Source organism: Manis javanica, chromosome 10 (genome assembly GCF_040802235.1).
Source record: "Manis javanica isolate MJ-LG chromosome 10, MJ_LKY, whole genome shotgun sequence".
Lineage (NCBI taxonomy): Eukaryota > Metazoa > Chordata > Mammalia > Pholidota > Manidae > Manis > Manis javanica.
Genome location: NC_133165.1, coordinates 62064356 through 62349530, shown reverse-complemented (window position 1 = coordinate 62349530; position 285175 = coordinate 62064356). Strand labels below are relative to the sequence as shown.

General features: G+C 40.0%; 3 protein-coding genes and 1 long non-coding RNA gene across 8 annotated transcripts; 2 read left to right on the top strand and 2 right to left on the bottom strand.

Moving 5' to 3' along the window:
- Positions 1 to 66263: 66263 nt before the first annotated feature.
- Positions 66264 to 102620, bottom strand: TBK1 (TANK binding kinase 1). The gene is made up of 21 exons (XM_017663936.3): positions 102528 to 102620; positions 100507 to 100621; positions 95304 to 95444; positions 92231 to 92360; positions 90226 to 90407; positions 85491 to 85651; positions 82598 to 82708; positions 80972 to 81151; positions 79080 to 79276; positions 78299 to 78357; positions 77806 to 77897; positions 75681 to 75782; positions 74793 to 74871; positions 71752 to 71873; positions 71581 to 71657; positions 70970 to 71009; positions 70386 to 70487; positions 70169 to 70265; positions 69675 to 69781; positions 69225 to 69296; positions 66264 to 66477 (listed from the first exon to the last, which is right to left on the bottom strand). Exons 2-21 carry the CDS (start codon positions 100591 to 100593, stop codon positions 66426 to 66428), a joined length of 2190 nt encoding a protein of 729 aa, XP_017519425.1. The 5' UTR covers positions 100594 to 100621; positions 102528 to 102620; the 3' UTR covers positions 66264 to 66425.
- A 66-nt stretch (positions 102621 to 102686) lies between these two features.
- LOC140844103 (uncharacterized) lies at positions 102687 to 109861 on the top strand. The gene is made up of 3 exons (XR_012122328.1): positions 102687 to 103261; positions 106746 to 106950; positions 109736 to 109861. It is a non-coding gene; the product is annotated as an uncharacterized lncRNA (long non-coding RNA).
- XPOT (exportin for tRNA) lies at positions 105214 to 136836 on the bottom strand. Of its 5 annotated transcripts, XR_012122327.1 has the most exons (26): positions 136463 to 136836; positions 133326 to 133459; positions 130733 to 130815; positions 128793 to 128849; positions 128027 to 128096; positions 127120 to 127338; positions 126075 to 126259; positions 125598 to 125766; positions 124168 to 124404; positions 123153 to 123191; positions 122955 to 123017; positions 121925 to 122049; positions 121403 to 121547; positions 121119 to 121238; positions 120677 to 120771; positions 119381 to 119450; positions 116514 to 116752; positions 115307 to 115592; positions 114192 to 114381; positions 113512 to 113628; positions 113234 to 113349; positions 112527 to 112574; positions 110053 to 110124; positions 108663 to 108712; positions 108024 to 108080; positions 105214 to 105807 (listed from the first exon to the last, which is right to left on the bottom strand). XR_012122327.1 is itself a non-coding variant. In XM_073215567.1 (25 exons), exons 2-25 carry the CDS (start codon positions 133383 to 133385, stop codon positions 105781 to 105783), a joined length of 2889 nt encoding a protein of 962 aa, XP_073071668.1. In that variant the 5' UTR covers positions 133386 to 133459; positions 136463 to 136835; the 3' UTR covers positions 105214 to 105780. The 5 variants fall into 5 exon arrangements, 4 of the variants coding, with proteins under 4 accessions (XP_073071668.1, XP_073071670.1, XP_073071669.1 ...); XM_073215567.1 differs by lacking the exon at positions 108663 to 108712 and having other exon boundaries at positions 136463 to 136835; XM_073215569.1 differs by lacking the exons at positions 108663 to 108712; positions 121119 to 121238.
- An 18216-nt stretch (positions 136837 to 155052) lies between these two features.
- Positions 155053 to 278794, top strand: C10H12orf56 (chromosome 10 C12orf56 homolog). The gene is given in 17 exon segments (XM_073214273.1): positions 155053 to 155097; positions 155155 to 155565; positions 187412 to 187494; positions 187496 to 187572; positions 203066 to 203138; positions 227024 to 227097; positions 227100 to 227422; positions 230372 to 230445; positions 239527 to 239671; positions 256635 to 256693; positions 263947 to 263994; positions 264605 to 264691; positions 268890 to 269013; positions 271037 to 271114; positions 271420 to 271494; positions 274369 to 274547; positions 277282 to 278794. Coding segments are annotated over 17 exon segments (2082 nt in total). The 3' UTR covers positions 277409 to 278794.
- The last annotated feature ends 6381 nt before the right edge of the window (positions 278795 to 285175 follow it).

The following is a 285175-nucleotide window of genomic DNA, read 5'->3' as shown; positions in this document are numbered from 1 at the left end:
CCCACTGGGCAATAACCTGGCTAGACAGCATAGCAGTCCTGTAGAGAAAAGAGCCACATTAGGTGTTTCTCAAGCAGTCAACCAGAGTTGATGGGGAATTTTCACTTTCCAATTTCTTTTTTTCAGAGAGTGAAAATGCCTATTTCAGCAGGGTCTAAAGAGGCTCAAGTGTTTGTAGATATGAATGTTGTCTCCTCAGCCTGGTTCAAGTCAGTGAAAGAAATCTTTGGGGTCTTGGATTTTTCAGTGGTCACCCAAGAAATTGCCATTGGTGCCCCTAGGCTGAAGGTGGCAGCCTCCATCCCACAGCAGATCCTGACTTCAAAAACTGCTAGCGTGTTTCTCCAGCGTGCTCCTGTAGTGATACTGCCATGAGCAGAGGTTGACTTGCTGTGCTCCAGTCAGCCAAACCTCCTGTCCCTCCCAGGGATTCACTAAGACGTGATGCTTTATATTAGAAATCTATTCTCTGCAAGGACCTCTCCTTACCCCTTCTCACCTCCAGTCCCAAGGGTCATGGTTTGTCCTTTATAGACACTTTGGCTGTGTGTATTTATTGTATGCATTTCCTCTGGAATACACAGAAAAGGTCACAGTTATCAAGATGTGGGAATTTTGAGGAGAGATAAAGGAGGTAAGAAATGCAACATTAAATTTCTTTTCCTTATTTCTGGTTTGTTTATTTAAACCTTTTTAATAGAAGGCAGCAAGACTTCTGAAGGTCTTGCTGGAATGCAGGCAAGTGAAGCTGACAGGGAGAGGTGAAAATCAAGGGAGACGTGGGCTCTCCAGGACAAAACTTTTTCCCTCTGGGCAAAAGAAAGAATCAGAATAATTAAGGGTTCAGTGTTTGTTAGATATTAAGTATGCATTTCAGCTGAGAAGAGCTGTTACATAAACTGGACATTTCTCTGCTTAGAATTTTCCCCGCAGAAATCTCTCTGAGTTTTGTTGCAATCCATAAGGTGAAATCAGAGGAAGGAAATGCCTGAGAAATATGAAGGTTTTAATTGTTATTGAGTGCAGAAGGCTTGGATTACTGCACCACAATGTTTCTCAAGGTCAGTGTCTCTGCTGGAGTCCAGGTCTGAAAGCACGAGTTTAGCTGGACGCCACCATCTCTGGGCAAGAGCTGCGCAGCTACATTTAAGCAAGGTTATAGCCAGGAACATCAGAGGACAGGAATGAAAATGTAAATTTATCAGAAATGGGCAGCACAAATCAAGACACCACATTTTTCATGGAAAAGAAAGCCTCGCCAGTGAGCTTCAAAAGAAAACAGGAAGTGGACAGGATTGGGGGTTAAGAAGTCAAGAAAACTCCACCTCCAGGATCCTTGATGTCCTCTAGTCTGGTACAGTGAGGACTGACAGGACGGAAATCCTGGAGGGAAGAGAAAGTGGAGAGGTGTAAATGTGTGCCTCATGCCAGCAAAAATCTGCGATGACCGAAACACAAATCTGACTTCCCTTACCTGCCACAGAATACTTGAGCTTTTCACCCTGATAACAGTAAATTTAAAAAGGGATTCTTCTTAATTTCAGAAAGAGCCCACTCAAAGCGGCTGCGTGAACTGTGGGAGAGGGCGGTGATCGTTTTATTCTACTATGGGACAGACTCAGTACTTTATGCCATGTATATATTCTCCAAGGACCTCCCACTGTCTTGGGTAGAGAGTAGGCTGGAGGTGGGGCAAAGCAGTCTCCAGAGGGGTAAGAACTACTTGTTTCTCAAGCTAACAAAAGGTGAAGGGCTCTTTTAGAAATGAGTAGAGGCCACGAGGCACCAGTATTACTCAAGCACTTCAAAATGAGCAGCGTTCAGCCTTCCCAGGCGAGAGGTGAGAAAATAAATAAAAGACATGAAAGCTGGTCAAAATCATAGGAAAATCACTTGCAACATCAAATCAGAACTCTGGCTCAACCCTCAGTGTCTGGAGGGGGCTCAAGATGGTGGCGTGAGTAGGGCGGCGGAAATCTCCTCCCAAAACCATGTATGTTTTTTAAAATATGACAAATACAACTATTCCTAAATGAGAGACAAGAAGATACAGTACCACAGCCAGGCTACATCTACATCTGCGAGAAATCAGCATCTCACGAAAAGGGTAAGATACAAGCCGTGGCCCAGCAGGACCCAAGGCCCCCCCACTCCAGCACACCAGTGGAAGGAAAAGAATCAGAGTGGGGAGGGAGTGGAAGGACAGGACTACTAAATAACCAGCCCTAGTAATCTGCACCAGGAGCACAGACACACATTGCATGGTATACAGGATATTAGAGAAATGGAAAAGTAAAATCCGAGATGGAGACTGCAAGCAGGTGCCCACAGCTGGCTCCCCTGGGACAAAAGAAAAGCAGGTGCTTTTTAAGTCTTAAAGAGACAAGGGCTCAACAACTGACCAAAATCGTCCCATCACACTCAGCCCAACAGGCTGGGAATCTTTTATTTTTTTATTTTTTATTAAGGTATGATTGATATACAGTCTTATGAAGGTTTCACATGAAAAAAAAATGTGGTTACTACATTTACCCATATTATCAAGTCCCCATCTATACCCCAGTGCAGTCACTGTCCATCAGTGCAGCAAGATGCCACAGATCCACTATGTCAGCAGGCTGGGAATCTTGAGGAACTTCAGACCCCCTAACCCTCTGGGGGGTAAAGCAGCCCCAAAGCCCATCACGGCAATAAGCAGACTGCCATTCATTCCCCCTGGCCGGTGCTGCAAGCAAACCGGCTGACCTGCCACAGCTGCGAAGTAGCCGGAGAACAGCCCCGCCCACAGCAACCACACAGTCTCCTCCCAGCGTGCAGCTAACCAGGACAGACAGAGGAATCCAGAGCAAGGTCCGGAAGGCACAAAGGGGTGCCATTCTCTCAGGAGAACACACCTGGTGTGTCTGCCACCCCCTGCAGTGTGCTAGGCTATGATGAGGGATGCTCCACCACGGCAACTCAGGGATTATCTCAGAGACTGCTCCCGGTGTGTGGGTAGACAGCACAGGCAGTGGAAGCCGAAGCAAGGTCTGGAAGGCACAAAGGGGCGCCATTCTCACAGGAGAACCCATGGCACCTCTGCGACCCCCTGCAATGTGCTAGGCTATCCCGAGGGCCGCCCCACCCATGGCAGCTCAGGAGATTATCCCAAAGACTGTGCCCTGTGTGCAGGTAATGGGCACAGGCAGCGGAGAAGGGCAAGGCGACCAACAAGCCCTTTGTTCTCCCAGCTGACACATACGCCACCTGCCTGCAACCACTTCTATCACCATGAAAAGGCAGAAGAATCTGGTCCAGTCAAAAATCACTCAGACAACCCCAGAGAGAGGGCCTGGTGAGATAGATATAACCAGTCTTCCTGAACAACAATTCAATGTAAAAGTCATAACCATGCTGATGGACCTGCAGAGAAATATGCAAGAGCTAAGGGATGAAGTCCAGAGGGAGATAACAGAAATGAAACAATCAATAGAATGTCTTAAGAGCAGACTGGACAAGGTGCAAGAGACTGTTAATGGAATAGAAATCAGAGAACAGGAATACACAGAAGCTGAGGCAGAGATAAAAGCATCTCCAGGAATGAAAGAATATTAAGAGAACTGTGTGACAAATCCAAACAGAACAATATTCACATTATATGGGTACCAGAAGAAGAGGAAGAAAAAGGGATAGAAAGTGTCATTGAAGAAATAATTGCTGGAAACTTCCCCAAGCTAGGGAGGAAATAGTCTCTCAGACAACAGAAGCCCACAGATCTCCCAACACAAGGGACTCAAGGAGGATAACACCAAGACACATAATAATTAAAATGGCAAAGATCAAAGACAAGGACAGAGTATTAAAGGTAGCCAGAGAGAGAAAAAAGATCCCCAGAAAGGAAAACCCATCAGGCTATCATCAGACTTCTCAACAGAAACCTTACAGGCCAGAAGAGAATGGCATGATATATTTAATGCAATGAAACAGAAGGGCCTTAAACCACAAATACTGTATCCAGCACAATTATCATTTAAATTTGAAGGAGGGATTAAACAATTTCCTGGTAAGCAAAAGTTGAGGGAATTTGCCTCCCACAAACCACCTCTACAGGGTATTTTAAAGGGACTGCTCTAGATGGAAGCACTCCTAAGGCTAAATAGATGTCACCAGAGAAAATAAAATCACAGCAAAGAAAGCAGACCAACAAAATACTAACTAAAGGCAGGAAGTAAAATCAACTATCCACAAAAGCAGTCAAAAGAAACACAAAAGAGTACAGAATAAAACAGCTAACATATAAAGAATGGAGGAGGAGGAATAAGAAGGGAGAGAAATAAAGAATCATCAGACTGTGTTTATAATAGCATAATAAGTGAGTTAAAGTTAGACAGTTAGATAGTAAAGAAGCTACTTTACTATCTAAAGTAAAGAGGAAAGTATATTGCAATCTAGGCCTATTTAAATAAGGTAGAACAATCCCAAATGAATAGTCTAAAGTCACAATTATTGAAACTGGAAAAAGAAGAACAAATGAGGCTCAAAGTCAGCAGAAGGAGGGTCATAATAAAGATCAGAGAAGAAATAAATAAAATTGAGTCAAATAAAACAATAGAAAAAATCAATGAAACCAAGAACTGGTTCTTTGAGAAAATAAACAAAATAGATAAACCCCTAGCCAGACTTAAGAGAAAAAGAGAGTCTACACACATAAACAGAATCAGACATGAGAAAGGAAACATCATGACAGACCCAACAGAAATACAAAGAATTATTAGAGAATACTATGAAAATCTATATGCCAACAAGCTAGATAACCTAGAAGAAATGGATAACTTCCTAGAAAAATACAACCTTCCAAGAGTGACCAAGGAAGAAACAGAAAATCTAAACAGACCAAGTAACGGCAACGAAATTGAATCGGTAATCAAAAAACTACCCAAGAACAAAACCCCCGGGCCAGACGGATTCAATGCTGAATTATATCAGACATATAGAGAAGACATAATACCCATTCTCCTTAAAGTTTTCCAAAAAATAGAAGAGGAGGGAATACTTCCAAACTCATCCTATGAAGCCGCCATCACTCTAATACCAAAACCAGGCAAAGACACCACCAAAAAAAGAAAATTACAGACCAATATCCCTGATGAACATAGATGCAAAAATACTCAACAAAATATTAGCAAACCGAATTCAACCCTCAGTGTCTTTCACATAGTGTGAAGCCCCAGACACAGCCAGGAGCCCCCAAGGGTCAAATTTCACACTTTCTCTCCTTTCATTCTAAGAGGTATCCCTTTGCCTCCCCGCAAAATCCCACCCCTTGGAGACTCTCAACTGGGTGATTGGATGTCACTGGGAGACTGTTTCCAACATGGATGTCTCAGAGACAAAACAGGATTCGGTTACAGAAGATGTCCTTCAAGCTATACAAATTCTCCTCTATGACTAAAGTAGTGAAGCTTTTCAATGTGAAAACAGGCATAATGATTTATTTAGAAATTACCTAAGGAAAGATCAGTCTAGGCCACCTTTTTTTGGGAAAGAAGCATTTTTCACTAGGGGGCTGGCAGCAAAGTTTCTGAGGAAACTTGTGACAAATATCAGAGCTGGGCAGAGTGGTGGCAGCATGCTGAGAGAGCTAGAGAGGTTAAGACTTGACCATTTTAGTTAGACCCCTGTATGGGTTGGGGCGTCTTTGACCTCTTTCATTTCTCTTTTACAAAAAAAAAAAATGTCTTGAGCTCTTTTGAAAGACTTTTAGTCTTTCATCAAAGACGGTGTATCCTTCTGCAGGTTTTGGTGATGGAACCTTCCTTCTGTGTAACATTTACAATTTGCCTTTAAAACTGATGTTTAAAAAAGCCTCATCCTGCCTAGTAAACATAATGTTCCTCATGTAATTGTAGATTAATGATACCAAAATTTAAAAAAAAAAAGCCTCATCCTATTCATCACCAAGTGTGTTACTTTCAAGTTATATTACACTTTGTTTCAAAAGAACACTTTGCCTGTAACCACTGCAACTAAAAACCTAACCTGATGGTATACGGTGCTCCATTAGGTCTCTTGTGAGCTTTGTGTACAGTCCCGGCAAGTCCTCCCTGGTAAAAGACCAACAGTCTGAATGGTTCATAGGCCCCCAGAGTGCCTACTAAGTCAGCCACGTGGTGGTGGGCTCAGGGTAGACCCAGCTACTATGGGCGTTATTATACAAAGGTCAGTAATTGGATGTTGGTTCCATTAGTTTTTATCAAGTTTTTAAAAAAAATCACAACTAATATTAAACACACTTTACATTGTGACTCAGTATACAAGTTTTGCATATACACAATTGTTATGGATTGAACTTTGTCCCTCTCCCTGCCCCCAATATGTTCATGTCCTAATCCCTGGTGCTTGTGAAATGTGACTTTGTTTGGAAATAAGGTTTTTGCAGATGTAATCAAATTGAGATGAGGCCTCTGGGATGGGCTCTAATCCAGTGTGACTGGTGTCCTCATGAGAAGGGGGAAATGTGAACACAGTCACATGCACAGAGTGTAAGGCCAAGTGACAACAGGGGCAGAGGTGGGAGTGGTGCAGCTGTGCACCGAGGAGTGCTGGCCTCCATCGTTCTACCCTGAGTTTCAGAGGGAGCACGACCTGACTGAGATCTTGATTTTGGACTTCACACTTCTGGAACTGTGAGAGAAGCCACCCAATTTGTGGTACTTTGTAATGGCAGCCCTATGAAACTAAAACAATAATTAGAACAAAAGTTTTGCTAAATGAATCTGACCTTAACCATATATGATTTTATTCTACTGTTATGTTTTGAAAAGGCTTGTCATAACCCAGTCCATTGATTTTACAAACCACCAATAAGTTGTATCCACAGTGTGAAAAATACTGGACTAGAAATGCCTTTTTTCTTTCCAAACATAAATGGGATGTAGATCAGAAGAACCAGAACACAAAAAGACCTAGTTTTGTATTTTTTCCTCAGCATAACCAATCTTTACCCTATAATCCCTGATAGATTCTGGAAAAAGATAAATATTTTGATATTAGACAGCACAGTTATAACATTAAGATTGTTCATTAATGACATTGGCTAATGCTCTTAGTTTCCTTCCCCCAAATAACAGATACAAAAACACCTAGTTGTAGCCTAAATGTGATGACTTTTATCCCAAAATTCTAGGCTAACTGCCGATCCCAGAGGTGTTGGTCAAGGGATACAAACTTGCAGTTAGAAGGTGAGTTCTGGGGAGCTAATGCACAGTATGGTGACTATGGTTAACAGCACTGTATTATAAGCTTGAAAGTTGCTAGTTTAGATCTTAAATGTCTTCACCACCAAAAAGAAATGATAAATATGTGATGTGATGGAGATATTAGTTAATACCTCAGTGGTAATCATATAGTAGTATGTAAGTGTATCAAATCAACATGCTATACAACTTTTAAACTTACACAATGCTGTACGTCAATTACATCTCAGCTTTAAAGAAAGGACAAGTTCAGTCCTATTAGAAATGCCTCTGCAGCTGAGTAGTGGTACACAATTTCTGACCTAGTTATTTGGTTAGTAGATTGACTAGACCTCCATCAAAGAGGCGTTATTTTGTAGATCAGAACCTACCTGCAGGGGTGATTGAATGCAAGGTGGCCGAGGGAGGCAGTAATGCTAATAATGCTTGGGTGACAGTAGAGGAAAGTGAGTGATAAAGAGCATCATCAGCTTCTCTGTTGGGGAGTCTTGTCAGTGTCAGGTCGATTTACATTTATGACTGTGAGTTCTTAGACTCTCTCAGCTTCAATTTACTTATCTCTTAAAATGATGATAATATCTCCACCTCCCTGGGATGTTGCTGGAATTAAATAAATTCATTGCATATTGATTAATACATGTTAATGATAAACAACACATAATTAATTGGGGCAGAATTAATGCCCATAAAGCAAAGTGCCTGTTACATTGTAAATCCTTACTAACTATAAGATATTTTTGTCATTATAAGACTATAAGCCCCTTGAAGGCAAAAAATGCAATTAAAACATCTTCATATACACCTCATAACTGTGAACACAGTGCCTTGCACATGGGAGTTGTACAATAACGTTGGATGAAGGAATTTGCTTCTAACAATGCAACAGCCCTTCTACTGGTTCTTTCTGCCTCACAAATCACACTGATTTCTCAAAAGAAGGCTATAATCTGAAAGGCCACAATTAACTTCATGGGCATTAAATGTACCTCATCAATCTAAATGCCGCAACAAGTGGAACTGTTCTCAGCTTCTAAAGATGGGAATAGCTTAAAGGACATGCGTGAGGTCCATCATCAGTCTGTCGGCAGGGCTGGAAATAGAAGCCAGAATTCCTGGCAGCTGGACCCCTATGGGATGGGCTAGTCCTTTTTAAAGAACCTCATTACTGTAAAGCTTGACAAACTGCTGTACATTTCTGGGGAAAATAAGATTTTTCACAGAGAAGAAAGGCTTTCCCTTCTTCTTTAGTCTGTCCTTGATGGGAAGATTATGCCACAGTTTTATGGATCCTTTGGAGTAATGAAAAAATCATGACTACCGTTTTTGTTTTTGCAAAACACACTGTGGTCCTTGGTCAGAGGCACTTACATTTTACATACTCGCCCTTGCAGTCTGCGTGCCTCTGTGCATCCTGCATCCCTTACTTTGCTATCACAGATCCTTTTCCATGTTCTTACCCTTCATCATAAATATAATTTTTAGTGGCTAAATTTTTAGACCACTGTGTGAGTAAGTACCATTTACTAAACCATTCCCTCATTTTTAGTCCTTTAAATTCGTTTGCAGGAGTTAAGCGTACATTCACAAAAGCATATGTGTCAAATTAACTCTCTTCTTTGTGTGAGCAGAGGCAAGCTTATGGACATTTTAGATATTAGATTAAGATATTATGGACTAACTTGCTTAGGAAAAGCCTAAAAGTTCACCGGTTATTTTTCATATACCTACTTTTTCACACTCAAAGCAATTAAGTCAGTATTGTCAGAAACTGAACACACTACCCCTCTCATAATATTGAATTTCCTCCTTGAATTAAAGAAAGGCAACAAAGAAGACAGAAAGGGGTGACTGGTGTTTTGGTCCCAGTTTTTCAACACCTGATGTGTATTGGCCTACATGGTCTTTCTCCCCAAGGCCATTCTCTTCTTTTTTATTATGTATCAGCCTGTGGCTTTGGTGGGTGTGGGTAAAATTGTAATTTATCCAGAATATCTTGCCTGGCTTTAGTACTTATGCATATCAACAGGAGCTCAGGGGTGGAGAGAAGTGTGGCTTTAGTTGATTTGCATAATTCCTCAGCAGTGGAGAGAAGTGCATCTCCATATCAATGGGTAATTACCTGGGCAATGGAGGGCTTATCTGTACCTGAGAGGTGAGGTGGAGGGCCGATTTTGCTTCTGCTGGAGCAGGAAAGAGAGACGGCCCAGGACTGCAGTTTGTGAGCAATAAACAGATTTTAAACTTTGTTTCTCCCTTTGACTGATTTTGGTTTTAGAGGTATTTTGCCCAGGGATTTCCTTTCCCCGGACTTACCGTGGGATATATTCTGCCTCCAAAAGTTAGCCCTGATTAATCTAAAGGGACTGTTTTCAAACAAAGTAGAATGTGCCCCCCACCCCGATGCCAATTGGGAAATTGGGGTGTTGTTGAAGTGTCTAGTTAGTGTTTGGGGGACCAGGGATGCTGTGGGACAGTCATGTACCATGAAGGACTAAATTCCCCAACGGCACCCTTATTCAAAGATACTTGTCTACGCTCAGTCAAGATACTCTCATCACCCTGCACAGTGATTGGTTGAGGTGTCCAGTCTTCAGCCAACCAGACCTCGGTGTTCTTCTGTGCTCGCTCATACCAGCAACTCAAAACTGAAGACTTAACTGAAGGATAATTTACATATGTAGAAATGTGCAACTCTGGGAAGTACAGCTCAATGAGTCATCACAAAATAAATACACCCAGGTAACTACAACCTAGACTAAAAATTAGAACACTGGCAGCATCAAGCCCCTCAAGCCCCTCCCTATCACAGTCCCTTCCCTCTTTTCCAAAGGAAACAATTTGCTAGAGTTCTGATACCACAGATTTCCCTGATTTTTAGCTAATATAAGTGGAATCATATAGCTATTTTTTTTCTTTCAGTCTGGCTTCTGTGATTCAACACTAAGTTTGTGAGATATATCCATAGTGTTGACAAATCTGTAGTAGCAGTTAATTAATTTTTATTATTGAATAGTATTCCATGGCATGACTATTACAATTCATTTAACTACCGATGGACATTTGGATTGTTACAAGTTTTCAGCTATTATAAATAACATTGCTATCAACATCTTATACATGATTTTTGATTAACATATGTTTACCTGTTCAGTAGCTAGGAATGGAGATAATGGGTTATGGTACATGCATATGTTCACCTTTAGTAAATATCACCAAATAGTTTTTCAAAGTATGTGCTAATTTACTCTCCCACCAGGAGCATATGGGAGTTCCATTTGTGTCATTAGCAATTTATTCATCTGAATTTCCTGACTTATGCTGTTGAGCATATTTTAATATGGCCACTCCTCTTTTGTGAGGTTAGTACCTATTTATCTCTTTTCCCCATTTTCCTATTGCTTTTTTTTCTTATTAATTTAGAGGGGCTCATTATTTATTCTAGATAGGAGACCCTTATCAGTCACATATGCTTTTTTTCCATTTCAATACTTGCCTTTTTACTCTCTTAAAGGTGCCATTTGGAGACCTGAAATTCCTAATTTTAATTTAGTCTAATTCAGACCTGGTGAACTTTCTGAAAAGGTCAAATAGTAAATATTTTAGATTTTGAGAGCCATAACATCTCTGACACAGCTACTGAAGTTTGCTTTTGTATTGTGAAAGCAGCCATAAATAATATGTAAATGAATGGGCATGGCTACCTTCCAGTAAGACTTTATTTACAAAAACAACTGGCCAGATTTACCTATGGGGTATACTTTGCCAATCCCTAGTCTATTTGTCAATCATTTACTTTATGGTTAATGCTTTTTTCAACCTACTTTAATAAATATTTTTCTACCCCAAGATCATGGAGACATCCTCTGTTATCTTCTAGAATCTTTATTGTTTTACTTTTCACATTTAGATTGATAATATAACTGGAATTTATTTTTTTGTGTATAGGAATCCAGTTTGTTTTTCTTTTTTCTATCCAATCTATACAGAAGCATTTATTTCAAAGATAGTTCAGGAGCATCACATTTGTCCTAAATTGAGTGTCCATAAATGCATGAGTCTGTTTCTGGGATCTGTGGGTTCCTTGATTTATTTGCTTATCCTTGAGCCAAAAATCACATGGCCTTAATTGTATTCATTTAATTTTTCTGACAAAAAAGATATTTCCATATTGTTTTCCTCAAGATTGCCTTAGCTATTCTTGGCCCTTTGCATTTCCAAATGTATTTGGATATTTGAATCAATATATAAGTTTTCACAAAAGACTTATTGGGAAGTTAACTGGGATTTCACTGAAGAGATCAATTTGGGAATAACTGATATGTTTATAATATATAGTCTCCCAAACCATGAACACAATTATAATTCTCCTTTTTTTGTATTTCTAAATGTACCTTCTTTAGTTTCTCTCAATAGTCTTTTGTGCAGAGATTTTGAAAATCTTTTGTTTGCTGTATTCCTAGGCATCTGCTTATTTTTCATACCATTATAAATGTTATTTTTTTGGTATCATTAATCTACAATTACATGAGGAACATTATGTTTACTAGACTCCCCCCATCACCAAGCCCCCCCCACACACCCCATACAGTCACTGTCCATCAGCGTAGTAAGATGCTGAAAAATCACTACTTGTCTTCTCTGTGTTGCACAGCCCTCCCCCCCGACATTATACATGCTATTCATAATGCCCCCTTTCTTCCCCCCCCCATCCCTCCCTTCCCACCCATCCTCCCCAGTCCCTTTTCCTTTGGTAACTGTTAGTCCATTCTTGGGTTCTGTGAGTCTGCTGCTGTTTTGTTCCTTCAGCTTTTTCTTTCGTCTTATACTCCACAGATGTGTGAAATCATTTGGTACTTGTCTTTCTCCGCCTGGCTTATTTCACTGAGCATAAGAGCCTCTAGGTCCATCCATGTTGTTGCAAATGGTAGGATTTGTTTTCTTCTTATGGCTGAATAATATTCCATTGTGTATATGTACCACATCTTCTCTATCCATTCATCTACTGATGGACATTTAGGTTGCTTCTATATAAATGTTATATTTTTTAGATTTTATTTTATGATATTTTTTCTTTCTGGCATATAGAAATACAATTGCTTTTATATATTGTATTTGAATCCACTGACCTAGAGAAATTCACTTCTTAATTCTGATAATTGATCTGAAGTTTCTTCAGAATTTTTATGTACATAGTCATGTCTTCTGCAAATTATAACCATTTCATTTCTTTCTTTCCATATTTATCTTTTATTTCTTTTTTCTTGCCTTATTGCACTGGCTAAGGTGTCCAGAACAAAGGTAAATAGAAGCTCATCAACAAAACAAAAAGGCATCCTACTGAATGGAAGAAGATATTTGCAAATGATATCTCCAATAGGGGATAATATTCAAAATATACAAAGAACTCATACAACTCAACACCAAAGAACCCTAAATAATCTGATTAAAACATGGGCAGTGGACCTAAATAGACATTTTTCTGAATAAGATATACAACTGGCCAATAGACACGTGAGAAGATGCACAATATCACTAAGCATCAGGGAAATGTAAATTAAAGCCACAATAAGATGTCACCTCACACCAGAGTGGCTAGTATCAACAAGAAAAGAAATAGCAAGTGTTGGTGAAGATGTGGAGAAAAGGGAAACCTCATTGATTGCTGGTTGGATTGCAAATTGGTGCACTCACTATAGAAAGCAATGTGGCGGTTTCTCAAAAAATGAAAAATAGCAATACCCATATGACACAGCAATTCCATTTTTGGAGGATTTACCAAAAAAACAAAAAAAATCGCTAATCAGAAAAGTTATATGTACTACTACACATTTATCACAGCATTATTTACAAGACCTGAAATATGGAAACAACCTAAATGTCCATCGATAGATGAATTGATAAAAAAATTGCAGTACATAGTTACAATGGAATATTACCCAGCCATAAAAAAGAATATCTAGTACTATTAGCTCTGAGCTTTCCTTTCCATATCTGTTAAGTGGGAACAATAAGACCTATTTCATAAGAATGTTGTGAGCATTAAATGAAGTAATGTTTTAGTAAACACTTAATGAACAGTCACTATTGTTATCCTCACAATTTAATTGCTATTTTTAAGGTAGTAATTGAACTTTATTCACCTTTGAATTCTCTAATACTTACAACAAAATAGGTGTTCAATTAATATTTCAGAATTTTCAAATTCAACTTGTCTTCATATATGTAAAGAAAAAAACACAGCTTCATAGACTTGGACAGATCATTTAACTTCTGTATTTTTGTAACAATACTAGACTTAGTCTCTATGGTTTCTTCAAGCTCTATTTATTCATTCATTCACTTATTCATTCATTCAGTAAGTATTTGTTGGACCCCAACCATATGCCAGTCTCTGTGTTTGTTGCTAGGATTCAATCATGAGCTGAACAGATGTGGCTCATGCTCTCACAGAGTTTACAGTCTAATGGGAGGAAGACATAAAATACATAATCACACACACAAATTTATAATTACAAGCTGTGATATGAGCCATGCAAGAAAGGTTCAGGGAGCCATTGGAGAAATTAAAAGGGGAAACCAAGCCTAATCCAGGGCAAGAGGAAGCTTACTAACATCATAATCTATGAATTCTGAGCTTGGTTGAAGGACCTTTGCCCTCAAGCTATCAGAAGGAACAGGTTAAAATAAATGACAGCACCAGCAGAATCTCAGAGATCACTCTGCATGCCCCCACTGTTGTCACCAGGATACCTTGGTTTGCGTACACCGCCATTTACAGCCGGGCATGGCCAAGCACTCGGGAACCTGGGCAGAGGAGGCAACGCACCATTTGAACAAAATCCATCTCCCAATTTTAAGGTGAGCATTGGAACTGCACAAAGAAGGTGCCACAAATCTCTCGACAGAACAGCTCTGTTAGGGAGATAATTGCTGGAAATGACTGGTGTGATGCATTACCACCAGCTCAGGGGAGACTGCAAGAGCTTGGCTTTTTCCCCTACATGGCAGCCAAAAAACACAGGTGTCTTAAAGAAAATAAAGTGCAGAGTGCTGAAAGATAAGGAAGCATATTAGCGTTGAAGCCTCAGCCCAGCCTGGTGGATCTCCAAACAGTTTGCTGGGGGCACTTTCTCTCCTGTTGCCAGGAAATAGTGAGGCATCATCCTGGCCTTCAGGTCTGAGGGCAGTGTTCTCACTTCCTGTTGCCAGGTTGCCTCACAGTCCTCCAAAGCCCTTGTCTGGGAAACCTGACCACCTCTCTTCTCTGTTCAGGAGCTTCAGGGCCCCAGCATCTATCACACGGCATTATAAAGCCAAGAACAGGACAAACTCAGAAATGAACTGTCATTTGTAAGGACATTTCCTGAAGCACCTCTTCCTCAAGCAAGCGAGGTAACATCTAGAAGCCTGACTTCCAGGTACTGCCTATTTCACACCTACCCTGCTTCTCTGTTCCCTTAGACTTTTCTTATTATGGGTTATTCCTATCGCTGGAATTCAAAATTCTCTTGTAAGTTATGTATAATTTGGTCTCCCTTCAGAGTGTCCCATGAGTTACATGTTACCTCCACAGAGTGCATGCCGGCGTAAGCCTTTCTGGAGTCAGAGTCCCCTGAGGTACAAAGATTTACGTGCTTCAGGAAAATGCTTCCAAATGGTTACTGACAATTCCTTGAAGCCATCCTGACTAGCTTCTAAGGAACTGGGAAGCAGGCAGAGTTAAAAGGACATAACCTTGAGCAAGGTTTCTAGATAATTCTAGAAACTTCCGGCTTGCAGATGACTTGAGATCCCCTCAAGAGCCTCCTCTGTGGCAGAATGTCCCCTTTACCAGGCTGTAATGAACCACTCTGCGGTGGCAGAACCCTCAAGGCTTCTATACTAAGCAAACCCAGTGGGAAATGCCACGACTGACAGTAACACAAAAGCAGCTTAGATTCTTGTGGGGGATGTTCGTATGGCTGGCAGGGTGTTGGGAGGTGGGAAATGCAGGCAGCTCAATGGCCCTTTAAACAGACAATTTTTCCCTTTGTTTCTGGCTGCAGGCTAAAAGTATGTTTCAATTTTCTAGTCAGCAAGTTAAGCCAAATGCACATATGGTGGCTGACAAAGAAAGAGACCAGTATGAAAAGATATTAAAATTCAAAACGCACTTCAGGGACGGCCTTCTCCTCAAATTGCATGGTCATGTGGAGAATTCATAAATCAGAAATGAGATCAAGTGATGGTGTTGAGTTTAGCTTTGTTTGTCCCTTGATATTAGGATGCTCAGATGAAAAATATCAGGAAGAAAAGGCCCAGGTAAACATCTGTCCTCCTGACCCATCCGCCATTGAACATCAATTTTAGGATGGCACCAAAATAAGTATTCTGAGAGGAGAAAGGCATATAATCAGAATCTGTCCACTTTTTAATTAAATCAGTCATTTACAAAGACACAGACTCTGCTGCGGGTTCAAGTTTCAAAGAAAATATACTATCCAAAGCTTGTGCAACTTGCAGGGCAAAGTCTGAGAAGCAAGATCAAATTGGAGCCAGCTAAGGCCAGAGTTAGAGTGAGCCACGTTCACAGGCCTAAGGAAGAGAAGAAAGCCAAATGCACTATAGGCAGGTTCTGTGTTTTTAAGGTGTAGATTGACCCCCTAAAGAGTTATTTTTAAGTGGGTCTTTAAAAAAAACCCAGGAATACATTCCTCTATAGGAACGATGAGATTAACATAGTCGTGTTCTCAGATTAGTCCCCAGAATGCTACCTGGCACAGTGGAACTAGAATCACCGTCATCATCTGCAGATCCCATGCCTGTGCCTTTGAGCCCCTAGGGTGACGGTGGTGAGCCGGAGGCAGGAGGGTCTGGCTTCACCCATGGCAACGTTGTGGGGAAGATGTCAGCAGGCAGGTGGAAGGGTGTGTGGTCTGTCCACTGCACAAAGCGCCGGGCTGGCGTCCAGGCGGAGTCAAGCTGGGGCTCAGGAGGAACCTTTTTGTCATTGTGCTAGAAAGCTATGCCCCAAAGGAGCTCTGGCAGCACTAACAGCCACAGTGGAAGATGGCTTTTCTTGAGTGGGGTATCCAGAGCAGGGACTAATTTTGGTAAAAGAGGCATCAGTGGGAGAGAGGCAGGAGAAAAGCTGCTGTCCACATACATTTCTATTTCTGAATCAGAGAACACTGGAGAGAATATAAACATGTCCAGACCAAAACCTCTCCTGAAAGCAAAGTGCGGTCCTCACCTACTGTTCTCATGTTCCACTTTGAGACCTGCTCCAACTGACCTGGCTGCTTCAGTGAGGGGACAGCCGCTAACTCAGAAAAGGCTCATTACACTTCACAATTGGTGTCTGTGGGTTAATGAAAATGACATACTTTCTGTAGAATGGGACTTCCCCCCTCCACCTGCCCAACCAAGTGGGTGAGCAAGGGCCCACCTACAGCTCCTGCTCTGGTGGAGTCCAAAGACTGTTCTGGAAACAGAAAAGGAGCAAGAAGGTATGGCCACTGTGTACTGTATTGGGACGTGCATACACACACTCCAGGGTGTGGAGGGACAGGCAGGGGAGTCCATCCCTATTCTCTTCGAGCATGCAACTCAAAACAGAGGAACAGCAGCCTGGTGGGAGAGGCTGTGCCTGCCTGGGTGCAGGCCCGGGAGGCAGGCCCAGAGTGGAGGGCGGGAAGCCTGCAGGTTGGCACCAGGAGAGGAGGCTCTGGTGTGTGGAGCCACATCTCCCAGGCCAGCAGCTCTGTCAGTGAGACTTTGAGAGACTCGTTCACGGTTTGGGTTCCGAGCAGTTGGAGCTCCAGAAGGGTGTCATTCAGGGGGAGAGTCCCTGTTACAGGCAATCCCCTGTCCTAGTCCCCCTGCTGCAGGCGATGCAGGTGAGCAGTCATTCAGGGCCCTGGCTCCTCCCAGCCCCGGCTCATCCCCATCTCTCACTTCCCAAGCTGTCTCCGCTCAGCCAGTGGATGAGGAAAGTGACTGGCGGCTGCACAGGGGAGGTTCTGGGGCCAGGCCTGAGAGTGGCCTACAGTCCTTCCAGTCCAGTTTCATTGGCAGGAACCATCTCCATCTGGAGAAAATACTGGCTTGCGGCTTGCATGGAGGGGATTCCTTCCACTTCTGTACTCGCCCTAGTTCGGGCAGGAGGGCTGCGGCATAGCTGTGACTGATGAAGGCAGGACCGAGAGCCGGTGTGTGACTACCACCTCCTCGGAGGTAGGTACGCTGCAAAATCAGGTTCTTTCCACGGGAATCACCAGGGACCCCATGCTTTTCCAGCACCTGCGACCGGCTGCTTCTAACCAGGCCCCTTTGGAAACTGATCTACCACAACAGTTGCAAACCCCAGCTGCTCCTTTACTCCTTGGCCCTGAACAAGAGAATCAATTACCCCTGCGCTCCGTGAATGGCAGCATCTGCTCATCTGCCAAACGATAGGATTCAGGATCTCGGCCCCCACTGTAAAGCTGTACTTAATCTGGACCGATTCCCTGGAACAACTGCTTTGTATCCTTGGTCCCCAGCCGGCAACAATGAAAACATCACCTCAGACTTTAGAGTCCAGAATCCCTACCCGTTAGGGGAGATGGGGGCGGGCATACACAGTGAGTCCTATTTTTACAGATCTCCTGGGCACAGAATTGTTCGCAAAGTGGATGTCTTGTTTATCTGCCACAAACCTGCCCACCATCTCTCTGCTTAGGTCTCCTGTGGGCTCCTAACCGTGACAACCTGTGGTCTATTGGTCTCTACTGGGAAAGTTCTTGAGGGTCTACCTGTGGAACCCCCAATTCACGTTTGCTTTAGAGTTCTGTGTTGCTGTTTTAGGACTCATCTACTACCATTGCAGCCTTCTTCTTTTTCATCTACTCTCTTGGTCATTTTGGCAACAAACCTTATGACTAAGCCATTGAGAACTGGGGCTTTTCTCCTTTCAGGACCCTTTCAGGTCTTCCAGGTCTGGTTAACATACTTACCAAGTGCCCACCAGTTGCAAGGCAGGCTGGACACTGAATTCTGAGGCCAATGGCCTTCCTTCCAGTGAATTCTGCTCTGGAATGTGTTCTTCAAATGCTTTGCAACAGTGCCCATGCAAATGGATTAAATGATAACACAAAAAATGTAGAACAAGATAGTTCACATTCCTTAGGGAAAATAAAGCAGAGATGTCTAGGATGGTGAGCATTCTTAGAAAGGTTTCCCTACTCTCTTATTCTGGATAGAGTTCCATCAGCCAGACTCTTCGTGCTTTGGGCATGGGTGATGGATACAAAGAGATGCTCCCCACAGGGCCCTCCTAACACACACCCCAAGTTGAAGCAAAAAATTTTCTCTGTGCTTAGACCGGACTTTTGCATCTTGCTCCCAGTATAATTGGTAGTTACCTTCTTCTACTTATGTATGCAGAATTTACTTCTGAGGTTGTTAAAAATTTATGCAACAGTGTTGAGACACAACCGATTGTTTTCTCAAAGAACATTAATTGTTTCTGCATTAGAGATGGCAGTTTGTGGAAATGTGATGGGAGAGAGGAGGTATTTATTGAATTTAGGGGCTAATAAAGAATTATCAGCCCCCAATCCAATAAAATTAGGGTAGTAGTTATCAGGGGGCAGGGGACCCTCACTTGTTTTATAAAACATGCTCTTTTGAAATTACACATGTTCGACTGTCAATTAACGATCATTGTGTATCAGTTGAGAGAGGAAGTTAATGCTAACAGTGTTTGGGATAATAACTCCACATTTGGGCTGCTGCACATTGAAAACCAAAAGATCTAAGTCGGTGGTCAAAATCTGCACCATTAGGTGTACAGAGGCCGTGCACGTTGGAGGTACTCCTCATTCATTCAGCACATATTTTTGAGACCCCAATCTGTGCCGAACTGGGACAGATGCTCTTGGGGTGCAGTCATGAACAAAACAGATACACCCCTTCTCTGATGAAACTTACATTCTACCCAGAGGAGACAAATAAATATAAGCTAGAGGGTGGTAAGTTAAATGAGGAAGATTGAACAGGGTAACGCGTTAGAAGATTACGGAGGGGCTACTGTCATTTGGGTGGTCAGGGAAGGCCTCATCAAGAAGGTGATATTTGAGCTTAGACCTGAAGCAAGGAGGGAATCCAGGCACAGAGAACAGCAAAGGAGCTCAGCACTGAGCCTGGCCTGTGTAAGGGCCGGAGCCAGTCCAGTCATCACAGCTGGAGTCTAACGACTGAATGGGGCATGCAGTGGTATGAGCCAAGATCAGCAACACAGGCAGGGACCAGGTCATGAAGGGCCTTGTAAGGCACGGTAAAGAGGCAGATTTTATTTTAAGGGCAGTAGGCATTTAAACAGGCATATCATGTAATCTGATTTCTCTTTTAAAATATTCTGCTGCTGTGTTTCAAAGAAGCGAGAAGCATGATAGGAGGTTGTCCTAGGTGGTGCCAGTGAGAGATGCTGGTGGCTTGGACAAGGGTGATACAGGGGACATGGAGGCATATATACACAGTAGGTATACGCTGGTTATTTTTTGGAGAGAGAGCCAACTGAATCTGCTCGTTGGATGTAGGGAGAAAGAGAAAGGGAGGAGCCGAGGAAGATTTCCAGGTTTTTAGCTCGATGAACTAGCTGCACGGAGGTGTCATTTATTTGGAAGGGAAAGAAGGGGCAGAGGTGGGGAGGACTGGCATGTGGGAAAAAGATGGAAAAGCACCAGTTTGGTTTTAGGTACTTTTTCTCTTGCTAAGAGGGCAAATTGAACTGTCACAGAATTATTTAGGATGGTCCTCCTCACTGGGATGCTCTAAGGAGCTTCTATATGCAAAATAAATGCATCACAATGGAGACTGCTCCCTGAGGCAGGGGAGAGGGACTCCCTGGGGCATTTTTTTTGTATGGTGTTATGTTTTTGTTGCAGGAAGTTATGCAAGTGCATGGTCCTGGGGTCATATCTGCATAATAATTCTGATTCTGTAATCAGTGACTTTATGTGCCTTCAAGAAGCTTTTAGAAAGGAAGGGGGCAGTTTTGCTTGTCACCATGCAGGGTTGGGGGGACCACTGGCATCTAATCCCTGGGAATAGGAATGTGAGATGTGCTGCAAGGTATGGAATAGTCTTCACAGAAGAACAAAGGCCCTGTCCAAAATTCCTGTACCTTGGGAAAGTTTATCTAACATTTCTGAGTCTCTCTTTCTTCATCTTTACAATGAAGACATTAGGTGAAATCATCTCTGAGGACTGAGCCTCCTTAATCTATGACTCACAAGATATATGAACAATAGTGATAGAAGTAGTTTTGAGGGGAGCTGGTGGGGGTTGTGGTGGCCACGAGAATTCACCACTCCCATCTCCTGTGAAGGAGCATGCATGAGTTATGGCGGCAGCCGCTGACCTTCTGGATCCACCCTGGCACTTGCTTGGAGACCATGCTTCCTGCAGGCTGCTCCCAGCCTCTGACTGACCAGGGAAGGGGGCTAATGCAGGTCCATTCCTGCAAGATGCAGGACCCCTTTCATGAGTGACTCTGGCTCAAGGACTCCACATCAGCCTGGCGCAACTGTTCTTGTGATTGTAGCCCAAGACTCTCCCGCCCAAACCTCCTTCCTTCCCCACCTCCCTCCCAGGGGTCAGACCTGCACAGCTGTCTGAAGGCTCTCTCTGCCTATTCCAGCTCTGTCCCCTTTAGCCTTAACAATTGTTCCCTCAGTAAATCTCCTGCACTTCTAATCCCATATTGCCTTCTGCTCCTCAGAGAACCCAGACTAAAGTGGGGCTGGCTGTAGTTTGAGAAAACAAAAGGGTAAGACGGTTGGAGAGAACTACGGGTTTGGAGAAAACAAAGCGCTGGGAGACTGGCCTCCTCACTGCCCAGCAGGCTCAGACAAGGCTATCCTGAGTGGTAGGGGGGTCGGGAGAGTCCCTGGCACAAGGTCGTAGCACAACTGCTGAAGACTGGCCGTGCCCAGGGACCAGCAGGTGGGAAGCATCCACTGTTGTGGCAGGAGCAACTGGCCCTGGTCGGGTCCTGGAATCGCAGCAGGAGGAGGTCGGGCTACGCATACCTGTGGGCGCAGGGAGAGGTATGTGGAACCTGGTGACCCAGTTGGGCACCTCCTGGTACTCCGGCTAACTGCACATGGACACACAGCAACCCCCGGTATCAAAAGAGGATGATTGCCAAGAACTCAAGCCCTAGGGAATGGTGGTCTGGGTCACACCACACAGTAAGCCACTGAAGCCAGCCAGGGTGGGGAGTTTGTGGTGAGGGGAATCAGATGGACAGGGAGGGCAGGGGAGACTGTGTACCGGTTGTGCCCCACAGACCATGGGCAGCTACAGGGAGTGTAGTTTGTCCCACTAACCTTCCTCTGTTGAGTCTCTTCTCAGGAAGAGAGGTCTGTGTGCCATGCAGGAGCCGCTCCCCGGCATGGAGACGTACATATGTGTGATGCAAAGGTGGACTATGGCAGCCCCCAAAATTCGCAGCTCACACCTCCTGTGTGGCAAGGGAGCTGAGGGCCCAGCTGCAGACCCCTGTGTCCACCCCACATGCACCCAGAGCCACATTTCCTGTGGCTGCTTCCCCCCAGTGACTGAGAAAGGAGGCGCTCATGCAGGCCCATTCCCACAAGACCTGGACCCCTTTAACGAACAGCTTTTATTTTTAAGTTTCCATCCTTTTAATTTAAAAGAAACCATTTTATTAATATGCAATTGATGTAAACAAAGACATACATATGTAACATGGCCAACTTGATGGGTTTGGAGGTAAAGTACACATCCATGAAAGCGTCACCACCATCTATGCCATGAACTTGCCCATCACCTCCGGATTGCCCTCCCAGCCTCCTGATTTATTATTTTGTGATAAGCGCATTTAATGGAGATCTACCCTCTTAGCAAGTGTCTAAGTATACACCACGGTATTGTTAACTGCAGACACTGTATTGTACACTAGGTCTCTAGGATGTATTCATCTTGCAAAACTGAAACTTTACACCCTTTAGCTCATACCTACCCCCTTCCACCTCCACCCAGCCACCATTTTCCTTCCTGCTTCTCAGTCTATTTTTTATTCCTTGTATAAATGTTACCATGCAGTTTTTGTCCTGTATCTGGCTTATTTCACTTAGCATAATGTCATCCAGTTTCACCCATGTTGTCACAAAGGGCAGAAATTTTTTAGTCCACATTTTAGTGGACTCAAAGACTCCACCTCAAGAATTTCTCAGAACTGTGCAGCAGCCTCCGGCTCTTCTATGCAAGCTCTTCCCATCCGCTTCTCCTTCCTGCTCAGGTGCCAGGTCTGGTCATTGCATGAGCTCCCTCCCCCTTTTCTCTGGCTCTCTCTCCTTCCCAGAGGATCCCAGTCAGTTTCCTGGCTGTCTAATCCCATCCTGACTTCTGCTTCTTTGAGCATCCAAACAACGCAGAGTGTCTCACGAATTCTTGTTAATCTACTTTAAGATGGAGATTTGACTGTATAACAGATGCAGACCCATCAGAGAGTTTCTTAAGAGGTATAAATCTCTTGTTTAATGCTTTATGAGCCAGACTCTTCCAGTTTTCAATTATGGTCATATTATCAAAATTCACTATTTATTCACCGAAAAAATATTAAATTGTAATGGAGTGCAGAGAGCATCAAGTCAGGAAAAAGAACTAATGACACTTAACCTGACTGCCTAGAGCGAGAGCCACCCAGTCTTTTCTTGTGTAAATTACCCGAGGCTTCTGAGAAATGCGCCTACCCTAAGTTAGATAACTAGAAGTGGGCAACAGCCTGGGAACGCCTGGGGATGTAACCCGTGATAAGTCACATAGACATGCTTGGGTAAGCAAGAGATAACAGTTGAAGCGGGCAGGCAACTGGCGCGTTCCCTAAAAAGGTTACAATGTTTCCCATTGGTTACAATATAGATTGTGTTTTAAACCTATTAGTTGTAGAACTGTGCGGGCTTTGGTGTAACTGCTGTGAAGATCCTATATAATCAGTACCCAAAGTTGCTTCGGGGTCAGCAGCTTGGACTCGGCCTGCATGTCAGGGGAGGTGCTGTCGACCCCAGCTTGCTAGCTGAATAAAGACTTTGCTTGGATTTTCATCTCCGTGTCCATGTGTCTTGTTCTCTGGGAAACCCCGGAGTCCTAGACCCTAACATTTGGGGGCTCGTCCGGGATCCGTGCGGCTTCCCTGAGAACAAAGGACGGCTGGAGGCAAGGTCTAATTGTCCGGACGGGGCAGTGTAATTCGAGGGTCACCCCCTCGTGTCTGCATAAATCCATTATAAAGCGGGAGTTGCCATCCCGTGTATGGTCTTGGGTTAGTGACCCTGAGTGAGAGAGTCCAGGTTGGTAGTCCCGGCCCCCGGGTTAGTGACCCTAGGTGAAGTCCAGGTGACTAATCCTGGCCCTAGGGTCTGAGTGACTCGGCCTTAGGAAAGCAAGTCTGATCGGCAGGAACCTGGCACCCGAGGAGGAAAGGATCAAGCTCGTCACCCTGCAGCAGTCCGAGTGGACGCCTTTTGGGAGAATCACGAGAGTTTTTGAGGATCCTGAAAGTGGTGAGGGTGGTGCGCACCAGAGTGAAAGAAGGACCGGTCCGAACGAGTGTGATCAGATGTGGTGTGTGTGCTTGGTGTTATCATTGATTGTTTTATTGTGTTTTGGTTTCGGTTTATATTTTTTTTTGCACTTCTCATTTTAAGTTTCCTTGTTCTAAGGTTCTCCTGCTCTCTCCGTTCCTCCTTTCTGCCACTACATCATTCCCCGCGGGCACGGGTCAGGCAATTAAGAGCCATTAGGGCGCCCGCCGCTAGAAGACTCCCGTGACAGGATAAGGGGGTCACAGCCGCGAATCCCAGATAAACTTGTGTCCCCCGCAGAAGAAAAACTGTGCAACGATAAGCACCCGTTCACAAGCACATACAACAGTCATCTTGTTTGAAGTGGCATCTTCATCCTTCGCCTTTGTCTCCCTCATATTCTTTTTTCTTTTTCACTATGGGTCAGACTCAGGCTACTCCTAAGAGTCTGATCCTTTCCCATTTCCTGAAGGTCAAGGAACAGGCCTTAAATATGAGCCTTGGCATCAAGAAGGGTAAGCTCGACACCTTTTGCTCAGTCGAGTAGCCTTCCTTTGGAGTAGGCTGGCCGACCCAGGGGTCTCTTTCCCTGGACCTTATCAGCAAAGTCAAAACCATTATCTCCCGACCAGACCCTGAGGGCCACCCTGACCAACTCCCCTATATCTTGGTCTGGGAAAATCTAGCCGAGAATCCTCCATCCTGGCTGAGGCCCTTTTTGGTGGGGAAACCTCATACTGACCCACTAAAGACCTCCGTCCTAGTTGCTCAGGAAAAATTAAAGCCCTCTGATCGCAGGGCCAGAAATCCTGTGTGCCCGAGTGTGCCGCCTGTCCTCCCCAACAGTTCTCCTCTCTACCCCCTTCTGCCGATTGAGCAGCCACCCCCATATGCGGAGGAGAGGGGTGAAGCTGCCGGGAGGATGGAAAACGAGGCTGGGGAACCCAGCGGGAACCAGGCAGCCACAGCTTCCCCAGACTCATCAGCAGAGGGAGGCAGGAGGCCAGAAAGAGCTTCCCCACACTCCCCCGCCCTGGCCCCACGCTGGGCGCCAGGTAGAACAGGAGGAATGCAGTTAAGGCCTCGGGGGGCCAGGGAACAAGAAGGGGAGGCTCCCTCCTCCACCTCAGAAGGAGCAGTGCCGGTTCTGCCTGTGCGTGCCATCGGTACAGGCATCACACAACAATATCAATACTGGCCCTTTTCATCTAGTGACCTCTATAATTGGAGGACTCAGAACCCTCCCTTCTCAGAGGACCCCAAGTGTCTTATAGGTCTGGTGGAGTCCATTATCTTTACCCATCACCCCACATGGGACGACTGCCAGCAATTGCTCCGCACTCTCTTCACGATGGAAGAGCGAGAGCGTATCCTCAATGAGGCCAGGAGAAATGTCCTCGGAGAGAATGGAAGACCCACTACCCTCCAGCCCATCATCGACGAGGCGTTCCCACTTACGTGCCCGTATTGGGACTTCGGGACTGCAGAAAGTAGGGAGCGTCTCCAGGTCTACCGCCAGACTCTGATGACCGGTCTCCGGGCAGCCGCCAGACGGCCCACTAACCTAGCTAAGGTAAAAACTATTATTCAGGGGGAAATGGAAAGCCCAGCCGTGTATCTGGAAAGGCTGTTTGATGCTTACAGGCAGTATACCCCCATAAACCCGGAAGCAGAGGAACATAGATCAGCTGTAGTCCTCTCATTCATCAACCAGGCAGCCCCCGATATCCGGAGAAAACTCTACAAGCAGGAGGACCTTGGGGAGATCTCTATTAGGGAACTGCTGCAGCAGGCGGAGAAGGTCTTCAATGCTAGGGAAACTCCGGAGGATAGAGAAGAAAGGCTGAGGAAAGAGAAATGGGTAATGCAGGAGAAAAATAGGAAGGAAGACAGAGAATTTCAGAAGAGGGAGAACAAGAAGCAGAGGGAGGAGATGGCCAGGCCTGGCCAGGGTGAAGGAGGGCCCTAGGCCACCTTGAAGAACAGGACCCCTCCAATCCCGACTAGGATGAGATCAATGCGCCCTGTGTAAGAGATTTGGACATTGGAAGAGGGAGTGCCCCCAAAGGAGGGAACAAGGAAGAGGGAACCCTGTTAAGACCCTGCACCTAGGAGAGGAGGATTGACGGGGACGGGGCTCGGCACCCCTCCCCGAGTCCTGGGTAACCCTGTGCGTGGAGGGGACTCCCATTGGGTTCATGGTAGATACTGGGGCACAATATTCAGTTCTTAACCAGGCCCACGGTCCCCTGAACCCAGGACGCACAAGTATAGTCCAGGGAGCGACAGGGTCCAAGAAATGTGCCTAGACCACTAGCAGAAAAGTGGACCTAGGAAGGCATCAAGTCTCTCACTCATTTCTGGTCATACCTGAGAGCCCCACACCGTTGTTAGGTAGAGACTAACCAAGTTTGGAGCGCGTATTCATTTTGAACCCGAAGGGATAAAAATCATAGACAAAGAAGAGCAGCCCCTACAACCGGCGCATGTGTTAACTCTGTCCCTGGCCGACGAACATCGTCTGTTTCAGGCGGATCAAGAAAAGGGGGACCGGGGAGAAATGTACTCTTGGTTACAGAGGTTCCCTTCCGCATGGGCCGAGACCAGACGAATTGGTCTCGCTAAACACCTATCCCCGGTCGTTGTTCAACTCAAAGCCTCGGCTCTACCCATCCAGGTCCGCCAATATCCAATGCCAGAAGAGGCTAGGAAAGGGATAGCACCCCATATCCATAGACTGTTGGAGACAGGAATCCTTAAAACCTGCCAATCTGCATGGAATACGCCCCTGCTTCCAGTGAGGAAGCCTGGAAGTAGAGATTACAGACCAGTGCAGGACTTGCAGAAAGTCAATGAGAGGGTAGAAGACATCCATCCTATAGTGCCCAACCCTTACACCCTACTCAGCCACCTGCCACCCACGCATGTGTGGTATACTACTCTGGACCTGAAAGACGCCTTCTTTAGTATCCCACTCTCTGAAGTCAGTCAGCCTTTGTTTGCCTTTGAGTGGCAAGAGCCGGGGGGGTGGAAGAAAGGGCAGCTTACCTGGACTAGACTACCACAGGGCTTCATGAACTCTCCCACCTTATTCAATGAAGCCTTAAGCCAGGACCTGGAGCCCTTTCGCAGGAGCCACCCCCGTGTGACACTGCTGCAGTATGTGGATGACCTGTTGCTGGCCAAGGAAACCCGTGAAGAGTGCGAAGAAGCCACGGGGAACTTGCTGGCTGAACTGGGTGAACTGGGATATCGAGCCAGCGCCAAGAAAGCCCACATCTGTCAGAGGTCAGTAGTCTACTTGGGGTACAAAATATCTAATGGGGCCAGGTAGCTAACGCAGGCCATAAAACAAACTATCCTGACTATCCCCATCCCTTCCTCACCCTGGGGAGTGAGAGAATTTCTTGGCTCAGTCGGGTTTTGCAGGCTCTAGATTCCAGGGTACGCAGAAATAGCCCGACCGCTATATGAAGCGACCAAAGAAGGGCCGGGCTGGCAATGGACTCAGGAACAACAAGAGGCTTTTGACAGACTAAAAGAAGGTCTCCTCCGGGCCCCCGCCCTATCTCTGCCAGACCCAGAAAAACCCTTTATCCTGTTTATAGACGAAAAGAAAGAGAGTGACTAAAGGAGTCCTGGCTCAGCAGCTGGGCCCGTGGAAAAGACCTGTGGCCTATTTGTCCAAGCAGCTAGACCCAGTGGCCTCCAGGTGGCCACTTGTCTGCGTATCCTAGCAGTTATCGCTCTACTGGTAAAGGAGGCAGACAAGCTGACTTTTGGCCAGAACCTGAGAGTAACAGCCCCACATACCATAGAGGGGATCCTCAAGCATCCTCCAGGAAAATAGATGACTCACCCACTACCAAGGGCTCCTACTAGATTCTCCACGAATCGCCTTCTCTGACCCGGTAACCCTAAATCCTGCCACCCTTCTGCCGGACCCAGATCTGACGACCCCCATCCATGACTGTAGAGACATCCTTTCCGAAATTATCCAGGTACGAGCAAACCTAAAAGACACACCGTTACCAAACTGTGAGCTAAAGTGGTATACAGATAGGAGCAGCTTTGTGTAGGAGGGGGTCAGGAGAGCAGGGGCAGCAGTAGTAACCCACAAAAGGGAAGTTGTCTGGAGCGCAGCTCTGCCTGCTGGCACCTCAGCACAGAAGGCGGAACTTATTGCTCTCGCTGAAGCCTTGGAAAGAGCAGAAGGCAAGCGGGCCAACATTTACACAGATAGCAGATATGCCTTTGGCACTGTCCATGTCCATGGTGCCATCTACCGAGAAAGAAGATTCCGTTCCGCGGAAGGGAAGGGACTGAGGAATCTGCAAGAAGTCCAAAGACTACTAGCTGCTGTCGAAAAACCCAAAGCGGTAGCAGTTATACATGTACCGGGCCACCAATCAAAGAAGACACCTGAGGCCATCGGCAACAGCCATGCTAAGAGGGCAGCCCTCTCAGACTCCCTTGTACTTGCAGCCCTCGAAATACCCATACCTGAACTGCCCGCCTTGCCACCCAAACCTGAGTATTCCCCCCAGGATCTTGAGTAGATTAAGAAACAAGTTTCGGGGAAAGTGTTTGGGGAGGGAAATTGGAGTAGGGACCAAGAAGGTAAGTTGATCCTGCCAGAAGCATTGGGGCAGTACATGCTTGCTAATCTGCATAAGTCCACCCATCTAGGCTGGAAAAAGCTGCTCAGCCTTTTCCAGTCCGCGCAGTTGGTGTTTCCCCACCAGAATGAGGCAGCTTGTCAGATCACGAAAGAATGCAGTAGCTGTGCAATGATAAGACCAGCCCCAAGAGGGCTGCACCCAGCAGGTACCCAGGAAAAGGGGAGGGCTCCAGGGAGGAATTGGGAAATAGACTTCACCAAAATAAAACCAGGGAAGTATGGATACAAGTATTTGCTGGTTATGGTAGATACTTTCTCTGGGTGGGTAGAGGCCTTTCCAACCAAGCATGAGACTAGCCAGGTAGTAGCAGAAAGATTAATTGAAGAAATCATCCCCAGATATGGAGTCCCTGAAGCAATAGGTTCCGATAACGGCCCGGCTTTCGTTAGCAAAATCCTGCAAAGACTAGCCCTAGCTTTGGGAGTAGATTGGAAGTTACATTGTGCTTATAACCCACAAAGCTCTGGGCAGGTAGAGAGAATGAATCGGACCCTGAAGGAGACCCTTTCTAAATTGGTATTGGAGACTGGCGGGGATTGGGTGACCCTCCTTCCCTTAGCCATCTTCCGCGCTCAGAACTCCCCCTATGTACATAGTGTAACTCCATTTTAGATAATGTACAGGGCCCCTCCACCCATAACCCGGTGAGTGCAGCTTCCTGGTGCAGAGGACCCGTCGTCCCCTGACTATCTGAATGTGTTGCAAGCTCTTGCTAAAGTGCAGCAGGAAATCTGGCCCCTGATCAGAGCATATTATGAGGGCAGGAAAATTCCGAGCCCGGAACATGGCATAGTCCCAGGGGATATGGTATGACACCAAGTGAGGACTCTCGAGCCCAGGTGGAAAGGACCTTACGTTGTATTGTTTACCTCCCCCACTGCTCTCAAGGTTGATGGTATCGCTCCGTGGGTGCACCACACCCACGTTCGGATCCTACCTCGTAACGATCCAAGGAACCGAAAAGAAGAGTGGAAGGTGCAGCAGCATCCTGCCAATCCCCTAAAACTACACTTAAGCCGAAGATGAAAGAGATCCTGCTAATAAGCTCCTTAGTATGCATCTTCACGGAAGCCACATCTGTGGGGATCAGAGGCACCAACCCCCATCAACCCAGGAACCTGACCTGGATGCTGATTGATAGTGACAATGAGGAAGTCATCAACTCCACACAACACAGTGCGCCAATCGGAACCTGGTGCCCTGACCTGTATTTCTGCTTTCGGCAGATCAACCCCGTTTACTGATCCATCCCTCCAAATTTGGCTCGCTCCCATGGGTTTTATGCTTGCCCAGGAACAGGTAAAGGAAGGCACTGTGGCGGGGGCATGACTTCTTTTGTGCCAGCTGGGACTGTGTAACCTCGAACGATGGGGATTGGAGATGGACAGTTACAAAAATCGATTCTGTCAAATTTACTTATGTCAACAAGGGCATCCCTCGTCACCAGCCTATGACCCTTTACAAAACCAAGGCTTGTGACAAAACGGACCAGGATTGGGTAAGAGTTCAATTCACCGAGACGGGCAAAAACACTGAGGTATCGCGCTAGATAAACGGACTAGCGTGGGGAATGGTGTATTATAAATATGGGGGGCATGCCGGCTCGACCCTCATCATTAAATTAACCATGTCAACTCCCACCGCCGCCGTAGGTCCCAACCCGGTTATAAATCCCCAGAAACCTTCAATCCAGGACAAGGGCCTGAGCAAAAAGGATGAGAAAATGCCGACCAGAACGCTTGCTCCAGAGCCCACGAGAGGACCGGGTCCATCGACCTCTGGGTTATGGGCCCAGCACACTCCCTCCGGGTTACATAATCCCATGTGGGAAATAGTGCAGGCAGTAGTAGAGACTCTTAACCACACCACTTCCTCCCCCACCGATCCCTGTTGTCTATGCTACCCAGGTTCACCCCCCTTCTATGAGGCAATCGGGATAAATGGCTCCTACACTATCAACAACTCCCATCCCACTTACTGGAACGGGAGACTGTGGGGACTTACAATCGCTCAAGTCTCAGTCGTTGGTACGTGGGTAGGCACAGTCCCGACGACCCAGAGCCACTTATGCTCCTCCTATAATAACACTACGTGGGAGCAAGGAAAGTAGATTATACCCTCCTCGGGCTGGTGGCTCTGCTCGAAGACAGGTCTCACTCCAGCCCTATCCACCTCTGTGTTCAATGCTAACAAGTGAGTTTTGTGTGCTGGTGGCCATTCTACCTCGCCTAATGTATCATTCTCATGAATCTCTCCTTTCTTATTGGGAAGAAAGGCTGAGCCCCCACCGGAGCAAGAGAGAGGTTGTTACCGCCCTGACCATTGGGACCCTCTTCTCCCTAGGGATAGCAAGGGCAGGCACTGGGGTCGCAGCCCTTGTGATGCGGGAAAAAGGGCTCACAGCCCTGAGGCTGGCAGTCGACAGGGACCTAGAACAACTCCCGACAGTCAATATCAGACCTGGAGCAATCCCTCACCTCCTTGTCAGAGGTGGTCCTACAGAACCCAAGAGGCCTGGACCTCTTGTTCTTAAAAGAAGGTGGGCTATGCGCAGCCCTAAAAGAAGAATGCTGTTTCTATGTAGATAAGACATGTGCAGTCAGAGATTCCTTAGCCAAACTAAAAAAAGATCTTGACAGGCGGCGTAAAGAATATGAAAGCAGCAGCAGCGAAGGCTGGTTTGAGTCTTGGTTCAAGCACAAGCCATGGTTTGCTACCCTCCTCTCGGCCGTTGCAGGGCCACTGGTCATCCTGCTGTTTTTGCTTACCATCGGCCCGTGTATAATAAACAGGCTGCTTAAGTTTGTGCAGGAGAGGTTTGACACCGTCCAACTCCTGGTCCTTCGCCAAAAATATCAGGCCCTAGACACCGCTGTGGAAGATTCCTTAGTCTGATCAAGAAAAGGGGGGAAATGTACTGGAGTGCAGAGAGCATCAAGTCAGGAAAAAGAACTAATGACACTTAACCTGACTGCCTAGAGCGAGAGCTACCCAGTCTTTTCTTGTGTAAATTACCCGAGGCTTCTGAGAAATGCGCCTACCCTAAGTTAGATAACTAGAAGTGGGCAACAGCCTGGGAATGCCTGGGGATGTAACCCGTGATAAGTCACATAGACATGCTTGGGTAAGCAAGAGATAACAGTTGAAGCGGGCAGGCAACTGGCGCGTTCCCTAAAAAGGTTACAATGTTTCCCATTGGTTACAATATAGAGTGTGTTTTAAACCTATTGGATGTAGAACTGCGCGGGCTTTGGTGTAACTGCTGTGAAAATCCTATATAATCAATACCCAAAGTTGCTTCGGGGTCGGCAGCTCGGACTCGGCCTGCGTGTCAGGGGAGGTGCTGTCGACCCCAGCTTGCTGGCTGAATAAAGACTTTGCTTTTCATCTCCGTGTCCGTGTGTCTTGTTCTCTGGGAAACCCTGGAGTACTAGACCCTAACAAAATGAGCCTCTATTATGTGTCATGTGCTATGAATATAGTGGTGAAGATAAAGTCCTGCTGTCAGAGCTTATATTCTAGTAGGAGGAGACAGATTCTTGCATTCAAATGTTTATATCTCACTGGTGTGTACTAGTAAACATTTCAAGCTCAACATGTGCAAAACTGTTCTCATCCTCCCCCACCAAATCTGCTTTACTCTTAGCCTCCCCGCTTCAACAGGTGGAAACTCTTTCTTTCCAGTTGCTCATCAGTGCCAGCTGGATCTTCAAAAGACACCCACCCCCAACTACATCTCCCCTCCCCTACTGCTACCACACTGCTCTGAGACCCCACAATCTCCTGCTTGGGTTTCTACAGCAACCACTTAATAGGTGCCCTTGATGCCGCCCCTGCCTCCCTGTGGTGCCTTCTCAACCCTATAACCCCTGTGATCCTCTCAAAAGAGAAGTCAGAACACATCCCTCTATTCAAAAGGATGTGATGGCTCTCCACGTTACTCCGAAAAAAAGTCGAAATATGTTTAGTGGGCTACATGATCACCCCGTCATCACCTGTCCTTATTCTCTCTCCTTCACTCACTCTGCTCCAGCCACCTGGCTTCGAACATGCCAGCCATACCTGCCAGAGCCTCTGTACCATCTGGTCCCTCTGCCGGGGACACTCCTGCCTGTTAACTGGATGGCTCACCCTCACCTAGTCAGGCCTTTCTCAGATGTCACCTGCTCAGTGAGACCTACCTCAACCACACTAAAAATTCTCAAAACCCCTACCCCTTGGCATTCCATTTCTATTTTTTTCCTTTTCCAAAGCAATTAACATTATACTATGTAATTTAATTCTATATTTTGTTTATTGTTCGTGGCCTGCTTCTCTCCAACCAGAACTTAAGCTCCACAAAGGCAGGGGTTTTTGTCTATTCTGATCACGTGGTTGACATGCAAAGAATACTTTTAGAATGCAGTGCAGGCCTACTTCAGGGAAGACTGCTCCCTAGAACTCCTGGAAGGCAGGGCTGGGCTGGTCACCAGCGCCCCACGCAGAGTGGACATGAGGGGAGCACTTGGAATCTCGGTGGTTGCAAGGAGCCAGAAGCCAGAGCAGGCATCTCCCTGGGATGCTGCTAAAAGGGGTGGCAGCTTACCTGCTACTCTTGACACTCACTTGGCCACAATACCTCCTGGACCCTGCTCACTTCCGTTTTTGTGTTTGCTGGAACTCTGGGCTTAAGAAAGACTTTGTACCAGATTCCTCTGCAATCCTGACAGCATTAACCCTTAACCTCTGCTTTTTGTCACATTGTAAGAGGAACAATGATCCAGAGACAGGGAGATGGTCAGGAGTCGGAAAAGAGAAGGGTTTATCCTGTTTTGTTCCCAGGATCATAGGTTGGGCCAGTGGGCTAAAACTGCAGGGAGACAACTGTCTATCCAGTTATCGAGTCGTCCGTGTCTCTAGCCATGTCAAAGACTCCTCCTTAAATTGATAAGTTCCCCATCAGGGGAAATGTTTAAGTGGAGACTGGATGGTCACCTGTCAGGTTGTAAAAGCCTGACTAGGAAGGGGTCAGGCCTACTGACACCCAAGATCCTATCTCCCTCTGAGATGTGGCCATTCTGTAGCCTTGATAGGGAATCAAATGGTTTTTTACCCCAAATGGTATATTTCTTCTTATGAAGGCTATATTACCTGAAGCATTATCTATTTCATTATAATTCTTTGAGAAATTCTAAATTTCTTAGCAGTAATCACCAGCACTGCATTTTCACAAATTCTGCCCTTTCACCCCTCTGGGTCCCAAGGTCAGGGACGTTTAACCCCCTGGGGCCACCCTCGGTGCCCTGGAGTGCTGCACCCTAGAAGCACTTAGACACATTTGCTCCCTGTTTATGGCTCCATCAGTTTTAATTTACAGAAAGACTTTGCCTCTTCTCTTCAGTGATTGAACCTAGTGAAATTCCTGAGCCAGCCTTTTAATAGTAGTTCATAAAGGCACTGGACAGGAGAAGCTGAGAACACGAAGTGCTGGGTGAGAACTAAAAGAGAAGGGGACTGATCAGCCAGATGGCGGTGGAAAGAAAACAGGCAATCACAGCATTAGAAGTGGAATCCAAGCTACTCATTTCAGGAAAAAGGACAATGACACCCTGAGGTCCAATCTCTTGCCCTGGACCTCCTGGGCCTGGGTTCTGGTGTTCCCACCACACTTGATCTCTGTCTCCCTCCCCCTTCTGGCCACATCCGCCAACCCCTGGAATTACAGTCTCCCATAGCTTTTTTAAAAAAACAAATCACAAAGAAGGTGTTAACTCTTCCGAGATACCACATTTAAATTAAATCAGCTTTAAGGCTCCCCTAAATGTGGGGTGGGGGTTCACAGCCTTGTTAGCTCCTGGTCTAACCACCCCCAGGCCTTTTCAGAAGGCTGTTAGGTCTTTGGTGCTTGTGTAAGGTGGGCTTACAGTGCTGTGTGCATTTTGTAATCTATTTGAACATCTTATCTCTCAGTTCTTCTACTGAAATATGAAACCTTTTTGAAGACATTTTGTAGTTCTCAAACTAGCCGTGGACCTTTGCTGAGTCACTTGGCCTCATGGGAACTCAGATTTCCCCTTCCGCTAACCACCAGCAGCACATCGTGGTCCTAAACCAGGTCTTCTGCTAAATGTCTACATAGGGTTGTTGGGAGAATTAAAGAAATAGTACTGTTAGCACATTAATTGAATAATTTCCTGCCTAGCGCTAGGCTAAGTACTTTTCTACACATTCTCTAATTAAACCTCCATAAAAGCCTTAAGAACAAGATAGTGCTACACTTGTTGCTTACATTTGAGGGATGCTTACAAAAACAATTTGATTCCCTATCAAGGCTACAGAATGGCCACATCTCAGAGGGAGATAGGATCTTGGGTGTCAGTAGGCCTGACCCCTTCCTAGTCAGGCTTTTACAACCTGACAGGTGACCATACGCTACACAGCTGGACCAAGGGCCACCCAGCTAGGAGCAGTTGTATGCCTTGTACCTCCGGCTCTTCCTCACAGTGCACACACTGTGAAGTGCTGGAGAAGAAAGCAGATAGCTGTCATCTTTAAGGGGTTCTGGAGATCCCTCACATGCCCCTCTTCTCTGCCCTTCCCCGCTCTGAATCTGAATAAGGTTGAAACCAAGATCAAAGTCATTTACGGCAAGCTTGAGTCAGTAGAAACATCTGGCTGCGAAATGTGTGGGAGCAGGGCTGGGGTGCGGGAGGCTGTACTGCCTAAGCAGTGGGCAGACAGGACCGGAAAGTTCACCGACCTCATGGACATGAGCTTCAGCTTTTCCTTTTCTTTTTAAGCAGGACGCAACTCCTCTGGGTTCCCAGTAGGAAAAGAGAAAGAAGAGGGAGGGAAGGAAATGGAGTTTTAATGGAAGGCTGGGTCTGTAGATAAAAATCTGTTATATTTCTCTCATTTGTAAAGTCGTTTAACCTCTGTAAAACCTCAATCTCCTGATCTGTAAAAATAAAAAGAGCATCTTGCTGATTGAATTATGGTGAGCCTGAAAATAAAACATGACAAGCACATATAAGTTTAATTAATGCTAACAACAAAAAATTATTATGATATGAGTATGTCTAAACCTCAGTTATGTCATCATTTCTCAGTAAGTACTAGCAATCTTAATATATTTACTGTCTTTTCACTGGAATCGGGCAAACGCGCCAACATACGGTAATCAGTGCTAGAGCGCCCTCTGGTGGCCCTGTCGCCGCAAACAAAACCAGCGATCCCGACCTGGGTCTCGGGACCGGGAAATGACATGCACCGAGAGGAGAGCAGCGCCGGGGAGGCCATGCTACAGGTGTTCTCAGCAGAAAACGGTACCAACTCGTAAAGATTAAGCACGATCATCTACGTATGTTGGAGTTTGAGACTTATGAAACTAGCTGCTATTCAGCCATTTCGGCCTACAAAAAGCGATTTCATATGGTTGGACTCAATAAATGCCGCTCTATGGGAAATAATTAAAATTCTGAACGTGTAAAGCATTAAAATAAAGGAAACAAAACACAACACACTACGACTTTATGAATGACTTGACGGCCTGTGGGAGCTAGAGCGGAAAGAGGAACCGACTACCTCTCAAACCCCTCTGGGGCTATTTTCCTAAGGTCCTAGCTCTCTCACACCTTTCATTCTTAAATCCCTGCTCTCACCTCAATTAGAGGCACAGGTGGTGGCCGGCTTTTGCGCCTCCTTTTCTGCTAGTTCACTCAGACCTGCCTCTTCCTTCTCTGCTTTTGAAAAAGAGCCCCTCTCAGCACCTCGGGAGGACAATTGATGGTGAAGCCCCATACTCTGCCTAGCCCTTCGGGGCAAGACCAGGTTGTGGGGGTCGTTGTGGGAGTCACATAACCACCAACTTCTCCGAGTCCTAAGTTTACTAGTTACAATTTTAAAAAATGAGACCTGGGAATCCCACTCCTTGGAATTTACCCAAAGAATACAAGGTCTCAGATTCAAAAAGACATATGCACCCCTATGTTTATCGCAGCACGTTTTACAATAGCCAATAAATGGAAGCAACCTAAGCGTCCATCAGTAGATGAATGGATAAAGAAGATGTGGTACATATACACAATGGAATATTATTCAGCCATAAGAAGAAAACAAATCCTACCATTTGCAACAACATGGATGGGGCTAGAGGGTATTATGCTCAGTGAAATAAGCCAGGCGCAGAAAGACAAATGCCAAATGATTTCCCTCATTTGTGGAGTATAACAACCAAGCAAAACTGAAGGAACAAAATAGCAGCAAACTCACAGACTCCAAGAAGGGACTAGTGGTTACCAAAGGGGAGGGGTGTGGGAGGGCAGGTGGGGAGGGAGGGAAAAGGGTCTGAGAGGTATTATGTTTAGTACACATGGTGTGGGGGGGGATCATGGGGAGAACAGTTTTCATGTGAAACGTTCGTAGGAGTGTGTATCGATCATACCTTAATAAAAAAATTTAAAAAAAAGAAACCAAATTGCTCTATCATTTCCCCACCTCACCCACCAAATCTTAAGGCACTTACTTAAGCCTTTAAAACAATTTTTTTTGATGGACTACATTATGCAGGAGACTGCAGGTGAATTTATAGTGAGATAAGCCTGCTTAGTAACTGCTGGTGGGGGTGTAAACTGGTACAGACTTTCTGTTGAAAAAAATCGGCAATATTTTCAAGAGCCATAAAAGCTCTTGACCAAATAATTCTCCTTTGGCAATCTGTCTTGAGGAAAGAAGCAGAAATGTGGGAAAAGACTCTTACAAAGATGTTGTCATGGCCTTATTTATAACAGTAAGAAACAAAAGAAACCAAAAGAAACAGAATTGTTTAATACTGTGAAGATTACAAAACTCAAATTTGACTGACTTCACAAATGAAATTGCTTTTATATTGCATATATTTTGGGGATTATGAAAGTAATGCATGATTATTATAGAAATTTTATAGGAAATGTCCATAATTTTGAGCTGTATGTTAAACTACACACTCAGATTTATAATTACTTGCCATACAACAGTGAAATTACTTTTTTTGTAGGTCAGAAATAGCTGAATACCAGCTAATTTCATAAGAAATACTATACTTTAGAAATTGTGTTTTCAAAGACTATACAGTGACTAGGAAAATGGTGACACTGTAATGAAGAGTTAAGATATACCTATATGTATATTTATCTAATTATTCCAAGTACACAAAGAAATACATATGGACAATAGACCCTAAACAAAAAGAGGAAAGAACTAATAGAAAGAGAAATCAGGAAAACAATTCCATTCACAATTGCATCAAAAAGAATAAAATACCTAGGAATAAACCTAACCAAGGAAGTGAAAGACCTATACCCTGAAAACTATAAGACTCTCTTAAGAGAAACTAAAGAGGTCACTAACAAATGGAAACTCATCCCATGCTCCTGGCTAGGAAGAATTAATATCGTCAAAATGGCTATCCTGCCCAAAGAAATATACAGATTCGATGCAATCCCTATCAAATTACCAACAGCATTCTTCAACGAACTGGAACAAATAGTTCAAAAATTCATATGGAACCGCCAAAGACCCCAAATAGCCAAAGCAATCCTGAGAAGACGAATAAAGTGGGAGGGGATCTCGCTCCCCAACTTCAAGCTCTACTACAAAGCCACAGTAAACAAGACAATTTGGTACTGGCACAAGAACAGAGCCACAGACCAGTGGAACAGAATAGAGACTCCAAACATTAACCCAAACATATATGGCCAATTAATCTATGATAAAGGAGCCATGGACATACAATGGGGAAATGACAGTCTCTTCAACAGATGGTGCTGGCAAAACTGGACAGCTACATGTAAGAGAATGAAACTGGATCACTGTCTAACCCCATATACAAAAGTAAATTCGAAATGGATCAAAGACCTGAATGTAAGTCATGAAACCATAAAACTCTCAGAAAAAAACATAGGCAAAAATCTCATGGACATAAACATGAATGACTTCTTCATGAACATACCTCCCCGGGCAAAGGAAACAAAAGCAAAAATGAACAAGTGGGACTATATAAAGCTGAAAAGCTTCTGTACAGCAAAGGACACCATGAATAGAACAAAAAGGTACCCTACAGTATGGGAGAATATATTCATAAATGACAGATCCGATAAAGGGTTGACATCCAAAATATATAAAGAGCTCACACACCTCAACAAACAAAAAGCTAATAATCCAATTAAAAAATGGGCAGAGGAGCTGAATAGACAGTTCTCTAAAGAAGAAATTCAGATGGCCAACAGACACATGAAAAGATGCTCCACATCGCTTGTCATCAGAGAAATGCAAATTAAAACCACAATGAGATATCACCTCACACCAGTAAGGATCGCCATCATCGAAAAGACAAACAACCACAAATGTTGGGGAGGTTGTGCAGAAAGGGGACCCTCCTACACTGCTGGTGGGAATGTAAACTAGTTCAACCATTGTGGAAAGCAGTATGGAGGTTCCTCAAAATGCTCAAAATAGAAATACCATTTGACCCAGGAATTCCACTTTTAGGAATTTACCCTAAGAATGCAGCACTCCAGTTTGAAAAAGACAGATGCACCCCTGTGTTTATTGCTGCACTATTTACAATAGCCAAGATATGGAAGCAACCTAATGTCCATCAGTAGATGAATGAATAAAGAAGATGTGGTACATATACACAATGGAATATTACTCAGCCATAAGAAAAAAACAGATCCTATCATTTGCAACAACATGGATGGAGCTAGAGGGTATTATGCTCACTGAAATAAGCCAGGCGGAGAAAGACAAGTACCAAATGATTTCACTCATATGTGGAGTATAAGAACAAAGGAAAACTGAAGGAACAAAATAGCAGCAGAATCACAGAACCCAAGAATGGACTAACAGTTAACAAAGGGAAAGGGACTTGGGAGAATGGGTAGGAAGGGAGGGACAAGGATGGGGAAAAAGAAAGGGGGCATTACGATTAGCATATATAGTGTCGGGGGGTGCATGGGGAGGGCTGTGCAACACAGAGAAGACAAGTAGTGATTTTTCAGCATCTTACTACGCTGATGGACAGTGACTGTGAAGGGGTATGTGGGGGAGACCTGGTGAAGGGGGGAGCCTAGTAAACATAATGTCCTTCATGTAATTGTAGATTAATGATACCAAAATAAAAGTAATAAATTAATTTTAAAAAAGAGGAAAGAAAAACACTAAAATACTAAGAGTGATTATCTCTGGGTGGTGGGATTACAGGCAATTTTAATACTTTTCTTAAACCTTTTTACATTCTCCAAAATTTCCACAATAACTATGAACTACTTTCAGAATCACAAAAATATATGCAATTTGATCTGCAAAGTCAGTGAGATGTCATTTTCATAATCTTTATGGTATTGAAGTAGACACTGAATGCAGGTTTTACCAGATCAAAGTTGATAAGTAATGAAGCATGCTTTAAAATGTGGCTTGTAGTTGAAAAGGATTTTCAAGAACCCTTCGAAGTCCCCACCATATCAAAAAGCAGCAGAAAAATTAAAGTGAAAGAATTATTTTCTTGGGGTTTTTTTTGGTGCAGCGGCTACAGCCTCTAGGAGATTCTGCTTGAACTCTTCTTTTTAAGGGTCTCCACTGAACTGAAGCCATTCTGAAGTCTGCCCTTCTTCAGTCAGTGGTCAAAGCCAACAGCATCACAGATTATAACTAGACTGGCAGATGTTGCAACACACCAGCTAATACACACTTTCAAAAGGATAACATGCTGAGTCTTGAGATATTGCCAAGACTCAGAATCCTGCTAGTGATTTTGGAACCATGCACTTATCACTGTGCACCTTTAAAGCCAATAATAGAGAAGTTAAGCACGGTATCAAATCCCACTTCCCAAGAGTAGATAGATAAGGTAGAATATTAAAACAATGGATATGTAGTTCCACATTTTGGGTATGCCACATGGAAAGAAAATATTCAAGATCTAATTTAATTCTCATCACTCCTTGGGAGGAACATATTATCCCCTAGATGTACACACAGGAAATTATATGCTAGAGTGGCATTCCCCAATGAGGGAATTCTTATACTAACATAGAGGAATTTTATGCTCAGTCTGTTGGAAAGGCTTTTTTTTTACATGCTCTGTGTGCCATGCCTAGCAAACCAGATCTGCGGCTCCCCAAAACACCTACTTCTAAATCTTAAATGCCACAATTAAAAAATCAATTAAATATCAAATTACTTGATCACTTTCTAAAACTTTTAGAGCCACACAGGAGAGCTTAGTAGGCCTTTACAAAAATCTGTGTAAGAAAATAATGCAAATTATTCAAGCCTTGATAATTTGGGTACCTTTTGAGAAACTTCCCAAAGCATTTGTTTAAACCTTACACTTGAACTCTACATTTTTTTCAAGTCAAACAAGCATATATCTGTTCTCCCTAGAGCTTCTCATAATACCTCTATTATCCTCTCTGCTTGCCCCAAAGTCATCCTATTAAATTACAGACTGTATCCCTAATACAGGCTTTTCTTCTTGAGATGAAGGCATTTTCTGAAGTTAGTTCTTAGGCTGGTACAACTTTGCAGGAACTCCAAAAGGCTCCAGTCATAAAATTCACATTAGTCATTACTTAAAATGAAGCCATCAGTTTGCCAGAAGACCTATTATTTGTGCCCTTTACGGCGTCCCATTTGTTTCCCATGGCCCTGCCAAGTCTAATTAAGTTGAAAGGGGATTTAGCAGATGTGAACCACACACGCTGAACACACTCTTCACAGCAGCTATTACTGTTCTGATCAAGAGTTCACTTTGTTAGAGGGGAAAACCAGTGGCAAACCAAAAACAAGTGGATTCAGTCTTTTGTGCTCAGCACTGGTCAGGGGGTGATGGGGAATTGGCCTCTTGGCCCCAAATTCAAATACTTTTTATCCACATGTGAAAGAAAGATGAATATTGCTGCCTAACTTCAGTAATCCTAGTCAGACACACCAGTGAACTTCTGGAAATGGACACAACACTCAAAGATCATTTAAGGCAAGGGTCCTCAACCTTCTGGGGAAAAAGAGCTGATTTTTTAAGAAAAGTCTTGATGTGTCCAGAAAGAAGATGCTAGACATAGTCGAGTTTGCAGAGGAGTGGGCACCACAGCCGGTCGTACCCCTTCCTTGGGGGAGTCTCAGCAAGCCAGGGAGAATAGTGAGGACCAAGGTGCTGGCAGACAGCACGCTGAGATCATCAGAGAGCAGATTACTACCTACTGGCTGGAGATCCTTGCTTCAGTGGGATCCATAAAACCTGGTGGACACCCCACCAGGGTGTTCATGCTGAGGTTCTTTGCTGGATGTAAAAACAACCAACATGAACTTTCAGATTTCATGTCAACAATTACACTTGGCAACAAAACCACACGCAGAACATGGGTGAGTGAGTCATTGTGCTGATGAAAGTCTGGTATCTACCCCAAACCTGTTGGCTACACCATCCGTGCATTCTACCGTGTAATTTCTAAAATCACAACCCACAGTTGAGCACAAATAAAAAATAAAATCTGATACTGCATTCTTCTGATGCGACAGGCCCTGAGGAAAGGAGTAAATAATGGCAAAGAGGGAGCCTCAGCTAGACCCAGGGAAGATCACAGGCAAGCTGGGGGTAAAAACACCGTCCTACCGGCATACGAGGAGACCCACGTCATGCAGCACGGAGCACTGCCTACCTGGGTGCCCTTTTTGCTTGACTGTCGCCCTTCACAAGTGGGCATGCGGCCTGGAGATTTCCCATTTGGTGGATAATACAGATGGACCAGGTCTCGGCAGTAAGCATGACATATGTATTTGCCGTCTGAAAGAGAACACACGTAAGGCTCCGGTTAGTGGGATGTGACACAGGAAACCTGAAGCCCCGAACCGAAGGACAGCCTCTGACCTGGAGTAATAAAAATGTGTCTGTGTGAGGCCCATTTGTTCACAATAACATGTGAAGCCCATTTAGACCCTGGCCTTCCTTGAAATCCAAATGAAATATCTGTGAGTATATTTCATAAAGACAAGAGATTAAGCTATGATAAAAAATTTTCCAATATTAAAATTGAGATTAAAATTCACATAAAACAAAATTCACCATTTTGAAGAGTAAAATCCCCTGGTTTTTCATATATTTATGATACTGTACAGCCATCACCACTCATTCCAGAACTTTCCCATCACCCCCAGAACAAATCCCTTGCCTGTCAGCAGTCACTCCTCATTACCTTCTTCTAGCCCTGGGACCACTAATCTACTTTCTGTTTCTAGGGATTTGCCTAGCCTAGACATTTCGTAGACATGGAATCATACCATCCATGGGCTTTTGTGTCTGGCTTCTCTCACTCAGCATCATGTTTCTAAGGTTCTCCAGGGTTGTAGCATGTATCGGAATCTCACTCCTCTTATTGTTGAATAATATCCCATTGCTTGGAAGTGCTACATTTTGTTTACCTGCACCAGCTGATGGATCTTAACCTGTTTTCATTCCTACCAGTGAAATTGCTGGTTCATATGGGAACTCTTTAATTTTTTTGAGGAACTGCCTAACTCTTTCCCATTGTAACTGTCTGTAAAGGTGCTCTTTCAGTCACATTACTGCACACAAATGAGAACTTCTACGACTCTATAAACAGCAAATAGAATCCGCTAAATGCTAGTCTACTAATGGAACCCAGTCAAGAAGGATCTTACATGATGAAATACTTATGGGACCTTACTATGAAAAACCTTACCTATTAATGTGGTGTCTGGGCAAGAAGGACCAACCCTGGAAGAAAATTTAGAGTTGGGGCTCTCCCTGCAGTTTTACTCTGGCCAAGGATAAAGCAGTCTACATTATCACCATTGTAAAAACATTCTGTGTGCCGATTACAGGATTAACCCTACAGGACAGTAACAGGGACCTTACAAAACAGCACCCAGGGTGACCTAGAAACCACAGTATCTAGCGTCAAATTCAGGTAGTTTGCAGGGACACGCATGTGTACATTCTTAAATCCTTGCAAAAAATACCAGTGCTGACTTCATCCCAGAGCTTATTAGACAGTTCCGGATGCAGTGGTAGAAGCCTCCGTCTCTGCCCTCAGTGGGAGAAATGGGACAGAAAAGCAACTCTCACAATACAGTGTGGCAAAGGCTGGAACAGTATGGTGGGGACAAAGAACAGACATTTAAGTCGGGCTGGGAAGGTCCAGGAGGCTTCTAGAGGAGATTACACTGGGATGAAGTGGTCTAGGAATAGCCTGTTGGATTGGGGTTGCGGAGGGAAGGGCAGTCCATGGAGACGAAGCAACATACACAAGTTATGCAGGCTGGACAGAGACAGGCTGCAGGCTGGAGACTGGCCTTGGGGGTCTGTTAGGTGGGGAGGGTTACATGAAGTGTGTGCTGGGCAGGACATCCTGAAAAGGCAAACAAGCTGAAACCAGAGGGCAATGGAAAACAATGGAAATACTTTAAGCATAAGGATGATAAAAACTAGGTCTATATGGTAAAATAAAAAACTCCCTCTGTTAGCAGTGTGGAGAGAAGGTGGATGGGGGAACTGGCAGGTGAAGGAAATGAATTAAACACTGGTTTTATCCACTTCACTAATCGATCTAGTAGGTAAGTTAGCAAGTCCAATTATATTTGCTTATTGAGATTGAGGGATTTTATTTTTTATTTGTGCTTTTTTGTGTTTTCTACAGAGTTCACGTATTTCTTTTATAATCAGAAAAAATTACTTATAAAACATTAGATTCATAATAGTGAGAGTATCACAGCAGTGAGAAATGGCATGGTCCTCAACAAAAAGGCTGGCGATCGGGATGAAGATGCAAAGTCAAATTTGAGAGATGCCTTAAATTTAGTGTTACGGGGTAAATTTTGTCTCCTGAAGATTTCAGTGTTGAAGTCCCAGCCCTCAGGAGCTCAGAATGTGACTGTATTTGGAGATACTGCCTTTGAAGAGGTGATTAAATTGAAATGAGGTCATGTGGTGGACCCGAATCCATTATGACTGGTGTTCTCACAAGATGTCAGGACACAGCACACAGACCGAGGAACATCTGCGTGAGGACACCTGTCTACGAGGCCAGAAGGGAGGCCTCGGAGAGCCGAACCTCACACCGTGACCTTGAAATGCTTTGATCTTTTGCCTTCTGGAACTGAAGAATATATTTAAGAAAATCTGTTTTCCGTTTAAGCCTCCCAGTCTGTGGCGTCTGTTTGGCAGCCCCAGCGGACTAATGCAGCTAGTATCGCCAGGATTCCGATGTGGGGAGAGACTCTAAGGGGACTCCCAGGATATGCTTTGCACGAGGTATGCACTCTGGCAGAGAAGATGGCCAATTGAGCCCTGGGCAGTCTGAGAACCAGGTTCCAGTGGAACTATGAGGGAAGCTGTCCAGTAAGGAGCTGAGGGGGTGAGCTGAGATGGGGCTGGAGATGGAGTCATGAGCTTACTAGCCTATGGGAAACCCTGGGTGTGACTGAGAGCAGTCTGAGAATAGCCTATGGGAAAGAGCAGAGTTTGTTGGTTAGACAGACTGGATTTGAATTCTGCTTCCACCTCTTACTAGCTGTGAGACTTTGCACAAGTTGCTAGCCTATTCTGAACTTGAAGTTACCATCTGTGAACAGAGGGAAAAATGGAGCCTCACCAGCTCCTGCAAGCCCTCAGTGGTGTCACATAATAACTCCTGGAATGCTCTAGAGTTAGGAGCTCACCCAAAGGGGCAGCTGTCCCTATTATAGTAAGAACTAGATGGTCGTACAGCACAGGGAATATAGCCAATGATTCGGTACCATCTTCCTATGTTGACAGATAGTAACTGCACGGTAGGGGTGAGGAGTTATTAACAGTGACTCTTGAACCACTGTGTTGAATACTTGAAACTAAAATAAGATTGTATATCAATGATACTTCATTAAAATAAAAGCATAGTTGAAGAAAAGGGAAAACAAAATCCAGGCACTGGGCAAGTTTTGTCCCATTACTATAATAAGCAAATACTTATTCCTTATTATAAATGAGGAATTTTAATAGAATGGGAATACTTTTCTGAGGAAGCACTGATTTATAAGACTTAAAGGATTTTGGAAGGCTATCTACTGAATTTCATCTATACCAAAAGGCACTTCTTATTTTTAACATGTAACAGGCATACATCTTAGAATGAGTGGCATTTCATGGTTTAATAGACAGCATTTTCCTTCTTAACGGTGCATAAAATGATGTCACAATTGATAGTGTCTTAGATATGATGAAATATGATAACACTTTGCCTTTATTACCAAGTAAGCTATTCTAGAAATACAACTACTTATTAGTTTTGTAAGAACCTTTAGATAATAATACTAAGATGGTCGTGTGGCAGACGTACAGCCCTGTCAACAGTTTCCGTGGCTTAACATGAGGCAGGCGTCTGATTGCCCACACTGAGAAACTAGACAGGCCATGGCTTAACACCAGGTAGAATTCCTCTGAGTCTATTCCAGCCCCTCCCAGTCTAAACACCCCCCAACCCTCTCACTCCCAACCTAGCAGAGGTCTTTACTAGCCTTGGGATGGGTTACTATCAGCCACTGACAAGAGAAAAGAGAAAGACTCCCCTGTTTTGCTTAGTATTAAATTTTTGTTAAATCTTCACTTAGATTTTGTTGATAATAAAAATATAGCCCCCTTTTGGAGCTATGGGAACCTGCAGGCTCTCATACGCATCTCGGCCTGTGTGTGCCGCTGTACCCAGACTCCTGCCCTGTTCTTCCAGCACTTAAAGCCTGAATGCGCTTTCCGCTGCCTCTCAAGAAAGACTTGGGAGTCACAGACCAGAGCCCTAAGTCCTTTAGTCCTTTCAGGAAGAATCTGAACTGTAAACACATGTCTTTGGTATTTATAACTGGTCAAAATCACGCTGGAGTTAGTGTTCCATCTGTTATGGAAAATTAACCCTACTGAGCTGTCCTGTAATAGAATCTGCACAGCTCTGTGTCTCCAGTCTTTGTTTAACTCATTCAAAATCTAAAAGCACATTTGCCTACGAGAAATTGAGCTTCCTTGTGAACCGGCTTACAAATGAACTCAGATGATGGGAGACCAAAACAGCAGGCTCTGAGAGGCAGTCATCCCCAACTCTGAAGGCCGGCTGGGTCTTTCTGTAACATCAAAGGCACGAACACTGACCCATTTCCCCCAGCAGCCCAGGTGCCATCTGATTCCAAGCAAAGGTAACCTACCCGGGATGTGAGTTTTCTTCGCCTGGAAGTTGATCTTGCTTGAGAGCTTATAAATCGCAGTTCCCATCTCTGAGCCCCGGCTCTGCTGTGCAGCACGGGGACAGCTGAGGGTGACAGGCTGGGCGGGCCAGCCCCGCTGACCTGTGTGACTCTGAGCCCTCCAGGAGGCCTGGCCTCCCTCTGCTCCCTGGCTTCAGATGTTTTTCGGACAGGCCACAAGCATGCCCAGCAGCGCTGTTCATCAGGGCTGTCAGCTTTCACAACCACATCCATAAATCACGTTAGAAGAGGCTGAGGAAGCATCTCCCAGTGCACGGCATTGAGTGGAGACACCTGTCATATAGTTGTTAAGTCCTCACAGACGTCTAGGTGAGCTGCATGACCTTTGGCAAGTTATTTAACCTCTCTGTGTCTCCATTTCATCTGTACAATGAGGGAAATAACAGTTCCCATCTCACTGAGTTCTGGTAAGTGTGCAAAGTGCTTAGAATGGGGCCTGGCATCATAGTAAGTATTCTACAAGGGCTGACCATTGACATGATTGCTGTCCAGAGAAACCTTGTGCTTCAGAAAAGCTCTCGGTGCTTCAGAAAATTTACATTTGTGAGCAGGGTTGGTGACTGATGGGAGAAGTGGCCTCTAACTGCTTCCAAGAATACTAGGAGGCACCATTTCAGATATAAATCAAATCAGGATTTCCAGGGTTTGGGGTAAGGGACCACTGTGAGAAGAGCCAGGAAGAGGAGAAGATGCGAGGCTGCCCACCAGCACTCTTCAACCCGAAACGGGACGGCTTTCTATTCGTACCCCAGACCTCAGTCCATCCTGAGAGCGGGAACTGCGCCTGGTGCTGTCCATGTCTAGAACTCTAAGCGTTCTCTGCCCAAGGGCCGCCTTTCTGGAGGTAAGAAATCCTACAGGAAGCCATGCTTTGCTGTCCCTGATCGCCCCTTTTTGTTGACTTCAAGGCATTTTTTATTCCTTGGTTTAACTCTCAGGTCAGTGGTCTGAGGAAGGTGCATGGCTTCACCTTTCTGGTGTCCAGGGACAGTGAGGAGCATTGATTTCACCCAAGTGGGATCTCTTTGGAGGAGGCACCAGGATCCAGCGCAACCCCAGGAGCACAAAAATAGCATTTTTTCCTTCTCAGCTGGCTCCGTCATTCACCAGGGTGGGATCTGGGGGTTCGTTTTTCCCATCTGTAAAGGAAGGGCTGCCTCTAGGTGACCACTACGGTCTGTGTGTAGATGCTGATTTCCGCTGAGGCTCTCACACGGGAGGTCGCCTGGAGAGGGGAGGGAGGGAAGCCACGCGGCCCACACAAAGCTACTGGCAACATCTGGCTCATCTTTCTGGACCACCAGACATTATTTTCTATATGAAAATGAAACTGAGAGTGTGATGGAATGCAATTTGAAATTCTCAAGCATTTTTTTAAGAAAAAAGCAAGATTACAAAAATGCTCATTTTGGAAAAAATTGTAATGATAATTGAACACCATTGTGAATATGATTAATGTCACTGAATCGTGTAGTTAAATAGCAAATTTTCTGTTATACGTATTTTTACCACTCTAAAAAAATGTTAAAAGCAATGTTTAGGTAGAGTAGAGAGTCCAGAAATAAACCCACACATATCTGGTCAATGGATTTTTGACAAGGCACACAAGCAGTTCAGTGGAGAAAGGATCGTCTTTTTGACAAACGGTGCTGGGACTTCCAGATATTCATCTGCTTTTTATGTATTTTAAAATAAACTTCAATTCATACCTTTCACCATACATGAGAATTAACTCAAAATGGATCATAGATATAAATGTAAAACCTAAAGCCATTATGTGCGGTTTAATTTTATTTCCTGAATATTTGAGTTTTGGAAAGTAATTGCATTTTTGCATCAGTGATACATAAAATTATGGACTCACAGGATCAGAAGGGACGTAGCTTAAAAGCTAACTATTCCATTGCCTGTGACCATTCAGTCTAGGGAGTTGAACAACAGAGTAAAAATAAAGGCCACCCTGCTGTTGTAAGCATTTTCTCTAGATAGCACTTCATTTCTCCAGCAGCCCTGTGAGGGGCCTGGGTTCAGAAAGGCTAAGGCACCGGTCCCAGGTTACATCTGTGAGTGGTGAGGGAGGCTAGACTCCAGGCTCGCCTGACCCTACCGCCTGTGCTCTTATCTCACGAGGCAGAGCCCCGTGGCAGCATCCCGGGCACCAGGAGTTCACAGCGGGCTCAGCCCCTCAGCCTGCCGGCCCTGTGCTCTCATTGGTGCCCGCGGGATGGCTGAGAGGGATGAAAGGAGGTGAGTCTACATTTTCAACTTCCTCTTCTGCTTGATGTCCAAACAACGTTTCCTTTGTAGCCAACTTAGTATGTGAGGGTTATTTCCATCTGCTAACATCAGGCTACCAGGGGACTGCTCCCCTTTCTTACATTTCAGTGCATCTTTTAAGAACCCTGAAAGAGCAGTAGGTTGATGTGGAGTCAAGAACACTGCCCTACAAAGGAGACCTGAATTCCTTTATTTCTGGCTTTTCCAACAACTCCCTGCGGGGTCTTTGAAAATCCCCTTAACACCTCTGAGTCTTAGTTTCCTGAATTGGGGTTTGATTAGTTTAGTGTTCCCTGCTGATGACAGATGGTCCATGGTGGTACTAATACAGTGCCTTACATTTTCAGTAGTTAGGCACCAATTTTAACATGTAAAAAATCAGTTATTTCCCAGGTATCACTTCTTAGGATGATGCTAAGTAAAAAGGGCAAGTTATTTAGTAGCAAATATGAAGTCAGTTCTAGTATAGGGTTTTCTAAGTCTGGCAAAAACTGTGACAATGGCCTGTGAATGACCTACCTTTGGGAGACACTGGGCTGGAAAATGACAGCTGGCTGCCATTATTGGGCATTTACTGTGTGCCAGGAACCTTGCACTTTATATACATACATTAACTTATTTAATTCTTAAAACAACCCTAGAAAGCAGTATGGAGGTTCCTCAAAAAACTCAAAATAGAAATACCATTTGAACCCGGAATTCCACTCCAAGGAATTTACCCTAAGAATGCAAAAGCCCAGTTTGAAAAAGACAGATGCATCCCTATGTTTATCGCTGCACTTTTTACAATAGCCAAGGAATGGAAGCGACCTAAGTGTCCATCAGAAGATGAATGGATAAAGAAGATGTGGTACATATACACAATGGAATATTACTCAGCCATAAGAAAACAAATCTACCATTTGCAACAACATGGATGGAGCTAGAGGGTATTATGCTCAGTGAAATAAGCCAGGCAGAAAAAGACAAGTATCAAATGATTTCACTCATATGTGGAGTATAAGAACAAAAAAAACTGAAGGAAGAAAACAGCAGCAAACTCACAGAACTCAAGAATGGACTAACAGTTACCAAAGGAAAAGGGACTGGGGAGGATGGGTGGGAAGGGAAGGACAAGGGGTAAAAAGGGGCATTATGATTAGCAGACATAATGTAGGGGGTGGGCACAGGGAGGGCTGTCCAACACAGAGAAGACAAGTAGTGATTCTACAGCATCTTACTACGCTGATGGACAGTGACTGTAATGGGGTATGTGGTTGGGACTTGATGATAGGGGGAGTCTAGTAACCATAATGTTGCTCATGTAATTGTAGATTAATGATACCAAAAAAAAAGAAAACAAAAAAAACATACCATCATTACCATCTTTATTTTACAGAAAAGGACACTGGGGCACAGAGAGGTTAAGTGTCTTTCTTACTGTCACCTGCCAATATGTGGCAGAGCCAGGGTCTTACCTCAAGTCTCGTTCTTAGTCCTTGTGCTCTGCTGGCAACCTCAGTGAAGGGCAAGGGATGCACTGAGCCCCAACGCCAGGATTCCATAGTTCAGCAGGTCTTGGACAAGGACAGTACAAGCGTCATCAGGGGAGCTTGTAAACACTGCAGAGTGACAGCCCCTTCTACAGAAGTCCTGGCCCTTAGATTGGAGGGGTGTGAGGGTGCAGTTTAACCAGCACCCCAAGTGGTTCTAAAGCAGGTGCACCTGTGGTCTCATTGCTGCGAAATGGCTGTGTAATTAGAACAATGAGTAGCTGGTGGGAGATGAGACTTTTCTCCCTGTTGCCCTAGCCTGTCACTCACACTCGAGGCTCTCTGTAGCCTGTGGGATGGAAGTAATGAGCTGACATCATGTCTCTTTCAACTGTTCCTTTTACGCACATCACAGTGGCAGTGAGGAGTCCACTGACTTCCACCCTCAGGTCAGTTCTGACAGCAGGTGCCTATGTCCCTGACCACCCCACCAGTCACAAAAGACACTCCAAAGCAGAGAAAGTGGGAAAGTAGACTTTGAAAAACTTTGGTGTGGAGCCAAACGTATTCTGGTCTGCAGAATATCACCCACACTCACCACTGCCACCTGCCAGCCCATTTTCCCTGTCAGCAGCCAAGGCTCATTATGATCACAAGTAGACTGAGTGTATGGATGGGGCTTAAAAAGGCTGAAGCAGAAGAGCAAGAAGGTATTGGACTCTCCCGAAGAGGCAGTGAGGAAAAGAGATGCTCTTGCCCAGGCAGGGCTTTGCTCCACAGGCCTGCCAACAAGCAAGCAGGGAGAAGGGAGGGAGTGATGGCGCTTCCAGAGCTTCTGAAAAGAAGGAAGCCACCTTCTGGTTATATTCCCCCCAGACACACAATCTAGACAACAGATCAGAAATGTACATAAATAACTGCATTCAAAGTACAAGATAGCAAAAAGTGCCATAAGAAGAGCACAAATATTTTCAAACAGTGATGGAGTAAGTTTGGAGAGCAAATGAATGAACATATTTTCAAAATTCTAAGACCCGATGCTCAGCAGTTGCATGAAGAGGCTGGAGCTGGAACACGAGCTGTTCAGCTTGCATGGCCCCCACCATTTCCTGTTTTTATCTTACCCTTGACCGTTCCGTGCAGTTAACACGCCTGGATTCCTACAGGTGTGTGAATTGGCATGTCGGCTGAGGTTGCTATTGCAGAGGATGCAGTGCAGGAGGGTGTGGGGATGAGAATGGCCATGTGGCTGGACTGGCGCACGCCTTGAATGCCTGACAAAGAGTTTGTGAGATAAAAATCAGTGGCGCTCAGCTGGAGCGTGGGTGCCTTCTTTCGACCCTGCAGCTTGACATCACTCCGTGTAATGAGAGGTGCTCTGGTGCATGAGAATGGCCTGAAGTAGAACAGCTGCCATGAGCCAGGAGCACACTTGGACTTCAGGAACGTCACTCTGGGGGGAGCTTGGAGCACGAAGGAAGGATGACGGAGAGCTACAACAACAGCGAGTGGCAGTCATCCTGATGGGGCCTGGGGCCCCCTCCTCACCACCAGCGCTCCCATTAGTTCCTGACTGGTCACCTGATCGGCTCGGGGCAGGAGAGCAGCCTGAGGCCACTTTATTAAAAACCTCAGTTCATGCAGCAGTTTTTTTCCTTCCTCAAGCCGCCCCAGAGTTCAGGGTCTTTGCTCTTAGTCTACAAGTGGCTCTGGATCCTATGCACATTTGGGAGCTGGTCTTCCCAGAGTGCTCCTGCTGCAGGCTGGCGGACCTGAGGGGTCAAGAGGGAGCTTTTTGGAACTTTGGGGGACATTTTTGTCCACAAGGCAATGACTGTACATGGAAGTCTTTTTTTTTTTTTTTGAGCTTCTGAACAGGGAGGAACTTCAGAAAAAGAGCAGAGCAGCAGTTTTAAAAATGTGAGCATCTTGCTTTGCCCTGGAATGAATCAGCTGTCCCCCCTTCTCCATGCCCTCCCTGCTCCCCCTCCCCAGTGCTTGATACCCTAGATTTGGGGAATGTGGCAGGTCCAGAAGCTTCTGGATTCCCAGAGGGCTCCACAGCCCAGAGCAGGGGAATGGAAGTAAAGACATCCTTTCCCCACCTTTTTTTCCCAAGGAGCCAGATTACCAGGATTAATTCTCTATAGATTTTGCTGCATTTTCAACCCCTACTGGGACAGAGAAATTTGTATATCCCCAACCTCTTAAGCTGAAACACAAAGGGTAGTTAGCTCCAGAAACCAGAGCCAAGAAGACAATACTGGGGGTGGGAGTGGGGGAAACTTCCAGTTGCTTAATTACACAGGTGGGCACTCCTGGGACTCAGCCTTCAGCCATTCTCATCAATGAGTTCTCAATTCTCCTGGCCAAATATCTTAGAAAGCAAATCATCCAAACCATGTGATGGTAGCCAGTCCTAAAATGGCTCTTGACAAGAGACTTGGTTAGATGCTGTGTGTACATGTGCATACACGTTTCTGTTCTTTTGTGTGCACACTGGGCTGGGTGGGAGGAAGGGGTAGGGTGGGATGAAGGATTAAAAAATTTTAACCACGTTTTTCATCAACAGCACTGAGCACAAACCTACTGCTGTGCTGGTGCTTCAGTGACTAAAAGAAGCTGAAGACGGCTCCCTGCCAATCCCCTGTGTCCCCCAGGAAGAGCTGAGATGAAAATAATACACTTGACATCTGGAGAACAGACGTTCCATTTCAATTCTGTTTTTATTTTATATGCTCTCAAAAAAAAAAAGAATAGTTTTGAGCCTGGAGAAGATGCATCTTGTGACACAGAGTTTTTGATATTTTTAAAGGTGTTCTACTTTGAACTTCCCAGATCTGTGTGGAAAACCATGTCATGGGAAGCACAATGCATTTCCAAAGGCATTTGCTTTCATGCCTCCTGGTGTTCCAAAGGAGTTTGTTGTTCGTGAAGAATTTATAGGTGTGAAATTAAAATTTGAAGCTTCATAAATTGAGCTCTGCATAATTTCAGACTCCTCCTCTCTTCTAGAGATGAATCAACCCAGCCAGTAGAACAGCTGTGTTCCCAGTGTTTTGGGGAATAGACCCAAGACGGTGGGCAGAGAGCTCAAACCCCAGCACAGCTGAGGCTAAAATTCACTTCCCCTGACTCTGCTGCTTGGCAGCTGTGTGACCTGGGAAAGTCAGTAAGCCCCTTTGAGCCTCTTCGATTCCTTCTTCGGTCAAAATAAAGAGGAGTGGGGAGTAACAACACTGGTAGTGTTGAAGTATGGGTTGCAGACACATAGTTGTCATCCGATAAATGGTAATAGCCATGAGGAAACTTTGGAAACCAGAAACACAGACTCATGGAAGGAAGAAAAATATTACCTACAATCCTGACATCTGTGGACACTATTCTTTCTTCCTTTGTGTGTTAGATGTCACATGTAACTGCATTAGATTATCAGGTTAGGAATTTCGAAACTAATAGAATTCTCTGCCTTTAATTTTGGCCTCGGCAGATTTACCTATTTTCAGGATCTTTGTTTTATCAGGACACCTTAGACATACTCAAGGTAGGACGTGGGCCAGAGTGGCGGTGAGGTGGGAATAGAAATGCCATGAGCTGGTTAGGATCCCAGTATCAGCCTCTGTCTCCTGTCACTGTCCAAGGATTGGGGGACAATTAATTAATTCTCTTGAGTTTTCCTGATACACAAAAGCTCATTGGGAGTATATAATAATAGTGGTGACTTTTCTTTTCTGAAATTTTAGATTGTATTATGTTCTCTTCAGGTTTTTTTTTCACATTTTATTGTATATTCAGAACAATATTATAGAATAGTGGAGATAATGGAAATCTTCATCTTATTTCTGACTTTAAAGATAATATATCAGACATTGATGTTGGGTGTTAGTTTGAGGGAGGGATGCATAAAAATTATGTCTAGAAAATGTATCTCCACCTATTTTTATTTTACTAAGATTTATTTATTTTTATTGAAGTATAGTTGATACAGAATATTATATTGGTTTCAGGTATACAACACAGTAGTTCAACAGTTACCCATATTAAGCCTCACCCCCACTAGTGCAGCTACTCTCTGTCAACATAGGAAGATGTTACAGAAACACTGGCTATATTCTCCATTTTGCCATCTCCATGACCAACTTACATTATAACTGAGAAATTTTGTGCCCTTTTATCCCCCTCACCCTCCCCAGCCACCCACCCTAATGCGTCCCCCATGGTAATCACCAGTCACTTCTCAGTGTCTATGAGTCTACTGCTGTTTTGTTCATTTTGTTTTGTTTTTTTACTCCACAAATAAGTGAGAACATATGATATTTATCTTTCTCTGCCTGGCTTATTTCACTGAGCTTAATACCCTCTAGGTCCATCCTTGTTGTGACAAATGGTAGGATTTGTTTTCTTTTTATGGCTGAATAATAGTCCATTATGTATATATACCACATCTTCTTTATCCATTCATCTACTGATGGACACTTAGGTTGCTTCCATATCTTGGTTATTGTAAATAACACAGAAATAAACACATGGTTGCATATATCTTTTTGAACCAGGGATTTTGTTTTCTTTGGGTAAATTCCAAGAAGTGCAGTTACTGGGTCCTAAGATTTATTTTTTAAAAACCAGGAATAGATGTGAATTTTATTATATGCCTTTGAGTCATATATTGAAAAGATTATAGGCTTTGTCCATTTTTCAAACCTACTGATATGGTGAATCACATTAATAGTTTCTTTATAGTAAACCACATTTAGACTCCTGGTATAAACATTGAGGATGATTTATATAACCTAAATCTTTACTGACGCAGTTAGGTAGATTAGGAAAACATGAGTCTAAATAAATAAAAAGTCTGAATTATTTAATAATAAGTCTAGTTTAATAAGTTTTGTTCTCATTTTTACATACATTTACATCCAAATTAGAACTCATTTTCTGATGGTCAGCTTTATGAAATAGGTATGTCAGTCCCCTTTAAGGAAATTGATGAGCATTATTTTTATAATCAGCAATGGTCCTAATTAAATATAATGTAATGAAGTATTTAGAACAAGGTGGCTGTTCTAATCGGCTTAACATCCCCACTACATTCTCCTCAAATAGTGTTTATCCATCTGTCTTCACAGCATGTACAAAAGCACACAACAGCCTGGCGTAGACACTAAGTATGAGTCAGAAGAGGTTACAGTGAATGTTGTAATGTTCATTACTTTTCAGTCCTTTCATTTATTTCCTGAAGTTTGTTTTTCTTAAATGTACAAATTTCTGAAACAGAAAAGAAATAATCCTGGTCTCTCTAGAGTTTGTTAGGTTCATAGATAATTGCCCAAGAATTCTTTGGTCCTGGGGAAGAGACTAGAGATAAGGAATCAAGCAGGTTTCTGTTCTCCTGGAGCCCACAGTCAGTTGCTGGGGTATAATGCAGGATGAAAAGACAACGAGGTGCCTATGGGGAAAGAAGAGGTTAGAGGATCAATCCAAGAGGTCTGATACCTTCAGAGAGAACAGAAGGACCAGAGGGTAAGGGATTAGCAGAGAAATAATGCCAGAAACTTTCCCAGAGCTGAAAGATTTACATTCCCAGTTTGAAAGGGCACAGTGAGAGCCTAGTTAAATAATTTTTAAAGGGCTCACTCCAAACCACTTCATTGGGAAATGTATGAATACAAGACATGAAATGCCTTCCATGAACCCTTCCTATCAAAAGCTACTAGATGTTCTCCACTCAAGTGAGGGAGTAAACAAAGAGAAAAGAAGATGTGGGACTTGAAGTAGGCGATCCAGCTCAAGGAAGAGGTAAAAGAAATTCCCAGAAAAAAAGACTCGGCCAGGTCTAGAAAGCAACATATGCACATTGGACAGAGAGTGCTCTGGGGTCAGGGTGAAGGTGGGGATGTGGAAATGATCATTACATATAAAGTTGTATTGAGAGGCTATTGAAACATGTGGAAAGAATTAGAGATAGGAACAAAGAAAACAAGTAAGTTTAAAGAACCCCAGCAATTACTAATGAGATAGTACAAATTAGCTTGGACCGAGAAAGTTAAATTCTCTCCTACTATTCACCAGTCTGGGAAGATATGCTGATAATATTAATGTTTCTCTCACACTGCAGCTGTCAAGTGTCACATGACCCCTGAGAATTCTCCAAAACTAGACACTATGAGAAATTTTCCTGACAGAAATAAAATCATTAAGAATGAAACATCACATTCTTGCCTAAAGGATCTAAGTCACTTTGACACAAAAAGGCAGCTTTTGATTTTTAATCCACGTGCACAACCTCAGATAAAGATTTTCTGAACATGACGTCTCACATTCATTGTAACTGTGATTCCCCAGCTAACAGGAGCCTGGGTTCACTGTGAAGTCCAGACCTCATGTGCGTCCCTTTATATGTATCCCCACTTTGCACCTGTCAAAATGCTGCTTCATTTACATTTTACCAAACCTCAAACTCTCTCCCCAGGCCTACACTATTTCTTTGGCGAGACCCTGCAACTGCTGCTGGGGCCTGGTCTCCAGTGCCGTACGGTCTACAGGTTTGTCTCCCGGATACCGAAGCTGCTGGCACTATGGCAGTTTGCAGGTTCTTCAGATTTGGCTCAGACCCTTACCTCGGTTTTAATGTGCATATGTGAGACCTCAGGGTCTCCCATGCTCAAAGCCTCCATCTCTGACTGCATAGGTTTGGCACTGGACCTGGACTCTGGTCATCTCAGGCCTTACAGCGTTAGGCTTGTTATGTGTCTCCTGAGATTTGAAGGTTCTCCTCAGACTTTTATACCTTCCGCTGAAACCTGGCTTTTAATACCCTCTCCACTCTTCTGTCTGCTTGTCCAATATCTTGCATGTTGTGTGTCTCTAAGGACACTCCTCAGCCTTGTCTGCGTATGAGAAATTTGCTTTGGGAGAGAGCTTTTCATGACACATTCCACCTGCCAGGAGGCCACTGGTATTCAGGTCAGTGGTTGGACAGCTTTAGAGTTGGGGGCTGCGATACTTAGAAGTAACATCTTTACTTTTGACCAACCATCAGCCAATTTCTCATGGGCTTTTCTTTCAGTAAACTTACACTACCTCCTGACATAAATAACTTCACTGAGAACAATTTGGAACTGTGGTGGCTACTTGGGAGAAACTGGGCATGAATAAGATTGCTAATTTAAGAGGCCTTAGGAAAAGATATTGTCTTATCTGTCTAAAGGAGAGAGAATTTTATTGAATATGAGGCACCTATCCTTTACTTCCATATTTGAGGGATTAATAAATACTGATTTCTTGTTAGTATGGCTTAATGCTACTGCTAAGGGCCTGGGTTACTGTTTAAGCCATCTGTAAGAACTCTTCTTTTGGGTGTGAGAAGACATTTTTTTCTGCATCTAAATTTTCTCCTCTCTCCTTGCAGAGGGAAGATGACCAGCCTTTAACAGTGATAGTTTCATATTTGTCAAGCTTGCTCCCTCTCACTTGGAGTTAGAGTTTTCTTTTTATAGGCTACTAACTATAGGACAGGCCTGTATTTTGTGAAGTCATCGCATCCATTAGCCCACCCATTGCCCCATTGATGGAGCAAAATCTGCTAGGAGGTCACACACTGCTCTGTTGTCTCACCTCCAAGGGGGGTTGTCCTCCTCAGGACCCCCCCTCTACAGGGGCATCCTAAAGAGAGCTACACAGTACTGGGAACAAATGGGGTGCCGCCTGCTGAGCAGCTCTCCCCTTGGTCTTCTTCCCCAGGGAGGGAGGGGCTTTTTGTGTTCACATTTGCCTCCTTAGAGAAGCAAGAGCCTTTCATCAGTCATCAAATCTCATTGAGCAAGCTAAAACCTGAGGTAAAGAGGGAGAACTGGAGATCTTTAGTGTTAAGAGTCCCACCCCGGAATTTCTCCTCCCCTGAGGCCCTGAAAGTGATGGCCTTGCCATCAAAATTAAAGCAGGATGATGAGCCGACACTCCAGAGTGCCCCTGAGCAAGTTACACAAAAAACAAGGCCAATTTCAACATGTAGGAGCCTGAAGTTTAGAGCTCGCCCCTACATATGGAGAGTCTGGATCTCTTGTTTTTAAAAAGAGCACGTATGCATTTGGTATGTAAGCTCCTAAACTGGATTTAACATAAGGTCTCAAACATAGTGACAATTGACAATGCCCATCCTGTTTCTGTGGATGAATAACCTGGCGAAATGCTACTTGACCTCCCTTTTGCTCTCTTCCAGGAACTATGCAGCTGCCTTGTGTTTAGTACTATGTATGGCAGTGTCACGGCATTGATAAGCTGGAAAGAATCTTTATGGTCAAGTCCAATACCTATGTTTTCCAGATGAGAAAGCTCTGGTCCAGGATTGTTAAGTGACTCACCCAGTCACGCAGCTCTCAGCAGCAGGAACAAGGTCTGGCGCTGAAGTACCCCACCTTTCCACTGGACTACAGTGCTCTCGAGCTCTGAATTTTTCATATATAGCTTGAGGTTCCTCAGCTCTCAACTTAGAAATGGCTCCAGGCCATCAAATGAGGATTTTTTTCATACACCTCTCTCCATTCTTTTCCTTTAAGATCATAGATTAGTGAGGTGGTTAAAATACTTGAACTCAGATTTGTTGACTTTCTATATTTCTTCCTAATTCATGCTTGTTGCCTTCAAAGGTGGAGATGGGGACACAGAGAAGGAATGGGGGAGAGTGAGGTAAAGTTGTGTTAAGTTACATGGTGAGAAAGCCATCTGGGAGCCTTCACTTAATCAGTACTAAAATATCAATCACTGGTCTCACTCTGAGACCATTTACCTTTTCAAGTGCAGTTGACTGGGTACTTAGGGACCCCTGGTATATTCCATGGCCACCTTCAGATGACTCTAAGGTACTGATGAGTGGCAGAAAGAGTTTAATCCTGAAGAGGTCTTTTGTAGGTGGTCATATCCATCCATCTGCACAGAAGGCTGGCGCAAGGATCCCTGGGATTGACATTCTAAGAATCAATTCGTTCTTTTAACTCATCCAACCCAAATCCTACATGGCTGTCTTTGTAAATCAATTCAGTGGGACAAATAGTTATTGTCAACTATACCAAACACTGTTAGACATTGGAGATAGGATAAAAGATAGTTCTTGCTCTTGAAGGGAAATAATTCTGTAAGGCATGTATTTAAATAATCTTATTAGAATGGGGTAATATCTCAACAAAAGATTTTACTTAATCTGATTCTAAGTAAAAAGATTGCTGCCAAACTAATGAGAATACTAGTAAGCTTTGCTTAGGAAAAATTAATGGCCAACTCTCTACATGTATAACTTATCCACTGAAGAGGTGCTCTGTAAATTACTCTGTGAGGGTTTATCAGCTCCCATTCTCTGATGTTTACCAACCATAGCACAGTGGTGTGGCGAAAAAGAGCATTGGGTCAAAATGAGAAAATCTAGCATAAGGTTCTGGTTCTTTCCAGGCAATAGTTTTGGAAGGTTAAGATAGTTAACATTTCTGAAGAGGATTACTCATCTTTAAAATGAAAGGAGTGAAGAAGATGATTTTTCTAAATTCTTTTGGGGCTCAAATCCCAAACCATGCTGTTCCGTATCTGAAGGGTAACATGTAAACAGAGGGACTTCTAAACTACTAAGTTAGAGTACCCGTACTTTGATAATTGAAAAAGAATGAAAGAAAATATTAATCCAAGGAGAAGTAGATGGTTGAAATGCACGAGGCCTTGCATTTCACAAATATCTTAATCAGATACCTTCCTTAGAAACTGTAGATCACAGTCATTTATGTTTTAATTAAATGAGGGTCTGGTGCTGGATCACCTATCCTGTCATCAGATTGTTTGCTAATCTATATATATATCTTTCATACCTAGTTGAGGTTCCTCAATTCCCAACTTAGTTAGAAATGGCTCCAGGTCATTAAATGAGGATTTTTTCTCAGACAAGTGATATGTAAGCATTTATGTAAGATACAGAACTGCATGGGTGTCAAAGAAACCATAACTATAATCCTGATCCAGTTGCAAGATGAAACATGATAAAGACAGTCTGCTTACCTCAGTGGAGGCGGTAGGTCTGCCTGGAGCCATGCTACTCAAGCTGTGTAGCAAAGCTCAGGCTGGAGGAACCCCCACAAAGCAGGGGCCTTCACAGTTGGCTCGCTCTATTACCCACCTTGATTTTGTTTTTCTCCATTATACTACTGGCTTTGCTTTTGCTTGCATTTTTGCCAAAGACTAAGCTAACCTTTGATAAGCAGCATGGAAAGGAGGAGAACATAACTTCTCAGAAGCTTTTCAGGACAGTGCTCCTGAAGAACGGAACACGCAGAGGCCAGATGGCGATCTTGGCATAGAATACCAAAACCTGCAGTCAGTTAGTCAAACATTGACTATCCCATCTCCACCTAAGTAGGAATGCCCCCCTTGTTTGCAATGCTAGTGAAATTAGTGATGAAGAGTTTTATAGGAAAATTAGAGAAATAGAGTTATTGGGGAATACTGAATGGAATACCTGTCTGACACTTAATCCATCTTCTCATGTTTCCTTCTATCTGCTACTTCTATAGCTTTTCTTCTTCTTTCCTAATTACAGCCTTTTACTAGAACCTGTGCCTCATATTTGGAATTACCGAGTACCATAATTTTTCCAAGAGGTAAAGATGACTCAAGACAAGTGCTGGGCCTGGAAGCCACAGGGCATAAATCTGCAAAGAAGTAAAAAGCTAACATTTTCAAAGAACATTACTTCTCTCTCACCAGCTTTACATCTCCCTGTATAGCCCTGAAAGATGGCTGGTTAGCCAGAGACGGGTAAGATTCCTCACGGGAGGAACAACCTAAGACAGGCACAGTCGCAGGGGGGCCATCAGTTGGGAAATTGGGGATCAACAGAGGTGAGGCTTAGAACCTCACCCCGCCAGTGTTGAGAGAAATTGTCCACACCCAGGGATGTTTTGTTGTCCTTGTCTAGCTTGGATAAATACCTGGTCTATAGGCACAGACCTGATCATCTAAACTTGCCTTCTAACAGCACTAAATCATGCTTTCTATCTTTATCTTGCATCTACCTATGATAGAATAAATATTATGAGGGGATAAAATGTACCCACTGCATTAGAAATATAGATGATGATACCTGCCTACCTAACTGTAGCAGTGAGTGACCTGTATTTCACTCTGAGCTGGTAAGACTCTATAGTCACTGCTACATGCTGCACGTTTCTGTGGTCACATGCATTACTCAGAAACCACTTTGCATAGAAACAAGAGACACAATAGAGTACATGTTGCTAGGAAAAGTTTAGGTCAAGGAACAGAAAAAAGATCACCTGTCTAACACTTGGCTAACCATGTATAGATTAGAAAGAAACAGAAAGAAAAAAGCTTGCCTATGCTTGTTAATCAAAAGAATAAAAAATAATCATATCCTTGTGCAAAATGGTATAAATAAAGCTGTCATCGGCACTTTGTCAAGAGACCTCCTCCAACTGACTCCATGTGCTGTCTCTCCATACACTGACTCCATCCTGCACCTTCGGGCATCCCACCCCTAGGCTGCAGCTGGACTCCCGCAAGGTCCACACCCTTCCCACCTGCACAGCATGAAGGAGAAAGCTAAGATCTGCAGACGGTGCTCCAGAGAGGTCACTTACCACTTTATGCCCCTCTCTTTGACCCTTTTCCATTCCAGTCAGGCAGGACTGGACAGAAAATGCAGAGCTTTAAGCAGTAATGTATTTAAGAAGCCTAAATTCTTTCAGTTACACTATGCTTTATAAACTGACCCAAAAAAAAAGAAATACAACATCCACTGTCCTTGCTTAGGTTTCTAAGGAGGAGGAACCTACTGTGATTATTCTTGTGTATTCTTAAGTATTTAATTTTACATGCCAATTAAGGCCATTGAAAATAAGAGCTGTTTGACTCATAGACACTGAGAAGTGACTGGTGGTTATCATTTGAGGAGGGTTTGGAGTGAGTGCTTGAGGAGTGTGAGGGGGAGAAAGGGGCACAAAGATCTCAATCACAATAGAAGCTGGTTAAGGGGATGGTAGTACAGCATGGAGAAAATAGCCAGTGATACTGTAACATCCTCCTCTGGTGACAGTAACTGCATAATTGCGGTGAGGATTTAATAATACAGGTAATTGTTGTATCACTGGGTTATACTTGAAACCAATATTGTCTATCAAGTATACTTTGATTTTTAAAAATTTAAGAAAAGAGCTGTTTTTGTTGTCTTTTAAAGCTAAATGTTCTTCATCTCTATCTAGAAAACTTCTCTGAACCTAAATGCCTAAAAAGCATAAAATTGGATTATAAAAATGTTCATGGCTTTTAATACCTCACCTTCAAATTTTTTTTCTTCATTTTCTCTCAATTTCCCCTCAGATAGCCATGTTAAACAATGCCTTAGGAGCTGCTTCCACCCCTCTACTTAAGGGAGGCTCTATTTTAGTAACAGAAACAGTATTATCTGAAGTGAAACATTAGCCTGAGATAACTTACCTCCACCTTGGCTCCACAGCAACTTGGATTTCCAATTCTTCAAGCAGGTCAGTGATTTGGGGAACCACTGAAAGAGCTGCACTATTCTTCTGAAGGTCTTGTTAAAGTCACTTCTTATGGCCATGGCGAGAACTCCGAGTGTTCCAGAACGACTCTCTACAGAAATCATGGATGAGGAAAACACAGTAACACCCACATGTGACACTTTAGCTGTGAACTCTCTTCCAGCCAATGTGTCTGGGGACCACCTGTTAGCCCTAAATCCCCTTCCTCTGTCATTCCTTTGGTTTATCCTTTAGACCTTAGCCCTCATAAAGAGAAACTGTATTAATAGATGTTCTTTCTAAAGAAAGAGTTTTAATCTTCAGAAACTCTAACTTAATGCAACACTTGATAATTTTTAAGCACAGACCCTACCCCCATCCCACCCTGCCCCACTGCCTTCATAAAACACAATTACTTTCATAGGGGAGCAAAGTAACCAAATATCCCCTCATTCTGCATCCCAGAGAATTGTCCATGGCAATTTAGAGGACTTAGTGGTGATTAACAAGCTACTGCCTATAGCCATAGTATTGATCCCATTTGTTATGTACATTTTTCACTGGAAAAAATGTATTTTAAACCTTGGCAGGAATTTATTCCAGAAAAAAAAATTTCATTCTTACAAGTCAAGAAATGTGTAAAAGCGCAAGATTTTCCCTAGGGTCCTGTTTTGAACTTTAACTTGTTGAATATTTCTCTAGACTGTTCTTCCACAGTATCCTGTATTTGCCTACTAGGCAACCAGGTCTGAGTGTCTCATCACCACTCCTGAAATTCTAACAGTTGGTCCTTGTGCTTTCTGCTTCTGTCAAAGGAAACATATCTCAGCTTGCTTAGTCCCTAAACATACTGATGCAATATTTGGGCTCTGCTTTTACATGTCACACTGAATTTTTGGTGCTGATTTATACTCTTAAAAAATAATAATAACCCAAGGATATTATTACATTATCAGTTTTTATTTCCATATCAGATGTCTTAGTTTTCTATTCCATTTCTACCATTTCTTAGGAATTTGGACTTTGAGTCTCTTATAAGTGACAAGTGGGGAGAAGTCCAACTGAAACAACAGTGTAAGACTTTTTCAGATACTTTGGTCTTCCTAAGAACGGGCTTTGGGGTGGTAGAGCCAGCTGAAGCAACAGTCTTAAGACTTATGTTTTCCTTTCAGCACTATCTGCTTCAACACTTCCTCAGTTTGAAAGAACTGTTTGAAATCAAGTATAAAAATCAAACGAATATTCATATTTGACCTGATTGTTTATAGTTCATAATGCGTGATCAAAACCGAAAGTTTCTGTGATGACTGCCCTTGCACTGTTCACCATGTAAAAACTTATTCACTATGTAAGAATTTGTTCACCATGTAAGAACTTGTTCGTTATGCTTCAGAAGATTGGAGACTGTTGAGAACTAGGCTTGGGGTTGATTAATGATTGTGCATTGAGTCCCCTATACAGAATTTTATTGTTCTTAACAACCATTTGATCAATAAATATGAGAGATGCCCTCTCAAAAAAAAAAAAGAATTGTTTGAGCAAATTTTCTGTAGCACTTCCTCAGAGACAAAGCACAATGTGTAATATGCACTTCTGAGATAAAAGACTAGGTCTGGTTGTGGCTGAGAATTTTTGACATTTTGGATGATTGCGTATTCCTACTAAAAGTCCCCTTCTTAATTTCAAACATCTTATGTTAGCATAGACGTAAGTGAACTTCATAGCTTAAAAAAATAACAGGAAAACAAAAAAATCCAGGATTACTATAATTTTTTTCTGTAATTTACAGATAAATAAATTGTATTTTCAAAGAAATATTTTGAGGAGAACATCTTTTATAATTTCACTTAAACAGTCACTCTGAAAATCAGATTAGCCAACTGGTATTACCTTATATTTATTAACTTATATTTTCAATGAAGATGTATTTTTGAGGGTGAAACACTGAAAGCAAGAATGCTTGGTTCCATGTTGCTATAGTGGGGAACAAAACATTAAGTTTTAACAATTAAGACATACAAGTTAGATGCACAATTAAAGACGTACATGTTAGATGGACAAATGGAAAACAAAAATCAAGAGGGACTGAACACCCTCTCATCTCACTTTCAGAACAAACAGGTATTTGACAGGGGATAACTATTTTTAAAAGTAAAGTCATTTTCCCATGCATTTACAGCTATAATGTGTACACATGACAGCTAAAACTCACCACTAAAATAATACATCCATTTGGGAGTTCATAAAAGTCTTACTCCATTTTTAGTTCCCCAATGTTCATGGTAGTCAAATTTATTTACTCTTCAGGACATGATGTCTTTTTGATACACAGGTTGTGCAAAATCACATTTAATACTGTGATAAATCAGAAGCCAAAACCAAAACCAAAACCAAACCTTACTGAATGAATTAATTTCTTGCTGAGTTTACTCTAGGACTCTGGATGGGTTTTTAAAGAGAAACAGATTTTTAAAGAGAACCTTCCTCGATTTGTATACCATAAATTTATGAAAGAATTTCTATTAAACAGAATCAGGAGGTTTAGAAAAGACAAAATTGTCCCTACATCCAATATTCTGAAAATAATTTACCATCATCACCCATTACCCATATTATTTCTTTCAAAAGATAACTTGTTTCTCAAGCTGTTGTACACAGAAAAATATAAACTCTTTACATTAAAATTCAGAAATTTATTGATATTTTTTCACCAAGTACTAAGCAGAATTTAAGATATTTACGGCTTAGAACAGTTGAAATGATCCTAAAATTTTTATGAATGCAACACATATATAACTAAAATAAAAATGAATAGTATTTAATAATTAAATCACTTGAAAAAATTTGCTCAATAATTTATCTGAAATTAAACAGATACAAAGATAACTGGGATCTGGGCACCTTGTAAAATGAGAGTACCACTTTATCTTTCTCATAAAACTGTGATCCTAGTAAAACAGTGGTTCAGTTCTATTCCCCACCCACAGAAGCCACAATGTGTCAACTCTCAAGTTTTTTTTGATTTGTAAGAATGACAATTTTGGCTCCACTTATAAATGTTTCCAGGAGGCTGTCAGAGATGCGTGACTTAGTCTCACTCAGAAGAGGAGAGGATCAGCATCTCAGCCTATCGGTCATGGCTTTCTTTCTTCTGTGCTCACTGAGGTCAAATGTCCTCATGTAATTATAAATGTTGAAAGGTAAAATTACATCTTAACAGCAGCCAAAAATTTATATATTTTTAATATATTTACAATATTGTACATATTTACATGACCACATCAAATACTGAATTGTAGAAACAGGAGACCATCTATACAGGCATTTATTTAATACCTCAGCATTATTTCCTGTGCAAACTGAAACCTTTCTCAAATTTCTTAGAAAGCTAAAGACAGTCAACACTGCGAAGGCCACCATCCATGGTTAAAGAGCCAAACCTAAAACAGAAAAGAAAAAAGGCATCTCAAAAGATTTATTTATTTGGCTCCCAACATTTTTTTTTTTTTTTCAGGCCCGGCCACTGGCTCCCAACATTTTAAGGAAGAATACAGTATACTTTTCAGAGGAATAAACTGTTATTTTTAAAGGTTTTTTAAAACCATGATATGCTCCATTTTCACTGAAACAGTGGTATTATCATAAGTATGTGAAAAAATACAGTTCAGTAGCTTGAGAAGACTTCTTAAGAGAAAATGGAAAGTGAGAAAATCTAGAAAATATTGGGAAGAACTGGATAATTTCATTTTGGTGGGATGTGATTTATAGGCAAAGATGTAGAGTTGGGAGTGTGACATACTCAAGGACACTAAGGAATGGAACCTGCTAGAACAGAATGTTATTTGGGGAAGTAGTGGGTAAAAAAGGTGAGAGAACAGGTAGGGGGCCAGAGTATTATATTCTTTGAATTCTAGTATGAATTGAGACTTGCCCTTTTAGGTAACAGGAATGACTAGGAATTTCTGAGCCAAGGGAACAGCATGGCATGATTAGTCTGGTGTTCGGGAAGATGGTTTTGGCTGTAATACCTATGGCAGATGGGAAGAGCCTGGGGTTAAGGTAACAGGTGGTAAGTTATTAGCATAGCTTATATGGAAGAGTAAAGGGACCTGAATGAGTGTGATGGGGGGAAATACGGAACATTTTGAAGGAAGACTACCAAACCTGATGAAAGGGAGTAAAGAGTAAGTGTCTAAAATAACATGTTCAAGGAAGTAGGAGAAAGGTGGTTCCACTGAAGAGGATGAGGAAATCAGAGTAGAAAATGAGTTGGGAAGAGTGATACTGATTTTTAGGTAGAAAAAAATGTGAAGTGACTGTGAGTTGTGCATATAGAGACAGTGCTCAAGACCTGGCTCCTATTAGTTCTGGCACAAATCCTTCAGCAGTCACTTAACATTTAAGTTATGACGATGCTGTATTTCATCACCCACATATTGCAAGTGAACTGTAATATAAACACAGGGGGGACTGACTGATTGGACATGCCTATGTTGGGAAGTGGGGATTTTATTCCACAAGGCATTAAGTGATTCAATGTAACAGTTTGTTAAAGTGTATTTTAATAGTCTCTTCTATTGCAGATTCTTTAGCCTTATAGGATAAATTCAGGATTTAGCTGAAGTTGTAAAGAAACTATAAATTAGATACTAAAAAAGTTAGATAATTACTATGTAATTGCTATAAACCAATAGGAAAAAGATTTAAAAACCCAATAGGCAATTGGCCAAAAAAGTTGAATGAAAGTAAAAAGATGCTTGACATCAGTATTAACCAAAGAAATGCAAATTAAAACAAAGTATCCGTTTTTCTAAACAAATCAACAAACGTTTAAAAACCTGATGACAGTATTGACAAAAGCATGGCTTTGTCTGTTTGGGACTATAACATATAAGCCTTTTAAAGAGCAAATCAGTAATACCTATCAAAGTTGAAGTGTGCATCATCCTTTGACCTAGCAATTTCACATCTAGAAATTGATCCCTCAAAAATTCTTATACAATTACATGAAGCTCTGTATACAAGTATGTTCACTGACGCATGGTTTATAACTGTGAGAAATTATGCCCAACAAATAGGAATGTGTTATAAATAGTTATGGTAGAATCACACACTGGAGTATTGGGAAGCTGTTAACAATGAAAAAAACATAGAGTTTTATGTATGGACATGACAAAGTACCCATGACACATAACCTTCAGTGAAAAAGACTGAACAGAATTATCCCATTCTTATAAAACACACATGTACAATAAATTATTAATACTGATTATATCTGCAGGAGCAGAGGGGACATGAGAAAGGGCAGGTGGAGTCTTTTCCAAATTTTTACCATTAACATGTATGAAATTTTTACAATAGAATGTATTCTAAAAATTAATTCATTAAAAAAAATTGGTAACACTACAGAAGCATCTAGTAACTTTCTGCACATAGGTCAAAAATTATGTGACTTTCTGATAATCTTTCTAAGTTTTAGGAACTTTTATTTGGTCTTTTTATTTGAAAGAATAGGTGTAGTGGGCAAAGGATTATTTGAGGATATAGGAGGCTGAGTTCTAGCTCTAGCTCATCTTCTTAGGTATGAACTTCACTACCAACAGAACATGGATAAAGGCTATCTGCTCTGCTACTGTATAAGGTTGGAATGCATGTTAAGTAAGATAATGCAGTACAAATATGCCCTTCAAGTGTACAAGATACCATATAAATGTGAAATATTTCTATTAGAATTTTAGGGCTTACAGAACCCATGGATGAGCACTTAAGGGTACAACAGAACCTAAGGGTTCTATTAGCCAAATATGACTTATGTAGCACCATTTAGAGTGCTGGCATCTTATAAGCTTTCTTATTCCAAAACTGAAAATTATGATTCTAATGAGAAAATATTATGAAAATAATGTGTAAGAGAGTTTTGTTTTCACAAAGTGGTTCAAACAAGCAAATAATTCTACTAACCAGTGCTTCTATAAAATGTATCAATCACAGTTGACTTGTCTTTATCCAAATAACCCTAAACATATTAAGAGGCTCTATGGAAGTCATAAAATATTAGGGTTTTGATTTTTATATACCTTTCCCACTGCTTATCATATTGATACAAGCAGACAGACAGATACAAGTACAGAACTACATATACTCAATTGCATATAAAATCACAGGGCAGAATATTTGCATTACTCACCTTTCTAAAATATGGTTATTTTCAGCAAGTTCTTTAACCACACCTTCCATTTCTTCCTTTAATTTCTTCATACTATACATATAAAATAAGGATGATAAGCATCTCTGCTCGAAGAAGTATGCAAATATTTTAGAATTATATTTATATTGTTTTAGTTCTCTAGATTGAACTAGGTCATTAAATAAGATTAGCAAATATACTCACAAAAAATATAAAAAATTTCAAAATAAAAGAGTAAGATCGTTTACTACACTGATGGACAGTGACTGCAATGGGGTATGTGGGGGGGACTCGATAATATGGGTGAATGTAGTAACCACATTGTTTTCATGTGAAACCTTCATAAGAGTGTATATCAATAATACCTTAATAAAAAAAGGAAAGAATAAGATCGCATGCTGAAATAAACACACACAGAAATATCATAGTTACTAAATAATAAATTCTTACCCTAGAGTCATTTCCACTAATGTGTTAGAACATGGATAAATTGGGGTCATAGTATGTTTGATTCCACTGGTGGCTGCAAACATTTTCTGAGGCAAAGTTTCTTGTAACTAAAACATCAGAAAAACCCACATAAATCACAGAACAAAGTGCTTACCACAGATCTTCTATCAAATGTTACAGGTTTTAAAAAGCTCTTTATAGCTTTAAGTTTCAATTTAAAAACCATTAATGATAAATAGTTAAATCACATTCTTTTTAAAAAGCTTTTCTTATATATATAAAAGAATGGTCTCTCAGATGCTTTTAACTATAAAACATGTTAAGTTTTTGAAATGGCTCAAAATACATATCACAAATGGGCAAGCAGAGCTAAATAAAGGCATATTATATCCTATTTCTTCCTTCTTAATCATTATCAAATATAAATTAAGAATTTTATTTAAAAATTTCCTAATAGTACAACAACTTTTTTTTAGGTACTGTGGTAGCTATACCTCATTAGTATAGTCTTGATACTTCGATACTTCTTCCTCGATATCAAAACACTGACTCGTTAAGGATAATAACTGTTTCCTAAGATGAAGCATCTTTCTGAAAAACAAAAAGAATTAATATAAGCTGTCTAATGAAATTTTACTTAAAATATACAACATACATTAAATTGTATATTGTGCAGTCAACCACTAATCATTCCCCAAAAAGTTTACTTACCTCATCCACTCTTCTGACTTATCCAAGAATGCCTCATACTTTTTGACACATTCATCTGTAAAGTGGGTCATGGCTTTTGTTGCATGGTAATACAGTTTTTGCCTATAATTTAGAAATAATCAGAGGCTTAAACTGATGTCACTATTTCTATTCCTGGTATTACAAATGTTATATATTTGAAAGTGACCTATTCCCTGTAATGACTATTGTGGCTTTAGAATATTTACAGTAGAAAGTCAAAGTTAGTTCTAAGACTGACATTATAGCAACAAGATGAGAAAGACAAGTATCAAAAACTATTTGATGAGGTTAAGGTTAAGAAGGTGGTTAAGTCTGGCTTTGCCCATGGTCTCTATTATCTGTCCTTCTGCAATCAGAGTACCGAGGCAGAAGACTGCCACCTCATTCACTGATCTCAGCAACCTCTCAACCAAGAACCAGAGTGGCCCTCAAATATATACACACTTAGTAACAATTCTGGAAAGCCAAGATTAAAATGTACTTTTTATTGTAAATAATTTCAACTTTAAGAGGAATCATATTAATAACAAAAAATAGTTATTAAACATAATCTGGACACTTACTTATCAAATTTGTGGATCTGCTCTTCATTGTACGCTAGTCCTAAAAATAAGAAAATAAATTGATTCTGTAAATGCAGAATCATAAAACTGCACACAGTATTTTTTTCTGAGATTATCACTTCAAAGAGGCTGAGTTTAAAGCAGATGTCACAGACTCATGATGCATGGGTTAGGTTTAGCCCACAATTGTTTGTATAGTGTTAACATAAAAAACCATTAACTGCCAACATTTAAAAATCAGGATATTTCTAATAACATCTGTATTTCTAGCTTCTCCTGAGATATAGGAACAATAGGTAAGAAATCAGGTGAATGTGAGTAGTGGCTGCCCTTTAGATGCGTATTTCCTTTCCAGTTGTTCTCAGGCTCCACTAGCCAATCTCACTCCTTTTTTTGTTACCTGCCTGGCCTCTAAAGGTTTTAGAGTTCATGACCCGTGATTTAAAATATTCAAAAGGTTAGTTTTAAGAATAATTTTTAGTATATTCAACCTCTTTCCTGATAGAATCAAGTCTGAAATAAGTAGCCACTCTAACAAACCCACCAAATTACTTCGACTGAATTACAATTAGTAGGGCTGATTAGATTAACAAACGGCAAATTTTACTTACTGCGTTCTGCTTTGTCTTTTTTGAACTGGTAGTAAATTTCTGTGATGCAATTTAACAGGACTTGCAGCTTTTCTACACTAAGGAAGAAAAACCCAAATAAATTAGTTGAGTCAATGTGAAAAAGGCCATTTGATAATAAAAACAGAAACTACCAATAAAGTTATGACCTACTGTCTATCTTTTGGATGAGTGCCTTCTTGGTGGGCCCATGTATCTGCCAGCAGTCCACCTGGAGATAACCTGCTTTCGATATCCTGAAGACTGGTTTCTATTGTTCCCTGAGAACTGGAAAGCTAAATCAAACCAATGGGTTGAGATCCAGATTACCCAAAATGAGAGATGATAATTACAATGACAATGGAGTCTAAAGTCTGAATCATATTTATTGTGTAGATTCAATTCAAAGGCAGGATATTTATTTTTATCTTTAAATGCAAGGTCAGTTTCTTAGTCTGACATCCACAAGCACTATAATAAAACACAAGACCAGTTAGTATTAATATATTTTATAAAGCATCTCTTGCATTAAATACACTTTTAAAAAAATTCAAAATACTTTCAGGTTACCTTTTGTTTTTCTTTATCTGTAAAATACAGTTTAATACTTTGTATCTCATAGTTGTTATGAAAATCAAATAGGAGAACCATTAGCGTATTCCCAAGAATAAAATGTAGGTATTCAAAATTGTGCTGTCTGTTTAGAGGTCAAAGGAGAATGAAGTGAAACTTTAAGATCCTGTTCATTTTAAGCTTAGTAAATTTATCACTTATTTACCCCAGAATTCAGTACTTATAAAACTTTTGAAGGATGAAGGTTACAGGACAAATATCTAAAAATTTTAAACGTCCTGATTCTGTTGTTTTCCAAATAGTTTTAAATGGCAGTTTACACTGGTGCCCTTTTTACTATACTCTTGTCAGCACGGGTATTATGTTAAGCCTTGCTAATCTGAAAAACAAAAATAGTATCTAACTGTTATTATGACATGCAATTTTCTATTACTATTGTGCCTGAACATTGTTTTTCAAGAGTTTCACTAGATCTATTCATTTTTAAATTTCTAAATTTCTTTTGTCTATTTATTGCAGATTTAATGTTTTCCTTATCAATCTGCATGAGCTATTTTTATTAAAAAATGTCGTATCCCATTTCCTCAATCTATTTGCTTTTTAGCATTATTTTTTTAACTTACAGAGAGCTTAAATTTCTATAGTCAAATATATATCTTGCTTTTTCATGCTTTATGTCTTCTGTAACATTAATTTTAAGAATGTGTTACCTTTTACTTCCAAAATACAGAAAATAGTTTATAGACAAAATTTTTCTACAGCATGACACAGAAGTGCGAAAATAGCAAAGCCAAAGGGCCAAGGTAAAGGGGTAAGAAGTAAAACTATGAATAAACCCACTGGTGGCAATACTGTGTCTATTAAAAAAGTAGTGTCACACACATATGCAAAAAAAACCTAGAAAATACCTTTACTATAATGTCATACAAAACAGTAAAAACAACTGTATGTTCACAGGATAACACTTAATAACATATGGAAGATCATTTAATAATATATATAAATAATCACTTAGTAATATATGAAGAGATGACTAAAACAATTGTCGTCATTATTTTAGCAGCATGATGAACACCTGCAGGGCTTGCTAAAGCAGTAATTGCTGGGCCCTACCATCAGAGGTGTCTGAGTCTACAGAGGGGGCTCCCAAATTTTCATTTCTAATAAATTCCCATGTGAGGCTGAGGCTCATGGCCCAGGAACTACTTTGAGAACCACTGCTATGGGACACTGAACAGTGCTAAGAGCAGAGCCTAGAGAAGACAGCAAGCGAGCAGGAGACAGGAGAGCAGAGGCTGGAGGCAAGGGCAGAGCCTGCAGCAGAGGCTGACTGGGAGGCAGAGATGGAGACGTGGCATTCTAACATTTGACCTACTGCCCTGAGAATAAATAACACATGGTATGAGCCCCTTTTTACCCTCACATTCTGTTGTTCTTACCCCATCTCACAGAATCCAGAGTGAACTTGTCCCGGGCTGAAACCCTCAAGTGAGACAAGTAGCCAAGCAGAAAAGCTAGGTAAATAGGGACAGATCTGGCATTAGTAATCAACTCTCATATGGTACATAATTTCATGCTCTGGTAGGGACCAAGGGTAGGCTGCCTCAAGATCTGCCATGTTGACATGCAGATTTCAGAGTTGAGAACAATCGAGGCACAAAGAGACACAGAAAGAAACTCTGACCTCCCCACAGCTGCAGAGAAAGAATTCAGATAGAGGACCTGCTCTAGGAGGAGAGCAGTCACCTTAGATGTCTGTATTATAATGTAAACTAAAGGTGGTGGACAGGGAAGGATGGGGCTAAATCTGTTAAAATTCCTTTTTGTGCTCCCTTATTGTTTCTGTGTGGCCCATCAAGTATTTTGTTTATCAAACATTTACTCTTCATATTCCTGAGAATTGCTTCCCCTTCCTTTGAAGTCTTAGACGCCTATCAGCTTCAGGATGACATATATATACCTCATTCTCCCTGTCTTTGGAACCCATGTGTGTGGCTTTCCCATAGGCATGTAATTAGACTGTTTTTTTGCCTTCCTGTTAATCTGTCTCATGTTAATTTGATTCTTAGACCAGCTAGGAGAACCTCGAGGGATAGAGGAAATTGTTTCCTCCCCAACATTCTTCCATAATACATTTTAACAAGACATCCAGACACTATCTGAAATGCTATTGTATTTTTCAGCAGAGTGCAGACTGTTGTCCTAATTTCCTTTTTTAGTTATAGAAATGATTCACTGCCAGGAGGAACTCAAATCTTTCTTTCCTTAGTTTTTATTTTAGAGAAGATCTGATGTTTTCCTACCTTGTATCTATTTCTAAACAAGTTTAAGCATTCTGCATGTCAAATCATACTTATGAACTTGTTTTCATTGCCAGATCAGCAACACAAGAGCATGATGGATTATAAAGGACATTGGGAGAGAGGCAGAGAGACAGGGGCTTAAGCAGACATCTGGAAACATCATCAAGAATTCCATGGCAATAAGGATACTTAAATACTATAAATAGTTGAAGAAAAGGCTACTACTCTCTCTCATGAGATCTTTGGGTACATCATCTCTCTACGAAAATTTAGATCTAATATTGCCAGCAAAGGAATAGACTATGAGCCTATTATTGTCATGATTTTGTAAATACTTACCCTCAACAATTTGGTGTTTATGTCTGAAATTTTGCCTAACTCTGCTGCTTCTAGGTTGATCTTCATCAACTTTTCATATCTATATGAAAAACAAGTATGGAAAAATTAAATGAACATAATGAATACATTGATTTTAAAATATGTTCTATAAATATTTGTTATCATAACCATTTAAGAATGAAATATTGAGTTCAAAACCTAAAATCAATAGATTCCAAGAAAACTCAATGTCTGTGTAAAGAAGGAATTTTATATATTTCTATTTATAAATTTTCAGATAAGAGACAAAATATAAAGGACAATTTCAAATAGTCTTAACAGGATAATAATCAAAATACTAGATTTCAGAATTAATGGAAGTCAACAGGAAATACTGGTTTCATTTATTATATTTCCCTCTGCAGTACAAATAGTTTGTTTAGTCTAGGAAGAGGGCAATTTTAAGTACCATTCTGTTTCAAAAGACATTCTAGAAATAAGATTAATGAAGAGTAAACTACAAGTAATCTCAAAATTCTAAAAATACTATCAAAATACAGTTATAGAATACATCTTTCTATTTCCTTCGTTGATTACAGGTTTTATATTTTCCTATTCAGAGTGTAAGGTATTTGCAAGGTAAAAAATGAGATATTTCTATTTCAGATTACCTTTTCCTTTGCAAAGGAAATGAGAAAGTACAACTGAACAGATGGTATTCATCTTTTACTGAGACAACTGGATATTTTTGCCTTTGTGAGGAAGTAACTTAATCTAAGGCTGTGCTTAATACAAACACCTGCATAGCATGCTGTATTATGCTAAAGACATAACTAAATAAATTATACAGAAATGTAACAGTATTTAACATTTTAACCACAATTAGTAAGGAAGTAATAATCTACTTACACTTTCACAGTTTTTTCAATGCTTCTGATGCAGAAATCCAATGTGATCACAACTTCTGTCTTTTTGTGAACAGTTTCATTATAATCATCTTTAATTAATTCTCTAAAAAATAATATTCTGATTAGTTGATCTAAGGACTTATTTGTTTTCTCTTGTTATCACTAATTACACTGCAGTACTGCTGTTCAGAAATTTAATGGTCTTGCTATACTATGAATGCCAATTAACATTTATTATTAAAGCATCTCTGTGACCTTTATACATATCTAGGGCATAAACCATTACTACTTATTAACAGTTTAGAAATCTAAAGCATTAAATTATATTAAGGAAAAAAAACACTAATCTACAATCACAAAAATAAGCTGAATAGCATTTCATTTTATACCACCAGGATTAATTTTTACTCATAGTAGACAGCTACCTGATTTATATTTTAAATCAGTTACTATGATCTCTGAAGAAGCAGGATGACACAGTAAATAATATAACAGAAGGGTCTACATGAAGGGTCAACAAACTAACACCTGACACTTATTTTTGCTAAGAATGGTATTTAAAAAACAAAAACAAATACAAAATAATAAGACACCTATGAAGCCCGTAAAACCTAAAATATTTACTAACTGAAAAGGAAGAAGCTTGCCAACAGTGGTCTGCATTAAAAATTATCTTCTTGTGACTTACTAAACTAAAAGCTAATAAATAGATAAAAGAAATAGAAGCTTCATGGAACAGTGATGATGGTAGGTAAAAAAGGCAAGGGAAATCTAGAATTCTTAGTAACAATACTACGAAAATAAATGGAATCAACACTTAGATTTTTCTAGAAACTACTTAGTAAAAACACAGAGTCTTCTTAATGGAAAGATAAAAACAAATGCTTACAAGCTGGACACGATGTGAACACACACAATAAATATTATAAGCATAAATTTATGGTTTAACATAAAGGTGACCAGAAAAAAAGAGGCTTATTCTTTTTTCCTTAGAAGCAGCAGCAGAACAAGAATGATGAGATGCTTCGTACATGCTTTTTGCAGGAAGGGAAGGACAGTGTGAAGTGGGTCTACATAGGCTGGCACAAGCATTAAAGCCGAAGAGCTTACTAGCCCAGGCAAATGTGAGGTCCTTACTGCATGCATATAAATTCAAAAGCCTCAAGGGAGGTTGCACAGAACAAGAGGCATGAGTCTCAAGAGAGACTATTTATTATCTGCTCCTATCAGATGGAAAGATGACATCTACAATCATGAAAAGGAAGAAAAAGTGAAATCATATCTATCCACAGACATTTTTTAGGGTCACTTTTGGGGAGAAAATACTTAACAAGAAAATCAATATTCTAATCTAAAATAACTATATGAAGTGATTTAGTAAAAAAAAATTAGCTCCTCAATTGCTTGTCAAGATGAGTGTGTACTCTTACTGTATAATCATTTCATTTATATGAAATTGCCAGAAGAGGCAAATCTAAGAAAGTACCTTAGTGGTTGTCTGGCGTTAGGAGATTATGGTGGGATGGGGAGTGACTGATAACGGGGTGCAGGGTTTCTTTTTGGGTGATAAAAATATTCTAAAATTGGTGATGATGGCTGCACAACTCTTTGAGTGTACTAAAAAAATCACTGAATTGTACACTTTAAAATTGCATGCGTTACACAGTATGTGAGTTATATATCTTGATAATGTTGCTAAAAAAAAAACATTGACTGTATACTTCATTTGGGAAAAGGCAGGGAATGATGGAAGAGTGTGAGGATATAAACCCTAGAGAGAAATACAGAGTGTACTGGATTATAACAATGCCAAAGCCTTTAAGATAGTGAACCGACAGCCAAGTCAAGGCTCTTGAAAATTCATATGCTATAACACTGAATAGTGTGGTGAAGGTTTTGAAATTTAGATACTATTTGTCCTGTCTCATATGGTAACTGTAGGAATCAAATGAAAAAACAGCTCCTAAGTTTTCTGTAAACTAAATGTGAAACAAATGTACTATAATGAAAATCATGCACTTGACCCTACCCAGTCTGAAGAGGTAAAGTATTTTATTAATGATGGGGTGGTTATGTTATTTAGTGAGGTCTATGTGACATTTTCCAAATTTCAGTCTATTACTTACATCAACCATCGTATCCCCTTTCGCATTAATTCCTGATAAAGCAGCAAGGTACTGGCAATTTTACAGGCATAACACACAACTCCTGTTACTGCCTAATGAAGAAACACAAAATGTCAGTATTTGGTGCTAATTGTGAGACAAGGTAAGAAAAACTTTCACAAAAAAATTTTCAAGCTTATGCATGTTTAATCAGTTTAATTAAAAACACAAACTACCAATTTCTAAAAGCTAAGCACAGATATAACTACAATAAATATTTCATCCTTAACATGATTGTTAAAACTTACTGTCTCAATGCAGAACATTTTCTTATGAGGTTAAGAAAGGACATAAACAAGAAAGAACATAAAAATAATTTGCAATGGGTAACGATCTAGATGAATAACCTCCTAAATCATATAGACACATATATAAAGACACCACACATTTTATTGCTTCCACTATTGATAGGAAAATCTTAATTTAGGTGTTTATAATTTAATTAAATACTAACCTTAGCCATGCTAGCATCCCCATCTAAATCATAACGTGGATGCACTTTAGGGAGGGAAACTGAAATATGAAGTAAAATAATTAAAATCAGAAATAATTTTAAATAAATTATTTAACCTTTACATAGCAATCTCTAAATTAAGCGTTAGTGGGAAAACTAATGTTCTTTTCCTGGATAAAAAAGCCATTTGAAACAATAATGCTCATTCTTCACAAATTACTAACAAATTACCTGTAATATTTCTAACAAGCTTCATTTTTTTTTCTTAAATATATTCCAACACAAGCTTAATGCTTCTCTTTAAATCTAAATCAAATTCCAAAGATCCAAGTAAAATTTAAACATCTGAGTAATTTATTTATTTTTTTCACCAGTAGGATCAGTAACTTAAAATATTCCAAAATGCAGATCTAATTTCACTTAGACTCAAAAGCCTGGCAGAATGTCCTATTCACACTGGACACAGCAAATATTTACTCAAATTTAAGATAAAAAGGGTTATTTTGAGAGGTAGTAAAATACTAAAAGCAGAGAGCTACAGAAAAACATACTTGACAGACTACTTCACCATTTTATGCAACAAAATATTTAAGGTTAAAGTATGCTGCCAACAAATCTTTTCAACTTTATTACTGGTGTCATTCAACCAGTAATTTCAATGTTTGTGAAAGTTCTACATTAATGTCATCATCAATTAACTTCATGAATATGATAATCATTTTTTACAGGTTTTTTTTTTTTTAAGTAGCAAGTAAGAACAGTAAGAAAGTTCCTGACTTACTTTTTTCATATATCAGTCCTATGGTACTCAGAGGTTCCCGACTTACTAAGAAGATGGGATTTTCCTCAGTAGTTTTAGGAAAATGCTGTGCCAGTCTTCCAGGTTCTAGAACTAAGCGACGTCCTTCATATATAAGTTCTTGATTTGAAGAAACAATTTTGGTTTGTTTATACACCAGTTCATGAAATATAGTAGCACTGTGTGAGAAAAATCCAAAAGGACAATGTAATTGGGATAAAATGAGAGGTAAATTTTTTTTTTTAATGAGTGCAACAATATCCATTTCTAAGTATACTTCAGATCATAACCAGTCCATAGAAATACTGCTGTGTTGATGTGGATACTATAAAGACTATTAAACTGAAAATTCCATGTAACCTTTCTATATAGCAATCAATTCTAAAATATTTTTATGTTTGGCCTTCTATTGGCTATATGCTACATGCAGGACTCTTAATATTGAATAACGGGTGCCGACGCAGCAGAGCGCAGAAGAGCAGTGACTCCAGAATCACAGTGCCTGAATTCAGGTAACAGATCCCACTATGTCCTGTATTGCCTCATGTTACTGAAGTCCTCTGGGCTAAGTCTCCTCATGTTTAAAGTGGGACTAACAGTACTCACCTCACAGAATTGTGGTGAGGATTAAATGACTTTATATAAAGAACTGAGAACAGTATTGGCAACATGATAAAAAGTTTGTTAAATGAATTAATAAAAACATGTATTTTCAAAATGATGTTTTAAGGAAAAAGGTAGATTCTCCCTAAAGTTAAGATCAATGAAATCAAAATAACATTTCAGCAGCAGTGTTGAGATCTGTCTCTACCTCAAGCATCTGCTGAGATCTGGCTCAGGCTTGGGTGGGCTTTTTATGTTCAAACATACTCTTACGAGGAAATAGCAGCCAACTCCTAACCATAATAAACACTTATCCAGGCTATTAAGTATCAAAATAAAGATGAGTAATGTATTTAGTCTAATGTTACATTATTTTACTTATTATATTTACATTTAATGTTTATAATTTTCATATTAGATACAGATACTAGATATTATATCTAAAATACTATTTTATTCTAATTTCACTCCTTAATAAATTACACGAAAATTTCTTTTTGGGTTTTTTAGGTATCAAAACTATTTTCTGAAACTTCTTAAAGCAGAAATTTAGGAATACAGAATGAGTGTAAGTTTTTTTCTTTTTCTTTTAAAAACATTTTACTTTGAGATCACTGTACATTTACATGTGGCTCTAAGAAATAATATGGAGAGATGCTATAAACCCTTCACCCAGTTTGCTCCAATGGTAACATCTTGCTAAATACAATATTACAACCAGGATATTGATAAAACCCACCTATCTCATTCAGATTTCCCTAGTTTACATGTAAGCATGTGTATATTTAGTTATATGCAGTTTTATCACAATGCATGTAATGTGTATTGTTTAGGTAAAACAAATCATTATTATCCAGCACCTAATAAGGGCTTTATGCAAATAATAACTACATTAACTATATTTAAAACATGCATTAGTATTTTTCAAATGATAGGATAGTCCTCTAAAAAAAACCTGGCTCATTTATTAGTAGATGATATTTGTGGTTATGTAATTATGTAATTTGAAAGAAGGTATAGAAATGAATATAGTCTTATAAAACCTGTTTAAGAACAAGCTAATTTACTCTTAATTTTAGAAAACTAGAAATCTTTTTACTCCAAAGCTAAGTGAAAAGGAATTTATTAAGCACACAAACATAATTTTCTAAGTGGGAAGTAGTTGGCTTTGGTAAAGCTGAGGCATCTTTTCTATTCCTCCTAATTTATGAAGATAATTATTATGTAATACAACATTATGATATGGGAAGAAGATACAAAGAGATACTTACGTGTTATAGCTATGAATGTAAATTTTATGAGATGTCATTTGTTGTAGTGAAAAAACATGAATTATCATTCGATGAAGTATATCACTAGTTTCTGCAAAAAACTGGTCAAAACCCCAACACTTTTCCTGATCAGCTTCAAGGATATTTGCAAGAACAGGGGTAAGCAGAACTTGAAGACCCCTAAAACAGCATTCAAAAAAGTTAGGTGAAAAATGAATGTTACATTTTGTCTAGGTATAAAATCATATTTACCAACAAATCAAAGGAAGTCCTATCAATATTATTAATTAAAAAAAATTTCTAAATCTGCCAACTTTTCAGAAAGAAAGGTAACTGATTTAATATTTGTAACTTGGTGTGCTAATGACTGATTAGCCAGATAAGGCCCATTATCCTCACAAAATATGCAATCTGTGCTTCAGATTGTCAAATTAGTGACTCTGAGTTTCAGCAATATAATTTTAAACAGCAAGTATTTGTTTCCTGAGGTCAATTTTATCAGTTTTGCCTGATATCCCCAAAATGCATATTTTCTAAATAAAAATTTAACACAAATCACTATTATAATATTAAATTTCTGCTCTTCCAATAAAATGACTTTCTCTTGGTAATTGTAGCTGCATGACACTATTTTATTTTAGAAACTTTTCTTAAATGATACACAATAATGAAACTGTCAGACAGTGGTTTTCAAAAATGATTTTAGCAGTGAACTCTTGGTTTAAATGAGTTTTCACAGAAATTAATATATAAAATGCGAGCTGATATTTCAATAGCTTGTGACATGTAATCTACTTAAATAGAATTAATACGTATTTAAATATTTAGTATTTAAATAAACAAAATTATATCTTGAAAGTTATACAGATAGCACCCACAAATTATAACAGGTGTTTAGCCAGTGAATCATAAACTATGTGAGTGTTTGCTTGGAGATCATACAATTACTACACTCAGAGAAAATGGAAGTTAATTCAGTAATCACAAATTCTAAATACTGATGAGTGTCTTAGCTTTACTTCCAAGGTAAAATCTAAAATAATTACTCTCTACTTTAAACTTATTTTACCTTAAATCTTTCTTTGTGATAACAGGATTCATATCTGACAATGTAATTTTTTCAAGTTCTGGCCGCTAAATTGAAAAAGACCCATATGAACATTTGAAATGCTGGAAAAAGTAGTAGAAACTATTAGTTCTCACCTTTTAAATAATAAGAATGCTTATTAAAAATGAGGATAGTATTAAGCTTCTTTAGTGTTTGTGTTTTAGAACTCTAGTTACTCCTAACTATACCACTATTTGTGGTCTGCCGCCCTGGAGGTCAATACAAAAGATGCAATCCTAAGCTGGATCCCCTCACTGGAAAGAACTCCAAGAGCAGTGACAAGCAATCTCAAAAATATATATGCCCTATATCCTAACAGAGATCTGGAAAAATTATTTATATAGATCATAATCAATCTTTACATTACCAGAAAAATTACAAATCAATACATATGCTTTAATAATATCTAATAAAAAAACAAAACAAAACAAAACTACACTTAAGTATCTGTGATTTTAGTCAACAAAGATTCCTAACACCAAAGTGACAAAGTTGAGAACGAGGTACCCTAATCTTACCGAGAAAGACTACAAGAAACAGGCATGTCTCCACTCCAGTCAATTGGTCCGTTTTCTGCTTTCTGTACTCCAGATATTGCACCAGAAGGCTTTCCAGTAATTATTTTATACCTTGGGAGGAATAACAGCAGAATAAAACAAGTAGTTCATTATTGCATAGACTATCAATGGGCTTTGCAAAAGTATTTCCTCAGTTACACCTACAATTATCTACTAGATGAAACTTTGTGATTGTTGTTCACAGGATCCATAAAACAATCAAAATATTTTGAATCTGACTGACTGAAGCAGAATAGTGGTTGTATGATTATTTTATATATGCCATAATTAATTTTCATGTGGGATGTCAGAGTGCCATATAACAGCATCTTGATGTTCACAACAAAAATATTAACTTTTCCATCTGAAAAAATTGAGCAAACACAAAAAAAATTATGTTACAGGATGTCTCTAGACCATGAAAAAAGCATTTAATCCCTCTTACCCATACTATTCAAAGGCACAGTCAACTGGACTATGAAATTACTTCAGAATGAACAGTGGCACTGTTTTTTTAAGAATAGATAAAACCAATCATAACACAGTATCAGAATGATTCTTTGCATAATGAAAAAATATATACACATAGAGGAATAGCTGTGTGTACCAAACTTAAAAGCCAAATTTAATTTGATTATTGATGAGGTGATAAAAATACAGATGAATTGAAGAAAGGGATGTCTAAGGAAGCAAAAGAATGATGTAAATGTAATGATGTGGCAAGTCAAGGAAAGCAACCTTTTAGGTTTCAGTATTTTCTAAACAAAACCTGAGAGTAGGAGAGAAAAATAAGAGCTCATGTCTTCAAAAATACTTTAACCCAGATGAAAATGTTAAACCTAACATAGCAGAATCTTACATAAACTTATAGACATTATTTCTGGCATTATTATTTTTTTGGTTTAATGTCTACATAAATGTGCTCTGAGCAAATCATACAATTTTTAAAAATATAGAACAAACCAGTACAACTGATTTGGACTGCTTGCTGCTTCCTCAGCAGAGACAGCCAGGATTTCTGCCTTAAGGAGATTTTTCAGAGAAGAAGGAAACTAATGTGAAAAGTAAGCTGCATTCAGGTGAGAAGGATCTGACTACGGAGGAATATATGTGAGATTAATGCAAGAAAAGAGAAGTGAATAGAATGAATGGCAGGGTTCTCAAGGGAATGCTTACAAATTCTTGAAAAAAATTAACTAATTTTGATAAGATCGTATGTAACACAATCCTAACATATAATAGAGGTGCTGAGAGATCAACATCATTGTGAAGGGAGAGGAATGCTTCATCTGTTAGTAAATAACAACAGTCACTTTTACTACTTCAAGTACCTCTGATCATTCATTTGCAGTTCAAGGAAAGTTGACTTTCTGTGCAAATAAGGAAATAAACTTTTCTAATGATGTATCTGCCCACATGGTGGTCAAAATCAACAGGTATTTCACATGCTTTATCAGGGAGAATCATACTTTAATACATTTTTAGGACAGCAGGAAATGCTGATATTGTTTAAAACATATCTATGACAATAAAAGCATGATTAACTGTTAGGTTCAATTTACATCTAATGAGAAAAACACAAACTGACTCTTGGACCTCATTAATGAATATATTTTATAACAATGGGCACTGCTGTAAAGCAGGCTCAAGAAGATGCTATCCCTAATCATCAGTGTAGTAATGGGTATCTTCTTCCCATGAATATGTACATTGTCTTTGCTGGAAAATATTTAGATACCCAGGTTTTAGCAAAAGTCATCATATCAGATGAACTGGTTTTACTTCCTCAAACCAACAAAAGAAAAAGGCTTCTCCCTCCATTTTCTAAGATTAGATAGAAGATTCTATTTTATATAGTTGTAAACATTACTTTTAAGTCATGTTTGCTTATAAAAGGCAGAGTCAAATATATAAAGGTGTGAGGAAAATGTTAAGATCTGAAGAATGTGTGATAGTGGATCTGTGGCATCTTGCTGCACTGATGGCAGTGACTGCATTGGGGTATGGGTGGGGACTTGACAATATGGATAAATGTAGTAACCACATTGTTTTTTCATGTGAAACCTTCATAAGAGTGTATATCAATAATACCTTAATAAAATAAATAAATAAATAAATAAAATAAAAGAATGTGTGGACACATTAGGCTTTCAGTGAGTCACTAACCCAAATCATTCTCTAAACACCATTCATAACCTCATAGCTTTATGTGGACATGGGCTAGCTGTTTCTCATTAAGTAAGGTCACTCACAATTTCTCTTAAAAAGATAAGTGGCAAATGTATGGATGGATTTTATAAAAAATTTCAAGCTAGAAATCCTAATGATTATGGCAGTACATAAATGTATACAATATATAGCAAAATGCATTCAGTCTTTGGACTGAAACTACAACACTAAAAAAAAATTTAGTATTACATTAAATGTTATTTTTGAAATGGTAGAAGAAATCAGATCAGTTCAGGGTAAGAATTATATTTCTTTTAGGTCTGGTAATGATTCTAGTATTTCACAGAAGTACTATTTTTTTCAGTTATATGAAGGAAAAACCCCGTTTAGAACATAAAGAGAAAAAGTGTGCCAAAATAAAATCTGGAAAGCAGTATATTTTTAATGATGGACCAAAGACTGGATGCCATTTATACCTATATATGAGGTTTTAAAATATGACATGAAAAATTATGCCTATACAACTTTTATAAGTCTGCATTTCTATTAAAAGTCAAATAGCTTAAGATACCAGAAAAGATGGCTTTATCAGTGTTTATTCATATACACCTCTAACATGATGAAACAATGTAAGACAGAAATACATTTAAAAATTATTTCTAATTTCGATGAAGAAACCACTTACATCACTTCCTTATTCCTACGTGGCCCTTCAAATGGTCTAAACGGCAGTGATCCTGTAGCTGCGTGGTAAAATGTTACCCCAATGCTCCAAAGATCAACTGTTGCTCCATATTTCTTCTGATGATCTTTTCTCAGCACTGCTCTCTCATACATATCAGGATGCTTGAAAAAAACAAAAAACTACTAACTTGTTTTCTGTAGTAATACATTACACAGAAATGGGCATTCAATTTTTAAATGCCTAGAAATTCTATCTTATTTTCCTAGTAATTCCACTTTCCCAAACTGAAAAAACTATTTTACATCTTCCTCTTTCTCCTCAAATCTCTTCCGCCACCTCCTTTGACCCTCAATTTTGATTCCTCACTTTATACGTCGGACATGGAAATGAAAGCAATCAGAGATCAACTCTCCCTTACTCTTTTTATCAAATACTAACCTCTCTGACTCTGTGTCCGAACTCCAGACCTACTTTCCAGTTACAGTGGAACTGCTCCTATCAAAGGCTAACTTTTTCATCTGTGCTATGCAGCCTGTCATACTGTCTCACTGGTTCTGGAAATCAATTCTTGCAATCACCTCTTATTTTATGCATCCAATTTCCCCCTTTATACACATGCTTTAACATCCCCCATTTTTAAAAAACGCTAAATTGACTCTATAATCTCTTCTAGCTATCATTCAATTCTCTGCTTCCCACCATAGCAAAAGTTATCAAAATAGCTGTCCACAACTTATAACTGCCTATTTTCTCATCTCCCATTCAGGCCTATGGCATTAAATATTATCTATAAACTGTAACTCCCAAAACTATCTCCTGCCCTGAGCTCCAGATTCATATATCCCACTGTTTTCTTGCATGTGTATAAGGTAGCTAAGCTTAACATACCAAAACAGATGCTTGGTCTTCTTACTGAAACCTGTTTCCTTCTAATCTTTATCCTCTAAGTAAATAGTACCACCATCTATCCAGCTGCTCATATCCCAAACCCGTCAGGCAGTCTCGATTCCTTTCACCCCTCACATGTAATCCATCAGAGCAGGTCATATGGGCTCTGAGATGAGAATTAAATGTTCTAGAATTAATTCAGAGGACTAGCCTGAGTAGGTTTATTGGGGACCTAGCAACCCAGGTAAGTAGTTGGTCTGATGTTAAACACATATCCTTAGGCACAGAGGACACTATACTACAGTTCATAGAACAGATCTTTTAAGACATGGCTTAAGAGCTTATAGATCCACAGATTCTAATGGACATTTAAGCTCTGCAGGGGTCATACACGCTTAGTTTCCTGAAATTTGCCTTTATGGAAGTTACACATTAGAACTTTCATATTCTTGCAAGATAAAGCTGGAAGAGTGTATTCTGGCCCAAAGCAGAGTTATCACCCAAATAATCAACAATGCCTTAGGACATTGTAGTGTTTGGCTATGGTGCAAGGGACTGGGAATCAATGCAGGCAACACTGCTTGGGGATGGGGGATGCTTCTAAATAATGCAGTCTGTAAACTGACTCCCAAAGGGTCACAATCCTGGATTTTTTCTGGTGGGGAAGGAGGTGTGGGACTCTTTTGGGAAATACATTTTAATAAGAAATAAGCAGGTAATAAGCATGAAGGGTTTGAAGTTTATGTCCAAACACATGCCTACCAGAAGCACAGAGTCCCAGTGGTTTTGCTGGTTTTGTGGCACAGCACATAAAGAACTGTCCCAAGAGGCACCAGTCAGACCTCTGACCTAGCAGCTGGACTTACTGTATACTTGGTACTGTGAATAGCCAAGTACCTGGACATGCCTGACATCTGGAACATGAGGCCACCAACCTGGCAAGAGGAGATACAGTGATTCTAGAAGACAAAGGGGGCACCTCCTCAAAAGGCGCAATAATATACTGCCTAACAGGTACATCTGGAAGGTTCTCCCTAGGGAGTGTCTGACATGGCCTGGCATGTGCTGGTCTGAACTATCTGGGCCCACTGGCTCTCTCCTCCATGTACTACTTGTGCCTGTGTGGGGCCTGGGCTTCCACATTTGGAATGGAGCATAAGGATGAAGCTACTGCAAAGTTCTCCCATGTTAGTAAGACATCCATCAAATTAAAAACGGTGGAAGAAAGAATGTTGGAGTTTTCTTGGGCTTTTAACACACAAATGAAAGAAGATTTAACAGGTAGCCTGGAAATTCCAAGATGAGAAAAGTTTTCATTTAAGTAAGGAAATATTTCTAGATTGCTGAGCTTCAGGCTATTACTTATCTCTTTTAAACTTCTGGTGCACTGTGTTTGAAAACAGGATTGGGCATAATCTGGAACAGGAAGTAGATTAGAGTAAAATTTCAGGTTAGTACATTATGGACTTGGAGTTCATTATTTAGTGTTATTTCCATTTAAAAAAATCTGTTAGAGGCAAAACCTAAACTGTGGTCCTGGGAGGATGTAATGAAAGAGTAATAGTTGATATTGGGGGATCAACCTCAGAAGGCTGGTGGAGGACTGCTGTTTGTTTTGGTCGGCTACTGGTATTAGTGGGTGGAGACCAGAGTAGAGAGACATTCTACCGAATATGGGACAGTTCTGAAAAATTAGCTTCTCACATCCTGCATGACTTCTGAATATCCTGCCAGAAATTTGTGCAGGCGAGGAGTCTGTTTATAATGATCTAACTCTACTTCCTATGTAAACATAACGTATGTTGTAAGCATAAGGAATTAATTGTAGCTGCAAGAATACAGCTATTGTAAATCTACTTTGTTTAGTTAGAAATTTTACCACGAATTATCCACTGCTTTGGAAAATCATGTCAGTGATTACACCACTGCTTGAGATGTGACTCACTAATACAACACCTGAGTTGCCACTGCGCCTATACGGACGTTGTATACATACGGGTGCAAACATCTGATTACATCATTGGTTTGCCAGTGAAGCTGCTCTTAAATGTTTACATATTAAATACCTATGGCTTTATTATAAATATTTCCCTTCATATTATTATATTATGCTATTCTATTAATTAGGTATGATGGTTGATGTATGATCTAAGAATTTTAAGATATTGAAGGGAATATTGCAAACATTTATTATAAAAAGGAGGTGTTGATACAGGGTTGAGAATACAAGCTTGTAGGAGCTGGTTGGCCTCTGCTTTCCAATTTCAACTCCTACCACCTGCCCCTTCACTAAATTCCAGCCAAACTGCCACCCATTTTGTTTCTCAGACATCTATGGTCATTCTTGTTTCTAGGCTTTGCAGTCGCTGTTCCTCCACTTGCAATGGTCTCCCCCTTAGACATCTGTATGGCTTCCTCTTATCATTTAAGTGTCAGTTCATTCAGAATTGAAAGGAGGCTTTCACTAGCTATGTTTCACCTGCTAATCATTCTTACTACCTTACTGTCTTCCCAACACTTCAAGTATCTGAATTAATCTTACGTACCTGTTTACTTTTTAACTATTTTCCCCACTAGAAATGTGGATTCCATAAAAGCAGGAATCATGTGCTTCTGGTTTTCCCCTGAAATCTCAGGACTTAGAACAGCCTGGTACATAGTAGGCACTCTGTAAATACTTACTGTATGAATATAATCCATCTTTAGGTACTCTCATTAAAAGATTATCAAAACATACCATGGAATTACTGTCAATTTGTGAGGTATGATAATGGCACTGTGGTTGTGTAATAAAATATCTGTAATTCTTATTGACATACTGAGTTAGTTGGGAGTGAAACTGTATGCTGAGATTTGCTGTAGGCATTTTAGCAAAAAAAAAAAAAAGAGTATATGAATAAGGTAAAACTGATTAATTGCTGGATGTACCAGATAATACATATATGGAGATTCAATATTCTATTCTCTACTTGTGTATTTTTAAAACTTCCATAAATTAAAAAAAATTATCAGAATATAACTACAGACTAATTTGTGGTTGTATATTGATGAGAGAACTATTTAATTGCCTTAATTTATGCCAGACTTAGAATAATCTGATAAGACTATAGGGGTGGCTAGACTTCATTCTTCATGTTATAAGATTACAATGGCAGAATCCAACTGGAAAGTCACAGAATCTAAGACTTTTAAGACAAAACCCAGAATCATGAACAATTACTGACAGCATATATTATACACTTAATTACATGCAATTGTACTTACTTTTAAGTATATTTTCTTCAGTGTGTTTACTAACTTCACACACAAACACATCTACATGAACTGTTTCAGCCACAGAGCTTTTTCAGCTTTCTACCATTTCAGGTTAGATCTTTTCAAAGGTTTTCATTTTTAGTGTCTCTAACAATGGTCCTTTGTCTTTCAATAACCAACCTCCCTGAATTGAATCTTCTGCTTCAGAATTATGACTTTTGCTCTACAGGTATTAGTATTTATAACCAGCTTGTAATGAATCAACTGCTTTGACCCAAAAAAAGGGACCTTTACTAGTTAGCAGCTTTTCTGGAGTATGCATAGAGCATTTTCCTTTAATATAGATCCATAGCATTAGTAAAATTATAGAATTTAAGAGTATTATACAACTTAGAAGAATTTTTAACAGAAAAACAGCAGTACCTTTAGGAACCAGTATCTAATTCCCTAGCTACAAACCATGATCATTAGATTAGAAAGTTTTTGTTATAGAAGTTACATAAAACATTTTATAGTGAATTGGCTGACCAATTACCCACATTTATGACATACCCAGCTCTTTAAACAAAATTACTCGTGATACATGACTTACCAAATATTCCTCTGTGCCATAAAGAGAAACAAACTGCTCACCATCTTCTAATTCTCTGGCCGCACCAAAGTCTGTGAGTTTGTACACAGACTGTCCATCGTCCCCTATAACGCGCATGATATTTCCTGGCTTGATATCACGGTGCACTATGCCATTCTCTCGCAAATGATTCATTCCACCCACTTCAACAATAAATATAAAACAAAGGAAATAATAATGTAGGTCTCTGTGTGTGAGCACCAAATTTATTGATACAATTCATTCATATCACTCGTGTTTTTCTGTGGGTTGGTCCAAAGTCATTTTAATCAAAGAAGTAATACATGGCATTTAGACTTTATATCTCGTGTTTGAGCAAGAGTTTTAGAATAGGATTGACAGTCTAAGAGTCCAATTTCAAATACTACCACAAAAATAGAACAGAATGGTCTTAACCACAAGACTTCCTGTTACTTTTGGTTATATACATGTGGGCAACCTGCCTAAACTTAAAGATTCCCAAGGAAGATACCAATTTTTTACCAGTTTTACATTTTTCTTATTTTGGGAAAAAAAATTTCACAGAAAAGTAAACTGGACTCAATCCATGAAATAGCAGAAAAGTAATAGAAAGAGGCAAAATGACTAACTTGTTTCCATAAAAATGTATTTCTCATATGCTTGGTGCTATTCTAAAAAGGCCGTTTTCCTTTTTTTCTTAAGGGTAAAGGTGGGCTACATTGTTGAAATTAAGCTGTGATAGTTTGAGACATTTGTTTGACAGCTGATAGATGAATGCCCAAATATAACATATGAAAGTAAGTTCAGGGGTATCAACAGTCAATTATGAAAACTCAGGGCTACCAGTATATTGGGAAGGCATCATTTATCTTAGTATCTTATTTGATTAGAAAGGCTAGAGCATATCTTCTCTCTCATTTTATCCTCACCTGAATGTTCTCCACACTATTCCAGTATGAAATTCAAGAATTTCCTCCTATTCCCCAAATACTGATTCCTTTCTTTCCAAGAAGGTATTATTCCGTTTGGCTGCCATATTCTTTTTTTTTATAAACATTTTATTGGGATAAAATTCACCTATCATAAAATTCAGCCTTTCAAAATATACAACCTCAAACTCCTCCCAACCACTAATCTGCTGTCTCACTGGTTTTGTCTATTCTGGACATTTCATATAAATGGAATCATGTAACTGTGGCCTTTCATATCTTGGCTTCTCTCACTTAGCGTAAGTGTTCAAGATACATCCATGTTATGGAATGTATCACTACTTCATTTCTTTTTATGAACAAATAATTTTATGGAAAAACCATGTTTTGCTTATCTGTTCATCAGCTAATAGACACTTAGGCTGTTTCCATTTTTTGGCTATTATGAATATTGGTGTACAAGTGTTTTGTGTGGGTGTTTTTAATTATTTTAGGTTAATACCTAGCAATGGAATTGCCAAATCATACGGTAATTCTATGTTTAACCTTTTAATTAACTGCCAGATTATTTGCCAAAGTGTCTACCATTTTACGATCCCACCAGCAGTATATGAAGGCTCCAGTTCCTCCACATCTTCACCAACATTTGTATTTGTTTTTTTGATTTTAGCCATTCTAGTGGATATGAAGCAGTATCCTCTTGGGGTTTTGACTGCATTACCCTAATAACTAAAGGTCTAGCAAATTCTTTTGTCCATTTTTAAATTGGGTTATCTGTCTTTTTATTGTTGTCAGGATAAAAATTCCTCATCCGTATACGATTTGTAAATATTTTCTCTCATTCTGTGGGTTGTCTTTTCACTTACTTGATGTTGTCCTTCGAAACACACAAAAGTTTTTAATGTTGGGGAAGTCTAACGTATCTATGTTTTTCTTTTGTACTTGTGCTTTTGGTGTCATAATAAAAAAGCATTGCACAAAGGTCTTGGGTTTTGAATGTAAGAAATTAATTTTTTAAAATTCTTATGTCATTAAATTATATATACATATACATAAAATCATGTAAACAAACATACCCACATCTCGCAAAACAATTAAGAATTCAGACTCTGGTAGTCCATAGGCATTAGATGGCTCTTCTAAAACAGTATATAAACTCCCGCATGGACAAAATTCCATAATAAGTACTTTATGTCTTGTTGTTGTCTGGAAAAAAAAAATCAATGATTGGAATTCAGTAAGTTTTATTATACACCAGTAGTTACCTGATTTAATTTAAATAATGAAGGCACTTTGAATGCTTTACCTGGGATATGTTAAATATTTAACTGTATACAAGTTAAGAATTAACATCATCTAAATTCCTATTAAAATTGTATTTGTTTTTGCAGTAGACTCACAGACACTGAGAAGTGACTAGTGGTTACCAAGGGGGAAGGTGAAGGGGATAGAGGGACACAAAAATTCACAATCACAATATACGTTGGTCACAGGGACAGTAGTACAGCATGGAAAATATTGTGATTCTGTAACATCTTTCTACGCTGACAGATAGTAACCACACTAGAGGGGGTGAGGATTTGATAATGTTGGTAACTGTTGAACCACTATGTTGTACATCTGAAATCAACGTTAAGATTGTATACCAACCATACTTAAATTAAAAAAAGATTGGATTTGTTTTTGAAGACATTCAAACCACAGTGTAAAGTGGCTAACTCTGAACTAAGAGATCATTGCTACTATATTATAATGGTTCCTTAAAAATTATCTTTAATTTCTAATGCATAATAGTAGATACTAGGACATTAGCTCTTCTAACAACTCTCTTAAAAGCTCTTGAAATTCTCCTCATGACAAGTACTTTTATTTCAAGGAAAGGGGTGCTAGCCTTAAAAACAAATACAGGTGGCAGAACAGCTGAGTGGTCCCTCTTGCAGCAAAGTTTGAGTCCATTCACTTGCATATAAGCTGATTTGTTTTAAAACCTGATTTTAATGTACCACTGATTGTAAGAAACATCACTTATAGGGATCTAATAATAGCTTTACAGGGAAAAAGAAGTAACACCAAATTACATATACACATTGATTGTAAGATGCATGCCAATTTCAGAAACTTCAAAATGTGATTATGAGATTTAAAATCCAGTATTCATCCAACTTTTTATTCTTTCTGCCTTTTATAATTCTTTCTACATATCTCCAAAACACTTTTTATTTTTAATTTCTCAACTATTCAGTACTTATAAAAGAAGAAATAACTTTAAAAGAAAACACCTCACCTCACCTGGTGAGGATTTAATAATAGGGGTAACTGTTGAACTACTGTGTTGTATACTTGAAACCAATATAAGGTTGTATATTAACAATAATTCAAAAAAATTTGAAAAAAAAATATTTTTAAGTTATGAAAAAATTATGCTGACTGTTGAAAATTTGGGAAATGCCCATAATTCCATCACCTTGAAATAATTATGTTAATACTTTGGTGTACTCCTTTCAGTGTTTTTTCTACATTTTAAGTAACATTATAGATATATAACACTATTTTATATATCTGATAAATACATAATACCGTACATTCAAGATGATACTGCATATATGTATATATATATTTAATCCTGATTTTCTCACATAGTATTATACATAAACATGTTCCTAGGTGATAAAAATTTTGGTAAATAGCTCTTTTCATCACTGCTTAAGTATTGTGTGGTAAAGAATTAATTTTACCCAGAGAGGTCTGGTGTTTGCCCTTGGCTACTAGGAGGTGATCACTAGGCCTCTGGAATGTCCTGTCTGTCAGAGGGCTTTGGCCCCATGACAGTCTAATAATGTGATTTATGATGGGGGTTTCAGAACATGCATAATCATTCCAACTTCCAGGGGAAATGGAGACTAAAGGTATAGCCCAGACCTCTGGAAGAGCTGATGACTAAAAACCTGTCATACAGACAGTATGCGATCAAGCCCCTGTAAAATCTCTGGACACCAAAGGCTCAGGTGAGCTTTCAAGGTGGACAAAGTTGGTGTACATTGTCATACATCAATGCCAGGAGGGTAATGCATCTCTGAAGACAAGGAATAGGTATTTCTGGAACCCTCCCATATTCTGCCCTATGGATTTCTTCCTTTGGATAGTTCTAACGTGTATCCTTCCGTTATAATAAAACTGTAATTTAAGTAGAGCCCTTTCCTGAGTTCTGCGAATTATTCAATATTCTAGCAAATCATCATATCTGAAGGCAATCATGGAAAGCCCCAAAAATAGCTAACTGGTCTCAAGTGAAGGTATGGCCCTGGCAACTCCTGAACTTGCAGCGAGTGTCTGAATGGGCACAGTGTCATAAGGACTGCTCTGATTGTGCGGTTTGCCAACCTCTGCCACAGCTTCTACTTCAGAAGTCTTAAGCAGACTTGGCAATCTGGGGGGTTATGCTGTTAACCACAAATGTAGCTAACTCCAGGTAACTATCCATCACACATTCTAACTTATTTAACCATTTTTTTATTGTAAATAAGGCAGCAATGAACATCTTTGTGCATAGAATTATCATTTACATTTCTGAGTACTTAAGACGTAATCACTAAAAATGAAATCACTATTATAAGGAGTATAAACTGCCAGACTGTTTTTCGAAAGGTGTGATTGCTTTTGATTGCCATGTCTAAGGGGATTAAAATGTACTTCTATCTCTATTATTTTTAGATAATTTTCCTATGACATTCTTCTTTTCACTGTTTCCCACTAAAATCAATCTATCTTTTACAAGTGGACTTTATGTATTAATCTCTTGATTTCCTGGAATTTTATTTTACAAAAAGAATTTCTCTGTATTTTCTTATTTTCTCCTTGCTATTTTTATAATTATGTCTATTTAATTTTACTTACTTTTTTTTAGTAATAATACTGTTAACCATAGTCTATACTCTTTATTTCTCACACTGCTTTTTCTGATGCCATGATATTTTATCTCCATTATCATATTTATTCAAGAATCTTTTAGAGTATTTGGTTGCATTAGCCCTAATTTTCACTGTTTTTGAAAATCTACTGTTTACAAAACAATTTTTTATTAGATTATTTTTGCTGAAGCATAATAATTACAGGAAATGTGAGAAGATTAATGGAAGTTTGATTACTTACCTCCTCTTCAATAGCAAATAATTTGACAATATTTTTATGATTGAGTTTTTTTAATACTTCAAATTCCCTCATTTGAACATCCACTGGACGAAGGAAGCTTATGTTATTAAATACTTTGATAGCAAACAAGTCACCAGTTTTCTAAAAACAAGAAAAGAAAGGTTTTAGTTATTTATAATACTATGAAGAAGATAAAAAGGTACCATTAGAACAAGCTATAGCAATTTATCTTTCTTACAGAACACCTTGAATATCTTTTTAATTAAAGTATCATTGATATACAATCTTCTGATGGTTTCACATAAACAACAAGTAGTAAGATGTTAGAGTCCTTAACTGTCTTCTCCGTGCTGTACTGCCTTCCCTGTCACCTCCCTATATTGTGATTGTAAATTACAGTGCCTATTAATCCCCTTCTTTCTCCCCATCCACCTAATCCAATCCCTACCCTTTGGTAACCACTAGTCACTTCTCAGTGTCTATGAGTCTACTGCTATTTTCTTCCCTCAGTTTTGCTTTGTTGTTATACTCTACAAATGAATAAATCATTTGGTACTTGTCTTTCTCCACCTGGCTTATTTCACTGAGCACAATACCCTCTAGATCCATCCATGTTGTTGCAAATGGGAGGACTTCTTTTATGACTGAATAAATTTCATTGCGTATATGCACCACCTCTTCTCTATCCATTCATCTATTGATGGACACTTAGGTTGCTTCCTTATCTTGGCTACTGTAAATAGCACAGTGATAAACATGGGGGTGCATATGTCTTTTTGAATCAGGGATCTTGTTTTCTTCAGGTAAATTCCTAGGAGTGGAATTCCTAGGTCAAATGGTATTTCTACTTGTAGTTTTTTGAGGAACCTCCATATTGCTTTCCACAATGGTGGCACCAATTTACATTCCCACCAACAGTGTAGGAGGGTTCCCCTTTCTCTGCATCCTCACCAGCATTTGTCGTTTCTTGCCTTTTGGATATTAGCCATCCTAACTGGTGTGAGGTGATATCTCATTGTGGTTTTAATTTGCATTTCTGTAATGATTAGAGACATGGGAGCATCTTTCATGTGCCTATTGGTCATTTGCATTTCTTCTTTGGAGAAGTGTCTGTTCTGATCCTCCACCCATTTTTTAATTGGGTTGTTTTTTGGGTGTTGCGGGGTATGAGTTCTTTATATGTTTGGATGTTAACCCCTTACTGGATAAATCACTTATGAATATATTGTCCCATACTGTAGGACGACTTTGTTCTATTGATGGTGTCCTTTGCTGTACAGAAGCTTTTTAGTTTGATGTAGTCCCACTTGTTCATTTTTTATTTTGTTTCCCTTGCCCAAGATGTGTTCAGAAAAAAATTGCTCATGTTTATATTCAAGAGATTTTTGCCTATGTTTTCTTCTAAGAGTTTTATGGTTTCATGACTTATATTCAGGTCTTCGATCCATTTCGAGTTTACTTTTTTGTGTATGGAGTTAGACAATCCAGTTTAATTCTCTTACACAGAGTTGTCCAGTTTTCCCAATATCAGCTGTTGAAGAGGTTGTCTTTTTCCCACTGTATATTCATGGCTCCTTTATCATATATTAATTGGTCATATATGTTTGAACACTGAATATTTTAAAGCACAGGTAGTTTGTACTAGGGCTTTTTTTTTAAGCTAAAAGAAAACAATCAATTGCACAATATTCTCTCAAATTGTATGCTTTGGAATGAAAAAAAGGCTACTTTCTTTCATATTATAAAGTTTCCATTAAGACATACAAGGTAAAAATAGTCATTTTCCTATCGTAAGATAAAAGCTCTAGTAGTACCAAAAGTGAAAGTATACTTTGGATAAGAAATAGAAAATGAAACTCACAAGCATTTCTTCATGCACTATGAAATTTTTTTTAAATAAACTAATCAAAACAGCAAAAGAAAGACTGAAAGCTGTACTCCACAAATGGAATTTTCCATAAGAATCTCAAAGTAATGCAATTAACTTTAAATAACTATTCCCTGGTGGAGATAATGCATGTGTGTGCATGTTTGCACATGGAAGCCAGGGCTGAGTCAGGAGAGGTTCTCCTCCTTGGACTGCACCAGTGCTGCCTGGGTAAACTCCTGCAACTCCACCTCGATGACTACGGCCAACTGCTGCAGCCCCAACCATCTCTACAAGATCAAAGGCATTTCTTTTTCTCTATGGATGTATCTGAAGCACCCCACTCTCATTATCTCATGGCACACTGAAGTAGATCACACAGATTTACAATGCACAGCTATGGCTGGGAAGGACTCTCAGAGGTACAAAACAGATGCTTAATTTCAGATAAACACCTTACTTTAAGACCTTCCCCCCTCCTTCCACTCATTCTAATTAGCAGGCCTCTCCTTGGAGGTCAGTCCAGAATTTAGTCTTATTTTTCCCATAATTTAAGGATGACCATCCCTGGAGCAAGTGGAAAGACCATTTCCTCTTTGACCTTGGAGTTTGAGCAACCCCTGCCTAAGGATATTTCACGGAGCTCCTGTCTGTCAGGGCCCCTGTTCTGTTCTGCTTTGAAGTCCTCTCTACAGCTTTCCACAAAATCACCACTTAAAGAGTCCCCCAACCCCACCCCAAAAGCCCACTTCATGTCAGAACCTCACAATCTTTTCCTTAAAACCATTTAACTGCTTCACAGTCCCCCTCTTCGAAATCACTATTTGGAGACCACCCCTGTGATCACTCTTCCCTCACTCCCCTCTCCCCCTCACACCAAATACACATCTACTCCTTCCAGAGGAAAAGGGCTATAGTATATAGAACGACGACTGAACCTCATACAGCTTAATTACAACTGCTTTTCCCTTTTGTTCCACCAGGGAAAGGACACTGCCAGACCCACACCATCCAACAGAGAGATTTTTCTTGATGATACTTACCTCAAACTTAGTCTGAAAACAGGAAAATCCAAACAGAGGAGCAAGCAATATACCCACTGTGATCAAGGAAAATAATACAATGATACCAATAATAATAACACAACAATACCCATAAGGCCAGTATTTTCCAAACTTTTGTAGCCTCCATCATACCTGTGAGACCACTGCAATACATGTGGGGTACACTGTTTTTCCTTTACTCAACTGCAGTCATTTACCATTCACTGTCCCCAAAGCATACATGAATGATATGCAGTGACCTACATGTATACATACACATGTGCAGATCAACGCATCCTTCCTATATCCTCCTTCCTTTAACTGTACCATGGTTATCACACACACGCATGCCATCCACACACATTAGTAGTTAAAGGCAACTTAATGAAAAAAGTTTTATTAAGTAGGTAATATACTTTGAAACAAACAGTAAACTAAGGGCCCTGGTCATTTGAAGCAGTTAACATAAAAGAGTTTAGCTAATACCATGGTTAGCCTTTAATGAATATTAATGGCAAGCAGTATTTTGGGGGTATAGTCCTAAACCCTTGAAACTGATGTTACTGAACATGGGTTCTCAAAACACATCCTAGGAAGACTCTTATAGATTAAATACAAAACTGGGTCTTTGCAATCTTTTAAATCAATTCTTGAACTTCTCAAATCCTTATTATAGGCTTTCAAACTATACTGGGTACACTTTTTGTTTCTTTTGAAGAACTTCAGGTTGTCTTTAGGTAGCTGCTCTGTTTCTCATTCATTCATTTATTCCATCAGTTAATAAGCATTTACAGTGCCTACTATTTGTAGGTGCTTACATGAAGGGCTGACTAAGTAAGGAAAGAGGACTAGATATATCAAGTAGTTACTAGAGTCAGGCACTTTAAATATGCCTCACCAAATCTCTATCACTGTTCACTGCTGACCACCTGTCACTCCAGCAGTTTCATATTATAGCCATTCCAATGCCAGCCTTGCTCCTAAGCCTGAAACTTGTGGGCAGGAGCCTCACACTGTCTGCAGTTACATTCACTAGATCCACCATAGTGAGTGACACATACCAAGTGATTATTAAAGGCTGTTAAGTTAATTTGGATCACAGAGAGACAAATGGTCAGATGTGTTTTCAATGGTAAATCCTATATGCCACCCATTTTCTCTTGTTCTTGGCACAGGGCCCAAAATAAGAACAATTTCTAGGACAGGAATATCCAAGGCTGATCACAAGGGACTTGATAAAGAATGCAAGACCATGAGAACTTCACCAAAGACCTAAAACCTGTGGATGGTTCTCAACCTGGAGGGGAAAAAAGCTAAAAGCTATCTGCATGGTACTTCTGATTCATTCTCTAGGAACCACAGGGGCTGTTTATAGTCATTATCTCTCCTCACAGCAAACAGCCCCTCCCCATGAAAGCTTTTCTCATTGTCACTGACAGAAGTGATCGGTAATGTGAAGGCTACAGGAAAATATGAAGAAATGCCTCCTTACTAAAATATCTGGAGAGATCCTGTTTCTGAAAAAAAGAATTTAGGCTCTAAACATCGTTTAGTTCAAAACAAACTCACAGTGCTCAAAAATTTGCATTACAAAAGGATTTTTCACCCCATTGTTTTTCTAGCTTTCTTCCCAGAACAGAAATTTTAGTGACCTTAAATTTCTTCTTTTTAAATTACTTAAATTATCTTTAACTTCATCCACCAATACGCAATCTGACACAACATCGCTTTGGTTCTTTAAGTGCGTCAGAGATGGGCCCTTTTATTCTGGCCTCACTTCCCCAGTGGTTACCTCATACCAGGTAACAGCCTTTTCAACCTAGGCTCCTTTTTGATACTCTGCTTTACTCCAGTCGACCCAGTAGGGGTCTGGGGTTGAAGCCTCAGAACAGCACATCAAAATCACCTGCCTGCAAACTACACATCTGCCTCCCTCTATGATCCTCCCACCCCAAATGAAGGCCACAGTGAACTTCTGTTAGTGAGATCACTCATTAGCACGGGATGAGGAGGCTGGGGACAAAATCAAAAGGCACAACACTCATCTGCCCCAGTGTCTTTGCAATCAACCTCCTGTTTTTCTCCACTCTCTCACACATAATGCCTGCCACCACTGGGAAGATACCACAGCCTCTGATGCAAGCTATACCTTAAATAACCACAGGAACAGGTATTCTCTTCTCTTCAGACAATATAATAAAAAACACCAAGCCTCACATTTTAGTACAAGTGTGCTTCTCAGAAGAGTACATGTACAGTGATGAAAAGCCTTCACTGTTTTCTCTGTACCAACCTTATGTCTCCCACGAAAGACATTTGCAGTAGCTCCTTGGCCTAAAATATCAGACAAAAGCCACAGATGATTGGAAGTGCTCTGCATCTCGACTTGGTCCAGAGATCTTGTTATACTAAGAGAAAAAGAAAAAATTTGCATGCTTGTTTTAAGGGAATAGCACACTTAAAAAACAAATGTTAGCTATTTTTAGTCTCAAGTAAGATCACTCATTATGTGTTTCTATATTGAAGATGTTCAATGTAAAAATCTAAGTTTCTAAGGATATAAAAGGCTAAAGTACTGTGTAGGCTCTGAAAGAACATTAACCAATGACACCTTATATTTGCAATTTAATTCACTGACCACAAGGCTGAAGAAACATCTCTTTCCTTTCTAATTTTGCCTCTGTCAGTGAGAGTAGTATTGGTTACTTCCTTCCTTCAAGTGTTTTGAAAGATTAATCAATGATAAATTATATTTTGAAGTGTCTTAAAGTAATAAGGTAAAACATAACAGACATATAGAAAAAATTACTTTGTTTCCTTTAATGGCAGGTCAACACTAATGAAAAGAACTGTTGTCGCTGTATAACACTTCGCTAACTGAAAATGTCACCTACATAGAGTGGCAATTATAATGGCGACGTGCAAAAATGACTATTTCTGAAAGGTCACTAATTCTTCTGAAATTAAGGACAGTTTCTCCAACTTCCAAGTATATAAATACTCACATACCAAGAGCATACTATCCACCATGTCTTAAAAAATAAACAAGGGGAGGCTGTGCATGTATGGGGATGGGAGATACATTGAAAATCATTGCACCTTCTGCTCAATTTTGCTGTGAACCTAAAACTGCTCTAAAAAATAAAGTCTTTTAAAAAACCCAGCATCATCCTTGTCCTTTAATACTAAAAAGCTACACAACTATAAGGATATTAAAAATATTTGTCAGCTAAGATACCTTAAGTCAGCTATCTGCTCTCCATATGCAGATGTAAAACTAGTTTCACAAGGATTACAGAAAATGTCTCTTCAAACTATCTTCCAGTTACACCATGCTAAAACATGACTCAGCATATCCACAAGGTGTTTGCTATATAAATCTTTCCAAAATTTTGACACAGTATTGGCAGGCACTCAACAAGTATGTTCCTAGTACCCTGGCTTAAATCTACTTCCTTACACTGTCCAAAACGAAAGTTACCATTCGTCCACAGATGAAAATAGATTTAGTGACACGGCATGTGGACAAAGTTTCGGATTTCCAAACTCTACCACTATGTGAATCATTTGTTAAAACAGGTATTATATTCAGCTTTCTAGAGTGAAAGTAGTCGGTCTTTGGTTATGCATTTGGAAGTTACTGGGTAAAACTTGTTTGGAGGCCACGTACTGAAAATACCTGGGAAACTGATTGGAAAATAAACTCGTAAGCCATTCCCCAAAGGACACGTTTGGTAATTTGCAATGTATGTGTGTATACTCAAAACGTCTTCAGCCTCTAGCTTCCGGTAAGTCAACCCCCGCTGTTACCGTCATTAAAACCTTAATGCAACGTCTTTTTAATTGTTTGAAAAAAAAAAATCAGTCCATTTACAAACTGCCGAACTTGTCCACACTCGGAAAGAGGGGCAGTGAGCAGCCAGTTTTAACTCCGGGGAAAGCTGCACCCCGTCCCTATGGGCGGCCAGGGCCCAGGCCCGGCAACCGACACGTACTCATTATTCGAGCCCAACGTCGCTAGACTTTGCCCCGGGAGGGCCCCGGTCGGAAGGCTGGCCTACGGCGCAGTCGCAACGGAGCGGACGGGGCCCGTGCGACCACCCCGCCCCGGCGCCCAGACACCCGGGAGGCGGGGTCCACCAGCCGGGTCGGAGGAGGGGTCGCCCGCGGGTCGCCCGCGCTCCCCCGCTCTGACTCAGCATCCCAGTTTCCCATAGGGGGCGGGAGAGCTCCGCGCGGGCCTCCCACAGGCTCGGCTGCCCGTGCCGCGAGTGACTTGGGCCCTCCGCCCGCGCCCGCCCCCGCCCCACTCACCGCGCCCGGTCTCCGCCGCGCCACCGCCAGCGGGCTCCCGCGGCCTCCTGGAGCCTCAGGACACTTCCGGCTTCGCAAGCCCCGGCCGGGGGCCACGTGATCGACGGCCGGCGCGCGCGTGCGCACGCCCGCCAACCGGCCTGAGCCGAGACGCTGAGGCGGCGGCTGAATCCGGCTCGTAACCTCTATAGCGAGAGGCAGCCGGGCTGCCGGGTGTCTGGAGTCGTACCCGGTCCACACCCTCTGCTTGTGCCCCCCTTACTCTTCGGATGAAGGTGGGGAGCACTGATTCATATTCTCTCAGCTGCAAATCTCGCCTCGTCCCTAAGTCAAAGGCAGAGTGCGGACTGCAGTCATAGTGGGGGACAGACATTGACCTCCTGACTACAAACATTCACCTCATCACAGATGTGCAGAATCCTGGACAGTGAGGGGCTGGCACTAGGGAATGTCGTAGTCCGGAAGGATAGATTTGTTTTCTATTTTAAAGACCACGTTGGCTGCAGTGATTATAGCATCAAAATGACCCAGACGTGGAATTCTCTTCTGAACGGTATCTTGGAAGTGGCAATTATTGGAAAACTTATGGCCTAAAATCAGGTCTTGCAATATGTCGCCAAGATCCCAAGCGTCTATTCCCTGGAGTGATCCCTTCAGTCCATTGACTGCACTGCAGCCTCAACAGGAGGCCAGACTCCAGCTGATCCTAGGACTAAACTTCAGAGACGGAGGAGGTAGGGCAGTTCTTCCCAGATGAGAACTACAGCAACCAGCAATGAAATGGGAAACCATGGCAGAGTGGTTAAGAGCAGAGGCTTTTGAGGGGGTATCCCCTCTCCCTACCAAATACTGACTTTAAGCAATTTTTTGTTTGTTTTGACCTCTCTCAGCCTGTTACGTCATTAAGCACAATGGAGATAACATATGTGTTACTAGACTTTTAAACAATGTTTAAATGATGGAAATCATTCTAACACATCTATTCTGTCCTTCAATTCCGATCATTTCAGTTTTCCTGGATCTAATGAGATGTAGGAAGGGGGACCTGTTTAAGTTCCCTACAACAGTAAAACTCACACAGCTCTTAAGTTGTTGTGGAAGAAAATGTGATTAGTTGAGCCACAAAGGCCTTGATTGACATACTTATGACATAATTAAGTGATGCACGTTTAAATACCACAGTATTTTACTTTCTTAAAGGTCAAGTTGCTTGTGAACCATTTACTGTTAGCACTTATTTTAAGATTTAAGTGGTTAGGCACAGAACTAGACCTGGCATCAGAAAGCCCAGTGGTTCCCTAGTCAAGTCACACAAATACCCATCTTATACCTCAATGATCACCTGTTAGATTCACCGTTGAAGCAATTACTTGGGTGCTTGTTTTTGGTAACTTTGTACAATACAATAATGTAATTCATGATGGAACAGTTTCCTAATTTCTATGGCACTGGGTACTTTGGGTAACTTAAGGGAATGAAGAAGGGAAATTATTGCACATTCTTATATAACACAAAGCTTAATTTCTATTACAGACTCTTAAATTTCCATGTTTAAGCTCTGAACACATGGAAATCTTTTGAAGGGCTTTAAGGAGCTAGGGGAAAATGAAGGTGTTACTTTTACATATATGGAATAATACAGTAACCATAGCTAATACCAAGCCTGCATGTGCAGGTACTTTAATAAGTTCTTTTCATTTAATTTATTGAATTTTTAGTTAAGAGGTAGCTACTATTTTAGAAGGGGAAACTGGGGTAGGGAGAAGTCATTTACCTTGCTCAAGTTTCTAAAACCAGTTATTGGCAGACCTGTTATTTGAAAGCACTTAATGTGGATCAGAAGCCTGGTTTAAGCACACTGCTATATGCACCTTGTTACTATACTTTGAACCATTAGTACTACTTTAATAGATGCAAAGATCTCTCCCACAGTAGAGGGGAACTTATCAACGAAACACTCAGCTTTCAATTATCTTAATTTTAAAAATGTTTTTATTAAAGTAGAATATACATTCCATTGATCTACTTTTACAATCAATTGTTTAGTACCTTTATTCTATGATGTAAGGAAAATATTTAAAATCTCTTCTGGAATTTATCCCAGAAAAAGATTTGTGTGCACAATTCACAATAAGTTCTAGGGTGTTCACAGACCACTGAAGCCTACATGAAACACCTAGGGACCACATGGGCCAGAGGTTAAAGAAAACCAAAAAAACCAGCCCTCCTCTAAATTCTTTTTAGGATTTAAACTTAACTGCAATAATCTTGTTGCTCAGTTTTGTCCCTCCTTTCTTAATTTTCTGATATTACTATTGATACTATTGATTTCCCTTTTGCATAGTCATGAATAAAAACGGGGGGAGGCAGGGGAAGGTACTTCTAGCAACTAAACAGGCAGCTACTACTTATAAGGATGATAAACACGTAAGTATATTCCAACAAAGTAATATTTAAGCAAATTAATAAAAGGAAAAAACTTGATTTTGAATTCTATCAACAGATTCACACAGGCTTTTTCTAGTGTATTTTTAAAAGATTCTGTTTAACAGAACTCACTTGTATGCACCTTTTTAGGAGCATAATAAATCATCCATATGCTTATATGTGTAATAGTTTAAATGCAAAATCAGAGAAAATGAGAATTTTCAAACACAAAGTGTAATTCCAAAGAAGACTCAGTAGATTTCACTACATAAAATTTTATTTTTATAAAAAGTGTGTAACACTGGCACCTACTCTTATATCAGTTACTTTATAAAACCATTCTCTTGTAGAATACACATTGGCATTGAAGCAGTTTAAAGAAATGTAATGGCTATCTACAAAAAGTTAGTTTTGATTTGTTGTATTCCCCCCATACTTTATAAGTCCTCACAAATAAAAGGAAATTATTTTCAAACATTTTATATTCGGCAATTAAAAAAAAGTATACTTTTCCTGCCATGGTCTTTATAAAGGACTTAAAAGTTTCAAGTTAAAAAAAAAAGGTACTAAGCTAACTGCTATATTGTTTAACAGCATTTTTATATAGAACAGTTTGAATTGGCATGCAAGCAACTTCTCTTGCTGTGATCACATACCTGTATTTAGAGAAAATTACACCATTTTACAGAAAAATTCCAATACATATATTGCAATGAGCTCAAAGCAATGTTAAAAAGACCAATGTGAATGGCACACACAAACTGCTTCTTTATAAATTATTAACTGGAATTACGGATCATGATGTAGGCACAGGGAGATCCAGTCCTTAGGGCTTTGCTCTCTGGAAGAACACCTGTAAATAACGTATTGGTACAATGAAAGTACTGATGTCAGAAGATACCACCCTTTACCTGAAGAATGGCTCCAAAGTACTGAGTACTAGTCACTCTTTCGTAAAATACAATAGATATTTTAAACATTTCACGTACTTCACAAATCAACACAATAAGAGACTAAGAACTTTCTCTGCTGGACAGTTTGATGAAGTCTGGAGATAACTTATGTTGACATTAGTTGGGAAACTAGTGAAAATATGGTATTACCTCTAATACTATGAGATTCATGTGGTCAGAAGAAAATATGCTCTTGAAACTTTTTCACTGATTGGCACTACTACCAGTTAATGTTGGGAAATTAAAATTTGAGGACGAAATAAATAAACCAAACCTAAAGATAGCAGCTGTTATCCCTTAAGGAAATATGATTATTTAAAAAATACTTCCAACTCAACATTTGAGACTATGATTAAGCTCAAGGCTGCACTGGACTCTGGTCCAATATTTCATACCCACCTCCACAGTTTGGTACATGTTAAGTGAGCACTAGAAAGCGTAAATGGGTAGGCAGTGAGCTCCCTAAGGTAAGAACTGTATTCATCCTTGTACCCCCCCAGCACCAAGATAAGGCATTCACTGAACAATCTATTGACTAAGGGAAAAGAATAATCACTGTATATGCAAAAGAGACCCTTACAAAGAAGCCATGCTTGAGTTAAGTCTAGAGGAATAGGTAGAATTCAGAGGAGGGTTGCTAACAAGGCAGAATTTTTGAAGACTACCAACACCATTCCTGCAAGAGAAACCAGAAAGGAAGTCTGTAATCAGAGTATGAAAAGAAAAAAAAACCCTGAATGCCAAACTAAGAAACATGAACTTGTTTTTAGTCAGTAACAGGTTTGTGAAGATTATGAAAGGAATGATTTTCAGAGCACTGTTCACTGTTTTCAAACAGATCAGCTTGGTGACACAATGGAGGGTGATCAAAGTGAAAATACATCTACACTAGAGCGGCAGCACAGACAGAAGGGAAGTGCGCGCGCGCGCGCGCGAGAGAGAAGGAAAGTCAGCAAGATGTAAGGGTCAACCAGGCATGAAGAGAGTGGGCACAAAAGGAGGAACCTCACTTTTCTAAATGCAAGAATGATGTTATCACTAAGGTAATCATGCTAACACCAAGAGAAGTCTGGTTTGGGAGGAAAACTCTTTATAAATGTTTTTTGGGTGGATCACTGAAGCCCCAGCCTGCTGCAATGTTCCAAGATCTGCTGTAAAGAAAGCCTCTAAGATCAAGTTACCAATTTTTGGGTCCTTTAATACAGTTTGACTGGCAGTTATTTAACAAAGGTTACCTCCATAGACACTTTGCTTTTCTGGGGAAATGGGAGTGGGGAGGGTTCCCAGTGACAAACAGTCACTCCCAATATTCTCACAAACTCTTTTGTCAGTTAAAGCTGATAAACTACTATGAAAAAAGGGAAAAAATGACAAGGGAACATGTTAGAACCTAAGTCAAAGGATGGTACACTTATTTCCCAGGAAAGCTCCCTATGAATTCTACTGTATACCCTGGGCAAAAGAACAAAGCAACCATTCAATAAGTTACCTGTTACCAAGAATTTTAGCTTTTTTGTAAAGTTCATCCCTGTGACTTATTTATTTTGTCATTGTCAAGTCTGTAACTCTGATCCCCTTCACCTATTCTGCTCATCCCTCCACCCCCTGGAGGGTTATTTTAATTCAGTGATTTTATGAATGCAAAAAGAACCTAAGGATTCTTTCTGTCTTTTTACATTTCAAGTTTCAAAATAGGAAACAATCAAGTAAATCATACCTTCTCTTTTTATATTTTTGGCTCCTTCCTTTCAACTCAAATATGGGCTCAAGTTCTTAGACATTACTTCTTCTAATCCTCTAGTTCCTATTTAACTACATATAGAACTGCAAAAGATATCTGCCATTTTCATACTATGCCTATCCATGTGCCCAGTGTGCTTATCTAACTTTTTACGATCCTTTTTTGGGTAAGAGCTCAGTTGAAAGGTGCTTTTCAGAAAACTCTTAAATATAACATCTGTAACTGCATATTCTTAGAAGCATGTTTAAGAAGGCAGGATTCCAAAATAGCTAATTGGTAAGACTACAGTATGACACAATATTCTGTACATGTACTTTGTTGGCTCTGAGACCTCACATAATCAAATGAAGACATGCAGGTTTTCCAAATACCTACCTTTAAGTAATTTTTAAAAACTTTAGCATCAGGCTGCTGAAGTGCTTGACAAAACTCCTGGGAGGAGAGGGGAGAAGAGATGAGAATCTTTTTGTACTAAATACATCATAATTCAAACCCACAGTATTCTTTTTAAACTGTAATTAAAGATAAAATTAACCATCTTGAAGATTTTAATGTACACAGTAGAGTAGTGGTAATGATACACACACCATTGTGCAACAGATGTCTAGAACTTTTTCACCTTGCAAAACTCAAACTCTATACACATTGAACAACTGCTCCCTTCCCTCTTCCACCAGCCCCTGGCCACCACCATTAGACTTTCTAAGAGTTTGACTATTTGAGATACCTCATTCAAGAGGAATCACACAGTATTTGTCTTCTGTGACTGACTTATTTCATTTAGCATAATGTCCTCAAGGTTCATCCACTTTGTAGCATATGACATGGTTTCCCTTTTTAAGACTAAATAATATTTCATTGTGTGTATATATGCTACATTTTACTTATCCATTCATCTGTCAATGGGCATTCAGGTTGCTTTAAATCTACAATATTCATATTATATTTCTCAAAATCAACTTAACAGTTCCTCACCAAAAAAGGTTTTATGACATTTTCAAATGTAATACTTGCCAGATAGGCTGCTTTCACTTTTGAGAACATGGGACAAGACTGACTCACACCTGGGAAGGCAGAGGAGGACAAAAACTACATTGTTATGGCTTGTCTCACCTGCTAAGAGCTGGTAACTGAACAGAGCCAGACCAAAAAAGAAAAGGAGGCAATTCTCTCCAGCAGAATTCTGCAAGTGTTGCCAGACGGCATATGAAAATGGGAAAACTGGGGATTCTTACCTTTTATAATCAAATTATTAGATAGAAATATAGTAATTTTGCTTTATTTTGCAAATTTGAGAGAATATTAGTTTTCAAAATCAAGTGGTATAGTTCTATTTTTCATGGGCATTAAGATCACATGAGTAATTAGTAACTTATTCATTAAAACATTAGCTTACCTATATAGCAAATTATAACTAAGAAAATTCATTAATACCTCTAAAGTTGAAGATGGTATATCAAGAAATAAGATATCATAGTCATTAAAAGTGAACTGCGATTACTCTTATGAGACCTATTCTATTTTTCTGTAAATTCTTTTGATGCCTCTTATAAAACAGCTAAAAACACACTGTTGATGAAAAAACAATTCTTAGAATCTATGTAAGCAATTCTAACTCTAGTTATAATAAAAACTTTGATATGTCATTAGATATGTGTTATTTATTACATCAGAAATCTGGATAACTATATGCCAAGAAAATAACCAAATGCCATTATAAAAATGACTTTGTAAAAACATAGCTTTCCAGCCACTTATCTCAAAATAGTTTCAGATGTACAAATTAAGCATTGATAAGCTTGGCATATTTATAGAAAATGAGCTACCTAGCACAAACCTTCAAAACCAGAGTTTTGTGTGCTGTGTTCCCCTTTGGCAGTTGTGAGGAGCCTACTGTACTCCTTTTAGAATGTTTTTAAAAATGCATTTATAGCACATGGGATTAAAAGGAAACTAATCATAATGAATTATAGTTATCAAAAATATCTCTGATGTAGAATTAAGACTTACTCAAATAACAAGGTCTAGAGTGGTATATCTTAATAACTCGTAATTTCAAAATATTGAAATGTAACCCATTTTTTTAGATCTCTGGAACTACTTATATGAGATGAAAATATCTGTGATTTCTATTTGTGATGAAGCCACAAACACTTGTGAGTACTACTGTGATGATTTGTCACCTTCATGATGGTAGGAAATTAAACTTCTGGTTAAAGATAAACTGTACAATTTTTTTTCCCCATTCAATCTCACACACCTTTTTTGTTTGGACTCCTGATATCCTACACATAGTGAAACATCAAATTGAGTACAGTCTGGCTTTCTGGAATCAAGATTTAGATTGAATCACATAGTCCTATTTAATTATATTAAAAGGAAAACCTGCTAGTGCAGCTCTTACTTGAATTATTTCTGGAGCTACTTGCAAGGAAGGCAGATATTCTTGTTGAAGATACTGAACACATTCTGGGCCCTAGAAATAACAAAGTAATAAGATAATAGCAATAAAAGCACACCTCCCTTTTTCATGTTCAACAAACTAGGGAACTGGAAGTTAGTAGCCAGGTGAAGAGACCAAGACCCAGAAACACAGAGTGATTTGTCAGGTCTGCTGTTGATTAAATCAGTACTGAAAAGCGCTAACTTCTAAAACCACTGCTTCATCGCCATCTCCAAGTATTTCTAGATGCTAAAATCTATAATAATAGTTTTCAGAGGGGAGGGTTGGGTAAACTTGGTAGAGGGAAGGGAGAATTCTACAAACTAATCCCTGACCCATACCCATCCTCAGCAGTTGCAAAGGAACTTAGGATACAATTTGAAAATGTTTTTCTTACAACAAAATGCTTCTCAGAGTGGCCTTAAGCAAATGTAATAAACTCAATATTTAAAGAAAAAAAAAACTAATTTAACTTTCAAACTTGAGTCTGATTTAAAGGTTTTAATATGTTCACGACCTCAACCTAGTCCAACAGAAAGGAAGTTATCAAAATGAAACCAATCCATCTCTCCTCCCGCCTTAACACCTGGATTGCCTGTTTAATGCTACTGGCTCCTGAATCAAAGGACTTCTTTAGGTTTCCTCCTCTACCTGAATTCCCGGCCCTCTAACCCAATGGATAACCTAATGCTCATCACCTCATAAAACCCCACTGTTAACACTCACAAATCAAGTGTAGTTTGTTTTTTTTTAAATCAGGAACAGTAAATGTGTACTTTTAAGAAGTCAATCAAGGGAATAAATGAGAAAATAAATAATGAAGCAAAACATTTCAAATAGAGTATTTCATTTGATTCATTTCTGTATGTGTCTAAATTAGAGTTTGTAGGGACAAGACAAATACTTCTGAATTGTACATTCCTTTCTCTGTTTCTTTTCATTTGTCATCTTCTGTGCTTCTGTAGCACTCAACCCATCATCTCTTCTCTTGTCTCTTTCCTTAGCTTTCATACCTTTGGTTCTACTTCTAGCTCCCTCTTGACTCTTGCTTTTTTAGTCTCCTGACTTTAGCTTGCTGAACTAGTCTTAGAAAGTCTCATGCATTCCTACCACTTCACCTTCTTTAACTACACACTGAGGACTCCGAACTCAGTATTTATTTCTAACTGCTTTAGACTCATATTCCTCACTGCTTTATGAACATCTGTTTCCACCGTGCTATCCTAAGTTACAACCCCACCACCTACTAACTTCCGAACTTTTCATATAAGGCTTTTTACTACCTAGTCCCATTTTACTATTTAGCTTTTACTTCTTTATTTAGCTAAACAGGATAATTCTATTATTTCCTACCAAATGCACTATACAAAGTCTGATACGTTTTCATACATGCTTAACTGCCCAGAACACAAGCTCCTCCCCTTGCCAGTACAATTAATCTACGTCTGTCTCAAAGCCTGTGAAGAAACAACAAAAAAAAAAACCTACCTCTTTCCTATGGCTTTCTTCAACCGCTATCATAGGCAAAACTGCTCATTCATGTTTAGTCCATTTAATTCAGATGTATTAATTTAATATATTTCTATTCAAGGACTTATTTAACCCACTGACTTATTTATGCATTGGTCTTCCCTGATTCTAAGCTCTAAAATTATTGGGGACCTTTAAAATTCATTTTTATACAGCTCCCCTTCTGCCCCCAAATACATATTCTTCACTTTAGCAAATAGCAGACATGAAGAAAATGCTGAGTGGGGGGCTCGTGCTTTTTTTGTAGGGCAAGGGGAGCTGCTGCTGTGTGGGAATGCCAGACGTGTACTGGCATCCTGGCTTTGAGTGAAGTTGGAGATAGCGATTTTGGTTAACAAACAAAAAGCCCTGATTTTTAAATGTTGGTAATCATTTCAAGTTATTTAAAAATACTGTATAAGGTAAACAACAATCATTTCAACAAGTTATTTAAACAATATCGCATAAGGCAAACAACATACCAGGTATGTTGGTATGATTGAGCCCAGAATCACTTATGATTTATGCAAATGATTAGCCTGACAAGGAGAACAGAACATTCTAAAATAGTGAGGTGCTCTAACCATTTGTACTATTAAGAAGCTGGAGAAATCTGGTTGTGAAGAGCCTACTAGACTGTGAAACTTGAATCTTGAAATTCTCGTTAAGATCTTTCACATTGTTTGTCAAACCAAAACACACACATTTTAACCTTCTTACCCAAAACATAAAAGGACAATAACAGATACTACTACTTCAAGTCCTCTCTCACATCTAAAAGTCAGAACTAAAGGTTAATTAACATTTATAAAAGATACAGCAGCAAAACAAATCACACACATTTAAAGCCTAACAAGTATACAGGTTACACTTGTTAGAGTGTAATAAGCAGCGATGAGCTGAAGGGCACAAGGGACAAAGCTTACCCGTTTCAGATGAATTGTTTTCAGTGTCACGGCACACTCAGACAAAGCCTATGAAAAACAATTTTAAGATTTCTTCATATAATCAAATCTTGATGACTGATCCAACTTTTCTATTTATTTCCCTGGCCACTGTTCATTATTACCTCCAAAGAAGGTATGGAGAAAGAAAAGGTCACAGGCAGATGGAGTAAGTGGGCTGAACAGGAAAAGAAAAATACAGATACTGTCTTAACGTAGTATAATTATGAAATCCAGCTTTTACTAGGTGGTGGGGAAGCTGGCAAAGGGCAACTGCTTGACATTAAGTATTCTGAAGATGACATCGTCAGAGAAACTACCATTCAAGGAAGACAAAGTTACTCTTCATGGTCAGAAAACCATTCAGCCCAAGTTTCAGAATTAAAGTAGTAGTAGGAAACTAGTAACTCAATCAAGTTTTAAAGACTATTTGCATCTTACATTCTTTTGTGGTCCTCCATAAAGAGTCTTGGTTGTTAAAGTTGGAGCTGGATTTTACATATTTAACTTCAGTATTGGGATTCAATAAGAATCCACAAAAGATCCAGAAGACATATTGGCCTTTTAAAAATGAATCCCAATTTGAAATTATTTAATGAAACCTAATATAATCAACTTGGCATTAAAGAAAGTGTTGAGTTAGAGCCCATGAGATCTATACAGGTAAACAAAAATTCCTAGGTACTTACCAATACTGTTTGTGCATCTGCCAGGTCAAAGGTTTGTTTCAGAGGTGCTAGGAAACATGCAGGGACAATGTGCTTATAAACAAAATCAGCAAATCCCACTGGTCCATCTTTACCTCCTGCCAAGAGAATGCAAATTTTCGTCTTGTGTAAAAAAAAAGTTAATTACTACTGGGGAAAATCAACTCTGAGTGCCTGTCTGTATTACAGCTGGGTTCCATTTTCATGTCTAAGAGTCTTACGAAACAGGCTGGGGAATGAAGTCCAAAAAAAAATCTTACCCCAGAGTTCTACCAACTTAGAGAGGATGATAAAACATGTTTTCTGTGCAATTGGATCTGGATATTCAGCCGCTCCTTGGATAACAGTAACTAGCACTCGTTCTACATTCTCAGCACCTCAAGAGAGAAAAAAACTTAAGTATAACTTCAAAAAGAATTAGAATGGCAACCTAAAGTATTCATTTTATATACAGTAACAAGGCAAAAGCATTTATAGAGTTGATAAGATCTCTCACTTTTTATTAACTCAGCTCCTAAATTTTAGGCATATTAACATTGAAAAATCACTACTCCCTTGTTACCTCACCTTCAGGATTTCTTATATAACAAAACTATGTGGATCTAAACAGTCTTATTTATTCTAAATTTCAAAATGGCAAACAGGCTAGTAACACTCCATTGTCAGGTCAGTTCTGGCAAGCAGCCATATGCTTTTTGCACTACTAAAGAACCAATTAGAGAATGCTGCCTTAGGAACAAAGGGGATTGAATACAAATTAATAGTAAGGTCCTCTACAGGAAACTCACTCCTACCCTGATAACAGTAACTGTCAATCCTTGGGGTCAACACACAACCACTTGGAAACCTTAGTGTTTGCTGCAGCTAGCTCTTGCTCATAGCAACATATAACGGTGGTAGGGACTGAGGCACACAATTTAGACTTCATGTGCAGCCCTACCTTGATTTGCTATGACTTCGCTCATTCCACTGCCTGTGACTGTTTGCAGGAAAGCAAAGTAACTCCTCCGCAACATCTGCTTCTCCAAAGCAGCAGATTGGTCGTTTTCCTCTGCTGGTCGGAGCAACACTTCAAAAATTGCATGAAGCAAAGGCATGAACATCTGCTGTAAGAACGGGGATACCTGTATCTGAACATAAGAAACAACTATTACTACTTCAGAAATGAGTAGGAAAATTATTAGTATGGAACTTAGAAAAACCAGGTTTAACATAAAGCCTATCTCCAGAGTGTCTATGTAAGATATAGTTTTACATACATTATTAAGTTAGCAAATACCAATGTTAAGACAAAATCCACATAGTATGAACATTATTGGAAGTCTCAAGACCATGAAGTTCGACAGTTTAAAGTAACAGGGAGTCAGACATTTCACAATTAAGTACTGCCATGAGTATTTTCAAATTTAAATTCTCAAGAAATGGATTACATTGCTAAATTATAAATGACCTTATATGATTGGGCTCTAAGATTTTACTTGCCCTTAGGCAAACAGCTTAACTTCTCTGGGTCTCAGTTTCCTCATCTATAAAATACAATTCTTATCTCCTACGGTTGTTAACAAGGTTCAAATCAATTAATGTACAAAGAAATGCTCAGAACAGATTTTGAACACAGAAAGCAAGCACTGTATAAATGTTAGCTATTTTTATTAGCTTATTTGGGCTTAAATTTCCTTGTACATAAAACTGACTTTAGTACACTGAATTACTTTCAAACTTCTGTGTGAGCACCCAAATTACAATGCTTTTTATTTACTTCTTTGGACATTCAGTACTCAATGTTGTTTTTATTTGCTTTCTTAAAACAGCAGACTAATAGTTTTTCTGCACAGAGCAGATAAGGTTTGTTTTTACTGAACATCTATTAAGCATGTCCTATGTGTCAGCCAGTGTATTAGATACTGGGGATGATAAAAATAGATATGATCCATGTCCTCAAGTAACTCCTATCTAAAACTACAAACCAAGGGGCAAATGCCAAAACGTATCTGAAGATAAATACACCCCATCTTTCAGTCAGGAGATTCTCTGAGCTCTGAAAGTCTGTGGTACCTTAAATTTGGCTGTAATCTGGTTGATAAGAGGAATGAATTCCTGGAGGTCTTTTGCTTCACAATCTTTGAGCATATGTTCTGAGGCAGATGGAATGAATGGAAGAACTTCCTCCTCCAGGCAAATAATCATTCGATGAAGAAAAGTGCGAACTCCACTTCTGAGAATATCCTTTTGTAAGGGACAACTGAGGGCTGGCAAGAATGTCTGTAAACAGTCCAGATAAACTTCGGAACAGCCACATTGTTTCACAGTCTGCTTGTTGCTGAAAGCTTTGCTTGTTCGACTACATAAGCAAAAGTCAGGCAACTAGTTAAAACCTTAACCTTTGCAAGTTTTATGGAACAATAAAAAATAATACAGAGCAAATTACGAAACTGACAAGACTAAAAAGTCAATTCTTTATTTTCCATGTCACAACTACTTTCATATTTAGCTAATATGGTTATTTGTACACTATTGCTTCCAGTTACCCTTCCAGAAAGGGCTCAAATTAAATTAACAATATGTAATTGATAAAATCCTTCTAATGTGAGTCAACCTAAATGTTTTACTAAAATCCTGATAAAGTATGCAGAAAATAAAAGAAAAAAGCCATTTACTGTGACTTGGCTATGCTAGATAACATGCAAACTACCCATTTAAATTTAAAGTCTTTAGAAATCAAGTTATTTATACAACCTCTCTAATATTAGCTTTTGCACTGAAGTACTTTGTAGAGTGATTTCTCTATATAGCGTCTAGTTAACAATCACTACAATTTTCATGCTTTCATTGTTTACCAATAAAAGTGATGGGTAGAGAGAAAGAACTGGCAGTTGGGGTGGTCTTCAGGACATAATGCAACAGCTAAACAGAAGCCTTAGCACTTTCTCTTTAAGGTGCTAAGACAGATCCAATATCATTGGTATATAGTAAGGCACTTATATTAATCCCTTTAAATACATGATCAATTTATGCCAAAGATGTCACAAGGGATAAGGATTTTGATAGCTGTCAAGCCAGAAATGCAGAATGTTATGTGATCTGTTCCCTTCTTCAGTTAAATTTTCTAATTCACTCAGTTTAGAGAAGAAACCTTTAGACAATTCCCCAGGCAATCCAGTTCTGGAAACCTGGATATGTGTGCCCCACTCTAAAAGAGCCAAGTAAATAGTTCTGTGGGTGCAGACACTCACTTTACAATTTTAACTGCAATCACACTCACCTGGCAAATCCAACAGCATGGTTCAGACAGTCTGCTAGAGATGCCTGTCTTTCTTCGTCTTGTGCCAGCATCAATTTTTCTAACAGAATTTTAAACTTCTCCATTAGTGGAGTTAACAGATTCCTCATTAATGCTTGCTTCCGTTCGGCTGGATATTCACTATTAACAATCAGCACTCCAGCTGTCTCATAAATAAAGAGTTGATCATCGCTGCTCAACAAAGACTGGTAACCATTTTCCTAGAATGAAACTTAGTTTTATCAATGTTACTCTTTGTTCTGTTCCTCATTTAAGTAGAATAAGTGCAACAGAGACAAGAGATATAAGCTATCACACATCAACACATTATTAAAGGGTAGATCAAGTACTTATAAAAAAAAACTTTCTCCCAGCACAATATAATAGAAAGAAGATTGAATCAGGTATCAAAAAATCATGGGTCTAGGACAAAGGGGCATAGGAATTCACAATCACAATATAAGTTGGTCACAGGAATGGTAGTACAGCATGGAGAATATAGTAGATTCTATAACATCTTTCGACAGTAACTGTACTCGAGGGGGTGAAGATTTAATAAAACGGGTAACTGTTGAACCAAATTACATCTGAAACCAAATTAAAGAGTCTATCAACGATACTTCAATTAAAAAAAATGGGTTTAAGTCTACCCCTGATGACTTTGCAAACAGTCATACAATTGTTAGTCTTCTAACTTGTTTTCTTTTATGAAAATCTTATTAGTAAGATTATGATGCTATGGATGGAGCTAGAGGGTATTATGCTCAGTGAAATAAGCCAGGCAGAGAAAGACAAGTATCAAATGATTTCACTTATCTGTGGGGTATAAGAACAAAGAAAAAAGTGAAGGAACAAAACGGCAGCAGACTCACAGAACCCAAGAATAAAATAACAATTACCAATGGGAAAGGGACCGGGGAGGGTGGGTGGAAAGGGAGGGATAAGGGAGAAAATGGGGCATTACGATTAGCACACATAATGTAGCAGTGGGGGGACAAGGGAAAGGCAGTATATACAGAGAAGACAAGTAATGATTCTATAGATGGACAGTGACTGTAATGGGGCATGTGGGGGGCACTTGATAATGGGGGGAGTCTAGTAACCATAATGTTGTTCAAGTAATTGTACATTAATGGTATCAAAATAAAAAAAATTAAAAAAAAGATTATGATGCTAAAAACAAAGTGTACAAAAGTGATTTGAATGTGGGTACAAAGGCTATACCGTTAATATTTTGAAGAGTTGAGTAACAACAAAAGCATACATCATACACGTTTTTTTTAATTAAGGCTATCATTGATATACAATCTCATGAAGGTTTCACATGAGCAACATTGCAGTTTCAACATCCACCCACATCATCAAGTCTCCCCCAACACCACACTGCAGTCACTATCCATCAGCGTAGTGAGATGCTATAGTTATTACTTGTCTTCTCTGTGCTGTACTGCCTTCCCCACGACTCACCTATACTGAGTGCTAATTATAATGCCGCTTAATCCCCTTTTCCCTCTCTCCCCACCCACCCTTCCCAACCCTTTCCCTTCATACACAATAGTTCGTCCCATATACTGGTCAGTTTTTATTGAGTTTTTTTCTTTTTTTACATTTATGCATTAAACAGAGGTCAAGAGGTGGGGGGAAATATCAGAGCCCTATCTAGGTCCAACACTAAAGCTCCCTGTTAAAAATCATAAAAAAACCTAGTCTTAACACACAAAAATTATATGGTCATTTTATTATAAAAGAATTCTTCATCCCTTAAAAGACAAATGTCCTTACTTAAAAGTTAACTAAAGCATTTATTTAGTATTGCTAGGACTAATCATACTCTAGGAGTTGAGAACACAAAGGTAAAATAGCTATATAAATACAAGGTACTTCAAAAAATGAATACTCATAACCCTATTTAGCAGCCAACATTTGGTAAAATCAACTTGAATATACTAAAGGTATTTATTTAGTTTTTTTAATACACCAAAAAAAGGACTGCAGGTATAGTACAAGTTCTTGTTCATATGAACTATATGAAAAACTTCCAATATCTATAAGGTAATAATAATTATGGCTAAATTGGGCTCTCTGAATGCCTAAGTCTTACAGGTCAGTGTGAACTGCCAAGGAAAACTGGCATTAGATGAGTGAAGTACTTAAATATAAAGGTTTTTGTAATAGGTAGGCAAAGATAATTTAACCATATAAACCACCAGTAATCATTTATTCAGTGAAATTACATAACATTTATACTGTAAATATTGACATTTATTTAGAAGAAACAAAGTATTATTTTAGGTTTCATACTTTAAGTGGTAGCTCTTATAATAACTTATCAAAATAGAAAAAAAATGAGTCAATGTCAATACTCTACACAAAACTACATATAAATCAAAATACACTTACAAAGTATCTTATCCTGTCTTTTCAGTGAAATGGACACCAAAATATTCAGATCAACCAGCATTTACTTTTATCCCAAGGCTGAAGTTACAGAAAAACTTCAATCTAATACTAGCAGTGACTGAGAATGGCTAATATGATCATAGTATTAAGTAGAGAAGAATTTAGAAAATGATTTTTTCCTTGTCCATAAAATAACATTAAGAAACAAAGCAGACCATCTCACACTGCCAAATTTGTCAACTTGTTCCCATTCTATTTCTGTTACTATACTTTGTTTACTGTATTTCAACAGAGTTTTGGTAAGAGAATAAACTAATAACTCTTACACACGTTGCACTGCCCCAGTTGAAAAAAGAAAAGTTCACAAAGGCAGTAGCACTAACAGCTAAAGGCAGGGGCCGCCTTACTGACATCTGGGGATAACCTGTAACTTGGGGATAAATACTTACAGGTGGAGAAAGCTCTAATAAATCTTGTATTCTATTCAGAATATCCTCAATGAAAGGATTCATTTGTTTGCTGAAAACGGAAAAAGGAAAACCACAATTATATAAATAATAATGCTTGATAAACTTTGGAGTCAGACTATCAGGGTCTGTCAGTTATGGGAATGTGACAGTGGGCAAAGTATTTAGCATCTCCATGCTTAAGTTTATCTAAAAAATGTAGAATAACTGTCTACTTCCTTAGTAGTTACATCACTTGTTAACCTATTAGAGTGCATTTATTTGTATTGCAGGTTTAATTCATTATTATTTGTACTCTGGACTAAAGATTTACCTGCTATTTCTGTTCAATTGAGAAGTATTTAGAGCCCGCAGTGCAAGCTACTTTAAAAAGTTACCACTTGTAACTCCTTATCTGCGACAATCAGACTTTTCTGTGTATTATGTAATTAAAAAAATAAATGAACTTAATTTTAGAGCTGAAGTAAGACTAAGGTGTATTACCAGCAATTGTATAATTGTAGGTACCTATGCTTTGGAGTAGGACAGTTGGGTTTATAGGTAAGCGCTAACATTTTGCCATCTGTGACCTTGGACATGTTTTAAAATTTCCTTGAGATTCAATTTCTTTATCTGTAAAAGGAAGATAGAAATAGTACTATCTCAAAAATTTTATTCTAAAGTTCTTGCTCATTAGAACAGCTCCATTATTTTTTCACTGTTTAATGTTATAAGTAAATATTGTAAGAATAAAATTTTTGTTAGTAAAGTAAAATAAATAACTAAAAACAATGCTTGAAAAATTGCTAAAATATCAAACTCTCTTTAAGGCAGAACTAAAAAAAAGCTCAGTTCTAAAATAGTCACATGTGACTAATACTAGCTATGATTTCAAAAGTCACACAACCTTATAAGCCTAAAAACAAGTAATTTTCATACCAAAAATTGTGCTAGTAAAGAATACAAAACAGATTAGATTAAAAATGTATTTCTTAGGAATGTATTTAGAATTTCAAAGTATCCATATAGTGATCCACAGCAATGAAATTACTGGTTAAATAAATAATGTCATTAGAGATGACAGGCATTACATATAAAAGTATGCAAACTACTTTTCAGTGATGAATAAAAGTACCCAGGCTAATGAGCAGGAAAAGAAATCATAAAACAATGATACAAAAAAATGACAGGGCAAAAAGACCCAAATCTACCACAGGCTCTTAGAAAATAATTTATATATCTTATTTAGTAATCTTAAAAAACAAGAATTAAATACAATAGGTGATATTTTGTACTTACTTGAGAGATTTGACAAATCTAGAAAACAGGTAAGCGGTTCTGCTCCGTACTTTTGCGCTAGAATGCCGCAGACCCCTGTGATCTAAGAAGGCCATCTAATAAAAAGAGACACCTTTACCATTTTTGCACTTATTCAAGGCTTTAAAAACTCCTATTGTTACAATACACTTCTGTTTATATACATTTTACTTCTTAGCTCCTATATGGCAGGAACAGAGAACATATGACAAGTAATCCTGAATGACATACAACAGGCCCTTAGGATTTGTTTTCAATTAGATTAGACAGAAACTGTCCATTTTAAAGAAATGTGTTGAAGAGTTTTTGAGAGCTTCTGGATCTGGAAAAAGTTACACAAGATAGGAAGATAGAATACTATCTGCTCTTAGTGGAAAAAATACTTGGGAAAAAACAAAAATTGAGAATAAAAATGGACACTTACTAGTACACAAGGAATGTGCTGAGGTTCAACTGTGAAAAACTTTTCGTATCTAACAACAGTTTCAAAAAACTCCAATGTCACAGATGTATGCTGGTAAGAACTCACTCCTGATGTTACCAACTGGAGCAGGAAAAAGGTAAGACATCTATCCTTATTTATTGTAACAATCAAAATGCCCCAGTATTAAGAGATACTAAGTTCTAACAATTAAGGAACTCCCACTATACAGTTTATAGTGAAAATAAAAAATTATGTTCAAAATAAATTATCTTCAGTATACTTACAGTTCGCATCATATCCTGCAAAGCACTAGCTTTTGAAACATCACCTGAGAAGTGAGCACCATGAGATACTGGAAGAGCTTCTGCCAACATATACAGCAATCTTATTGCTACTTCAACTTCCATAAACCGTGTAGTCTGCCAGTTCCTGCCAAGGTATACTTGTGTCAGTGAGCTCTGAACATCAACTTTTTATACAACTAGTGATAGATACACAGGATACCAAGACACCAACAAAAACTTCAGTTATTAGAAAGTTAATAGCAACTGTTAATTTTGCCAGGCAACAAAATCTGTATCACAAAAGTAAAATTGATGCAATCCATTTTATTGTTTATGTTTCCAAGATCAGTGCTTTCCTGAATCAAGATAAATGAAGGAGACAATGTAAGTGCATTGTTTGAAAGACACAAAGAGTATCTTAATAAGTAACACAAATTAATAACTTGTGTCTAAATCACTTATCCTAGACAATCATCAGGGAGAAAAGAGGTGGAGTTGTTACAAAAACATTAACAAACTTACTGTAGTGTAGAGCTAAAAACTCTGCGAACAGAAGCCAGCAGTAACTCTGGTGAGACTTGAGCAAGCCTGTCCAACAATAACTTCAGTTGTTTTCTGTATTCTACAAACATGGCTTCATCTTCACCCTAAAATATATTTCAAAATTCTCATTTAAAGACCTTAAAGTTCATGTAAATGGTTAGCTCTCATAGAGTTTTCTGCATTTACAAGTTTAGTACATTTTCACTGATTTTTATTTATATGGAAAAACTTACTATGTTTTGTAGGCTTTCCTCTCCTGCACACAAAAAGTTATTTCTGAACATAGTTCTGGAACTCAAAAGCCCAGAGCCAGAAAAAGATAGGGAGGAAGTTAAGGACAAGAGTCTAGAGGCAGAATGGATTCATATTGGGCTTTTATAAGACTATCAACACCTTCTTTATACTCCTCGTATCTTGTAATAATAACCTATGTTTTAAGATATTCTATATAATGAGCCTAGCACTCCCTAAAGCATGCAGTATGTTGGTTGTCACCTTATAGTCTGTTTTTTTATGCCCGAGGTGGGAACAAAACACTTCAGCACACAGCTCAATAGTACATGCCATAACTGAATTGCTAGAAAGCACCTGATGACCCTTGTGTTTAATGGAAGATGATCACTGGCAACTAGGGGTGAGACTTCCACTAGAACAAGCCCAGACGGTTAGGACCTCATTCTACTTCCCCACATACACCTGTGATCTAAGGTCTATGGACTGAACCTCAACTCATCATCTGTATTAAATACAAAGTGAACTATGATTACCAATAATTATGTCAGTATTTTATGATGTTCAATGTTACCTAGTGTTTTAAAAAGGGACAAAATCACCAAAAATGAATTATAAAGCTTCCATTAATTTCACCTAAGGACAAACAAGGTCAATATAAACAAGACTGATTGTTTAAGTACTTTATGTCTCAAAGCACTCTAAAATCTTTAAAACTTGATTAATTTGATGTAAGTAAACAATTAAAACTGATTTCTCCTCAACACAAAATTCTTACCTCATTTTCAAAGTTATATTCTTCATCGTAAGTTAGTTTTTTCATAACGGCCAACATGATTGCCTAAAATTAAGAATAAAGTACTGATTGTCAGTCTCTTTTAAATTGACACCTGAAGTTAAGAAAGCTATATTTCAAGGCAAACTGCAGACACAGATTCTACTATTGGTTTAAAAGAAGCAGAAAGAAATCAGTTACCTCCACATTAGCTTTCTGCTGATCCGAGAGCACTGTGAGCTGTTAAAAAGTAAGCAATAATTTATCAGATTTCCTGAAGTTATACTTGCTTATCAGAATATTCTTTAAATCGATCAAGATCTTTTAAAACACGCATACAACTTTCTGGGGGGCAGTTTGGTAGCACCTTTCTATATTTAAAATGTACTTAATCTAAAACCTAGCAATTCCCCTCTCCTAAATAACTTACATGTAGGCAAAGACATGTAGATGAATTTGATTTTTAAATATACTTGTAATGTATTCAGCAAAGAAGTAGGTTGTAGGACAGTGAAGTATGATTCACTGTATTTTTAAATAAGGCAAAAAAAGCCTAGAAATTCATTAATAGTTTATACACAGTGGGATCACCAATAGTGAGTTTAACTTTCTTCATTACTTTCCACATTGTCTAAAATTTTTTTCAAGTATGCATGCAGATGTGTTATGTTTATAACAATACAGAAGCTAAATTTAGTGTGGAATGAAATTACTTTAAGCTTGACTTCATTCCACTAATCCAACGTGAACAAAATAGGAATGGCTCTTTTATCTAATATCACATTGAGCCTACTAATTCTTTTAAAAGGCTACTTGCTATAAAATGCAGAATAATACCATCTACATTTAAGTTCTTATTAGAAGCAACTCTCTAGGGTGAAATCTTTAATTGTAAAAATTATTTATAAGAAATGATTATAATTAAAATAAAGAACTTTATTTAGCAAAATTTCTACTGTATGTAGAAATAAACAGATTGAAAATGACAAAATAACCTAAAGCTAAAGAAATTCTGAAACTACTGAATTTTAGAACCTGGCCATTCCTGTTTTCTGGCTAAGTTTAAAGGGGAAAAAAAAAGAAATACATTGTTTAACAGTAAATACTGTTAGGTACTAAAATTTGGGTATTTTCTCATTTTCATTTTTCCTGTATTTTCCAATTCTCTATGGCTCTTCTATATCTTCTGGGTAAAAAGAATAAAATGATGACTCACCTGCTTCAAGATATGAAGATAATCATAACAAAATCCAATAATGTTAGAAGAGATGTCATCATCCTCATGAATTAGTAGCTGTAACATCAGTGCCACTTTCGTTTCAATAGCTTGTAGTGCCTCCTGAGCATTCTTGATATCACCATTCTTAATTAATTTAGTCCAGCTAACTATCAATGACTGTCCCATTCCATTTACCAGTTTAGAAAATCTGGCCAGGAAGTCTACATCTTCTTCCTATAAACCAGGACAGACCTCAATTTAAAACCACCCACTGAGGAATCAGAGGGAAAACTCTAACTTCAGTTGGAATTCAAGTGCCAGTTATAGGATTCAGTTTCAAACTAACATTAGACATTTAACAATTCACCATCTTGACTAAGACATTTTTAGAATTTGTAATTCTTCTACTATTATTATCCACTCATCCTCTATAAAGCCAACTGTTTGTAATTATTATACTACTGTAGGTAGACATGGCCAACTCCATAAAAACATAAACAAAGAGATCTGTGGTTTTAGAACCTTCTCTATCAGCTGCTGAGTTTAGTAAATATGCTGTACTAAAGTTAATGCTGTCATATTACAATATGTGTAACAATCTACAGTATTCCTTTCTGAACCTATTTAATTTGAGTCTTAACTATGCTGCAAAGAGACAGAACTGCTACTACAATTACCTGCCTATGGTTTTATTAGTGTTAGAAACACTCAAACTTAGATTATTTTCATCAATTATCCTTATGATACTCTATTAAAAAAAAAATGTTAGCTTCAACATTTTAGGTCTTTTACCAGACTAAGTAAGATAATTATTAGCAATGTAAGAAAACTACTAATTGTCTAACAGCAAGGAAAACACTAGAGCTGTATTACTGATGTATCAGCAAAATGAAGATTTCTCAGGAATTTCTTATCTCTATCACTGGTAAAATTAAAATAGAAACCTTCAAAGTCTGTTTCTAAATTAATGATTTACCACACTCAGAGCCCTCACTCTGTTGCGGGTAAGCTCTAACTCAAATTAGTAATGATTCAAAAATAAAATGGAAATGTAACATTTACAATTGAGTCTAATTTTGGCCAAAATGCACTACCATGTAAATAGTATCGTCCCATGATACTTAAAGTATGGCTTGTGGTCCAGCACTACAGCATCACCTAGGAGCTTATCAGAAATGCCTAATTGCAGGCACCCCAGATCCTCAAGTTTAAAAACTGGTATAATCTACTGTCTAAGGCAAATGCTAGAAGTAACACTGTAGCTTTCTGGATACAGCATTTCACTATTTAAATTTCAAAGACAGCTTCCAACATTAAAAGGACCCCTCACACCCAAAAAACATAAAGAAAAAGAAAGCCTATTTAAATCACTACCTATCCTAGTTTGTTCTAACAACTTTCAAAACTTTATACATAAATTTACTGACCTGGTCAATGCTGAAAAACCCAGCAGACTGTAATACTTGACACAAAGATTCTACTAATTTCATTTTATCAACAGGATCCATTCCTTTATTTACAATTTCAAATAAACAGTCACATGCTTCTTCCCGTAGAACTTCTATTGACATATGACCTAGCAGCATATTTATAAACCTGATAATGAGGGAATAAAACTGTTATAACACTACCAAATTCATGAGTTTTACATACTGTATTTTGAGGGTTATATATTTTTACTTACTCATTTTTATTAAGGTATTGATACACACACTTACGAATACTTCACATGAAAAACAATGTGGTTACTACATTCACCCATATTATCAAGTCCCCACCCATACCCCATTGCAGTCAGTCCATTAGTGTAGTAAGATGCCACAGATCCACTATTTGCCTTCTCTGTGCTACACTGTCTTCCCATGACCTTGAGGGTTATACTTAAAATATATAGGGGTACTTACCTATCATTGGCTATAAGGGATAAGTCTATCCAAGAGACATAAGCTCCAACTACTTCAAGGCACTGACACGTCACTTCTGAATTAGTATACTGATAATTTTGTAAGATTTGGTACCATGATTCCACCAAGTTTGGAATGCACTGCTCCCTCATGGTATCTTTTATTAGAGTATTCCTTCGAGCCTCCTAAAAACCAAAAACCTTAATTGCAATCAAAGTATATTTCCTCACAAAAAGACTGACATCTGAATAGTTGCACATAGTAATTTCTCCTCCACTAAACTTCCAGATTTGTTCCCACACTCCCTGCTAAGATTTCCTCTTTATCAGTTCTAAAGTCATATCCTGTGGTTCTGTTTCCTTTCTCCATTCTGTTCCTCGATGATGGATTTAATATATTTTTAAACACAAATTAAACACAACCATTGTTTAGAAATCTTAAGCAAGTGATAAAAGTTATTTCTTAATATTATGCAAATATGATAGATCACTTACGAGAACAATAATTTACATGCGTGATAATAACCTTTAAAGTTATAAGCATGTTTGACATACACTGACCTTAATTATATACATTTGAATTAAATAATTTCTATTGTGTTCCTTAAGACTAAGGAAAAAGTCAGTTCAGGTAATGAAGAAATAGACTAAGGTGATGGGCTGTATGACTGAGAATATATAAAAACCTAGCATGGATTCATAAACAATGCTTCTTACTCACTAACTATATAGTGGTAGTAGTGAATAACCACATTTCTCTACAAAGGTATAGGAGAGAAATCAGTTTGTATATTCACTGGAGAAAGTGCTTATATAATTTTTAAAAATCTAAAGTAATACTCTCATTTTAACATATACCTGGAAAAATACCTACAGTTTAAGTTCCTTTGTAAAGTAAAATTCAAAATGTTGGGTAAATTTATAAAGTGTTCTTAAGAAAATTTACCTCAAAAAAAGATATAGGACTTTCTGCTCCTTTTATTACATGCCCATCATGTCCTACAAAATCTACATTCAAAACCAAAAATCAGTGGAAAGTTACTTGCCTCTGATGTGTGCACCACATCTCGATCCACCAACTCTGAATCAATAGCCATGAGAATTCGGAGGTACAGATCTACTCCCCTTGGATTTAGGTCCACTACTGAGAGAATGTCAAAAAAAAACTTGGGCCATTTAGTGAGATATTCTGTAACAAAAAGCAAGGCGAAGACTTGGGCTGCTTTATTTCGTATAAAGGTCTTCTCTGGTTGGGGATTCAGCATCTAATAAACAGAGAGACAGTCCATGAAATTTAACCCACCAAACTTCAACATAGACTAGATTAGCTATGTAACAAATATGCTTGAGAATTATCAGTCTTTAATTGTGACTGGCCAGATGGAATACATTCAAACAAGCAAAGGTGCCAATGATTACTTCTCATTCTCACACTTGCAGAGATGTTTCATGTGTAGAATTTTACTAGGTTCTATAATTTTTTCTAAAAAGAAAAAAACTCATTTGTTTTTCTAGATGTTTGCTCTCTAAGAAAAATTAAAATTCTAGTTACACAACTGATTTATATGTTAAAATTAATGAAAAAGAACATCCTGCCAATAAAGAACTCTACTGGCCCCTCTGTAAAGGGCTCTTTGTGAAGAGGCTATCCAGGAGGGCTCACCTTTAAGAGTGAAGAGAAAAATCCACTTTTGTCAAGTAGTTAAAAACAAAAAAATTATTTTAAAATCGGTTTCCATGATGTGTCATGGAAAGCATAAGAGTTTGTTACTGATATAATTTTAAATTACAGTTTTCATCTACCCGTGATCTTCAAAACTAGCACTTTCTAAAAAGGCTATGGGATCAAATGGAGGATAAATAATCCACATTTTTGAGGTAAAGTTGCAAACTCTTACAGAAATAAAAATTTAAGTATCTGGTCATTTGAGGTGCTGAATGAAATTATTTTACCTGAGCTTGAAGCCAAGATATGAGCGTCTCCCTAATTAGTTGTTGTTGAACAGTAGTTAGTTCTGAATATCTGTTCAAAACAAAGAAGAAAAATAATAATGGCTATATATTTGGTGTCTGTGGTTTCAAAAACAATAGCCTCAAATAACTGAAAGGGGAAACTTGTGTAACATTCAATTATCGAGGATTTCCTAAAATAAGTCGATAATGCCTTTTCTAACTGCATTTAAAAAAAATTCGGGGGTGGGAGTGGCAGGTGGGTTATCAAAATTAATAACAGTTTGATTCATGATTCAGTTCATGTTGAAAACAAATGGCAGCTGCATATATTTTCAAATGGAAATATGTTCACGTTCTGAAGTGTGTGGTTTGCAGAATATATCAATAGACAAACTAAGGGTTCTGTGAGCAACGATTCATGGTTTTTGCTTAATTAAGGCAGAGGTTCTGAATACAAGTGCCCACCCATGCTGCCATGAAACTAACAGTCATGTAGAAAAACAGGATTGGTGTTGCTAGATCTTCTGACTTTTCCAGAAATGTTAGAAATCTAACCTTTTCTGTGAAATGTCTGGATTTTTATATGTAACCAACTGAGTATTTTTGAAATACTCTGGAATAAATCAAAACACATCTATAAACTAGATGTGACTTATACACTCTCAATTTACAGCTTGTATTATGGTTTTCCCGAGTAGGGAAAAACTAATATAAAAATGGCCTCTCCCCGCAAATCTCAGAGTCAAAACAGTAAGAAAAACCTTACTTGTATTTAACTTGATGTTCTAGTACTTGAAAGCAGAAAAACTTTATGTGATCATCACTGAAAAAGAAAGGAAAATAGATAAGCTATGAAATGGAAAAACAAAGGAAAATATTGAGTAATACAGATGAAAAGTTCCTCAAACCAGACTTATGGCTTGCTTTCTACTTATTAATCTCATTTATTACGTTCATATCCATTTGTTTAAAAAGCTAAGAGAAATTTAAGTATTATATAATATTCAGTATTTCCATCAAATATGGTGAGCAAAAAAACAGAAAAACTAAGATGCACAGTAATCTTAGTGCTTTGCAAACAGAAGGCATTCCCCCTAAATTCTAGATAGGATCCCTACATTTTACAACAGAAAGGCTGTGTGTAAAATGACAAAGGTCTAACAGCCAGAGACTGAGTTAAATCAGAGATGCCAAATTAAGTCACATTTAAAATTCAACCCTAGACAGTTGTATTGCTGTCAACTCCAGAATGAGCAGGTCACTGGGAGTGCTGGTGCAGCTTCAACACACATACAGAAAACTGAGTGGCAAATACACACCCTTACGAGATGTGAGCAAAAGTTAACATCTACCAATTATCCACTTTCAACTGTTTCCAGGGGTGATGCAGAGCTGCAGTGAGCCAGCTACAACCTCTGAAAAAGCCTCTAGTGAGCAACAATCTGTCTCTCCAAAACAGCAGGTTTGAGCCAGGCTTAGCCATGGAACAATTTCTTATATATAAAGCTAAAACTGTTCAATACAAGTATAGAGACTTAAATTAAACTACATGAGTTAGCCAAAGTATTAATTTCACACACAATAAGATCAAAACTTAACCTTTCAAGTTTTTTTTAATGGTAGGCTTAATTAGCATCTCTTCTAAGATGAGGGTTTGTTTTTTAATCATGGATGACACTGAAGCCTTACCTGAATCATACAAGACTTGAACTTTCCACTCAAAAATAAACTATAGGAATCCTTTAATTAAAAGCCAGCTCTTATTTACTCTCAGACATACAGCAGTTGTTCTCAAACCAGTTTTCACTAGAGCACCTGGTTTCGACTATGAAACGCAGCAGTGATACCCACAGCATGCCAAGAACTCCAGCTAGGAGACATCACTAACTGCCATTAACTTCTACTCCAGCCAGTAAACTTGTCTGCTCACTAATAATCAATTGCGCTTCCCCAAATCTCACTATGGCAGTGGCACATCTTTTGTAATTAAGTAACTTAATTGCCTATCACATAACTAATGAAATGAATAGGAGATTTCCTGTTTTCATAAAAATTAAGCTGAATACTTTAGAAAGACTTCACAGAAAGTTACAAGGTGGGGAGGGGAGGAACCTTGTACATATCTGATATGGGTCAGATAACCAGAACACTTGCAAAGGTGAGAGCAAATCAACAAAAGGTCAAGAATCTGCCTTCATTGTTCCTCAATCCACTACAAAACCAAAGTGGAAACTGGAGGATGGATTATGGATGTGATCAATGTAAAAGAAACAAAGTGAGTGCTAGTGGCATATACACAAAGGAAAGACCTTGATCCAATATCAAAAAAGTTCATCATTAAATGTTTATATATTTTAAATTAAAATAAAAATTTAAGATACAAGTAATTTATGATTACATCCTTTCTTAATTTTTCATAAAACCACTACTCCCCATCATGAAGAGATAAGGAAGTTTTTACTGTACTATATTCGAGCTGGGACTTGCTGCCAGGTACACAGGCAAAGGATAGCTTTATGAAAAGCCAATCCTAGAATGAACCAATTATTAGTATACTATTTTTCTCATTCCTATACTGATTTTCTAAAACACAACTCATAAAATGTTTTTATGAAAATGTTCCCAAATACAGGTGAATTTAACAGTTCTATCAAGTTTACAGAAATTTAAATTCCTCTCTGAGTCATACAAATTTTTTTTTGTTACCTGTATGTCCTTTGGGCTAGAGCTTCTGCACACACTTGCCAGGCATCTGGGGAAATCTTTAACTGCTCAAAATAGGCCAGGGCCTGTTAAGATTGCAAAGCAGAAAATGCATTTAAGCTGAACACTTTAGAAAGACTTCACAGAAAGTCACAAGGTGGGGCGGGAGGGAACCTTGTACATATCTGACATGAGTTAGATAACCAGAACATAGTGATTAGAGGAACCTAAAACTGTGGTTTGTGCCCCATTGGTGATGAAATCAACTGTCTTGGTCTCAATCAGCAATTAAAAAAAATCAAACACAATAGAGAATATCAGAGTGCACTGCACATAAGAATAACTATTATTTTGTGTAACTTGTTTCAGTTGTGTGTGTGTGTATTTACTGGGTTGAGATGTGAAATGTTCCTTTGGTTAGAGGTTTTTTTAAAAAAAAAAACAAAGCCACTGTAATTAGGTGATAGTTGTCTATAACTGCATGAATGAAGGTATAGGTTTTCATATATGGTCTAAGTACTGTTTCCACCCAGAGGACCAGGTAAACAAAGGGAAGGAGGTGAAGGCCATTGAGTACTATCTGAAGCATAAGTAATGGCTGTCTTCAGAAATTAACACAAAAAGCCAGACAGCTGCAAAATAATCTAGTTCATTTGTTGTCTAACCACATTCCATGAAGTCTAGGTTTCCCTTAGGAATACCTCAGGGGCCAGAGCAGGAGACAAGACGGAAATCAATCATGTATGCTGTATCACCACCTAATATTTTCCTTACCTCTCCCAAAAAGAGGGGGGATCCAGCTGCTAGAATTGTCATGACATACCATTGTCTTTAAATAAAAATCAAGTTTTAAGCCAAAAACAGATAGTGAAAATAAATTGAAAGTTTTCAGTTTTTAGTCTGCACTTTGAATCCACGTGTTACTAGCATTTTTTACAAAGGTTTGTGGCACTGATAAACAAGTCAAAGCTTTTTTTGACTTCTAGTTCTACTTCATACCTTCTTTCTAAGACGCTACTGTCTCTACATGGCAAGAGGCACTTCTACTTTTTCTGCCCATGTGGAAAAAGGAACTACAGACAGACAACTGAGAATTGAAGTTGGCAGCTTACCACCAGAGTGAATTAAGTTCCCAGTACTCCCAAACTCCAGTATCAGAACTATTAGAATTCACTTCTCCTTAGGATTCTTTTTTTTCCATCCTAAATAATTATGTTACTCAGGCTGGCTTAATGGGGTATCAAAGTAAGCCTAAACCTGGGTACTTCATAAATATCCGTGACTAACAAATAAAAACAAAACATGTAATAAATGTTTAACTTATTAAAAAACAAACTCTTGCTGATGGAAAGTCTAACTTCTGCATTAAAACCACTAACATTACTGGAGTTACTCTTCTGAAAAACAAAATAACAGCTCGTTTAAAAAAAATTTGTCAGATGGTGCACATTAATTAAAAAACACAAGAAACCAAAAAAGGAACATAAAAAAGTAACAGAGAGGTCAACTAATAACTAAACAAATAGCCAAAGGCTTTTGGTTTTAATAACCGTGCAATACAAAGCCAGACTACACGTAAAGATCTATGATGCTTCAACTGCCGTCACTACGGCCTTCAAAGTAGGTAGCTTAACTCCTATGAAAGTATTTGCCTACACACAGGAGACAGGGACTTTAGTGTCTTTTGATGTCCTAACTAGTTTGAGAGGTATCTTGTAAGTAGCCACATATTTAAATCTCAATTCCTGTTATTTCCCTCTATCTGGAGGCTGGGAACTTTTGTTAACAGCAGAGTCATGCACATGGTACTGTCTTAGAAACTACTCCAGACATTTTTTTTGCCACTTTAAGGAATTCCTGCGTAAATGCAGAACAAAAACTGCTGTAATATTTATTGAGATTGTTAACTTCATTTAGGTCATTTATAAAAAAAATCCTAGGCTATGAGAAGTAGAAAGAAGGAAAAGAAAATGCTTCTCCTTCCACTTCTACTTCAAAGCACCAACATCTTTAAAAAATTTAATTATGGGCTTGTTCTTCAGCTTCTTCTTTTATAGTCATGATTACAGGTATAGGTTACATTATGTTCAATTGTTTATATTTACCCAAATATCCCAGCTCCTCAAAATGGATTCCTTGTCTTGTACATAATCTAAGACACAGCATATCGTAACTGCTTATTACCTGTCTGCCTGGACTAAATAAGTATGTCAAGTATCACTAACAGGAGGGTTAAACAACTTGTTTAGACCAAGTCAGGCAATGGGAAAAGGAAATGTCTCCTGCTATAGAAAGTTCCTGAATAATTCTTTGTATTACAACTTTTAGATAATTAAAAATGATGATTGATGTGACAAAAACCTGCCCTGAATCACATGTGATTTTAATACTTTTGTCGGGCCAACAAGAAAATAAATCACAACGCTCTTATTTCTGTATTCAGAATACATTCATACACCTGAAATTTGCTCATCTCTGTTCAGTTCTACCCAAATGAAACCTTTATCACACAGTATTTTTAAAATTCAAATCCTCTGATGAGTTACTGTGGTAATTTGTAATTTGTTTTAAAAATGATTAAGCCGACTTAACTTACCCTTTGTCTGAAGTCTGAATCAGCATTTGGATTTAGCCCTAAAAGAGCCTGTTCATCCATCCCTGCTTCTATACTTGGAGTTTTCTGATTACAATAGGCGTGCCCTCTGATCCCACAGAGGAATCTACAAACATCTGCATACACACACACACAAACATGAAACAATTCTTAATAAACAAAATAGATGCTTACCCAGAATACAGCAACAGGATAACATTATGCAAGTTTAAGTGTTAAAAGAACTTCTTTTGAAACTATCCAAATTACGACTAACAGAGCCTTAATTTCAGAAGAATGGTCCTGCTAAACACTCCACAAGTAATGTAATTTCTAAAAATCCAACAAATGCCGTTAATGTTGTCAAATTTTCTATCAACATATTCTTTTCTACTTTAAATAACAGAATCATCTAATTTATTATTACTTCTTGTCTCCAGTACTTAAAAGTACAATTACACAACTACATTAAGTTGACAAATGAAGATTTTATTATACTAATTTGCCAATTCCCATTTACCAATATCACAAACATTAAAAAAAACCACAACTATAGAGTGGCTGACTAAATCGTGACCTCAGAGCTCAATATCCTTATTGGAGTGTCTACTACCTACTTCAAGAAAGTCAAATGAAAAAGGAGGGGGAAAAAACCAGTCATTTAGCTTTTGAAGAAAAGGCTTTCTTGCCAGCCAGCTCTAGAAACATGTATCAAAAAGTGTTTTTTAATAGTAGATTTAAAAACTGACAACTTAATACTGACTACTCTTACTTAAGAACTTGTTTTTAGTCTCTGCAAAGTATAATGTGCTTTTCCACAGCACAGAGTCTATGTAACATTCTCAAATAAGAACATAAGCCCCAAAATGCACCATGGGTTTTGACTGAATGCATATATGAGGAACAAGGAACAAACTCTAAATATCACATTTATTCTCTGAAGCCCTGAGTAGGGAGACCAGGCCTGCTACTCCTAGTAAGAATGGGGGCTTTTTTTTGTTTGTTTTGATTATTGTAACCAAGGGGAAGATGAGAGCCTAAAGAGGCAAAGACACTAAGGTGGGCAGGGAAGAGGGGATCACAGCCTTTTTAGAATGCTGAGGCAAGGCTCAAATGCAGGTTAGAGAATCCTTACTACAATGCACTGCTCGGTCTTCCCCTTGGCCTGCTTGAACCTAATGACGAAAGCTCAGCCCCTTCTCTTAGTTACTATCATACTTGCAGACTACCGTAAGGCTGGGTTAGTAGCTCTCACTGCCCTCAGGATTAAGATCCAAACACTTCTGACTGACTCCGCCATTCTGCACCCTAACCCATCAAGGCCAGTGGCATTCTGCTTTTCATCTTTGTGCACAATGCTCTTTGTTACTTGGGTAACCTCTGTCCGTCCTTCAAAATTCAGTTGAGATCATCGCTTTCAAGAACGCTTCTTTGACCCCTGTTGTCCAACTCTCCCAAACTGGATTAAATGCCCCTTTTACATGCTGATATATTATCACTGCCTATTTACTAGCATTTTTTCCGCATTAACCTTAAAGGGAAAGGTCTGATGGTCTTGGACATTCGCCACTATATCCCCAGGACACAGTATATAAAATTTAGATTTACATATGTCACAGTTTGTACTTCAATTTTGTCAAACTGAGGCCACATGGACAACTAAGAAACCCCAGTCCTTTCTGTGAAACAGGAAGACCATTCTGCCTCGTAAAGTTGAAAAGATTCAGGTGAGACAAGATGTATAAAGCATGCCTAGCACACAGTGGGCCCTAGTAGGTTATTTATAATTCAGACCTAGGCACGTGGGGGATGAGAACTATTCAGGGCATTCTAGACTTAATTTTGAACAGATGGGGAAGACAGTGGGTTTCTCTCTCCCACCTTTGTGCCAAAAATGATGAGAATTTGATGAGGATTACCCCCAAAAAGTGCACATAAGGAAGAGAAAAAGACAATTTGCGTTTCTATGAATCCCAAATTGAGAAGTTTTATAAAAGATTCCTTGAATTTGGCATGGCTTCAGGGAGAACTGCTTAAGCTTGGTCAAGTCAGTTTGATTCCATCAAAGGAAATAGCATATGGTCTAAAGAAAAAACACGGCCAAAAAAACCACCTATTGAAACAAACTTGTTACAGTGTTGTCACTACAGAAAGAATCCTCCAGAAAAGGAACTTGGCTAATCAGTATTACAATGGAACATGGTCAATTACCTACATGTGAGCAAACTTAAAAGTAACAACCTGTGGAAAAGGCGCCAATTCCCCCAGTTAAAGGTTGTGAATGAACACAATGTTCTAATAGTGCATAAACCGTGCAGGCTTAACTTAAACATGTTACCACGCGAAATTTTAATTACGCATCTAGCAAATATTCTGAAGGAGGCAAGCAACATACATACTTAAAATACTAAGCTGTAACTTTTCCTGGACCGCATCAACACATTTGGACAGATTCCTCCACACCCACTATAGACTTTTCAAAGACAGGAATTAATCTTCCCAGCTTTTTTAATACCACGCTGACAAGTCGCTTTAATAAAACCTAACTTCCCCCAATAACAAGTAATTAGGACTTTCAGAAAGTACTCAATTTTTTTTTCAGGCCACAGGGAGACTTCACGATTCTATACTCCCGCAGAACTGTAGGGGAAGAGAATAAATGGCGTGTCCGTGCTGGCAAATTACTACACAGAAATAACACTTTTCTCCTCTCTGTCCTGGGGGGATAGGGGGCGATTCAAATTTGAGGTCTCTGCAGTTGAAACTAGCCCACGCTACAACTATTACAAATGTGCTTGGCCACTTCTTTACACTCGGGGGCCACAGCCGGTCGTCCTCTACTGGGTCGGCCTTGCCCCTCTTCCTTCCCCCAGATCCTCCGCTAAAAGAAGCCTCGTGGTAATCCGGGTGATGAAACACCCGACAGCAGGCGGCCACGCACTCGGACGCGCTCCGCGGCGACGGCCGCGTCTCGTACCGACCCCCACCAGGGCGCCCAGCCTCGGGCGCACAGCCACGGAGGCCCCGGCCGCACCCCTCCCCGGCGTGGGGGCTCCCTGGGCCAGCGCGCCGCCAACTTCCCCGCCGCCTCGCAAGGATCGAGCCGGGCCCGAGCCCCGCCGCCCCCGAGCCCGAGTCACCTTCCCTATCACTCCATCCCGCCTCCCCGCCTGCACTCTGGAGGGCCGGCCAGCGGAGCGGCGCCGCACACAGGGGGCGGTGAGCGGCCCTCGTCCTTGTCGCTGTCGTCCTCCGCCACGGCCACAGCGCTAACGCCGGAGACGGTGCTGGCCGGGGCCGCGCGCCTCTCCTCGCTCCGCGTCCCCTGGCTCCTTCTCCTGCGTGGCGCGGGGCTGGCCAGCCAGCGAGTAGGCGGGCGGGGTCGCCGCCCGAGGAAGGGAAGGAGCTCAAGGGCCGACTAATGCCCCCGCCGTCGTCGCCGCTGAGTCAGCGCGAAGCGCGCTCCCCGCGTCGGCACCGCGCGAGCCAGCGGCAGCAGCCTCATGGAGTGTGGACCACAGCCCGCGGGCCGGGCGGCCGGAGCCTACAGTTCCCAGCATGCAACGTGTGGGCGGTGCTTCCGGGCCCTCACCGGGCCGATGATGCATGCCGGGAAGGGGGTTTGGTCTACATCCTCTCCCGGCGGCTGAATTCCCTGGTATTTCTGCACGGGTCTGAGCGTCTGTTCGATTTCCTCAGCCGTACCATTAAGGCTTCATCAGCTGTTTGGTAGATAGAGTACCCGATCTACGGAGATTTGGACAACGTGGTACAAACCACGTGTGAGTCAGTTGTTTAATTGATCTTCTATGGCCCCATATGTTCCAAGTCATAGGCTCCACCTATGAGCCCTAAAACTTTTAAAATTTCAGCTTAAACGTACAAATATTATGTCGTAATGAAAAGGAGGAGAGCGTTTTTAGGAAGTTTTACTCAGGTTCCTTTGTTTATTCATCTGCCGATTGATTTATTAATATTGCGTTACAGGCAGTATTGGCTCAAGCTGCATATATTTGAATCTCAGTCCCCGAACCCCTCAACCTCAGTTTCAGACAAGTTGCATAATCTCTCTGTACTTTAGTTTACTCATTTGTAAAATGGGGATAATGATAGTACTGACCTCAAAGGGTCCTGAGGTTTATGTTAATACCCGAGTTTCACACAGTGCTCAATATTTAGATTTCATTTGCTTTTTCACTACTACTGAATACAGACAAGGTTGCAGTCACTGACACTAAGATGAAGAGCAAACGAAACTTGGGAGGGAGAAATGGGAAGAGAAGTAGGATAAAACTAATATAACAATTTAACAGCTACATTTATTTACTGACCTAGCACGTGGAAAACACTGCACCAGGCATTTCATATATAAAATATTTTGAATCACTTTTGTTTCATGTTTGTAATTTACTTGTTCAAAATGTCAGGCTACGATTCCTGTCCTATCTATTTCAGTGTAACCCAGGAGTCTATCTAGCACAGTGCCAACTTGTAGTTACAACTCAGTAAGTGAATAACTGCATGGATTCTTAGATTACGTTAGCTGTGTTGGTCGACTATGTCCAGTACTAACCCTGGTCTGAGTGACTCCAAAGTCTTAATTAATGTTCAGTATATTCCACTTACCTAGTACCTGCAGCTCTTCTACAATTTATCTAGTAAGGTTGGCCCTTCAGATACTTAAGACTGTAAAAATCTTTCAATCTTGGAAACTCATATCATTTTGGAACAAATATGCATGTGGTGGAATCCAACTGAAGAGGGCCTGAGAGGAGTGTTAAATGTGTCCATTCCATATTCTGGCCACCCAAAACTCCTGGCCACCAAAACATCTCAGACTAATATAAAATGTCAATCATCAAAAGGTTGATAAATAACACTCATTATCTTTAACTTAGAGCACATATGCTTGCATATGGCAATGCTTTTACATATTAATTCTCAACATTTTTGAGCATTTATTATGTGCCAGAAACAGTTTTAAGTAGTGATACTGAAAGGAAAGGAGCGACACACAGCAGCAATTCACCGGAGAATTCCGCTTTATTAGGGAAAGGTGCTGGGTTATATAGGAAGGGGCATGGGGTGATTGTGGTGTTACTTCTACGGAGCTGGTGGCTATTGGCTAGGTGCTGGGATTGGGAGGGGGGCGAGAGGTGATTGGGCTTCAGGTGGTGCCAGCGGGAACTGAGGACCCCCCACCCCCCCAAGAGAAGCCGGAAGTTCGCCATCTTACTGGTGGGGGCCCTTCATTCCCCCCTTTCTCCTCTATGGGGTTGTGGACGTTGCTTTCTCTCTGACTGCTTCTTGCTGAACAGGGGTGGAGAAGGGAGTGAGGGTTTGAGGATTGGGAGGAAAGGGTTGATAGGACTCCCCACAGTAAGGATGAGTAGATGTGGACTTCTTCAGGTTGGAAATCAATGAAGGTTCCCTGTAACCATAGGTCGAGGACCTGTTGATTCCAATGGTGCCAAGAGGATATGGGTGTCAGGAGCCAGGCATCTGCAGCCATTGTTTCCAGGAACAGTTTCCAGCGGAGAGAGGGGTCCATCTCAGCATGTGGTAAGGAGATCACATGAGGGTGAGGGATCTTCTGTGGCCAGAAGCTGGTAGTTCCTGAGTAAAAGCTGGTTGAAAGCTTGATTAGAGATTTTTCCGACTTGGGATTTGATGAACTTTATTATACAGGGTAAGATGAGACAGGCGAGAAGAATGATTATTATGGGGCCTGCAATGGGCCAGACCCAGGTAAGGAGGGGGTTTGTTAGTATTGAAGAGAATGGGTTGGAATTGGAAGTAGAGTGGAGGCTGGAGGCAAGGTCGGAGAGTTTGGTAATGTCAGTTTCTACAATGCCGGATTCATTGATGTAACAGCAGCACTCTTCCCGGAGGAAGACGCAGGTGCCGACCTTCTCGGCTGTAAGCAGATCTAAGGCCCGCCGGTTTTGAAGGGTGAGCTTAGCTAGCGAAGTGACCTGTCTTTGGAGAGAGGCCAGGGAATCGGCAGTGGATGTCAGGGCTCCCTCACGTTTGGCGTTGAGAGCTCTAATTGCCCATAGAGAGTGACTCAAGGCTCCCCCAGAAAATCCTGCCTCAATGGCTGAGGTGGTCAAAGAGATACTGACCATGATGGGAAGGAAAGCAGCCCTTTTTGTGCGCGAGGGCAAGGGAGGTTGGAGCTCAAGGAATTCCGCCATGCTGTAAAGTGTAAACTGTGGGATTAGGGTGACGAGAATGCAGGGTGTGCTGGAGTTGGGAGGCAGTGAAGTGCGCTGGAGGGGGGTGGAGTCGGGCCTACACAGTGGTGGATGGTGAGATTATCTGCGTATTCTGGTTCTCATAGGGGTATGTCTGCCAGGGGGCAGAGGGGTTGTCTTTCTGCATGGAAGGAGTAGTTGGAAATATTAAGGGGCACGGCGGCCAGCAGTGGGCGCTGTAGTGATGCACACAAGAAACAATTGGCGGTGTTGAGGGTGTGGTTGAGAAAGATGGTGGTGTCCTGAATGAGCTGTAACAAAGAGTAGGAGAAATTGGAAGAGGGGCGGGGATAAGAAGATGAAGAGGCGCCGTGAAGAGTTTGGATAATGAATGTCTGATATCTGATGCAACTTGAGAGATCTGGGAATGAGAGGGAACATACCGTGGGGGTCAAGGACCCCCCGTAGTAAACTGAGGCTGTGACTCTGGCAGCTCATCGAGAGTCCCAGGGATCTGGGATTGATAAGGAGAATGAGCCGTTGGGATATTTCATGAAACGTTTGGAGGAGTAATACTGTGGGTACCGGGAGTTACCCATGTAGTGAATGGCACAAGACCAGTAGGGACATCTCCCGTAGGTGTCTGGCCATTGCCTGCAATAGGCTTGTTTTTGGTCATAGAGGAAGCAGAGGTAGGGAGAATAAGGGTAGCTGCTAGTGAACACTTCAGTGGAGGGAGGAAAGTGGAGGTATAAAGGCTCAGAGCAGCTTTTCAGAGGGCAATCTGATGTGGCAATGAGGGCAGTAACTTTTGTTTGATGCTGTGTGTAAGTTTGTCTGACTTTGAATCGCCATACAAAGGAGGCTGGGGTGGCGGGGAAGACAATAGGAATGAGGAAAAAAAGCGAGAGAGCAGTAAAGGAGGAAAAAGTCATGATTTGGGTATGGATGGCAAAGGGGGTGAAAGGGATTTTGGCGGAAAGAGGACAGTAAGGTCAGGAGTCTGGAGGGATGGAGAGTCTGTAAACTTTTGTAGGTCAAGAGATCTTTTAGGTGATGTGGGGACAGAATGGTAAGGGGTGCCCCGAATGTTAGTTTATGAGCTTCTTTCTGCAAGAGCTGCCCAGCGGCTAATGCCCGTAGGCAGGGGGCCCATCCCCAAACTGTGGGGTCTAATTGCTTGGAGAGATAAGCTACTGGGGCAAAGGATGGGCCATAATATTGGCCTAGGACTTCTAGAGCTTGACTGGACCTCTCATGAATGTATAATGAGAAGGGTTTCGACAAATCAGGGAGATGGAGAGCTGGAGCTTCCACAAGGGCTTGACGGAGCTTAATGAAGGAGTGTCGGGGTGAGGATGATAATGGTTCTTCAGGGGGGCTCTTGCTGAGGTCGTATAGGGGTCTTGCCAACAGGGAGAAGTTAGGGATCCACGCTCTAAAATACCCAGCCAGGTCTAGAAAGGAATGGATTTCTGTCTTGGTTTTGGGAACGGGCAGGTCAGAGAGGAGCCGTTTTCTGTCTAAGGTAATGGACTTTCTTTGTTGAGATAGGAGGAATCCGAGGTAAGTGACAGAAGGGGAAGAGATTTGAGCTTTGACGGGGGATACCTGGTAGCCTATGGAAGCTAGAAGGTTAAGTAGAGAGGCAGTGTCAAGTTGAGACTGTTCCCACGAGGGACTGCAGAGTAGAAGATCGTCTACATATTGTAATAAAGTGGACTCGGAGTGATCATGATGAAACTGTTTGAGGTCCTGAGCTAGGACTTGTCCAAAAATATGGGGACTATCTCGGAAGCTTTGTGGCAAAACTGTCCAAGTGAGTTGTTCAGAATGTCTTGTGTATGGGTTCGTCCAGGTGAAGGCGAAAAAATCTTGGGAGGAGGGGTCCAGAGGGATAGATAAAATGCGTCCTTGAGATGTAGGACTGAGAAGTGGGATGCCAAGGCAGGGATCTGTGATTAAAGGGTGTATGGATTTGGAACTAAGGGATGGATAAGGACAATGGCCATGTTGATGAGGCGAAGGTTTTGGACAAGGCAGAAAGATCTGTTGGGGTTTTTTAAACAGCTAATATGGGTGTATTAAACGGGGAGTGAGTGGGTCTGAGGTAATTTTTGTTTAAGAGATCTTGAATGATGGGTTGGAGGCCTATGAGGGCTGAAGTGGTTAGGGGGTATTGGGCCTTACAGATATACTGAGAGGGGTCATGTAATTTGATAGAGGCAGGGGGACATAGGGCCACCGAGGGGCTTGTAATGTCCCAAACTTTGGGATTTACAGGGTGTATGAGGGTGGAACCGGAGCTTTCATTATGTAGAGGGGGGTTGTCGGCTATGAGGGCTATCAGAAAGGGAGTACTGGGCGCTGTGGGAGTGGGTATATTTATGGAAACATGGAGGAGAGAAAGGATGTCCCATCCTAGTAAAGGGATGGGACACTGGGGCATAACCAGGAAGGAGTGGGATAAAGGTATGGGATTGTCTTGGATTGTACATAAAAGGGGGGGTGGTTTTAATGGGAAAATCTGTTTACCTCCTACCCCGACTGACTTTAGGAGTAGCAGGCGTGGTAGGGCCCCGGTATTCTCACAAGACTGAGAAAGTGGCTCCTGTATCTAGGAGGAAGGAGATGGGGTGACCGTCTACTGTTAAAGTAACCCTGGGCTCCTGTTTGGTGATGGAAATGGTCGGGCGAGAAGCCCCTGGGCCCCGTCAATCTTCTTCTGCCAGCCCCACTACGGCAGGCTTAGGATGGGGGTTGTTCATCCAGCCTCCCCTTTGGGTGGTTGGGCAATCAGACCCCCAGTGGCCCTTTTTGTGGCATCTGGGGCATGGGCTGGTAGGAGATCTGGGGGAGGGGCACACCCTTGACCAATGTCATTTTTGTCCGCACTTGAAACAAGCTCCTGGGGGGGGCTTGTTTGTAGAAGGGCGCCCAGGTTGTGGTTTTATCAGCTGGGCCAACATTTGGAAATTGGCCTGATCGCCTTTTGTTTATGGCGTTCTTTCTCCTCCTCCCGGTTATGGAAGACTTTAAAGGCCACTGTTAGGATCTCAGTCTGTGGGGTAGCCGGGCCCTGTTCTAACTTTTTGAGTTTAGCTTTAATGTCAGGGTAGCTTTGAGCTAGGAAGTATGTCATAAGGACATTTCTTCCATCAGGCATTTCTGGGTCAAGGCTGGTATACTGTAATAGGGCTTGAGTGAGTCTGTCTAAGCTACATCCTGGAGGGGGCAATAATTTTGGGAGGCCCTCGGGACCGAGTCTGAGGGGAACTGAAGGGTTCTGGCTCAGTCTGCGGGGGAGTGACGTGGTCTAGCCACGCCTAGTCGAGCAGGTCCTGAAGTGCGGAAGGGGGACAAAGAAAATAAAGAAAGATAGAACCGTACCGAGAGGGCTGACGCTCCCACGCATCACCAGCCAGCAGCCCAGCTGCTTGCCTCTGCCGCTCTAGTTGGGCTTGAACTCACGACTCTGAGGTTAAGAGTCCCATGCTCTACCAAGTGAGCTACAGCAGAGCTCCAGTTAGTTGCTTATGGAATGCGTAAACAGAATGTTCTTTGTTCTCCATTCCTGCCACATCGGCAAGTGGGGGAAGGGCATAGCTAGAAGCAGGGGCAGTGTTTCTACACATCCTCAAGGTCTCCCTATTTTCAGAGTGAGGAGTCTTGGCTTGTCTTCGAGGACAAGATATGTTTTTGTGGACAGATAACTTCCAAGGACTGCACCGGTTGTTCTAAAGCTTGTGCTTTCCCATGCTGCGTTCAGACATGGGGGAAGGTGCTTTCCCATTCTGCCTACAAACGTGAGAAGACAAAGGCGGTCCCCAACAGGGGAGAAACAGGTGATGAGGGCAAAGACGGAGGAGGCCCCCGGGACCTAGTTAAAGGGGGGGCTGAAAGGCTCAGGCTTAATCCACGGGGGATTAAGGCGGAGGATATGGTGGGGGAGGAAGGGAGAAAGGCTGTTGTAGGAGAAGAAGGGGAAGGGAGTGAACGGGAGGCTTCTGCGGGGGCGGCGGCTTGCAGGCTAAGAGAACTTGGAGGGGGGCGGAAAGCTTCAATATAGGCAATCTCCTTCCATTTTTTCAGGCGCTGGCAGTAGTTAAACAGATTGCGAGTGATGTTAGGATCAAGAGTTCCCCGTGCAGGCCATTGGTTGTTATTGTCTAGGGGGTATGTCGGCCAATCTTGGGAGCAGTATTTACGGAGAAGTTTTGGTTTTATATTAGGCGTCAGGGAGAGGGTAGCCAGATGCTTAAGCAGGCATTCAAGAGGTGAACTTTCAGGGAGGATGAGGAGGCTCCCATGGCTAAAGAACAGAGAAGGAGACAAACAGGGGAAGACGAACGGAGATCCTCGGACTGGAAGCAGACCGCAAGGAGACAAAGGGCGTCACCAATGATCCTTGGTGGTCTGTGGAAACTTGTATACGAGTCGGAATTTCTTAGGAAGTGTGGGTCGTCACCCAGACTTCCCTAAGAAGGCAGAGTGCCAGAGTCACGAGGTACCTAGTACTAGGAATTTTTGGCAGACAGAACAGAAGGAGGAGGGGGGAAAAGGGAGCGTTCTCATCCGCAAAGGAGTCACCTCGTTTATGGCTGTTGGAGGAGGTGCCTGAGGGTCCGCCGCAGCTGTGAAGGCCTGAGTGGGGAGAGTTCCCTCCTCATCCTTGAGTGTCAGGGCCTTGCCGGACGATCATGGTCAATGGCACTGCGATAGCTCGGGGAAGAGTGGCCCACTCTGGGGGGGAAAACTGACCTAATGGCCAGAGAGGAGTGGTGAGTGTGATGAGCCAGCGCTGGAAAAAGAGGATGAGGGCAAGCTGCTGCTGGTGTCGGGGGGAAGACGGGGCCCAGTTGGGGTGTCCTGTCTCCCGGGTGTCGGCAGCAATGAAAGGAAAGGAGCGACACACAGCAGCAATTCACCGGAGAATTCCGCTTTATTAGGGAAAGGTGCTAGGTTATATAGGAAGGGGCATGGGGTGATTGTGGTGTTACTTCTATGGGGCTGGTGGCTATTGGCTAGGTGCTGGGATTGGGAGGGGGGCAAGAGGTGATTGGGCTTTAGGTGGCGCTGGCAGGAACCGAGGACCCCGAAGAAAAGCCAGAAATTTGCCATCTTACTGGTGGGGGCCCTTCACATACATTAATCCTAACTCTGTGAGGTGGGTACTATCATAATCCCCATTTTAGATGAGGAAACTGAAGTGCATAAAAGTAGTAGTGCTGGGATTCAAACCCACTTCATATGTATTTGAAGGTAATCTCTAGGTGGTATGATTGCAGATGATTTTTGCTTTCTTCCTTGTACCTTTTTGGATTTAAAAAAATTCTCCAGTGACCTTTTAGTACTTTCATAATCAGAAAGAAAGAAAAAGAAGAAGAAACTAAAAAAAACCAGGCTCTAATAAAAGGAAAAAATAAATGTTTCATTCACTCTTTGAACATTTATTTGATGCTACCTCCCGCCTTCAAGAGTTCCATTATTTCCTCAACCTGGGTGGTTTCAACATTTCTTTGGTGTTGCTTGTTTTTGTTTTTGAACTCATGTCATTAATATATTTTAATATGTTTTTGTTTTGTATTACATTTGTGTGGTCATCAAACCTACTAATCAATTCTCGAAGACTGAAATAAGTCTTATTCTGATTCAGTTTATAGATAATTTCTCAGTAAATATTTGTGAAATATGTTGAACCAAAAATAATGTAATGTAAGCTGATAACCATAAGTTCTGTGTCAGATTCTCTCCTTCATATGCTTCATCTCGGTGCTTGTTAGCCTAGTGCCATTGTCACCAAAAGCTCAGTCATTCATGTTGGGATCCTTCACAAACAAAAAGGTTGGAAAATAGGTCAGGTAAAATGACTGTATTAGTCCTTGTCCAATCATTGGGTTTCCCTTAGAGGAAGAGGGTGTGAAGCAGGAAACTTGAAACACAATAGAGCATTGGTGCATTACTTACTAAAAGAATTTTTTTTTGATGTTTAAATTTAAAGCATTTGCATGGTTCCTTTGACTTCATTATAATAATGACATCTCACCTCCATTTATCAGTTGATTCCTAATTGTTGTAGGTATTTGAGTTGCCAGTATACATTAATACTAAGTGGAAATATAAAGAGATTCTTAAATTAGCTACCTTTAAAAATTCAGGTTCTATTTACCTAATAAAGATTTCAAGTATCTTTCTATGCATGTTGTCTGTCTTTAGTTCAGGCTGGGAGATGGGAACCCCTGGGATCCTGTGGATAAAATTGCAGTATTTCCAGAATCTCCCTCCTGGCTTTAGGGCATCTACATATCAATAGGTGGTTCCAAGGGGTGGAGAGAATCAGTCCATCTCCATATCAATAGGTAATTACATGGGCGAGCAGCGTTTATCTCGATGGGAGAGGTTAGGTGGAGCTCTCTCTTCTGTTAAAGCCAGGCCAAGAGAGAGGTGGGATGACTGCTTGTAAGAATTAAATGGGTTTCTTAAACTATATTTCTCCCTTTGACTGATTTTGGTTTCAAAGATATTTTGCCCTGGGATTTTTTTCCCCCTGGAGTTACATTTGGCGGTAGTCCTCTGAACCCAAAGTCTGTCTAAATGGGTGCGACCCTTGGGCGGGCTGCCTCTAGGGATGATGGGGAGGCCCCAATGGCTGCAGTGGTAGAGAGTGCAGCTTCACTCAGGAACCACCTATATGTGGGGCTTCCAAATGGGGAACCCCTAGAGGGGAATTGTTCCAGGGTAAAGAACCTCCCAGAGAGGTGGGGCCTTCCCCAGAATTGGGGAAGAGTGGAGGCAGGAGAAGCTGCAGCATTAGCCCTCCATCAGATAGAGGACTGCTTTAGAGGCCCTGAGTGCAGCAGCTGGCATTGTAGGATCTCTTTTGAGATAGTGGAAACTGTTACTGAGAAGAGAGAGAGGATTATGGAGGAGAGAGACACTTCATCACTTGGAGGAACTGGGTGATGACCTATGGGATTCCCTTAAGGAAGAGAGACAAGTTATTGAGAAGACAGGTCATACTCTTGGAAAATTCCTTGGCAGCAGTGAGGGGGAGGCAACAGGAGAGTCCACATTGCAGAAGGTCTTGGGGGAGGGGGAAGAAAGAGCTGTGCCTTACCTCCGGAGACAGTGAGGATGAGAGGGTGAAGCTGAGGGCTGATGTGTTGCTGAGGCCACCGCCCAAGGCGCCAGCCTCCTGTATTTAAGAAAGTAAAAACAACTGCAGGCTGCTGAGGGGGGAGGAGCCGCCCCCTCCCCAGGTTGTGGAGCACTCCTCCCCTATTCACAGGGCGAGCTGGTGGACATGAGTGTCCGGTATTAGCAGAAGCCATCGGAACCTCTGCCTACATGGCTTCTGGGTTTCTGGGATATGGCTGTGGAAAACTTTGTTACGTTGGGTTCTGAAATGAGTAGACTGGCTTCCCTGACAACTCACCCTTCTCTCTAGCAGTGGTTGCAAAGTGCCTGTCACACCTCAGGGAATCGGGTGTTTCTGGATTGGCTGACAGCAGCCATCAGGGCAGTGTGGCCTAATCGGTGATTTACTACACTTACCCACTAGCTGGAAAATATATGCAGAGCCCCAGCAGATGTTGTAGGAACTGGGCATGAAAAATATCATCTATAATATGGACCCCCAGGGCCCTGATGAGAAGTTGTTCACCGTAGGAATGAGAAATCTGGTGCTGCATACAGCTCCCACGTCTCTCTTTGGGTCCCTAGTGAATACTCTTGCCCCCACCTAGGGAAATCCATAGGTGAGGCTACTTGTACTTTAGCAGATCTGGGGTAGTTTGAAACAACAAGGGCATGGAGGAAAGTATGGGCCATGACTGAAACGAGAAGTGGAAAAGTCCCCATGAAGGTCTCGAGGACCCAGATATGGGTTGATTTGATAAAGACCAGGTTAGTGAAAGAAAACTTGATGGGCAGCCTAATAAAATATTGTTAGAACTGTGGCACCAATTAAAGCCAGAGCAGCAGTTCCAGCCGCTGAGGTCCAGGACACGGAAACCAGAGTCAAGGCCTCATGCCTGGCCTGTGTCCCTGCAAAACTTCATGGGAGACAGTACTCAGGATTCTCCGGAGCCCTCACCCCCACAGGAGGACGATTGGGCATCGCAGTTTGACAGGTGGAGGGAGGGGTCAAATTCCCACCTTGGGGGACATGGTGGGGACCAGATGCCACATGTAGAATTAGAAATTCATTGGTCCCCTGTGAATGTACAATGTGCAACATGTCCTGGTGCTGGTGGACACAGGAGATGAATGTTCTGATTCCTGGCAACCCTGAGCATTTTCCTGGGACCCCTGCTATGATAGATGGCTATGGGGGTAAGGCAATTACAGTGAAGAAAGCCCAAATCTCATTGGGGATAGGGCATTTACCCCCAAAGGAGTATACTGTGTACATTTCTCCCATCCCTGAATATATTTTGGGGGTAGATATCCTGAAAGACCTGTGGTTACAGACCACTGCAGGTGAATTCAAACTAAGGGTACGTGTGGTAAAGACAATTCTGAAGGGACATACTAAGCACCCACCTGTAGCTCTGCCTGTACCTCAGTGGGTGACAAATACTAAGCAGTATAAATTACCTTGGGGGCACAAGAAAATTGGAGAAACTCTAAATTGAAGAGGGTGGGCATCATAAAGTCCCGTCATAGTCTTTTACTTCCCCAGTGTGGCCAGTGAGAAAGCCAGATGGCTCCTGGCGTGTGACGGTGGACTACAGGGAATTGAATAAAGTCACACCCCCTTTGCTTGCTGCTGTCCCTCTATAGCATACATTCTGGACACCCTCAGCCATGAACTGGGAACGTATCATTATGTAGTAGACCTTGCTAATGCTTTCTTCTCTATTGACATAGCACAGGAAAGTCAGGAACAGTTTGCTTTCACATGGGAAGGCTGGCAGTGGACATTCACTGTCCTTCCCCAGAGATATCTCCACAGTCCCACCATCTGTCATGGACTTGTAGCCCAGGACTTGGCCACATGGAAGAAACCACAAACAGTGCAGTTGTATCACTACATTGATGATATTACGCTCACATCTGATTCTCTTTCAGATTTAGAAGGGGCAGTTCCTAGACTGTTGGAACATCTACAGGAAAAAAGACGGGCTGTGAACAGCACCAAGGTTCAGGGACCTGGTTTGTTTGTGAAATTCTTGGGGGTTGTCTGGTCGGGTAAAACTGAAGTTGTTCCCAAAGCAGGTATAGACAAGGTTCAGGCTTTCTCCACCCCTACCACTGTGGCAGTATTACAAGAGTTTTGGGGTCTTTTCAGCTACTGGAGAGTGTTTATCCCGCACTTGGCACAAATTCTGAAGCCCTTATACTGGTTGGTACAAAAGGGCATCAGGTGGGACTGGGATGAGACATGTGCAGCTGCTTTAACTGCTGCCAAGCAGGCAGTCAAGGCCATACAGGCCTTGAATGTAATGGACTCATCAAGGCCCTGTGAACTAGTTGTTCATGTAACCGAAGATGGTTATGGGTACAGTCTTTGGCAGCAGCTTGAACAGACATGCCAAACTATTGGATGCTGGTCACAACTATGGAAAGGAGCAGAGGTCCAATACACCTTGATCTCTTATCAACTGGCTGCTGAGTACCACGCCTTCCTGGCTATGGAGCCCATTGTTGGAACAGCTCTAACCAAGGTAATAACCACCTATTCCATTGTGGGGTGGGTGCGAGACTGGATCCATAGGCCACGGAATGGCACGGCACAGACACCTACACTGGCCAAATGGGGCACATATTTACAGCAGTGAAGTGCTCTCTCTACTAGCTCTGTAAGTAGAGAACTCCAACGCTTACTGGGGCCAGTGACCTACACCAGTGGAAAGCAGGAAGAACTTGCTTTTCAGCCTTTGGTAGCTGAGACTCCTTATCAGGAGGAAAAAGCCCCTATACCTGAAAATGCTTGGGACACTGACGGCTCCAGTCGTGGGCAGCCCCTGAAGTGGAGGGCTGTGGCTTTCCATCCTAAGACTGAGACAATATGGATGGAGGATGGAGAGGGAAAGAGCAATCAGTGGGCTGAGTTGTGGGCAGTATGGCTCGTGATCACCCAGGAGCCTTCCCCCATAGTCGTCTGCACTGACAGCTGGGCCGTCCATTGGGGCTTGACTCTGTGGCTACTGACATGGTATCATGCCAACTGGATGGTTGGTCACTGGCCCCTTTGGGGGCAAGAGTTGAGGCAAGACCTATGGGTCTCTGGTCAGACTAAGACTGTTACTGTATATCATGTGACTGGCCATTTGCCTTTGGCATCCCCAGGGAATGATGAAGCAGACACATTGGCCCAGGTGCGCTGGCTAGAAGGAAATCCTGCCTCTGATGTGGCCCAGTGGCTGCACCAGAGTTTGTTGCACGTGGGGCAAAAAGCTATGTGGGCTGTAGCCCATTGGTGGGGGCTTGCCATTGACCTTTGAAGAAGTCAGCAAAGCCCAGAAGGAGTGCTTTGTGTGCTCTAAGAGGGACTTACACTGAGTCCTACAACAACATGGGACAATAGTAAGGGGGCCAATACCCCTTGTCAGGTGGCAAAAGACTATATTGGCCTCTGCCCATATCAGAAGGATATCGGTATGCCATGACTTGTGTGGACACGGCTACTGGACTACTGGTTGCTTTTCCTGCACGTCATGCAGATCAGCAAACCACCATGAGGGACCTGGAGCATCTTTTTGCAGCCTAAGGCCAGCCACAGTTTATTGAGAGCAATCAAGGCACCCATTTTACTGGACATGGCAGCAATTAGGAATAAAGTGGAAATTTCATGTACCATATAATCCTACTAGGACAGGCATGATAGAGAGGTACAACGGTTTGTTGAAATCTGGCCTGAAGTCAGACACCAATAGTCTATGGGTTGGTCAGTTCACCTATGGATGGTGCTGCAGCGTTTGAATGAGAAGCCACATAAAGGAGCTTTGAGCCCTGTGGATATGCTCACACACCTTGCTGCCTCTCCTATACATTGTACGTCCAAACCAAAGAAGAGCTATTGAAGCCAGGAAATGGCCAGCAGAGCAACATCCTGCTGTCAGCCCTTACTGCATTAAGCCCTGGAGACACTGGTGAATGGACCTGACCCTGGACATTTCAACACAAGGACCAGCAATGGCTGGCCCTTCTGGCACCTTGGGGGAAAGGCCTGGAAGCTGGCCTCATGTGTATTCTGGGAATAACAGCTAAATGGCCCCCAAAGGTCACGGTAGTGTACACGAAACGTCCAGGAGGTAAGAGCATCTTGCAGGGAAGTTTTGTTTTATCTTTATGGCCAGTGCATGTACCTCCCATAGCCCTATGTATCAACCCATTTGTAACTCCCACAGGGAGGAGGGTGAAAGTCTGGTATACTAGACCAGGACGAGATCCCATTCCTGCCACTGTTTTATCACAAGATCACTCTCTTGCATGTATCCTACATGATGGACAAGATTTGCCTATGCTGGTGTCATTAAAACTTCTATCTTATCTCCCTCAAGATTATTTTCTCCTACAGTCCTTGTGGCCTGAATGCACCCCCTGGCTGCCTGCCTATGGAATGGATGAGCTATGGACTTAATCTGCATAAGACTTTGAACCTAGCTGGATCCTCAGGCTTGAGGATTGTCATAATTTTATTGCTGTTGCTATTGTTATGTCATTAGTCTGGTCACAATGCTCCAGTTTTCTTGCCCAGGAACCATTGCGGAAGAAGGGGAACGAGTAGATTGTAAGGTGAGATTTTTGGAGGGGTTGCCTGTGGGCAAAATTGTAACATTTCCAGAGTATCTCACCTGGCTTTAGTGCATTTGCATATCCTCAGGGGTGGAGAGAAGTTCATCTCCATGTCAATGGGTAATTACTTGGGCAACCAAGGATGTGTCTGAACCTGAGAATTTAAGGGGAGAGGCTGGCTTGCCTGCTGTTTTGCTTCTTCAGGAGCAGAGGGCCCTAGACTAGTTTGTAAGCAGTGAATGAGTTTTAAACTTTATTTCTCCCTTTGACTGATTTCGGTTTTTAGAGTTATTTTGCGCTGGGACTTTCTCTCCCCCGATTTACAGCTAGCAACACAGCCTCCCTCCAGCAGAAGACAATGTAGGCTGTAGCCTGTTAGTGGGGCCTGCCTTTGACGTTTGAAGAGGTCAGCAGAGCCCTGTCAGAAGTGCACTGTGTGACTGAGTCCCACAGCAACCTGGAGACTACATGGCCTTGGACATTTCAACACATGGACCAATGATGGCTGGCTCTTCTGGCACCTTGGGGACAATGCCTGGAAGCTGGCCTCTTGTGTGTACCTGGAGTAACAGCAGACTGGCCTCCAAAGATGACGGTAGTGTAACCAAAAAGACTGGAAGTCCTTGTGGCCTGGATGCGCCCCGTGGCTCCAGCTGCTGTGTGATGATTGCTCTGAATTCCCCACCTGTTTAGCTACTGCCTGCCTGTGGAATAGGCGAGCTAGGCACTTAATCTGCCTAGGACTTTGAACCTAGCTGAAGCCTGCAGCTTGATGATTATCATGATTTTATTGCTGTTGCTATTTATATTATTAGCCTGGTTACAATGCTCCGGTTTTCTTGCATGGGGCCATTGCAGAAGATGGGGAATTGAGGCGAGATTTCTGGAGGGGTGGCCTGTGGGTAAAATTACAATATTTCCAGAATTTCTTGCCTGGTTTAGTTCATCTACATATCAATAGGTGTTTCTGAGGGGTGGAGAAAATTAGTCCATCTCCATATCAATAGGTAATTACTTGGGTGAGCAAGGGTTTATCTGGGCTGGAGAGGTTGGGTGGAGCTTTCTCTTCTGCTGCAGCCTGGTCGAGAGAGATGGGACTTCTGCTTGTAAGAAATAAATGGGTTTCTTAAACTTTATTTCTCCCTTTGACTGATTTCGGTTTTAAAGGTATTTTGTCCCAGGATTTTTTCCCCCTATAGTTACAGATCCTTAGACCCATTGATGGGTAATTCTAGTTTGAAATCTTTCTCCACCAAAAATGCAGTGAAAAAAGTAAAAATGCTGTTCTTTTGTTTCTCTGTGTGTGTGTGTGTGTGTAGATTAGATTTTTGTCTTGAGCCTTTAAAGATTAAAAAGGCTAGCATCCAATGAAGAAGAATCTGATATTATTTTGTATATAGGAAACCAAATGATCATATATGTACCAGGAATCATATACTTCTTCAATTTTATCTTCAAAACAGTTTTATAGTGTTTATCCTGTTCCAGGTAATGGTTCTAAGTACTTTAGAAACAATGCTAATCCTCACAGTAACAGTAGGAGTTGGTCCTATTAACCCATTACACAGATGGAGAAACTCAGGCACCAAGAGATTAATTTGTCCAAAGTGTGAGATCTGAAATTTGAAACGAGGTAATGTGGCTCTAGAGTCCTATGCTCATTAACTACTGTCTTTTCAAACTAATTGAATTGACCATCCCTAATCCTAAAGCTATTCTGCTCTTCTGGTGAAAGTTCTTCTGGTTAAGGAGAGGCCTTTGGGGATTAGTTCCTCCATTCTTTTTTGATAGTTTCATCTATCAAGTACTCGATGGCATGGGCTCTATACCAAATACTTGAGTTCGGGTGGCCTATCTCAGGTTTTTCTATGTTAATTATCCACATAAAAATTACCAAAAGATAAGGAAATATGACTACTTTACATGTGTTTAGTGCTTTTAGAAATCATAATTAGTTGCATTTGATCTTCACACCAACTCTTTGGTTGGCAGGGCAAATAGTAGTACTTTCATTTCACAGGTGATAAAACAAGTTCAAAATGGTTAAGTGATTTCCCCCAAATCTCAGATGTTGAGCAACAGGATTAGCATTCTAATCCAGTTCTCCTGACTCCAAATCCAGTGATCTTCCCTTTCTGTTAAACTCCTTTCCTGCAATCTGAATGTTGCTGTTACCTTGGCAGCAGTATAGAACATTAAGTGCCTGGAAACCATGGTACTGCCTTCTCTGTAGGCCCCAAAGTGGCAAGGTTCACATAGGTCTCACTAACTGCTAATCACTTTGTCAGATACCCTGCTTGCTGTGCTTCATCCTAACATTTGTCAAGCCTAGTGTCCTTGTCACCAAAAGTTCATGTATGAAGGGGTTCTTGGCAGATGGACAGGTATGATGTCTTTTCTGGTCCTGGTCCAGTCATTCTGTTTCTTTTAGTCCCAGGTATGGAGCAGGAAGCCTTAGAGACATGGAATGGCAGTTTGGAGTGAGGCTTTTCCTCCGCTTGGCACTATGACGTAGCCATTTGCCTCTGAGTGGCTCTTAGGAGGTGGATATTTGGCAGAGATGAAGGGCTTTTGCCTTCTGTTGGTTTGAAACAACAAACTGTGTTTACTGTGGTTTAGATAGGGAATAGTGTTTATTTTAGAGGAAATAGTCATGCCTCTGGGGCTTCCTTTTCATCCGGTTCTGAAGTTCTGAAGAGTCAGTTGTATAAAATTCTAAATAAACTTTAAATGCAAGGTCATTTAAGATTTTGTCAGCAGGTGGCACTTCTCTCCTTGGTCTCTCCAGGAAAAATGCTGTTCCTATTTCTTTGCTACTATCGAGTTCCTCAGACTTGTTTGGTTACCCAAACATTTCTCCTCAGTTCCCTTTTGCAGCTATTTAGTCTACAGTATCTGTTTGTGCACTCTGATTTATACCCTCTTTACACAAAGGATTTGAAATTGCTTACAACATACAGTATACAACAGTAAAATAGGAGAATATAAACTGCAATAAAGACTGTATAATTTGATTCTGAGTTGCAGGTAGCTGGAGCAAAACAAAAAACATAGATAGACAGATGTGAATAGGTATCCATACATACGTGGGTTTCATTACCAGACCTTTGGATGAATGGATAGGGATAGAGAATGACTTTTTTAGGATTTGAAATGAAAATGAATGTTGTCATCTAGTGTTAGTGGAGGCAAGTTTCTGTTGTGATCTCACCTGTCTAACCTAATTTATAAACTATTCCTAGTCTGTAAAAAGTAAGGAGTACTTCTGTCACCCTGCAGCTTGCCAAGGCTGCACAATCAGCATTCCTCAGTTTCTAAGCTTCATTTTTTCAAGATGCAGGCCTCACCCTTTCCATTCATCCTACACAGATTGAGCTCCCACTGTCTACAGGGCCTTCTAGGCATTGGGAACACAAGCATATTTATTAGGTAGGCTTGGGTGGTACTCAAATTGATTTATAATAAAATTCCCTTTTCTCAGTTTTTAAACTAGCTGGAGAAAGAAGACCTACTTTATACTCAATAAAAAATTAGAGAATTATGCCAGGCAATGTTATGATCAAATGCTAAATCTGTGGTTGTGTTGTTCTAGTGTTCTGCTTACTTAAAAACAAATCAGTAAACTCCACCAAACACAGTTTTCTAACAAAACCATCTCAAAACCGCGGCTTCCTTTGTCAGTTGGCAAGGAATGGCGTAGTCCTCAATAGCTGGGGTAGGCGGGGCGGGAGCCGGTGTGAGCGCAGGGCGGGGAGAGCCCCCGAATGTCCTCCCCACGGGCGAGGGGCTGCATGACGGAGCTGAACCTGCAGGACCAGCATCCCGCCCCGCCCATTGTCTGCGGCTCGGGCCGGGACTGGCGCGGCGGGGCGTAGGGGGCTCCAGGGAGCTAGGCCCTGGAGTGGGGTTCGGAAGTTGGGGCCCCGCTCCCTGCGCCCGCGGGCGACGCCGGCTTTGTGGCGCGAGCGGGTTCCACCACGGGCAGCGCGGCGGCGGGGACCGGCCGAGGCGTCCGTCGTCCCCGGCATTCTGCCCAGCAGCGGGCGCCTCTCCTGGCCTGCCCCGCGCGGTCGGGGTTCCCCGCGCGCACTAACAGCCGGCTGGACGCTTTCCTGCGGAAGCATCTGCCGCCCGAGGTCTACGACGCCGTTCGTGCCTACGAGTCATGCATCGTGGAGTCCGACACGGAGAGGCACTCCTTGAAGTACGTGGTACTGAGCGACCAGCTCATCTACCTAACCGAGAACCCTCCCAAGTCCATCCGGCGAGTCGCGGCGCTGCAGGACATTGTGGCCATCGACCTGGTAAGGAGCGAGGGCGGGCAGGTGGGCTCGAGAGAACCCCCTTCTTGGGCCCTCCAATCCTAGCTTTCCTGTGCGCGGGGAAGAGGAGTGCCCCTCCAGCTCTCCCCGAACTCCCAGACTCTCTAAGCTTAGTGCTAGCAGCCACATAAAAAAGCTGGATTGTTGTTTGCACTCCGAATAAAGATGCCGTGCCGGTTCTCATCGTGTGTATCGGTCACCCCCCCACCTCCCGTCCACTCAAATAGGACTGTAGGTTTGAAAACATAGACCCCTATCAAAAATACGTTTTAAAGTTATTCCTTAGCTCATTAAACACCTAGCCTGTGGTAGGCACTGAGGAGGCAAAAATGAACTAAGGGCCCCTTTCTAGAAGCCGCTGTGGCAGAGACAGAGCCAGCACGAATGCAAATACATGCCATGTGATAGGTACTATGACTTTTTTTTTATCTCCAGTGTTTAGAGCATGTTAAGTGCTCAATATAAGTGAGTGCAAGAATGAATGCATTAATGCACTGTGCACAGGATACCTGGCAGTCTCAGACAGGTCACTTGATCCAAACTGGCTCAGGCCATGCTGGGAAAACTTCTTGCAGGAGATAGAATCTGGCACTGCCGCACCTTGTCCCAGTTCCTAGCATGCTGCTACTGTATCCCTTTCCTTTAGGAATAGATTTACTGTATAAATCAGCAACTGATTGGACACAGTCTCCTCTCCAATTACTGTTTATCCCCTCTTGGGCTCCCTTTGTCGGAGCTGCTCTCCAGGTGTGTTGTTCCTTTTTCCACTGGGGACAGGTGTCTAGCCTTGTTTTTTTTTTTTTCCCTTGTCTGAGTCTCTGTGTCCCCCAGGGGAGAGTTTGGGGAGACTCTTGATGGGGCTGTTTTGCCAAGAGAGTCATAGCTTGTTTGAAACACGTATGTAAGAAAATAATAAAATTAAATGAAAAAATAAATGCTTTTTCTACTTAAAACACCTCTGTGGGCTAGTGTCACTGCATATTTACTTCTTTGAGTAAAAGTTGGAAGCAAAATTGCCTTTTTCCTTACTACCACTATTTATATTCTTGAATAAAAAAATTTGATTTTCTTTACCAAATGTTTTTAACCAAACACTACATACTCAGCTTTTTCTAATGTCTGCAGTATAAACATTTATTTTGATGAAATGTAATGATTTTAGGATATTGTTACTCTTCTTAAGAGGTAGTATGTTTCAGTAGTTGTTTTATATCTTTTTTTTTTTGAGCTGTAAGAATCTGAAAAGTACAGTAAACCTTCCTAGGTTCTTAGGCCAAGAATCCTACAGAAAGTCATACCAGTTTATTTAGTCATGTCTTACATACAAAATTTACCTTTCAGACATATAGAAGAATGTGTAATGTCTGTAAAAGTGCTGAACAAATCTAAGATTTTGGCATTGTTGATAGACTGAATGTCCCTCTTGCACCATATAGTTTAACTTTGGTTCAAATTGTGGTAGGCAGAATAATAGCCCCCAAAAGAAATCCCTGGAACCTGTGAATATGTTGCATTACATGACAAAGGGTAATTAAAGTTGCAGATGGAATTAAGGTTGCTTACTAATCAAATGACTTTAAAATGAGATTATTTAGATTATCTTCATGTGCTCAATGTAATCACAAAATCTTTAACTGTGGAAAAGGCAGGCAGAAGAGAGTGACTGAACTGGAGAAAGACTACTTGTTTTGATGGTGGAAAGGAGTCCCAAGCCAGAGGATGTGGGCAGCCTCTAAAATCTGGAAAACACATGGAACCAAGTTTTCCACAAGAGTCTCCAGAAGGAATGCAGTCCTGATTCCATGATTTTAGCCCAGTGTGACACATTTTGGATTTTAAACCTCCACAATGTAAGAGGATCACTTTGTGCTGTTTAATGCCACCAAGTTTGTGGTAATGTGTCACAACAGCAAATGAATACAGAGGTTATGGTGGGTAATCATTTTAGTTTCAGTGAGAGATAATCATGCCAAACAAATGACTTAATCTCTTATTTCTGAGTTTTTATAAAAGAATTCTAGAGTTATAGTTCAGTGGCTTATACTAAGCTCCTTCCGGTGTATGAAAACCGGGTGTCAAAGAATTGCTTTACCTCATACCAATTAATAGCCACAGACGTAGCTGACTAATCATCCCTCTGTGGACACTATGTCCTTACTTAAAATTACCACAATGTAGATAATCTTCCTGATTTCTGTGTTGTATCTCAAAGTCATCCTCCTATCCACTTCAATTACATGATTTCAGGGCGAGACAGCTTTGCTTTTTAGAACTGATTCCTTCTTCCTTGAAAGGTAAACTGTCTCCTTTTCTACTAGGTGTCGTCTTTTTAAGGCCAACTCTTCAGACATCCTTTTCCATTCTCATTTTCTTATTTTACTGCACAGGTCTCTCTGCTTGTTAGTTAACATACAGTTGTCTCTGGTCACCATTCTGCCTTTGTTCTTGCTGCCATGTCAATAAAGCCCCTAAGCAGACCAGTCCTTTATGCCTATGGGCCCCAGCCCTCCATGTTGCATGTCCGGCCACATTCCTCTACATAGTTCTAGTTACACAAAAAAAATTTCTCGAAAAAATTTGCAGATAGACAGGTAAAATTGCATTTTCTGTCCTAAAGAAAAAAATTGAAGGTAATAGCAACAAGAAGTTTGACCAGAACTTGGATTGGATCTGAATGAGATTTCTCTTCTAGCAAAGATAAGCTTAAAGTGCACGCAGAGGTCTCTGTAGGTGCTTGAGATGGTCATCTTCTCAAATACTTGCTAAGGTTTCTTGGGCAGAGCTTTTATAAAAGGATGGCAGTTTCGTTAAAAGTTACTTTTGAAAGAATTCTCTAGAGTTCTGCTCTTGGGTGCATCAAAACACTACTCCTTTAGCCCACCTAAGATTAGATACATAATTTTTAAGTGTGAGAACCAGCTACTCAGGACTGTAAATTTCCTAGGATTCACTTTCCTTCAGTGCCATCCCCTCACAGAAAAAAAATAAGCCATCAACTATAGCAGCCTTTGCCTCTGCCTCTTCCCCTCTGTCCTTGTCCTTTCACCACCCCTTGCAGTGAATATCTGCTCCCCAGCCATTCCAGGCTCCATACGGCTTCTTGACCAGGCAAAGAATGCCCCTTTTACAGCCTGGCCCGTTTGCTGGCCATGTACACTTCCTCCTCTTTCAAGGCTGTTCAGATCATCATACTTATAATTCTCCTCCTCCTCTTTCTATGTGTCCTTTTGAAAACAAAAACCGTTCTTACTTTGAACAGAAACAGGTCACAGGTTGTATGAGGGGGCTGCTGTAGCTTGTCAGCTGATCCCTATTTTCCTCCTTATGTATTCAGATCCTACACATTTTCTAGGCTAAGCCCAAGTAGTTCTTTCTCCAAATGCTTTCCCTTGACTAAGCCATGAAGGTGGGTCTTTGGTCCCTCTTGTTCATTGCCTTATCTCTGGTTCCTAGAATACTGCCTGGCACAGAGATGGTCAATAGATATTTGTTAAATCTTTAACAAAGTCTGTCTCTTCTGTTTCTGAATTTATTATCTGCAGTGTACATTGGGGAATTTCATAATATGTTTTTGCTTTTGCTTTTTACTTGTGTGGACTTGGTCAAGTTATTTAACCTCTACTCTGTGTCCATTTCCTTATCTGTGAAATGGAGGTGAACAGCACCATCCTTACAGAGAGTTCTTGGGAGGATTAAATTCATTAATAGATGTAACACACTTAAAATAGTACTTGGCACATGGGAAGAGTTACATACATGTTATTATTAATAGCCTCTATTCATTTAAAAATTTTTTAAAGTTTTATCAAATGTACATCACAGTGGTTCAAAAGTCCCTCCCCCCTTCCCCACTCCCCTCCCCCTTGGTAACCAGTAGTCACTTCTCAGTGTCCAAGAGTCTAATGTTTTGTTCCTTTTGTTTTGCTTTGTTTTTATATTCCACAAATAAGTGAAATCATATGATATTTGTGTTTCTCCACCTGGCTTATTTCACTGAGCATAATAGCCTCCAGGATCCATCCATGTTGTTGCAAATAGCAGGATTTCTTTTCTTTTTATGGCTGAGAGTCACATATATTAAGTCAACTAAGGCTAACTGTGAATCTGTCAGATCCATATTATTATCTCCTCTTCAAAATTAGGGTACTTGGCTTTAGGACATTCAGTGATTTGCAAAGAAAATAACTTTTTTAAGCATTTATTATGTATTAGGTTTGTCATGTTTAATATGGTCAAAAACAGAATTCCCGCTCTCCACTCCCAAACCTGTTCTTCCCTTAGTTTTCCCTGTTTGAGGAAATATATTATTTTCTGTCATCCCTAATTCTGTCTTTCTTTCACTCCCCACATTCCAACACATCAGTAGATCCTCTTGACTTGTATGAAGAAGAAAAGTTTTCCTCAACCCTCTTAGGGTCCCTGGCTGGGTCTGAAATTAAACTGACAAAGACAGATTATCAGGAGAAAAGCATATGAGGTTATTTAAATTTTACATGTCATGGGAGCCGTTAAGAGAAATGAAGACCCAAAGAAACAGTTAAGGAGGTGGAGCCAACGTGGCGGCATGAGTAGGACAGTGGGAATCTCCTCCCAAAAACATACATATATTTTTGAAAATACAACAAATACAACTATCTCTAAAAGAGAGATCAGAAGATACAGGAAAACAGCCAGACTACATCCACACCTGCGAGAACCCAGCGCCTCATGAAGGGGGTAAGATACAAGCCGTGGTCTGGCGGGACCTGAGCGCCCCTTACCCCAGCTCCAGGGGAGAGGAGAGGAGTCAGAGCAGGGAGGGAGAGGGAGCCCAGGACTGCTAAATGGCCAGTCCGAGCCATCCACACCGAGCACAGACACACAGTGCATGCATGGGGTGCTGGAAACTAGGGAAACAGGACAGTAAGACCTGTGAGTGGGTCCCCACAGCTGGCGCCCCTGGGACAAAGAAAAGCGAGTGCTTTTTGAAAGTCTTAAAGGGACAGGGACCCCACAGCTGGACAGAAGTGGCCCAGGACACTTAGGCCAGCAGCTGGGAATACTGGGGAACTCTGGTTGCCCTAAACCTCTGGGCAGCAGTGCAGCTCTGAGACCCCTCATGGCAATAAGCAGCCCCCTGCGCATTCCCCCTCTGGTGCTGCCCCGCCATAGCAGAGCAGCAGCCTGAGACTGGCCAGACCCACAGCAAGGGAGCATCCTCCATAGGGGCCGGGCAAGAAACAGAGACCCAGTCTACATGCAACTGCCCAACACAAGCCACTAGGGGTCGCCATAGTCCCAGTAAAGAAAGGCCAGGAGCAAGTGGAAAGGGTCTTGGTTCTCCCAGCTGACAGATGAGTCAACAGCATACCACTGTATCTATCAACATGAAAAACCAGAAAAGTTTGATCCAGACCAGATAACCCAGACATCCTCCACATCCTCCCCGGAGAAGGAATCTGGGGAGATAGATTTAACCAATCTTCCTGAAAAAGAATTCAAAACAAAAGTCATAACCATACTGATGGACTTGCAGAGAAATATGCAAGAACTAAGGAGGAAGAATACAGAAATAAAACAAGCTCTGGAAGGACTTCAAAGCAGAATGGACGAGATGCAAGAGACCATTAATGGACTAGAGATCAGAGAATAGGAACACAGAGAAGCTGACGCAAAGAGAGATAAAAGGATCTCCATGAATGAAAGAATACTAAGACAACTGTGTGACCAATCAAAATGGAACAATATTCACATTATAGGAGTGCCAGAAGAAGAAGAGAGAGAAAAAGGGATAGAAAGTGTCTTTGAAGAAATAATTGCTGAAAACTTCCTGAAACTGGAGGAAATGGCCTCTCAGACCACAGAAGCACACAGAACTCCCATGACAAGGGACCCAAGGAGGGCAACACCAAGACACATAATAACTAAAATGGCAAAGATCAGAGACAAAGACAGAGGATTAAAGGCAGCCAGAGAGAAAAAAAAGGTCACCTACAAAGAAAAACCCATGAGGCTATCATCAGACTTCTCAAAAGAAAACTTACAGGCCAGAAGAGAATGGCATGATATATTTAATGCAATGAAACAGAAGGGCCTTGAACCAAGAATACTGTATCCAGCACGATTATCATTTAAATATGAAGGAGGGATTAAACAATTCCCAGACAAGCAAAAGTTGAGGGAATTTGTCTCCCACAAACCACCTCTACAGGGTATTTTAGAGGGACTGTTGTAGATGGGAGCACTCCTAAAAAGAGCACAGAACAAAACACCCAATATATGAAGAATGGAGGAGGAGGAATAAGAAGGGAAAGAAATAAAGAACCATCAGACAGTGTTTATAATAGATCAATAAGTGAGTTAAGTTAGACAGTAAGATAGCAAAGAAGCTAACCTTGAACCTTTGGTAACCACAAACTTAAAGTCTGCAATGGCAATAAGTACATATCTTTCAATAATCACCCTAAATGTAAATGGACTGAATGCAACAATCAAAAGACACAGAGTAATAGAATGGATAAAAAAGCAAGACCCACCTATATGCTGCTTGCAAGAGACTCACCTCAAACCCAAAGACATGTACAGATTAAAAGTCAAGGGATGGAAAAAGATATTTCATGCAAACAACAGGGAGAAAAAAGCAGGTGTTGCAATACTAGTTTCAGACAAAATAGACTTCAAAACAAAGAAAGTAACAAGAGATAAAGAAGGTCATTACATAATGATAAAGGGCTCAGTCCAACAAGAGGATATAACAATTATAAATATATATGCACCCAACACAGGAGCACCAACATATGTGAAACAAATACTAACAGAATTAAAGGAGGAAATAGAATGCAATGCATTCATTTTGGGAGACCAACACACCATTCACTCCAAAGGACAGATCCACCAGACAGAAAATAAGTAAGGACACAGAGGCACTGAACAACACACTAGAACAGATGGACCTAATAGACATCTACAGAACTCTACATCCAAAAGCAACAGGATACACATTCTTCTCAAGTGCACGTGGAACATTCTCCAGAATAGACTCCATACTAGGCCACAAAAGGAGCCTCAGTAAATTCAAAAATATTGAAATCCTACCAACCAACTTTTCAGACCACAAAGGTATAAAAGTAGAAATAAATTCTACAAAGAAAACAAAAAGGCTCACAAACACATGGAGGCTTAACAACATGCTCCTAAATAATCAATGGATCAATGAACAAATTAAAATGGAGATCCAGCAATATATGGAAACAAATGACAACAACAACACAAAGCCCCAACTTCTGTGGGACGCAGTGAAAGCAGTCTTAAGAGGAAAGTATATAGCAATCCAGGCACACTTGAAGGAGGAAGAACAATCCCAAATGAATAGTCTAACATCACAATTATCGAACCTGGAAAAAGAAGAACAAATGAGGCCTAAAGTCAGCAGAAGGAGGGACATAATAAAGATCAGAGAAGAAATAAACAAAATTGAGAAGAATAAAACAATAGCAAAAATCAATGAAACCAAGAGCTGGTTCAGCAAGAGAATAAACAAAATAGATAAGCCTCTAGCCAGACTTATTAAGAGGAAAAGAGAGTCAACACAAATCAACAGAATCAGAAACGAGAAAGGAAAAGTCACGACGGACCCCACAGAAATACAAAGAATTATTAGAGAATACTATGAAAACCTATATGCTAACAAGCTGGGAAACCTAGGAGAAATGGTCAACTTCCTAGAAAAATACAACCTTCCAAGATTGACCCAGAAAGAAACAGAAAATCTAAACAGACCAATTACCAGCAACAAAATTGAAGCAGTAATCAAAAAACTACCCAAGAAAAAAAACCCCAGGCCAGATGGATTTATCTCAGAATTTTATCAGACATACAGAGAAGACATAATACCCATTCTCCTTAAAGTTTTCCAAAAAATAGAAGAGGAGGGAATACTCCCAAACTCATTCTATGAAGCCAACATCACCCTAATACCAAAACCAGGCAAAGACCCCACCAAAAAAGAAAACTGCAGACCAATATCCCTGATGAACGTAGATGCAAAAATACTCAACAAAATATTAGCAAACCGAATTCAAAAATACATCAAAAGGATCATACACCATGACCAAGTGGGATTCATCCCAGGGATGCAAGGATGGTACAACATTCAAAAATCCATCAACATCATCCACCACATCAACAAAAAGAAGGACAAAAACCACATGATCATCTCCATAGATGCTGAAAAAGCATTTGACAAAATTCAACATCCATTCATGATAAAAACTCTCACCAAAGTGGGTATAGAGGGCCAGTACCTCAACATAATAGAGGCCATATATGATAAACCCACAGCCAACATCACACTGAACAGCGAGAAGCTGAAAGCTTTTCCTCTGAGATCGGGAACAAGACAGGGATGCCCACTCTCCCACTGTTATTCAACATAGTACTGGAGGTCCTAGCCACGGCAATTAGACAAAACAAATAAATACAAGGAATCCAGATTGGTAAAGAAGAAGTTAAACTGTCACTATTTGCAGATGACATGATATTGTACATAAAAAACCCTAAAGACTCCACACCAAAACTACTAGAACTAATATTGGAATTTAGCAAAGTTGCAGGATACAAAATTAACACACAGAAATTTGTGGCTTTCCTATATACTAACAATGAACTAATAGAAAGAGAAATCAGGAAAACAATTCCATTCACAAAAGCATCAAAAAGAATAAAATACCTAGGAATAAACCTAACCAAGGAAGTGAAAGACCTATACCCTGAGAACTACAAGACACTCTTAAGAGAAATTAAAGAGGACACTAACAAATGGAAACTCATCCCATACTCCTGGTTAGGAAGAATTAATATTGTCAAAATGGCCATTCTGCCCAAAACAATATAGAGATTCGATGCAATCCCTATGAAATTACCAACAGCATTCTTCAATGAACTGGAACAAATAGTTCAAAAATTCATATGGAAACACCAATGACCCCGAATAGCTGAAACAATCCTGAGAAGGAAGAATAAAGTGGGAGGGGATCTCACTCCCCAACTTCAAGCTCTACTACAAAGCCACAGTAATCAAGACAATTTGATACTGGCACAAGAACAGACCCATAGACCAGTGGAACAGAATAGAGAGTCCAAACATTAACCCAAACATATATGGTCAAATAATATATGATAAAGGAGCCATGGACATACAATGGGGAAATGACAGTCTCTTCAACAGATGGTGCTGGCAAAACTGGACACCTACATGTAAGAGAATGAAACTGGATCACTGTCTAACCCCATACACAAAAGTAAATTCGAAATGGATCAAAGTCATGAAACCATAAAACTCTTAGAAAAAAAACATAGGCAAAAATCTCTTAGGCATAAACATGACTGACCTGTTCTTGAACATATCTCCCCAGGCAAGGGAAATAAAAGCAAAAATGAACAAGTGGCACTATATCAAGCTGAAAAGCTTCTGTACAGCAAAGGACACCATCAATAGAACAAAAAGGTATCCTACAGTATGGAAGAATATATTCATAAATGACAGATCTGATAAAGGGTTGACATCCAAAATATATGAAGAGCTCACATACCTCAACAAACAAAAAGCAAATGATCCAATTAAAAAATGGGCAGAGGAGCTGAATAGACAGTTCTCTAAAGAAGAAATTCAGATGGCCAACAGACACATGAAAAGATGCTCCACATTGCTTGTCATCAGAGAAATGCAAATTAAAACCACAATGAGATATCACCTCACACCAGTACAGATGGCTACCATCAAAAAGACAAATGACAACAAATGTTGGCAATGTTGTGGAGAAAGGGGAACCCTCCTACACTGCTGGTGGGAATGTAAATTAGTTCAACCATTGTGGAAAGCAGTATGGAGGTTCCTCAAAATGCTCAAAATAGAAATACCATTTGACCCAGGAATTCCACTTCTAGGAATTTACCCTAAGAATGCAGCAGCCCAGTTTGAAAAAGACAGGTGCTCCCCTATGTTTATCGCAGCACTATTTACAATAGCCAAGAAATGGAAGCAACCTAAGTGTCCATCAGTAGATGAATGGATAAAGAAGATGTGGTACATATACACAATAGAATATTATTCAGCCATGAGAAGAAAACAAATCCTATCATTTGCAACAACATGGATAGAGCTAGAGGGTATTATGCTCAGTGAAATAAGCCAAGCAGAGAAAGACAAGTACCAAATTATTTCACTCATATGTGGAGTGTAAGAACAAAGAAAAACTGAAGGAAGAAAAAATCAGCAGAATCACAGAACCCAAGAATGGACTAACAGTTACCAAAGGGAAAGGGACTGGGGATGATGGGTGGGAAGGGAGGGATAAGGGTGGGGAAAAAGAAAAGGGGCATTATGATTAGCATGTATAGTGTTGTGGGGATGGTACGGTGAAGGCTGTACAACACAGAGAAGACAGGTGGTGATTACACAGCATCTTACTACACTGATGGACAGTGACTGTAGTGGGGTGCATGGGGGTGACTTGGTGAGGAGGGGAGCCTGGTAAACATAGTGTTCTTCATATATTAGGTTAATTATAGCAAAAAAAAAAATGAAAGAAACAGTTAAACGTGTGTGTATTTAATATTAGGCTTGAGAACAATGGAGAGTCATGGAAAAATGTCATAATTCAGAAAAGGGGGTATGAACTAAGGATAATAAACTGGGGAAAGTTAGCAAGGCCTTTTTGTTGGGATTCCTCTCATCTTTCCTGTCTTGGAGAGAAGTATGAGCCTTTCCTCCGAGTGTAAAGAGGACAACTCCCCCACGAGGCCTCACCACCTGCTTCAGGGGAGGAGGGTGCGGGAAGATCAGAGATGTTCCATGTTTGCCATTTTCTCAAATTCCCTCAGTTCAAAATATTCAGTATGCCAAGGGGTAGCATGTAACTGAACCTTGTCACTTGTTATCTTAAATACATCCAACTATGACCTTTCTTACTCCTTTTTCTGGTGCCACTTGTCCAATCCCTTACCTAGACTATTGAAATTGCCTCCAAACCAATTCCTCTTTACATAGCTTTTGGGATGATCTTTTTAAACATAACCTGTAAATTAAACTATACCACTCTTCTGTTGCAAAATCTCCATAAGCTCCCAAACTCCTGTTCCTACAAGAGCCTCCATGACTGACCTCTCCATCTCGGACTCACCTACCGCTCCCCTGTGCTCCTCACACTCGTCTTTAACCCTTCGGGGGCTTTGCCCTTGCCGTCCCATCTGGGACTCTGCCTCCAGGTCTTCCAAGGGTTGATCCCTTCTCATCAGCTGCGTTTCCAAATGTAGCGCCATCTCCATAGAGATGCAGCATGTAACCACTCTAAAGTACTATTCCCCCATCACACCACATCTGTTTCAAAGCACTTGTCACTATCTACCTTGTAAAATTAACCTGTTTAATGACTTATTATTGTCTATCTTGCAGAGTAAATGTGAGCTCTATGAGAGGAGGACCTTATCTGTCTTGTTCATCCCTGGTCACCATGACACAATAGTGGATGGTCGGTAATTATCTGTCAGTTGGAAGCATGGATGAATGGATGCTCAGGTACATCATACAGTTTACCTCCTACAGGAAGAGATCAAATCTCCTTACTTTCCAGTGTTGACAACTCATCACACTGGCCAGGGTCGTGTTGGCCAGTTAGTGACAGAGCCAGGGTAAATTCTCACAGGTCTCCTGATGCTCAGGTTCAGCCTGCTTCATGCTTCCTCTGTGCTTGTATAAGATGATCCCTGTGTTGTTTAGCTTAGTCATGCATTTTGGTAGTAAGAGTTATATAAGAAGTATATAATGATTTTAGATGAGATCTGTTATGGACACTTCTTTTCTTCTTTAACATTTTTTTCCCTTCTATTTGGATTTATCTGTAGCATTTCAAAGTTGTCACTATGGGAGGCAGAAAGAGGTGATAAACTCTTATCCATTATTTTGGCTTCTTACTAGTTTGCATAGAATAGCTTGGGTTATGCATTCAAGTCTTGAGAAACTCCACGAACACAGGCCTTTTATTGGTTTGATTCACTGGTGTATGCCCAGTGACTGGAATGAAAGATGTATACTGGTCAAGACAGCTTAGATGAAGTAGCACTAACAACCCCAAAGTCTCAGAGCTTTAGCACAACATAGGGTCTGTGTCTCACTGTGGATTAGCAAGAGGCTCTCTCTGTTCACCTTAGTCACAAGATATATAATTCTTAGTCACACATATAGTATCAGAGACTCCACTCAGCACATGATTACTTAATCACCATGGCAGGAAGAAATTAACTGGGCAAATTATGTATTGGGTTTTAGGCTTCTATCCAGAACTGACACATGTCACTTCTCACATTTCATTAGCCAGAGTCAGGCATATGGCTGTGCCCAACTTAAAAGGGGGCAGGAAAATGTGATCCTACCAGGCATGCATTCCACATGCTTATGGAGAACAGGAATATCTGTGAACAGCTTTAATGCCTGCCTCAAATTCCTGACCTTTACTGAGTGCTTGCTATATGTGTCACTCAACTTCTGTTCTATACACTTAACTTAAATTGGGGTTGTTATATAACCCCAGATAATACTGTTAGTGCAGTTTTACAGATAAGGAACCTGATAACTTTAGGTTATCCCTTAAGTGGCAGAACCAGAATTTGAACCCAAATAGTCTGGCTCCAGAGCCTCTAGACTACAGTTGTCTCAGTACACAGTATATTTAAATAACAAGTTCTCATTGACTGAATAACCAGAAGATTTTAAGCATTTCAAAAATAGAAACTCCATCTTATATTCTGTATGTTTCAATTTTGCACTGTGCAGTAGGAACTTAAAAATATCCATGATGATTTGAATTGAATAAATTAGAAATCATCTGATATTCAACTGCTGAAAGCTTAGGGTTCTTTTATTTTCTCAAATGAAAACTGACAGAAGTTATCTGAACCATGAAATCAAGACTAAGGTACAAGGTAAACATGGAATTGTTCACAAAATATTGAAAATAAAAATTAAGGGGTACACTTTTGTATTTTTTTTTTCTTGTAAATCACCTTTATTGAGATCTAACTTACAAATGATAAAACATAATCCATTTAAAATGTCTATTTTGATGAGTTTTGACAGATTTATACACCCACGTAACCATTACCATAATCAAGAAAATGAACATTTTTATTACCCTAAAAAGTTCTCCTGTGCCCCTTTCCCAGTCTTTCTGTTTTTTTTTTTTTTGAGAGGGCATCTCTCATATTTATTGCTCAAATGGTTGTTAACAACAATAAAATTCAGTATAGGAGGGTCAATGCTCAATGTACAATCATTAATCCATCTGAAGCCTAATTCTCGTCAGTCTCCAATCTTCTGAAGCATAACGAACAAGTTCTTACATGGTGAACGAATTCTTACATAGTGAATAAATTCTTACATGGAGAACAGTACAAGGGCATTCATCACAGAAACTTTCGGTTTTGATCACGCATTATGACCTATAAACAATCAGGTCAAATATGAATATTCATTTGATTTTTGTACTTGATTTATATGTTGATCCCACATTTCTCCCTTTATTATTATTATTATTTTTATTTTTAATAAAATGCTGAAGTGGTAGGTAGATGCAAGATAAAGGTAGAAAACATAGTTTAGTGCTGTAAGAGGGCAAATGTAGATGATCAGATGAGCAGGTGTGTGGCTATGGGCTAAGTATTAATCCAGGCTAGACAAGGGCAGCAAGACATCCACGGATGCAGAAGATTTCTCACAAAGCAGGGGGGGTGAGGTTCTGAGCCTCATCTCTGTTGATCCCCAAATTCTCACCTGATGGACCCCTGTGACTGTGCCTGTCTTAGGTTGTTCCTCCCTTGAGGAATCTTACCCGTCTCTGGCTAACCAGTCATCTTCCGGGGCCATACAGGGAAATGTAAAGTTGGTAAGTGAGAGAGAAGCCATATTGTTTGCAAAGGTTAGCTTTTTACTTCTTTGCAGATTTATGCCCTGTGGCTTCTATGCCCAGCACTTGTCTCGAGGTATCTTTACCACCTGGAGGAATTATGATACTCGGTAAATTCGATATGAGGCACGAATTCTATTTAAGGGTTGTAATTAGGAAGGAAGAAGAAAAGCTATAGAGGTAGCATATGGAAGAAAACATGGGAGGATTGATTATTTCTTTGACATATCTTCTTGTAGAGTACCTTAAGTATGTAAAGGTTAAACAAAGCAAATCTATAATTACCATCCATCTCCAGTGAAGCCAAGAAAACCATTTAGGCACCCTAGGCATTTGTGAAAATTTGTCTATGATATGATGGATATTGTCCTACTGTACTTGAACAGTCTGAGAAAAATCAGACAAATTAAAGCAGCCCATTTCTGGGATCTGTTCACATACCATATGTTCTTTTAACCGTAGATAGTCTATAGTCATAAGATTCTGGAGTGCTACACCTTGCATCCCTCCCAACTCCTAGTTGAGTTCCAACACTACAGATCCGGTTAAATTCGTTGTCTCACTGTATGCACATGCCAGCCTAGACATCTCCCTCCTCATTCTTATGGCAAGTCCAGGAGACAGTGGGCTGGATGCAGCCACAACCGCAGCATCGTCCGGATCACTGTGGAGGCTTTTTGATGATCATCCCCCGGCACAAGTCCTCCAGAGAGTGCTGATGCCGGAAGCTTCTTCTCATATCGTATCTTAGTTCATTTTCTCGGTAGCCAAGCTAGGCCTTGATCTTCTGCATAGAAACAAACAGACCCTTTGCCCACACTTTTGACATGCCCTCTATACCACTGTGCAGAACTCATTGGAGGTCAGCACACAGTAACTGCTTTTTTTTTTTTTATTAAGAGAAAGGAATATTATCAGAAAAGAGTACCTCCATAGCTGATCATCTGACACCCTTTAAGTGATCAACATTAAGGATATTTAAAGCATGCATTGATCTTTAATTTACCAATAGTTTTATCCTATCAAGGAGTAATCCGCCTTTTCTTTCTTTCTTTCTTTCTTTTTTTTTTTTAATTTTTAATCTATACTTACATGAAGAGTACTATGTTTACTATGCTCTCCCCTATATCAGGTCCCCCCTAACAACCACATTACGGTTACTGTCCATCAGCTTAGCAAAATGTTGTAGAGTCACTACTTGTTTGGTGTTGTGCAGCCCACCCTCCCCTTTCTCCCTTCCCCCCATGCATGCTAATCTTAATACCCCCCTTCTTCTTCCCCCTTATCCCTCCCTGCCCACCCATCCTCCCCAGATCCTTTCCCTTTGGTACCTGTTAGTCCATTTTTGGGTTCTGTAATTCCGCTGCTGTTTTGTTCCTTCAGTTTTTCCTTTGTTCCTATACTCCTCAGATGAGTGAAATCATTTGGTATTTCTCTTTCTCTGCTTGCCTTATTTCACTGAGCATAACACTCTCCAGCTCCATCCATGTTGCTGCAAATGGTTGGATTTTTACACTTCTTATGGCTGAGTAGTATTCCATTGTGTATATGTACCACATTTTCTTTATCCATTCATCTACTGATGGACATTTATGTTGCCTCCAATTCTTGGCTATTGTAAATAGTGCTGCGATAAACAGGGGTGCATCTGTCTTTCTCAAACTTGATTGCTGCATTCTTAGGGTAAATTCCTAGGAGTGGAATTCCTGGGTCAAATGGTAGGTCTGTTTTGAGCATTTTGATGAACCTCCATACTGCTTTCCACAATGGTTGAACTAATTTACATTCCCACCAGCAGTGTAGGAGGGTTCCCCTTTCTCCACAGCCTCGCCAACATTTGTTGTTGTTTGTCTTTTGGATGGCAGCTATCCTTACTGGTGTGAGGTGATACCTCATTGTAGTTTTAATTTGCATTTCTCTGATAATTAGCGATGTGGAGCATCTTTTCATGCGTCTCTTGGCCATCTGTATTTCTTTTTTAGAAAACTGTTCAGTTCCTCTGCCCATTTTTTAATTGGGTTATTTGTTTTTTGTTTGTTGAGGCGTGTGAGCTCTTTATATATTCTGGACATGAAGCCTTTATCGGATGTGTCATTTTCAAATATATTCTCCCATACTGTAGGGTTCCTTTTTGTTCTATTGATGGTGTCTTTCGCTGTACAGAAGCTTTTCAGCTTAATGTAGTCCCACTTGCTCATTTTTGCTGTTGTTTTCCTTGCCCGGGGAGTTATGTTCAAGAAGAGGTCACTCATGTTTATGTCTAAGAGGTTTTTGCCTATGTTTTTTTCCAAGAGTTTAATGTTTTCATGACTTACATTCAGGTCTTTGATCCATTTTGAGTTTACCTTTGTATATGGGGTGAGCCAATGGTCCAGTTTCATTCTCCTACATGTAGCTGTCCAGTTTTGCCAGCACCATCTGTTGAAGAGACTGTCATTTTGCCATTGTATGTCCATGGCTCCTTTATCAAATATTAATTGGCCATATATGTTTGGGTTAATTTCTGGAGTCTCTAATCTGTTCCACTGGTCTGTGGCTGTGTTCTTGTGCCAGTACCAAATTGTCTTGATTACTATGGCTTTGTAGTAGAGCTTGAAGTTGGGGAGTGAGATCCCCCCTACTTTATTCTTCTTTTTCAGGATTGCTTTGGCTATTCGGGGTCTTTGGTGTTTCCATATGAATTTTTGAATTATTTGTTCCAATTCATTGAAGAATGTTGCTGGTAATTTGAGAGGGATTGCATCAAATCTGTATATTGATTTGGGCAGGGTGGCCATTTTGACGATATTAATTCTTCCTAGCCATGAGCATGGGATGAGTTTCCATTTATTAGTGTCCCCTTTAATTTCTCTTAAGAGTGACTTGTAGTTTTCAGAGTATAAGTCTTTCACTTCTTTGGTTAGGTTTACTCCTAGGTATTTTATTCTTTTTGATGCAATGGTGAATGGAATTGTTTTCCTGATTTCTCTTTCTATTGATTCATTGTTAGTGTATAGGAAAGCTACAGATTTCTGTGTGTTAATTTTGTATCCTGCAACTTTGCTGTATTCTGATATCAGTTGTAGTAGTTTTGGAGTGGAGTCTTTAGGGTTTTTTATGTACAGTATCATATCATCTGCAAATAGTGACAGTTTAACTTCTTCTTTACCAATCTGGATTCCTTATATTTCTTTGTTTTGTCTGATTGCCGTGGCTAGGACCTCCAGTACTATGTTAAAAAACAGTGGGGAGAGTGGGCATCCCTGTCTTGTTCCTGATCTCAGAGGAAATGCTGTCAGCTTCTCGCTGTTCAGTATAATGCTGGCTGTGGGTTTATCATATATGGCCTCTATTATATTGAGGTACTTGCCCTCTATTCCCATTTTGCTGAGAGTTTTTATCATGAATGGATGTTGAATTTTGTCAAATGCTTTTTCAGCATCTATGGAGATGATCATGTGGTTGTTGTCTTTCTTTTTGTTGATGTGGTGGATGATTTTGATGGATTTTCGAAAGTTGTACCATCCTTGCATTCCTGGGATGAATCCCACTTGCTCATGGTGTATGATTCTTTTGATATACTGTTGAATTCTGCTTGCTAATGTTTTATTGAGTATTTTTGCATCTACATTCATCAGGGATATTGGTCTGTAATTTTCTTTTTTGGTGGGGTCTTTGCCCGGTTTTGGTATTAGGGTGATGTTGCCTCATAGAATGAGTTTGGGAGTATTCCCTCTTCTTCTATTTTTTGGAAAACTTTAAGGAGAATGGGTATTATGTCTTCTCTGTGTGTCTGATAAAATTCCGAGGTAAATCCGTCCGGCCCTGGGGTTTTGTTCTTGGGTAGTTTTTTGATTACCGTTTCAATTTCTTTGCTCGTAATTGGTTTGTTTAACTTTTGTGTTTCTTCCTTGGTCAGTCTTGGGAGGTTGTATTTTTCTAGGAAGTTGTCCATTTCTTCTAGGTTTTCCAGCTTGTTGGCATATAGGTTTTCTTGGTAGTCTTTAATAATTCTTTGTATTTCTGTGGAGTCTGTCGTGATTTTTCCATTCTCATTTCTGATTCTGTTGATTTGTGTTGACTCTCTTTTCCTCTTAATAAGTCTGGCTAGAGGCTTATCTATTTTGTTTATTCTCTTGCTGAACCAGCTCTTGGTTTAATTGATTTTTGCTATTGTTTTATTCTTCTCAATTTTGTTTATTTCTTCTCTGATCTTTATTATGTCCCTCCTTCTGCTGACTTTAGGCCTCATTTGTTCTTCTTTTTCCAGTTTCGTAAATTGTGATGTTAGACTATTCATTTGGGATTGTTCTTCCTTCTTCAAGTGTGCCTCGATTGCTATATACTTTCCTCTTAAGACTGCTTTTGCTGCGTCTCACAGAAGTTGAGGCTTTGTGTTGTTGTTGTCATTTGTTTGTATAATTCCTTGATCTCTATTGTGATTTGTTCGTTGATCCATTGATTATTTAGGAGCATGTTGTTAAGCCTCCATGTGTTTGTGAGCCTTTTTGTTTTCTTTGTAGAATTCATTTCTACTTTTATACCTTTGTGGTCTGAAAAATTGGTTGGTAGAATTTCAATATTTTGGTGTTTACTGAGGCTCCTTTTGTGAGCTAGTATGTGGTCTAGTCTGGAGAATGTTCCACGTGCACTTGAGAAGAATGTATATCCTGTTGCTTTTGGATGTAGAGTTCTATAGATGTCTATTAGGTCCATCTGTTCTAGTGTGTTGTTCAGTGCCTGTGTGTCCTTACTTATTTTCTGCCCGGTGGATCTATCCTTTGCGGTGAGTGGTGTGTTGAAGTCTCCTAAAATGAATGCATTGCAGTCTATTTCCCTCTTTAGTTCTGTTAGTATTTGGTTCACATATGCTGGTGCTCCTGTATTGGGTGCATGTATATTTAGAATGGTTATATCCTCTTGTTTGACTGAGCCCTTTATCATTATGTAGTGTCCTTCTTTATCTCTTGTTACTTTCTTTATTTGAAGTCTATTTTGTCTGATATTAGTACTGCAACCCCTGCTTTCTTCTCACTGTTTTTTGCCTGAAGTAAGTTTTTCCATCCCTTGACTTTTAGTCTATGCTTATCTTTGGGTTTAAGGTGAGTTTCTTGTAAGCAGCATATAGATGGGTCTTTTTTTTTTTTATCCATTCTATTACTCTGTGTCTTTTGATTGGTGCATTAAGTCCATTTACATTTAGGGTGACTATTCAGAGATATGTACTTATTGCCATTGCAGGCTTTAGATTTGTGGTTACCAAAGGTTCAAGGTTAGCTTCTTTAGTATCTTACTGCTTAACTTAGCTCGCTTATTGAGCTGTTATATACACCGTCTGGAGATTCTTTTCTTCTCTCCCTTCTTATTCCTCCTCCTCCCTTCTTCATATGTTGTGTGTTTTGTTCTGTGCTCTTTTTAGGGGTGCCCCCATTTAGAGCAGTCCCTGTGGGATGCCCTGTAGAGGTGGTTTGTGGGAAGCAAATTCCCTCAGCTTTTGCTTGTCTGGGAATTGTTTAATCCTGCCATCATATTTAAATGATAGTCGTGCTGGATACAGTATCCTTGGTTCAAGGCCCTTCTGTTTCATGGCATTAAGTATATCATGCCATTCTCTTCTGGCCTGTAGGGTTTCTGTTGAGAAGTCTGATGTTAGCCTGATGGGTTTTCCTTTATAGGTGACCTTTTTCTCTCTAGCTGCCTTTAAAACTCTTTCCTTGTCCTTGATCCTTGGCATTTTAATTATTATGTGTCTTGGTGTTGTCCTCCTTGGATCCTTTCTGCTGGGGGTTCTGTGTATTTCCGTGGTCTGTTCAATTATTTCCTCCCCTAGTTTCGGGAATTTTTCAGCAATTATTTTTTCAAAGACACCTTCTATCCCTTTTCCTCTCTCTTCTTCTTCTGGTACCCCTATAATATGGATATTATTCCTTTTGGTTCAGTCACATAGTTCTCTTAGTGTTGTTTCATTCCTGGAGATCCTTTTATCTCTCTCTATGTCAGCTTCTATATGTTCCTGTTCTCTGGCTTCTATTCCTTCAATGGCCTCTTGCATCTTATCCATTCTGCTTATAAATCCTTCCAGGGATTGTTTCACTTCTGTGATCTCCTTCCTGACATCTGTGATCTCCCTCTGGACTTCATCCCATTGCTCTTGCATTTTTCTCTGCATCTCATCCCATTGCTCTTGCGTTTTTCTCTGCATCTCTGTCAGCATGTTCATGATTTTTATTTTGAATTCTTTTTCAGGAGGACTGGTTATGTCTGTCTCCTTCTCAGGTGTTGTCTCTGTGATCTTTGTCTGCCTGTAGTTTTGCCTTTTCATTGTGATAGAGAGAGTGTGCAGAGCTGGTACAAGTGACCGCTGGAAGAGCTTCCCTTCTTGTTGGTTTGTGGCCTTCCTCACCTGGGTAATATCGACCTCTCGTGGCTTGTGCTGGGCAGCTGTGTGCAGACAGGGCTTCTACTTCCTTCCCGGTTGCTATGGGGTTTATCTCCGCTGTTGCTGTGGGCGTGGCCTGGCTGGGGCCGCTCCTCCAAAATGGTGGAGCCCCATCGGAGGGGGAGCGGCTGGTAGGCTAGTTATCTCCCCAAGGGGCATCTGTGCTCCCTGCTGCCCAGGGGGTTAGAGTGCCCAGAGATCCCCAGTTTCCCTGCCTCTGGTGTAAGTGAACTGTCCTGCCCCTTTAAGACTTCCAAAAAGCTCTCTCCAAACCAAAACAACAACAGCAACAATGAGAGAGGGAACAGAGAAAAAATGAAAAAGAAAAAAGGAAAAAACAGTTGATTTTTTTTTTTTTGTCCTCATGCCCCAGTCCCAGGCACCCGCTCCCTTGTCCTGCTGCCCTGCCTCCCTAGCACCAGGGTCCCTGTCCCATCAAGGCTTCCCAAAAGCACCCACCCACTGGTCCCATAGGGAAAAACGCGCAATATCCTTTGTCCTCAGGCACCGGTCCCAGGCACTCGCTCACCAGTCCTGCCGCCCTGCCTCCCTAGCACCAGGGTCCCTGTCCCTTTAAGGCTTCCAAAAAGCACTCACCAAGAAGAGAAAAAAAAAGGGGAAAAACGCGCGATTTCCTCCGTCCTCAGGTGCCAGTCTCAGGCACCCTCCCACTGGTCACGCAGGGAAAAACGCGGGATATTCTTTGTCCTCAGGCACCTGTCCCAGGCACCCTCTCACCAGTCCCACCACCCTGCCTCCCTAGCACCGGGGTCCCTGTCCCTTTAAGGCTTCCAAAAAGCACTCGCCAAAAAGAGGAAAAAAGGGAAAAACGTGCGATTTCCTCCGTCCTCAAGTGCCGGACTCAGGCATCCGCCTACCGGTCCCACAGCGAAATACGCGGGATATTCTTTGTCCTCAGGCGCTGGTCTCAGGCAGCCGCTCACCAGTCCCGCTGCCCTGCCTCCCTAGTACCGGGGTCCCTGTCCCTTTAAGGCTTCCAAAAAACACTCGCCAAAAAGAGAAAAAAAAAGGGGAAAAACACGCGATTTCCTCTGTCCTCAAGTGCCGGTCCCAGGCACCCGCTCACCGGTCCCCCCACCCTGCCTCCCTAGGAACGGGGTCCCTGTCCCTTTAAGGCTTCCAAAAAGCACTCGCCAAAAAAAAAAAAAAACCACTCCAGTTTCTTTCCACTCGCCGGGAGCCAGGTGGAGGGGCGCTCGGGTCCTGCCGGGCCGGGGCTTGTTTCTTACCCCCTTCGCTAGGCACTGGGTTCTTGCAGGTCTGGATGTGGTCTCGATGTTGTCCTGTGTCCTGTGGTCTCTATTTTAGGAAGATTTTTCTTTGTTATATTTTCATAGCTCTATGTGTTTTTGGGAGGAGATTTCCACTGCTCTACTCACGCCGCCATCTTGGCTCCGCCTCCTTGTATTTTTTAAGTAGTATTTTAATTTAAAAATTTTTATTAATTTTGGTATTATTTATGTACAATTACATGAGCAACATTATGGTTACTAGACTCCCCCCATCATCATGTCCCCACCACATACCCTATTACAGTCACTGTCTATCAGCATAGTAAGATGCTATAGAATTATTACTTCTTTTCTATGTTATACTGCCTTCCCCATGTCCCTCCACTGGTACATTATGTGTGCTAATCATAATACCCCTTTTTCTCCCTTATCCCTCCCTTCTCACCCATCTTCCCCAGTTCCTTTCCCTTTGGTAACTGTTAATCCATTCTTGGGTCTGTGAGTCTGCTGCTGTTTCATTCCTTCAGTTCTTGTTTGTTGTTATGCTCCACAGATGAGTGAAATCATTTGATACTTGTCTTTCTCCTCCTGGCTTATTTCACTGAGCATAATTCCCTGTAGCTCCATCCATGTTGTTGCAAATGGTAGGATTTGTTTTCTTCATTAGCTATATGGGAGGTAAATTCTCTCAGCTTTTGCTTATCTGGAAATTGTTTACTCCCTCCTTCAAATTTTAATGATAATCTTGCTGCATAAAGTAATTTTGGTTCCAGGCCCTTCTGCTTCATTGCATTAATTACTTCATGCATGCCTCTCCCTTCTGGCCTGTAAGGTTTCTGCTGAGAAGTCTGATGATAGCCTGATGGGCTTTCCTTTGTATGTGATCTTATTTCTTTCTCTGGCTGCTTTTAATAGTCTGTCCTTATCCTTGATCTTTGCCATTTTAATTACTGTATGTGTTGTTGTTGTCTTCCTTGGGTCCCTTGTGTTGGGAGATCTGTGGATCTCCATGGCCTTAGAGACTATCTCCTTCCCCAGATTCGGGAAGTTTTCAGCAATTACCTCTTGAAAGATACTTTCTATCCCTTTTTCTCTCTCTTCTTCTACTGGTACCCTTATAAGTCGCATATTGTTCCTTTTGGATTGGTCATACAGTTCTCTCAATATTTCATCCTTAGAGATCCTTTTTTCTCTCTGTGCCTCAGCTTCTTTGCATTCCTCTTCTCTAGTTTCTATTACATTTATTGTCTCCTCCACCATATCCAATCTGCTTTTAATACCCTCCATTATCCTCCTCAACAATTGTATTTCCAACTGGAATCCAATCCTGAATTCTTGAATATTTTTCTGTACCTCCATAAGCATGTTAATGATTTTTATTTTGAAATCCCTTTCAGGAAGATTCACAAAGTTGATGTCATTTAAATCTTTCTCAGGTGTTGTATTCATAATTTTACTTTAAATCAGGTTCCTTTGGCATTTCATATTTGTATATGGCATCCTCTAGTGCCCAGAAACTCTACTCTCTGGAGCTGCTCAGCCTCTGAAGCAATGTTGGTATTGGGGAGTGGGGAATGTCTCAGGGGAGTGGTATTGGTGCCTAGAGGAAGAAAGAGCTGTTTCCTCCTTCCCGGCTGCTATGCCTGTCTCCACTGCCTGAACCAGTGGGTTGAGCACATAGGTATAAGCCTCTATCCTTTGCATTTGTAGTTGCTGTAGACAGGTCTTCCCTCTGGTTGGCCTAATGCCAGGGTAGGGTTTGCCGGTTTTTGAGCCAGGTGAGGCTGGGCGAGAGGAAGTCACCGTAGGTATCACAGAGGGGTTCCTTGGATCTGTGTAGCCAGGCAGGGAGCTGGAGTGCCTGAAGATCATGAAAGCTCCCAACTTGCTGGGCAGAGTTCACCCAGACAATTTTGTCTACCTGTCCTTTCTCCTGATCAGTAAGCTCTGTGCAATCCTTGCCCCTTTAGCAGTTTTTCACTGTTAGGACATCTCTCAGACTACCTGCCTTTCTTTTGTCCCAGTGCAGCTGGATCTGGATCCCTGCTTTCCACAAGTGGCTGGAATCTCAGTCTCTCCAGGAATTCTGCCTGTCTTAGCTTTCTAACCCCCTAATCACAAGAGTACCATGCAAGCACCATGAAATGTACGTTTGTGCTCCCAGAGAAGATCTCTAGAGTTAAGTATTCAGCAGTCCCTGGCCTCCACTCCCTCCCCGCTTGGTTTCTCTTTGTCCGGCTGGTGAGCTGATATGGGGGAAGAGCTTGGGTACCGCCGGGCCATGGCTTTGGTACATTACCCTGTTCTATGAGGTTTATTCTTTTCTCCAGGTGTATACAGTCTGGTGCACCCCTATTTCCTGTTGCTCTTTCAGGATTAGTTGTATTAATTATATTTTCGTATTATATGTGGTTTTAGGAGGAAGCCTCTGTCTCACCTCTCATGCTGCCATCTTTAATCCTGTTTATGGAGTGGGTTCTTTAGGGTTTGTTATGTAGAATATCATGTCATCTGCAAACAGGGACAGTTTGACTTCTTCCTTAGCAATCTGGATTCCTTTTATTTTTATGTGTTGCCATGGCTAGGACCTCCATTACTATTTTGAATAAAAGTGGGGAGAGAGGGCATCCTTGTCTTATTCCCAATCTTAGGGTAAAAGCTTTCAGGCTCTGACTGTTAACTATGATATTGGCTGTGGGTTTGTCGTATATGGCCTTTATTATGTTGAGGTACTTGCCCTCTATACCCATTTTGTTGAGAGTTTTTATCATGAATGGATGTTGTATTTTGTCAAATGCTTTTTCAGCATCTATGGAGATGATCATGTGGTTTTTGTCATTTTTTTTTTGTTGATATGGTGGATGATGTTGATGGATTTTCAAATGTTTTACCATCCTTGCATCCCTGGGATAAATCCCAGTTGATCATGGTGTACGATCCTCTTGATGCATTTTTTGAATTTGGTTTGCTAATATTTTGTTGAGTATTTTTGCATCTATGTTCATCAGGTATATTGGTCTGTAATTTTCTTTTTTTTTGGTGTTTTTGCCTGGTTTTTGTACTAGAGTGATGCTGGATTCATAGAATGAGTATGGAAATATTCCCTCCTCTTCTATTTGTTGGAAAAGTTTAAGGATAATGGGTATTATGTCTTCTCTAAATGTCTGATAGAATTCAGTGGTGAATCCCTCTGGTCCAGAGGTTTTGTTCTTGGGTCATTTTTTGATTACCGATTCAATTTTGTTGCTGGTAATTGGTCTGTTTAGATTTTGTTTCTTCTTGGGTCAGTTTTGGAAGGTTATATTTTTCTAGAAAGTTGTCCATTTCTTCTAGGTTTTCCAGTTTGTTAGCATATAGATTTTCATAGTATTCTCAAATGATTCCTGTATTTCTGTGGTGCCCGTCATGATTTTTCCTTTCTCATTTCTGATTCTGTTTATGTGTGTATATTTTCTTTTCTTCTTAATAAGTCTGGCTAGGGGTTTGTCTATCTTGTTTATTTTCTCAAAGAACCAGCTCTTTGTTTCATTAATTTTTTTCTATTGTTTTATTCTTCTCAATTTTATTTATTTCTTCTCTGAATTTTATTATTTCCCCCCTTCTGCTTACTTTGTGCTTCATTTGTTCTTCTTTTTCCAGTTTCGATAATTGTGAATTTAGAGTATTCATTTGAGATTGTTCTTCTTTAAATAGGCCTGGATAGCTATATATTTCCCTCTTAGAACTGCTTTCACTGCATCCCACAGAAGGTAGGGGGTTGTGCTATTGTTGTCATTTGTCTCCATATATCTCTTTTAATTTGGTCACTGATCCATTGATTATTTAGGAGCATGTTCTTAAGCCTCCATGTGTTTGTGAGCCTCTTTGCTTTCTTTGTACAATTTATTTCTAGTTTTATACCATTGTGATGTGAGAAATTGGTTGGTACAATTTCAATCTTTTTGAATTTACTGAGGCTCTTTTTGTGGTGTAGTATGTGGTCTATTCTGGAAAATGTTACATGTGCACTTGATAAGAATGTGTATCCTGCTGCTTTTGGGTGTAGAGCTCTGTAGATGTCTGTTATGTCCATCTGTTCTAATATGTTGTTCAGTGCCTCTGTCTCCTTATTTTCTGTCTGGTTAATCTGTCCTTTGGAGTGAGTGGAGTGTTGAAGTCTTCTAGAATGAAGGCATTACATTCTATTTCCCCTTTTAATTCTGTTAGTATTTGTTTCACATATGTCGGTGCTCCTGTGTTGGGTGCATAAATATTTATAATGGTTATATCCTGTTGTTGGATGACCCCTTTATCATTATGTAATATCCTTCTTTGTCTCGTTACTTTCTTTGTTTTGAAGTCTATTTTGTCTAATACAAGTACTGCAACTCCTGCTTTTTTCTCCCTATTAGTTGCATGAAATATCTTTTTCCATCCCTTCACTTTTAGTCTGTGCATGTTTTTGGGTTTGAGGTGCTTCTCTTATAGGCAACATATAGTTGGGTCTTGCTGTTTAATCCAATCAGTGACTATGTGTTTTGATTGGTGCATTCAGACCATTTACATTTAGGGTGATTATTTATAGGTATGTACTTTTTGCCATTGCAGGCTTTAGGTTCATGCTTACCAGAGGTTCAAGATTAACTTCCTTACTACCTAATAGTCTAACTCAACTCACTTAGTATGCTATTACAAATACTATCTAAAGGTTTTTTTCCCCATCCTTTTCTTCCTCCTCCATTCTTATATATTAGGTATCATATTCTATACTCTTTGTCTATCCCTTTTTATTACCTCTGTTGACAGCTATTTAACCTTAGGAACACTTCCATCTATAGCAGTTCCTCCAAAATACACTGTAGAGATGGTTTGTGGGAGCTAATTCTCTCAGCTTTTACTTCTCTAGGAATTGTTTAATCCATCCTTCAAATTTAAATGATAGTCTTGCTGGATATAGTATTCTTGGTTCTAGGTCCTTCTGCTTCACTGCAGTAAATATATCATGCCACTCCCTTCTGGCCTGTAAGGTTTCTGCTGAGAAGTCTGATGATAGCCTGATAGCTTTCCTTTGTATGTGATTTTATTTCTTTCTCTAGCTGCTTTTAATAGTCTATGTTTATCCTTGATCTTTGCCATTTTAATTATTATATGTCTTGGTGTTGTCCTCCTTGGGTCCCTTGTGTTGCACCTCCATGGCCTGAGAGACTATCTGTTCCCCAGATTGGGAAGTTTTCAGCAATTATTTCCTTAAAGACTCTTTCTATACCTTTTTCTCTCTTCTTATTCTGGTACCCCTATAATACGAATATTGTTCTGTTTCATTGGTCACACAATTCTCTCAGTATTCTTTCATTCTTAGAGATCCTTTTTTGTCTCTGTGCCTCAGCTTCTTTTTATTCCTCTTCCCTAATTTCTATTTCATTTATTGTCTACTCCACCATATCTAATCTAGTTTTAATACCCTCCCTTGTGTTCTTCAATGATTGAATCTCTGTCCTAACTTCGTTCCTGAGTTCTTGAATATTTTTCTGTACTTCCATGAGTATGTTACTGATTTTTATTTCAAAATCTCAGGGAGATTCATGAGGTCAATTTCATTTGAATCTTTTTCAGGTGTATTCATAATTTTGGTTTGAACCAGGTTCCTTTGATGTTTCATATTTGTCTGTGGTGCCCTCTAGTGCCCAGAGAGTAGTGCTCTACTCTCTGGAGCTGCTCAGCCCCTGGAGCAATGTTGGGTGTCAAAGGGGAGCCATGTTGTTGCCTGGGGGTAGGAAAAAGCTGTTTCCTGCTTCCCAGCTGCTATGCCTTTCTCCACTGCCAGAACCAGTGGGCCAAACACACAGGAGCAAGCCTCTGTGCTTTGTGTTTGTAGCTGCCATAGGCAAGGCTTCCCTATGGCTGGCCTGACACTGGAGCAGGGGTTGCTGGTTTGCGAGCCAGGTGCAGGCTAGCGGGAGGAAGTCCCAGCAGGCTGTGTATCATGGTGGGGGGCGTTGGAGCTGCATAGCCAGCCAGCAGGATGGAGCACCTGAAGATGGTTTAATCTCCCAACTTGCTGGGCAGAGTGCACCTCAACATTTTGTCTACCTGTCCTTTTTCCTGAGAAGTAAGCTCTGTGCAATTCTTGCCCCTTTAGCAGCCCTCTCACTGTTAGGAAGTCTCTCAGACTGCCTGCTTAGATCAGCTGGATATGAATCCCTGTTTTCCACAAGCAGCTGGAATCTCTGTCTCTCCAGGTATTCCATGTGTCTTAGCTTTCCAACCACACTAATCATGAGAGCACTGTGCAAAGTAGGTTAGTGTTCCCACAGCAGATCTCCAGGGCTAGGTGTTCTACAGTCCCAGGCCTCCAGTCCCTCCCTGGTCTGTTTGTCTTCCTCCTGCTGGTGAACTGGGGTGGGGGAAGGGCTTGGGCCCTGCCGGATCACAGCTTTGGTATGTTACCCTGTTCTGTGAGGTCTGCTCTTTCTCCAGGTGTGTGCAGTCTGGTGCAGCCTTCTTTCCTGTTGCTCTTTCGGGATTAGTTGTATTAATTATATTTTCATATTATATGTGGTTTTAGGAGGAGTTCTCTGTCTCACCTCTCCTGCCGCCATCTTTAATCCCAAGAAAACAACATCCATAATATTTCAAGCAAATAACCACAATAAAATTTCCCTTATCACTTTCATTTAGTTCTATAAAGTTAATTCTTGTTCTGGTATATTTTGTGTCAGGAATCTCACAAAGTCACCTGCTTCTTGACCTAATAGAGTCCTAGAAATCCTCATTCAGCCCACTGGTATAGTCTGAAAGTTGCCTAATTTAGCTTGGCTGTAAAGTGTTCTGCTTGAAGAACCTGGTTCAATTATTTTTCTAGGAATCCCTGAGACTGTCCTTTGTTACAGACACAAACTCTAATTCTTTGCTTACAGTAGAACCTTCAAGTAAGTATCACAATAAAACAAAAACCTATCTGTAGAAGACAGACTTCAAATGGCTGTGGTTAGTTTATCATTGAGAACTTTCAAATGTAAAAGGTTTGATATCAAATGTAAAAGGGTTCATATGAAAGATAAACAACTGACTGGAAAATTTGGTTATTCCTATGGCATGCAAAACAAAGATGATAAAGCCCTTGCAAAAAATATTTTTAAGCACAAATTTAAATTTTTATAACTGTTAACATTATTTATGAATAGTGTTAGCTTAGTTGATTAGTAAATCTGTATAAATTTAGGAAAAATAAAACCCAGCAGAGTAAAATACATGTATTTTTTATGTTACATGATAAATCTGAGATTTAGTTGTTTTTACACCAAAACCATTAAATTAGTCTTGTTTGTCAAAGACATACATTAATTACATGATCATATTCTAATGACTTCTTAGTGTTTATTTTCATATTAATATTTTTTTATGTATAGAATATATAAATATTATGTTAAGTGTCCTTATTTTCAGAGAATCACAAAAAAATGTTACTTATGTAAGTGTATTTATCTCTATAAAAGCCATCAGAACAGAGCTCCTTTAAGAGTCCTTATAATTAATTTACTAGTACCTTCTAGAAATAGGAAAAGGTTGCCCACTAACACAACAAGAATTAAAGGCTCTTCTGAATTACAGATACACAGATACAGAAAAAGCTTATTTCAGATTAGTGAACACAGAAACACAAAATCTCACTGGAGAAGATAGCCAACAGCTATTCTCCCTATCAAAGGGCAATAATCAGTAATCTACTAGACATTATCAATTTGTAACAGTATGAGCAATATCATTTGCATTATTACTAGTTTTTTTACAACTTAAAGAGTTTTAAAACAGCTCAAAGATGATAAAAGGTAGAGAACATATAGAAAATATTTTTTGCCTATTTCAAAGCTTTTAATATGTTTTCCTGACAAAGGCAAGAGGAAAATACTCATAATACAGAGTTATACAAAACAGAAAACTCAGCTATATGTATAATTCTAATTTTATAAACATAATTTTGCAGGTCTCAAATAACTTCAGACATTTACGAGGACTTGTGCCAAAGAGAATCCTATACTAAGTATGAAACAATAACTAAAGCACCTCCTCTGCAGACCTCCACTGGGCTATGCTTCTTTAGTCTGGTTGGAATTACTCTATATATTTGAAAATAATTTTTAAATTAAATTTGAGTAGATCTTGATAGCGTTTCATTAATCCATCTTCCTATCTTCAACTATTCTGAATTAGCTTTTAAAATTTTTATTATTCTTATTTGATACTTCCTTCAGATATTTGTGAAGAGAGGATGAAACTGGATAATCTCTGGAAACATTTTAACCCAAATGCTTTTAAATCCCTCCATTGTGTGTTTCATTTCAGATACTGTATTCTTTAATGATTAAATCTTGTTCCTGAATTCTTCCCTAAGCTCTTGAATATTTTTCTTTAGCTCTGTGAGCATGTTTATGATATTTATTTTGAAATCTCTTTCAGGAAGATTGATGAGTTCAGTTTCACTTGACCCTCTTTCTGGTTTTTGTGGGATTTCGGTTTGCTCCAGGTTCCTTTGACATTTCATATTTGTAAGTGGTGCCCTCTAGTGCCCAGAAGCTCTACTCTCTGGGGCTGCTCAGCCCTTGGAGGGGTGGCAGGGGTTGCAGGTGAGCAGAGCTGGTGCCTGTTGGTAGGAGAGAGCTGTTTCCTGCTTCCTGGCTGCAATGCCGGCTCCACTGTCAGGGCCAGTGGATCGAGTGCACAGGGAGAAGCCTCTAAGCTTTGCTCTTGTAGCTGCCATAGGCAGGGCCTCTCTCTGGCTGGCCTGGCTCAATTGTGGGTGCAGCTGGTTTTCGAACTGGTGCTGGCCAGGAGAAAGGCACAGCAGGCTGTGTATCATGGTAGGGGGCCTTGGAGCTGCATAGCCAGCCAGGGGCTGGACTGCCTGAAGCTCCTGAAAGTTCCCAATATGCTGGGCAGAGTGCTCCTGAACAATTTTGTCTACCTGTCCTTTCTCCTGAGCAGTAAGCTCTGTGCATTCCTTGCCCCTTTAGCAGCCCTCTCACTGTTAGAAAGTCTCTCAGATTGCCTGCCTTTCTTTTTTCCAAGAGCGGCCGGATGTGGATCCCTGTTTTCCACAAGCAGCTGGAATCTCAGTCTCTCCAAGTATTCAACCTGTTTTAGCTTTCCAACCCCACTAATCTCCAGAGCACCATGTAATTAATGTTCATGCTCCCAGGAGCAGATCTCCAGGGCTGGGTGTTCAGCAGTCCTAGGCCTCCACCCTCTCTCTGCTCCCACTGCCCATTTCTCTTTCTTCCTCTGGTGAGCTGGGGTGGGGGAAGGGCTTGGGTCCGGCTAGATCACAGCTTTGTTTGGCATGTCACCCTGTTCTGTGAGGTCTTGTCTTTTCTCCACGTGTATGCAGTCTGGCGCAGCCTTCTTTCCTGTTGCTCCTTCAGGTTTAGTTGTATTAACTATATTTTCATATTATATGTGGTTTGGGGAGGAGGTTTGTGTCTCCCTTCTCACGCTACCATCTTTAATCCTCTCCCAAATGCTGAGTACTTGCAAAACGCCTATAGAGGACTCCCTCTTAATGCTTGAATTAATGGCTTTAAATATGCTTCTGGTGATTCTTTGCTTTCCTCTTAGCTTTTCAGTCATATGCTATTGCAGCCTACCTGTCATATAAAGGGAAGTAGGTTATTAAAGAGAAGATCTAAAAATCCTACATATTTATTAAGACCTTTTCCCTTTTTAATCAAGACCTTTTCCCTTTTTAATCAAGAATAGAAACAGATCAATTTGGAGAAAAGAGAAAGCTATCCAGGAACAGGAAACTTCCAGTAGCTCAGACCTCAATGTTTGTATTCACACAGTCTGTGTAGGCTGTTCCCTAAAATGGACTTGTCTCCTGCATAGAAAAAACCTTGCATAGTTTAAACCCAAGTAATTATACATTTTTGAGACTTCTTTAAAAAATCTATTTTCAAAATGGAAGGTGGGAGGAGATATTTTAACAAGCAGAAACATTGTTACTATTTATTTGGCAACTCTATAGTGTTAAGTTTCTTGGGTTCCCTTTCTGAGCACATTTTTTCCTAAGGACTAAAACAAACAGAAGACTTGGGCAACCTAACAAGAAAAGGGGAGATTTCTGATGGAAAAAAATAAAAAGACAGACTGAAGATTAACTTGTTCTAAATTTAGGGGATTTATTATTCTGGAACAGGTAAGCAGTTGTATTTGTCCTCAAACAGTTAAATTTATTTATTTTTTAGATTGATGATTACCCAGAATTTTTGAATCCATTAGACATAGAAATCAACCAACACATTCGTATCATCTATTCTTCAAATGTTTTGAAAAGAGTGTGAAAAAGCCAGAGGAGTCAGGAAATTCGTATTTCCAGCTCATCATGCCAATTCTAACAACAAAAAAGGTATATATTTCTTAAAGTGTCACAAGAAAAGATGTTTATGAGACAAAAAGATAATATTCTTTTTTTTTTTTTTTTGAGAGGGCATCTCTCATATTTATTGATCAAATGGTTGTTAACAACAATAAAATTCAGTATAGGGGGGTCAACGCTCAATGTACAATCATTAATCCATCTCAAGCCTAATTCTTGTCAGTCTCCAATCTTCTGAAGCATAATGAACAAGTTCTTACATGGTGAATGAATTCTTAGATAGTGAATAAATTCTTACATGGTGAACAGTACAAGGGCATTCATCACAGAAACTTTCGGTTTTGATCATGCAATATGACCTATAAACAATCAGGTCAAATATGAATATTCGTTTGATTTTTGTACTTGATTTATATGTTGATCCCACATTTCTCCTATTATTATTATTATTTCTTTTATTAATAAAATGCTGAAGTGGTAGGTAGATGCAAGATAAAGGTAGAAAACATAGTTTAGTGCTGTAAGAAGGCAAATGTAGATGATCAGATGATCAGGTGTGTGCCTATGGACTAAGTATTAATCCAGGCTAGACAAGGGCAGCAAGACATCCACGGATGCAGAAGATTTCTCTCAAAGCAGGGGGGGTGAGGTTCTGAGCCTCACCTCTGTTGATCCCCAAATTCTCACCTGATGGCCCCCCTGCGACTGTGCCTGTCTTAGGTTGTTCCTCCCTTGAGGAATCTTACCCGTCTCTGGCTAACCAGTCATCTTCCGGGGCCATACAGGGAAATGTAAAGTTGGTAAGTGAGAGAGAAGCCATATTGTTTGCAAAGGTTAGCTTTTTACTTCTTTGCAGATTTATGCCCTGTGGCTTCTATGCCCAGCACTTGTTTCGAGGTATCTTTACCCCTGGAGGAATTATGATACTCGGTAAATTCGATATGAGGCACGAATTCCATTTAAGGGTGTAATTAGAAAGGAAGAAGAAAAGCTATAGATGTAGCATATGAAGGAAACATGGGAGGATTGATTATTTCTTTGACATATCTTCTTGTATAGTACCTTAAGTATGTATAGGTTTTAAACTACTAACTAATTTGCACACACATATTAACATAATAGGAATACGGTGACATAAACAAAGCAAATCTATAATTACCATCCATCTCCAGTGAAGCCAAGAAAACCATTTAGGCACCCTAGGCATTTGTGAAAATTTATCTATGATATGGTGGATATTGTCCAACTGTACTTGAACCATCAGACAAATTAAAGCAGCCCATTTCTGGGAACTGTTCACATCCCATATGTTCTTTTAACCATAGATAGTCTATAGTCATGAGATTTTGGAGTGCTACAACTTGCACCCCTCCCAACTCCTGGTTGAGTTCCAACAGTACAGATCCGGTCAAATTAGTTGTCTCACTGTATGCACATGCCAGCCTAGACATCTCCCTCCTCATTCCTATGGCAAGTCCAGGAGACGGTGGGCTGGATGCAGCCACAACCGCAGCATCGTCCGGATCTCTGTGGAGGCTTTTTGATGATCATCCCCCGGCACAAGTCCTCCAGAGAGTGCTGATGCCGGAAGCTCCTCCTCATATCGTATCTTAGTTCATTTTCTGGGTATCCAAGCTAGGCCTTGATCTTCTGCATAGAAACAAACAGACCCTTTGCCCACACTTTGACATGCCCTCTATACCACTGTGCAGAACTCATTGGAGGTCAGCACACAGTAACTGCTTTTTTTTTTTTTTTTAATTAAGAGAAAGGAATATTATCAGAAAAGAGTACCTCCATAGCTGATCATCTGACACCCTTTAAGTGATCAACATTAAGGATATTTAAAGCATACGTTGATCTTTGATTTACCAATACTTTTATCCTGTTAAGGAGTAATCCCCCTTTTCTTTCTTTCTTTCTTTCTTTTTTTTTTAAATTTTTAATCTACACTTACATGAAGAATACTATGTTTACTATGCTCTCCCCTATATCAGGTCCCCCCTAACAACCACATTACGGTTACTGTCCCTCAGTTTAGCAAAATGTTGTAGAGTCACTACTTGTCCTCTCTGTGTTGTGCAGCCCACCCTCCCCTTTCTCCCTCCCCCCATGCATGCTAATCTTAATACCCCCCTTCTACTTCCCCCCCCTTATCCCTCCCTGCCCACCCATCTTCCCCAGTTCCTTTCCCTTTGGTACCTGTTAGTCCATTTTTGGGTTCTGTAATTCTGCTGCTGTTTTGTTCCTTCAGTTTTTCCTTTGTTCCTATACTCCTCAGATGAGTGAAATCATTTGGTATTTCTCTTTCTCCACTTGGCTTATTTCACTGAGCATAATACTCTCCAGCTCCATCCATGTTGCTGCAAATGGTTGGATTTTTCCACTTCTTATGGCTGAGTAGTATTCCGTTGTGTATATGTACCACATCTTCTTTATCCATTCATCTACTGATGGACATTTAGGTTGCTTCCAATTCTTGGCTATTGTAAATAGTGCTGCGATAAACATAGGAGTGCATCTGTCTTTCTCAAACTTGATTGCTGCGTTCTTAGGGTAAATTCCTAGGAGTGGAATTCCTGGGTCAAATGGTAGGTCTGTTTTGAGCATTTTGATGAACCTCCATACTGCTTTCCACAATGGTTGAACTAATTTACATTCCCACCAGCAGTGTAGGAGGGTTCCCCTTTCTCCACAGCCTCGCCAACATTTGTTGTTGTTTGTCTTTTGGATGGCAGCTATCCTTACTGGTGTAAGGTGATACCTCATTGTAGTTTTAATTTGCATTTCTCTGATAATTAGCGATGTGGAGCATCTTTTCATGTGTCTCTTGGCCATCTGTATTTCTTTCTTAGAGAACTGTCTGTTCAGTTCCTCTGCCCATTTTTTAATTGGGTTATTTGTTTTTTGTTTTTTGAGGCGTTTGAGCTCTTTATATATTCTGGACGTCAAGCCTTTATCAGATCTGTCATTTTCAAATATATTCTCCCATACTGTAGGGTTCCTTTTTGTTCTATTGATGGTGTCTTTCGCTGTACAGAAGCTTTTCAGCTTAATGTAGTCCCACTTGCTCATTTTTGCTGTTGTTTTCGTTGCTCGGGGAGATATGTTCCAGAAGAGATCACTCATGTTTATGTCTAAGAGGTTTTTGCATATGTTTTTTTCCAAGAGTTTAATGGTTTCATGACTGACATTCAGGTCTTTGATCCATTTTGAGTTTACCTTTGTATATGGGGTTAGACAATGGTCCAGTTTCATTCTCCTACTTGTAGCTGTCCAGTTTTGCCAGCACCATCTGTTGAAGAGACTGTCATTTTGCCATTGTACGTCCATGGCTCCTTTATCAAATATTAATTGACCATATATGTTTGGGTTAATTTCTGGGGTCTCTAATCTGTTCCACTGGTCTGTGGCTCTGTTCTTGTGTCAGTACCAAATTGTCTTGATTACTATGGCTTTGTAGTAGAGCTTGAAGTTGGGGAGTGAGATCCCCCCTACTTTATTCTTCTTTTTCAGGATTGCTTTGGCTATTCGGGGTCTTTGGTGTTTCCAAATGAATTTTTGAATTATTTGTTCCAATTCATTGAAGAATGTTGCTGGTAATTTGAGAGGGATTGCATCAAATCTGTATATTGCTTTGGGCAGGATGGCCATTTTGACGATATTAATTCTTCCTAGCCATGAGCATGGGATGAGTTTCCATTTATTAGTGTCCCCTTTAATTTCTCTTAAGAGTGACTTGTAGTTTTCAGAGTATAAGTCTTTCACTTCTTTGGTTAGGTTTATTCCTAGGTATTTTATTCTTTTTGATGCAATGGTGAATGGAATTGTTTTCCTGATTTCTCTTTCTATTGATTCGTTGTTAGTGTATAGGAAAGCTACAGATTTCTGTGTGTTAATTTTGTATCCTGCAACTTTGCTGTATTCCGATATCAGTTCTAGTAGTTTTGGAGTGGAGTCTTTAGGGTTTTTTATGTACAGTATCATATCATCTGCAAATAGTGACAGTTTAACTTCTTCTTTACCAATCTGGATTCCTTGTATTTCTTTGTTTTGTCTGATTGCCGTGGCTAGGACCTCCAGTACTATGTTAAATAACAGTGGGGAGAGTGGGCATCCCTGTCTGGTTCCCGATCTCAGTGGAAATGCTTTCAGCTTCTCGCTGTTCAGTATAATGCTGGCTGTGGGTTTATCATATATGGCCTTTATTATGTTGAGGTACTTGCCCTCTATTCCCATTTTGCTGAGAGTTTTTATCATGAATGGATGTTGAATTTTGTCAAATGCTTTTTCAGCATCTATGGAGATGATCATGTGGTTTTTGTCTTTCTTTTTGTTGATGTGGTGGATGATGTTGATGGATTTTCGAATGTTGTACCATCCTTGCATCCCTGGGATGAACCCCACTTGGTCATGGTGTATGATCCTTTTGATATACTGTTGAATTCTGTTTGCTAATATTTTATTGAGTATTTTTGCATCTACATTCATAGGGATATTGGTCTGTAATTTTCTTTTTTGGTGGGGTCTTTGCCTGGTTTTGGTATGAGGGTGATGTTGGCCTCATAGAATGAGTTTGGGAGTATTCCCTCTTCTTCTATTTTGTGGAACACTTTAAGGAGAATGGGTATTATGTCTTCTCTGTGTGTCTGATAAAATTCCGAGGTAAATCCGTCCGGCCCCGGGGTTTTGTTCTTGGGTAGTTTTTTGATTACCGTTTCAATTTCTTTGCTCGTAATTGGTTTGTTTAACTTTTGTGTTTCTTCCTTGGTCAGTCTTGGGAGGTTGTATTTTTCTAGGAAGTTGTCCATTTCTTCTAGGTTTTCCAGCTTGTTGGCATATAGGTTTTCATAGTAGTCTTTAATAATTCTTTGTATTTCTGTGGAGTCTGTCGTGATTTTTCCATTCTCGTTTCTGATTATGTTGATTTGTGTTGACTCTCTTTTTCTCTTAATAAGTTGGGCTAGAGGCTTATCTATTTTGTTTATTTTCTCAAAGAACCAGCTCTTGGTTTCGTTGATTTTTGCTATTGTTTTATTCTTCTCAATTTTGTTTATTTCTTCTCTGATCTTTATTATGTTCCTCCTTCTGCTGACTTTAGGCCTCCTTTGTTCTTCTTTTTCCAGTTTTAATAATTGTGATGTTAGACTATTCATTTGGGAATGTTCTTCCTTCTTCAAGTGTGCCTGGATTGCTATATACTTCCGTCTTAAGACTGCTTTCGCTGCATCCCACAGAAGTTGGGGATTTAGTGTTGTTGTTGTCATTTGTTTCTATATATTCCTTGATCTCTATTTTGATTTGTTCATTGATCCATTGATTATTTAGTAGCATGTTCTTAAGCCTCCATGTGTTTGTGAGCCTTTTTGTTTTCTTTGTAGAATTTATTTCTACTTTCATACCTTTGTGGTCTGAAAAATTGGTTGGTAGAATTTCAATATTTTGGAATTTACTGAGGCTCTTTTTGTGAGCTAGTATGTGGTCTATTCTGGAGAATGTTCCATGTGCACTTGAGAAGAATGTATATCCTGTTGCTTTTGGATGTAGAGTTCTATAGATGTCTATTAGGTCCATCTGTTCTAGTGTGTTGTTCAGTGTCTGTGTGTCCTTACTTATTTAGATCCTGCCCAGTGGATCTATCCTTTGGGGTGAGTGGTGTGTTGAAGTCTCCTACAATGAATGCATTGCAGTCTATTTCCCTCTTTAGTTCTGTTAGTATTTGCTTCACATATGCTGGTGCTCCTGTATTGGGTGCATATATATTTAGAATGGTTGTATCCTCTTGTTGGACTGAGCCGTTTATCATTATGTAGTGGCCTTCTTTATCTCTTGTTACTTTCTTTGTTTTGAAGTCTATTTTGTCTGATATTAGTACTGCAACCCCAGCTTTCTTCTCACTGTTGTTTGCCTGAAATATGTTTTTCCATCCCTTGACTTTTAGTCTATGCTTATCTTTGGGTTTAAGGTGAGTTTCTTGTAAGCAGCATATAGATGGGTCTTGCTTTTTTATCCATTCTATTACTCTATGTCTTTTAATTGGTGCATTAAGTCCATTTACATTTAGGGTGACTATTGAGAGATATGTACTTATTGCCATTTCAGGCTTTAGATTCGTGGTTACCAAAGGTTCAAGTTTAGCTTCTTTAGTATATTACTGCTTAACTTAGCTCGCTTATTGAGCTGTTATATACACTGTCTGGAGATTCTTTTCTTCTCTCCCTTCTTATTCCTCCTCCTCCATTCTTCATATGTTGTGTGTTTTGTTCTGTGCTCTTTTTAGGGGTGCTCCCATCTAGAGCAGTCCCTGTAGGATGCCCTGTAGAGGTGGTTTGTGGGAAGCAAATTCCCTCAGCTTTTGCTTGTCTGAGAATTGTTTAATCCCGCCATCATATTTAAATGATAGTCGTGCTGGATACAGTTTCCTTGGTTCAAGGCCCTTCTGTTTCATTGCATTAAGTATATCATGCCATTCTCTTCTGGTCTGTAGGGTTTCTGTTGAGAAGTCTGATGTTAGCCTCATTGGTTTTCCTTTATAGGTGACCTTTTTCTCTCTAGCTGCCTTTAAAACTCTTTCCTTGTCTTTGATCCTTGCCATTTTAATTACTGTGTGTGTTGGTGTTGTCCTCCTTGGATCCTTTCTGTTGGGGGTTCTGTGTAATTCCATGATCTGTTCGATTATTTCCTCCCCCAGTTTGGGGAAGTTTTCAGCAATTATTTCTTCAAAGACACTTTCTATCCCTTTTCCTCTTTCTTCCTCTTCTGTTATCCCTATAATACGAATGTTATTCCTTTTGTATTGGTCACATATTTCTCTTAGTGTTGTTTCATTCCTGGAGATCCTTTTATCTCTCTCTATGTCAGCTTCTATACGTTCCTGTTCTCTGGCTTCTATTCCTTCAATGGCCTCTTGCATCTTATCCATTCTGCTTATAAATCCTTCCAGGGATTGTTTCACTTCTGTGATCTCTTTCCTGACATCTGTGATCTCCTTCCGGACTTCATCCCACTGCTCTTGCATTTTTCTCTGCATCTCATCCCACTGCTCTTGCATTTTTCTCTGCATCTCATCCCTTTGCTCTTGCATTTTTCTCTGCATCTCTGTTAGCATGTTCATGATTTTTATTTTGAATTCTTTTTCAGGAGGACTAGTTAGGTCTGTCTCCTTCTCAGGTGTTGTCTCTGTGATCTTTGTCTGCCTGTAGTTTTGCGTTTTCATGGTGATAGAGATAGTTTGCAGAGCTGGTACAAGTGACCGCTGAAAGAGCTTCCCTTCTTGTTGGTTTATAGCCTTTTCCTGGGAGAATAGCGACCTCTAGTTGCTTGTGCTGGGCAGCTGTGCGCAGACAGGGCTTCTGCTTCCTGCCCAGTTGCTTTGGGTTTATCTCCGCTGTTGCTGTGGGCTTGGTCTGGCTGGGGCTGTTCCTCCAAAATGGTGGAGCCACGTTTGGAGGGGGAGCGGCCAGGAGGCTATTTATCTCCATAAGGGGTCTCTGTGCTCCCTGCTGCCCAGGGGGTTAGGGTGCCTAGAGATACCCAGATTCCCTGCCTCTGGTCTAAGTGACCTGTCCTGCCCCTTTAAGACTTCCAAAAAGCACTCTCCAAACCAAAACAACAACAGCAACAATGAGAGAGGGAACAGAAAGAAAAAAAGAAAAAGGAAAAAACAAAAAATTTTTTTTTTTTTTTTTGTCCTCAGGTGCCGGTCCCATGCACCCGCTCACTGGTCCTGCTGCCCTGTCTCCCTAGCACCAGGGTCCCTGTCATTTCAAGGCTTCCAAAAAGCACCCACCCACCGGTCCCGCAGGGAAGGAACGCTCTATATTCTTTGTCCTCAGGCACTGGTCCCAGGCATCCGCTCACCAGTCCCGCCGCCCAGCCTCCCTAGCACTGTGGTCCCTGTCCCTTTTAGGCTTCCAAGAAGCACTCGCAGAAAAGTGAAAAAAAAAGAAAGGGGAAAAACGCGTGATTTCCTCTGTCCTCAAGTGCCGGTCTCAGGCACCCCCCCAACGGTACCGCAGGGAAAAACGTGGGATATTCTTTGTCTTCCGGCGCCGGTCCCAGGCACCCGCTCACCAGTCCCACCACCCTGCCTCCCTAGCACTGGGGTCCCTGTCCCTTTAAGGCTTCCAAAAAGCGCTCGCCAAAAAGAGAAAAAAAAAGGGGAAAAACGCGCGATTTCCTCTGTCCTCAGGCACCGGTCTCAGGCACCCGTCCGCCGGTCCCGCAGGGAGAAACGCGGGATATTCTTTGTCCTCAGCCGCCCGTCCCAGGCACCTGCTCACCCATCCCGCCACCCTGCCTCCCTAGCAACGGGGGCCCGTCCCTTTAAGGCTTCCAAAAAGTGCTCGCCAGAAAAAAAAACCGCTCCGGTTTCTTTCCACCCGCCGGGAGCCAGGGGGAGGGGCGCTCAGGTCCCGCCGGGCCGGGGCTTGTATCTTACCCTGTTCGCAAGGCGCTGGGTTCTTGCAGGTGTGGATGTGGTCAGGATGTTGTCCTGTGTCCTGTGGTCTCTATTTTAGGAAGATTTTTCTTTGTTATATTTTCATAGCTCTATGTGTTTTTGGGAGGAGATTTCCACTGCTCTACTCACGCCGCCATCCTGGCTCCGCCTCCCGATAATATTCTTTTTTTCCTCCACAGCTTTACTGAGGTATGATTGACAAATAAAAATTGTAAAGGTATAAAATGTGATGTTTTGATGTGGTTATCATTTCACCATAGTCAGGCTAATTAAGATATCCATCACCTGAACATAGTTCTTTTTTGTGTGTGTGGTGAGAAACTTGAGATGACTCTTTACAAATTTCAAGTACACAATACATTATTAACTATAGTCACCATCTTGTACACTTTGGTTTCCAGAACTTATTTTATAACTTAAACTTTGTACCCTTTGACTAACATCTACCTTTCCCTCCACCAACCCCCAGCCCCTGTAACCACCATTCTACTACTATCTGTTATTGTGAGTTCACTATTTTTAGATTCCACATAAGTAAGATTATATAGTGTTTGTCTTTCTGTCTCTGGTTCATTTCACTTAGCATTATGTCCTCTAGGCTCATCTGTGTTGTTGCAAATGGCAGGATTTCTTTCTTTTTTTATGGTTAAGTAATATTGTGCACACACACACACACACACACACAATTTCATTTATCCATTCATCTCTCGCTGGATACTAATTTTTTTTCGTGTCTTGATTATTGTAAAATAGTGCTGCTGTGAACACAGGAGTTATGGTTATCTCTTTGAGACAGTGATCTTATTTTCTTTGGATATATACCTAGAAGTGGGATTGCTGGATGATATAGTAGTTACAAGTTTAGTTTTCTGAGGAACCTCCATACAGCTTTCCATAGTGGCTGCACCAATTTACATTCCCAGTAGCTGAGCACAGGGTTTCCTTTCTTCCACATCCTCGCTAACACTTGTTATCTTTTGACTTTTTGATAATAGCCATTCCAACAGGTGTGAGGTGATAATTGATTGTGGTTTTGACGTGCATTTCCCTGACAGTTAGAGATGCGGAGAAGATAATGTTCTTTATACAGAGGATAAGATGACCAATTGAGCAACACCAAAATGCCTGGGCATAGTTTGCCATGAGTAAGGACATGTAGAAAGAAAGAGAAGAATGGAAAGAAGGGAGGCAGGGAGAGTGAAGAAATAAAGAAAAAGAGATAAAAAGGTGTGCTAAGTATTTGCTTAAAAAAAGAATGAGATAGAATCTGGATTCCATTTGGTCAGTTCATTTGATTTTAATAACCTTATTAACAACCATGGATTTTAATGAAAAAACCCGGTGAAGCAGGCTTTAGATTGTGAAACTGGCTTTAGAAAGTCATCTCTGTGAACTTTTGGCCTCCTATCAGCAAGGAAAGCCACAGGTCCTACCCTGATAATTATAGGTTGTTATTGTTATTAACAGCACTCACTCTTCATTCAAAAATATTTGTTGGGAATCTGTTCACAAGAACTGTATGATGCACACTTAGATAAGAAGATGAAAGTCATCTTTTGATTTATTTTTAGGGAGCTCAGCATCTGATGCAGGTAATCTTCCTACTGTAGCCAAGGAGATCTAGAAAATCCACAGTGTGGTGGGGAGAGGAGAGGATGAACAGTCAGGGCACTCAGTGCTCACCCAGCTCAAGCAGAGCTGCTCTGCTTTTCTGTTTCACAGTTTGGGCTTTACCTAACGGCTTCTCGTGAAGAAATTTTAAAAGTCGGAGGATGAATGGATAAAACTAGAACAGAATATATAGTTCATCCTTACACTGTTTATTTTTATGGTCTTATTTTATATACATATATGTATATGAAATGTATATGTATGTAACGGAGCCTTTTAGGGTATGAATCCCTGTAATTGGGAGTTGGTGAGAAGCAGAGGAAAAGAGCATGGACTTTGAATTCAGCTGAGCTCAGATTTGAATCCTGGCTCTCACCTTTCCCCACTGTGTGACTGGAAATCATTTAACCTTTGTAAGCCTCAGTTTCCTTGTCTCTAATACAAGCCTCAGAGGGTTGCTGTATAACACAAAATAATGTGGGCACAGTGGGCACATAGCAGGAAAACAGTCAGCTGTTAAGATCACATCCTTAGCTTAGAGGAAGGGAAGAATGAGGTCCAAGAGGCCTCCTGGATAGGCCCTCCTACTTCTGACATCTGGCTAGTGAGCTAGATCAGCCCATGCCAGCCCATTCACCCTTCACTAGACTACGCTCCAAGTCAGACTCAGAGCCTCTTAGAGTACTGAATAGCTCCAAGGTGTGAGAAAGTTGTCCGGCGTTGATAAACTCTCATGGACAAGCACTCTTCCACACTGACACTCTATGGCATGGCAACTTTTGTAGAAGTTGTAATTAGCAGGCTTATTAAATCCCCGGTCGCTCACCAGGTCTCTTGTTATACTAATTAGGATATCTAACTGGTGTTGGTTGCCTTAAATGCATATTTATCCTTGTTCACAAGCATAATTATTCCTTTCTTCCTCCAACATGTATAAGAAGATAAAAACACATTAAAGAAGACAGTTACAGGTAGAAGTTTTTTGAATTCCTAGAAACTTTGCATATGATGTTAAAAGCAATAGTTTTTTTAAAAAACGTATCTTGTGTTCATGCACATAGCTGTTCATAGAATGACACACATGTATGTACCCACCCACCCTGATACACAAACCAGCTCTTTACTTTCATCTCTGTAGGTACGATTTGACACCACTTTTACACAGGGACTTTTTGTTATTAAGGTGTCACTGATATACACTCTTAATGAAGATTTCACATGAAAAACATTGTGGTTACTACATTCACACATATTATCAAATCCCCCCCCAAATCCACTGAAGTCTCTGTCTATCAGTGTAGTAAGATGTCACAGTCACTACTTGACTTTTCTGCACAGGGACTTTTGGAAACACAAAACTGCCGGTGTCACAGGGAGTCACACGTAGCACACAGTAGAGGGAAGAAAACCATCCCCCTTCCCAGCATGCCAACAGTGATGTGCTCCAATTTGTGTTCTCCTCCAAGCTGCTTGTACCCTGGGTTAGGTACTGCTTTATGCATAGGATCCCAGTGGTTCACCTCCTAGACATTGTGTAATATGTGATCCTGAAACAGGAGACAGGCTGAAGCCTGTCTGACCATCTATTTGACAAAAGTCATTACTAGAGCCCTTAATGGTAATAACGATTATGTCATACCTAAAGCAGCAGCACACAGTAACTACTGAGCATAAAGATAATTATTAGAACTTACTCCAAACCTCTTGGGTGAAACCCTAGGGAGTATTTGTCATGTGGCAAAGGTGCTCACAACTCCAATGAACTAGATCATCTTAACAAAGGAAGCACAAAACTACAAATCATTTGTAATAAAGATGTTTGGTTTAATCATCACACTCTTAAAGCATATGAAATTGGCCCTACTTTTCTGGAGATACACAGAAAAACAGACTTTCCTCTATGAACACGTGTCTTAATATAGGCCACAGCACTCTGAATTGTATTTTTTATGTGTAGATGAAAGAGGATGGTTATTAAACTCTAAAATGAACAGTGCTGAGGGGAGCAGAGTGACAGTGGTGAACTGTTATTAGCAGCTAAAGCTCTAGAATGAATTGAGTTTTTAGCCCCTTAATTTCAGGTACATTTACTCAGCAAAAGGACACTTAAGATTTTGTATTTTATTTTATGTAAATTTTATGTCAGAAGAAAAATAAACTGAAAAAAAGAGGCAGAGAGGGAAGAGGAAAGGGAAGCAAGCAAGCCAAGGGAGGAGGCAGCTAAGAGAGCCAGGGAAATCCCCTGATGGGGAGGAAGAAATTTCCTGTACACCTTGAGGTTCTTCTGGCTGGTCTAAGAATTAAACTGGCATGAGACAGATTAACAGAAGAAAAAAACGTGTGGGTAAAATTGTAATATTTCTAGAACATCTCCCCTGGCTTTAGTGCATCTGCATATCAATAGGCATTCCTAAGGGGCAGGGAAAGGTAGTCCATCTCCTTATCAATGGGTAATTACCTGGGCCACAGAGGGCTTATCTGAACCTGAGAGGTTAGGGGAAGGGCTGGTTTTGCTTCTGCAGGAGCAGGAAAGAGAGACGGCTCCAGACTGCAGTTTGTAAGCAATAAATGGATTTTAAACTTTATTTCTCCCTTTGACTGATTTTGGTTTTAGAGGTATTTTGCCACGGGATTTCCTCTCCCCACAGTTACAAAACCAAAGTTACATACATATGGGGAAGCCACAGACATGGGTTCCAAAGACAGTCAGGGAGATGAGCTTTCCAGGTCACCCTGAGCCAAGGAGAAGGGGCTAGAGGTCTGAGATGTCAAAGGAAAAGGGAAGCAAGCAATTTGCAGGAATATGAAGAGAAAATGTTTGATAAACAGAAACAATAGGGGGCAGGGAGCAGAGAGTGCAATTTTAACAGACTTAACCACATCCATGTCCTTATTTACCACACCTAGTTTATATTATGATATAGCTATCTATGGTGACAGATCTCCTGGAGTGGTTCCTCCATCTAAATTATTTTTATGCAGTTGGGGGGCAGAAGGTCAAATTGCTTTCTGAGTCTTATGGGCCTTGATGGTTTTCAGCTTCCAAAAAAAATCTGCATGTCCAAGTGGCACTTCTTGGGGCGGCTTGCTCTTGGTCTCTACACCCCTAAAGCAATTCTCTGTTTTTCTTTTTCCTCTCCCTTGCTCTATGCATGGCTTGTGCATCCCTGACTCAACTCTTCTGCAGGAATAGGGAGTGGCTCGACAGGGAATGAATGCTGAGTTTCTGCTGGAGGTTAGAATGTGTAGCTAATACTGCTATCTTGCAGTAGTTTATAGAAATGTAAATTTGATTCTTGTTCAGAATAGTTATTATTATTATTATTTATTCCTCCAAATAAACACAGAAAATATACTCATATAATGAGGAGGACATGACACTTTTTCGGATGTTAAGTTATGACTGGTTCTTTTTTACTTTAAGTTAGTGTTTATTGCACAGGCATCATGTGCATCATTATTTTTTCTTTTGGTATCATTAATATACAATTACATGAACAACACTGTGGTTATTAGATTGTCCCCATTATCAAGTCCCCACCATATACCCCATTATAGTCACTGTCCATCAGCATAGTAAGATGATATAGAGCCACTACTTGTCTTCTCTGTCCTATACTGCCTTCCCTTTGATCCCCGCCTACATTATGTGTGTTAATTGTAATGCCCCTTATTCCCCTTCTCCCTCCCTTCCTACCCATCCTCCCCAGCCCCTTTCCCTTTGGTAACTGTTACTCCATTCTTGGGTTCTGTGATTCTGCTGCTGTTTTGTTTCTTCAGTTTTTCCTTTGTTCTTATACTCTACAGATGAGTGAAATCATTTGGTACTTGTCTTTATTCACCTGGCTTATTTCAGTGAAGCTCTATATGTTCTAGCTCCATCCATGTTGTTGCAAATGGTAAGATTTGTTTTCTTCTTATGGCTGAATAATATTCCATTGTGTATATGTACCACATCTTCTTTATCCATCTACTGATGGGACACTTACGTTGCTTCCATTTCTTGGCTATTGTAAACAGTGCTGCAATAAACACAGGGGTGCTATGTCTTTTCCAAACTGGACTGCTGCATTCTTAGGGTAAATTCCTATGAGTGGAATTTCTGGGTCAAATGGTATTTCTATTTTGAGTTTTTTGAGGAACTGCCATACAACTTTCCACAATGGTTGAACCTATTTTACATTCCCACCAGCAGTGTACGAGGGTTCCCCTTTCTCCACATCCTCACCAACATTTGTTGTTGTCTGTCTTTTGGATGGTGGCCATCCTAACTGGTGTGATGTAATATCTCATTGTGGTTTTAATTTGCATTTCTCTGATGATTAGCGATGTGGAGCATCTTTTCATGTGCCTGTTGGCCATCTGAATTTCTTCTTTGGAGAAGTGTCTGTTCAGCCCCTCTGCCCATTTTTTAATTCGATTATTTGCTTTTTGTTTGTTGAGGTGCATGAGCTCTTTGTATATTTTGGATGTAAACCCCTTATCTGGTATGTCATTTGTGAATATATTCTCCCATACTGTAGGATGCCTTTTTGTTTTACTGATGGTGTCCTTTGCTGTACAGAAGCTTTTTAGTTTGATATAGTCCCACTTGTTCATTTTTGCTTTTGTTTCCATTGCCCGGGGAGATATGTTCATGAAGAAGTTGTTCATGTTTATATTCAAGAGATTTTTGCCTACGTTTTTTTCTAAGAGTTTTATGATTTCATGACTTACATTCAGGCCTTTGATCCATTTTGAGTTTACTTTTTTGTATGGGGTTAGACAGTAATCCAGTTTCATTCTCTTACATGTAGCTGTCCAGTTTGCCAACACCAGCTGTTGAAGAGGCTGTCATTTCCCTACTGTATATCCATGGCTCCTTTATCATATATTAATTGGCCATATATGCTTGGGTTAATATCTGGACTCTCTATTCTGTTCCACTGGTCTATGGGTCTGTTCTTGTGCCAGTATCAAATTGTCTTGATTACTGTGGCTTTGTAGTAGAGCTTGAAGTTGGGAAGCGAGACTTTCTTCTTCCTTCTCAGGATTGCTTTGGCTATTTAGGGTCTTCTGTGGTTCTGTATGAATTTTAGAACTATCTGTTCCAGTTCATTGAAGAATGCTATTGGTATTTTGAAAGGGATTGCATTGATGTGCATCATTTTTATATACATTATCTCATATTCATTTTCAGAATTATCATGCTTATTTTTATAAATGAAAATACTGAGGCCAGAGCAATAAACTGGCAAAGTTCATATTTCACAAGAGTCTGAACTTGAGTACATGTTTTAACATCAAAGCCAAGTTTCTTTTTGCTCCATCATGTTGCCTATCTTATAATTTTGGTCTTGGATGTTTTTGTGAGAATTTATAAACAGTCATTAAATCAATACATGTAACTATGTTTTCTTTGTAAACTCAAGCAAAGTATGTAATTACCAACTGGCTTTTTTTTTTTTTAAGTCAAAGAAGAGATTAATGGCCCTGTCTTTTGGAAAGGCAAAGAGCCCAGAAGTCTGAAGAAATCCTCTCTTTGGTGAGATTGTTTTAGGGTTACATTTTTAACTTGCAGACTAAAAACATTTTACACTTCAATTTGCTCTTTTTAATGCTTTTTCTCTACTAATAGCTTTGGATTAAGTTCTGTTTATCTCCTATGTGAACTAATGAAGAGGATTCTTTTGGGAGAACTTTCTTCTAAATTCAAATCCAGTTAGTTAAATAATAAAGTATAATTTTCTTATTTCAACTGAATGTATAGATGTCACAATATAAATAATAACTGATTAAGAAGCACTTATTGGGTTCTCCTTCTGTCAGGCCCTGTAATGAATAGAAAGATGAGTAAGGCATAGTTCTTATCTTTGAGAAGCTGATTTTAACCAGGATTTGCGACATTTGAATAAATAACATAATATGTGGTGTGCACACTAAATGTCATAAATGAGTTTGAATTAATTGTCAGAGATTTAAAGAGGGGAAATCATACTCGGCTGTGGAGAGAAGTCAAGATGCCAGATGACAGTTAGTGAAGAAATAGTGCCCATGGACATGGAGATACTGCTGTTGGAGGGATAGTAGAAACAGATAGAGGCAGGAGAAAAGGGAACATGTATTAGGAAAGGTAAGCAGTCTGGTGTGATTTAAAAATAGAACATCAATACCAGATAAAGGTTAGAAAGTAAAACTGGGCCCACATTTTTATATTTGATAAAAACCATTATTATGGAAAAATAATTAGTTGTGCTTAAAATGGATTGAAGTGGGGAGAAACCAAAGATTGGTGGGAAATAATGAGAATCTGAACTAGGATAGTGGTAGTGGGAATTAAGAAAACAGGAAGGAAGAGACATTTCAAAGGCAAAATCTGCAAGACCAACTGAACATGAACTGATTGATTAAACATGGGAGTGATGGAGACAGAAACCACTGTGGTTTTAAGCTGCGGTTCTGCAAAGTGATGCCTTTCAAAGAAATAAGGATGTCTAGAGGGATCAAGCCCCAGGTCCTAGTGAGCCTTATCTGGTGGAGAAGTTCATCTGGCAGTTGAAATCTCCATCTGGAAGGTGGGTATAAATTTTAAAAGGAGTTTCCTAAGCTACATAACCTTAGGTGATACATATGATTCTTTACAACACCTGAAGTATCTAGACATTAGAAGGAGTAGGGCAGCATAGGATTCTGAGAGCTGTAAAGTCAGGGGATATATAGGCCTGGGGAAAATTAATGTGGGTTGGGGCCCTGAGAGTCAAGTCATGGCATGGGAGAAATATTCAAGTTAGGAAAACATTGAAAAATGCTATAAAGGAAAAGGGAGCTCCTAATTGGGCAGTATCCACAAAACTGTGGTGGTCTACACTGTGTAGTGACTTCAGTTGCTGGGGTAGGGAACCGTTTTCGCACTGCCCTTTCATCTCCTCTTACTGAGCAAGATGACCTACAAAGTCTCTTCAAAACCTAAATTTCATTATGATAACTTCCTTTCTTACCAAAAAACAGTAAGAAACAAGTGGTTTAGGAAGTTGTTTTCTTTCCTACTGGGAATATATCACCAATTTGCTTTATAGACTTTTTACTTTATAACCAACTATTCTGAACAATAAAATTGGTGGGAATTTGGCTGCAGTAACTTTAATTTTCTTAAAGGTTTTTGGAGTTTAAGAAGTTATCTTGAAAAATGGTCTCTGTGTTCCTGTCAGGATTCTCAAAAGTTTTAGAGGTTCCAATTACACTTGAAGCTGAAAGATCAGAAAAATTTATTAGCTAAGACAGGATTGACTAGTAAGTGTTCTACTTTGCATTGCTAACCAGAGCTCAGAAAGCACACTGAGACCCCTTTGTACTGCTGGATTGGGGGACAGACTGTGTGGCTGAATTCCTTCCCCTAGGTTTTCTCAATGGGGTGCTATTGGCATTTTGTGGGGGACCTTTTGTTATCATGAAGAATGATCCCACGCATTGTGAGACTTGAGCTTCTCTGGCTGTGGTCCACGAAATGCCAGTAATGCACCTCCTTTATTGTGGCCACTAAAAAACACCACCACATGTTTCCGCGGGAACCACCTTAGTTTCCAGCTGGCAACACACCTGTCAGGTTGGCTTCCATTTTCCCCATCCTGTGGGCTTTCTCCCTTTCCCTTGTAGTCTTCTCTCGCCTTCCCTAGGAAGCATCCTAGCTTTCCCAGTAAAATTCTGCACTTGGGTTTTTATTGATGCCATGGTGCAATAATACAAATTTAAAATGGTTCTCCCTTCAATAGGATTTCCGTTTTAACAGGCATCAAAGCTAGAAGCTCAAGGAAAGAAGTTCAATTAGTAGAAATTTGTTTTTTTGAAGTATGATTGACATTTAAGTGCAACTGCAATATTTAAAGTATACAATTTGATACTTTTTGCCATATGCAAACACTCGTGAAACCATCACCACAGTCAGTATCTGTCACCCCTGCCCTGTACTGTGGCCTAAAAACTTTCTCAGGTGGTAAACTGGGGCAGTTGTTAGGTCAACCCTGTTTGTTTCCCACCTCTCAGAGCTGGCTTATGCCTAATGTCCAGTGTCTTAAAAGTTGGGTTTTTTTTTCATATATTTTTCCAGTTTTTGGTTGTTTTGGGTGTGAGGACCATCTAGTCCCTGTTACTTCATGGTGGCCTGAAACAGAAGAAAACTAGTAGAATTTTAATCTTATGCCAATATATAATAAAGGAAGATTTGGATCAGTACCAGATTATTCTGGAGCCAGTGATGGTTCCAGAATTCTCACAAAAGAGATTCTATAAAAAGGGGGCAGCAAAAAGTGGGGGACTTAGGGAACTCATTTACTTAGAATACATGCTTATTTGGAATGGCTAGAAATTCTTTTTCCTTTGATAGGCACAAATTACACTTTATGTGGTGTATATATTTATTTTTGGTGGCTTGCTGGGGATGGGGTGGGGCTACTAGAGATCCTAGGGAGTGAGGGACACTAAAGCCCCACCCCCCTGGCCTCTGCCTTTGCGAGCCTGCTGTCTTAGGCTAATTCAGTTCACCCCCACTTCCAAACTATAATAGTGAGGATAACTCTGAGGCTCAGAAGGACCCCAACTATCAAGAACTCAACACATGCCTGCTATCCTGCTTTTACAAAAAGATAAAACCATATGTTTTTGGAAAACTTTCTTAACAGAGTTGAATGTCCAAAAACCAAATTTAGGTATAAGGGAGAGCCTATTTCCCCAAGCGCTCCTGCTGTTTGAGGTTATATTGGTTACGGGCTTGAACTTGCTCCTCAGTAAGCCAGAATCTGGGACACCCACTGCTGCTTCCTAAGGTGTTGTAACTGCTTTGAGATTAGTCTACACTCTTTACAGGTGTTGGTTGGCCCATGTAAGGAGGCAGCCCAAAGCATCTGGGCTGTAGGAATATAGCTGACCTGGAGTCACAGCAGAAATCCACGTTTTTTTTCAAGTCTGGCCCTGTAACAGAATCTCTCAAGGATTCATGGAGAGTTCAGACTTCTGGGTTCTACCCCAGACTACTGAATTCTAAGCTTTAGGGATGGAACTCAACAGTCTGTTTTTGGTAGCTCCCTACAGGTTTTGTTAGCTAGCTACCAAAGTTTAGGAAGTCCTGGGCTATGTAATCAGTCTGCTCCTGGATTACTGTGACTCCTCAGTTCTATATCCATAATATGTCTCTAATCCATCAATTTCTCTCTGTCTTCAGTGCCAATACTCTAGCACAAGCTACTATCATCATCTCTTACCTGGGCTTGCAATACCTCCAACTACCCTCCCCATCTCCATTCTTGTCTCTGCTGTGATCTAAATGTTTGTGTCTCCCCCAGTTCATATGTTGAAATCCTAGCCTCAGAGGTGACAGCATCAGGAGATGGGCCCTTTGGGAGGTGCTTTAATCCTGAGGGTAGACCCCTCACGAACAAGATGAGTGCCTATGGAAGGCTCCAGAGAGATCACGCACCCCTTCCACCATGTAAGGACTCAGTAAGAAGGTGCCAGCTAGGAACAATAAAAGGGTCCTTACCAGAAGGCAATCAACCATTTTAGCCCCTGATCTTGACTTTCCAGGCTTCAGAACTGTGAGACATACATTTTGTGTTGTTTATAAGCCACCCAGCCTGTGCTGTTTTGTTACAGCAGCCTAAACGGGCTAAGACAGTACCCCTCCACGCTGGTGTGAAGCCCTTATGTACCTGAAAGCCAAAGTGATCTTTTCCAAATGACCCTTTCTTGCTTAAAACCTTTTGGTTGTATCCCATTGCACAGAAAATCTTTTAGAGATCTAGACTACCCTTCAAGACCTGGCCTTTGCTTACCTCTCCAGCTTCATCTCAAGTTCCTTCTTCCCTTGCTCACTCACTGGCTAGAGCACCTCAAGCGTTTTCCAGCTCAAGGCTTGTATACTTCCTTTCCCCTCCTAACATGGCTTTCCACATGCCTCACTCTCATCCTTCAGGTCTTTTAGCTTGACTGCCCACATCTTAAAGAGGTTTTGCCTCTTACATGTATAGTACCCTTTAACAGGCACCCAGGTGTTCTTCATCAGAGTGCTCCATAGCATTTTCATTAGCTGTATCACAGTCATTGTTTATTGTCTGTCTTCCCAGTAGAATGTAAGCTCTATGAGGGAAGGGCTCTGCATGTTCTTGTACACTGATACATTCCTAGTGCTTGGCCTAGTGCCTGATACATAGCAGGTGCTAAGTATTTTTGATCCACTCCTATCGTTCCCCTGGTGCTGACTTACTAGCTCCTGGGAGGAGGGATCTTTGCCTTGTCATGGGGTACTAAGTGAGATTCCTTCATAACCAGAAGTACTGAGGGAGAGGCAATGCCAGGGATAGCCATCCATGTGCTCTCATACTCAGTAGTCTTCATTTCACATTGTGGCATACTAGTGCCCCAATTCTCCTAGACTAGTCAGTTTCTTTCAATTTAGAAAAATAAAAGAGGTTTCTGATTAATGTTTGCAATAGTTGTTTTAGGTTATTGTGGGGGTTAAGACTCTTTGAAGTGGCAGAAATCTAACTTAGGTTAAAAGGAGAATTTATTGGAATTACTAGGGCAACTCATATAATTCACCATTCATTCAACAGCTGTATATAGAAATTTACATAAATATAGACACAAATGTAAATGTGTATACCTGTTTATGTACCCTGGCACATTCTAATTGCTGGGCTCTGTGTTCAATTTTAGATGTAGAATAATGAGCAAACCCAGCAAAGGTTAGAAACCAATTCATAGGGATGTAGGAATGGTAAGAATGAAGTTAGGATTTAGGCAGAGCTGGAACTGGGGACTTGAGGTCCATGGAACTTTGTCTCTGTCTCCTTTTAAGTTTATGAATCAGCCTCATTTTTCTATGAATACATGTCCTCTGTGGGGCAGCAAAGTGGTCAACTATCTTGAATTCACATTTTACAGCTCTCACTACCAGACAAAGGCTAACTAACATACTTTCTTGCATCAGATTTAAAAATCTTGGGAAGATCTCTGATGCCTAGCTTGAATAAATGCTTCACTGATGAAAACATCCACCATAGCCAAGAAGTAAGCATCTTTAAAAACACGGCAACTTCTGCATGGAGGGCAAGAGTGGTTTCCAAGTAAAGGACGCGAGGAGGGAGCTGGGTCCACCATCCCAGAGTTTTCTAGCACTGTCATCTCCGTAATTAAACAGTTGAGTCAAAAGTGTAAACAGCTGGCAGGCTGGCATAGAAAATACTAATTAGAGGACTAAAGAATGTTATCATGTACAGAGCTTTGAAACATCTCTGAGGTGTAAAAGTTTTAGACCTCATTATGAGAGGCTGCAGGTCGTGAGAAGGATGCAGTTATCTTGGGACATCAAACTTACATAGGTATGATTACTTTTCAGAGTAATAGTAAACAACAGGTCTTTTAACACCTAAGGGATAGAAGACAGACTAGTCATCTCTGATAATGAGATTCAGTATTTAGGTTTTTTTGTCTTTGGTGTAGCTCTTCATTAGTGGATAGTTCCATGTTCTCATATGCATTTTACTGGAGAAAACCCAGGTAGATAATTTCACCAAATGTTCTTTTTTTTTTTTTGAGAGGGCATCTCTCATATTTATTGAACAAATGGTTGTTAACAACAATAAAATTCGGTATAGGGGACTCAATGCTCAATGTACAATCATTAATCCACCCCAAGCCTAATTCTCATCAGTCTCCAATCTTCTGAAGCATAAGGAACAAGTTCTTACATGGTGAACGAATTCTTACATAGTGAATAAATTCTTACATGGTGAACAGTACAAGGGCAGTCATCACAGAAACTTTCGATTTTGATCACGCATCATGAACTATAAACAATCAGGTCAAATATGATTATTCGTTTGATTTTTATACTTGATTTATATGTGAATCCCACATTTCTCCCTTATTATTATTATTATTATTTTTAATAAGATGCTGAAGTGGTAGGTAGATGCACGATAAAGGTAGAAAACATAGTTTAGTGCTGTAAGAGAGCAAATTTAGATGATCAGGTGTGTGCCTGTAGACTAAGTGTTATTCCAAGCTAGACAAGGGCAATAAAACATCCACGGATGCAGAAGATTTCTCTCAAAACAGGGGGGGTGAGGTTCTAAGCCTCACCTCTGTTGATGTCCAATTTCTCACCTGATGGCCCTCCTGGGGGGCGACTGTGCCTGTCTTAGGTTGTTCCTCCCTTGAGGAATCTTACCCATCTCTGGCTAACCAGTCATCTTCCGGGGCCATACAGGGAGATGTAAAGTTGGTAAGTGAGAGGCAATATTGTTTGAAAAGGTTAGCTTTTTACTTCTTTGCAGATTTATGCCCTGTGGCTTTTATGCCCATTATTTGTCTTGAGGTATCTTTACCACTTGGAAGAATTATGATACTCGGTAAATTCGATATGAGGCACGAATTCTATTTAAGGGTTGTAATTAGGAAGGAAGAAGAAAAGCTATAGGAGTAGCAGACGGAAGAAAACATGGGAAGATTGATTATTTCTTTGACATATCTTCTTGTAGAGTAACTTAAGCATGTATAGGTTTTAAGCTACTAATTAATATTGCATACACACATTAACATAATAGGAATACAGTTACATAACCAAAGCAGACCTATAATTACCAGCCATCTCCAGTGAAACCAAGAAAACCAGTTAGGCACCATAGGCATTTGTGAAAACTTATCTATGATATGGTGGATATTGTCCAACTGAACTTGAACAGTCTGAGAGAAATCAGACAAATTAAAACAACCCATTCCTGGGGACTGTTCACATCCCATATGTTCTTTTAACAGTAGATAGTCTGTAGTCACAAGATTTTGGAGCGCTGCAACTTCTCCTAATTCTTGGTTGAGTTCCGACAGTGTAGATCCAGTCAAATTTGTTGTTTTACTGTATGCACAGGCCAGCTTAGATATCTCCTTCTTCATTCCAATGGCAAGTCCAGGAACCAGTGGGATGAATGCAGCTACAACTGCAGCATCGCCTGGATCTTTGTTGAGGTTTTTTTGATGTTCATCTTCTGGTATGACTCTTCCAGAGAGTGCTGATGTTGGAAGTTCTTCTTCATATTGTATCTTAGTTCATTTTTTGGGTAGCCAAATTAGGTTTGATCCTCTGTATAAACACAAACAGACCCTTTGCCCACACTATGAAATGCCCTTTATACCATTGTGTAGAACTCATTGGAGGTCACCACACAGGAACTGCTTTTTTTTTTAGGAGAAAGAAAGGAATATTATCAGAAAAATGTACCTCCATAGCCGATGATCTGACACCCTTTAAGTGATCAGACTTAGGATATTTAAAGCATGTATTAATCATTGATTTAGTTAGTTTTATCTTATCAGGGAGTAATCCCCCTTTTCTTTCTTTCATTTTTTTTTTTATCATTAATCTACAGTTACATGAAGAATATTATTTTTACTAGGCTCTCCCCTATACCAGGTCCCCCCTATAAACCACTTTACAGTCACTGTCCATCAGCATAGCAAAATGCTGTAGAATCACTACTTGTCTTCTCTGTGTTGTACAGCCCTCCCCTTTCTCCCTCCCCCCCTTTGCATGCTAATCTTAATACCCCCCTTTTTCTTCCCCCCCTTATCCCTCCCTACCCACCCATCCTCCCCAGTCCCTTTCCCTTTGGTACCTGTTAGTCTATTCTTGGGTTCTGTGATTCTGCTGCTGTTTTGTTTCTTCAGTTTTTCCTTTGTTCTTATACTCCACAGATGAGTGAAATCATTTGGTATTTCTCTTTCTCCGCTTGGCTTATTTCACTGAGCATAATACCCTCCAGCTCCATCCATGTTGCTGCAAATGGTAGGATTTGCCCTCTTCTTATGGCTGAGTAGTATTCCATTGTGTATATGTACAACATCTTCTTTATCCATTCATCTATCGATGGGCATTTAGGTTGCTTCCAATTCTTGGCTATTGTAAATAGTGCTGCGATAAACATATGGGTGCATCTGTCTTTCTCAAACTTGATTGCTGTGTTCTTAGGGAAAATTCCTAGGAGTGGAATTCCTGGGTTAAATGGCAAGTCTGTTTTGAGCTTTTTTTTTTTTTTTTTTTGAGAGGGCATCTCTCATATTTATGGATCAAATGGTTGTTAACAACAATAAAATTCTGTATAGGGGACTCAATGCACAATCATTAATCCACTCCAAACCTAATTCTCAACAGTCTCCAATCTTCTGAAACATAACAAACAAGTTCTTACATGGTGAACAAATTCTTACATAGTGAATAAGTTCTTAAATGGTGAACAGTACAAGGGCAGTCATCACAGAAACTTTCGGTTTTGATCACGCATTATGAACTACAGACAATCAGGTCAAATATGAATATTCATTTGATTTTTATACTTGATTTATATGTGAATCCCACATTTCTCCCTTATTATTATTATTATTATTGTTATTATTACGTTTATTTTTATTTTTATTTTATTTTATTTTTTTTGACAGGGCATCTCTCATATTTATTGATCAAATGGTTGTTAACAATAATAAAATTCAGTATAGGGGGGTCAACGCTCAATGTACAATCATTAATCCATCTCAAGCCTAATTCTCGTCAGTCTCCAATCTTCTGAAGCATAACGAACAAGTTCTTACATGGTGAACGAATTCTTACATAGTGAATAAATTCTTACATGGTGAACACTACAAGGGCATTCATCACAGAAACTTTCGGTTTTGATCGTGCATTATGACCTATAAACAATCAGGTCAAATATGAATATTCGTTTGATTTTTGTACTTGATTTATATGTTGATCCCAAATTTCTCCCTTTATTATTATTATTTTTATTTTTAATAAAATGCTGAAGTGGTAGGTAGATGCAAGATAAAGGTAGAAAACATAGTTTAGTGCTGTAAGAGGGCAAATGTAGATGATCAGATGATCAGGTGTGTGCCTATGGACTAAGTATTAATCCAGCCTAGACAAGGGCAGCAAGACATCCACGGATGCAGAAGATTTCTCTCAAAGCAGGGGGGGTGAGGTTCTGAGCCTCACCTCTGTTGATCCCCAAATTCTCACCTGATGGCCCCCCTGCGACTGTGCCTGTCTTAGGTTGTTCCTCCCTTGAGGAATCTTACCCGTCTCTGGCTAACCAGTCATCTTCTGGGGCCATACAGGGAAATGTAAAGTTGGTAAGTGAGAGAGAAGCCATATTGTTTGAAAAGGTTAGCTTTTTACTTCTTTGCAGATTTATGCCCTGTGGCTTCTATGCCCAGCACTTGTCTCGAGGTATCTTTACCACCTGGAGGAATTATGATACTCGGTAAATTCGATATGAGGCACGAATTCTATTTAAGGGTTGTAATTAGGAAGGAAGAAGAAAAGCTATAGATGTAGCATATGAAGGAAACATGGGAGGACTGATTATTTCTTTGACATATCTTCTTGTATAGTATCTTAAGTATGTATAGGTTTTAAACCACTAACTAATTTGCACACACATATTAACATAATAGGAATACGGTGACATAAACAAAGCAAATCTATAATTACCATCCATCTCCAGTGAAGCCAAGAAAACCATTTAGGCACCCTAGGCATTTGTGAAAATTTATCTATGATATGATGGACATTGTCCAACTGTACTTGAACCATCAGACAAATTAAAGCAGCCCATTTCTGGGATCTGTTCACATCCCATATGTTCTTTTAACCATAGATAGTCTATAGTCATGAGATTTTGGAGTGCTACAACTTGCACCCCTCCCAACTCCTGGTTGAGTTCCAATAGTACAGATCCGGTCAAATTCGTTGTCTCACTGTATGCACATGCCAGCCTAGACATCTCCCTCCTCATTCCTATGGCAAGTCCAGGAGACGGTGGGCTGGATGCAGCCACACCACAGCATCGTCTGGATACCTGTAGAAGCTTTTTGATGATCATCCCCTGGCACAAGTCCTCCAGAGAGTGCTGATGCCGGAAGCTCCTCCTCATATCGTATCTTAGTTCATTTTCTGGGTATCCAAGCTAGGCCTTGATCTTCTGCATAGAAACAAACAGACCCTTTGCCCACACTTTGACATGCCCTCTACACCACTGTGCAGAACTCATTGGAGGTCAGCACACAGTAACTGCTTTTTTTTTTTTTAAATTAAGAGAAAGGAATATTATCAGAAAAGAGTACCTCCATAGCTGATCATCTGACACCCTTTAAGTGATCAACATTAAGGATATTTAAAGCATGCGTTGATCTTTGATTTACCAATAGTTTTACCCTGTCAAGGAGTAATCCCCTTTTCTTTCTTTCTTTCTTTTTTTTTTTTTAATTTTTAATCTACACTTACATGAAGAATACTATGTTTACTATGCTCTCCCCTATATCAGGTCCCCCCTAACAACCACATTACGGTTACTGTCCATCAGCTTAGCAAAATGTTGTAGAGTCACTACTTGTCCTCTCTGTGTTGTGCAGCCCAACCTCCCCTTTCTCCCTCCCCCCATGCATGCTAACCTTAATACTCCCTTTCTTCTTCCCCCCCCCATCCCTCCCTGCCCACCCATCCTCCCAAGTTCCTTTCCCTTTGGTACCTGTTAGTCCATTTTTGGGTTCTGTAATTCTGCTGCTGTTTTGTTCCTTCAGTTTTTCCTTTGTTCCTATACTCCTCAGATGAGTGAAATCATTTGGTATTTCTCTTTCTCCGCTTGGCTTATTTCACTGAGCACAATACTCTCCAGCTCCATCCATGTTTCTTCAAATGTTTGGATTTTTCCACTTCTTATGGCTGAGTAGTATTCCATTGTGTATATGTACCATATCTTCTTTATCCATTCATCTACCGATGGACATTTAGGTTGCTTCCAATTCTTGGCTATTGTAAATAGTGCTGCGATAAACATAGGGGTGCATCTGTCTTTCTCAAACTTGATTGCTGCGTTCTTAGGGTAAATTCCTAGGAGTGGAATTCCTGGGTTAAATGGTAGGTCTGTTTTGAGCATTTTGATGAACCTCCATACTGCTTTCCACAATGGTTGAACTAATTTACATTCCCACCAGCAATGTAGGAGTGTTCCCCTTTCTCCACAGCCTCGCCAACATTTGTTGTTGTTTGTCTTTTGGATGGCAGCTATCGTTACTGGTGTGAGGTGATACCTCATTGTAGTTTTAACTTGCATTTCTCTGATAATTAGCGATGTGGAGCATCTTTTCATGTGTCTGTTGGCCATCTGAATTTCTTCTTTGGAGAACTGTCTGTTCAGTTCCTCTGCCCATTTATTAATTGGATTATTTGTTTTTTGTTTTTTGAGGCGTTTGAGCTCTTTATATATTTTGGACGTCAAGCCTTTATCGGATCTGTCATTTACAAATATATTCTCCCATACTTTAGGGTTCCCTTTTGTTCTATTGATGGTGTCTTCTGCTGTACAGAAGCTTTTCAGCTTAATATAGTCCCACTTGTTCATGTTGTTTTCCTTGCCCGGGGAGATATGTTCAAGAAGAGGTCACTCATGTTTATGTCTAAGAGGTTTTTGCCTATGTTTTTTTCCAAGAGTTTAATGGTTTCATGACTTACATTCAGGTCTTTGATCCATTTTGAATTTACTTTTGTGTATGGGGTTAGACAATGGTCCAGTTTCATTCTCCTACATGTAGCTGTCCAGTTTTGCCAGCACCATCTGTTGAAGAGACGCCATTGTATGTCCATGGTTCCTTTATCAAATATTAATTGAACATATATGTTTGGGTTAATTTCTGGAGTCTCTTATCTGTTCCACTGGTCTGTGGCTCTGTTCTTGTGCCAGTACCAAATTGTCTTGAATACTATGGCTTTGTAGTAGAGCTTGAAGTTGGGGAGTGAGATCCCCCCTACTTTATTCTTCTTTTTCAGGATTGCTTTGGCTATTCGGGGTCTTTGGTGTTTACACATGAATTTTTTAATTATTTGCTCCAGTTCATTGAAGAATGTTGCTGGTAATTTGAGAGGGATTGCATCAAATCTGTATATTGCTTTGGGCAGAATGGCCATTTAGACGATATTAATTCTTCCTAGCCATGAGCATGGGATGAGTTTCCATTTGTTAGTGTCCCCTTTAATTTCTCTTAAGAGTGACTTGTAGTTTTCAGGGTATAGGTCTTTCACTTCTTTGGTTAGGTTTATTCCTAGGTATTTTATTCTTTTTGATGCAATTGTGAATGGAATTGTTTTCCTGATTTCTCTTTCTATTGGTTCATTGTTAGTGTATAGGAAAGCTACAGATTTCTGTATGTTAATTTTGTATCCTGCAACTGTGCTGTATTTCGATATCAGTTGTAGTAGTTTTGGAGTGGAGTCTTTAGGGTTTTTTATGTACAATATCATATCATCTGCAAATAGTGACAGCTTAACTTCTTCTTTACCAATCTGGATTCCTTGTATTTCTTTGTTTTGTCTGATTGCTGTGGCTAGGACCTCCAGTACTATGTTAAATAACAGTGGGGAGAGTGGGCGTCCCTGTCTTGTTCCCGATCTCAGAGGAAATGCTTTCAGCTTCTCGCTGTTCAGTATAATGTTGGCTGTGGGTTTATCATATATGGCCTTTAGTATGTTGAGGTACTTGCCCTCTATTCCCATTTTGCTGAGAGTTTTTATCATGAATGGATGTTGAATTTTGTCAAATGCTTTTTCAGCATCTATGGAGATGATCATGTGGTTTTTGTCTTTCTTTTTGTTGATGTGGTGGATGATGTTGATGGATTTTCGAATGTTGTACCATCCTTGCATCCCTGGCATGAATCCCACTTCGTCATGGTGTATGATCCTTTTGATATACTGTTGAATTCTGTTTGCTAATATTTTATTGAGTATTTTTGCATCTACATTCACCAGGAATATTGGTCTGTAATTTTCTTTTTTGGTGGGGTCTTTTCCTGGTTTTGATATTAGGGTGATGTTGGCTTCATAGAATGATTTTGGGAGTATTCCCTCCTCTTCTATTTTTTGGAAAACTTTAAGGAGAATGGGTATTATGTCTTCTCTGTGTGTCTGATAAAATTCTGAGGGAAATCCATCCGGCCCAAGGATTTTGTTCTTGGGTAGTTTTTTGATTACTGTTTCAATTTCTTTGCTTGTAATTGGTTTGTTTAACTTTTGTGTTTCTTCCTTGGTCACTCTTGGGAGGTTGTATTTTTCTAGGAAGTTGTTCATTTCTTCTAGGTTTTCCAGCTTGTTGGCATATAGGTTTTCATAGTATTCTCTAATAATTCTTTGTATTTCTGTGGGGTCCGTCGTGACTTTTCCTTTCTTGTTTCTGATTCTGTTGATTTGTGTTGACTCTCTTTTCCTCTTAATAAGTCTGGCTAGAGGCTTATCTATTTTGTTTATTCTCTTGCTGAGCCAACTCTTGGTTTCATTGATTTTTGCTATTGTTTTATTCTTCTCAATTTTGTTTATTTCTTCTCTGATCTTTATTATGTCCCTCCTTCTGCTGACTTTAGGCCTCATTTGTTCTTCTTTTTCCAGTTTCGATAATTGTGATGTTAGACTATTCATTTGGGATTGTTCTTCCTTCTTCAAGTGTGCCTGGATCACTGTATACTATACTTTCCTCTTAAGACTGCTTTCGCTGCGTCTCACAGAAGTTGAGGCTTTGTGTTGTTGTTGTCATTTGTTTCTATAATTCCTTGATCTCTATTGTGATTTGTTCGTTGATCCATTGATTATTTAGGAGCATGTTGTTAAGCCTCCATGTGTTTGTGAGCCTTTTTGTTTTCTTTGTTAGAATTTATTTCTACTTTTATACCTTTGTGGTCTGAAAAATTGGTTGGTAGAATTTCAATATTTTGGAATTTACTGAGGCTCTTTTTGTGAGCTAGTATGTGGTCTATTCTGGAGAATGTTCCACCATGTGCACTTGAGAAGAATGTATATCCTGTTGCTTTTGGATGTAGAGTTCTATAGATGTCTGTTAGGTCCATCTGTTCTAGTGTGTTGTTCAATGCCTCTGTGTCCTTACTTATTTTCTGCCCGGTGGATCTATCCTTTGGGGTGAGTGGTGTGTTGAAGTCTCCTAAAATGAATGCATTACAGTCTATTTCCCTGTTTAGTTCTGTTAGTATTTGTTTCACATATGCTCGTGCTCCTCTGTTGGGTGCATATATATTTAGAATGGTTATACCCTCTTGTTCGACTGAGCCCTTTATCATTATGTAGTGTCCTTCTTCATCTCTTGTTACTTTCTTTGTTTTGAAGTCTGCTTTGTCTGATGTTAGTACTGCAACCCCTGGTTTCTTCTCGCTGTTGTTTGCCTGAAATATGTGTTTCTATCCCTTGACTTTTAGTCTGTGCATGTCTTTGGGTTTGAGATCAGTTTCTTGTAAGCAGCATATAGATGGGTCTTGCTTTTTTATCCATTCTATTACTCTGTGTCTTTTGATTGGTGCATTCAGTCCATTTACATTTAGGGTGAATATTGAAAGACATGTACTTATTGCCATTGCAGGCTTTAAATTCGTGGTTACCAAAGGTTCAAGGTTAGCTTCTTTAGTATCTTACTGCCTAACTTAGCTCACTTATTGAGCTATTATACACGCTGTCTGGAGATTGTTTACTTCTCTCCCTTCTTATTCCTCCTCGTCCTTTCTTCATATGTTGGGTGTTTTGTTCTGTGCTCTTTTTAGGAGTTCTCCCATCTAGAGCAGTCCCTGTAAGATGCCCTGTAGATGTGGTTTGTGGGAAGCAAATTCCCTCAGCTTTTGCTTGTCTGGGAATTGTTTAATCCCACCATCATATTTAAATGATAGTCGTGCTGGATACAGTATCCTTGGTTCAAGGCCCTTCTGTTTCATTGCATTAAATATATCATGCCATTCTCTTCTGGCCTGTAGGGTTTCTGTCAAGAAGTCTGACAATAGCCTGATGGGTTTTCCTTTATAGGTGACCTTTTTCTCTCTAGCTGCCTTTGAAACTCTTTCCTTGTCCTTGATCCTTGCCATTTTAATTATTATGTGTCTCGGTGTTGTCCTCCTTGGATCTTTTCTGCTAGGGGTTCTGTTTATTTCCGTGGTCTGTTCGATTATTTCCTCCCCCAGTTTGGGGAAGTTTTCAGTAATTATTTTTTCAAAGACACCTTCTATCCCTTTTCCTCTCTCTTCTTCTTCTGGTACCCCTATAATATGGATTTTGTTTCTTTTGGATTGGTCACAGTTCTCAGTATTGTTTTGTTCCTGGAGATCCTTTTATCTCTCTCTATGTCAGCTTCTATACGTTCCTGTTCTCTGGTTTCTATTCCTTCAATGGCCTCTTGCATCCTATCCATTCTGCTTATAAATCCTTCCAGGGTTTGTTTCGCTTCTGTAATCTCTTTCCTGGCATCTGTGATCTCCCTCCGGACTTCATCCCATTGCTCTTCCATTTTTCTCTGCATCTCCGTCAGCATGTTCATGATTTTTATTTTGAATTCTTTTTCAGGAAGACTGGTTAGGTCTGTCTCCTTCTCAGGTGTTGAGTCTGTGATCTTTGTCTGCCTGTAGTTTTGCCTTTTCATGGTGATAGAGAGAGTTTGTGAGCTGGCATGAGTGACAGCTGGAAGAGCTTTTCTTCTTGTTGGTTTGTGGCCTTCCTCTCCTGGGAGAATAGCGACCTCTAGTGGCTTGTGCTTGGCAGCTGCGCGCAGACAGGGGTGCGCAGACAGGTCTTCTGCTTCCTGCCCGGTAGCTATGGAGTTTATCTCCGCTTTTGCTGTGGGCGTGGCCCTGCTCGGGCTACTGCTCCAAAATGGTGGAGCCCAGTTGGAGGGGACGTGCTGGGAGGCTATTTATCTCTGTAAGGGGCCTCTGTGCTCCCTGCTGCCCAGGGGGTGGGAGTGCCCAGAGATCCCCAGATTCCCTGCCTCTGGAGTAAGTGTCCCACCCTACCCCTGTAAGACTTCCAAAAAGCACTCACCAAACCAAAACAAGAACAACAACAACAACAACAAAAAAAAATTAAATAAATAAATAAAAAAAGAAAAAAAGAAAAATGCATGATTTTCTTTGTCCTCAGGCAGCCGCTCACCGGTCTTGCTGGCCTGTTTCCCTAGTATTGGGGTCCCTGTCCCTTTAAGAGTTCCTAAAAGCACTCGAAAAATAAAAAAATTGGCTGCTCCCATTACTTTGTTCTCCGGCATCGGCGTCAGGCACCCGCTCAGTTTCCCTAGTATCCAGGACCCCACACATGTACTGTGGCTGCGCTCTGGTGCGGATGGCTGGGGCTGGGTTTTCAGCAGTCCTGGGCTCTCTCTCTCTCCCTGGTGACTCCTCTCCTCCCACTGGTAGCTGGGGGGAGGCGCGCTCGGGTCCCACTGGGCCGGGGCTTGTATCTTACCGCCTTCGTGAGGTGCTGGGTTCTCGCAGGTGTGGATGTGGTCTGGATGTTGTCCTGTGTCCTCTGGTCTCTATTTTAGGAAGAGTTGTCTTTGTTATATTTTCATAGATATATGTGGTTTGGGAAGGAGATTTCCGCTGCTCTACTCACGCCGCCATCTTGGCTCCGCCCCTCCACCAAATGTTCTTTTAGGAAAAGTGTACTGTGAACTACTTAAGAGTTCCCTAAAGCTGAAGAGAAAAAACGACTACCTGTTGCTTGCAAGTGTGAAAAAACAGAGAGGAAGATGGAGGTAAACAGAACACTTGTACAGTGCTGGCACAGAGTAAGACCTATAGAAATTTAATGGAGTTCGCCTTGAATAAGTCATTGAGGAAAAGAAATAGTGACAATGCTTAGCCCTCAGTCCTGGTCTGCTAGGCACGTACTCACCAGTGCAGATTATGACCTGAGTTTATATCTGTGTAATCACAAGTCTGATCACATGTCCAAGTGGGCATGTTGCGATGGGAAAACTCTTGAAAGACTGAAGGAGAGACCTGGAGATGCTACAGGAGACATGAGGGCTTATTGGGACTTCCCAGGAGTGGCCATCTGGACAAGGGGGGGAACTGCTTATATGGGAGGAAGGGACAGAGACTCCACTTGTGCCAGGAGTGAGGGGACTGAGACTGCATGTTATGCTAGAAGGGATCATTTTGTGCCCTAAGGAACAAAACATTGATCAGAGTGGTCAGCTTCCAATAAGATGTTTCCTTTGATAAGGCAGGCCTGGATTTGGCCAGCCCCAGGCCATCAACGTACCTTATATTTAGCAAACCTCCCAAAAGAAGGAGGGGGCCATGTGGATACATGGCTGCTCTGGGACAAAAGGTTACAAGTGGGCAGTGCTTGTCCCCACACTATCTGTCTGCAACTTCTAAAGATTTTAGCTAATGAAGAAAACAGATCCTACCATGTGCAACAACATGGATGGAGCTAGAGGGTATTATGCTCAGTGAAATAAGCCAGGCAGAGAAAGACAAGTACGAAATGATTTCACTCATCTGTGGAGTATAGGAACAAAGCAAAAACTGAAGGAACAAAACAGCAGCAGACTCACAGAACCCAGGAATGGGCTAACAGTTACTAAAGGGAAAGGGACTGGGGAGGGTGGGTGAGAAGGGAGGGATAAGGGGAAGAAGAGGCATTACGATTAGCACACATAATGTAGAGGGGCGAAACGGGGAAGGCATTATAGTACAGAGAAGACAAATAGTGACTCTATAGCATCTTACTACGCTGATGGACAGTGACTGCAGTGGGGTATGTGGTGGGGACTTGATAATGGGGGGAGTCTAGTAACCATAATGTTGCTCATGTAAGTGTATATTAATGATACCAAAAAAAAAGATTTTAGCTAATGAAAATTTAAAAGGAGATTTTCTAAGCATAGTGCATGGCGAATAGAAGGATGAGCTTTTGGAGACATTGATCTGTTTAAAAAACAGAAGTAGAGCTGATGAGCGTGGCATCCTTATGAAATGAGATTGTGCTACCCTTAATTGTACATCATTAGCAAAAGGGATGGAAAAAAAAGTGAACCTTATATTTTTCTCTAAGAAGAAGCATTTCTTGAAAGAAAGTAGAAAAGGAGGTTGTGTTGTTCCTTTCTGTATAGTAGATAAACATGTAGGCTCTGTAGCCACACTGGCTGACTTCAAATCCTGACTCTGCCTTGGGCTATTTAATCTTCCCAGGCTTTATCCCAAGGGCAGGATGGGGCTCATATTAGTACTTTCCCACAGGGATAATATATAAGGGCTAAATCCTGTACATGTGAAGTGCCTGTACATGTACACCTTGTGAGGCACTATGTGAATCCTTATTAAAACAGCTCTTTTGTTATTGCTGATTATCAGTAAGTTAGTCACTGAGCAATATTCAGCATCCTCAGAATCCTCGATCAAGTTTTGGGACAGAATAACTTTCATCTTTTCAACTCTTACTAATAACACTATAGTATTTAAAAAATAAAAATGCTATTGTGTGATAATTTGACATGAGGTACCATCCATAGTAATTTTCTAAGAATTCCTTATGCAACAGATTATTGCAGTTGAATTAGAGAACCAAATCATGTAGTTTATGTAAATATATGTGTAAGTACATGAATCCAGAATGCTTAGAAACTCAAAAGAAAGGCCTTTAACAGCTGTTCTTACAGTATTTATTTCTTGATAGTTCTCAAAATTAACTCTGAAAACATTAAATAGATATATTTTCTTGCACACAATTTGCTCATAGTTTATCATGATTCACAAATATACATTTCTCAATCAGACATTTATAAAAATACAAAAAAAATATTCATTGAGCATGGGGGGGGTAGAATCAGTAGTCCTTCTCCCCCTCACTCTCTTCCATTTTATCCCAACCTTCCTCTTCCTTTTTCTTCCTCCCTCCCTACCTTTATGCATCTGTGTGAAAATTTCCCTGGTATATATATTCAGGAGCACAATTGTTGTGTATATTCTACATTGTGTTAATTCACTTGTTGGTTTTCGACATTAAAAATGTCTCCTCCTAAATGTGGGATTCACATATAAATCAAGTATAAAAATCAAACAAATATTCATATTTGACCTGATTGTTTATAGTTCATAATGCGTGATCAAAACCGAAAGTTTCTGTGATGAATGCCCTTGTACTGTTCACCATGTAAGAACTTATTCACTATGTAAGAATTTGTTCACCATGTAAGAACTTGTTCGTTATGCTTCAGAAGATTGGAGACTGACGAGAATTAGGCTTGGGGTGGATTAATGATTGTATATTGAGTCCCCTCTACAGAATTTTATTGTTGTTAACAACCATTTGATCAATAGATATGAGAGATGCCCTCTCAAAAAAAAAAAATGTCTCCTCCTTTTGTTAGTTGCCTGTTAGCTTTATCTTTGTGGTCTTTTACTGAATAGAGTTTTAATTTTGATATAATAAAATGAATTAAGATTTTGATTCTTGTCAAGATGCAGTAAGCACATTTTATCCCACCTTTCTCTCTGAACGCAAGTAAAAATCCTGAATAGAATGCATACAGCAGTTGATTGCTTGATTAAAAAAAAATAGATCAGTGCAAATCAAAACCACAATGAGATATCACTTCATACCAGTCAGAATAGCTAATATCACTAAGAAATAACAAGTGTTGGTGAGGATGTGGAGAAAAGGGAATTTACTCTTGAACACTGCTGGTGGGATTGTAAATTGGTGCAGCCACTATGGAAAGCAGTTATAGAGGTTTCTCAAAACACTGTAAGTATTAATACCATATGACCCAGCAATTGTACTTCTAGAAATTTACCCAAAAACAAAATCAATAATTTGAAATGATACATGCACCCGTGTATTTACTGCAGTATTATTTTCAATAACCAAACTATGGAAGCAAACTAAATGTCTATGAATAGATGAATGGATAAAAAAGATGTGGTACATATATATAAGAATATTACTCAACCATAAAGAGAATTAGCATCTTGCCATTTGAAATAACATGGATGGACCTACAAGGTATTATGCTCAGTGAAAAAAGTCAGATAGAGGAAGACAAATACCATGATTTTACTTCTATGTAGAATCTAAGAAACAAAACAAATGAACAAATAAACAAAACATAAATAGACTCAGACACAGAAAACAGACTGGTGGGTGGGAGGGGGCTGGCTCAGTAGGTGAAGGGGGGAAATAGAATGCTTGGTATCTTGATCTGGGTGATGGTTACATGAGTGTATTTACATGTCAGAATTCATCAAGCTCTATACTAAGATATGTGTATTTTACTGTATGTACCTCAATATAAAAAAAAACTAATTAAAAAGCAACTAAATAAATGTTCTCCATTGAATTTAACCAAGACTCAGTGTGAACAACAGCCATATAAATTTTCCTCTAAAATATGCTTTAACTGAGTCACATGTAATTTGACATGTATTGTCATTCAGTTTGAAATATCTCAATTTCCTTTAATATTTTCAGCAGCTTGATTGTAATGTGTCTGGTATGGAATTCTTTCAGTTCATCTTGTTTGGGAATCACTGAGTTTCTTGAACTGTAAGTTTATGTCTTTTGCCACATTTGGGGAGTTTTCAGCCATTATTTCTTCAAATGTTTTTTTCTGCACTATACTCTTTGTCTCCTTCTGGAACTCTGAGGACGTGAACATTAGCCCTTTTCATATTGTCACACAGTCTCCTGAGATTCTGTTCATTTTCCTTCCATTTTTATTCTCCATGTTGTTCATATTGGATAATTTCTATTAATCTGTCTTCAAATTCAATGAGTCATTCCTCTGTCATCTCCATTCTGTTTATTGAGACCATTCAGTGAATTTTTAAATTTTTGGTTATTATAGTGTATTTTTCCTCCTACAATATCCATTTGGTCCCTTTTTAATCTTCTTTTTCTCTGATGAAACTTTCTCTTTCCATTTGTTTTTACAGGATTCCCTCTTAGTTATTATTGGAACACGATTATAATGGTCTGATAATTCCAACATCTTTGTCATCTCAGTATTGAATTAATTGTCTTTTTCTTCCTAAAATAATTGAGATTTTCCTGGTTCTTCAAATGTCAAGTAATTCTGGATTGTATCTGGGACATTTTGAGTATTATGCTGGGACATTTTGAGTATTATGCGACTCTGGTACTGGTCTTTGCCAGCTTCTTAGTTATGCTTAAGATAGCTGAGAATTATTTTCTAACTTTGAATTGTTCCACATAGAGTAGTTTATATTTCAATTTTGCTTTACTGGAATCTTTAAGGGGAATTTTCATATTTCTTTAACTTCTTACTTATCCCTTTTAAGAGTTTAAAACATTTTTTTCTAATTGATTTTTCTAATTATTTCTAATTATTCATTTCTTGGTAGAGTCAATATGCTCATGTATATGTACTGTTCATTCTTAGCTGAACTTGCACATAACAGGTTTTTCTGAAGCTGCCCAATTTTGCCAGTTGCCTTTTGGACTGTGATTTTTAGCCTGACATTTGCAGCCTCAATTATCTGTCTTGATGCAGAGCCAAAAAGGAGAAAAAAAAAGATTTGTGCATATTTTTTATTTTGGAGTTGTCTTTCCCACTTCTCTAATCTCTTCTTCCTTTGCAACTGGGCTATCCCTAGAGATATCTAATCAGCTCATTAGAAAAACTCCTGACTTTTAGCAACTTTATTCTATAGATATAAAGTTGATACATGTGCAAACTCAAGGTTCTACACCTCTTGCTTAGCAATGAACTACTCTTTAATCAGACGAGCAATGGTGAGTATTATTGAATTTCAAATGAAGAATACAGTTTAGTTTTATGTATTGGCTTGCTTAACTGGTGAGGCTATAATGTCCATGCCATTTTCATTTATGTTGCCAAAAAGGTAATCCTTTTTAGGAATTGTTTTTAACTCTCCAAAGTAATCTGTTTTTCATACAACTGAGTAAATAAGTCATTTCAAGTAAGACTTTATGTAACTACCTAAAATCATTCACTGAACTGTTACACAACATATGTTGTTCCTAAAGTGAACATTTTAATATAATTTCATAACTTTATCTCATATAATCTACACACTGAGTTATTTAACTCTCCAATACCCAGGGAGAAAATTTTAGGAAATATTATCTTCAAGAATAAAGAAAAGCTATCATTTTAAAGAGGATTGTAATATGTATTATCCATTTCTGGGCTGGATATATTACTTTACCTGGAAATCCTAGTGTAAGCATGTTTTATTCTTAGATGCTTTGATAACACTGTTATATAATACTAGAATCCTATGAAGAAGGATAATGTAAGATAATTACTGAGCAGCACTGAGAGATTATGGGTCTTATACAGTAATTTGTCCAGCTATGTGTTTAAAATATGGCCATGCCATGTGCCCCTCTACAGAGCAAGAAGAGTGTGGGAAGGAGGGAGTGCTCTCATGCTGAGAGTTTGGCAAGGGGTGGCTGTTTAATGAGGATGTTTAACTAGGATGAGTGAACTGCGGTGGTCACTTTGTGTGTGTGTGTATGTGCATGCGCACGCTCACACAGGGGTGCATGTGCACATGCAACATCAGTGGGGGTAGCTGAGGGTTGGAACTCAGCACAGTTCAGAACACTGTACAGATAATGAATGACTTAATACCTTAACTTAAGAACTAATAATAACAAAGTGACTTTCCACTTTCATGGAGGTTCCAGTCTTATAAAGGAGACAAGATACTTTAATATAAAATGATAAACTGGCAATTCAAAGCAATACAGGATAATGTTAATAGCTCACACCTATTGAGTGTTTCCAGTGTTATGAACTCATAGAATGTATTTTTTTATTTAATCCTTGCAGAAACTCTATGAGATTGGTCTTATTGGTCCTATTTTTAAATTAGGAAATCGAGGTTTGGGTCAACCAAAGTTCTATAACTACTAAATGGCAGAGTCAGGATTAGAATTTAGATGTCATCAGATTCTGCAACTTCTTAGCCCCTCTACCACTTGCTCCCTTTTATAGCAGAGTAGAGCAATGGGTCATGATGAGCTGGAAAGAACAGGGCAGATAAGGACGGGGTACAGGACTGCTTCTGAAAAAGCACTGTTGTCATTGGGATGATACTGGAAAAATCAGAAGAGTATTATTAATGAGACAAATCAAAGAAAACATGATTACAACAATCTCGCTTAATATCTCCATATAAATAGTTTTTTCTTTATAGGATCCATAGAAATGCACAAATGAAAGAACAATCAGGGTTCAAAACTAGAATGAAAAGTCTTTCACTGGAAATGACTGGGGTTTTGTGAAGGATGGGCACAATACTTTAGTTATAAAAAGTACTTCTTTAATGACATTAGGTAGAGTTTTACTTCTCAAAGCAGAAAAGTATACAAGAACAATAGTGACCTCCCTTAGGTCAGTGGGTAAGCAAGTGAGATTAAATCACTCCCTTCTCTTAATAAGCATTCCTTATGTGTGAAAAGATTTACTTTTAGAGTCTTAAACTGCTGCAATTGGGCCACTGGATGGACTCTCTTTGTTCTTTACTGTTCAATTCTGAATATTATGTTTGACACTCAGTTCTACCTGACAGGTACCACCAAGAGAGCACCATCCTGTCCAAGAACTCACCCTTCTGTCCTCCTTCAGACCTCGAGAAGCTGTCTGTGACCAAAGGGCCTTTCGACCTCTACCTACACCCTCCAAGAGTAGCTGTCAGTCCACATCAGCCTCAGGCAAGGCTGTCAGCTTGCCATTTTGCACGACAAACACAGAAGGACCCCAGGGACTACTAGATCACGCTCTAAGTGAAATCCCTTTCAAGTGCAATGGCAACAGAAATGAGTTTTACTTAGGAAATTCCTCCCTGGCCTCCCCTTCACAGTGCAACCCTAACCTGGAGAAAAAAGATTCAGAACTTCATTTGTACATTATTTCCACAACTTCATCCATATTTCTGTACTTAAAAAGCTCATGGAACAATTATATTATAGTAAGTGTCCTCATAAATTAACCTTGACTCAAGTATTATTTTTTAGGGCAAAACATGTCTTTTGCTCTACCTCTCCATTTTGGAAATTTAGCCTTGGAATTCAAGAATACTGTGAAAAACAAACATACTGGACAATTAAGGAGATGATTTTATGCAGGCTATTGCAATAGAGAAAATCCTCATTAATTAGGAGTGTCTTAAAGGGAAGCAGTTGAAGGGTTTTATATATAGGCAGATAAACAAGGGAGTCATCAGTGAGCCTCCGGGGAATCATGAAGGGTGGAGACAGGTCTTAGCTTGGAATATCTGTGAGCGGGATAGTCTTTGTCAGTTAGCAGTAGTATTTCTCAACCATTTCTGCTTTCAGAGCACAGAACTCAGATAAGTTTTAATACTGTCAATATGTCTTTATTTCTCAGCTGAGCTATTCTAAGTAGATTAGTGGGAGTCATTGTCAGAGTATCACATAATTTAATAGAGGTCACTGAGTCTAAGTCTCTTATTTTATGACTGAGGAAACTGAAGCACAAAAATTTAAAGTGACTTACTCAAGGGCAGAGTCAAAACTCCCACTTAGGGATCTTTTTATTATACCAGGATCAGTTTAAAAATAACTAATTTATTAAAGAATAACACAATCCTTTTCAATTATCTTCAATGGTATATAATTTTTATTACTGATCTTCCCACATAACAATATTAAGAAATATGAAAGGTTCTTTTCACTCAGAATAATCCAGGAAGCAGGGACTTTTATAAATGGTTAAGAATTGTGAAAGACTGTAAGACAACTCTAATTTTTTTCTTATAGCACAGTTCAGAATGCTTAAAGTTTAAATTAAATGCTAAATGTTTAAAATTTCTCTCTAAATTTTTAAACAGCTTCTCCAAGTTAGGAATGTAAATGAATCATAAATAGAGGGAAACAACTAGTCTAGAAGGTCTTATATATTCTAATATAAACCAAAACAGTTGACTAAAAAAATTCTAACTAAATATGTCTAAATGACTGTTTATACTTCTCTGAACTGACCAATGCCTGGTTTTAGTACCACTTTTTAATTCTGTAGCAGAGGCATGGTTGGGGCAAGTCAGCTAGGCCAACTCATAGCTCTTCTGATAAGAAAAGCAGTAACAATAATTAGCATGTATTTGTATTAACCACTAGGATCTGTTCTGATGCTTTCTGTATATTAACTCATTTAATCTGCACAACCCTGTGAGGTAGGACTGTTACTTTCATTTTATAGATGAGAAGATTAAGGCATCAGGAAATTAAACAATATATACAAGGTTGCACAACTAGTGTAGAGCTGGGATTTGAACCCAGGTAGTCTGATTTTTTTTTTTTTATGGCCACTGAAATAAATGTGAGTGGTGGAGAGTTATGTTTGTGAGTTGGTAGATACTGTCATTTAAAAACTGCTCTCTCCCTTGAAAGATGGAAATGGGTAAATAAATACAACCTACATCAAAGACAAATCAGTTTAGCATTCTAGTAAGAGTAAGACATTAACTGAACATAAACATTTTAAAAGTTGTGACTGACCTTTTTTATGATACTATTGAAGTCTTTCATCAGGTTGGTCACTTTGCCTAGGTCTTGGTGATGTCTTCCTAAGTTTTAGGATATTTAAAAAAATCTTCTTCTAAATCAGACTTATCTTAGTTAAATTAATCTCTTGTACCTAGAGATCTAGCATGATCTTTCGTGCTGAGGTAGGGAAATGCTCCTGGGAAAAAGGATTGGCCACCTTAACTCTTAATACTTTCAGGTAAAATTAACCTAATCATCAAGTTAGAAACTGGCATTCATTCTGGTTTTAAGGTTTACAGAGAGTTTAGTCTTCTTGAGTAACCTATTTTATCTGTAACTATCACCAAAAGTAACTGTACCTGAGTTGTTTAACATCTCGTATTCTACAAAGACAAAATATGGCAATTCTTTGCCCTTGATAATGCTGTGAAGATAGCTGCTAGAAAGCTAAATAATTGAGGAATATCCCCAAGTTAAAATTCTAGATTTAAGTGAAGCATAAATATTTGGAGAGGAAAAAAAGACAGTTTTTTGTTTTTTTTTTTAATTTAGAGCAGTGACAAAAGTAGTAAGAAAAAGCACATACTCTCCCCGACCCCCACACCCACACCCACACCCTGCTCTGATATAAAGGAATAAGGCAGGGGTAAGCTTGTTTGGAGTTGTAAATCAGCAACATTTCAAAAATTCCTTCTGACCTCTCTGTGAAGCCTCAACGTAAGTAAAATACCATTTAGAGATTTGCTGAACATTACATACCCACTTATTTTGAGGACCCAGAATGAATGGGAAATGATAATACTAAAACTATGAGTTAAAAAATAACCTTTTAAATAGGGGAATAGTTAACAAAATTATTGTCTACCTAAGCTAGGAATACTAAGTGGTCAATAAAAAGATTGAACTAAGTCTATACATACAGACACAAAAAACTGTCTACCATATGTTAAGTGAAAAAGAAACGTTCTAGACTCCTATATAGGATTTAATTTAGCTAGTATTAAATATATATTATTAAAATGTACCATATGTGTTATAAATGTATATGTTATAATTAATATGTTTTATATGCCTGAAAGATATAAACCAAAATGATTATAGTCAGTACTTTGAATAGTGGGATGGAAGGTATAGAGGGAGATGGGGAGCTTCAATGCTTTACCTTATGCATTTCTGTATTGTTTGGTTTTGATAGATAATTTTATTTTATAATGAGTAAATGTTATGTTTAAAACCTAAAAAAAACTATATAAAGAAAAAATTCCCTTTGGTATCATCAAACTCTGGAATGAGTTGTATAAACAAATCATGTATTATTGAAGGGACTAAATATAGATATATGACAGTGACTAAAAGTAGGCGGAATTGATTTAACAAAAATTCTAACTACTCCCACTTTTCTTCACTTTCAGAAAGCTACTCTTTTACAAGATCCCCTATATGTTAGTGAGCTCAGTCCTGCTACTGGAAGTCAAAAGCCATACAGGTAAGGTGTAATGATATGAGAGGGTTGCACGGGAGTTTTTCTCTCCTTTTTCCTCTCTTAACTCTATGTGTTGCTGACCACCACATTTACACCTCTACCTCAATGCCCTAACCTGAATTTTAGGTCTGCAAACACTGGGCATCACCTCCTGTAGGTATTACAGCAACTTTTAAGTCAGCATATTCGAAACAGAACTCAGCACTTTCCTTCTGAGACCTGATCATCCTGTTCTATTTCCTAACAAGGGGCTTGGTGGTGTTATCCCTAGATCATCTAAGCTAGAGACCTGGATATCACCTTGACTGTCTCTTTCTCTTTCACCGTCCCCCACATCCAGCCAATCACCACATGATTTATTGTGCTGCTTTAATTAATCTGGATAACATTCACTTCTTCACACTGCCTTGTGCTTAGGCCCAATTATCTCTGTTCTGGGATCCTACAGTATTTTCTTAGCTGGCCCTCTGCCTTTATTCTTGCCCCTTTCCAGACCATTCTCCATTACGACAGGAATCTTTCAGAAGTACAAATCGAATCATGTAACTTCTGCCTTAAACCTTTTGGATGGCTCCCCATTGCCCTTGGGAGAAGGTCTAAGTCTGTAACAGCTCACACAGATCACCCTAACATTTCTTTTCAGTTTTCCATGGTCAGCTATTATGTTCTGTGCATTCCTGCCCTAAGTTACTGATCCAGATGAATTTGTAGTTCTCAGAAAGCTCCTGTTTATTTCCCCCCTAGGCCCTAACCTGATGGGCCTTATTCTGGAACACTACTCTCTATACTTCCTCCCTTGTGAATAACTTCAACTCAAGAAATCTTAGCTAACTTTAAAAATGACTTCAGAAAACTAAGTTAAGGAGGGCCTTTCCATAACATCCTTGCTTACACATCTTGTAGCACTAACCAGTCTACATTATGGTTGTTTTTTCTTAATTATTGTGCAATATGCTCCTTAAGGGCAGGGACTGTAGCTTGGTCACCAGCACACAGAAGGCTACCAGTCAGCCTTTACCGAATAAATGAATGAATGGGATAAGATAGAGAGGCTGGGCTCAGATCATATAGGACATTGTATTCAAGGCTAAGGAGTTTGGGTTTTCTCCAGATTTCATAGTTTATATTCTTGTCACAAACACCCTTATACTGAAAGAGTTACATGTGAGGTGATTATTTTCCAGAAGATTGTGAGCCCCTGGAAGGCAAGGAGTATGATTTACTGATTTTTGTATGTTTTCTTTCTTACTTAAAACAGTGCTTTGCACATAGAAATCACTTAGAGATTGATGGTATCAACAGTTTTGATATTAAGAAAGTCATGGGCAAGTTTTGAGAGGTTTGTGATAGCGATGTGTATTGGGGTCATGTAAATGAGCTAAGAGTACGTTAATTTTAAAAGATGCATATATTCTCCACTAAAAGGAACCGTTGGGACAGAAAAATTTTTTTCTTATTCCCTTCTAGGTTCTTGGGCTGGTCTAATAATTAAATTGACATAAAACAGATTAACAGGAGAAAAACATATTTAATTTTGTACATACAGAAGCCCCAAAGATAGATGCAAATGCATCTAGGCAATTGAGGCTTATTTGCTATCCTGAGCTAAGGAATGGGATAGGGGGCTGGGGCTTCAAAGGGAAGGGGGGCAGTTCACAGGAAGATAAGAGCAGATGCTTGGTAATGAAATGTTGACTCTGCCACGCAGGTAAGCCTTTCAGATAAAAAAGTTTATCTTGGTATTAACTCTCTTTCTGGTCCAGGCCCCCTATCCAAATTCTTCTAGGCAGTTAAGAGGTAGGTAAAAGTCTGTCTTCAGTCTACTGGGTCTTAATTGCTTTCAGCTCAAAATCTGGGACTGGCATATTCTACTCCCTTTCAGAACCAGCATTCCTTGGAGGAATGACTGTTCTTGGTCTGGGGCAGAAATACATAGATGAGTCTAAAACAGTTTGTGCCACCATGGAACACAGGAGCCCCCATGAAAGGGCTCCTAATAGCCAAAAATGGAACAATCTGAGTATCAGAAAAACATAATGAATTGGAACTCACTGAATGCATAAAAATTCAGAGTATATAATGATGAACCATACAGAGAAAGTCTTCCCTGCCACCCCCAACAGAAAGAAGTGAAAACACATTGAACTCCATTAGAAGTAAATAGGGCATCAATTCCTTACTGAAAATAGGCAAACAAATGGAAATAATTATGCATTTATCCTGCCTTTCCTGCATGAACTGTAATCAGTTCAGGGTAACCTAGTAGCCCAAGTTAATGAGGGCAAAGTCCATTTTACAGAATTCCAGCTAATGAACGTGGAAGGTAACAGAACTAGAAAATGACCGCTTTTGCAATCCCTAATGAAATAATATATTCATGCAACAATTCTCAATGGATGAAGCCATTAGTTAGAAAAGCAAAGTGGAATCTCAAAATGGAGGGACTATTTTGTGAATAAACCCCATTGATCAGTCTTAGCATCACTTAAGTGGGACAACCAGATTTTTGTGCCTCATTATTTAATGTAATACAAAACACACAGCACCTCTTATAAAGTATCTTTGTTAGAACAATTAAATCTGAATCTGAGTTAAAAGTGTGTGTATGTCAGTCTTACAGAGTAATGATTCTGACACATGAAAACATGGAAGAACCTTGAAGGAATTATGCTAAGTGAAATAAGCCAGACATCACAGGACAAATATTATAAGATTCCACTTCTCTGAGCCACCTAGAATAAGCAAATTCATAGAAACAGAAAGTAGAATAGAAGCAGGGGCTTTCTACCAGGGTCTGGGGGGAGAGGGGTATGGAGAATTATTGTTAATGGGTAAAAAATTTCTGTTTAGGAAGATGAACAAGTTCTGGAAATGGATAGTAGTGATGGCTGCACAACATGGTGAATGCATTTAATGCCCCTGAATTGGGTACCTAAAAATCGTTACAATGGTAAATTTTATATTATGTGTATTTTATCTCATTTTTTAAAGGGTAGGGGTTTGTATGTGAGTGTGGGTATGTAAAGGAATAGATAAAGCAAGACTAACAAAATGTTGAAAGTAACTGAAGCTAGATAATGGATAGGTGGAATTTCTTACATAGTTTTCTGCATTTTTCTGTATGTTTGAAAATTTTCATAGTAATTTTTTTAGAAGATTTAAACATAACAAGGAACTACAACAAGTATCTTATTTAGATCTTGATTTTAACAGCCAAATATAAAAAGACATTTTTAACACAATAGAGGACATTTGACTATGGACTGAGTATTAGCCAATACCAAGGAATTACTGATTATTTTGCTGGCTGTGATAATGATTTTGTAAGAAAATATTTATTTTGACATATATCCCAAGGTAGGTAGGAGTTAAGTAGCATGTTTGTGATTTTTTAAAACATGGTAATACACATAGCTTAGAAATTCTACATGTTTTTACATGTTTACTCTAAAAACTATCAGTTTTACTTTTGGTGCTTCATTTAAAGTGACTTTAAGGCTAACTGTATAATAAGTTAGGCTCTAACTTTATATATGTGTAGCTTGAAATTTATCCCTGAGGACAAGGAGTGTTCTGCCACTATCTTGACTCAGGAAAACTGTATTTCTTGTACAGTTATTTCCTGAAGACAACATATTTAAAATGCACTTTGAGGGATGCAATATATGGACATCATACACAAGAAATGGTCTCTACCTGCAAGGTATTTTCAGTTTTAAAGGAGTAAATATTCTTTGGGCTTTCAAATTAGAAATCTGTCACAAATATGAATTCTATAACCCAACCATTGTAAACATATACACAAAGATTCTCATATAATGTATGAAAGCCTCTCCTAGCTGTAATGCATTATACAAACGTAAGGTATTATTTACCTTAAATGTCTGGAAAAATGAAAAAATATAGGAAAAATAGAGATTATCATTTGATCAAGAATCCTTCTTGACACATTATTTGAGTGAATTTATATTTTGTAGCTGATAAACACATAGGATATCTGTTAACTAATATAAATTTTCCCCTTATCCCTAAATTGAATAATGGAGTCTTCTGACAATTGAACTTTTTCTTATTTAAATTAGTCAAAAGAAGCTTGTCGCCTATGTGAAAGCAGATATTCTCTGAATGTTCAAAGAAACTGTGATTACATGCAACTTCTCTGTAGAAATATGGACTCCTGAATCTAACTTGTAATGAAGGCATATATGAAGCCTCAATTTATGTATGAATTGATTTTTAGTATGAAGAGATTAGTGTGCTTTTTCTTATAAAATTTGTTTTGGCCTTTAAAAAAATAGTTTATGGAACATTTTTCAAGGATAGATCATATACTAGGCCACAAAAAGAGCCTCAGTGAATTCAAAAAGATTGAAATTGTACCAACCAGTTTCTCAGATCACAAAGGTATGAAACTAGAAATCAATTATGCAAAGAAAATGAAAAATCCCACAAATACATGGAGGCTTCACAACATGCTCCTAAATAACCAATGGATCAGTGACCAAATAAAAACAGAGGTCAAGCAATATATGGAGACAAATGAAAACAATAATTGAACACTGCAAAAGTCTGTGGGATGCAGCCAAGGCCATGCTAAGAGGAAAGTATATTGCAGTACAGGCCTACCTCAGGAAAGAAGAACAATTCCATATAAGCAGTCTAAACTCACAATTAATGAAACTAGAAAAAGAAGAACTAATGAGGCCCAAAGTCAGTAGAAGAGATGCATTATAAAGATTAGAGCAGAAATAAATAAAATCGAGAATAATAAAACAGTAGAAAGAACCAATGAAAGCAAGAGCTGGTTCTTTGAGAAAATAAACAAAATAGATAAACCCCTAGCCAGAATTATCAAGAAAAAAAGAGAGTCTATACACATAAACAGAATCAGAAATGAGAAGGGAAAAATCACTATGGATACCACAGAAATACAAAGAATTATTAGAGAATATTATGAAAAATTATATGCTAACAAATTGGATAACCTAGAAGAAATGGACAACTTTCTAGAAAAATACGACCTTCCAAGGCTGACCAAGGAAGAAACAGAAAATCTGAACCGACCAATTACCAGCAACAAAATTGAACTGGTAATTTAAAAACTACTTAAGAATGAAATCCCTGGACCAGATGGCTTCACTGCTGAATTTTATCAAACATTTAGTGAAGACCTAATACCCATCCTCCTTAAAGTTTTCCAAAGAGTTGAAGAGGGAATACTTCCAAACTCATTCTATGAGGCCAGCATCACTCTAATATCAAAACCAGGCAAAGACACCACAAAAAAAGAAAATTACAGACCAATATCCCTGATGAACATAGATGCAAAAATACTCAACAAAATATTAGCAAACCAAATTCAAAAATACATCAAAAAGATCATCCATCATGATCAAGTAGGATTTATTCCAGGGATGCAAGGATGGTACAACATTAGAAAACCCATCAACATCATCCACTACATCAACAGAAAGAAGGTCAAAAACCACATGATCATCTCCACAGATGCTGAAAAAGCATTTGACAAAATTCAACATCCATTCATGATAAAAACTCTCAACAAAATGGGTATAGATGGCAAGTACCTCAACATAATAAAGGCCATATATGACAAAGCCACAGCCAACATCATACTTAACAGTGACAAGCTGAAATCTTTTCCTTTAGATCAGGAACAAGACAAGGGTGCCCGCTTTCCCCACTTCTATTCAACATAGTACTGGAGGTCCTAGCTACGGCAATCAGACAACACAAAGAAATAAAAGGCATCCAGACTGGCAAGGAAGAAGTTAAACTGTCCCTGTTTGCAGATGACATGATATTGTACATAAAAATCCCTAAAGAATCCACTCCAAAATTACTAGAACTAATATCTGAATTCAACAAAGTTGCACTTGAATGTAAGTCATGAAACCATGAAAGTCTTAGAAGACAACATAGGCAAACATCTCCTGAATATAAGCATGAGCAACTTCTTCCTGAACACATCTCCCTGAGCAAGGGAAACAAAAGCAAAAATGAACTCATGAGACTACATCAAAAAAAGTTTCTGCATGGCAAAGACACCATCAATAGAACAAAAAGGCATCCTATGGTATGAGAATATATTTGTAAGTGACATATCCAATAAGGGATTAACATCCAAAATATATAAAGAACTTACAGACCTCAACACCCAAAAGCAAATAACCAAATTAACAAATGGGCAGAGGATATGAAGAGACACTTCTCCAAAGAAGAAATTCAGATGGCCAACAGACACATGAAAAGATGGTCCCCATCACTAATCATCAGGGAAATGCAAATTAAAACCACAATGAGATATCACCTCACACCAGTAAGGATGGCCAGCATAGAAAAGACTAAGAATAACAAATGCTGGTGAGCATGCGGAGAAAGGGGAACCCTCCTACACTGCTGGTGGGAATGTAAGCTAGTTCAGCCACTGTGGAAAGCAATATGGAGGTTCCTCAAAAAACTAAAAATAGAAATATTATTTGACCCGGGAATCCCACTCCTTGGAATTTACCCAAAGAATACAACTTCTCAGATTCAAAAAGACATATGCACCCCTATGTTTATTGCAGCACTATTTAGAATAGCCAAGAAATGGAAGCAACCTAAGTGTCCATCTGTAGATGAATGGTTAAAGAAGATGTAGAACATATACACAGTGGAATACTATTCAGCCATAAGAAAGAAATAAGTCCTACCATTGGCAACAACATGGATGGAGCTGGAGGACATTATGCTCTGTGAAATAAGCCAGGTGGAGAAAGACAAATGCCAAATGATTTCCCTCATGGGTGAAGTATAACAATGAAGCAAAACTGAAGGAATAAAATAGCACCAGACTCAGAGACTCCAAGAATGAACAAGTGGTTACCAAAGGGGAGGGGTGTGGGAGGGTGGGTGGGGAGGGTGGGAGAAGGGGACTGAGGGGTATTATGTTTAATACACATGGTGTGGGGGATCACAGGGAGAACAGTGTAGCACAGAGAAGGCACATAGTGGATCTGTGGCATCTTGCACTGATGGATAGTAACTGCATTGGGGTATGAGTGGGGACTTGATAATAAGGGTGAATATAGTAACCACATTGTTTTTTCATGTCAAACCTTCATAAGTGTATATTAATCATACCTTAATAAAAAAAGAAAAAAATAGTTCAGTATTATAATCTATTATCATAGGTGCGAAACAGTAAAAACAGTATTTCTATATGGATCTTAGCAAATCGTTGACAAATGGGAAAAACTGGAAAATCAAATCGAAAATAATTCTGCTATTGTATTTTTTTCTGAGGCTTTCCTTTTCTAAGCTCATTTATGAAAACCACAGTCTGCTTTTGGAGTTCTCAGACCAGTAGGAGGATTTAATAGTTACTTTTAAAATGAAATGTGGTAGTAATTACAAGTGAATAGGGAAGTAGAACCTCACAGTTCGTTCTTACTTCATTTAGATACCACTTATTGAATGCTTACTGCCTGCTAAGCACATATAATACCTAAAGTATCAAAACAGGACAATGGGAAAGATACTGTCATCATCCCCGTTTTACAGACAAGAGACTACAGAACTTGCCCATAGTAATTACCCAGCTGAGTAGGGCAAATGTAGGATTCTGTTCATCCTGTCTGATCCCCAGGCTCACAGTCATGTTTTTTCTGCCTCTATGATTGCTATCACCGAGTTCTTAATGATAATTTCTCTTCCAGTGTCTCTGCTTGAAAAGAGACTGTTTTTCTTAATTTCTGTGTTAAATAAGAGAGGCTCAATGACTGGATAGGGAAGAACATCTTAGATTTTTTTAAAGAAAGGGGTAGTAGTAGACTGTAGTAGTATTGCGATAAATGACTGGTATCAAAGTTTGTGGAATAGGTGGCAAAAATATTTTCACTTCAAGTTAGAAATTCTAAGAAGTTTCATCAACCTACACAGAATGTGAAACATGTCTCCTACTGTTGACTTACATTTTGCTTTTCTGAGCTGTCGTATGTTGTATGAGCATGGACAGGTTCCTTAACCTCTCTACCATCCTGTAAGTGCGATAGCAATTCCCAGCTCAGCCCCCTTAGTGGGACTGAACAAACTAGACTGTGAAAAGTGCCCAGGCCAGAGCCTGCCAAACAGTAAGCACTTTGTTATTGTTATTACTGAGGACAGCAGGAGATGGAAACCATGTTTACCCCGATAAGGATTTCTCAAGCTGCTGAAAATCACCTGAGAGGCCAAGACAGAAATAACTAGTGATGTGAAACAGGATTAGTGTAATATAAGAAGTGTGGAAGAGGGTCCCTGTTCTTTGGTGGAGTTAGGGAAAGCTCTAAGGAGAAGGTGTTATTCATTTATTCCAGCTATGCCAGCTTTTCCTGAAGTGTAGAAGACAAATGGGTCTGTGATGGGAGATGATTTCATGTGGTACTTGGACACATGCATAAAATAACTTTGAATTCCGTGGTGAAGAAGTGATTTCTTTTCCAGCTAGTCTGGTCTTGTTAGGGAGAACCTCTCAGCTTATTGCTGGTAGTAGCAGCTAACACATGCTCATCTGCCTTTTTGTCAAAGAGGGAGCTGGCCTTGGACTTGGGATATGGAGCATCTACTTAGAATTTGTGTTGCTTTCATGCTACTTTTACAGTTACCTGTTATTTATGGCAAGGGATACTGGCTTTCCCTGTAAAGTAGTGACACAAAGTTTTCTTTATGAATCTTTCTAAGCAGAAAAAAAAAGTTGACTTAAAGAAAAACATTAATAATATTACATATGGTTCATGTATTATGGTAAATGGTATGTGAACAGACTCTGAGCTAGACTATGAAAGAGGGATAGAAGTTTATCACAGACAGAATATTCATCATTCAGATACAGCTTGAGTAAAGGTGCATGAGCACCAAGTATGTTTGCAGAGTAATAAATAACCTGATTTGGGGGGAGCAAAGTTCATTACTGATGAATTATAAAGTGACAAGTACAAAACTATATTAAAATTCCATGAGTAATAATGTAGTAATTGTTGATATTCCTCAACTTCTGTTTCTTTTCATTTTTTTTACATGGAAAATTTTCTTGTGTTTCTCTAGATCTGAGGAGAAAATAAAGCACTTCAGTCAACTTAAATCTGAACTTTTTCTTAAAGACAATACTTTGAGGAGGATACTTTGTTTAATTACAGAACTTAAAGTAGCAGCCCAGAAAAACTTCATTCTGAAAAGGCTTTTCTGGAAAGTAGGTGGTCTACTTTTAATCCTTAAAACTGGTTTCACCTGTTTATCAAATGTAGCTTGTTCAAGCATAAAGTAAACTATAAGAAAATGTCTTATATTCTGATGCTGTGTTTTAAAATGTTGGTAAAACTTAATGCAATCATGTCCTAGTGCTTGAAATGTGATGTGATCTATAATGTATTCTTTTGTGTGCTGGAAGGGAGATGGGAAGAGAGGAGAGTGATAGCAAAAACATAGTAGCTCATGTGGGTTGGGCTGGCCGAGTCAAATAATTAGAAGGGAACTTTTGGCATGCGAGATGTATGAGTTAAACACTGTGATGAAAGAGTAGATGTCAACAAGTTTTACTGTACAGGTACCCCCACAATAAAAATATAATCTTACAAAATTACTTCTGAATGTAGGAATGTTTTGTTTTTAAAACTGTGATTCCAACATGGTGAAGGGGGGAGCCTAGTAAACATAATGTTCTGCATGTAACTGTAGATTAATGATAACAACAACAACAACAAAACTGTGATTCCTTGGGAGTCAAGGCAACCTAGCTGTCACTCAGCAGTTACAGACTTGCTCTGTAAAACTTTCCCTTTCAACTTCAGGTGAGGGTATTGAGAAGCCTTGGTGAGTACTGGTGTGGTACATAGATGCTCAGGGGAGGGGTGAGCCTGCCAGGGCTGAGGTCATGGTGATGGCTATGTGCTGTATCTGGATTCTGACCAATACCCTCATACATGGTTACCACCATTTTACTGAACAGTTGTGAAGTGCACAGCTCCCCAGCCATATGAGACAGTCCTGGTCAATCCTTAAGATTTTCTGTGCTTCACAGGTAGGATAACCAACCATCCTATTTTGCCCAGACGACCTGTACCAGTTTACCTGGGACTAAGGAAGTTCCCAAGACATGGGACTTTCAGTGCAAAAGTTAGGACAGTCCCAAGAAAACTGGGATGGTTGAACACCCTAATTGGGGGGCATAGTAGCTATACGGAACAGTCCCCAACATTGAGCCAGATAGGGTAGTATAGTGCTGCATAATCTAAAATGCTTGTACTGGTTAGAGCTTGTTAGGAATACACCATCCAAGTTTAACTCGAGAATTTCAGAAGATTGTGGAAGATACAGGAACAGGCATTGCAATGACCAACCAAGGTGATTATGAAGATGGAAATTTGTTCATGTAGAAAGACTAAAGAAAATGGTATTACCTCGCACCCAAATAAATCTCTCCACTCCATCCCACACATGGTACCAGTTTAATCTATAACTCAATATATGTGGCCTTGCTCGCTCAAAAGCCTATTATGGGTCTCTTTACTAGTTCAGTACAAACACTCAGGCTTGGCAAATAAGGCTCTCCACCAATGGCCTCTATCAGAGCCCAAATTTGAACAGGCATGGCCTTTATTTTACCAGGGCAGGTTATCAGGAAAGGGCCAGCATTTGCATAGGGCAGGCACTGGAGAACGAATCCAGCTGTAGGTGCTCACAGAGAAGGCCTACTGTCCACAGGTAAGTGACCTCTTCATAGAGGATCTGCAACAATGAAGTATCAGGACATTTCAGCATTAACCCAGATGTCTACACAGACATTTGGCACCAGGGAGAACTGCTTATTTAGGGTTTGAAAAAGGGTCTTCATGGAATGCAGGCAAGGATATAAAGATTGTCAAGAGTAAAGCCAGTAGCTGGTACAGGTCTGGCAAAGGACTCAGCACAGGCCCAAGGGAGAAGTCCACTTGGACAAACTAGGCATATGAGAGGACTGGATTTAAAGCAGATGTCGAAATACCACCTAAGGGTTAGACTAGGAAGATGGTGTTGATGTTGAACACCAGTGTTGGTCCTGAGGTTGTTTAAGCCTCTCCAATCTTAAAATGGGCCAGATACAGGTGGCCTCGGGTGTGAAACAAAAGGATGCAGACAAAAAAAAGAAAACTGGGCCTAACTTATTCAACCCACCACTTCAACACCCTCACCTCTTTCTTCTACAAGTTCAGGCCATGTGGAATGGCTCAAACACCCTGTCCTTTCCTGCTCCTCTATGGCTTCCCCTGTTGCTTGCTTTCTCTAGGATACTCCTTCTGTTTTCTCCTGTTAAAATACTACCCAGTCATTCTTCAAGGCTCGGCTCAGATGCTATTCTTCTGCCTTTCCAGTCATTTTCAGAGGGATTTGGGTACCATACCCTTTTTGATTCGTTATGGCACTTCTATGCCATAGAACTTTCTTTGATGTTTCATAATCTGCATTGTTCATTAAAGTAGCCAGTAGCCATGTGTGGCTATTAAACACTTGAATGTGGCTTACCACTTAAGGAAGTGAAATTTTAATTTTTTAAAATTTTCATCAGTTTAAATTTAAATAGCCACATGCGGCCAGTAGCTACTGTATTGGGCAATGAATGCAGTTTCATGGCAACTGTCAGAGCACTTCCTCTTTAACCATTCAACAAACATATACTGCAGGCCTGTTCTGTGCTAAGCATGTTAATAGGAACATTAGAAATGCACACATGCTTAAGATACAGTTCCTACTCTCAAGAATTAGCACTTTGGCCCTTTTACTATAATTATTGGCACGTTTTTCTTATTTACCACAATAACCTGTCTTCAGGACAGGCATATATGTCTTCCTCATCTTTGTACTGTCCCTAAGGCCTACCACAATGCCATGCTTTCACCAGGTCCCACAGTCAATTCTTAGTGAACTGAAAATATATTTCTCTTGTAAAAAATTAACCCGATCAAAATTTTAGGAATGAAACCTTTATGTTGTTTCGTACTTGAAAATACTGCAGCTATTCTTTAATATAATGTCCTTAGATGGACTAAAATAGGTCTTGAGCACTCAGCTGTCAGAAATGGAAAGCCAACATGGATGGAGAGGGAAGTAACAGGCCCGGGCAGTCTCCCTGTCTGGGGTCTTCCCACACCGCAGTGGAGTATCTTGCGCCGCTCCCACCACCATGCCGTGGGGACCTCGGAGCCTTGTGCTCTCACCCTCCAATCCGCAGCCAAGATCTAGTCTCATGTTCACTTACCCAAAGTTAACATATAAAATTAATAAGAGTCGGGGCGGAGCCAAGATGGCGGCGTGAGTAGAGCAGTGGAAATCTCCTCCCAAAAACACATAGAGCTATGAAAATATAACAAAGAAAAATCTTCCTAAAATAGAGACCACAGGACACAGGACAACATCCAGACCACATCCACACCTGCAAGAACCCAGCGCCTTGTGAAGGGGGTAAGATACAAGCCCCAGCCTGGCGGGACCCGAGCGCCCCTCCCCCCGGCTCCCGGCGGGTGGAGAGAAACCGGAGCGGTTTTTTTTTTTTTTTTTTTTGGCGAGCGCTTTTTGGAAGCCTTAGAGGGACGGGCCTCCGTTGCTGGGGAGGCAGGGTGGCGGGACCGGTGAGGAGGTGCCTGGGAACGGCGCCGGAGGACAAAGAATATCCCGCGTTTCTCCCTGCGAGACCTGGGGGCGGGTGCCTGAGACCGGTGCCTGAGGACGGAGGAGGTCGCGCGTTTTTCCCCTTTTTTTTTTTTTTCTCTTTTTGGCTAGCGCTTTTTGGAAGCCTTGAAGGGACGGGGACCCCAGTGCTAGGGAGGCACGGTGGCGGGACTGGTGAGCGGGTGGCTGGGACCGGCGCCTGAGGACAAAGAATATCCCCCGTTTTTCCCTGCGGGACCGGTGGGCGGGTGCCTGAGACCGGCACTTGAGGACAGAGGAAATCGCGCGTTTTTCCCCTTTTTTTTTTCTCTTTTCTGCGAGTGCTTTTTGGAAGCCTAAAAGGGACAGGGACCCCGGTGCTAGGGAGTCCAGGGCGGCGGGACTGGTGAGCGGGTGCCTGGGACCGGCACCTGAGGACAAAGAATATCCCGCATTTTTCCCTGTGGGACTGGTGGGTGGGTGCCTGAGACCAGCACCTGAGGACGGAAGAAATTGCGCGTTTTTCCCCTTTTTTTTCTCTCTTTTTGCCGAGTGCTTTTTGGAAGCCTTGAAGGGACAGGGACCCCGGTGCTAGGGAGGCAGGGCGGCGGGACTGGTGAGCGGGTGCGTGGGACCAGTGCCTGAGGACAAAGAATATTGAGCGTTCCTTCCCTGCGGGACCGGTGGGTGGGTGCTTTTTGGAAGCCTTGAAAGGACAGGGACCCTGGTGATAGGGAGACAGGGCAGCAGGACCAGTGAGCGGGTGCCTGGGACCGGCACCTGAGGACAAAAAAAAAAAAAAAAAATCGCTTGTTTCTTCCTTTTTTTTCCTTTTTTTTCCCTCTTTGTTTCTGTTCCCTCTCTCATTGTTGCTGCTGTTGTTTTGGTTTGGAGAGTGCTTTTTGGAAATCTTAAAGGGGCAGGACAGGTCACTTAGACCAGAAGCAGGGAATCTGGGGATCTCTGGGCACTCTAACCCCCTGGGCAGCAGGGAGCACAGAGGCCCCTTACGGAGATAAATAGTCTCCTGGCCGCTCCCCCTCCAACGGGGCTCCACCATTTTGGAGGAACAGCCCCAGCCAGGCCAAGCCCACAGCAACAGCGGAGATAAATCCCAAAGCAACTGGGCAGGAAGCAGAAGCCCTGTCTGCGCACAGCTGCCCAGCACAAGCCACTAGAGGTCGCTATTCTCCCAGGAAAAGGCTACAAACCAACAAGAAGGGAAGCTCTTCCAGCGGTCACTTGTACCAGCTCTGCAAACTATCTCTATCACCATGAAAAGGCAAAACTACAGGCAGACAAAGATCACAGAGACAACACCTGAGAAGGAGACAGACCTAACTAGTCTTCCTGAAAAAGAATTCAAAATAAAAATCATGAACATGCTGACAGAGATGCAGAAAAAAATGCAAGAGCAATGGGATGAGATGCAGAGAAAAATGCAAGAGCAGTGGGATGAAGTCCGGAAGGAGATCACAGATGTCAGGAAAGAGATCACAGAAGTGAAACAATCCCTGGAAGGATTTATAAGCAGAATGGATAAGATGCAAGAGGCCATTGAAGGAATAGAAGCCAGAGAACAGGAACGTATAGAAGCTGACATAGAGAGAGATAAAAGGATCTCCAGGAATGAAACAACACTAAGAGAAATATGTGACCAATACAAAAGGAAAAACATTCGTATTATAGGGATACCAGAAGAGGAAGAAAGAGGAAAAGGGATAGAAAGTGTCTTTGAAGAAATAATTGCTGAAAATTCCCCAAACTGGCGGAGGAAATAATCGAACAGACCATGGAATTATACAGAACCCCCAACAGAAAGGATCCAAGGAGGACAACATCAAGACACATAATAATTAAAATGGCAAGGATCAAGGACAAGGAAAGAGTTTTAAAGGCAGCTAGAGAGAAAAAGGTCACCTATAAAGGAAAACCCATCAGGCTAACATCAGACTTCTTGACAGAAACCCTACAGGCCAGAAGAGAATGGCATGATATACTTAATGCAATGAAACAGAAGGGCCTTGAACCAAGGATACTGTATCCAGCACGACTATCATTTAAATATGATGGTGGGATCAAACAATTCCCAGACAAGCAAAAGCTGAGGGAATTTGCTTCCCACAAACCACCTCTACAGGGCATCCTACAGGGACTGCTCTAGATGGGAGCACCCCTAAAAAGAGCACAGAACAAAACACACAACATATGAAGAATGGAGGAGGAGGAATAAGAAGGGAGAGAAGAAAAGACTCTCCAGACAGTGTATATAACAGCTGAATAAGCGAGCTAAGTTAGGCAGTAAGATACTAAAGAAGCTAACCTTGAACCTTTGGTAACCACGAATCTAAAGCCTGCAATGGCAATAAGTACATGTCTTTCAATAGTCACCCTAAATGTAAATGGACTTAATGCACCAATCAAAAGACATAGAGTAATAGAATGGATAAAAAAGCAAGACCCATCTATATGCTGCTTACAAGAAACTCACCTTAAACCCAAAGATAAGCATAGACTAAAAGTCAAGGGATGGAAAAACATATTTCAGGCAAACAACAGTGAGAAGAAAGCAGGGGTTGCAGTACTAATATCAGACAAAATAGACTTCAAAACAAAGAAAGTAACAAGAGATAAAGAAGGCCACTACATAATGATAAAGGGCTTAGTCCAACAAGAGGATATAACCATTCTAAATATATATGCACCCAATACAGGAGCACCAGCATATGTGAAGCAAATACTAACAGAACTAAAGAGGGAAATAGACTGCAATGCATTCATTGTAGGAGACTTCAACACACCACTCACCCCAAAGGATAGATCCACCGGGCAGAAAATAAGTAAAGACACACAGGCACTGAACAACACACTAGAACAGATGGACCTAATAGACATCTATAGAACTTTACATCCAAAAGCAACAGGATATACATTCTTCTCAAGTGCACATGGAACATTCTCCAGAATAGACCACATACTAGCTCACAAAAAGAGCCTCAGTAAATTCCACAATATTGAAATTCTACCAACCAATTTTTCAGACCACAAAGGTATGAAAGTAGAAATAAATTCTACAAAGAAAACAAAAAGGCTCACAAACACATGGAGGCTTAACAACATGCTACTAAATAATCAATGGATCAATGAACAAATCAAAATAGAGATCAAGGAATATATAGAAACAAATGACAACAACAACACTAAGCCCCAACTTCTGTGGGATGCAGCGAAAGCAGTCTTAAGAGGAAAGTATATAGCAATCCAGGCACACTTGAAGAAGGAAGAACAATCCCAAATGAATAGTCTAACATCACAACTATTAAAACTGGAAAAAGAAGAACAAATGAGGCCTAAAGTCAGCAGAAGGAGGGACATAATAAAGATCAGAGAAGAAATAAACAAAATTGAGAAGAATAAAACAATAGCAAAAATCAACGAAACCAAGAGCTGGTTCTTTGAGAAAATAAACAAAATAGATAAGCCTCTAGCCCAACTTATTAAGAGAAAAAGAGAGTCAACACAAATCAACATAATCAGAAATGAGAATGGAAAAATCACGACAGACTCCACAGAAATACAAAGAATTATTAAAGACTACTATGAAAACCTATATGCCAACAAGCTGGAAAACCTAGAAGAAATGGACAACTTCCTAGAAAAATACAACCTCCCAAGACTGACCAAGGAAGAAACACAAAAGTTAAACAAACCAATTACAAGCAAAGAAATTGAAACAGTAATCAAAAAACTACCCAAGAACAAAACCCCGGGGCCGGACGGATTTACCTCGGAATTTTATCAGACACACAGAGAAGACATAATACCCATTCTCCTTAAAGTGTTCCACAAAATAGAAGAAGAGGGAATACTCCCAAACTCATTCTATGAAGCCAACATCACCCTAATACCAAAACCAGGAAAAGACCCCACCAAAAAAGAAAATTACAGACCAATATCCCTGATGAATGTAGATGCAAAAATACTCAATAAAATATTAGCAAACAGAATTCAACAGTATATCAAAAGGATCATACACCATGACCAAGTGGGGTTCATCCCAGGGATGCAAGGATGGTACAACATTCGAAAATCCATCAACATCATCCACCACATCAACAAAAAGAAAGACAAAAACCACATGATCATCTCCATAGATGCTGAAAAAGCATTTGACAAAATTCAACATCCATTCATGATAAAAACTCTCAGCAAAATGGGAATAGAGGGCAAGTACCTCAACATAATAAAGGCCATATATGATAAACCCACAGCCAGCATTATACTGAACAGCGAGAAGCTGAAAGCATTTCCACTGAGATCGGGAACCAGACAGGGATGCCCACTCTCCCCACTGTTATTTAACATAGTACTGGAGGTCCTAGCCACGGCAATCAGACAAAACAAAGAAATACAAGGAATCCAGATTGGTAAAGAAGAAGTTAAACTGTCACTATTTGCAGATGATATGATACTGTACATAAAAAACCCTAAAGACTCCACTCCAAAACTACTAGAACTGATATCGGAATACAGCAAAGTTGCAGGATACAAAATCAACACACAGAAATCTGTAGCTTTCCTATACACTAACAACGAATCAATAGAAAGAGAAATCAGGAAAACAATTCCATTCACCATTGCATCAAAAAGAATAAAATACCTAGGAATAAACCTAACCAAGGAAGTGAAAGACTTATACTCTGAAAACTACAAGTCACTCTTAAGAGAAATTAAAGGGGACACTAATAAATGGAAACTCATCCCATGCTCATGGCTAGGAAGAATTAATATCGTCAAAATGGCCATCCTGCCGAAAGCAATATACAAATTTGATGCAATCCCTCTCAAATTACCAGCAACATTCTTCAATGAATTGGAACAAATAATTCAAAAATTCATATGGAAACACCAAAGACCCCGAATAGCCAAAGCAATCCTGAAAAAGAAGAATAAAGTAGGGGGGATCTCACTCCCCAACTTCAAGCTCTACTACAAAGCCATAGTAATCAAGACAATTTGGTACTGGCACAAGAACAGAGCCACAGACCAGTGGAACAGATTAGAGACCCCAGAAATTAACCCAAACATATATGGTCAATTAATATTTGATAAAGGAGCCATGGATATACAATGGCAAAATGACAGTCTCTTCAACAGATGGTGCTGGCAAAACTGGACAGCTACATGTAGGAGAATGAAACTGGACCATTGTCTAACCCCATATACAAAGGTAAACTCAAAATGGATCAAAGACCTGAATGTAAGTCACGAAACCATTAAACTCTTGGAAAAAAACATAGGCAAAAACCTCTTAGATATAAACATGAGTGATCTCTTCTTGAACATATCTCTCCGGGCAAGGAAAACAACAGCAAAAATGAGCAAGTGGGACTACATTAAGCTGAAAAGCTTCTGTACTGTGAAAGACACCATCAATAGAACAAAAAGGAACCCTACAGTATGGGAGAATATATTTGAAAATGACAGATCTGATAAAGGCTTGACGTCCAGAATATATAAAGAGCTCACACACCTCAACAAACAAAAAACAAATAACCCAATTAAAAAATGGGCAGAGGAACTGAACAGACAGTTCTCCAAAAAAGAAATACAGATGGCCAAGAGACACATGAAAAGATGCTCCACATCGCTAATTATCAGAGAAATGCAAATTAAAACTACAATGAGGTATCACCTCACACCAGTAAGGATAGCTGCCATCCAAAAGACAAACAACAACAAATGTTGGCGAGGCTGTGGAGAAAGGGGAACCCTCCTACACTGCTGGTGGGAATGTAAATTAGTTCAACCATTGTGGAAAGCAGTATGGAGGTGCATCAAAATGCTCAAAACAGACCTACCATTTGACCCAGGAATTCCACTCCTAGGAATTTACCCTAAGAACGCAGCAATCAAGTTTGAGAAAGACAGATGCACTCCTATGTTTATCGCAGCACTATTTACAATAGCCAAGAATTGGAAGCAACCTAAATGTCCATCTGTAGATGAATGGATAAAGAAGATGTGGTACATATACACAATGGAATACTACTCAGCCATAAGAAGTGGAAAATCCAACCATTTGCAGCAACGTGGATGGAGCTGGAGAGTATTATGCTCAGTGAAATAAGCCAAGCGGAGAAAGAGAAATACCAAATGATTTCACTCATCTGAGGAGTATAGGAACAAAGGAAAAACTGAAGGAACAAAACAGCAGCAGAATTACAGAACCCAAAAATGGACTAACAGGTACCAAAGGGAAAGGAACTGGGGAGGATGGGTGGGCAGGGAGGGATAAGGGGGGGGAAGAAGAAGGGGGGTATTAAGATTAGCATGCATGGGGGGGAGGGAGAAAGGGGAGGGTGGGCTGCACAACACAGAGAGGACAAGTAGTGACTCTACCACATTTTGCTAAGCTGATGGACAGTAACCGTAATGTGGTTGTTAGGGGGGACCTGATATAGGGGAGAGCATAGTAAACATAGTATTCTTCAGGTAAGATTAAAAATTTAAAAAAAAAAGAAAGAAAGAAAGAAAAGGGGGATTACTCCTTAACAGGATAAAACTATTGGTAAATCAAAGATCAACGCATGCTTTAAATATCCTTAATGTTGATCACTTAAAGGGTGTCAGATGATCAGCTATGGAGGTACTCTTTTCTGATAATATTCCTTTCTCTTAATTAAAAAAAAAGAAAAAAAAAAAGCAGTTACTGTGTGCTGACCTCCAATGAGTTCTGCACAGTGGTATAGAGGGCATGTCAAAGTGTGGGCAAAGGGTCTGTTTGTTTCTACGCAGAAGATCAAGGCCTAGCTTGGATACCCAGAAAATGAACTAAGATACGATATGAGGAGGAGCTTCCGGCATCAGCACTCTCTGGAGGACTCGTGCCGGGGGATGATCATCAAAAAGCCTCCACAGGGATCTGGATGATGCTGCGGTTGTGGCTGCATCCAGCCCACCGTCTCCTGGACTTGCCATAAGAAGGAGGAGGGAGATGTCTAGGCTGGCATGTGCATACAGTGAGACAACGAATTTGACCAGATCTGTACTGTTGGAACTCAACCAGGAGTTGGGAGGGGTGCAAGTTGTAGCACCCCAAAATGTCATGATTATAGACTATCTATGGTTAAAAGAACATATGGGATGTGAACAGATCCCAGAAATGGGCTGCTTTAATTTGTCTGATGGTTCAAGTACAGTTGGACAATATCCATCATATCATAGATAAATTTTCACAAATGCCTAGGGTGCCTAAATGGTTTTCTTGGCTTCACTGGAGATGGCTGGTAATTATAGATTTGCTTTGTTTATGTCACCGTATTCCTATTATGTTAATATGTGTGTGCAAATTAGTTAGTAGTTTAAAACCTATACATAATTAAGGTACTATACAAGAAGATATGTCAAAGAAATAATCAATCCTCCCAAGTTTCCTTCATATGCTACATCTATAGCTTTTCTTCTTCCTTTCTAATTACAAACCTTAAATAGAATTCGTGCCTCATATCGAATTTACCGAGTATCATAATTCCTCCAGGTGGTAAAGATACCTTGAGACAAGTGCTGGGCATAGAAGCCACAGGGCATAAATCTGCAAAGAAGTAAAAAGCTAACCTTTGCAAACAATATGGCTTCTCTCTCACTTACCAACTTTACATTTCCCTGTATGGCCCCGGAAGATGACTGGTTAGCCAGAGACGGGTAAGATTCCTCAAGGGAGGAACAACCTAAGACAGGCACAGTCGCAGGGGGGCCATCAGGTGAGAATTTGGGGATCAACAGAGGTGAGGCTCAGAACCTCACCCCCCCTGCTTTGAGAGAAATCTTCTGCATCCGTGGATGTCTTGCTGCCCTTGTCTAGCCTGGATTAATACTTAGTCCATAGGCACACACCTGATCATCTGATCATCTATATTTGCCTTCTTACAGCACTAAACTATGTTTTCTACCTTTATCTTGCATCTACCTACCACTTCAGCATTTTATTAAAAATAAAAATAATAATAATAATAGGAGAAATGTGGGATCAACATATAAATCAAGTACAAAAATCAAATGAATATTCATATTTGACCTGATGGTTTATAGGTCATATTGCATGATCAAAACCGAAAGTTTCTGTGATGAATGCCCTTGTACTGTTCACCATGTAAGAATTTATTCACTCTGTAAGAATTCGTTCACCATGTAAGAACTTGTTCGTTATGCTTCAGAAGATTGGAGACTGACGAGAATTAGGCTTCAGATGGATTAATGATTGTACATTGAGCATTGACCCCCCTATACTGAATTTTATTGTTGTTAACAACCATTTGATCAATAAATATGAGAGATGCCCTCTCAAAAAAAAAAAACAAAAACGTAGCTTTAGCCCTTCTGATTGACTCCTCATGCTCACAAGATGGCAGTTTGCATCTCATCTGCATTCCAGGCAAAAAGACAGGGAAGAGTGAAGGCCAAGTGCCAACTGAGGTAGGTCTTTTAAAAAATACCTTCTCAGAAGCCCCATATGGTGATTTCCACTTACATCTTATTGGCCAGACTGTGTCATGTGCCCTTCCTTAGCAGCAAAGGATAGTGGGAAATGCATTTTTTTTAAAAAGGGCACATTATGGTTCTGAACAAAAGTGCCTTTATAGAAAAGAAGTGGCAGAGTAATAGAAATTGTCTAGGCACCCAGTAGTGTGAGCCTCTTCCTTTTGCACAAGAAAAGCCATTTTCCCACTTTTCAGTCCTAGAAGAATGTAGCCCCCACACCATGTTCCATGTTTTTACTGTAATCTGAACGGAGTTTTCGGTAGTGAGAACAGATGTACAGAATTCCTGAGAACATGAGAAAGAACCTGTCCATGGCTGGAGCTTAGAGTGGGCATATGTGATGGAGGATAATTGCAAATGAGCTTTGCTCAGTTGTACATTTTTGTGATTGTTCAAATTAACAATGCCAAGTTTAAATTTTAAGAGGGTATAGACTGTGACTGCTTAATCTATGTATATAAAACCCAGGCTACCTGAACCTCATGTAGGCAGTTGCTAATAAATGCCTTTCCTAGAAATGAAAAAAAAAAAAAAAAAATTAATAAGAGTCAATATTTTTCCCTTATTTCAGGGGCGTTTTTACTTAAATGGCTACCATAGCCTTAAGCTTCGGCAGTGGTTTTCCAACTTTGTGCTGGACTCCTTGGAGAACATAACATGTGAAGCTCCCTTAGGAACCCACACTTGGGTGGGGAGATTAGAAGTATCTCTAAGTTTTGGTTCCTGTGAATGATGATGGAAAATTGGATATACAATAAATTTATATAAATAAAAAATTTCAAATATATACAAAACTATATATATATATATATACACACACACACACATATATATATATGTAATTTCCCTTTTTAAAATCAGCTTTATGGGGTATAATTTCTTTTGGGTAATCTTTCTTTATAATTTTATTACAAGCAAAATTTTAAATTGTGAGAATACTTTTTCATAGGTTGACAAAAACTGTAAGCTTTAGGAGTATAGACACCATGTCTGTCTGTCTGTTTTGCTCAAGACGTTATCTTATTACCTAGCATAGCACCTGCCACATAGCTGGCAACCAACAGTTATGTATTCAGAGAATGACTGAATGAATAGAGTTCTCTATTCATATTCGTTCTTAACTCTTTATTCTTTCTCCATGAGGTTTCTTTTTTCTTCAACATTTTTTAAAATTGTGGTAAAATACACGTAAGATAAAATTTACCACCTTAACCATTTTTAAGTATATGACTCAATGCTATTAAGTAGGTACATTACTTTGCTGTACAACCATCACCACCATCCAGCTCCAGAACTCTTCATCTTGCAAAACTGAAACTTTATTCCCTAAACAATAATTTGCCATATCCTCCTCCCCCAGCCCCTGGCAACCATCATTCTTCTTTCTGCTTTTATGAATTTGACTACTCTAAATATGTCATGTAAGTGGAGTCACCCAGTGTTTGTCTTTTTGTGACTGGCTTATTTCATTTAGCATAATGTCTTCTGGGTTCATCAGTGTTGTAGCACATGTCAGAATTCTCCATGTACTCATATACCACATTTTACTTATCCATTCATTCACTGATAGACACTTGCATTGCTTCCATGTTTCAATTCTTCTGGGTGTGTACCCAGAAGTAGGATTGCTGAAGCACACAGTAATTTAATTTTTTTTTTTAGGCATCTTTGTACTGTTTTTCACAGAGGCTATACTATTTTACATACCCATCAACAGTGCACAAGGGTTCCAGTTTCTCCAAATTCTTGTCAATGTTTATTATTTTTTGATTTTTTCATTGGAGCCATCCTAATGGGTGTGAGGCGATATCTCATAGTTTTGATTTGCATTTCCCTAATGATCAGTGGTACTGAGCATTTTTTTCATGTACTTATCAGCCATGTGCATATCTTTTTTTTTTTTTTTTTGTGGACATATGTTTTAATTTCTCTTGGGTAGATAAACCTAGGATTGAAATTTCAGGTCATCTGGTAAACTCTATTTTACCAGATGGACAGAGGGACTGCCAAACTGTTTTCCAAAGTGGCTCCACCATTTTACTTTTCTCATCAGCAATGTTTGAGGATTCCAATTTCTCCACAGCCTCACCAAAAATTGTTACTGTCCACCTTTTTTTTTTGTATCATTAATCTATAGTTACATGAGGAACATTATGTTTATTAGACTCCCCCCATCACCAAATCCCCCCCACATACCCCATTACAGTCACTGTCCATCAGCGTAGTAAGATGCTGTAGAATCACTACTCGTCTTCTCTGTTGTACAGCCTTCCCCATGCCCCTCCCCCACATTATGTCTGCTAATAGTAATGCCCCCTTTCTTTTTTCCCTCCAACCTTATCCCTCCCTTCCCACCCATCCCCCCAGTTCCTTTCCCTTTGGTAACAGTCCATTCTTGGGTTCTGTGAGTCTGCTGCTGTTTTCTTCCTTCAGTTTTTTTCCTTGTTCTTATACTCCACAGATGAGTGAAATCATTTGGTACTTGTCTTTCTCCACCTGGCTTATTTCACTGAGCATAATACCCTCTCGCTCCATCCATGTTGTTGCAAATGGTAGGATTTGTTTTCTTCTTATGGCTGAATAATATTCCATTGTGTATATGTACCACATCTTCTTTATCCATTCATCTACTCATGGACACTTAGGTTGCTTCCATTTCTTGGCTATTGTAAATAGTGCTGCAATAAACATAGGGGTGCATATGTCTTTTTCAAACTGGGCTGCTGCATTCTTAGGGTAAATTCCTAGGAGTGGAATTCCTGGGTCAAATGGTATTTCTATTTTGAGCTTTTTGAGGAACCTCCATACAGCTTTCCACAATGGTTGAACTAATTTACATTCCCACCAGCAGTGTAGGAGGGTTCCCCTTTCTCCATATCCTCGCCAACATTTGTTGTTGTCTGTCTTTTGGATGGTGGCAATCCTAACTGGTGTGAGGTGATATCTCATTGTGGTTTTAATTTGCATTTCTCTGATGATTAGTGATGTGGAGCATCTTTTCATGTGCCTGTTGGCCATTGAATTTCTTCTTTGGGGAAGTGTCTGTTCAGCCCCTCTGCCCATTTTTTAATTGGATTATTTGCTTTTTGTTAGTTGAGGTGCATAGGCTCTTTGTATATTTTGGATGTCAACCTCTTATAGGATATGTCATTTATGAATATATTCTCCCATACTGTAGGATGCCATTTTGTTCTACTGATGGTGTCCTTTGCTGTACAGAAGCTTTTTAGTTTGATATAGTCCCACTTGTTCATTTTTGCTTTTGTTTCCATTGCCTGGGGAGATATGTTGATGAAGAAGTTGTTCATGTTTATATTCAAGAGATTTTTGCCTATGTTTTTTTCTAAGGGTTTTATGGTTTCATTACTTACATTCAGATCTTTGATCCATTTCGAATTTACTTTTGTGCATGGGGTTAGACAGTGATCCAGTTTCTCTTACATGTAGCTGTCCTGTATATCTTCTTTGGAGAAATTATTGGGGGTATAATTTACATATAATAAATGCACCCATTTTAAGGGTACAGTTTGAAGCATTTTGACAAATACTTATACCTGTATAACCACTACGCAATTAAGATTTAGAGTATTTGTGTCACCTCCAAAAGGGCTACCTCATGCCCTTTGGTAGTCACTTGCCTCCCATCTCTTGCCTCAAGCAACTAGTATACTTTCTGTCACTACAGATTAGTTTTGCCTGTTCTAGGATTCCACCTACAAGGAACTGTATACTGTGTACTCTTTTGTGTCCAGCTTCTTTAGGCATAATAATTTTGAGATTCTTTCACATTGTTGTAGGTAGGTGAAAGATATTTTAAGAGTGAAAATTCCTAAACCTTTGAAAAAGTGGGAGATCATAATAACTGATATTTATTAACCACTTATGATATGCTAAGCACTGTTCAGGCTTTATAATACTATCTCATTTAATCCTGACATCAACCCTTGAGGTGATATTAACTCCATTTTAGAGATGAAGAAACTGAGTCACAGAGTGTATAAGTAATTTGTCAAATGTCATACAGATAACCCATGGCAAAGCTGGGACTTGAACTCAAAGAACCTGGCACTGGAGTCAGTGTGTAAAGTCACCACATTAACTTGTCAGGGTATTGGGTAAACCCCAACATTTCTGAGAGGGGCTGATGTACATCCTGCTTCTCCTCCTGTAGTCCCCTTCTCCACCTGCCATCCTCAGCCTCTTTGCATGCCATTATCAGCTAAATAAGGGAACGCATAAACCTGTTTAAAGAAAGTCTAAGTTGTTACTAGTATACAGAAGTCCTAGGGAAAAAATTGAATAGAGGAACAGAAAGAGAGAAGCAATTACATTATATTGCTCATTAGAACCAACTTGCCTGATTTCATGGGCCAGTGCTTATTTCACACTTAATTTATCTCCTAAGACTGGACAGGAACAAAAAAATTGGTTCTCCACTCTTGAATAAATGTTTTATTTTGACAGAGATGGCAATCTGCAGTTCCACTATATTAACATAAGTATGAATATGATTGTGCTTCATCTTTACAGACTACACCAGAGCTGTACATTTGTTGTATTAGTAAACATTTTTAAATGAACGCTTTTCTAGCCATTACTTCATTATATCCTCACAAAGGCCAAATTACTTTGAAAGGGCAGGAATTACAGTAGCTCCCATTTAATATATTATTCTAAGATGACTGAATGACTTCCTGAGATTACATACCTACTTCTGGATGATCTTCAATAGTAATGGTCAAGCCAGGCCTAGAAGGCACTTCCCAGTGTCATCCCTAGGCTTTATCTCTAGCTCTGTTCACCAGAACAGTGGTTTCCTGGTTATAAGTAAAAGTACTTTTCAATGTGGGTTGTAGTAGTATTAATAAGAGATATTATAATTCACTTCCTTCCTAACCAGAGAATAAATCATTTCTTCATTTTTATTGTGTAAGGGTATAAAGTTTTACCGATACCTTAATTATCATCTTCTTTCCTGCTTGCTTTCACAGAGCAGTGACCTTTTCTATTTCCTAGTGAACAAACTTCATGAGTACTTGCCAGAGTCAAGGATAAGAATGCACTTCAGAGAGAGGCGGAGCCAGGATGGCGGCATGAGTAGAGCAGTGGAAATCTCCCAAAAACACATAGAGCTATGAAAATATAACAAAGAAAAATCTTCCTAAAAGAGAGACCACAGGACACAGGACAACATCCAGACCACATCCACACCTGCAAGAACCCAGTGCCTTGCGAAGGGGGTAAGATACAAGCCCCGGCCAGGCGGGACCCGAGCGCCCCTCCCCCCAGCTCCCGGCGGGTGGAAAGAAACTGCAGCGAGTGCTTTTTGGAAGCCTTAAAGAGACAGGGCCCCCGTTGCTAGGGAGGCAGTGTGGCGGGACCGGTGAGCGGGTGCCTGGGACTGGTGCCTGAGGACAAAGATTATCCCGCGTCTTTCCCTGTGGGACCGGTGGGCGGGTGCCTGAGACCAGCACCTGAGGATGGAGGAAATCGCGCGTTGTTCCCCTTTTTTTTTCTCTTTTTGGCGAGTGCTTTTTGGAAGGCTTAAAGGAACAGGGACCCCGGTGCTAGGGAGGCAGGGCGGCGGGACTGGTGAGCGGGTGCCTGGGACCGGCGCCTGAGGACAAAGACTATCCAGTGTTTTTCCCTGCGGGACCGGTGGGAGGGTGCCTGAGACCGGCACCTGAGGACGGAGGAAATCGCGCGTTTTTCCCCTTTTTTTCCCTCTTTTTGGCGAGCGCTTTTTGGAAGCCTTAAAGGGACAGGGACCCCGGTGCTAGGGAGGCAGTGCAGTGGGACTGGTGAGCGGGTGCCTGGGACCAGCGCCTGAGGACAAAGAATATCCCGCATCTTTCCCTGTGGGACCGGTGGGTGGGTGCCTGAGACCGGCACCTGAGGACGGAGGAAATCACGCGTTTTTCCTCTTTTTTTTTTCTCTTTTTGGCGAGTGCTTTTTGGAAGCCTTAAAGGGACAGGGACCCCGGTGCTAGGGAGGCAGGGCGGCGGGACTGGTGACCGGGTGCCTGGGACTGACACCTGAGGACAAAGAATATCACGCGTTTTTCCCTGTGGGACCGGTGGGTGGGTGCTTTTTGGAAGCCTTGAAGGGACAGGGACCCTGGTGCTAGGGAGACAGGGCAGCAGGACCACTGAGTGGGTGCCTGGGACTGGTGCCTAAAAATCTCGTGTTTTTTCTTTTCTTTTCTTTTTTTTTTGTTCCCTCTCTCATTGTAGCTGTTGTTGTTTTGGTTTGGAGAGTGCTTTTTGGAAGTCTTAAAGGGGCAGGACAGGTCACTTAGACGAGAAGCAGGGAATCTGGGGATCTCTGGGTACTCTAACCCCCTGGGCAGCAGGAAGCACAGAGGCCCCTTATGGAGATAAATAGCCTCCCGGCCGCTCCCCCTCCAACCGGGCTCCACCATTTTGGAGGAGCGGCCCCAGCCAGGCCACGCCCACAGCAACAGCGGAGATAAACCCCATAGCAACTGGGCAGGAAGCAGAAGCCCTGTCTGCACACAGCTGCCCAGCACAAGCCACTAGAGGTCGCTATTCTTCCAGGAGAAGAAGGCCACAAACCAACAAGAAGGAAAGCTCTCCCAGCTGTCACTTGTACCAGCTCTGCAAACTATCTCTATGACCATGAAAAGGAAAAACTACAGGCAGACAAAGATCACAGAGACAACACCTGAGAAGGAGACAGACCTAACCAGTCCTCCTGAAAAAGAATTCAAAATAAAAATCATGAACATGCTGACAGAGATGCAGAGAAAAATGCAAGAGCAATGGGATGAGATGCAGAGAAAAATGCAAGAGCAATGGGATGAAGTCCGGACGGAGATCACAGATGTCAGGAAGGAGATCACAGAAGTGAAACAATCCCTGGAAGGATTTATAAGCAAAATGGATAAGATGCAAGAGGCCATTGAAGGAATAGAAACCAGAGAACAGGAACGTATAGAAGCTGACATACAGAGAGATAAAAGGATCTCCAGGAATGAAACAACACTAAGAAAAAGAAAACCCATCAACTATGAACCAAGGTGACGGGATTAAACAATTCCCAGACAAGCAAAAGCTGAGGGAAAGCTAGATGGGAGCACCCCAAAAGGAATAATATTCGTATTATAGGGATACCAGAAGAAGAAGAAAGAGGAAAAGGGATAGAAAGTCTCTTTGAAGCACACTTGAAGAAGGAAGAACAATCCCAAATGAATAGTCTAACATCACAAATATCGAACCTGGAAAAAGAAGAACAAATGAGGCCTAAAGTCAGCAGAAGGAGGGACATAATAAAGATCAGAGAAGAAATAAACAAAATTGAGAAGAATAAAACAATAGCAAAAATCAATGAAACCAAGAGCTGGTTCAGCAAGAGAATAAACAAAATAGATAAGCCTCTAGCCAGACTTATTAAGAGGAAAAGAGAGTCAACACAAATCAACAGAATCAGAAACAAGAAAGGAAAAGTCACGACGGACCCCACAAAAATACAAAGAATTATTAGAGAATACTATGAAAACCTATATGCTAACAAGCTGGGAAATCTAGGAGAAATGGTCAACTTCCTAGAAAAATACAACCTTCCAAGATTGACCCAGAAAGAAAAAGAAAATCTAACAGACCAATTACCAGCAACAAATTTGAAGCAGTAATCAAAAAACTACGCAAGAACAAAACCCCTGGGCTGGACGGATTTACCTCGGAATTTTATTAGACACACAGAGAAGACATAATACCCATTCTCCTTAAAGTGTTCCACAAAATAGAAGAAGAGGGAATACTCCCAAACTCATTCTATGAAGCCAACATCACCCTAATACCAAAACCAGGCAAAGACCCCACCAAAAAAGAAAATTACAGACCAATATCCCTGATGAATGTAGATGCAAAAATACTCAATAAAATATTAGCAAACAGAATTCAACAGTATATCAAAAGGATCATACACCATGACCAAGTGGGGTTCATCCCAGGGATGCAAGGATGGTACAACATTCGAAAATCCATCAACATCATCCACCACATCAAAAAAAGAAAGACAAAAACCACATGATCATCTCCATAGATGCTGAAAAAGCATCTGACAAAATTCAACATCCATTCATGATAAAAACTGTCAGCAAAATGGGAATAGAGGCCAAGTACCTCAACATAATAAAGGCCATATATGATAAACCCGCAGCCAGCATTATACTGAACAGCGAGAAGCTGAAAGCATTTCCTCTGAGATCGGGAACCAGACAGGGATGCCCACTCTCCCCACTGTTATTTAACATGGTACTGGAGGTCCTAGCCACGGCAATCAGACAAAGAAAGAAATACAAGGAATCCAGATTGGTAAAGAAGAAGTTAAACTGTCACTATTTGCAGATGATATGATACTGTATATAAAAAACCCTAAAGACTCCACTCCAAAACTACTAGAACTGATATCGGAATACAGCAAAGTTGCAGGATACAAAATTAACACACAGAAATCTGTAGCTTTCCTATACACTAACAATGAATCAATAGAAAGAGAAATCAGGAAAACAATTCCATTCACCATTGCATCAAAAAGAATAAAATACCTAGGAATAAACCTAACCAAAGAAGTGAAAGACTTATACTCTGAAAACTACAAGTCACTCGTAAGAGAAATTAAAGGGGACACTAACAAATGGAAACTCATCCCATGCTCATGGCTAGGAAGAATTAATATCGTCAAAATGGCCATCCTGCCCAAAGCAATATACAGATTTGATGCAATCCCTCTCAAATTACCAGCAACATTCTTCAATGAATTGGAACAAATAATTCAAAAATTCATATGGAAACACCAAAGACCCCGAATAGCCAAAGCAATCCTGAGAAAGAAGAATAAAGTAGGGGGGATCTCACTCCCCAACTTCAAGCTCTACTACAAAGCCATAGTAATCAAGACAATTTGGTACTGGCACAAGAACAGAGCCACAGACCAGTGGAACAGATTAGAGACTCCAGAAATTAACCCAAACATATATGGTCAATTAATATTTGATAAAGGAGCCATGGACATACAATGGCAAAATGACAGTCTCTTCAACAGATGGTGCTGGCAAAACTGGACAGCTACATGTAGGAGAATGAAACTGGACCATCGGCTCACCCCATATACAAAGGTAAACACAAAATGGATCAAAGACCTGAATGTAAGTCATGAAACCATTAAACTCTTGGAAAAAAACATAGGCAAAAACCTCTTAGACATAAACATGAGTGACCTCTTCTTGAACATATCTCCCCGGGCAAGGAAAACAACAGCAAAAATGAGCAAGTGGGACTACATTAAGCTGAAAAGCTTCTGTACAGCGAAAGACACCATCAATAGAACAAAAAGGAACCCTACAGTATGGGAGAATATAATTGAAAATGACAGATCCGATAAAGGCTTGACGTCCAGAATATATAAAGAGCTCACACGCCTCAACAAACAAAAAACAAATAACCCAATTAAAAAATGGGCAGAGGAACTGAACAGACAGTTCTCTAAGAAAGAAATACAGATGGCCAACAGACACATGAAAAGATGCTCCACATCGCTAATTATCAGAGAAATGCAAATTAAAACTACAATGAGGTATCACCTTACACCAGTAAGGATAGCTGCCATCCAAAAGACAAACAACAACAAATGTTGGCGAGGCTGTGGATAAAGGGGAACCCTCCTACACTGCTGGTGGGAATGTAAATTCGTTCAACCATTGTGGAAAGCAGTATGGAGGTTCATCAAAATGCTCAAAACAGACCTACCATTTGACCCAGGACTTCCACTCCTAGGAATTTACCCTAAGAACGCAGCAATCAAGTTTGAGAAAGACAGATGCACCCCTATGTTTATCGCAGCACTATTTACAATAGCCAAGAATTGGAAGCAACCTAAATGTCCATAGGTAGATGAATGGATAAAGAAGATGTGGTACATATACACAATGGAATACTACTCAGCCATAAGAAGTGGAAAAATCCAACCATTTGCAGCAACATGGATGGAGCTGGAGAGTATTATGCTCAGTGAAATAAGCCAAGCGGAGAAAGAGAAATACCAAATGATTTCACTCATCTGAGGAGTATAGGAACAAAGGAAAAACTGAAGGAACAAAACAGCAGCAGAATTACAGAACCCAAAAATGGACTAACAGGTACCAAAGGGAAAGGAACTGGGGAGGATGGGTGGGCAGAGAGGGATAAGGGGGGGGGAAGAAGAAGGTGGGTATTAAGATTAGCATGCATGGGGGGGAGGGAGAAAGGGGAGGGTGGGCTGCACAACACAGAGAGGACAAGAAGTGACTCTACAACATTTTGCTAGGCTGATGGATAGTAACCGTAATGTGGTTGTTAGGGGGGACCTGATATAGGGGACAGCATAGTAAACATAGTATTCTTCATGTAAGTGTAGATTAAAAATTAAAAAGAAAAAAGAAAGAAAGAAAGAAAGAAAGAAAGAAAAGGGGGATTACTCCTTGATAGGATAAAACTATTGGTAAATGAAAGATCAATGCATGCTTTAAATATCCTTAATGTTGATCACTTAAAGGGTGTCAGATGATCAGCTATGGAGGTACTCCTTTCTGATAATATTCCTTTCTCTTAATAAAAAAAAAAAAAAAGCAGTTACTGTGTGCTGACCTCCAATGAGTTCTACACAGTGGTATAGAGGGCATGTCAAAGTGTGGGCAAAGGGTCTGTTTGTTTCTATGCAGAAGATCAAGGCCTAGCTTGGATACTCAGAAAATGAACTAAGATACGATATGAGGAGGAGCTTCCGGCATCAGCACTCTCTGGAGGACTTGTGCCAGGGGATGATCATCAAAAAGCCTCCACAGGGATCCGGACGATGCTGCGGTTGTGCCTGCATCCAGCCCACCGTCTCCTGGACTTGCCATAGGAATGAGGAGGGAGATGTCTAGGCTGGCATGTGCATACAGTGAGACAACGAATTTGACCTGATCTGTACTGTTGGAACTCAACCAGGAGTTGGGAGGGGTGCAAGTTGTAGCACTCCAAAATCTCAGGACTATAGACTATCTACGGTTAAAAGAACATATGGGATGTGAACAGATCCCAGAAATGGGCTGCTTTAATTTGTCTGATGGTTCAAGTACAGTTGGACAATATCCACCATATCATAGATAAATTTTCAGAAATTCCTAGGGTGCCTAAATGGTTTTCTTGGCTTCACTGGAGATGGATGGTAATTATAGATTTGCTTTGTTTATGTCACCGTATTCCTATTATGTTAATATGTGTGTGCAAATTAGTTAGTAGTTTAAAACCTATACATACTTAAGGTACTCTACAAGAAGATATGTCAAGGAAATAATCAATCCTCCCATGTTTCCTTCATATACTACATCTATAGCTTTTCTTCTTCCTTCCTAATTACAACCCTTAAATAGCATTCGTGCCTCATATCGAATTTACCGAGTATCATAATTCCTCCAGGTGGTAAAGATACCTCGAGACAAGTGCTGGGCATAGAAGCCACAGGGCATAAATCTGCAATGAAGTAAAAAGCTAACTTTTTCAAACAATATGGCTTCTCTCTCACTTACCAACTTTACATTTCCCTGTATGGCCCCGGAAGATGGCTGGTTAGCCAGAGATGGGTAAGATTCCTCAAGGGAGGAACAACCTAAGACAGGCACAGTCGCATGGGGGCCATCAGGTGAGAATTTGGGGATCAACAGAGGTGAGGCTCAGAACCTCACCCCCCCTGCTTTGAGAGAAATCTTCTGCATCCGTGGATGTCTTGCTGCCCTTGTCTAGGCTGGATTAATACTTAGTCCATAGGCACACACCTGATCATCTGATCATCTACATTTGCCCTCTTACAGCACTAAACTATGTTTTCTACCTTTATCTTGCATCTACCTACCACTTCAGCATTTTATTAAAAATAAAAATAATAATAATAATAAAGGGAGAAATGTGGGATCAACATATAAATCAAGTACAAAAATCAAATGAATATTCATATTTGACCTGATTGTTTATAGGTCATAATGCGTGATCAAAACCGAAAGTTTCTGTGATGACTGCCCTTGTACTGTTCACCATGTAAGAATTTATTCACTCTGTAAGAATTCGTTCATCATGTAACAACTTGTTCGTTATGCTTCAGAAGATTGGAGACTGACGAGAATTAGGCTTGAGATGGATTAATGATTGTACATTGAGCATTGACCCCCCTATACTGAATTTTATTGTTGTTAACAACCATTTGATCTATAAATATGAGATGCCCTCTCAAAAAAAAAATAATTAAATAAATAAAAAATAAAAAAAAAAGAATGCACTTCAAAATAAAAGTGAAAGGGCTGGTGAGCTATTGTAAGTACTAACTGGATAATCATAGATACTTTTTCCCTATGGTGTTAAATATAAATGGAAGGTTTTGGAGAAAATATATACTGTATTAATGATTAAGGGGATTTCAAGTTTTGCTTCACATAGATTTTTAAAAACATTCATTTGTTCTAATATTTAAAGAAAGAATATACAAGAAACTGATAATACTAGCTGCCGCAAAAGAAAAAAATTGGATGTCTGCAGGAAACACATCTGTCACTGTATTTCCTTTTTACCTTTGAAATTTTGAGCCTAATATTACCTACTTGAAAAAGTTAAAATTATCAAAAATATTTTTAAAACAGTGTGGTCATCATAAAAACTTTGGAAAAAACATAAGCACCAAAAAAAAAACAATATGAAAATGACATCCAGCTATTTATTCATTCATTCAACAAAAACGTTTGAGTGCTTAGTATGTAGCAATCACAGAGTAGGCATTTAATCCATGCTGATATACAGAATTTCCTTCTTGTACTTTTTTCTACATGGATATCTGAGTGCAAGTCTATCTAGGATTACTGACTTTGCAGAATTCTGCATTTGCAGTGAAATCATGCCACTTCTGTGCTTTTTTCTGCTTGTTTTCTAGGGCATGCATTGAAATTATACAGACTCTAGGATTGATGTTCAGGGAAACAGAAACTGAGTCATCGCGCCTGAACACACTGGCAACTAAGTAAGGTCTTTTAGAAGACATTGGGACCTTGTAGTTATAACCCATTAACTACTCTGTTGAGTGTCTTCCAAAACTCAGCTCTCTAACTTCTCTCTTCCCTTCCAAGTATTTTAAACTGTTTGTCTCTCCACTTCCTTGTGTGATGAACAGATTAATTGGCACATACTGAGAGACACTCCTGTCTTTCTGGATTAGTAAGGGTACAAAGATTTTCTTAGTATACTTTTATCTTTTGTTATTGTCTGTTGAACTTGAAAAAGACTGAATTAGCCATCACACATTAGAAGCCAGAAGGTCTGTATTAGAATTTTCCAGAGTACTCTTATACCCACATAACATAAAAGTTGCATTACAAAGGCAGGATTTATAGCATCTTCATTTTATATTATAATTGTGTGACCTTGGAGTGAATGATGTTGAAGGGCTCATTAACATACAGAGTAAGCTGTTATAATAAAGACTCTAAAGTGGCCCAGAGAACATCAAAATTTAACATCTTTCTCATGTAACAATCTAGAGTTGATAGTCATGCTTTCCTCTAGCCAGAAATCTAGGTTCTTTCCCTTTTTGTGCTCTGCCATCTTTTATTACACTTGTCCTCACGATTAAAGCTGGCTGACTTTCTTGACCTCATTAAGCCCTATGGGATGCAGGAAGAGAAGTAGAGGGCAAGCAAATTTCCTTTTTAAACAAGGCATGTAAGACTGTTGCTCATATTCTATTGGTAAGAACTTTAGGGATATGCCCATACATAGCTGCAAGAGAGGCTGGAAAATGTGTCGGAGTTGCATAGTTATGTGCCAAGCTAAACTTTAGATGGTGATGGGGACATCTATTATTACAAGGAAGAATGCAATAATGTATAGTAGGGGAATAATGGCATTCTTTGCCATAGAAAGTTATGTGTTTGCATGTTTTGCATATTGTTTGCTTGACCTTTTTATATGATTTATAGATAATGAATGACATCCGAGGGCAATGTTTTGGATAAAATCTTAATTTTTTTCCACCCTCATTGATTGTTTATCTAAATTTCCTATATTAGAGGGTGGAAGGAGGATGGAACATTTGAACCAGGGGAAAGAATAACAACTTTTAGTAATATTCATTCAGGCTATTTATTAGAGACCTTCACAAATAAATTTTAATGATAATATTCATTAACATTTCTTAAGCAACTTCCTGTATGCTAGGGACCATGGCCATACTATACTTTATAGCCGGGGTGGTCAAACATTTCTGTGAAGGGCCACATAGTAAACAGTTTGGCTTTTCAGGCCATATAGTCTCTGTTGCAACTACTCAACTCTGTTATTATAGCACAAAAGCAGCCACAAACAATATATAAATGGGCACAGCTGTGTTCCAGTAAAGCTTTATTCACAAAAACAGGCTCTGGGCTATTTGGCCTAAAAGCATAGTTTTTTGACCCCTGATTTACCTCAAACAAGGAAAATACACTAGTATTTTCTCTGTGTACTTTATGCAGTTGGCAGTACTCCCATTTCCACAATCTCCAAAATGGAGATTCAAGATTATTTCTAATATTTCTGAAATTATTGATAAATCATGTCACCCTTTTTTTCTACCTTTTGGTCCCTTTCTTTAAATTGAAAAAAAAATTGCTAACCTCTGCTATAAAGTGCTGTATTTTAATTGCTCTGCCTTAACTTTGTTTGACCACATCAGTTCTACTCTATCAAGCTTCTTCCCTGTTACAACTAATTCTTCACATGTCTTTCAATACATATATTACATTGCTATCATAGAGTCTGATTGTAATACTAACTTTTCAGTCAGTTTTGATATGCACAGGGCCAAGTCATGTTACCCACAGCATTAACTAGCACAGTAAATATCTTAGATACCAGTATTAGTCTTCTATTGCCCTGTAACAAATCACCAGTCAGTGGTAAAACAATAGAAAACTCAGTGGCTTAAAACAGTGTGAACTTTTAAGCCCATGGTTTCTGTAGATCAGGAAATCTGGGCATAGCTCGGCTTCTCTGCTCAGGGCCTCACAGGCTGCAATAAAGGTGTTGGCTAGGGTTGCAGTCTCATCTAAGACTTAGGTTCCTCTTCCATGCTCATCTGTGTGGGTGTTGGCAGCATTAATTTCCTTCCAGCTATAAAATAAACTCATGATGCCTTGCTTCTTGGCAGGAGAATATCTCTGAGCTCAAGGACTGCCCAAGCTCTCTTTTAAAGGGCTCATGTGATTAGATCAGGGCCACTCAGGATACTTCCCCTTTGATTAACTCAAGTCAGCTAAGTAGGAACCTTAATACATATGCAGAATTTCTTCATCATTCTCTTCTAACATAACAGAATCACAAGAGTGATCTCAGAAGCTGTATTATAATTATGCCACAATAATGTAGATTGACTTAAGAGACTATGAGTTTGCCTATCAAAGTCTGTATTTTAAAATATATTATAACACATTAAAAATTATTTCTTTGGAAATAATCTAAGCAATGAAAGCATTAAACTTTGGCACCATTTTTAGAGGCTGTGATGTTAATCCTATAAAGTCTTTACTTTTAGGATGAAACTACTATTTAAATTAAAATTTCTTCTATTATTGGCCTCATGGATTTTTAAATTGACTTGGCAGAAGGGGTAGATTTCAGATTAAATTCCATTTGAGCAAATAAAAAAGCATTTATTCACTTCAGCATTTTCCTTTTTTTCATAAGTGGAAATTCTATTAGTTCAACCCATTACATTGTATTATTCTTGAAATGTGCCATAATCCTTTCATATTTCAGTATTGTTATGGCTGAATTCATTTGTCATCACAGTAAGTGACCCAGAATTTGAGAGTACCTTCCCTTAGCCTCAGATATATGATACTTTGAAAAGAAGCTGTTGCTGAAAATAAAGGACTATACTGAAATGTAACAGTGAATGGAAGGTCAATTCAAATTTATTATCAGACAAAGCTTCTAAATGGAGTGTTTTTTGGAACAGTCTTCTAAAACTAAGATTGGCTATTTAAAAATAACCTGAATGAAACATTAGTAAATATCCTGTAAGACATGTCCTGTTTTTTTTTGAGAAATGTGCTGACATGATTCTTCTTTTGCAGATATGAGAACTAGGCTTGTTTTTTGAGTTGGAAAAAGGAGGGGAATTGTATTTTTATTATAATTTTTGTTAATCATGAACTTCTAATCATGGTAGACTTAAACAATTGTTTAAAAGATTAGGAAGCCTCTAATATTACTAGATGAGGATTTTTTATAGTCTCCTTCATTCCATTATGAAATGAATGCTTACAGGTATAGAGAATTTTTATACAGTTCTATCTATAAATTCTTTTAGTACTCCTATCTGTCAAAACTACTCTGTTGTCTTCAGTTAGGCAACTGATTTTCCTAATGCTCTGCTTTCGGCTCTTTTTCAACCATATGTGGGTTGTACTACACAAATGAAGATGGTGTTACTAACTTGGCTCTCCAGAATGTTCAATTTCAGTTGTCATTTTTTCTTCCTTTTATTTTCAATAATAAGGTATATGAGTCAAACATGTAGTAACATTTAAGTGAGTTACTAGTATAGGTTAGTGGACAGTACACTGCATTTGAAAGCAAAAGACCTGAAGTTTAATACTAATTTTATTAACTATAGCTAGTGGTTTTCAGTGGAACAGCAAACCTCTGAAATGCTTTGTTTAAAAAGGGGGTCTAGAGTTTAAAAATTTGTGATGAAATGAGCATCTCAAGAAATGTCTTTGTCCCAGAGATATACAATGCACATTAGCATGTTAAAGCCTCTGAGACGTCCTATCACAAAACTATCCAACGAATTTGGTTTAACCAAGTATTTTCCATAACTCCTTTGACCACAGAATCTATTTTGACTATAATATTGCCTGGAATTAGTAATCCATAACAAGCCATTTGAAAAAAATACTGCTATAATTGGAATCACTGCTATTTCCCTTAAATCCAGATTTTTCTAAGCTTTCTAAGCTATGTGAACTTCTAGAACCAGGTACTTGCTCTGAGCCAAAAACCAAGAAATTATATTTCCATTTAAATGTTTAGACATTTGTCTGCATGTCTAAGGATCCACAATTCTGGTCAAGAATGGTCTGCAATGGTTTGTACTTTTAATTAAATCCAATGTCTTCAAACTTGGCTCATTGCTTTTCTTTTCAAATTTTACTCATTAATTACTTTTACTTTTTCAGGGGAACACTATTTAATCTCTTGGTAATTTTAATTAGTGAGCCTCAGATCCCAAAATCCTGTCCTGTGTTTGATATCCAGTTGGTGGCTGATTCAACTTTAGCTGAGAAGTCTTTTGATGCTGAGGTGAGATGAGAATTTTGGGGTTAAATGAAATTTAATATGAAGGGTCCTAGCTTCTTGTCTTCTAATGTGGACCAAGACATTGTAGAATGTAAAAATATAATTAAATCAAAGAGTAAATATTTTGTCATTAACCTCAAAACTTAAATAACTACTCTGTCAATATTAATATGCCATTAGATAAATCCATTTTTCTGTCTGTATACAAAATATTTATGTAAATATAATTCCACAGAAGGGGGCTAATGGGTAAAATAGCACACTGTCTTAGAGATTTTAGGGTTAACACTCTTGCCTTAGTTTACCATCTCCTTACCTATGTAAGCAGTGCAAACTCAGCGGGAGTTACTTGTTTTTCTAAGGCTTTACTAAAGTAAGAGAAATAATCAACCTGCCTAGAAAGCATTTATTCTGAGAGACTAAATCAACTTATTATTAGTTTATTTTGAGCAGGCCAACACAATTTTTTTAAAAGTATGGGACGTGATTTGATAGTTCTTAAACATACAGAGTTATGTTTTAGAAAAGTCTTCAATTTACTCTTTCACTTGATACATATTTATTGAGAATCTCTTATGAGCTTAATAGTGGGCTAGGTGTGGGGTCCAAACAAGAAGCAAAACAGACACAATCTCTGCCCTTATTAGCTTACAGATTGGTTCGAGAGACAGATGTTAATCAATAACATGAATATATTATTACAGACAGAAATGGATCATCTATGATATTACTTTCAACAGTGGAGTGAGTGAGTTAGGGATTAAAGAGTGGGATGGAAGCAAGACTCAAGACAGGCAGAGCTGCTAAGAAGGTAGTGCAGTAGTCCACATGAGGGTAACATGGACCAAAAGGAAGCCTTCCTTGACCCCCAAACAAGAGTAGGCTTTCTTTTTAGAGCTCTCCTACTTTCTTACTTTTCTTTCATAGCGCTTTTTTCAGTTTGCAACTGTGCATTTATTTTTTTGATTATTGACTGATGTCTCCTCCCCACTAGCTTGTGTATTTCATGAGTGCAGGGACATGGTCTTGGTTGTTCTCCATTGCATCCCAACACCTAGTATAGTGTCTGATGCATATTTGTTGAATAACTAAATGAAGACAAGGGATGGTAGTTGTAAGGAGGATAGATGCAGAAATTTTTAGGAATTGATGGGTTGGTGTGAAAATAAAGTGTCAAGATTAGGTGACTTTTAGATTCTGGCCTGCATGTCAGATAAGAATTAAAGCAAGAGGAGTAGGTTCAAAGGGGAAACCATGAGCTTGGTTTTAGACTAGTTGGTTTGATTTGCCTATGGTATTTCCATATAAAAATATCTAGTGCACAGAAAAGATAGGTCTGAGTTTCCTGGTTTAGACTTGCTGATCTTTTGCATCTGGGCTATTAGTGAGGCTATGAGCAGGTCATATACATTTTATTTCCAAGGTGTAAAAGAGTGGGAGATTTCAAACGAGAGCTCTTTATTGCAGAGAATACTGTCAGAGAAAATGTGCTGGCCTGTAACATGCACACAGACACAGTTGTCATGTACCAAGTGGCCTATGGGCAAGAAGTCAGCCTCACCAAACTGAGAGTTCAGAGTTCTTTAGAGAAAAAAAAAACTCTAACCCCTATATTTACCTATAACACAGAAGGAATTATAATTCAAGTTGGACATAAACCTGCATTTCCAAGAAAATCTCCTACCTTAATCCTGGGTAGCATATTTCTGCATTCATGAAAGGAAGCAGGGCTGTTGATATGAATGATTTTGTACATCAAGTGTGCAATTTTTTTGTGTTAATATTCTATGGGTTATTGTACCTTCATTCCCTGACCCACTTTCTTTTTATGAGAGCCACTTTTGCATAGTCTTTTCACGAGAGCCACTTTTTTGAGACCAACTGAACCAAATGGTTAAGGAAAACTGGCTACACTAATTATATTTTCAGTTAATCAAAAATTCTTTATAAATACCTAAAGGGTATCAGGAGAAATTATTTCCTGGCTCTGCCAATATATTGCATTGATTACTATTTAAAATTCTAGTTACAGAAGCTTATCCTGGAATATACAGATATAGCTATAGCACTTTTATATGATGAGATTCTTCTTGTCTTTCAGCAGGTACAATATATATTTTTATTATACATAATATATTGTGTGATTATTATATATATCATGATTATTATATGACACATGTATATGATTAATTATATACCTTTAAAAATGCTTGTATTAGACATGGTCTCCAAAATCGGTTGGCTTAAATGATATTACTTTTGCTCTTAAGTGCTCATCTAGCTTATTTTTCTAAATACCGATTTTAAAGATTTGATTAGTCAGGATAAAATGTGTTTGACAATGAATATCCTTTTAGGCACAACTTGAACTTCATGAATATAACTTGTTTTTTTCCTTGAATCTTTCAGGGAAATCTTGGGCTGGGAACAACAAAGCTTGCTATTAGCTGGATGATGTCCTTTCTACAAAGTTGTCCTCCCATATAAAGTACCAAGAAACTTAGAGAAAACCACTACTCGAGGCAATTAAACAAATGCTCTTGAATAAGACACAGATTTTCTCTGTAAGCAGTCAGGTTTGTAAAACAGAAACCAAACATAAATTTGATTTTATTGCATAACTAAAATGTTTTTATATTTGGGGCCTGAATGTTTAAGGTATTGAAATGACATCTTAAATGTGGTTTATTTCCTGAAAATCCTAAGATATATGTAGAAAATGGAACATTAAAATATTGGCTATATAATTAAGTGGAAAAAATGAACATTTATCTTTAACAGTGAGTATAAGTTGGCAAGCAAACATTTATCTTTAACAGTGAGTATGAGTTGGTAAGCATGAACATACCTGGGTCATGTGGCACTGTGTCCTGGCAGTTACCACCTTGTCCGCAGTATCCCCATCTCTCCTTGACACTGCAGTCATATCCACATGGTCTGTCCCTGTTCTCCCACCAGACTGTACTCAGAGGAATCTATTCAAAATAAAAGCCTGATTATGTCATCCCCTGCTTTAAATCTCTCATAACAAAGGAATAATGAATAAAGACTAAACTCCTTAATGTGGCCTATAAGACCATGCATGTTATGGCCCTACAGCTTCATCTAGTCCCTCACTCTTCCAGCTGTGCGGGTCTCCTACTCACTGCCCACCCCCAGCAACCCCGACTCCATCACAGGACCATTACCATTCCATGTCTATGTGAAGGGCTTTTCCTTCCCTTTTCCACCTAGTTAACTCTGACTCACCCTTCAGGCCTCCATGTCTCGTCCCTGGGCAGGGTGGAGGGGGTGATTCTCTGACCTCTAACTAGGTACTATTCCCCCGTTATAGTCGTAGCATGGTGTCTCTGGCATGGTGACTGGCAACATCCCAAACAGTCCTGAGCAAGTACACACATTGTGAGGAATGTACAGTGAGATCAAGTACTAAACTTTTATTGTTTTAAGTAAAGAATTGATATTTTGTGAGATTTGTACATAGCATAGCATAGTTTATCATGACTGATACATGTCCTTCTCCCCCAACAGACTCCAAGTGCCGTGAGGGCAGGAGCTATGTCTGTTGTGCTAGGCACATAATAGATATTCAATAAAATATGTGCTGAATAAATTTTAATAGAGGCTTTACCACTTAATCTCTTTTTATCCCCCCTAACTTAATTTCCTTTTATTCACTCATGAATTCATATATTCAATCAACATGTATTTAATAGGAAGTCTCTTCAGAAGGTAGTAATTTAAGCTAAATTTTCATTGCTAATGAAGGATTTGACATGAGGCAATATGTTCTCTTTCCATATGTAAACCTCTGTTGATCATCAGTAGTTTCCTACTTTGAGCTGTTTTCCTAGAGCGATGTTTAGTCTGTCCTAGGGTATCTAGATTGTCTTGCCAGATTCCTGTGACATGTTTACAAAAACCTGGCTGGGCCCAGAGAATGCACTTCTTAGTGGTACAGTCAACTGCCTTCACAGAGATTGAGCCCATGAAATTGGCTCCTTTAGGAGCACAAAGACCCTAATCAAGTTTCAGGCTCACTTCAGGGAGTATCATAAAGTTATAGTTATTCACAGCCACAGAAGCTCGTATGTGTAAGATGCCAAAACCCTTACTTTTCCTGTGTGGTGGTTGCAGACCCTATTCTCTGAACTGATATGTGAAATCTGGGGTCCTAAGAACTCCACACAACAGGCAAGTTTCTTTATCAACCTCTAGGATTGGTTCACCAAAGGAATTGAGTTGAGTTATGAGGCTAGTCTGTGACCATAAAGCATGTCAGGATGAAGGGTGGCAAAGGACCACTAACACACTGAAAGCTTCAATAGTAGCCCAGTTCTGAAGAGTATGGATAGAAACAGACCATTTGAGAGAAATTTGCAAGCTCGGAAAAAATTGGAATCATCAAATATACCTGTATGTCAGTCAGCTCAGGTTGATTCTCTTACTTGGTTAGAGCAAGATGCTAAAGAAGTTACAAGTTTAATCCCCAGGTGGGCATTGCTTTGTTCCACTGCTCTTGACTTACCTCAGTGTGTGTTTGCCTGACACACTAGTCAATATGTATAAATGAATCTGGATTGGGCAAAACCCACTTCAAGACACCTGCCCTACTTAGGAAGGGCCAATAGCAGTATCAGTAGAAAAGCAACATATTTATTGATTAATGGGCATTCAGAAGGACCTGCTGACTTGAAAGGACACTAGCGTTCCTTTCTGTTTTTTTATAGTAGTTTATATTCATTGGAGAGTAGTTTGAAAATGTGCGTGCCCCTCCCAAAAGACTTGTGGAATCCATTATTCTTGTTTTTTATTGTTTGGTTCTATTGTGAATGAGAAACAGACCCCCAATAACTTGACCTAATTGGTACCTTTTTTCATTTTAATTTCTCCCTGAAAATGACAGAAGTGCTCTTACTGAAAACCCAGCTAACAGTGACATCAACATCACCGATGCCTTGTAGGAACCTCCTTGAAAGTCACAGGTACTTTATCCCTGTGGGCCATTTGTTCTTAACAGTAAAATAGAAGAGAAATTATCTTCCCCACTGGATGAGGCCCTTTCCGAGCTCCCTTTCTACCCCTACTCCTGCTTCCAGTGTTCTCCTTCCACTTTGGAGCCTAGATTTCCTTGACAGTACATTTAGTTCTGATCCTGCTTGTAGGGTACAACTGGTAAACCCAGCTGGGCTATGGTCTAGTGCGGTCTGAATACCACTGCGATGAGAAACAGCGCAAGGCCATTGGTGTAAAGGGTGCTGAGGACTTCCACCTGCACTTATAGTTGAAGCTCTAACTGAAACAGGTGCTCTTATGGATGGCATGAAACCTGCATGTAACTGCATTTTCCTTGTCTAGATTACTTTTGTGGCCACTATTGTGAAACAAATGGTGAAGGGGCTTTCAGCTTCATTTCGGCTGCTAAGTCCCAGCCAAGCAGTTCTATTGTACCAGCAGTTTTATATCCTGAAGAGCTGCCTACAGTACAGCAAGACCTTAGCTGAGCATATTAGGAATGACTACAGAGAAGAATTCAGGTAAGAAAAGTCTGAATTTAATCTTTAGTAAAATCCACTCATTTCTGATTTTCATGCAAAACTGCAAGTTGCCCAGTAGTAGTTAAGTGACAGTGGGAAATTCTACTTTTTAACATATTTCACTTTGATTTATATGCAGTAAAGTAGGATTTGGAGGAGTGCTAAGAACTACTGCCATTTGAAGTACTGGTAGGTCAGAAAAAACTAGTGAAACATCAAACTCTTTTAATAACTGTTTCTCAGTCATTGGCTTTATTGCCTCCAGCATCTCATTGAAGTAGTAACAATTTTAACATGCTGCGAGTAATCAAGATTAACAAACCCTACTGAAGGGGTAATAAACTATAGATTGTGAATTCAAAGGCGTCTTTGGAAAGAAAAAAGCAATTGATAAAAGAGAAACAATGAATTATTATTATTTGTTTCCTTTTCACCTTTCTTAACTCTTAGTAACCAAGCAGTGAGACAGAGCAGTAGCCAGCCTTGGTCTTGTCAGCAAGCCTCTGCTGCATCTTAGGGATTCCTATTTCTATTTATAGGTTGGCGAAGCTAAGCGTGCTTTATGGTACAGCCCTGCATGAGCACTTATCAAGGAAAAAAACCTAGGCTACGTTTGACATAACATGAGAAGGGTGCAGCAGGCATAGCTTTGCTACCAGTTTAGATGGAGACTTCAAAGGATGTGGAGGCATACATGATAGACTTAGATTTGCTTTTTGGAAAATTTCAGCCCTATTTTTGGACCCTATTTTTCTTCCATGTGGTTTTACACCATAAGTTCCATTCTGGCTTCTATAAAAAGATATTGTTTGGCCCACTATGAGTTGCTGCACACAATTCAAGTTTTTCCACACTTTTGTTTTTTGAGGTACAATTCATACAGCATGAAATTCACCATTTTAAATATTTTAAAGCATGCAGTTTAGTGGCTTTTAACACATCACAGTTTTGCACAACTATCACCACCATCTAATTGCAGGACTTTTTCGTCACCCGGAAAGAAACCCGCACCCGTTAAGTAGGTGCACCATCTTCTCCCCTCCCCCCAGCCCCTGGCAGCCACTAATCTACTTTCCATCTTTGTGGATTTGCTGCTTCTGGACAGTTCGTATAAATGGAATCATATAGTATATGACCTTTTTTGTGTGACTTCTTTCACTTTGCATATTTTCAAGCTTCATCCATACGATACATGTAGCATGTATCGCACAACCTAATTTTTTTTTTTTTAGGTTTTAAGACACTTTATTTATTTTATTTATTTATTTTATTTTATTTTTTTGAGAGGGCATCTCTCATATTTATTGATCAAATGGTTGTTAACAACAATAAAATTCTGTATAGGGGACTCAATGCACAATCATTAATCAACCCCAAGCCTAGTTCTCAACAGTCTCTAATCTTCTGAAGCATAACGAACAAGTTCTTACATGGTGAACAAATTCTTACATAGTGAATAAGTTCTTACATGGTGAACAGTGCAAGGGCAGTCATCACAGAAACTTTCAGTTTTGATCATGCATTATGAACTATAAACAATCAGGTCAAATATGAATATTCGTTTGATTTTTTATACTTGATTTATATGTGAATCCCACATTTCTCTCTTATTATTATTATTTTTAATAAAATGCTGAAGTAGTAGGTAGATGAAAGATAAAGGTAGAAAACATAGTTTAGTGCTGTAAGAGGGCAAATGTAGATGATCAGGTGTGTGCCTATAGACTAAGTATTAATCCAAGCTAGACAAGGGCAACAAAACCTCCACGGATGCAGAAGATTTCTCTCAAAACAGGGGTGGGTGGGGTTCTGAGCCTCACCTCTGTTGATCCCCAATTTCTCACCTGATGGCGCCCCTGCGACTGTGCCTGTCTTAGGCGCACAACCTAATTTTTAAAAAAGTCATGCACATTTAAAAATCTGAACTGGCAAAATGGTGTCACACTTGTACATGTCATCATAGCAGCCGCCCTCTTAGGGAGATCACGTTTGTTCAGTGTGCCACTATCTTCTCTCTCTTTTCTTACTCTTAATATGTTACTTGTGAGCATTTAGGTTTATGATCTTTGTTTTAAACTAGTGATTTCCGACTTGCTATGCAATAGGATCACAAGTAACTATTAAGAAGTCCTGATATCCAGGTCTCACATGTAGAAATTCTGTTCAGTTTGTCTGATGTGAGGTCTGGCCATTGACATTTAAAAAAAACTCTCCAGGTGATTTCATTGTGCACCCATGATTGAGAACGAATCTTAAGCTATCCAAAGGAATGGCTTAAAGTTTTCTCACTTTTGTGTCTTCCCTGGCTTTTCCTTTCTCCTTTTTCCTGAGGCCTGGGGATGAGCCCTACTATTCCCTCTTGACTTGGCCCTGGTGGTGACCACAGCTTGGCTCTTCCATTCCAACTTGAAGCTCTGTATTGCCTGAGAAAGCAAGAAGCATGAGCCTCAGCTCACAGTGTGGTGGTGAAGTCAGTTCCGTTTCCTCATTAAAGCTTTGATAACTGATGATCATGTCCTTTACTGAAGTAAAGTGCTTCAGTGAGCTGAAAGGCACATGTATCGGAAGTCTTCTAGGTCACAAATGGGGGAGTTGGAGGGCTGAAAATCCTGGCTAAGTCTTGTGAGTTAGACTCCTGCACCCTCCAAAGCTAAGCCAGTGAGTGTGTTCATACTGATGGGACCATGAAAATTCTTGTTTTTAAAGCTATTTTGTTTCTTTTTATGATTTGCAGGTACTTTATTCACATGCCAGCCTTGGAAAAGAAGCTCCCATTGTGTTACCCTATTACCCAGCCTACCACTCAACTTTTTCATGAAGTTCTGAAATTGGTTGAACAGAAACAATATGTGAAACATTAATGAGAGTATACAGTGTTAATCAGGAGTCAACTTAATACTTATGAAAAACACTTTTTGATTTATTTAATATCTGGCTATTGCTGTGCGCTATAGAATATTTTATTTGAATGTTCTGTTTATACCTAAGAAAAGTCTTTAAAGTTTTTTTTTGCCACAAAAAAGGAACTGTTTAAATTCACTGATATATATAAAGTGATGCAAAAAATTAGTGTTTCTCTAAAAAAACGGTTCTAAAGACATAAAAATCTATGCAGGAAACAACTAGAGAGCCAATGTAGAAAGTGCAACCTGATGAGTTTTGTTGGTATAACAACAGTGGATGGTGTGAAGCCAGTGAAATATCCAGAGATAAATTATTGGGTGTACAAATTACAGAGTGATCATTAGAGAAATGCTCAGCAATAGGAGAACACCCTCCTTCCCCACCTGTAAAAATTCTAGTGACATAAGTATTCATGGGAGAATGAGCAATACACTAATTTAATCAATGAAAACCTAACTTTGGTTTTACATTGAGCAACTGAGTTTAGGCTTCTAAGAACTTAGAAACTAGTCCCTTCATTCAACTTCCCATGACTTGAGGGGGAATCAGAGAAAAATCCACCTCCAAAAACATTACATAGCATCTCTAAGCTTCCTTCAAAACAAAGATAGATAACCTATTCCATAGGATGTTAGGAGATTTAAATGAAAAGGTATTGGTAAAGCACAGCATGGTATATGGATTTTTTTTTTCCTTTTTTGTAGTCATCCATCAAGGACTGCAAGTCTTCTCTCTAATCTCGGGGCATAGAGAGGAGCTAAGTGGTGCTTATGAATGTTCTGGGCCTTTAGGTGAGGGATTATTCCCAAGAGCTGGTCAGTCAGAAGAATATGAAAAGATTCTTGGGACAGAGGCAAGCAACACTTCAACTGGAAAATGATGGGTGGCAGGCTGACTACTGGGGAATGATGGAAGCCACAAAATGACAATAAGAGGATCATCTCAGCCCTAAGTTCTGCCTCAGCCTCTGAGATGTGCCCTGGCTCTGGGCTGGTAGCAGTGCAAGCTCTGGAGAGGGTGTGGCATTTCTTTCCCATGTGCCTTCGTGTCCATGTTGCCTCTTCACTCCCACTGTTCTCTTTACCCTGAGAGCATACTTTATCTAATTCCTGGGAGCAAAAACTCTGTCAAAATGTAGATGTAGGAGCTTTCCACATAGGGCTAAGTCAGTAGCTTTTTTAAAAAAATTAATTAATTAATTTTGTTGTCATTAATCTAAAATTACATGAAGAGTATTATGTTTACTAGGGTCCCGCCTTCACCAAATCCCCCCCACATACCCCATTACAGTCACTGTCCATCAGCATAGTAAGATGCTGTAGAATCACTACTTGTCTTCTCTGTGTTGCACAGCCCTCCCCATGCGCCCCCCCCCACATATACATGCTAATTGTAATGTCCCCTTTCTTTTTCCCCACCCTTATCCCTCCCTTCCCTCCCTTTCTCCCCAGTCCCTTTCCCTTTGGTAACTGTTAGTCCATTCTTAGGTTCTATGATTCTGCTGCTGTTTTGTTCCTCCAGGTCTTTCTTTGTTCCTACAGTCTTTGGGTTTGAGGTGAGTCTCTTGTAAGCAGCACAGAGATGGGTCTTCCTTTTTTATCCATTCTATTTTTCTGTGTCTTTTGATTGGTGCATTCAGTCCATTTACATTTAGGGTGATTATTGAAAGATATGTACTTATTGCCATTGCAGGCTTTAGATTCGTGGTTGCCATAGGTTCAAGGTTAGCTTCTTTAGTATCTTACTGTCTAACTTAACTCATTTACTGAGCTATTTTAAACACTGTCTGGTCATTCTTTATTTTTCTCCCTTCTTATTCCTCCTCCTCTGTTCTTTATATGTTGGTTGTTTTATTCTGTGCTCTTTTCTGCTTCCTTTAACTGCTTTTGTGGGTAGTTGATTTTATTTTTTGCCTTTAGTTACTATTTGGTTGGTCTGCTTTCTTTGCTGTGATTTTATTTTCTCTGGTGACATCTATTTAGTCTTAGAAGTGCTCCCATCTAGAGCAGTCCCCCTAAAATACCCTGTAGAGGTGGTTTGTGGGAGGCAAATTCCCTCAACTTTTGCCTGTCTGAAAATTGTTTAATCCTTCCTTCATATTTAAATGATAGTCGGGCTGGATACAGTATTCTTGGTTCAAAGCCCTTCTCTTTCATTGCATTGAATATATCATGCCATTCTCTTCTGGCCTGTAAGGTTTCTGTTGAGAAGTCTGATGATAGCCTGATGGATTTTCCTTTGTAGGTGACCTTTTTTCTCTCTCTGGCTGCCTTTAAAACTCTGTCCTTGTCCTTGATCTTTGCCATTTTAATTATTATGTGCCTTGGTGTTGTCCTCCTTAGGTCCTTTCTGTTGAGAGTTCTGTACACTTCCATGGTCTGATCGATTATTTCCTCCCCCAGTTTGGGGAAGTTTTCAGCAATTATTTCTTCAAATACTCTTTCTATCCCTTTCTCTCTCTCTTCTTCTTCTGGTACCCCTATAATGCGGATATTGTTCCTTTTGGATTGGTCACACAGTTCTCTTAATATTGTTTCATTCCTGGAGATCCTTTTATCTCTCTTTGCGTCAGCTTCTATGCGTTCCTGTTCTCTGGTTTCTATTCCACCAATGGCCTCTTGCATCTTATCCATTCTGTTTATAAATCCTTCCAGAGATTGTTTCATTTCTGTAATCTCCCTCTGGACATGTGTAATCTCCCTCTGGACATCATCCCTTAGCTCTTGCATATTTCTCTGCAGCTCCATCAGCATGGTTATGAGCTTTATTTTTAAGTCTTTTTCAGAAAGACTGGTTAGGTCTATCTCCTCAGGGTTTGCCTCTGTGATCTTGGTCTGTATCAATTTCTTCTGCCTTTTCATGGTGATAGATATATTTGTGGGGAGCTGGCACGTGTGTTGGGTAAGAGAAAGTCCCTTCTTGCCAGTTTGTGGCCTTCTTGCCAGTTTGCCTCTCCTGGGAGAACAGCAGCCTCTCGCGGCTTGTCCTGGGCAGCTGTGTGCAGACAGGGCTTCTGATCTTGCCTGGCCACTATGGAGTTTATTTAGTTCGGCAGTGGCTGTGGGCGTGGCCTGCCTCAGGCTGTTGCTCCAATATGGCAGAGCCACGTCGGAGGGGGAACAGGCGGGAGGCTGTTTATTGCGGTGAGGGACCTCCAAGCTGCGCTGCAGGGGTTCGGGCACCCAGAGTTCCCCAGGATTCGCAACTGCTGGGCTAAGTGTCCCAGGGCGCTTCCGTCCAGCTGTGGGGTCCCTGTCCCTTTAAGACTTTCAAAAAGCACTCGCTTTTCTTTGTCCCAGGGGTGCTGGCTGCGGGGACCCGCTCACAGGTCTTACTGTCCTGTTTCCCTAGTTTCCAGCAACCCACACACGTGCTGTGTCTGCACTCTGGTGCGGATGGCTAGGGCTGGGTGTTCAGCAGTCCTGGGCTCCCTCTCCCTCCCCGCTCCGACTCCTCTCTTCCCACCAGGAGCTGGGGTGGGTGGCACTCGGGTTCCGCCAGGCTGGGGCTTGTATCTTACCCCCTTCATGAGGCGCTGGATTCTCGTGGGTGTGGATGTAGTCTGGCTGTTGTCCTGTGTCTTCTGGTCTCTCTTTTAGGATTAGTTGTATTTGTTGTATTTTCAAAAATATATATGGTTTTGGGAGGAGATTTCCACTGCTCTGCTCACGCCACCATCTTGGTTCTCTCTCTGGTCAGTAGCTGTTTTGAAAGCTAATGTTTGAATATTTGTCATCTTGATTTACTTATGACATGTGTATGCATTTGTACACTTTGGGACTAGGAAGAATTAATACTCCAGAATTAATACTTTGAAGGGTTGTCCTGTCACAATTCTTTCCTATGGTGTATTTTTTACATTGTTGCAAAAGCCAAGAAAATTACTAAATAATCTATCTCTGTTAGTGATCAGACACATTTAAATGACTAAATATTGACGTCAACCACAGAATAATTATTTTTCAGAAAATCTAACTGTAGAAAAAATTTGAATATAAAAATCACCTACATAACTTTTTAAGAATACAAAAGATCACCAAAAAGGCAAGCATAAATAGCCAGTTTTCAGGCTGAGTTCAATACTGTAGACTCTTTGGCCACCTTTGTAATATAAACATTGCCATTTGCCACTCCCCACCAAGAGTAAAGTCACAGTAATAAGCTCTTTCATTACATGTATACACACACACACACACACACACACACACATAAATTAGGCGTAAGAACATGGGTTTGGGGGCCAAAATGGCTGAGTTTAATCAGAGCTCTGCACTAGTTTTGGACCTTGGGATATTACATAGCATCTTTAAGCTTCAATTAAAACAAAGAGATAAAACCCATCTCAAAGGGAATGTTAGAAGATTTAAATGAAAAGGTATTGGTAAAGCACATAGCATGGTATGCGGCATGTAGTGAGGATTCAGTACATGGTATTTATTATTATTATTAAAATATCAAAGCTGTCTAAGAACTTAGAGATTAGTAGGTACTACCCTTAGTTTTTGGACCAATTTGGGGACTTGCTACTATACTCAGAGACCCCATGATCTATATAGCATTGAAGACAGATTCATTTGATTATTAAGTTGAAAATTCAATTCTGTTAGCAGGAGTGTGATTTAACAGATAAGTGACTATTTTCACACCTCACCACTATGAAGCACTATTGGCTCTACTAGACATTATTACTGCAAGAGGTGTGTGGGCAATATTCTTCCCATGGGTATACAGAAAGCTTTTTATTGTTTTATTTTTGACAGAAAACTTTCTACTTATATAAACTTGTACAGTCTTTGACTTAACTAAGCTAATTACTGTCAAGTAGACATAGCCATTCTGTACTTAAAGTTCCTAATTGATTCACAGGTGGTGTTAGAATAATAAATAAATGAAAAGTTTCTTCATTTCACTGCAATCTAGATAACCTAGAAACTATGTAAAGAGGGGAAAGCTTGAAGTCCCTATAATTGATGACGTATTTTACGTATTTCCATATTGAATCTCACTCACTGGTAGCCACTTTTAATAGAACATAGGAATGCTTGAGAGTTCAATAATAAATATGCTATAAAAAGTACCAATGGAGTGCAGTGGTAAAAGGGAAATGTAGTCATATCATGTGGGAAAACTAGGTAATCATGAGAAACATAAAATAGAACTTTGAGCCCTCCCCCACCTTACAACATACACAAACAATAATTTGAGCTGGACCACAGACCTTACTATAAAATCTAGAATCATAAAGCACCATGTTTATCTTGATAAAACAGAATATTTTTACAACCTTGGACAAGACAAAGGTTTCTTAGGTAGTATAGAAAAGGTACTAGTCATAAAAGAACTACTGAACTGTACTTCACCAAAGCCAAAACTTATGCTCATTTAGATCTTGCAATAAAAATTAAAATACTAAGTGTTGGCAAAGAAAAAAAATTGCTATAAGGCATTTGATAGAAGTAGTCAAAACTTGTGAACTGGTAATATGCTCCAACCTGTGGCATTTTATTTTCTTTCTCTAAGGTTAGAATCACTTGCTTTATATTTAATATATTTGCGGAGTAGAAAGGTTCAGTGATAAATACAGAAGAAAAGCTGGAAATTTCTTGAAGAAATGAATTTGATAGGAAATTCTGAGCGACCTTTAATAGTGTTAACTCACTTTTTAATCTCACTTCTAAAATGCAATACCAGCTTGTAAGGTCCACTTGGATTTGGCTCTCTTAGAGGGGGATACAGTAATGTTTCTCCATCCAGTCAGTTCAAGCACTCTTCTGTTACATATCTGTGTCCTGAATGTGAAGTTTTCTCATTTAAGGGAAGGCAGCATGACTCCTTGACTAGAAATCTGGGTAGTGTAACTTTGTGGCTGAGTCCAGATGCTATGTCAGAAAAACATTGTTTTTACTCCTGCCTGCCTACCTACTTGTCATTAGACTTTTTGCAGCTTGTTTAACTTCTTTCAGAGTTTCCATTTTATCAATGGTGATAAAAAGCCTATCTTATGACTGGTTAGCCAGAGACAGGTAAGATTCCTCAAGGGAGGAACAACCTAAGACAGGCACAGTCGCAGGGGGCCATCAGGTGAGAATTTGGGGATCAACAGAGGTGAGGCTCAGAACCTCACTCCCCCTGCTTTGAGAGAAATCTTCTGCATCCGTGGATGTTTTGCTGCCCTTGTCTAGCCTGGATTAATACTTAGCCCATAGGCACACACCTGCTCATTGATCATCTACATTTGCCCTCTTACAGCACTAAACTATGTTTTCTACCTTTATCTTGCATCTACCTACCACTTCAGCATTTTATTAAAAATAAAAATAATAATAATAATAAAGGGAGAAATGTGGGATCAACATATAAATCAAGTACAAAAATCAAATGAATATTCATATTTGACCTGATTGTTTATGTCATAATGTGTGATCAAAACCGAAAGTTTCTGTGATGAATGGCCTTGTACTGTTCACCATGTAAGAATTTATTCACTATGTAAGAATTCGTTCACCATGTAAGAACTTGTTCGTTATGCTTCAGAAGACTGGAGACTGACGAGAATTAGACTTGAGATGGATTAATGATTGTACATTGAGCATTGACCCCGCTATACTGAATTTTATTGTTGTTAACAACCATTTGATCAATAAATATGAGAGATGCCCTCTCACAAAAAAAAAAGCCTATCTTAGGTTTTTGTGAATACTTATTTATATATATAAACAAATAGTTCTGTGGCCAGTATATACTGGAACAAGCCATATGGCATTGTCAAGTTGAAAACTGTCAATATCTGCAATTTCATATGGATCAAATAAATAAAACCCCTCAATAAATGGTAGCTATTATCCTAACAGAAATACTAACCTGCTTAATGAAGTTATACTTCAAACACATACCACCTATTCTAATTTCCCAGATAGTATAGCACGTTATTATTATTCTTGCACATTTAGACAAACCTTAATTTTTTTTTATTAAGAGAAAGGAATATTATCAGAAAAGTGTACCTACATAGCTGATCATCTGACAACCTGTTAGTCCACTTTTGGGTTCTGTAATTCCGCTGCTGTTTTGTTTCTTCAGTTTTTCCTTTGTTCTTATACTCCTCAGATGAGTGAAATCATTTGGTATTTCTCTTTCTCTGCTTGTCTTATTTCACTGAGCATAATACCCTCCAGCTCCATCCATGTAGCTGCAAATGGTAGGATTTTCCCTCTTCTTATGGTTGAGTAGTATTCCATTGTGTATATGTACCACATCTTCTTTATCCATTCATCTACCGACGGACATTAACATTGTTTCCAATTCTTGGATATTGTAAATAGTGCTGCAATAAACATAGGGGTGCATCTGTCTTTCTCAAACTTGATTGCTGTGTTCTTAGGGTAAATTCCTAGGAGTGGAATTTCTGGGTCAAATGGTAAGTCTGTTCTGAGCATTTTGATGTACCTCCATACTGCTTTCCACAATGGTTGAACTAATTTACATTCCCACCAGCAGTGTAGGAGGGTTCCCCTTTCTCCACAGCCTCGCCAACATTTGATGTTGTTTGTCTTTTGGATGGCAGCCATTCTTACTGGTGTGAGGTGATACCTCATTGTAGTTTTAATTTGCATTTCTCTGATAATTGGCGATGTGGAGCATCTTTTCATGTGTCTGTTGGCCATCTGTATTTCTTTTTTAGAGAACTATCTGTTCAGTTCCTCTGCCCATTTTTTAATTGGGTT

Excerpts from the sequence above, each read along its gene's own strand:
- TBK1 (XM_017663936.3), bottom strand. The coding sequence starts at position 100,593 with ATGCAGAGCACTTCCAATCATCTGTGGCTTTTGTCTGATATTTTAGGC. Across the intron at positions 74,872-75,680 it reads ATTGAAAAAACTGTGAAAGT|ATATGAAAAGTTGATGAAGA; the intron begins GTAAGTAGATTA and ends TTTTTCATATAG. Across the intron at positions 71,874-74,792 it reads TAAACACCAAATTGTTGAGG|CTTTCCAGTTCTCAGGGAAC; the intron begins GTAAGTATTTAC and ends GGTTTGATTTAG.
- XPOT (XM_073215567.1), bottom strand. The coding sequence starts at position 133,385 with ATGGATGAACAGGCTCTTTTAGGGCTAAATCCAAATGCTGATTCAGAC. Across the intron at positions 127,339-128,026 it reads TATCTTGGCTTCAAGCTCAG|ATGCTGAATCCCCAACCAGA; the intron begins GTAAAATAATTT and ends TCTGTTTATTAG. Across the intron at positions 124,405-125,597 it reads GGTTTTTCAGCATTGACCAG|GAAGAAGATGTAGACTTCCT; the intron begins GTCAGTAAATTT and ends CCTGGTTTATAG.